Source organism: Channa argus, chromosome 21, assembly GCF_033026475.1.
Source record: "Channa argus isolate prfri chromosome 21, Channa argus male v1.0, whole genome shotgun sequence".
Taxonomy (NCBI): domain Eukaryota; kingdom Metazoa; phylum Chordata; class Actinopteri; order Anabantiformes; family Channidae; genus Channa; species Channa argus.
The window spans coordinates 16,024,442-16,312,799 of NC_090217.1; the positions used below are offsets into that span (position 1 = coordinate 16,024,442).

Genomic DNA, 288,358 nt, shown 5'->3' on the forward strand with positions numbered 1-288,358 from the left:
TGTCAAGTAAATTTCATCACCAGCCCATGCGCATGTGGATGGTGGAAAGTTATCGAAGGGAAAACTATGAACAAAGATGCATAGATGTCTGTGTATGAAGACACCCTATGTGCAATAATAAAAAAAAAAACCTTATGTGTGTTTGTTTCAGTGTGCTATTTTTAAAAGGCTGTCTGTGTGTCAAAGATTTTATAAAAATCCTTGTGCTGCATGGAGCCAAAAAAAGATTGTACCTGCAATTGGTTCACTGAAAGTCTGCACAGGAGCATGAGAGCAACCCACAATGAATGCATTCACAAATTGTTAACTCATTCTTGGTTTATTACATTTGGGGAGAGACAGGATACAGTAGTTGTTTCCCCGTTTCCAGTCATTGTGCTAAGCTAGGCTAATTAGCTGCTGCCTGCCGCTTCATACTGCATTTGATGCACTATACAGACATAAGACTAGTACTGCACTTTCTACCATCAACTCTCTGCACAAGAAACCTAAGTGCACTTTTATGTGTGTATGTATGTTGTATTAGGGTTTAGTTACATTTACTATCATGGGCAGCTGCAGTCTAGAATATACTGTGGGTATTCTTCTCCTGAGGGTAGAGTCTGGGAAAGACCGAACTCCTCTCATCTTTATCTATGTTATCTCTTCTTATAACCTGCCACCTGTCTCCCTGGCCACTTGTCAAGTGTGGTTCAAGGTTAGTTACAGTCAGCGTCAAAACCTCATTGCTGACCTCACTGTGACTCCTTGAAAACAGCATTCGCAAACTGGCTTGATGTAGTTGTTATCTCCTGCTAAAATAGCTCTGTTTGTAAGAAGCCCGCTTTACTGCAGTTGCAGATAGTTGTGTGAGAAAAGTGGAAGACAAGTTGTCACTAAGTGTTGGGAAAACAAAGCTCTTAAAGAAAAATGTGACTCATCCCATCTCATGCTCTTGATTGTTTTCAACCAGAGCGATAAGCACTTTAGGTCAAAGTTCACAGCACAGGAAGTGTTGGAACTCCCTGAAGGCTGTCACAGTGCTGACAACCAAGGACAGGCCACATGGATGCTGGTCCTCAGGTCTTCCTCACATCCCTCTGGCGTGTTTTCTGCAACACCACAGCAGAATATTTTATATTATGCAAGCTGCTTTGCAACCAAACCCAGCACATGTTTCCAGCATATCAAAACTCAAGCAGAGCTACATGCTCTATCATTTAAAGTCCTGGCTACAACACAAACGGATTTTGTTTCTGTTGAAGTTTTACAGACCTAAATAAGCCGAACCACTTCCTTTTGTGCCTCACATTCAGAACAAATGCAAATCAGGCAGATTTTTACAGCCAAGACAGAGAGTACAGAATTGCTGAAGCATCCACTAAGTCTCTTAACATGTGTGTGTGCGTGTGTTGTTTTATGCATTTAAAAATGATCAATACAGCAAATAAAGAATGCATTTTAAAAACACATAAACCTCACTGTTTGTGCATTTCAATTCTGTGGGTATGGTAATTTATTGAGAACTCACTGAGATGATACAACTTCTGGTCGCACTTGCAGTTGCCACTGTGGTGGTTTGGCTCTTTACGCTGGACGTCTCCTGCAATGCTGAACATCCCTGGATCATCCAGAAAAAGGAAAGGTTCAAACTACCACATGCTCAGCAAGTATTAATGATTGAGGAACAGCTGATTATCTAACATGGTGTTTCTCAATATCTTGGTTGGAAACCAAGGGGTTGGATGAGAAACGTCACAAGAAGATTTCCAAGGTAGAAAACAATGTCTTACCCCGCTCCGTCTCCCCATGTTTCTTTTGGTTAAACAATATTGAGGTTACTTAGTTTACTAAAAGAAGCTGGAACAATGGAAGGGTTGATATTGAAAAAGACACATAATATTATTTAAAAAAAAACAATGTTGCTAATTCTTTTTTACTCTGAAAATGCTAAAACTTCATGTTGATTTACAGGAAAGTGTAGGAAGATGACGCTTAAATTCAATTCAATTCAACTTTATTTATATAGTGCCAATTCACAATAAAGTCATCTCAGGGCACTTTACAGAATGAAGTCAAGATTATAAAGATATATATACAAGGCACCATCCCTCATCGAGGGGGCTGCAAAATGCTATTAATGCTTCTCTCTATGGAATAATAGGAATAGTAAATATTATGACACAATCTACGTTAGATATGTGCACTTTAATTAGCCGGCGAATAGAAAGCAGTGCCCGCCACATCCCTGCATCTCCCATTAAAATAACACAGGATGTGTGGCTTCAGTTTAACTTTCAAAAGTGACGGCACAATTGTAATTTCAATGTGTTATATTCTAATTTTTGGTCGGACTCTTAGCCCCTGGGCTGGTTTGGCTACTCGCACGGGACATTCCTGCCGGCCAGCCCCTCCCTGTGCGCCCCATCAGTGCGCAGGCTCGCGCCTCTTCGCTGTCAGGGCAAGGCAGACTGACAGTATGGCGGCGGGGTACAGCTGGAAGGATGCTACTGTCGCCCGTGATGTGTCTATCGTCGGGAGGACGTAAATGGACTACTGACGGCCAAAAGAAAAGAGGATTTAACGAGAAAGGCCCATCGCCGTGAGCTCCGAAGATGGCCAGGCTCGCTGACTACTTTGTAGTGGTCGGTTACGACCTCGAGAAGCGAGGTGGGTGTTTTGAGTTAGCCTACCCCGCTAGTTTTAACGGCATATTAGTAGCAGTCGGTAAACAGGAGGCGGGGAGGGAGGCGGGGACGGTGGCCGGCTGCCACTCACAGGTGACCGACGCAAGGCGCTGTCAGCTTGCAGCTATCCGCCAAATTTAGGCCGGGGATCGTCAGGCCTCGTGGGATTAGTGTGCTTAAATGCTAGCTTGTCAGCTGGTGCCGGGCATTCCCAACGGAGGGCCACGTTGGTTGAACGAATCGGTCACAACGCTGAACATCTAGTCATGTTTTCGCTTTAGCAAAACAAACTTCCTCACTGTGCTGACAGCAAACTTGGGCTAACTTTATTTGCTAAGAGCTAACATTAGCCGGACTAGCTGTTAGGGGGGCTCGCTGTCTGGTCGGCTGTGACCTAAGACGGATTTCTTCACCGGTTTTCGTTTTGGTTTCCAATTGTTTTTCATTTGACAAATGTAACAAGTGGCATCGTCGGCACATTAAATCAACGTTTGAACCAGTATTTCAGGCAGGGGGCAGCTGTACGATGACTTGTCAGTGCTGCGGCTGCAGGGTCCTCACCACTTCGGAAAGCCAGACCACGACAATCCTGTTGATTTCCGCTTGGACTTGGATTTAAAGCGTGATTTCAAAACTGGGAATCGATGCATCTCCTCGGCGGAGTTGCTGATTGTATTCTTTGTGTTTTGTGTGGATTAACCCAGATGGCTTTACCCCTCCCTGAGCCCCCTCGGACCGGAGCTCAGCTCTCTTGTGTTGTTGGACCGTTATCTGAATCCCCCTCCCTTCAGCCTGAGCCTTGGCCTAGATCTTTGCAATATAATGGCCCGCTTAATCATGAAATATTCAACCCGCCTATGCAATGGAACTATGCAGCTTGCAAGGTGGTAGATTCTTTTATTCAGAGTAGGATTTTGCTTATGATTTATTCAGAGGAAGCAAATTGTAACGTGACAAGTTCTCCTTGGCTAAAAGCAGGCAGAGAACTGGCTTTTATTGTGTTAGTGCCAAAGGAACCTCCATCACATTTTCGATTGCATGAATGCACTTATTGCATCTTGTATTCTTTTCACAAAGTGTTGAATGCAGAATGTTAGAACGTGGAGACTGCAAACACTGCAGAAAGACTTCCTGCTCTACCCTGTCTGAATGCAAGGCAGTGCAGAACAGGCCTGTAAAAAGCATCTGGTAACCAGACATAAAAACCCCAGTGGCTTTAATAGATCAAGACTCCAATGCCTTGTAAAGCCAAACAGTTAAGGGTGATGATGATGATGATGATTGTTGGCGCTGTACTGCCACTGCTGCCTCTCTGTTTACAGTAACTTTGGCCCCTGCTTCTAAGTTGTAGCCACTATGAGATAACATTATCCCCATTTTCATCATCATTAGGTGCATTGACAGCCGTGCATTAACTTTCAACATTCTCCTGCATTTAGATCAATGCCCTGCTGGTCAGTTTTTAATGCACTGCCTCTTGCTTGTCTAGTTTTGTCTAATCCCTCACACTTCATTACCAGGATATAGATGGAAAGAGATTTAGTCATTTTTGAGTTGGCATGCTCATAAATCAAAACTTGGTAATCAGTGTCTGCTACAGTTTCAGTGGCAAAGGCACAAATTTGTGTTGCTTTTTTAAATTTGTTTCCTCTCTGGCGCTGCTGGAATGAAACGGCTGTACAGAAAACACTTCGCTAAGAAACAGAAACGAACGGTCCTCAGTCATAAGAATACCAGGACTTCTGGCGCACAGTAGAGCTTCCTCTTGTGTCTAAATATTTCATGCATCCTGTCTACGTGTGTTTGATTGTGAGCTGTTGGTTGTCACTCAGTCAGTGGAATGTTCTTTGCCAGCGTGGGCAGTGACAGCTTTTCAGGGCTGACATAATCGCAGTTCTGCCTCTCAGGGCACCATCACCAACAGAAACCATGTGGGTGTTTGGAGAACTGAGCCTGACCTGCATTTTTTTATGCAGCCAGTAAACAGCCAGTGGCAGTTAGCTCGCCTGCAAGACATTAACTTGCAGGCAGAACCTTGAATCTTGCATTCACATTCTTCGATTGCATCTTAAGTTTCTCATATTGTGCACAAAATAGATGCTAAGTTATGCTATCAATGGATGTGGATTGGTAAGAGTCAGTAGTTGCTGGGGTGTGGTCCTCCTAGCAAGGGTCTCTTGAGAATCTCCACAGCATGTCACTTTGTTTTGACAGTGGTTTCTCCATAGGACAGAGGACCTAGCAGCCAATTTGAGTCCAAGGCCCAAACAGGAAACAGGGAAACGGACCCGAGGGAGACGTAGGTTTAGTGTGAGAATCTAAATTGTCCCCTTGTGTGTGTCCGAAAACCAGGGAAAGGGACTTGTTTGGTTTGTGTGCGGCTGTGCGGGGCGGTCTACTCTAAGATACGAAACACACAGACGCGAACATACATGCTCTATTACAGCTGTGTCTGTGTGCCTTAGGCACTTTGAGGGTGTTGGTCATTGCTGTGGTGACCCAAAACAGAATTCAGAATGTTTGTTTTCAGGCTGGAGTCACAGCTCTGGCATGCGCTTTCCCTGCAGAAGCTCAGCCTCTTGTTGCAGTCAAACTGGGACCTCTCACAACATTAAGGGCCAGTAAGGACACAGCGAGCTGTGCCCAGGGTCGATTAAGCCTGCATGTGGGCATTTGTGTTTACAAAACTCAAATTGTTTCAGTCGCTGTCATGCAACCGTATGATGTTAGAGATATCAATAACAATTTGTAGGACCTCACAGTGGTTGTGATATCGTAAGTAAACAAACTAGGATATCACAGTAAAGCCACCGAGTATCAAGAAGCTCGCACTGATTGTGACAGTTTGCAGCAGTGATTGTTGTGTCAGTTAGTTGCCAACTCTGTAAGCATAATAGTTTCATATTTCACTTGTGGTACCAGTTTTATTGCCAGCTTTTGTCAGTTTGACTGCGATTTGACACTTGTGCAAAAAAAAAAAAAAAACGTGTTTCAACTTCCAACATAATTTTAACAATGTTCAAAGCCCTGTTTCATACAGTTTAGGTTTAATCGAAGTTGTTCTCTTGTGTGTGTGTGGGACAACTTCAGACATTTGAAATATTGTCTGAAATATTCATGTAAAGAATACAGGATTGTTTTGGTATACTTGATTAAACCCAGGTATTACATTGGTTCTACTTATGTCATTTAAGTGCAGCATTCCTCCGTTAATATTTTTGTGTGTATTAGGCCGTTATTTGCATGTTAATGTTGGAAATGAGTAAGTAGTACGGCATTATGGCAAAGTTTTGCATCAGTGTTATGATGGTGCTTCTTAAACTGTCAGGTGGTTAATATTTTCATAAACAGTTTATCATGTGTTGTTTTAATATGACATGAGATGATTTTAACACCACATCCTAAAACGTATACATATTCACCCAAGGGTCAAGGCAGGATACTTTTGAAGAAAAGAGGGAGGAATTAGGGATTGACAAGAAATTATGTTTGATGGTTGCTGCCTGAAACTGAAACTGTCTAGGTCACTGAGATATCTTGAATAGGGGTCTCCCGGTCCAGTTTTTTAATAATAATCTGATGTATTTATTATTAAATATCTACCTACAGAGATTATGATCCGATGCTTACATTTGGCCATTTTACAGTATTATTAAAACTGTGTCTGAGCTATAAAATAATAATAGTAGTATAGCATAATCAAACACGCCTTGACTTTGACCTTAAATTGAAGGAGACCAGTTATTGAAGCAGAATACTTGAACTGTAGACAATCGGTTACATTTGACTGTCACTGTTCATGTATTTTTGTATGTTGTCAATACTTGATGTGTTCTATTTTAGTCTAGTTTTATTTTATGGTTTAAGGTTTTCTGCTTTTATCGTTTTGATTTGAAGCATTTTGCGAGCTCTTCTCTGTAAAATTCTATGTGATGCTATATACATAATTTTTACTTTACTAACCTTGTTTTTTTTTAGGAGCTACATAAGCCAAATGCTAAAGGCCCTGATTACAATATGATACCTAAATTATTTATATAAATTAAAGTATAATCTGCATGACTGTGACTGATGTGTCGGGAACTTCCTGAGTCAAGATCTATTCCTCTGTTGGATTTTCTTCACTTCACTTTCCACACACTTGCGGTTGTCTAGTGGTGTAATGTCTAACAAACTATCTTTGTTTGGTTCTGCACAGACTCTGGCTATAGAGACCAGTTTTACCAGTTTTTCAATAGTATTCATTAGTCTTCATTTGGGTTATTTCAACCAGTCAGTGCATCCTCAGTACTGGCTTAAAAACAAGAAACTACTAGCTTAATGTGACTGTGCACTGCCATTTGCTATTGATGGGATAAATCCTTAGGGGTTAGTGAATCTGTTTTGGCTTTTTGCCAACACCAGTATCTAAATTAAGAGTTACTGTCTGATTTGTACAAAAATGTTGCACAGGTGCGCTGCAAAGCTGACTGTGAAGAGGAGCAGCAGTGCTGCAAAACTCGCACATTGACTTTATTTTTACTTATACAAATTCTTTAAAATACACCTGATTTGGACACATCTTGTCCTAAAGAAACATAAATTTGTTACAATGCATTTCACTCTCAGAAAATATTTGATTGAGTTGGTTTTTGACAGAACAAATTAGAGAGTTTCGTTATCACGACAAAGCTATGACTAATTTATGTCAGGCTGCGCGAAGCTCCAGAGGAAACCGAACCTCTCATATTGAAAGAGCGATGAAGTCAGTGAGTGAGCATGAAGAGAGAATAGTGTGCGTGATGCTGTCAGCAGTGCCTGCTTGTGGGCAAGCCACTTCCTCCATTGCTTTAGGGGACGGCAGCAGGCTTTCATTCCCCTCCAGAAATAGCGCTCACAATCTGCCTTTTGTGAAGGGGACCTAGTGACACTGGGTCATCCTGGTGCAACGATGCCCGTGTAATGTGTCGGCATGAGCTGCTCTCCCGCTCGCCACTCAGACGACTGCTTGGGGGCTTGTGGCAGTCCCTGTGTGATGACTGTGTTACCATGACAATGTTTGATACTTAAGGTTAAGAAGTTATCTTAGCGTTAGCATCAGGCAGGTAAATTCATGTTTAACTCATGTCACAATTTAATAAATATTAATTGTACAGTTACGACAATAAAAATGCTTTTCCATTTTTACTGATGGGGGCTATGCAGGTAGCCAGGGAGAAACCAATATGTTATGTTGGTGATGTTGCACTTGTCCTAGCATATATGTATCTTTTGAAGCAATCTGTCTGCTGAGCTGAATGATTTTTTTTTTTCAAGGGGGAGCCGATGGCCCCAGGGCCCCAAAGCTGCCCTCATTCCTACACCGCAGATACAGAATAGTGTGTGTGTGTGTGTGTGCTGGGGGTAGGGATGTTAGGGATGCCCTCGTCCTTAGCGCTTTATGGTTTCCCTGGAATCTAGAGAATTTCTGTCTCCTCTTAGGACAAAGGCTGAGTCAGTGCTGCTCACAGTGAGCCCGTTGGTGCTCAAGGAAGCAATCGTTCAAATCCCTGAGGGTGATTCCACCACTGCTGTGATGGTTTTGATTTGTTATAATTAGTAGAGTTCGATTGTGTCGGGGCTAGACTGAATATGGATGCAGATGACACATTTTTGTGTTTGGTTCTTTTTGTCCGTTATAGCAGTTTTACCTCCATTATGGCAGTAGGTCCGTCTTCCTTGAAAGACCCAAAAGCAGCCGACATTTTAGCCCAATTGTAATATTAACAATTGTCTTAGCTCTGGCACTCCGTTTCTGTCCAATTCTGTTAAATAAAGGCATCCGAACTTCTGCCTGGGTGCCTGGTGGTAGAAGGTTAGGTGTGATCATTTGTTAAGGTGGCCTTCAGGCCAGATTTGTTTTTGAGGAAAAAAGATCAAAACACCCTCCCAGGCACCAACTGTGCCTACTCTAATCAGTTTGAACAGATTCAAAAACTCATATTAAATCTGCCATGGTTTGATGTCTCTGCTATTGTACTGTATTTGTGGCCTGTCTTTGCTACTGTTTCTTACCCTTCCCCCAAAAATAGTTGTGTGTTGAAAACCAGTGGTTTGAATTAGTTGCATTATCTTGGTTGGCTGTTTATAAGTTTTTGATGGATGCCAGTTTTGTCTAAATGATGAACATACTCCAATAAGCACACTCACAAATGTAATTTATGTACAGTATTGAGGATGATCCAGGTTTTGGTAGTTTACCTGAGTAATCTGATTTAAATTACATTTTACATTTTCCGTAATTTTGCAGACACTTTTATTCAAAGTAATTTAGTGAACATACCCACACCAGGAGCAACTTAGGGGTTTAGAGTCTTGCCCAAGGACAGTTTGGCATGTGGCCAGGAGGAACTGAGGATCCAACCACTATAGCTGCAATTTGTGGATGAGTCACAGCTGTCCCTAAATATAATTATTAAAGTAATCATTAAATATGTGTAAGTGAAGTTAAAATTAAACTGTCGCACTGTATTTTTCATGATGTGATTGATCCAATTAACAATCGACTTAAGGGTGTACAACAGTGTTTCAGAGTGGAGCATTCTCCCTCGCAAACAGTCTTACAAGACTGCAAAATTACAAAATTTGTGCTTTGCGTACTGACAAAATGGAATGCAGCAATTATCTTTAATATTTAATACTACTAATGGCCTTTGGCAACTCTGAGCTCCTGTCAATCCCAGAATGCAACGCACTGCTTACAACCTGACAACAGTATGATCATTAGTTTGATCACTAAGATACTTGTGGCCTCAGATACAGTCACCTATGATCATTAATAAAAGCTTCAATGTCACTGAATCAATAGCAAATATTTAAAGCCTACAGTACATATGTCTGAATGAAAAACCGTTTCAAAAATGAAGCCTTTGCTATTCCCCTATCTATTTGTAGCTTGAGTGTTATGTTTACTAAATCTACCATATGCTATTGACTTAAAAATTATTTGAACGCACATAAAGCCTCTTTGCGAAATCTTGAAAACCCACACTCATTGTCATGCTGTCCAAATACCGTTGTCAGTATGGTGCCAGCAACCACAGATTGAGACCATATTGTGCTTTTAGGGTTTAGTTGAATATGTTTCACTGTTTGACTACTAGCATGTTGATAATGAGAAATCAAAAGAATTTATTACGGGATTCAGGTCGACCAGAAGAATTTGTGGGCTGCAGATTCTTTACTTTCTGCCACCATTGTTTTACTGCTGTTTGGTCTGGTTCCTGTTTGGTAATGAGCGATGCACTGTGTCTTGGCCAAGATGTAATTTCCTGAGTGATCAATTCTGTGGATAAAGAACATTACATCCATTATTGCAGCTAAATTCCGTCTTACTTAAGATTGTAGTAGAGATTATGGTAGGGGAAAGCGGAGTGTTTGGATGAGGTGATTAGTAGGAGCTAGGAGCTCTCATGTTTCCCGTTGCATTAACCTGGGGTAGCACACGGAAGTCCTATTTGCATCTTGTTCTTGAGAAACAGCTTGCATTAATCTAATGTTCTCTGCGTTTGATAGTGTCTGTGGTGGTGAATTACCACATATATTAACACAGCTCTTTCCTGTCATTTATACTGTTTTACTGTCATTTTCTTAGTTTTCCTCACCTCTTGAGTTTAAAAAAAAAAGGAAAAAGTATGTGTCACACAGCAATCGCATACATGTCCAGACCCAGCTTGTTGATTGGTAGGCCATTCGTGTTGCCAGCTTACCTTTCCGTTTCCATTTGAGACCGAGCTACTTCTTTCTTATTTATGTTTTGTCAGCGCATAAAACTCCATGAAAATGTTACTTAGAACTTCTAAAGTTCACAATACTAGTTGGTAAGTAGCTGTAGCTGTGGAGCCTGCGACTAACATGCTTGACAATTGGAACAAGCCAGTACTAGTCATTCACAATAGGTCTAAGAGCTAATTGTGCTCTATTCTCTGTGTCCTAAAATAAAGTTATTGAAGATGGGACTAAGGTCTCAAGTGCTTTCTAACTGACAGTTAGCTCTGTTGCTGATACAGCAGTAAAGTCACAGTTTATTCAAAGGATGGAGCTACATCATAGACTCCAGGATCCACTTTCTGCTGTTCATGCCTCCTTTCTGGGACAGTTCATCCTCCAAGAGAGGAAGCTAAATAGAAAAAAGGATGGCGATACAAGGCTAATAAACTACAATTACTTCCTCTATTTTACACTGTCTTGCTCTCGCTTCTCTTTTAATGTCAGTACTGTAAAAACACAAAAAGAAATGATTTGATTTATGCTAGAGAAGTAAAAAGAAATTCGGCACATGACATCGATCATCCATTTAATGAGTTGGATAAAAAGCAACCTACTTCTTAAATCTGAAAAATCTCTGACTGCTGTGTTTTTCTGAGGCCATTTCCTCTCCTGGAAAGCCTTTTTGTCGGGGAGGTGGTCCGGGTGTTACACACGGGGGGTGGCATTAGTTTACCAGGAAGGATGTGAGTTTACTGAAGAGCTTTTGCACAATGAAAATGCCCTACATTGTCTTTCGGTGAGTAGGGTTCCCAGATGGTGTGTTGTTTTTTTTTTTCTTTTTTTTTTCCCCCCACACCCTTTATTTATAACCAAAATGGTAGCTTCGCTCAGCCAGTTTCAAACAAGAATTGGCCCATTTATTCATGTGGGATCACCATCTGTCCAGTCATCTGACATCAAATTCACACAGCTCCCAAGTGTTGCTTATTGATGTGTCCAACTGATCACAGCTGAGTCCAAGAAGTGGACTGGATCTGTAGTTGCAGGGCTGCTTGTAAACTGAGAGTGACTCATGCTTCTTCATATTACTCAACAAGACGTGTGTGTGTCTATTTGTGTGAAAAAGTGTACAAGGTACTAAATTTGTGTTTCCCTGTGTAAATTAATGTGCGTAAATGCAGACTGGGTGGAAGCCTGAACATAAGGATGTGAGAGTTGTTTATTTTTCACATGTACTTCTAATTAAAGTAATATGTAAGTTTAAATTTGTAGTATGACACAGCAGATTAATCCCACAGTAAGAGGTAGTTTATTTTAGTAAAAGGTGAAACTCTAGTCTCAAAATATTCATGCAAGGGCGAGCTTGGTTCCAGGCAGACATTTGGTGCTTTTTTTTGCAGTTCTCTACAAACAAAATACACTAGTCTAAGAACTCTTTTGTCCCGACTGCAGCAGTCGCTGTGGAAACAGCCTGATGTCGTGTTACTGTGGTTTGGAAGCCTGCAAACGAGAAGCTGCAGCCTGGTGCAGCGCCAAGAGCATGAAACACACAAACACACACACACACACACACACACACTGAGCTACACACTCATTTCAACTCTGACTACCATTAGTCAGTGATCACATGACCACTCATTCTCTTTCCATACTGTGTCAGAGAGCATTACTGCTAGCAGTCATCTGTGAGGTGTCATCACCAGCTCTAGTACACACAGACGCACAACCACTGTATACTATCCCCCTTTAAAAGTATTGGAACAGCAATGCTAGTTTTCCTGTTTTTGTTGTACACTGAAGATAAACGGGTGAAAATCCAATATTAGAAATCAGATGAAAGTTCAGAATTTCAGCTTCCATTTGATGATATTTACACCTCAGAACATTAAACAACATAGAACCTTTTGTATTAGATCAAGTACATTTTATTTCTTCCAAAAACATTGGAACATGTGACTAAAAGGTGTTTCTTGTTACCCAAGCATGTTCTGTAAATTGCGTAAATAATAAATGGTTCTAAATGACTACTCTTGGTATAAGCCTCAGGTTTTACCCGTGAAGACCATAGGGATAATTAAACATGACAACCAGAGAGCTGCCTATGAGAGGAAAATGGCCACTTTGAATTTTAAAAAAGAAGGTCAAACAATCAGAGGCATTGTACACATATTATGCATAGCCAACAAAGCAATGTAGAATGTCCGGAAGAAGAAAGAAATCACTCGTTTACTAAGCAACAGCTGACCGAAGCATTGTCAGGTGTGTAACGAAAAACCCAAAACAAGCGTCAATGACGTTACCAACAATCTCTACAGAGCACGCGTGTAGGTATCATAATCCATCATTTGAAAAAACTTCATGAGCAGTAATACACAGGCCTTACCACAAGATGTAAACACCTCATCCTGGTGGGACATTTTAAAGAGATGATTCACAAAAGTCTTTTAGAACACATTTTTATGGTGTGGAAGAACAAAGAATCGACTAATGATCCAAACCATACAGACTAATTGGTCAGCCACAGCCAAGGGAGTGGGCATTTACATGGTTGCTTGGAATAGGGTCAGTAATCCTACTTGATGATTTACCTCCATCTTTTGAGCTTCAACACCAATGTCTTCAGTGTACAACAAAAAACACTTGAATCAGTCTTGCTGTTCCAATACTTTGAGGGAACCGTATGACAAACCACATGTATTTCCTGGTGTCCATCTGCGTCTCCTATTCCTCAAGTTGTATTTTTTTTTCTCTATTATATTTGTGTATTATTACTGAAATGCAGCCCACTGAAAGAAGGCTGGGAGCCTGTTGGTTGCTACAAAACAAACCAAATAGAGATCCTCCTTAATTTATTAGTCTTAAATTCTTAATGTGGGCATCTCTTCATATCTCTTCCATCTCCTCTGGCCCTTTCTTATACTTACTCTTTATATAGAGCAGTGATAAGGAGGAAGTTTTGTCCACTAGTAATGGAGACGGCAATTAATGCAACAGCTGCTGATTAACACAGAACAGAAAGTTGCATAACTACACACTTTTCAGAGAATACAAACATAACATTGCTCCTCATATTCATTTTGTTATGAATGAGCTGAAAGCAAACACTAATTTATTTACTTTATAAGTAAAATCTAACTATACAGTTAAAAATGTGTTAGAGTCTGACCATCTCGCCCTCTTCACCCGTCTCCATAGCAGTGTGTGTTTTGTGTGGGTGTGGCAAGAAAAAATTGGAAAGACCTACACACTTTTGTTTTGTTGGTTTTCTTCAATGAAATGGTTGTAAATGGAACGCGAAAAATGAAAAATAACATTTACCTTTTTATATTTGAGAACAGAAAATTCTCAAAATAACTTTAGACGACATTGAACAAATCTTGTGAACTGGTGAGTCAAAGTTTGAGGTTATTGGATCTCAGCAAAGAACGAATGTCAGTCATAAAGCTAATGAAAAGATGATAGATTCCTGCTTGACAGGATCCAGGGATGCTTTGGCAATCGGACTGGGCTATCTGCTTGTGTGCAAGGCCTCCTTAAACAGTATGAATTCCACTCCATACTGAAGAGGCATGTCACTCCTATCTGGACAAGACTAATTGGAGAGAACTTCATTTTGCAGAGAGACAATGGCCCTAAGCATGATTCATGTTCGTGTATGAGTTATCTGGAGATGAAAGTAACTCCTGGAATACTCTCAGTGATTGTGTGGCTAGCTCAGTCACCAGTCACGTGCAGTTAATCTTTTATTGTGGCCTTTGTTCCTGCATAATGGGATCTATAGTATGTCCTCACTTGTGTTATACTATTAAGTCAGAGGAGGGGCTTTTACTTATTATGTAGTGTCAGGCAAGGAACAGTGGTTCCTGTTCTTTGTAAAGCTTCTTAATTTAGCCAAGGTCAGTCTTAGGTGATTCAGCCAAGTCATAAGAGGAAAATGAACATTGGAGCAGCTGGGTGACGGGAATTGGTCAGTGTGAATGTGGGGAAGAAGGTTATATTTATTGTATGTGTTCAGCTTGAATTTAAAAAGTAAAATAACAATAACACCCTTCTTTATTATCAACCCATCGTGACTGTAGATCATTTTTGAAATAGCCAGGCTGAACCATTGTGTATGAAACAAAATTACTTTGATCTTGGGTGACAAAACAGGAAGTGTGGATGCTAGTTTGGCGGTAGTGATTGTGCTAGGAGAGGTCAGCAGTGGACAAACAGCCTGCTCACATAGTCTTTTCATTGACCAAGTCCCTCGGGTTACTCAGCACTGTAGGAACTGAATGCGCCGATTGTGACTTGTTGATTGTGTGGCTTACACTGTAAAGATGCAGCTGCTGTTACACTCCTTTCAGTTCATGTGGTGGACAAAATAACAAAAACACGAGGCAGTATATTGCAGAAGCCTTTTTCTGAGGCTTGTGACAACTGCTTTTATTTGCAGTGGAGTTCATTTACCATGGTTGGAAATGGATGATGAGGATGAGAGGAGGAGTGTGACATGAAGTTTGCTGTTTGCATGACATTTTATGCACCAACAGACATGCGTCTCAGTCTACACAGCTCTGTGAGAAAAGCAAGTCCCAACAAGTAAAGGACATGCAGTTTGGCTGTTTGGAGGCAAAAAATGCAAGCGCCACTGATTAAACCTACACTTTGGATTCATTGTCATATCTGGATTTTGAGATTCAAGGATACACACTGAAGAAGGGAATCACCCAAATCCAAAAGAGTGTGTGTGTGTGTGTGTGTGTGTGTGTGTGTGTGTGTGTGTGCGTGTGTGTGTGTGCATATATATATATATATATATAGAGAGAGAGAGAGAAAGAGAGATAAGGATTTTGAACATTGCAAACTCTTGTTTTACGTCAACAGCAGTTATGTTTTGCGGTTGTGCCTGCATTCGCACTACTTTCTAAAGTAGCGTCGCTGTTTGCTTTGAGTTCTAACACACTATATGTCAGCAGCAGCACTGTACGGTTGTAGTTGATTTGTAGATAAAATGCAATTACTTCACTTAATTATGAATTAATTTGATGGTACGAGGGTAAAAAGTAAATTATACCACCCCTTTATATCCTGCTTTGTCATATATTATCAAAGTGCGTAGATCCATCTCCCTCTAAACATTTTACAATTATATGTATTTAATCTCTAAAAAGATCTAACTGATGTACAAATTGAAGTGTTAAAGTCTTGCAAATTTGTATCTACAGTGTACAAAACAATAGTTTTGAAACACTAGCTTCATTTAACAAGTTCCTGGGAAATGTAACATCAGTGTTTCCCACAGAATTTGATTAAACTTGAGGTGGTGGCCAACCTAGGGTGGGGGGGGATTGGTGGTGGGCAGAGCAGGGCACTACAATGAATTTGATTGTTAGGCTTGATATTACTGCCAAATATTTTCAGTGTAAATAGCACAAATATTCATTGTATGTCATTAAAAAGAAAGCCAAGTTAAGTCGACCGCGTTTAAAGAACATAAAGGTTAAATCCTTTGTATTCCCACTGTACTTAGTGCTTCTTAGCACTATGACCCGAGCCTCTGTCTAGCAAACATTGTGGCCAATGCAAATGAGAAGTCCGAGCTAGGAGAGTCTTACTCATCAACTCTGCAGCCTGCACAAGTGGATAAGGCTAAAGAGGTACGACATTGACCATAATCAGTGTAGAGAACACAGGTTTAAACATATGTTGCAGGGGATTGAGCTGTGGTATTTTTTTCCCCCCACATTTTAGCCAGAAAGCAGCAGCAAACACTTATTGCATGTACAGTATTCATGACTGGTTAAAAGCATCTGCTGAAGCACTCAGTTCAGAATTCAGTGATACCAAGGGCTACATAACAGTAATTAGCCATCACTTTTATTTGCTTTTTTTTTTTTTTTAATCTTTAGTTTATACATTTTATGCACTGTTACATAAAGTATTAACCCGAAGGCTGTTGGCTATGGCTTTTGCTTTGTGCTCATCTGCCTCTTTTTTTTGTCCAGGCGGTGGTTGGCCTTTGTTGTCGCTTGTTGTTCTTTGATATTGTCTTGGTGTGTCTCTGCCTTAAGATCACAATTTGTCTACTCTATTTTACATCTTTCAAAAAAAAAAAAGCTTTCATCATATCAGGAAAAAAATCTACTGTTTTGTTAATGTGAAAAGCCAGGAGTAGGTTTGGCATTCTGCTGTTCTTGGTAAGCTAACATCTAATGCGTTATGGATTTATTGTATTAATATGTTGTTCAAATCCAGCGTGCATCACTCCAGTGTGTGTTTGATCCTTTGTCCAGAGCCTGCTGGAGTTTTGCCAGTTGGAGTTATTCAACTGGAGCATTGGGTGTGACATGGAAGAAATCCAAATCAAATTACACATCAGTCTGATTCAGCTGCTGTCATTCTGACACAGGTGTGGTAATGTTGATGTCTGAAACACCTGTAAATTCAATTTTGACTTGCCTGCAGCAAAACAATACGTCATGCAAAAATGGAGAAACGTGTCATGTAGTACTTGAAGACGCACAGGGACATCATGATGTTGCACATAACTGAGGAAACCATTCAGAATAAATGTTATTAAGACCTGAATTTACATATTTGTGTTTTTCATCAATGTCACACCTGCCAGCTGACGCATAACAGAATGTATTTACAGATGTAATCTCATTTTGTGTTGTAACATTATCATAATTTGATACAGTATCATTGTCTGATGACAGATATCAGATATCTGAACAATTTCCAATTATCCTCATTTAACATCTAAAGCCTGACGTGAATTTTTGAACTTTGTGTTTAGCAATTTTTTAGGTAGGGGTGGGTGTATATTTCTGCAACATGAGATGTTGCAGAAATATCTGCAAACAATGACTTATTATTTCTTATAACATTTTCATCAAAGCTTTTTACCTATTGTGGTTTTACTCAGTGGCACATTTCATCACTCATACTGACATGGGTGTGTTTGTTATATTCACAAACACTGTGCAGTGTACTGAATCATCATTAAAAAATATCTAAAGGAATATTGGTGAAAACCTACAGGTTTTATCAGGAATAATTATATTGGGTACTCTCGCAATACAATTCTATCAATATTTGGTTTACTGTTGGCCATTTTCTTAATTAAAAATTGAATATATATCAAAATAAACTAATGTTAAATGAATATAATCTGTATTGAAAAAATAAAACAAAATAAAGAATATGCCAGTTACCACTGTGTGCACTGTCACAAAACCAACCACATAGTCCTCACAATTATTTTCCGTGTTGTTTCTCAACAAAGCATGAATCGTATTTTTGGTGTTTTTTAATTGTTATCTCTTCTCCTTGTTTCCAAACAAGTCACTTTGGCAGCAATCCCCTCACTATTGCCACCTGCTGTCAGAATTGTAATCACGCCAAGAAACTTGGTTGAATTGGGGGAACTGATGATTGATCGAGACTACTCCATGCCCATTGAGAGATCCCATCACATGTTTTGTGACGTTTTCAATATGTTTCCCATTCCTGATATACAGCCCTTGACATAAATTTTCATGGTTTTTATGCCTCCTTGGAGGAGACAGCTGTAGCCAGAGACATTATGTTTTTCGGTTGTCCGAACTGTCTGTTCTATTGTCATAACAACTATATCAGAGGAAATTCTTTAAGAACTGTCTTTAATTCAAGGGAGTAACTAATTCGGTTTTGGTGGTCAGAGGTTAGGCTCCCTGTGACCTCATGCCTGTCCCATTCTTGTAAACGGGATATCTAAGCAAAGTCTTAAAGGGATTTTTTTAAAAATGTATTCCAGCTACAGTAATAAATCCCATAAATTCTACAGTCTATAACTAAATAGTTGACCTTTGCACGTGTATCAACAAAACTCGCATTATGTTACAGCTGTTTCAATTCCATAATTAAGATGGATATTATCATTATGCATATTATTGTAACGGATGAAACTTGGCATGTTAGTACAGACAATATGCGGCGATGACGTCTTGACTGACTTTAATGCATCAATGCCTGAAATTGAAAGTGTCCTTAGAGAACATTGTGATAATTTCTCTGCAATATAAAACGATAGTGGTAATAATACAATAAACAGGTTTAGTGATCAGGCAAATAATGAATGCCAATGTCTGCGCTCAAGCTGGCTGATTAAATAATACTCTGCAGATACGTGCAGCCTACACTGTGAGCATGTCACTTGCATATGCAACTGAAAATTAGAGCTTGCAGATGTTTAAAATTGTCGGCTGCATTTTATTAGCACTTAAAGAGTGAGATTAGCTTTAGATATACCTGAAAATACAGTTGTTTATCCCGCTGCAGTCTCCCTTCTCTCTGTCTGCTCTCTGTGACTATAGGCAGAGCTGAACTGCACCTCATGCACATTGCAGGCAAGAAAAATATAGAGCTTAAGTCCAGTTGAGCTGAGACTTCACTAGCATTAGTTTATGATTTTGCTTTGCTACACTTCACTTGTTACTGCACATTCAACTGAAGCCAGTTGATTTATACTCATGCATTGAATCTATGCCATATTTCTTTCCTAACCTCTGAGTAGCCACTGATGCTGTGCTAAATATTCTTTTTAGAACATACACCCAATAAAAAAAAAAAAAACTCACCACAAAAAACTCACCACAGAGGCTATGAAACTCAACAACTGATGAAGTCACAACTTATCTTTTGTTTAAAAAGTAATTTTACCTTCATTTCTCTATGTAGGCGCTTCATATATTTCAAATAATTATAGAAAGTTCTTTGACCTCCCTGCTCTCTGTAGATTAGTATCAACTTTAACCATTGTAAAACTCTAATCACTTTCTTTTTGAATATTATATTTACCATGTTTGTGTAAGAAAGCTGGAAATGCTTATTGTAGTCAAATTATAATTTTACCTAATAAGAAGTAGTTAAGTTTTAATTATAATACATGTGGTTTACCTTAACTTGTACACAAATAAACATAGTGAAATAATTTTTTAAAATTGAACCAATAAACGATGTATTGTTATGGATTAACTGCCTGGCAATACATAAAGTGGTTAAACTAACCTAGATGGAACAATGTTTTTTTTTACACATTAAGGCACCAATATTTATAATGCAATAATATAATATCTATATCATTCTCAAATGGACCATCGTAAGCAGTATTGTGTGCTTTTGGTCAAATAAGCAGCTAATGTGTTCTGAAAGTATCTGCTAAACGATCTGTTGAAGTTTTTGCCTCCGATCAACCATCATCCAATGTTCATTAGTTGCAGCAAACTTGACCCTCCTGTTGCGTGTGTACAGTGCTGTTTTACCAAGAATCTTCTGAGCTTTGCAGAATATAATGGTCCCCTGCCTGGTGCTCTTTGCTGAAACTGTCAAAACTGCAGTAAGTTGCTTTCACTTTTTGCGGTCTTGTGGGTTAAGCTTTAGAACTGCAAAGAGGGAGTGGTTGCACATTTTAAATTTGGTCTCTGGTGTTGTATGCAGACCCAACCTAATACTTGTACTTTTTGAGCAAGTTTTTCGAAAAACAATAAGCAAACACTTGTACTTTTGTGGACGGAAATTCTAACAATGCACATTCAAACTCTGGTTGGTGACAGTTTTCCTGGATAGCTGTGAACAAGAACACGGGCTCTGACTGATAAGCCTGTCAACTACTCTCATTTTGGTTGCACATTTAGCAGCATGGTTGGGTCATTGTTTTGCTGGAAAACCAGTTTTCTTCTAAGGCATAGTTCTCTTGCAGACTGCACCAGGTTTACCTTCAGGATTTCTCAATATTTTGCTGCATTAATTGTATCCTCTACCTTTCAAACCTTCTAGAGCCTGATACTGAGAAGCCTCTCCACAGCATGTTGCTGCCAGCACCATGGGGGACATGGTTTTTCCCACAATGACTTGATAGAGGATATTCAGTGACTTGAAAATGCTCTGATATCCATCCCCTCGCTTCAGCTTTTTTTCTTTTCATAGACTTTTTTTGGTGTGTTCTTTGGTCTTAATGTATAGTTAGTCTTCTGTCTGGAATCTGACCTTCGAGATCAGGTGTATTTATACTGCATTTACTTAAAACGTGTTTACTGTCTTCTGGTGATCTTTAATTAAGTAATTGTCCATCCCTCCATCCATGTTCTGTAACCACTTATTCTGGGGCTCGAGCCTATGTCAGCTGTCATTGGGCCTTGGGCAGGGAACACCCTGGACAGGGCACCAGCCAATCTTATATCAAAAGACCACTACCCAGTTAAACTCTGGTGGTATGTTTTTGCATGTTAAGTCATGATTTGGCTGGCTGTCATTGTTTGTCTTATTTTTTTTATTTTTTTTCATGAGTGCATTAAATAGACCTGATGTATAACTAACTGTAAATGGATGTTTTCAACCTACTTCCATGTTTGCTGATTGGACTGTCTGACTGTAAGCAATCCTTGCTGATCTCCGAGTGCAACAAAAAGCCCACATAAGAGTGAGAGTGATTGTGTTTGTGTCTGTGGCAGTGTCTTTGCTTTGGAGGCCTGCGTGTCACTCCCAACAGATTCTTTTTTTTTTTTTTTTTTCCTTCCTGCTCATTCATACACTCCTCCCCCAGCTCCAAGCTGTTTTGCTTTAACTGGCTGAACAGTCCCCACCCTACCGAACCATTGGCTCCAAATGTATCTGCACAGGCCCAGATTTTGCTCTGTGTGTGTGTGTGTGTGTGTGTGTGTGTGTGTGTGTGTGTGTGTGTGTGTGTGTGTGTGTGTGTGTGTGTGTGTGTGTGTGTGTGTGTGTGTGTGTGTGTGTGTGTGTGTGTGTGTGTGTGTGTGTGTGTGTGTGTGTGTGTGTGTGTGTGTGTGTGTGTGCCAGCTTGTCATCAACTGATATGTGTTGAGGATCATAAGGCCGTACAAAGTAACATTAGAATGAGTGTCTCTAAAGACTGTGGGTGAACATGTCAAGTCCCAGCATGTATCAGCTCCAGCATCCTGTATCATACATGTTGGGAACTTTTAAGCGCACGTTCGGTGTAAGTAAGAAATCTGGCATTTCGGTTTATCCAACCAAGTAATACAGAACCTCTCTATGATTGTGCCGGAAACAGAACAGTCCATAGCAGGTCAGAGTTCTGTAAGACAATTAACCTGATCCCACAGCACCACTCCCATAAGTGTCCACATGTCCCTAGTTTGCAAGCATGTCCCTGTGTGTTTTGGGAGCTGGCCTACTTTCGGTTTGTGTATTATCTCTGTGCGTTTGTGCTCCTGTCGTATTTGTTTTCTGTTAGGCAGAGCTTATACAAACCATTCAGTCTTCTGTTTAACACAGGGCAATATTATGTTTTCTGCTAGATTTCCATTTTTTATATTGGGAGATTAAATTGTGCAGATGAATGGTGCCATTAAGCAGCCTGCAAGACTTCCGATGGAACTAAGCTGAAGGGCAGGCTTGTGGTGGTTACATAATTCAGCCTTTGTCGTGTCATTGTGCCAGAGTGATGAGCCAGACTCTGGCTTCTGCTTGAAATGGTCTCATTAAACTGTAACAAACAAGCAGTTTAACACATACAGTTCCTGTTTAGCAGGCACACACTGACTTTTTTTCATATTCCAATGTGACAATACATCATGACTGGAACGTGTCGTACTCTTTGACCACGTCAAGAGTTCACACTTTATAAATGAATTTCGATTGACATGAAAAATAATTGAGGACATAGATCATTCTATGACTATATACAAGTCTCCCAAATAAGAAGAACTATGTTTGGGATGGTGGACAAGACTTGATGTTCTTTTGACATGATTATTTGATTTTGGAATTTATTTATATGCCAATATACAAATGAGACAACAGAAAAAAGAAAGTCAGTGCTGATATTTAAAAAACAAAATCTTGAAGGGGTTTATTAGTAGAAACAAACAGCCAACAGTCTAAATAACAAGGACTGACCTCTATATGTGTCTCTGTGTGTCTCTCTGCAGTAGAGGGTGAAGGTCAAGGTCGCATTCTCCAGCGATTTCCTGAGAAAGACTGGGAGGACAGCCCGTTCCCACAAGGCGTAGAGCTGGTAAGTCAACTCATACAGACATGTCCCTGTGAAGTTCAGTGGTGGAACAATACACGTAAAATATGCATGTTCAACATTTTGTGAAGAATGTTTTTCAATATATAATTGCACAGAATTTTGGGGATTTGATATCTACTTACTTAATATGATTAAAAGATTCAGAGAATCTGGAAAAATCTCTGTACTGAAGGGATAAGGCTCAAAACTAATACTAAATGCTAATGTTTTTAGGCCAACGGGATGCACAGCATAAAAAAAATGTAATGTATCTTGTAGTGGAAATAAATGCATGGTCTCACTGTTGTCAGTGAACAAGGTTTGTCACTGCATCCTACGAATCCAAGTTAGAACCTGACCGTGCAAGGAGACCAACAAAATAAACAAAATTCACAAATACCACAACCTTCTCTGAGCCCAAGCGCATTTAACTTGGACTAAAGTAAAGTTGAAAACTGTCTTGTGGTCTGACGAGTCAAAATTTGAAATTATTTTTGGAAAAAATGAATGCTGCTAACAGGCAGAGTCTGACTTGTTACCAGTGTACAGTTTGAAAACCAGCATCTGTGATGGTATGGAGTCGCATTAACGCACATGCAAATTATGCTTATATATTTTACACAGCGCCCCGTTTTTTCTGGAAACGGTTGTACATTCATCACACTCTGACATACATGAGCGATGTTTGGAATGATTACTAAATGTTTGAAGATTGGATGTAATGACTGTGAGGCCTTTGGACACAGGCCTTGGTAAGAAAAACATTTTGATTGGAGGACAGCAGAATAAAATAAACTTTCATAGAGGGTGCATCATAATAGGATTTAGGAGAATGTTTGTGTAACTTAAATGGCAGACTAGTGCCCAGAAAAGCAAAACCCAACCAATCTGTTGTAACAGTAATTTGCACATGTGCTTCAAAATAAAAGTCAGTGAAGATTCCAACTATCAAGGTGTTTTCAAAGGTGCCATTCCGTGTCATTTGAAAGTCATACATTTCAATCATAAGTGTTGACAGCGACCTTCATGATTAACTGTCTTTATCAAATAATTAAGGTGTAATTAATTAGAACTTGTGATTAGAAATTAGACTAAAACATACTGTACTTTACTTTAATGTCTGTTCGTTTAGAGCTTCTGGTGTCTTGTGCACGTTTTGATGCACTGATTTTCCTTTACACCTTAATCCAATGCCCGTTCCTATTTTCTGCTGCTGACACCTTTCCTCCTTCTCCCGCTCTCCCTACACCTCCTTCCCTCTTTCTCTGTAGTTCTGTCAGCCCAGCGGTTGGCAGCTGGTTCCTGAGCGGCAGCCCACCTCCTTCTTTGTAGCAGTTTTGACTGACATCAACTCAGAGCGTCACTACTGTGCCTGCTTCACCTTCTGGGAGGGCCTGGAGAACCCACAGGTGAGACAGACATCAGCCATGTAATGTCTGTAATGTCTCCCAAACTTCATGCACATGATTAATAATAGTAGGTGTCGTATACAAATGTTTAAAAGCTGTTAGGAACATTTTGGGTGTGGGCTGGATAATCCGATTTTTCCAATCATTAAATGCATTATTTAATGCTTTCCACCCGTAAACATATGGCCATGAGCACCTTACACTGTGTACTAGAGGTGGGTCTCCACTTGGGGCCGAATGATACTGATGCTTTGGCACATTTATGTATTGCTAACTGTAACTGCTCTGTGTTGACCTGCAGAAGGCTGAGGCCAGTGAGGTAGATGAGGTTGATGAGGAGCCAGCAGTTGTCCAACCAGTGAAGGTCTTTGCCCCGAAGAGCTTGGTGCTGGTGTCCCGACTGGACTACACAGATGTGTTCAGGGTACGACACACACACACACACACACACACACACACACACACACACACACACACACACACACACACACACACACAGTTTCTGATACTCTACTGTTTCTGCTTCCACTGTGGGCTGAGCTCTGGATTGTTTGAACCAGCAAGCTAGTCAACATAGTTTACTGTCAGATATTATTGAATGACTACAAAAGACAGATGAAACACAACAAGCACTATCTTCATAACACATCAGCTGTATTGCACATCTTTAATGTTGTAAATCAGGTGTAATTACAGTCGTAAGACTTGCTTCACCGTTGACCTCTTGATCACTGCATTTCTCTCTTTTGACTGAACAGAACTGTTTGGGTCTGATCTACACCATCTACGTAGATTGTCTGTCTTCTCCCCTGGAAACAGTAATTGGAAATCTCCTCACCTGTGTCATCCCAACCGCTGGAGGCTCTCAGGTACAACTCCTGATCATTCATCTTTCTCAGAACGACAGCTGTACAAACTACACTACGCTAGAAAGGGAGAAGTTAAAGATCATTATCTGAGGAAGTTTATATATAGCCAAGCTTGTATTAGCTGACCAAGGATAAAGATAAACTGTGACACCATTCATCAGTATCCGTTTTTATGCTGTTCAGTTTTGCTCGGTGGCGTAAAGTCCTTATGTCACCCTGTGCCTAGCTCAACAGTGCAGCATATACAGCCAAGCAGTGTGGAGAATCAGTGCTCATGTTAAATTTTGATTTTTTGTTAGCTCAGTATAATACAATATGTTAGCTTCGGTTAAAGTGGTTTCATGTATCACCATGCACATGTTGCGGCACTTGCAAAGTGCTTTAACAAATCTTGGTTAAGATGAGACTAATCTTTATAAAGCTGGTGGTGCAAGCGCATCTGTCTCTGAATAGCAGTGTCATTTATAGCTTAGTCAGTCACACTCTAAACACACCCAAGTGTAACACGTTGGCGTCATTTGGCGTCTATTTTCATTTCTGTGGGCTGCGTGGAAAACAAAACCGAACACATACCCTTCACTCAGCAGATATAAACCAAGTCATCGCATTTAGCAGACAGTGTTGACCATTGAAGAAAATAGCAACGCTTCTGTTTCCAACTAGATAAAACTGACATGTTGGTCTTTTCGTTTGGATATCATATCTAAGACACAAGCTGTGGTGCTGTCACTTGCACTCAGGCCGCTGCTTTATTTTTTATTTTTTTGGGACATATTTGTGTACTTTTTAGACGACTCATTCCACGAAACCTCCTGGTGTGTTGCAACAGTATGCAAACAAACTCCTTGAAAGTTTTTCTATTGACATTTTGTTATGCATCTTAATGTCAACATCTACCAGCAGGTTCTTCACTGTTTAATACTTAAACTAATTTCAACTTATTTCTCATGACATTTTATAAATGTTTCTTTTTTTGGGTATTTTCTTTATCCTTTTAACATCTTTTCTCATATAGAGGAGAGTTGGAAAGCACGTGTTTTATTCTACCTGCAACAAATCGTCACGTCTTTGTTTTTTAATGAACTACACATGTTTATTTCACCATCTCATGCTCACAGTGCACAAACAGCAGGAAATGTCTATTTTCTTTCTCAATCTACAACGGTTAAACCTTCCCACTGTGGTTTCCACTTGTTGTAACCCATGTGTGTCATCTGTGTACACCCTACTGTACAGTGGTTCCTCTGTGTTACAGACAGATGATTCCCCAGTTTGTAGTTTAGACATGGTTCCTCAGGCCCTGGCCTGTGACTGGCTGCTGGCCTGTCTCCAGGTAACTTTCCCGTTCTGCCGAATTTACCAATCAACAACCAGCTTAATATTGTTGATTCTGTTAATCAAATAGACCAGAGTTGATTTCTTTTCTTTGAGGAATGTTTTCTGTCTTAAAAATCATTTAAAATCATGTGTGATTGATGGCACTTCAGCTGTTTTTGGCCTGCTTTTTGTGTCTTTTGTGATCAGATTCCACAGGGTCATGTTATTCATTTCAAACATTTCAATTTTCCCTTCTTCTCTTTTGTTTGTCATCAACTTGCAGCTGTTAAAAAGTCATTTTCACATTGTTTTGTAGTTTTAATAAAGCGTGCACAAACACACACCCTCTTGTGGCTGTACAGGTTGTAGCTCAGTTGGCGGGCGACCATATGGGATGGCAGATGGTGTCAAACTGGGAAGGACAGTGTCTGAATGAGACTCAATCTCATCAGTATAAGCATACACTTAGACCCAAATGGGGGGGATGGGGGTGGGACTTCCATGTCATCAGTAGCTACAAACACTCATTCAGTAGAGTAAACTATATGTACACAGCCTCTTAAGGGCCTCACTGCTGTCCAGCCCAGCACAAACAGTACTGTACACACACACACACACACACACACACACACACACACACACACACACATTCCTGTTATTGTTTATCACACGGGACTAAATGTCTGTCATTACAACACAACCTTTGCCCAGAGATGTAGAACAAACTGTGACACTGAAGTGATCTCAGTCAGTAGACATACAGTAGTGTTACAAGGTCGACGTGGGATGTTTGTATATAAATGTAAATGTGTGACAACACACTCAACATTGTGCGGTATATTTAGGTAGGTAGTTAGTTAGTTGTTCGATCAGCCATACACATCTTAATGTCTCCATCTTGGAAACAGCCATCACCGGAGGCATGGGGGCTTTGGGTTCTCCATCTGACTGTGCATTTGTCCCATTCCTGTGAACGGGAACGTTTTTACATTTAGCCCCAAATGTCCATGTGGACTTAAGAATAAGCTGATTTAGATTTTGGGGGTTCGATCTCAAGGTGGCTGTGAACTCACATCTGTCCATTCTGACCAACGTGATAATCACAAGAAACATTCTTCAGATTTAGCAAAAACCCCCAACAAGACTTAGATGAAGGACTAAGACCCAGGATGAACTCATTACACTTTGATGGCCAAAGTTAAGGTCACAGTGCCCCCAAGGCCATGGGATTCTGCATTGCAGTAATTCAGATTGATTATGTATTTCTACATAACACTGAAAAGCATTTGACAAAAAAAAAAAAAAAAAAATCATCATTCTGGTAAAACATTGGTAAAACTTGTGTGCAGACTATGTGTATCAGGGTCTGTGTGACTTACAGGTGCCTGAAGTTATTCAGAAGTTCCAGTTTTTGACCGTACGTGGGTAGGTTGCATCTTTGTTTAGTACGTGACTAAGACATGTTAACCAGCAGGACTCCAGTTATTTGTCAAAGTGGAAGTGAACCTCAGGCTGCTGGCTTAATGTGAGAAATGGTGATTTAAAAAAAAAAAAAAAAACCAGAAGGCCTCTGCTTAACACAGAGTGACAGACCACTGTCATTTTAACGCACGTTTTCTGGTTCCGTTGTCCTGAGCAACATCCCCACTATCTGTATCTGTGTATGAGCTACACGTTAGAGGAACAACTGACAAAAAGCTCGTTCTAAACGAAACGTTGCACTTGTTGTTCTGTTGGAGGTCATTACCACGTTCTGTCAGTTGCTCAAACGAGGAAGCACATGTTCTGTGAACTGTGAACTTGAGTTATTCCTTTTAACCTCATGTCATCGTGGCCTGGAAGGTGATTTCAGTGCAGGAACTCTACTGTTTCCAGTGTCAGCTTCAAGTACTTGTCATGGTTTAAAATTGAGCAGCTATTGGAAAATGACTTCACAGGGGTCAGTTGTTCTTAGTTCAAGATCATTTCATGGCTTCTTGGTTTTCTCTTTGAGTCCCTCCCCAGACAAATATCAACACAGTATGTTGGTTATTATATTACTGTTGTTATACGATAAATGAAAAGTCCAGTTTTGGTGCTGTTGTTGCTGTTTTTATTTGGATTTAGGACTGAAGTGACATAACCAGCCATCTGTTGCTATTACTTTAAACTACCAAATTGTTTTAGTTTTGCACGTGTGTCTCATGCCCATATTTTCACACAGCCCTCATCTTGCAGATCATATTTTTGATGTTATTGTTTGTGCAGCTTATTTGTTTGTTTTTTCCATGCTATATATATATACTTTTGTGAAATTTGGGGATTCTGTGCCCCTTGCACCTGTTATTTCTAACCTATGTCTTATCCTGCTGCGTGTGTTTGTCTTTGCTGAGTGCTTGTGTAGCCGGGCCAAGAGGAGAGAGAGGAGAGATTGGTACGCCAGCCTGACTTTATTCTCCCCTCGCCATCTACCATCTCTGAGCTTTTCTAGCTTCCTTTCCTCTACACCTTCCTCTCTGCCAGTCTGCACAAACGTCATGTGGCAGGAAAACCAATTGAAATGCTTTGAGATTAAATAGGTGACCAACATCTGATCATTCTTTTTACATACAGCACCACACTGCTTTTGTTCTGCTTTGGACTTGAGGACTGTCATCGTAGTTTGAACATCTGCAGTTGTCTTGAAGCGAACTGTAAACCAAGTTGATGAGATGGTGTAAATAGTAAATATTCATTTACGTATTTCTTTTCTGTGATATTTATACATAAAGGAACTTTCACTAGAAGGATTGGGATGATATTTGTTGTTAAACACAACTGACCAACGCTCCGCATTGTTCAGTTTTTGTCTCCCAATATGATCCATGCTAAGAAGACATGTCTTATATCATTACTTTGCTAGATTACCGGTGCAACAGGACCGTTGTTGATTCATTTATTAATAACTTTTAGCAACTGCTATGTGTTACAAACCATTTACACAATGTAAATTGTTGTAAATTCTATTTAGGGGCACTTACAATGAAGACTTGCTCAGTAGTTAAACCATACTGCATCACTTTCAATGCCTGTAGCTACATCGGCGCCATGTGGCTATTAATAACCAGCATTGAAACTTCCATCCTGTTTGAACGGAGCATCCATCCGTTCAAACAATGCTTCTGTGCACATCCTCATACTTGAATTTATTACAGCAGTTGATCAGATGTTGGATCACAGTATTGAACTGCTTACAGCTTGTCTATTGTTGCTGTTGCTTTCGCTGCTGTTGAGAGCATGACACGCAGTGGTGCTGTACTTTTGCCTGCTGGCTGGCACAGCACACGCAGCTATACAGACTGGGTAAAGATGATCTTCTTCCAGACTAAGTTCTTTTTCAGAAACAAATTGCAAACGTGGAAATTCATCCTCCATTAGAATTGGTACTCAAAATTCACGCCATTTTGTTTTTGTCTGATCACCAGGACGAGGGACTTGGATCAAAGTATGTGTAGTTAAGTAAAAATGAAAACCCAAAGGTACGCTGTGTTCATTATGTATGTGATCTTTGCCCTAGTAAACAGCCATCATGTGCTGCAGATCTTATCCGATGCAATTAGTTACCGTTCTTGCAGAGATGATATGTTTTACAGTGTCCATCATGTCTATTTCAACATCTAGATAAACTTGATTTCCAGAGCATAAACATATCAATAATTATTATTATATATGATTTAAAAATGATCCCATGCTTCATGGCTCTAAATGGATCCTCGACACATAATCACCATGATCAATTTTCCTTCCCCTTACATTAGTCTGCAGGGGAAAATTGCTAGTGCATGACTCCTGCGTAGTTGCTGAGCTGACATGGTCCCAAAAAGGCTCAGTGCTGGTGTTGATTTGCAGTACATTTGTTGGTGTGGGGTCATGCCAAGCTCTCCATTCACACCCTGATCAGCTGGAATGGCTTGTGTCTCATCTGTCATGTACCTGCTAAGCTTCTCTCTTTCTGTTGCTGACTCACGCTGCTCTCTGGAAGCACACAACTGTGATTAAACCCAAGCTGTCAAACCCTGATTGTGCTGAGAGACACCCTTTGTTGATTCTCAGGAGTCATCACGCTTTTCAGTCCTTCTTTTCATTTTTTTTCTCCCCCTGACCTACAGAGGACTATAACATTAGGTGCTGGCGACCGGCAAGTTATCCAGACTCCCATCAATGACTCACTTCCTGTCAGTGGCAGCAGTGTGGCCCATCTCTTCAGACAGCTTGGTATGAGAGATTATAATAAGGGGTTATTCTATTTGTCCCCAATTTTTCCCCAATCATGTCATAATTAAAAAGAAATCTCAAGCTAAATGTCACTTGTGTGTATTAGCATGTCGTGGACAGCCACTGACGTCCTCTCTGTGCTCTCCTGTCCCTCAGGTATCATCAATGTACTGTATCTGTTCTGTGCTGCTCTAACAGAGCATAAGATCCTGTTCCTGTCCAGCAGTTACCAGAGATTAACAGATGCCTGCCGAGGACTGCTGGCCATCATGTTCCCCCTCAAATACAGGTGCGTCTCAATTAGGGATCTGTAGCAGGCACACTAGGTGTGTGGGGAAAATATCGATACACTTCAGTATCCAAATGTTATGTTTTGTGACACATTTCCATGCAAAATTATTATTATTTTTTAAAATTCTTTTGGCATTCATTTTGTGTTGTGTTTTAAATTCCTGAAACTAATATCGAAAAACAGTAAAAGGTAAAACGGCATGTTTGTGTCTCTTTCAGCTTCACCTATGTTCCTATTCTACCAGGAAAACTACTAGAAGTCCTGAGCACTCCCACTCCCTTCATCATTGGTGTCAATTCGTTCTTCCGCTCCGAGACACAAGAGCTGGTACGTTGTAACTACCACAGTATGATAGACCCTGAAGGCAGGGAGAGTCTAAGGACAGTGGATTTTTCCTGAGTTCTTGTTAAACATCTAATTATAGATACAAACTCTAACTGGTCACTTAATTGGCAATTATTTACTTTCTACAACACAGAACCACAGTAAATCGAAGTTGTTCAGTTATCGAGCTTCAAGTGCAGATAATTTGTTGCTAACTAATGTTAAATCCATGATTTAAGTCAGCGACAGGCTAAACAAAATGTACTATTGTCATAAACATTAAGAGGCATAAGCCAAAGGTGCCGTTGAGCCGCAGCTGTAATTGCTTGTAGATATAGATGTTTTACCTCTAATTTAAAAGGCTTTATCAGCTCTGACCCAGTGCTGGCTCAGAGAGGCAGACGGGGTTGTTAATGTGCACTTTCGATGGTCATCTGGAGGTTGTTGTCCTGCCCCACATTCAAGTGTGTCGTTGGAATCGTGTGTCAGAGCGTGAATGACCATAGAACAGCCTCAAGAGTGATGAAAGGATTGTAAGTGGTATTATAGGCCCCCTCCTCTTCGATCCCAATCACAATCCAGACCATGGTCCGGGAATCTTCACTGCCTCAAATTAAACTAAAGATTCAATACTTGATTTAAGTTGGATACACAACTAAGCCTCTATTTTTTTCATTTATTGACACAAGTGCCATAAACTGTCAGCCCAGCACTTCACTGCTGTGAGAAGGAAAACGAAACAAGGAGGGTTCCAGCCTGAAGCAGCAGAAATTGTTGGCTATAAACAGCCAGCCAGGGAATAAAACTCCAACACCACACTCCATTAACAATAAAGAAACCAACCTGTCAATAAAAATCCAGCATGCACAATGTGGAAGATGGATCTTTCAGAACACCTGCTGCCTGTTTAGATCTGTGGAAAACATATGTGGTGAATTTGATGTTGGACACGTCTTAAAGGTTTACTGCTCTTAAAATCAGACAGTGGGGACTACAGTGATCTTACAGTATATTCTCAGTTAACTCAAGATAGATCAAGATAAATCATGCCAATATATCTAGGTGTCTTGATCAAAAAAACAAAACAAAAACATTTTCTACTATAATTAAAGCCCGATGAGGGTGCAGTGAAGTGATGTCCGACAATGTGCTGCATGATGGACCCATTGTTTCACATGACAGTGTGTTTTGTACAGTAGCAACGCCGTTTTCAGAGTCGAGGATCGTAGATTATCATCTGCATCTAAGAGAGTTGGCTTTTCTCTCTCTCTCTTTGTCTCTTACATGCTGTAATCAGCCTCCGACATGCCTGCATTCTCAGAAGCAGAGATGAAAAGTGTGTTTGCATGCGTTTTTTTTTCTTTCCTCAGTTGGATGTTATCATTGCTGACCTTGACGGCGGCACTGTCACCATCCCAGAGTGTGTCCATATCTCCCTGCTTCCTGAACCGCTCCTCCAGCAGACCCGGACTATGCTCTCCATGGTAAGAACTGCATTATAAACCACACCCGCAATGCACACCAAACACTGAGTACTAGGAAATCTCATCCAGTGGGTTTTTTTTTTCTACCAAGCAATAATTTCCCCAGTGGTGCCTTATTGGCTGAGATGCCCGGAAACTCTTTCTTGTTTTTCTGTGGTTTCAGTTAAGACTTTTGTGCTTTCATTTTAGAGTTACTACTGCCAAGCCCGCTGTAATTACTCTCATATCATTGACATAGAGTAAAAAATTCCATGTATTGTACTATTCCTGCACTGCATTGCTGTGTTCTTATCAGGCACTTCAAATAATGCCAGCTCACATTAAACACTCCATCCTGCAGCTTCAGCCCCTTCCAGTATTCCAGTACCTGCCCATTCTGAGAAGTGCTTGTTATCTGTTTATGTACAATTTATTTTATAATTTCTCCTACTGATAAATGCAAAATCCATAATTGCATTTCCTGCTCCCCTTTGTCTGCGATATTTACAGTGTAAGAGAGATTACAGTACTGTATACAGGGGCAATTATTGTTATTGTCATTTTATTGAATGTGCCAGGCATGTGTTAGAACACAACGGAAAAAACCCTCGCAAGCGCAGGGAGAACATACAGACTCTACACAGAAAGGCTGTAGATTCAAACTGGAGACCTTCTAAATTGAGAGACAATGGGCATATTAAGGAAATTTTAAGCCAAAAAAAAATACTTGTTATGTTGAAATTATTAGAGGGACAGACATTAAAATCATTTAATGTCTACAAGATTTTCTTGTAGAGTTATATTTCAGCAAGGCAACGCACTTTAATTCAAGAAACATTAACTAGAAACAGGAAAAAAAGATATTTTTGATTGAAACCATCCATATTTTCCACATGCTGTGCAGCTTGTCACCTTTTCAAAGCCAAACCACCTCAGTGAGAGTGAGAATGATTCACTCTGGTAGTGTGTGTATTCGTTCTGTTAAGCGCTGGTTCTAATGTTTAGACGCCCCTCATTCATTTTTTACTTCCACACATCAGCTACGACAATACAGCGTAAACACTGGTGGATGTGGAGTATTTATGTGTAGATTCTTGGTGTAAAATCTAATAAAATAAATTCAGTTCAAGCACTATCATTTCACCTGTATACAAAATAGTTTCTTTTTATCTTTATTGCACGGGCTCAGTTGCAGGAAAAAGCATATTGAACGACATGTCGTTTCTTGATAATTCACTTTGTTTGCTGTAGAAATTGCAGTCACGTGCAAAACGTCATGATTGACATTTGGTAAATGATTGATAAACTTGGCATGAACCAGAGGAAAGAACCAGTATTTCCTTCTGCTGGTATCAGTGGAGGATTTATTTATTTTTAATTCATAATGTCACTGAGGCAGAGGGTACGATGTGTTTATTTGGGAGACATTCAGTTCTGTCTCAGTTTAGTTGTGCGTGTGTGTTTGGATGCTGTCTGAATTTTGAAATTGGACAATATTTTCCCATGGATGGTTTTAGTATTTATTATATTTTTGATTTTGTTACTCCAACAAACTACAAGATAACAGTTATTTCTACAGCAGACAAATGATAGAAGAATTTTGAAGTTGATTATGCATTTTTTTATAATTAAATACATCTAAACATATCTATTAAGTGCTTTCTACCATAGTGTGTCTTCGATCCACACTTTGAACCACAACCTAATTTCTGGAATGCACGAGATTACATGGCCAACAGAAATATATCTAAAAAAAGATTAAAATAGCTCTATTGTGAAATCTTAGGAGCTTCCCCCCCCTGTGTTTTTGTGTTTGGGACTATTCTGTCACTGGTTGATCTGTGTGCTTTATGACTTATAACCTAGAGACTCTTGAGTGTTGTGGTCATTGCTCTTTGTTGATGGCATGAAAAGCTGGAAACAAGTCAAACAGAAGTTCACTGGGTTATAGGGCTTTGTCCTGAGTCTCCATCTGATCAAGTTTCAACGTGTTTCCTCCGTCACTAATAGAGGAGCTGGAATGAGTGACTTTATGTGGTGTACTGAGTTTTTCCCCTGAATTATTGATCATGTCCCCGAGACCAAGCTGTCTCGGGACATGTTGCCTGTGTAACCTTTTCCCTAAAGCTACACAATTTGAATCTATGAAAATATGATTACTAAGAGAAACCTTACAATTCAGGAACCTTTCTTTCAGGTGTTCTTACTCAAAATTCCAGTCCTGCAGAAAGACGGGAACAAACAACATAAAAGTAGAGAGATACAGTTTGTAGTGACTGATTTTGGCTTTGTGTTGCTTTAGGTTTTGGATCCAGAGCTGGAAGTTGCTGATCAAGCCTTCCCCCCATCCTCCACGCAACCTTCTGCACCCAAGATCCAGGTAAGCAAAACACCTACAACTTGCTTATACACCTATATGTACTGGACATCTTGTTTTCTGAATTTAGCCAGTACAGCTAATATATACTCTGACACCCAACTATTGTTTTTAACTAAAAATTTTGCGATTAGTGCTCAGACTTCTGACGGACTAAAGATAATGAGATTGCTGGCACGAGAACAGTGGTAAAGGTCAGAGAATTAGATCATAAAGCTGTTGAGGCTTTAAAGATAACAGCCGGTTCTTCAAACTCTCTGCCCAGTTTATTCCCCTTTTTTTTTTAAATATTTGTTTGTGTTTTAACTGCGTTGTAGGATAAGGAGATCCGGGGGATCTTCCTTTGGCTGTTCGCTCGGCTCTTCCAGGGCTATCGCTGGTGTTTACACATCATTCGAATTCACCCAGAACCAGTGATCTGCTTCCATAAGGTACAAGATTATAACCCACTGAAATAAACACCACATCTGCCACTGCAGGCCAGTCACTTAAAGTGTGTTAGTGAGTAGAAGCTGACAGTGTGCGATCAGATCAAATTAGAGCTAACGTGTCTCCACAGGCCGCCTTTCTGGGCCAGAGAGCTCTGACAGAGGATGACTTCCTCATGAAGGTGTTGGACGGCATGGCATTTGCAGGCTTCGTCTCCGAGAGGGGGCCTCCTTACAGAGCCACAGACTTGTTTGATGATGTGAGTCTTGTGCACCGTTTTAAGCAAAAGGAGAGGGCAAGGTTGTTCAGAACTAGTTTCATTTTTATTGTTTTGCTGTTTCAATTTAACAACAATGTCCATGTTCATTGATTGAGCAGTGGTTGAACACCATTGATTTAGAAATGAAAGAAGCCTTCTGAATTCAGAGGTACAGTTAACTTAGGCCTTTGTTTTGGTCCCCAGCTGGTAGCGAATGAGGTTGAGCGGATACGACAAGAAGAGTCCTGTCCACACAAAGTCCTGAACCACATAAAAGAGCTGGCGGAACAGCTCTACAAAAACGTATGCTCACACACAACTTTCTCCCCCTTTTAACTTGTTGGTGTTTCCTTATATTTGTCAAATCCTCCAGTTGGTCTCTCTTTTCCTGTAATGGGGATTCTCTGTGTGTCCTTTCTTCCAGGAGAATCCCTACCCCGCTGTGGCGATGCACAAAGTCCAGCGACCTTCAGAAAACAGTCAAAACTTTGCACACAATCAGACACTTTTCCCCGTTCTGGACGAGGTCAGCGTGCAGCTCTTCATCGACCATGCGGCTGCTAAGCTCAAGACTGCACCGCCTGTGGTCAAGGCTGAGGTCAAGGCCATGGTACCCTCTGGACCCCCGTTGGGTGAGCTGGGGAGGGAATTGATGGGCTGTGTGTCTGTGTTGGTCTGTAAAATATGTAGCAATGACTTTGGATTAGACATAAAATTGCAAACACTTTCTAAGCGTTTGCTGTGAGGCGTGTGAGTGTTTGGTCTGGTTATTGCATTGCACTGGTTGGTTGAATTCGGTGAATGAATGTATGTCTGAACACCTCCCTGTTCCTGTCTCCGCAGGAGACACTGTGGACAGAAATGGCTGCATGGTGGCTAACAGTGCCCGCAGGCTTGAAGTGGTCAGGAACTGCATCACATACATATTTGAGAACAAGATGCTGGAGGCCAAGAAGGTGAAAGGGCCTTTAGTGAATTGTGTTAGAAAACCCTCCACACCTCCTCAAGCAGGAGGCATCACTGTAGAGTTAATGTTTATTAATTGACATGAGGATGTAGTAGTTCTAGCCTCAAGTTCAAGAACTCAACTAAACGGGAATTTATTAAAATATATTAGTGTATATTAGACTTTGTGTACTTAATGGAGCTGTTGATTTGTTTCATCCATCCAGCTAATGCCAGCGGTGCTTCGGGCATTGAAAGGTCGGGCAGCCCGGATTTGTTTGACCCAGGAACTCAATCAGCATGTCCTGCAGAACCGAGCAGTGCTGGATGACCAGCAGTTTGACTACGTTGTCCGCATGATGAACTGTACCTTACAGGCATGTCCTGAAAACACTAGAGCACCTCAGCTGGTAATGCCAAAAAAACCAAAAACACTGCAGTTTGTGCAGGGGGAACAAATCCCCACTATGCACAAAGTAAATATACATGACACAATTTTAGTTTTTTGACATATATTTTGGAGCATTTGTATCATGGATTGCAAGTTGTAACATCAGTGTCACATCTGTTTCTGTTCAGGACTGTTCTCATATGGATGAACATGGCATTGCAGCTGCTCTCCTGCCACTGGTCACAGCCTTCTGCAGAGTAAGTTCATCACCAAAGTCTTTTCACATCTGACAAACTGGCTAATAAGTCTTTAAGGTTCATTGAGTGTGGAGGGGCTTTATGAGCTTTTTCAAGTTGTCCGACTCAAAGTGCATCGTCCTCTTTATGTCCGACAGAAACTGGGGGCAGGCATCACGCAGTTTGCCTACAGCTGTGTACAGGAGCACACGGTGTGGACCAACATGCAGTTCTGGGAGGCCATGTTCTACAGTGATGTCCAGAACCACATCAGGGCTCTATACCTGGAAAGAGACGATGGAGCGCAGCAGAATAACTTGGTGAGGACTTATTATACTAGAGCTAATACAGAGCTCACGACTGTTTTCAGGAGTCACCTCTGATGACAGCTTGTAGACAAATAATCCAAATCTCCTATGTTGTATTTCTCTTACAGCGATCAATTATTAACAAACCTTCTTTGGCTTGTTTGTAGGAGCAGCAGGACGCGTCAGGTGGAACAAGGGAAATCAGCGCCCTAGAGCTGGCGTCAGAGCAGAACAGACTCTGGCCAACGCTCAGCAAGGAGATGCAGGCAGAGCGTGTGCAGAAGGAGGAGAGCACTGTGTTCAGCCAGGCCATCCACTACGCCAACAGGATGAGCTACCTGCTGCTGCCGCTAGACACCAGCAAAAACCGGCTGCTGAGGAGCTCGGGACTCGGAGACGTGGAGAGCGTCAGCAACAGCTACGTCACAAACAGGTACCGCTAGCTGTCGGCCACGAAGAAATCCGACCAATGCAGTTCCTCAGATGCCGCTGCTGGTAAGAAATCGGTGACAAATTTTCAAAGCAGTGCTGTGTTTTTTTTGTCCTGTAGTATCGCAGGCAGCATGGCGGAGAGCTATGACACAGAGAGCGGCTTCGAGGATGCTGAGAGCTCCGACGTCGCTAACTCTGTGGTGCGCTTCATTAACCGCTTTGTAGACAAAGTGTGTAATGAAAGCGGCGTGACCAACGAGCACCTTAAGGCTCTCCACACCATGATACCAGGTACGGAAACGCAGAGTCGTGCCAGGCCGTCTACCAAACATCTCTGAAAAATCTGTCCTCTGTCTGTCACTGACATCTTTACCATTGTTTCCCCCCCCCCCCCTACAGATATTGTTCAGATGCACATCGAGACGTTAGACGCAGTCCACAGGGAGAGTAAAAGATTGCCTCCAATCCAAAAGGTAATCAATTCCTATTTTTACGTCCCAGTGGACAAAGGCCATGCAGAACCTCAACCAGCCCCGCCCACTCCCCTCTCTACCAGTCCCTACAACTCAGGCATACGATGTCACAGCAGGTACGTCTGTCCCCCGGAGACAGAACCTTGTGACTCACAGCACATCAGAGCAGTGCATGCTGGGTGATTGCTCTCCCTTGTTTTGGCTCAGCCTGGCTACTGACCGTGGCCCTGCAGACCTGAGTGCCTTCAGTCTGAAGGGTGCTGTGCAGTGTGTTGGAGGGCGACGAGACTGCCAACCCGAGATTGGCGTGACTCGTGTTATCATTTTAACAAAGTCTCCGTATTATTTTCCTGGTTGTACTCAGATGGTAGGCTGAGGAAAAACCCAAACTTTTATGGGGTCCCACAGTTAAATGCCAAGAAGGGGCAACAGCTCCGTTTGTGGTTTGAAGCTGCAGATGAATTGCAGACGTGTGTGACAGTAGTTGGTGCAACACATTATGAAACAGGGAACTAAGGTTGTAATTCAGTTCCTTAACAAGCTGTTTGGGTGTCAGAGGGGAACAGGAAATGATGTAAAGAGAACCTCAGCGGCTCATATAGACTTCTCTCATGATGCTCCTCGTATTGTGCATAAACACAACAAACATGGGAAAAATATTACTTATATCATCTCTTTGTATGTATTTATGTTGTTTGTAACATCATCTATGCCAAGATCCCACCAATCCAGCTTGGTTGATGTGTTTCGTTACGCAACAATAATTTCAACATCCAGCGACGTCTGTGTTTTTGTGCGCGCAAGTCTCCAAACAGTGCAGGTCGTCCAGCAAGTAACTTGGCATGATTGTGAAAGAATGAGAGTTTGATGAGTGGAGTGATTATTAACCATTTCTGGTTGTTTTGTCATTATGAATGAATATCCTGCCGCAATGCACATTTATTCATTTTCTGCTCATTTTTACTTTTACTTATGGCAGATCATCGTGTTTATACAGTAACTGCAGCACTATTTTCCTTTTATTAGTCTAAATTATGTAACGGTTTCCCCACTGCAATATCATGCAGTTCATAGCAGCCTTTTCTGGCTCCTTATCACAGGCTGCAAAAATGAATTATTATTATTATTATTAAGAGTTATGAGCAGTTTAGAGTTTAATTTTCAAAGGTTTTGGCATATAAGATGTACTATACTATACAATAAAGAAAGAGGGAAAATCTGGGTGAATTATGAAAAAAATATAAATAAAAGTAATGTTCTGGGGGGGAGATATGTAGTTATGATAGTACGAGGTCTTTGTACATCAGACACTGTACATTATGATATCAATATTTTGTCAATATTATTATCTACTATGTCGAGATTTTTGTTAAATCTCGACACAGTAAAGTCAGAAAAAAGTAGTAGTAGTAAATTTACAAAAAACTCTAGTATATATTGTTTTAGATTTGCTTCGTCTTCCCTACATGTAGGAATAATCTGAATCTATGAGTGAAGGCAGAATCACTGTCTCCAACCAAACTTTTACTGAAAGAAAGAAAGAAAGAAAGAAACAAAGAGAGAGAAACAAAGAGGAGATCTTGAAACAAAAAATACATCTCAATACAAATCCTTCAGTTTCACTTTTCTTTTGTCTGTCTCCAGCCCAAGCTGCTGAGGCCGACTCTGTTGCCAGGTGAGGAACTCGTGATGGATGGAATGCGGGTTCACTTGATCCCTGATGGCCGTGAGGAGGCCACGGGGCATATGGGAGGTCCACCTCTACTCCCTGCTGAGGGAGCCATCTTCCTCACCACCTACCGACTCATCTTCAAGGGCACGCCGACAGACCCGCTGGGTGAGACACACTCGCACAAGTTTTGTTGACAGGTGTGGCTCCAACCTTCTAAACATTGCACTCTGTCCGTGTGTTCTTCCTGCAGTGGGAGAGCAGGTGGTCACTCGCTCATTTCCCGTCGCCTCACTCATCAAGGAAAAGAGGATCTCACTCAATATCCCTATGGACCAGTTTGTCGTGGAGGGGCTCCAGCTGCGATCCAGCACCTTCCAGGTACTCTAGCTTCATCAACTCCTGCCATAAATATCAGGTTGCTCCTTTTTCCTGTACTCACTGTTCTTTTTCTGATTTCACTGTGTATTAGGTAATGATGATTGCATTTGACGAGGAGGTTGCCTCAGACTTGGCTGAGGTTTTCAGGAAGCATCTGCACAAGCTGCGTTATCCTCAGCATGTTCAGGGCACCTTTGCCTTTACTGTGGGCCAGTGTGGCAAGAGGGTGGTGGAGCACAAGACGAAGGACAAGAACCAGTCGCTCAAGTAAGAAAACATCTTTAATGTGCATTATTCCTCCAAAGCTACTGACAAGCTCATAAATCACTTCTAACCCGTGATGCATTGCTGGACCCCATCCTGTGGGCAAAGCACACAAAATATGTACAGGAGTGACACAGGTGATTTTCACCTGTGTAATATAAGTGACCTTTACAGCTGACCCAGCTGTTGAGCACATAGTTTCCCTGCTGAGCAATTAATTTAGAATGTTTCGCTCCTTTTTTCACCAGACTAAAGCTCAGATGCACTGAGAGTGTATTTGTATGACCGAGGATTTAGAGGCCCCGATTTTTAGTTTACGGTCAGGTTCAAGACATCAATAAATAGGAAAAACTATGCTAAATTTGCTGCAAATGCAAACCGTCAAATGCTATTTTGGGTATTTAAAAACCCAAACACAGGCGACCACAGCTGCTCATTTGCAAATTCAGTATCACCTTATATGTAAAGGGACTGGTGAGATCTTAGGCCACGTTCGGTTTGAGAAAACCTCAAGATTATCACAGCTAATAATAGCGACTGCTTCTAGCAGAGCTGCACCACCACCACTGCTACACACACCACTGTTTTCTTTGATGTCCTACTCTGCTGCAGCAGAATTGACTGGAGCTCTCACTGCATCAACTTGGAAGAATGAATTGAGAAGACATTGCTGCAATGGTTAAAGTCCCATACGTTTTAGTTTTCTGTCTGTGTTCTTATTTTGTCTGCTCTCGGTTCTGTCCCTTTCCCCTTTCTCTGTTTTGGAGAATGAAAGAAAGAAGCCTTTGAATAATTCATCAGTGGAAAATCTGCCAGCCCTTTTATAAGTGTCTTTGTTTCCGCTGTGTGTGTGTATGCGCTTGAAAAACCCTCATTCAGACATGGCAATTCTGACTTTGGCCCTGTGACACTCCTAAGCCAGCAGCATTGAATTCGATTATGCACTTAACCATTGAGTCAGATAAGCTCATTGTTAGCTGGAGTCAGACTAAATGCGCATTTGTCTGCTGAAAAAAAAACCAACAGGATGTAGATGTCAAGCAACTTTGAAATGAACATGCAGTTCAATCAGCACCGTGATGCATTTAAAAATGTTCAGCTTAGTTTTTTTTCTTTTTCCCACTTTTGTCTTTTCCAGGACTCTTTCCAAGAACCTGGTGAAAAGCGCCAAGAGGACCATCGGCCGGCAGCACATGACTCGGAAGAAGTATGTTCCCCCCACCTGGGAGAACAGGAGCAGCCTCCAGTCAGAGCTGGATGAGGATGAAATCTCAGGTAATCACAGCTGGAGCTGTAGAATCAAAGAGCAGTAAGTAGACTAAATGGGGGCAGTTCACTGAGACTTCATGTTGTCCTCAGTGTCGGAGGAAGTGGAACAGAGCACCCTCACCCTCTCCTCCACGATCCGCTCATCAGACAGACAGACAATGAGCAATGTGGTGGAGCGAGCATGTTGCCGTGACTACCAGCGGCTGGGTCTGGGCACGCTCAGTAACAGTCTGACACGTTCCAAAAACGAGCCCTACAGGATTTCAACTGTTAACCGGATGTATGATGTTTGCAAGAGGTAGGAGACCACTGCTAGACAGATGGATACGGGTTGAGAGGTTGGCAATGTATGCAGAGAGTATTGTAGGGCTGAACTCACTGTTTACGTGTGTGTGTGCGTGCACGTGCGTGCGTAACAGCTACCCCGGCCTGCTGATAGTGCCGCAGAGCATCCCGGACGGAACCATCCGGAGAATCTCCCGCTGCTACAGACAGAACCGCTTCCCTGTGGTCTGCTGGAGAAATTCAAGAACTAAGGCCGTCCTGCTGCGTTCTGCTGGCCTTCATGCCAAGGGGGTTGTGGGCTTCTTCAAGTCCCCGAACGCCCCCACAGCAGGTAAATACAAAATCCGTTTTAGGCACTAGGTGACCTTCTTTATGATAACAGGGAATTCCTTTTATATTTGCTATTTTGGGGGGAACGTCCAGATTAATTTCATATACATCTTGTTCATATGTTTTCTCCGCCTGCAGTTCCCTCGCAGGCAGACTCCACTAGTCTGGAGCAGGAGAAGTACCTGCAGGCCATCATCAGCTCAATGCCTTCCTACAGTGAAAGCAGCGGCAGGAACACACTCAGTGGCTTTACCTCGACACACATGAACACCTCTGGTGGGTGGATTAACACTTTGATGTAATACAAGACTGTCAGAGAAGCATCAGTTTGTCATATTACAATCCCAAACCCATGACACGGGATTCACCCACTGTATAATAAAGAACTATTTGCTTCTTGTGTCCAAAGACTTGTCAGATAAACTGAGACAGCCCAAGATCGGTGCTCTGATGAAACAGGTGATGGGCACCAAAGAGGATGTTCCTGGAACCTTTAGCAGAGGAGGTGGGACATTAATGTGATGCTCTTGTAGGTTCTTTGTTAGCAATGCTTAGTCCTTCACAGGTCTGGACTCAAAACATAATGTGTGAATGGTGTCTTAAGTTTGAAATCTGTTACTTGAACTGGGATAGGACCAGGAGCATGATGAGTCAACCCATTCTTTGAAGCTCATCTCTGTGGGTGTCTGTCTGTGTGTGTGTGTGTGTGTGTGTCTTTCTATGGTAGTGGGGAAAAATCTCACCACCGTTTGTTACCGTCATTGTGAGGACATTCTGTCTCGTTCTCCCAATCCCAAAGAAATTAAGTTTAGGGGTTATACTTAGGTTGAGGGTTGGGGAATACAGTGTCTCACAACTATAGAGAGACAAATGTGCGTTTAAGTGTGTGTGTGTGAGAATGAGTAAAACCTTCATCCGTCATTGTTGGTTAATGGGCCATCTCTGTCATTTGACCTTAGCTCTGGGTCAAAGGGCGAAAGTCATCTCTCTCTCTCATCCCAAAGTGTCTGGCAAGGCCAGGAACCCTACTAGAGGTACAGTAGAGGCCACGCCCCCACTCCCTTCCTTCTGCTCCTGTCTAACCAATCAGATCTGTTTAACCACAGCGTAATTGTGTTTGACATCATCTCAGGTAGTGTGCTGTGTCTGTGGACTAATGGTCTGTCATTTCTGCTTGTGTTGGTCAGTGAGCTGCTATGTGTGCATGCTGCTGCTGCTGCAGCTCAGCTGAAACCTCTTCAATTCTGTCTCTGTTAATAGTCTACAATAATCCGATCATAATGTAGCTGCCATTGAGCTAGATGGAGAAGACTTTACCAGGTAGTCATTTCTGTCTTGTTTACCAGCATGGCTGTGGATGTTCTACACATCAGTGTGTTTTAAAGGGCAATTCCACTTACTTCCCAGGTCATTATAAACTGGAATGACTTTTTAATGGCTTCATAACATTGACAGGATTTCCAAATGAGGTTTGATGATTCTGTTAACATGTCACGATTCCTTTGAAGGGGAAAAAAAAAAGTACTGTGTGTTTTTTTTTTTTTTGCAGGTAAATGGGGCAGTATACGAGGTGGCGGACGTCTAAGTGCCTACAACCCAGACGTGGGGACTCGCCTGGCTGGGAAAGAATCTCCACAGCCCAATGGAGGGCCAAGCGAGGCGTTGTTTCTCCGCCAGCAAAAGGCCTATCTCTACATTATAGGAGACAAGGCCCAGCTTAAGGTGATGTAGGACAGCTGAAGGTGTTTACAGCATCCCGCTAAGTCCGGGTTAAAAGGAGTTAGGAGTTTTACAAGTGCAAAAAAATAAAAGTGAAGTGATTGGTAACTGACCTGAGGCTTTGTTGGGTTTAGGGAGGGAAGCAGGACTCGTTCCAGCAATGGGAGGTTGTTCCCATTGAGGTGTATGATGTGCGGCAGGTTAAGAACAGCTTTAAAAAACTGATGAAGGCGTGTGTACCAAGCTGCCAGAACACTGAACCCAACATGAGCTTCCTGCGCTGTCTCGAGGAGTCTGAGTGGATGGCTCTGGTTAGTGCTCACTAGTTTTCCACCATGATGTGTGTTTGGGCTGGTTAATGTACTGTCCTTTGTCATTTTTGGATCTTGGAGTCATTTGTTTTGTGTGTGTGTGTTTAGTTGCACAGGGTATTGCAGGTGTCTGTCCTGGTAGTGGAACTTCTGGATACGGGCTCATCAGTCATGGCGAGCTTGGAGGACGGCTGGGACGTTACCACACAGGTTTGTGTGACTGAACCAAACATTTCACGGCTGAAAAGCAGTTCTCTGATTCAGGCTTGATGTGACTGGTTGTCTGCGTGCAGGTTGTGTCCCTGGTGCAGTTGCTGTCTGATCCTTACTACAGAACCTTCGACGGCTTCCGTCTGCTGGTGGAGAAAGAGTGGCTGTCGTTTGGCCACAGGTTTAGCCATCGAGGAGCACACACGCTAGCCAGCCAAAGCAGCGGCTTTACCCCAGTCTTCCTGCAGTTTCTCGACTGTGTGCACCAGGTGGGTCTGCAGCACTTACTGACAGAGAGACTTTGCTGTATTCTGTAACTGGGTTCAATATCATAGAAAGATCAGGTTCAGGCCAAACTATAAAAACTAAATGTGCTACCGTGATCTTACTGAGGAAATGCTCACCTGTGTTGATGTGTTCCTTTACCCTCAGATTCACCTCCAGTTCCCCATGGAGTTTGAGTTCAGTCAGTACTACCTGAAGTTCTTGGCCTACCACTACGTGTCCAACCGCTTTCGTACCTTCCTTCTTGACTCAGACTGCGAACGCATTGATCTGGGTAAGAACGGCAGAGTCTGGGATGGAGTTGTTTTTCTCCTTCTTGATAGATGGATAGATGATTTATTCCAACGGTAAAATTCACAAGTAGCGTTGCAGTAGAATTCCCATGCAGAGTTCCAATTGGAGATTGGCGGTTTGTGCTGTTCTGATGAGCCATCTGTTTATTGCAGGAGTTCTTTATGAAGAAAAAGGTGAGAGGAAGAGTCCTCAGGTGTGCAAGTCTGTTTGGGACTACATCGACCGACTCAACAAGAAAACGCCCATCTTCTACAACTATGTGTTCGCTCCTGAAGATGAGGAGGTGCGTCGACTTCTGCACACACTTAACATTGTGTAGTAGTTTTTCAGACTCCTAAATGGACACTGAAACCTTCTGACATGAAATAAGGTTTTAATATGGTGGGACATTAAAACGAGCAGGGTCCTTAATTGTTAAATTTAAAGTGAGTCATACTGTTCCAGGTGCTGCGGCCGTACACCTTCATATCCAACCTCAAAGTGTGGGATTTCTACACAGAGGAGACTTTGTCGGAGGGGCCATCTTACGACTGGGAGCTGAGGGGTCGGCAGGAACACGTGTCGGAGGAGACGCCAGAGAAACCCGACACCAGTGGGTCTAAGTCACAGCGGTGCATTGTGTGGCCGTGTTACGACAACCTAAACAAGGTTGTGCCTGACGCCATCACCAAGCTGCTGCAAGACCTGCAGAGTCTGGAAGCCGAGCTCGGCCAGGCTCCAGAAAAGTGGAAGGACACGTGGGATAAAATCAAGAACACACAGAGGACTGAGACCAAACTGGAGAGCAAGGTGAGAGACGATGCTGAAGAGCCCCCACCTGTAGGTATGGAGCTGCCCAGCTGCATTTTCATCTGCGATGGTGCAGCGCAAATAAACAGAAACAACAACATCTTCAGACAATGTCTAGAACAGATTTTCCACCCACTGTCCAGAGCTGCACATGGGATGAACTCTGCTTGATTTCAGTGAGGGATAGTTTGGGGTCAGAAAGTGACATGACACAGAAGATATGTTGTGAAGATCGTGAACAGTTCATTACTCAGTTATTACCGTGACTTTGTACTAGTGGGCTCGTCTTTAAAGCATCTCCTCCTCCATCTCCTCCTTTCACACATGCAGTACACGTGTGAAAGCAGCTTTAAACTAATGACACCTCAAGTGATTTCAGCACAGCTGAAATATATTTACATTGATAAAACTACAAATATATTAATGTTTACAGTAATAATTTGTGTGTTGGACACCATGAGAAAAGCATTTAGAAGATGTCTGAATGCTAACAGTTACGTCTGCTTCATTGTTAGTAAAAAAATACTTTTTTTAAGAATTTAAATAGTCGTTTTGTTAACTCTCACTCATCATCTCTTCTTTCTCCACAGCCATCATTCTCCAGCTCCCTGCTAATGTCATCCAACCTGAGCCACCAGCGACGTTCTCAGGGCGTCTACCTGCAGGAGAGTGGCGTGGGATCCTCTATTAATTTGGCTCTGGACTGCGAAGCCAGTGCCACCTCCACGCCTGTCGCCGGCCGGCCGAGCACCAGCACCCTCTACAGCCAATTCCAGAGCACAGAGAGCGAAAACAGGTCTGTAGCCACTGCTACCACTGGCACGGAGAGGACAGCTGGTCCATGTCAGGAATTATACCCCATGTTGCTGAAGTGGCACCTCGTAAAGATGCTCTGACCCACTATATCATTGTTACCAGATTGTCACTGATTTGTCGTCTATCAGATTCTAAAATGTGTTTGTTTGTTTGTTTTTTTACCTTTTCTCATCAGGAATTTTGAAGGTATCCTGTACAAGAAAGGGGCATTGTTGAAACCATGGAGGCCTCGATGGTTTGTGCTAGACAAGACCAAACATCAGGTATTTTTTTTTTTAAATCTATTTATTTTTTTGTCCTTTCAGCTTATCCCGTGAGTTCAGGGTCAGGTATGAATAAGCGGAGCTCAATAACAAAATCTGATTACATCCGAACTAAAATCTAGTGAAATCAAAGCTTCAGCTTTCAACATGGACCAAAAATGAATAAAAATTAGAAATCGGTGATGTCTCTGCACGTCTAACAATGTGTGCCTGTCCCCAGCTGAGATACTATGAGAGCCGGCAGGACAGGGAGTGCAAAGGGGTGATCGAGCTGGCTGAGGCGGAGTACGTCATGCCAGGAACGCCTACACTTGGAGCACCGAAAAACATAGAAGAGAAAGCCTTCTTTGATGTGAGTCTCATTGAGCCGCGCTCCGTTACTGTCACCTTTGTGGTTATGTATCTGTACAGGCTCACGTCCCAATTACAAAAGAAGTCCGTCATATTTGTCATCTCATTTCTTTGTTTGTTTGCCACCCCAAGCCATGTCCACACCGCTACTGACTAATTGTACAAAGGTCCAAGGTAAAGTTTAATGTAATTACCAGGGAGTTTTTTGCAATTTTGAATTATTTAGTGAAGATGATTAAAAACAATCCAAAACATCTGTTGTACATGTTACAAATACAGATGAAAATATGTAAAACAAAAAAAATATTAGAGTTTTAATGTGAAGGTCCTTAATATTTAGTTGTGTATAGCTGGAATTAATCTGAATGTCGTGTTTTGTTTTTTTTTTTAAAGCTCAAGACGACCAAACGAGTGTACAACTTTTGTGCCCAGGACAGCCTGAACGCACAGCTGTGGATGGACTGGGTTCAGAACTGCTTGTCAGATGCCTAGAGTGCAAGCTGGACTTTTTTTTTTTTTTTTGGTCTGTTTTTAAGGAGCAATGCAACCAGGAATAACTGAGCAGCATCTGATGAACATCTCTGCCGGCCAGTCCCGGTAAAACAGGGAGAGGAAGGGGCCTTTCACCACTTAACCTCTGCTCTGTTCGCTAGTTTTGACCTAATAATTTTGCGTCGCAACGTTTCAGTGTTTTTGTTTATAAAAAAAAAAACAAAAAAAAAAAAGGAAAAAGACAAAAAGGTCCTTGGAGAACCACTTGCTGTCGTCCCCCACACCGTTGACAGTTTGACCACTGTGTGCGCTGGATGTATGCACAAACCTAACGCATATTAAAGCATGTTGCTTTTCTGTGAGGCGTCCTGGAGCTTGGACCAGCATGAAGATCATTCCACCTGTACACCGCAACCTGTTCTCTCTCATACTAACGCCGCCCGCCCTTTATAACGCTCCGGCGAAGAAACGACGGAAGAGCTGCTGTCACCCCAGCCACGTACAACCGAGTTCAAGTGCTATGGAGAAAGATCAAAAAGACTAGAGTAATGGGTTGACTGACCAAAACAGCCCTGGGGAACAGACATGGTGACAGATTTTTTTTTGTTCCAGTCCTCAGAGGTCTTTGCTCTCTTTGCCTCTCACTGCCTGATGTAGCCCATTTGCAGAATATTTAGACTGTTTACAGGAAGTGGAGTGTGTTGTTGCAGCTGCAAGGGAAGGGAAAGGGGGGGGGGGGGAGAGTCCTCAGCGGTTCATGAAGGATTTTTCTTTTCTAAAATCTCAATTTTGTACAAGGAAGATCAACGCTCATTACCTGCCCTCAGCAGATGAGGACGATATACTGTGAAAGCCATGGATCAGTCATAGAGATCAAACTAGGAGAGCTCGTCGGAGATGCGTCTGTCAGGGGTTGAGCGTGCCTGTGAACTTTTCACTGAGTGTTTACAAAGCAGATACAACTTCCTTCACTAAGCTAAACTCTGCTCTGCGCTTCGGCTGTGTTTTTATTCAACCACTAACTTTCAACGTTTTAAGGGATGCTGAAGGTTAAGAGGATGGCATATTGTTGCAGTGACGTTTTTTTGAAATGTGTAGAAAGATCTGACAGAAGACTTTAAGAGGCTTTAGAGTTTTTAAAGATGAACAGTATCTCACCACAATGCGCCAAGTCTAAGAAACAGGATGTTGATTTAAGTGTTAAACTTTAGCGTAGGTTACCATGACCTCAAAATGGACCCAATTCTGAGAATAAGACCTGCAAAATATTGTGGTTTTCTTTTTATTATGTCACCGAGTCTAGTAAAAAGGACCCCGAACATCTCTTGAGCACTGGTTACATACATTCAAGATTCCATCTCAGTCACATGAACTCGGATATGAATCCTCTCTTGTACCTGTTTCAGATGCATCACGTCCACTTGTGTTCATACCAGTGTATTATCACTTCAGCGCCTGTCACCTTCAGTGCTGAAACCTGTACATAAATGAGTTTACATCTGTTAGAGAGCTGTAGAGAAACATTGTATGTTTAGCTGGAAGGTTTCAAACATTGTTACTTTTTTAAATCATTTGTCAGACTCCCCCCACCCCCACTCACCCCTCTTCTGCACACACACACACACACACAGACCACTCAGATCCACACTCTTATTAACACAAACTCTGCTATGTAAAATATGTTCTACTGCTGTCTCTGTTGAACATAAATTTGAAAATTGTAGATTTTCTTGGTGTCTAATAACTCCTTTGTATATACTATTCCAGATTTGTATGTAACGTTTATGGTAGTAATTTATTTAACTTGCCTCCTTGTTAAGAAAATTCCTCAAGCACCACTTTATGTTAAAATTAGGAATTCAATGTGCCATTTGTTTATTTCTGTATTAATGTGACTAATGTTTTTTTGGTTTTTTTTGACAAAATGTAATGGTAAATCCTCTGTCTTTATTTTTTTTTTGTGTATGTGAACACAGCTGTCCTTACTTCATACAAACCGTTAATGCAAGAGTGGAAATGGTCTGTTAGTGGAAGAAGAAGCCTCTGTATTAGTTTTTAAAGGCTGGTTGAATTTTTATTGTGTTGTTGTTGCGTTATCCCACAATAGTGGGATGATCTGGATGTAGATTACAGTCAAATAAATCTGAACAGAAACATGAATCTGAAATTGGTGCTGGGTCCTGCTGACTGTCCTGCGGTTTTCAATATAGTCTTTAGGGCTAATTAGCCAGTGACAAGATGGGACACTGCAAGCTAATAACTGAATGATATTAGGAAGGTATTTTAATATACATTGTGTGTAACTATTTAATGATATTAATCAAAGATATACAGAAATCTTAATTTATATTTTGTTAATATGATGGGTTCAAAGGATTTAGTGTAGATGAATGATATATAATGAAGCAGAAAATAGTGCCCTGTGGTTAGAGGTGTTAAGTGTAGACTCACCTAACATCAGGACTAACAAACGTATCAGTGTAATTAAATATTAACTTTAAATTGTTAGGTCTGTAAAAAGTCTTCAAATAATACAAATGTCTGTCAGGGTTCCAGTTGACATCTTGTCATTTTTATCCAACCAAACAGTCCAAAACTCTTAGCTGTGACTATCAGACAAAACAAAATGTTTTTATAAAAAAAAAAACATATTAAAAGTGACTGGTTCTTATTTAAGGAACTGGCTTGGCTAAAAAAAATCATTAAATACCTAATGTTACATTGGGAGTTTATATCTGAGGAAGTTTGCTGGAGGAAGTACGGGCCATTACATTCATACATTACACAGTAGGTGACCTTGTAAGAACTTCCCCTGAGAAAAAGATGGACCTAAGTGACAGCAGGAAATTAGTGCAGCAGCCAGAAACCCACCTGTAGGAATATTGTGTGTCCTTGTGTTGCGACTGTAGTCTACATCCAGTGTGACCCAGCTCATATTTTCATTCTAGTTTACTCATCCCACTGTGGTAACTCTACAATAGCTAAATTAACCACAATATGACATAATTCTATTTATTATTTTTTTTTTATTAGGAATGACCTTCTGAGCCGGGTTATGTTGTCAATCATATCAATATAGTTTTTAGAATACAAATAAAAACCATGGATTTAAGTGTTCATCTGTGGTTGTATGAATTTATAAAATGCACACATTTATGTAATCTCAGCTAATATTTAGCATGGAAAAATATACTTTTTTTTTTCTCTTCTCATGCTGGTACATGTTTCTTCCTAAATGATTTATTAATCCATTATCTTTATTTGCTTATTCTGTTCAGAGTCACAAAAGTGCTGGAGCCTTTTCCTGCTGTCAGTGGGTGATCGGAATCACACAATTCACACTCAACATTAGCCTAAAGTGCATTTGTTTGAAGGCTGTAGCTGCCAGGTGGCAGAAAAAAAGTGGCAGCACTAACCATTAACCAGCCCCCTCCCCCCCCCAAAAAAAAACAAATTAGAGGAAAAATTCAGTAGAGTTTAAAATGTACTGTCACTGGGATGTAGCTACGCTGTTTCAGTTTACCTTTAACAACATAGTAAATACACCACATTGTGAATGACTTTTATTACAAAGAAAGCAACTGTGTGGGTTAATTAAGGTTCTATTATTTTGATAGCCATTCCTTTCAATTTGTTTAGTATGCTGTTTTTTAAAAAAAAAAGAAGCTTGACACTACAGTAATTAACATTGTTCATTTGTGTTGTGGGGTGGGTGGGGGGATATGGGCTAAAATACATCCCAAGTCTGGAGAACCACACACACACACACAAGCTCTGTAACGCCAACAGTGTGTTCATACCCACTCTAAGTATTTTCCACCAGCAGTTTATCCTACTCAACATCCTCTTCCCCATGCCGATGCAGTTAAAAGACAACGAAAAAGCTCAATTATCAAGTGTAGCGTGAAGAAAACCACAGAGGCTGCTGACCACCGTGTGCCAATATGTGCTTGCATGCACACTAACACTCATCACTATGTTGTATATGTGGACAGGCTCAATGGTAATGTTTAAGCAGTGTTACAGATGCAGCTGCCAACCATAGATGCTGTCTGTTGGATGCTTAGCTAAGTTTGAGTTGTTTGATCCATTTGTCTACGACACCATTTATACATGGCTTTTGGAAGTAAATACCATTTCCTCCGTTATCGGACTCAAATGCAGAATTAAAAGCACTAACATGTCATTACCTTGTAACATTCATATGGTGAACATATTAGCAAAACACAGAGCAACGTTAGCCAAGGTTCTGGCCATTAAAAGTCTAACTTTTATTTTCTTTTTAGTCTCCAGGTGAGTCTGGACCTGCTCCGTCTATGTTCATCAGCTACTGTAATCACTGGGCCATAAAACCTAAAACAATGAGCTAAATGACACTAAAACGGTCTGTAGAATCGGAAAAGATACCTTTCACATTACAGTAATTTAAACCATTGTGGATGGCAAAACTTGTACTAAAATATTTTTGAAACCAACAGCTGCCTTGAAGGTGGTAAACGAAGCTAAAACTTGTAGAAACATTTTGGAACATAATCCACAGTTAAATAAACCACGCACAGTTCTTGGCTTGAGGCTGTAACATTTAAAAAGCTGTCATTCAACTAACTGGAATGACTACCACTGTCCTCCATTGTTTCAATTATACCACTTGCAGCAGTTGTGACACTAGTTGTTTGACATCAGTTAACTTGGTTGATAAAATACCTGTCTGTCTGCCTACCAGCTCGTGCTGCTCTGTAGTGGACCCTGACCTCCCTGTGGAGCTTTTCACATGACTACGTGGCTGACGTCTCCCTCGCTTCCCAGACAGCTGTGTTGGACCTGCAGTGTATGGACAGATTACACCTTCAGAAGAACTGTGGGTTGCGCAACAGGCAAGCCGCATACTCGCAGAGACACAACCATACGGGCAAAGCAAAATTTTTGGTATTAATGTTGTCAACCAGTCACTTTTAATTTCAATTTTTGTTTTTGTTTTAAACAATGATCGTAGAATCCGACTGCTGTCAAATGATTTCAGAAAGTACACCAAAGAGGCCTGCAGCTCCTCGGAACCCAGATGTGCCCTCATTCCAATCCTGCTGCTCAGAGAGAAATAAAATCAAACTTAAAAAAGAAAACACTTTTATCTTACCAGATGCTACTGTCGCCCTGTAAGTGCATGGTGGTTTTAAAAAAAATAAAATAAAAAAGGAACAGACAACAATAGTAATCTCAAAATTGTTTGTAAAATTACTTTTAAATGTGGATAATATTTGTATATAGGTAGATAATGTTTGGTTGATTTAAGGGGGGTGGCAATATGAACTCAAAAGTCAATACAATCAAAAGGTCTTAGCTCACTAGCTAGGTCAACGGGGAACTGGTTATACATGCACTAAAAAGGAAAACAAGAAAAATAAAAAAATCAGAAAACTCCAGCTGAGATTATATCCAAATTTCTTTGCCCAAAACTACACCAAATGAGATTGATTCATTTTAAAAAGAGAACATGTTGAATTTCATTTTTTAAATAAAATGGCTAATTGACATTATTGCACATGAGCAAAAAGACAGTAATACTATTAGAACTCTGTTCAATGAGCCGCCCCTGCTGCTCCTCAATGGATCCTCCTGAAGCACTTTCAAAACATTCAAAATCTGGTGGTGTATGACAGGATGTTTCATCAACAGCAACCAAAAAACAAAGAAAAAGAATGGAGGTGGGGTGGGGGTTTAAGTGGAACTCTTAATCCAGATGAGAGACCAGACAAGACCAGCAGAGAAAGAGGGTCAAACACCTAAGGTTGTGCTATAATGTACAGTGAATGGCTGCATAAGTGCTCTTTTTTTTTTTTTAAGCTTGAAGAAAATACGTTTTCAAAAACAGGTATTTATTGTTGAGGCATCATTAAAAGTTAGCCTGTGCTATCCATTCAGGGATGATGATGTCAAATCCCTTACAAATGGGCTTCCAACACCTTTGAGCAAGTAGGAAAGAAATCTTTCAGGACATTAAAAAAAAAAAAAAAAACCAAAGAAGAAAAAAAAAAGAAAAGGCGATGATGTTACCCCTCGGATTCTGTCGTTCAAAGATCACTGCTACATTAAAACCGCACGGAATTATGTGCAACATCAGAAAAAAGGCTTTGAAGATGATTCCTCTACACTCCATTCTTTCAGTTGTTTTTTTTTTTCTCTTACATTTCTTTTTTTTGTTTTTGTTTTGTTTTTAACATGTTCCGCCACCTCATTATTGGGAGTTAATTGGCAGTGTCCAGGTCCAAGAACATGGCAGAGTGACTCAGTAAAACACCGTAGTTGCAGTGAGGTTATTTAGGGGAGTCACTCTGCTGGAGGCAGACAGTCCATGGCACCGTCCACTGGTTGATTTCAGCGGCGGCTCGTGCTCATACCGGGCCATTGACTGAAACTTCTTGGGGCGGTGGTATGTCCTCTCTGTTGAAATGACAGAGGAAAACAGTCAGAGGTACACAGGAGAGAATGAGCATCAAGCATCATCATGTGTCATGTCTGTGACATGTAGAGTACGAGCTCTGCTTTTGTGCGTGTTACTATGTTCTGTATTATGTGTCAAAAAGTCAGTGTGTGTGACATACACTCATTGGGAGCTGCTTTCCCTTAGAGTCAATTCATATACAATTGATCAAGTCTCTTTCTCAATGCTTCCTGTGGAGGTACCAGCCACATACAAACTGCCGAATCTGTCTCCCTGAAAGCACAACCAGGAAACAACATGGTGCTGGTGTGTTTACCAGGTTCAGTAAGGGCCCTAACTGGCCATGGCTTCCAGCTTTGCTCATGAAAAAAAATAGACAAGGACTACAAGGACTGTACTGCCAGCTGTCTAACTGAGACCTGGCTGGATCACACTGTGCCTCACCTGGTGGTAACTCCACCCGGCTTCACCTTACACTGTGCCGACAGGTCAGCCCAACTATGCTTGAAAACTAAAGATGGCGGCGTATGTATCCTAAACAACCATCAATGGTGCAACAACACCACAGATCAAGCTCAGATGTAGCTCATCCTGAAATACAGACAAAAGTAAATCCACCAGTGTAAAGTCCAAAACTGTCTTGGCCAAGCGCTGCCATGGACACTCCGAAGGGCTGCTTCGAATGCATGGACTGGGACACATTCAGAGCAGCTGTGGGCAGTCTGCATGAGCTGATGGGCACCATCTTTTAATACTTCAACTTTTGTGTGGAAGTGTGCATCCCCACCAAAACAGTGTCTACCTGTCTAATGTACAGTCACCAGTTTGCATACACCACGAATAGATCTGTGGAGGACACTATCAAGCTGACCCATCAGAAAATCTTACAACATCCAGACTTCCCCAAAACCTATGCCCAGGGTTCTGCCTGCAACACTATTAATCCTGTAAAACGTTACAATAAACTAATGAACATGGACATCGCTCTCCATTATTGGACCTGGAGCTTCTTGTTGGAAAGACAACAGAGAGTCAGGGTGGGGAGCCTCTCATCATGTCCGCTGACCCTTAGCACAGGTGCCCCCCAGTGACATGTTCTTTCTCCCTCGCTCTTTTCACTGTACACAAACAACCTCACATCTCAGTCTCAGTGAAAATAATTTGCTCATTTTGAGTGTTATGCCATCAACAAATCTCAAAACAGTCAGGGAGGGGGCACACACCGTCATCCAGGTGAGCCAAGACAATGTCAATCTAAAACACTTTTCTTTATACAATCCTTTTAGACATTATACATTCAAATGAATGTAAACCCTTCAGAGTTAGTAACCAGAAAACAATCTTTACTTACTTCCTGTCAGTCTGTGTGTTTGCAGGTGAATCCTCAGCAGGTGGCTGCTCTGATGCTTTAGGAGGATCTGACAGAGAGAGTTTCTCCAGGGACACTGGACTCTCCTCGCTTCAGGACACACACAAACAGGGGGGTTAGATTTTACTATTATCAAATCTATTTGAGCATAACCTTTTATTCGCACCTCCAGCATCAAGAGTGGGAAGTAGGGTGTCTTAAGGTATAAATAATGATGTAAGTTGTAATGGAATCATACAATTTAATTTAACATGGAAAACTAACAGGTTTGCACTACAAGTCTAAGGACTTTTGGTGATTTTGTAGGCTTTAAATAGTTTTCAGTCATCCCTACAGTGACCCCAGAAAGTATTGCCAGCACAGCACAACACTTTTTCCACATTTTGTTTTTACTGTCTTATTTAAAAATGTATTACATTGAACATTTTCCTCTAAGTTCCACAAACAATACCCCATAACCACAATATGAAAGATGTTTGTTTAAAAAAAGCTAATTTATTAAAAAAAATAAAAAATAAATAAAAATCACAGGAATCCCACTAAGTCCAAGGAGTTGTCTGTAGACCTCCCAGACAGGATTGTAATCAAGGCACAGATCTGGGGAAGGGTACAAAAAAAATTTCCACAGCATTGAAGGTCCCAAAAGCAGGATGCCAAGCTTGTAGCATCATACTCAAATAGACTCGAGGCTGTAATTGGTGCTAAAGGTGCCTTTGATCCAATTTGAAATAAGGACTGTAACATAACAAAATGTGGAAAAAGTTAAGTGGTGGGCCTACTTTTCTGGATGCACTGTACCCAACCAACATAAGTGAGGACCAACAATAAATGCAGCATGTTGCATCTTGGAATTAACATCGGCTAACAACAGATAATCTTAATCGTTTGACACTTTACCCAGCAAACAGGTACAGCTACATTAGCGTAAAGGGAAATAGTCCTCATAGTGGATGGTGTCATTCTGTTGGACAGATTCTCTTGGGGAGGAAAATAGGGGGTTACTGCCCCTCCTGACACACTATTGTCCTTCTTTTTGCTTCTAATATAGTTTAGTTAATATGCGGCTTCATCTGACCCAGAATAATCACATACTTCAGTGTCTATTGTACTTCTTGTACCATCTGAACCACCGAAAACAAGTACAAATAGGTTTTCAGAATTTTACTATTGATTTGCTACCGAGAACAGCATCAGTTATAGTGACATCCCTATAAGTCCTGCTTTTAGTTTCAGTCCTTCCAGTATCCCGTCCTGATCATCTGTCTTCATACACTCACACTCATCTGACACAGTGCAAGCAACATTGAAGGAATTTGACAATGTGTTTTGCTACTGAGAAATAAATTAGACTAGTTTTACTTGTTAGACTCGTTGCAAGCTGATGTTTCTGCAGAGCAGCAGAAAGCTCCCAGGATATACTTTACTCTCAACAGCAAAACTCAATGAATCCAGTAATTCAAATTCCCATCCAGTCTATAATTACTTCAATGTGGTAATTATGTTTCAAATTTAGATGTTTATGCACACGCACACACACACAAGGTTTTTGTGTATGGAAGCAGAGTGGACTGGTCAACAGTGGAGGATTCTGCCACTCTGCATCTGAGCAGAAAGACACAAACCTTTTGAGGTCAGCTGTCTTGTTGCCAGGGGCGGCGGCTGTTTCCGAGGTGATGGCTGTGGCAGGGGGAGCCCCAGCATTCTTGTCATCCTCCTCACTGTCTGATCCCCCTGAGGAGCTACTGTCCGAGGCCACGAGAGGAGCCTTCTTTCCTTCTCCCTCTGGCCAAGCACCAGAGGAGGGACTAGCATGTGCTGACAAAGACAAAAAGTGTATGAAAAAGTGTGTATAACAGTGTAACGGTTCTTTAAATCTTTTGGAACTAAGACAACTTCATAAACTTTGTTGTCAATCTCCAACGGTGAGATAGTCACTTACCACTCTTCTTATGGTTTTGTTTGGCTTGTTTTTCTGTTTCACTGTTGCCCGAGTCCACAGGAGAGCTACACCTGGGATCAGTCTCTGTACTGTGGAAACCAACAGAGGGGAAAAAAAGAGCAGATTGCTCAGAACTTTATGACACTGTTGTGCGGCTCTAAAAAATTCATACCTATTTTAGATCCATCTTCTGGGACAGTGTTGAGAGAAAATGGTATTGAAATACTATCTCTCAAAACATTAACATAACATTAAATCCTTGTTTTTGTATAAAGGCAGTGGACTGCTAAAATCATGGCATCATGTGCCACACATGAACTATAATGTATTTGACCTATAAAACTCTGTTTTTGTTAAGCAATCTAGGGGACCTGCTCACCCAGAAAAGGGCTGGAACTCAGTGAAGTTGGCCCAGCCTGTTTCCTGTGTCTCTGCTCCACTCCTAGATGAGTTGTCCCACCCTGCCGGGGTTTGGGATGCTGCAGTCCCTCCAGAATCCCTGAAATTTGCTGTCCATCCTGGACCTGGACACAAGACAAACAATGGACACCATATCGAGACAAAAACACAATAGTGAAGAGCTGCTCCAAGGCTTTAATAACAATGGGGTGTGTTCTTTGTGTAACTGCCATCTTTTCTAGTACTTGTATCTGATGCATTCTGCTCAGTGTCTTCATCCTCATCAGATTCTGACCCGTGGTCCCGCTCTCTGCCTCCATTCTCCATGCTGCTCCTGGAGCTACCCTCTGAGGTCTGGGAGACCCCAAACCTATGAGGAGAGGGCCGTAGAGAAAAGTTGGGGGGAAATTAGAAGGTTAGCAAAGTTAAGAATGATCTGCCGTTATGTCATTCCAGGGACTAGAAATACAGTCATGAGATCTACCTTGTTCTTGATTTAGCTTGTGTTGCATAGTTGATCTCCTTATCCTCCCAAATGTCCTCTTCCTCTTCAGCATCATCAAACTGACATATCCTTTCTTTACAACAGGCTTCAAAAGCACCAGCATTGGCCTGTTTAGCAACAAGACACTAGAATGTTTAAACTCGTTATCCAAATAAGAACATATGTAAAAATAAAAATGACATTTCTCTCAAGTAATACAGACATAAGCATCTGCAAATCACTTACACTATTATCGTCAGCATCTAGATTAAAGTTTATTTCTGCAATCCTGTCAAATGTGGCACTGAGGAAAAAGAACAAGTACAATGTTAAAATTAGTCCAATTATTATATATGTGATCAGGATAAGTGAATATATTAAATACATGATAATAATTAATGTTGTATACGTTCTGGAAACTAAGAACAAAACTGCAAACTTCCAAATTTCCCCAGGCTTGTGTCATAATTCCAGAGGATGGAAAAGAAATAAAACCAAGACCAGTAGTAACACTGAGTCTATACAGAAGGTGTAGTGTTAGCTCGTCTGAAACAGCAGCGTCCCATTTGAAACAGTCAGGGACAGTACAGAATGTAGGTCATGCATCTTTTGAAAAGCCACGTGTGTTTAGTTGTTTGATGCCAATTAGCACATCTTGTTTAAATTTTCTTAAAAGTGCCACATGCTGTGAAAGATTTGTGCAACTTACTTGATATTTTCATCATGCTCACTGAACTCTTCATCATTGAACCCGAACTGATCCACAAAATTGGCGGTCATCTGTTGAATCTGATAGTCAGAGAAGGCCTGGGAAGGTCAAAGAGACACTTTTTTTTTATCTTAAGTCTTTATGGATGGAAAAGGTTACTAGAGATAGAGAGTTACACCTCTGTTTTAGGGACAACAGGTGGAAATTAGCCTTAGGCCACAATCCGTCATGTTTATGTTCATGTAATGTTCATTAACATGCACTGTCCCTTTTAAATATATAAATTAAACAAAGTTAACATTTTAATTCTGTCTTACCTGCTGTAAAGACAGGTCATTGGGGAAAGGGCTCTCCATGTCATCATCCTCACTGGATGAGTGCATGTTATGGGTGCTTACCTACAAGACATAGTTTTAAGGTTTGGTCAACTTTTTTTTAGTATTAAGCAATAAACTAGAGCTCCTCAATGGACATAATAAAAATTTCTATTATCGTTCCTTTTGCTTAATAAACTGTAAAATATCAGTAAACATTCTGTAACCTGAAAAGTGGTTCATTATATATTATTAATATGCATAACTTTGTTGAGGTTTAATGGGTGCGTTTAGTAAAAAAATAAAAATGATGATGTGTTTTTTTAGCTAAGAAATATGTTTGTTGACATTTGGGAGTTTGGTGAAGAGCGAATGAGATTTTAAGACCACTTTATACAGTGAAGTGTTTTCAGGTTTACGAAATGACAAATTTGAATAAAAAAAAAAAACATTAATTGTGAAGCTAGTAATGGCTGCTCTTTCGTGATCTGGATAACCACATAGAGCAGCCAGCTTAAAGGAGAGAACAAAAGGAAATTATAAGTTTTAAGGAAGCTCTTAATTCAGAAAAAAATGAGTGCTATTTAAAGATTTCTCACCAGCTCTACTGTGTTCCTTCTGTTAGTTTCTCTCAGGGTTTCATCCACAAAGCTCTCCCAGCGACCTCTGCAGTCTTCTGGCAGCTCTGTTTTTTTTTTTTAACAAATTCATCAGTTAAAACACTAACTTGTCTGGCAACTGGCCTATTTTAATATGTAATTACTAGTGGATGGAAAGCATGGGTGTTTCAACATGGCTTCATTTCTTTATCAATAGTGGTTACCTTTAATGAGGTCGGTGATCTGGGACTGTACTGGACCCTTCTCCAGGTTCTGGACCACCATGTTAGCAATTCTGGTCAGATGACCCATATTGCCTCTCCTAGTTCCACCCTCAGCCCTGTGACACATAAATACACGCTTAAGATTACCTTCAACATTGCAGCTGTCATCATATAGCTATACTGATATAGTGCTGAAAATTCATAGATGCAGCACAAATCCTTTAAGATACTACGTGTATGAGCACATTTCTATACAGGCACTAAAAGAGACTTACTGTATTTTATCATTCTCCTCCCAAGCATCAAGGATTCTTTGTACCAATTGACACTTCTGGAAAAGCTGAGGGTTCAACACAAACACAGACTGAACATGACTGCTGGAAACAATAAAAAACATTTTTTAAATATTGCAATAAAAATTCCCTCAATAACACAATAACAAGCATTTTATTGATCGATAAATGCGCATGTGAGGGGCGGCTGTAGCTCAGTTGATAAAGGCAGTCGTCCACGGACCACAGGGTCAGTGGTTGGATCCCCGGTCCCAGCTATGTGTCAAAGTGTCTCTGGGCAAGACACTGAAGCCCTAACAGTTCATACCCCTTTCCAGCTCTGCAGTGCAGGTCCAAGCCCGGTAGAAAATGGGGAGGCTTGTGTCAGGAAGGGCATCCGTAAAAACTGCCAAATCAACATGCAGACAATGACCCACTGTGGCGACCCTGACCTTAGAGGACAAGCCGTAAGGACAAAAAAAAAAGAAAAAAAAAAGTTGTGCATGTGACACAACTCATCAAATAAAGACTTCAGTAACTGTTACATAGATGCAGTGTCAGGCCAAAACAGGAAACACACAGCTGAGCTGTGTAGTGACACTTTCTGCTGCATAGGGGTTAAAAAATGTGAGTTTCTGAATAGGGGGGAAAAAATGCAACACCAGCCAGTGACTGAGGTTGAGGGCAGAAACTGATATTGGCAGAATGTTTTACACTCCAACATTATATTAGCAAATGCAAAACATCAAGCTAGTAGCTTCTAATGTTTAGCCAGCACCCACCGCTGCATTTATTGGGGAAAATGACTCAAGTGGCTTACAGCAGCTTATTTCAGTCTTCACTAATGATAATTGATTCTGTAACAAACTTGTTGGTCAAGTGAAAGTCTGTCTGTGCCGAAAAATGTTTGTGTGAGAAGATTCTCCACTGTGCAACTCTGCTTTACAACTGCAACGGGACCAATTGTTAGTATAGCTCCTGAAAATTAGCAATGTTCTGGGTAACAGGTGAGGTAATTGAAGTCTTTTCTGCAATTTGCGTTGTTGTTCAGAGAATAAAATAAGTTGAATGTGAGTCTTTGAAGGATTCACTAAATCTTCAACTTTAGAGAACAACCCTAAAAAAATAAAGACATTTTAAAAATAAAATCACACACAAAGCATGTTTTGGACATAATAGGGCATGCTAAGATTTCAGGGCTACTTAAGCCACCTACATGTGCCACGAGGGCATTGTGGATGGAGGCCTGAGGGTCACTGCTATCTTCTGTCTCCATTGCCTCCCCCTGGACCTCAGGGTTAGGCTCTGCGGGCTTCCCATCGTGGTTCTGAAGGCCTGGGCTAGGCCGCTCATCTGTCGAAGGGTGGTTCAGGATAGCCGCCACACACAACTCCACTTGGAAGTGCAAAAAATTATTCCAGGAGTACTTGAAAAATAGATCCTACAGAGAGAGACATGAATAGAAAGTCACTGAAGAATGCCAGGAAGGCCACAGCCAGCTCCAGACTTGTATGCACACAAACACTGTCCCACATGTCGTTCCACTCATTAACCTTGGGCAAGTCTCATGCAACTAAGGTGTAAAGACAGAATCTGGTAAAAAAACGGCCTCTAACACACCTTCTAAAAATATCACTCACATTGTGTGCAATCAAAACAATTAGCTAAAAATGTGTTGGTGTTCACAGTCAAACTAGGATTAGCATACCAGTAGTAGGTCCATTGTGGCAAGATTGCAGAGCTCCTGGCAGATGCTGGGGTCACTGGTCTGCAGTAGGGCAGCCACTAGGCGAGCCACGTGAAGGCGGGCATTTCCCAGTGGCTGCTCTAGAACGCCAACGGTCGTCAATATTGCACTTTTCTGTAAATGGAAAAGTACAGCAATGTGGGTTCGCACAAAATTGTGTTTTGATACAACATACAAAAATCTCTGAGTTTCAATGTTGAACTGTATCACAGAGGAAAACACAATAAAGTGCCACTATAAATATGTGTACTGCCAACAGCTACATTATTTTAAAGGCTAACGCATGCTAGCTAATGGGGCTACAGGCCAACTTGCAAAATAGGGTTTCACCTTGGGGGGATCCAGAAGAAGCAGTTGGAAGTCCTTTAAATGGGGCTCAATGGCAATTAAAATACTGCTGTTGACAGTGTAAGACCTTTCATAACCCTGAGAATACAGATCCATCAGCCCTTCCAACCTGGGAAACACAAACAGACAAAACACTGGGTAACTAGACTTGAAATTATAAAGAGTATAGCAACCAGGTGCCTGTGTCAGGATCAATTCTGACAAAAACATTAGGTAAGCACATCAAAATTAACCACAGATTCCAAAATTTACAAGCTACAAAAATCTCAACAGGAAACCCTTTGACTCACCCAGACCTCCTGGTCTCCAGCAATGTAAGTAGCACTTGAGTTCCATTAACAATGGAGGCCTCACTCCTCACCCCCTCAAATATGTTCTTGAGGAGTGCTGCTACACTCTCCTGCCTAAAAAAAACACATGTTTTTGCTGTGACCTCCATCAGAAAGTAAAACTTTGAAGGTGATGTTCCAGTGAAGTGGTCGCCATTTAAGCAAAGCTCCCAAAAGACCTATTATTTTACTATCTGCTATTGTATGGATGCTAAAGAATGGAATTTATAAAAGACATGTTTTTAGGACAAGTATGACTCTATTATTCCTGTGAAGTAGGCATGATAAAAGAAAGAAATATTCACAAAAATACAAACTCTTGTTGAGCATTTATACATACTACAACAATGGTTAAAAAAAACAAAACAAATTATATTCACATCAATTGTCAGCTTTACAATTTGTTTGTTCACAATAACTACTTTTGTGGACATGTAAAAGCAAGCAACTTCTCACAGACTCAAAAGAGAAAAAAAGCACAACACATAAAACAAATGTACCAATTATGTGACATCATTCACCAGCAGATGAGCCAAAGGTTTGACTAGACAGGCCACCAAACTAAGCCAAACTGGTGCCATTTAAAAATTCTATTTCCAATGTATCATGCCAAGGTTTTCAGTACTACTTATATATACCAAAAGTAAATATCAGATTCTGTGTTGTTAGAAAACTGTACACTGGTGAGATTTATTAAAGTTATTGTTAACTTACGACTCAAGTACAGCCAATAGAGGGTCAGCGTCGACATTTTCCTGCATCTGATTGGCCTGGTCTCGACTAAGGCGAATGATATCACAAAGCGTTTGGGATGCGTTTGATTGTCTCTGAAAGGCAAAACATTAAATTAGCAATGGATCTTTTAAGTATTATGCTTTGCAAGCTACTTCTTGTGAAAGTTTAACACTCACCTCCTCATCTTTACCAGTATGAATGAGCTCTGTGAGTCTCTGTACCAACTTCTCCTCATTCAGCCACTGGAAAGGGAAAAAATAAAACAAAAACTGCAAAATACTGTTTTTTTTCTTCCATATTTACACAGGAGAGGTATCATATTTTGTTATCTTACATGAAGGACCTCCTGTCTTAAGGGGGCAGGCTCCACACAGCTGATGAGCCGAAGAAGCAGGTCCATCATAGCAGAGGCATCAATATGCTTCAGCACCAGACCAATGAACCCTTCCTTTTTCTTCAAAAAGTTAATTAGCTGAAAAAAATACACAGGTCATTTGTTTTCAGATAGCAGTATACTTTATGTCTCTTATGAAGTAAAGTGGATTAACAGTAATGTGTAGGCTTTGTTGTAAGAATCAGTTTCTCAAATCATCATCTTTTTCTGTGTACCTGTTCGGTTTTTCTGGCAATAAGATTGCCGATGGTTTTGCTGAAAAAGCTGGCAAGTAACGGGTTGAGAGGCGGGTCCTGCTCCAGGAAACGGTAGAGCATCTCAAGCAGAGACTCATCTTCGCCCAGCTTATCATTTATAATAGATACATCGGATGTCAGGAGCTCACAAGCAACGTTGGGAAATCTTGTGAGAAAAAGAGAGTGACAATGAGAAGTGAGACAAAAAATAATAATGCTTGTTTTCGTTATCTGTTTGAATAACTACTATAAAAAAATATCAGTCACCACTGTGGAGACTCACTTAAAGCGGCTTCTCTCCTCCAAGTCAGCAGGAGGCTCTGTGGTGATTTGGCTGACCAGCTCCTGCATGCAATGGTCCTGGGAAAGGAAGAGCAGCAGTCGACGGTTTTGGGCCTTGCACTCCTGCAGGACGTCATCCTCCTCCATCAATTCTCTCAGCGTCACGTCCTCCCTGTCCAGAAGCTGGTCGATGTGGGAGGTGGTGTGCAGGTCAAACTTCCAAAACATGGTGGCCGCTGGGACAGGGGACACAGCCCTGTGTTATAGGAAGGCAGAGCAAGGAAAGAGTTAATGAACAATAATAAAAACACACACACTTACTAGGCGGGGGAGGATAAGGGAACACAGCAGTGTGCAGAAACAATAAAACAAAGAAAGGGAAGGGTGAATGGGTAGGTGGGGAAGGAAGTAAGGGAGAAAATTTCATTGAAACAAATATGTACAGTCCTATCAGAAAGTATTCAGACCCCTTCATTTTTTTATTTTTTTTATTTTGTTACGTTGTAGCCTGATGCTACAATCGTTCAAATTCATTGTTTTCTCAGTAATCTACACTCAGTACCACATAAGGCCTAAGTGAAAACAGAAATCTAGAAATGTTTGCAAATATCTGAAAAAGGACTCAACTATATAAATATCTAAAATAGCAAAAAAAAAAAAAAAAAAAAACTAAAATAGAAAAAACTAAATATCACAGTAAGTATTCAGACCCTGTGAAACAACACTTGAATTTAGCTCAGGTCCCTCCCATTGCCCTTGATTGTTGCTGAGATGTTTCTCCTGGACTGGAGTCCACCTGTGGTAAAATGAATTGATTGGACATGGTTTGGAAAAGCACACATCTCCCTATAGAAGGCCTCCTAGCTGACAATGTATACTGTATCAGAGCAAAACCTATGAAGTCATAGGGACTGTATGCAGAGCTCAGAAACAGGATTATTGCGAGGCACAGATCTGGGGAAGGCTACAAAAAAAATTCCACTCCACTGCAGGTTTCCATGTTCACAGTGGCCTCCATAATTCTCAAATGGATCTTCCAATAGCTGAGCCACAGTTGCCCCAACTTCAAGTTATTTTGAAAAAAAAATAAATAAATTTTGAAAAGTAGATATTATAATTATCTTTCCATTTTATGTTCTGTATGTTAAAAAATATATTTAATATTAAATCAAATCCCTGTTTATCTGTTATAAAGGCCCACGTTTTCTATTTTGAGCTAGTAAAATTGACTATTGACTATGGGCAAGTAAAACATCTCAGCTACTTACCCAAATGACAAATTGTCTAAATATCTTAACATCAAGCCATGAACAAAATTGTTATCACAAAGGTCTAAAATGTTTTCCTTGCAATTTAGTGTCAATACTGAGACTGGGAGGCTACACACTTTCTAAACATCAGTCAATCAATTCAATTTGCAAAGCTAAAGGGTCCTAATACTTTTTCTAAATACTAACTGTGGAAGAACCATTTCAGTTTTTGATTTTTAAGAAATACCCTACAAAAATATTTTCACTTTGACATTATGGATTACTGAGTGAATATAGCACCATCAACACAAAGTTTCCATATAAGTGTAATGACACTGCTCTCAGTGCCATATCTGAAAATAAGAGATTAAAAATATTTAAAGACATAAAATATACACACGTGTATGAATTATTATTTAAACAGATTATTATTTTGGTCAAATAAAAATAAAAAAAGGTAAATATTGGGATTGGCTGTAGTTTCACGGCACATGGAAACCTTTGCTTTCCTATTTTGGAAACAACATGATTCTGATTGCTTTGTGAACTTTTTTGGACATGTCAAGTTGGGGAAGTGAACTCAAAGGCTGGTATTTCTTTTTGTGTTTGATACTACCAGTTTTTCAGGTTGACGATGGTAACGCATAAGGCTGAATAGCATAGTCCCTCTCTTATGTAACCTCTTATGGTCACGTCTTCAGTTTAACAATCCACTAAACACAACAAACATTATATATTTTAAAGATATGGCAAAGACAGAAAGTACTCATACATACCAGTGGATGAAATGTAGATATCTTTAATCAGACCTTCCCCACAGGCAGGCAGGCATTTGTGTTTGTGCAGACGACGGAGAGTGTGGCGAGGCCTGGCATTTATCAGCATGGGTCTCCTCTTAAAAGGCAGGCCTCTTTAGGAGATGAGACACTGAGAAGCTCACCATAACCTGCACAAGGTAAAATACAGAGATCAACTGTGAAACAAGATAAATTAGGATGTGAAAAATTATTTTGACGCAATGGTGGAGGCTAATTGTTTTATTTATTGTTATACTTTTATACAAAAAGACCACGTTAATTGCTTAATGCTTTTTTGTGTAATGGCTAAGCCACTATAAAATATTATTAGTACAAAAATAATCACATTGGTCCGTCTCACACACTGCAATGTAACCTAATAAATAACCTAATAACCTAAAAATAACCTAATTACAAAAATATGTTGTGATGGTTCAAATCTGCAAAATAATACAAATGTATTCAACAAGAAAACATGTATAAAATAAGAATAAAACAACTCATAACATGTGCATTTTGATATTTTAACCAATAAAATATATACCGTTTTTTACTTCTAGTTGCAAAATATTTATACTATGTTAAGAATGTTTACTGTAACTTTTGAGAATTCTACAATCTATATAGTTTAGCCAAACACAAATTGTGGGACTGAGGGGGACACACATTTTAAAATGTGTTGGTTCTTATATTACAGCAACCAATAAATATAATTCGAATATGCATGTCTGCATCAATCTGCTTTTAGTCTGACACAATGGTAATATTCACTGGCAAGTAAGAAGATGGTATAATTATAGATTTCCATGTATTTTGTGAACTTCTATTTTACAAAAACACAGGTTTTAGAACTATATGAGACATAACTGTCAATCCATGTTACAAAAAGTCCATAAAGTTTATCTGAAAGGTTACAGCCACTGTGTGAATGCTTATCACTCTGTACTTGGAATTCTGCTGAACAAGATTTAGTCAACACCTTCTTCTCGTGTCTTAATTCAACAAAGTCTTTGAAAAGCAAACTATTTCATGCTTTTGTGACTAAGCAAGTGAGCTTGTTTTTTCTCATGTGGTAACTCTGGGAGCTAATCTGACAACCTAACAACCCCAAACACACTAAACAAATGACTCTGTTTTGTCAAATTGAACAAGCCTCTGTGAGCAACATGCTATCCACTCTTGAGCATGGAAGTAAAACTGAGAGAGGAAATACAAGTGCTTCCTCCTTTCTTTTCCCTTTTTCCCGATGAGGACCGTTCCCTGCACATGCAGCAGCCATGTCCATCTGGCATACATTTACAGAGTACACAAGTGCAATAATAACCAGTCAAATGCTCCCTGTGGACACTGAGCAGGAAAGCAAATGCTTGACTTTACATCCAAAATAGAACCCACTAGAGGCAATCTCAACAAAAACAGTCTACTGGCACATATAGCAGACGATAAAAAGAGGAACAATAGCACACACAAAGGACATACATGTAGATGTTGTTAACCAATAATAGTATGTAATGAGACAAGTTTTAACACACTGGTATGACGCAAAAGGATTTCCACCTACACATATAACATTCAACATTCTCTACATGTTGAGTGCAAATAGAAATGCTGCTGGGTATATGCAAATGCTTAGCATGTTGTACTAGAGCTCTAGTGACATATGCTGCCAAGTGATCAACCAGTTTACAATTGTGCACTTCAGCGAACAAAGATATAATTTTCCTCAACAGGTTGCCACTTACATGCACTTATCATACTGTAGTTGCAAAATTAGATTAACTGACTTTTCTATAATGGCTGATGGTCTCAAAATATTGAAAGACCTATTAACTGAAGTAACAGCATGTCATTTTTTTATGTGGTTTGTAGCAGCCCTTCACAAACGTGAATAGCTTTAAGGTTTGTTTGTTTTTTTCCAAATCACATTTTGATTTTTCATCAAGCAACTTTATCCATCACTTCAGACTTTGATAATGCAAGAGGGACAATTGCTATTATCTCCTTTCCCATTTCAGCTAATGATACATCAGTGTGTTTTAAAATGTCGGATTACTCAATACCATGAATGGATGTGTCTGGGCCACCAATATATTATACTGCTGCAATAATGTATTACTAAAGGAAATCGCTATTTCTACATTAATGTCCCAATAATAACATGCACACTGGTGTGTAGGTGAACAAATGTAAACTTAGCTGCCATAGTCTTGGCATAAAGTACACATCACCTGACTTGCGGTAGCAGATCCAATTTCTGTTTACTTCAACCCCAGTGGGGGCACTGCTACCAAATAATACACGAGATAAAATAGAATTTACAATAACGTCCCCGTGCTGTCTTCGCAGTTAACGTACCATATTCCACGTAGCTGTCGCTTAAACACGAGGCCCCTTTTCTGTAACTAACACTTAACTTGGACATTAACCTCAACGGTGTAGCCGATAGTAGTTGAGGCAGCGAGGCTTCGTTGCCTCTGGCCTCAGCCAACTCCAAATGGCTGCACTGAACACTACTTTACCAGCTCGTTAGTTAACTATTAGATACTAAAAAGGATGTTTATAACACGTGCAGTTTTATAAAGTATGTCTCCAGTAGGCGAAATTGGGCTATTCTCGATGACACCCGATTTCAACTGGTAAACATGTTAACGTAAACTGCTGATAACTAAACTAACGTTAACAGCTAACATTAGCTAACTCTAAACAGATGCCTTTGGCAAACTTAGCCGACTAGCCAATATTAGCTAGATTCATCTTATGCGTTATTTGGTCGTCTTTAGCCACAAACCTATACGGTTAGCAATTTATATAGCTAACGTTCATGTTAGTTCCTCCTTTCGTTTACTAGCACCAAAGCTAATTAACGTTAGCCCCTAACACTTTAACTTACGTGTACTGAGCAGAGTTAGCCAACTTAAATAGCTCTTCAACTTGGATTCAACTTTGTCGATGCTGCAGGGTTAACGGTTGCTAGTTGTTCAAACTCACGACGATTACGTCGGCCAAAACTTACCTTAAAATTAAACTCCACTGCTATTCCTTCCGTTTGTATTAGACTGTTTGTGAAGTTTGTCGTTTAGCAGTCAGCCACCAAGTCACTAGCTATCCGGCTAGCTACTATCTACTAGCTGTGTTAGCAAAATTACGTTAGCTTATGAGCGAATAGTGATTTGTTTTGAAGAAGGGGTCAGTCCGCGACAACACAGGCTACTGTTAGCTAGCTCAACTTAACGTTAGCTTAACGTTAGTCAAATGTGGTTTTTAAGTCTATTAGATAAACAGTCTCCTATCGTTACTGGCTACTTGACATTAACAGCAAAATACCTATTCTTCTAGATATAAAATGTAACGTTACTCGCGCACAAAGTAATTCAAACGCGGGGCTAAGTTTAGCATGCAAAGCAGGAAAAACTCAGTCATATTTTTCGAATCAAAATGGCGACATGGTTACGAGAGCGCGCAGTAGACCTACACAGGGGAAGTACATTGGCTTCAGCGCACGGAGTTCAAAAAAACATTTGAGTACTGAGAAATGCTACAGTGCCGCACTATTATATCTATTTCGATTAACAGTTCAATTCACACAAACTATTTATGGTCATAATGCATTTGTTGGGAGCCATATCTGACATACTAAATAGTAATGGCCACTTACTTGGAAGCACCCAAAGTTACAGCATTACATTTTCAATTTTGTTTAGTTTTCCTCCGTTTATCCAAAGCACATTTCATTTGCTCGATGGTTTGGTTTCCTGTTACTAACAGAATTTCTTTTTGAAACCACAGCTAAGAAAAGTGGATCAAATATGGGAGATTAACATGTTTAAGTAAGAGTTGAAAGTCAAGGTGATTTAATGGCAGCAGGTAAATGCTACTTTCATTACCAATAAATTAACACATTTTTAATAGTGTTAATGTTCCATGACAATGATGACATAATAAATATCATTAATTATCCATGCTATTTTAGTCTTGCAATGAATCCTAGCTTTATGAATGTTAAGATGTTAACTTTATGTGACAACTGCTTTATAGAGGTGTCAGTCAATTTTATCAGAATTCTGAAGGTTGTATGGTTTAATTGTATAGGATTCATATTTCTCATATTCCATCTACCTCCGTTAATATAGACATTCTAGACAAATGAGTAACACTTTAAAGTGTAAGAAAATAAAATTCAACAATAAAGATACAACATATTCCTAAATAATATTTAATCAGTTGAGTCAGCACATATTTAAATTTGTCCAAAAAATATGAATATTATAACATTCCTTTAGAAAGCATAAGCATTTATCGCAGAGCGTTAGACTGGGTTCGCAGATGTCTTCCCATAAAACCTCCAACATGTCAGCACTGAATGATAAATATGATATGTCTAGGAGGCTACCTCATAATTTCACATTAGTCCAGAAACAATTCTGTCTTTATCATATTTTTTATGAGTTTCCTTTTTTCTACACTTATCCTCCCTGTCCTTTCCTTTCCTCCTACCTTCTCCCACAGTCGGTTCTATCCCAGAATGCATTGGGTTCACTCGTTGAATCATGGACCAAAGCGGTAAGTAAAATGCCCAGTAGGGCCGGAGTTTAGCAAAACTATCTTTTATATGACATATTTTCCTTCACATTTGTTATTATAACAGTTCGTCAGAGAATAACAAACCATCCTTGCATTATATAGTTTTGCTACGGCATCCCATTGTCACCCAAAGCGGCTTCAAAGCTAGCTAACATTGTCATGGCTAGCTAAAACGGACTAGCGACGGAGTACTTCAAGCTAATGTCAGTTAAATAAAAAGTTGAGTTTAGGTCTGAAATAAACATATAGGATCACATCCAGTGTCACAGCTAAATAATAACAGTTACGATGTGAGACGAATGTCAAACGGTGGATGTTCTGTATGTCAGCAGGGGCAAGTTGCGGTGGAGTTGGGGCGCGAATGCTACCAGATAGCACGATGCTAACTAAGCTACCTAAGATGTTGTGAGCGCTGACATAAGAGTTAACTAACATTGGTAATAGCTTGTCTTCAGAGTATTGGCTGAAATATATGCGCCTCTTCTTAGCTTGTATTTACAAACCTAGATTGCTAAATTAAGGTTGGAAGAATTTCGAGTTGGTTAAATTACTTAAAGTTCTAAGAAAATGCAAACTGTAAATGAATCACTGCTATTTAGCCACAACTCTGAGGACTTTGGGGATGTTTATCAATGTTCAGCCTTGATGATAGGAAGGTGTCACCGTCACTTGCTTACTTAGTCTAGCATCTTTTCCTACAAGCCTAAAACTTCTATAAAAGTATGACACCTTTCTACAGTGGTCATGCAAATACAGCATATATAACTTTAAAAATATCAGTTGTAACTTCAAGTAACGCTGGCATGTTCTTTGAAATCACATGGTGTCATTTTGAGTGTAATTAAGTTGAAATCTTTCAGACTTTCTTGACTAGCAATGTCAAAAGAATGTAAAGTTTATATGTGTTAGCATTTTCCTCCACAGACAACGATCTTCAAGGAAGTGATGGCTCTGGGAGCTTGGGGGGGCCAGATGTTCGAAGACGAATCCCCATCAAACTCATATCTAAGCAGCCATTAAGGAGCAAACCTCAGCCCCGCATACAAAGACCCAGCAGCAGGCCACCTAAAAGTGAGGCTGGGGAAGACGGTAGGCTCATTCCTAAGTTCAACATACCTCTTAGCTGTGCATTTTAAGGATATCATTTTATAAACAGGATTTATAGTGCGGGGAAAAAATTGTGCATGTTCAAATCCTGCAACCGCATATGGCAGGTTATAAAAGTAGAAAATATAAATGATCTTTAATTTGTTTTTTTTTACCAGTTTGTTTTTTTGTATTCTGTCATTAGTCATCATGATGTTTAGACAAAACCCTGGCAAAATTCCAGAGCTGTTTGTGTTTGACTGCTATGATGTGTAGTGTGTTAAAAGAAAGTGGTAGAAATGTATCTTTTATTAATATGTTCAACACAATGGGCAGACATTTTGTATTTTACCCTTTAACACCAGTGGGCACTACTGTATTACTTTTGGGGACCATAATACACTCACTGGCCACTTCTCAGTTTTTAAGTTGAAACTGTGAGAAAGGTGATGATTCTACTCTCTGTTTATTATTGCATTAGATTGTACAAGTGTACCTAATAAAGTGGCCAATGTATATTACAAACTGCAAATCATATAATCTATAGGATAGAGGATTACTATATAACATTGTGTTCAGTTGTTCTATCTTGTAGTTTAAGTGGCTGCAAATAAAACATTGTTTCCTTGAAAACTGACTAGACAAACACTGCAGAGGCAGTTATGTGATGCCATTGATGATATCATCAGTACACTTGCTTCTGAATTTGCATAACCTTTCACGACACGGGTCATAGAAAAAAGAAAACGCAACAAACACAGAGACAATGTTTTACTCATAAATGTCAATTCTTGTTTTACGTAACCTAAGTTAGTTAGTTAATTCAAAGATGGTTTGATTCTTACTTTTTTTTCTGGAGACCCAACCAATGGACACCAACAGCAAAAATAACTTCTTTTTAAAATCTATAAACATTTCAGGAAGATTTGTTGTAAGTGTTTGTCATTAATACCTGTGTGTTGCACTTCACAGATAACTTTGGGTTCAAGCAAGAGGACAGGTTTGATTGTGGCTCCAAAGCTGGTGATGTGTTTGCAAGTCAGAGGAGATTTCCACAGCCGTTGTTTTGGGACTATAAGGTACAACCCATTAGAAAATCAAGGGGAAAAAAGAACTGAATAAATCTGTCTGTATTACATTACATATTAATGCCTTGCATCTTGCACAGGTTTAAACAATAATTTTCCTATTTTATACAAAGATTCAGTCCTAATGAATGACATGGTTTCTGTGATTTCCTGAGTCTTACCAATAGGTCTGAATTTTAGTCCTTGAAAAATCTTAAAATATACGCTGTGATTGCCTAAACGTTATGTCTTTGGTGCTGAATTTGAGTGTGTAGATGTGACATTATTTCGGGGCTTCTACTTATCTTGTTAGGTAAACTCAATGTAGGCTAAAACTTAAAGCTAGCTTTTAAGCCAGCATTGATCATTACTGTTACTGGTTAATGTCAGCAGGTCGAGTAAGCTATCACAATCCCGTATAGAGTCACAAGGCCCAAGGTAAACCCATCGTTGCCATCAGTGCACTCTCTGAAAGTTATAACTGTCATTTTTGAGTTTTAGTCAGTAACTGTTATCCATGCACATTGTGATGTTTTAAGATAATTGTTAACTGTTTTCCGTGTTGGTTTCGTTTTTCTTTTTGTTTTCATCTACCTAATATAAGGAAGTGCAGGTTCAATGAAACAGTGGATCTACACCTACAATTAAAAACATTCAAACTAGTCTGAGGCAGATATTAAAAAGTCGGAAATTTGACTTGGTGGAACCTGCCAAAACACTAAAGTGTGCAGATGCCCTGGATTAGATGCTGTTATAATGGAAGTTACCTGTGGTTTTTACCTCTTGTTTATTTTTCCACAGTTAAATTTGATTGGAGAAAGAGATGAAGTACCAATTCACTTCTGTGACAAATGTGGTCTCCCTATTCAGCTATATGGACGGATGGTATGTACTTTGTTAATGTGATGTCATCTGCTGAAATTCTCGGACATGTATTGATTTCTAACTCCTTAACGTCCTAGATCCCATGCAAACATGTTTTCTGCTATGACTGTGCTCTGCTTCATGAGAAAAAAGGAGAGAAGATGTGCCCAGGGTGAGATGTATCAAATGTTACATTGTCTGTGTGTTGTGGTGACTGTTGGAATTTTGGGAAACACAAAATCATTTTTGATTACAAATTTGTAAATAGGTTTGTAGCCCTATAAACTTTCATCTCGTTCCTGCTTTGTGTCACTAACATTTAGTTCCTGTGTTCAGGCTCACCCTCTACAACTGCACAGATCCAGTACAGCGCATCGAGCAATGCCACCGTGGTTCCCTCTACATGTGCAGCGTTGTACCTGGATGCAAGCGTACCTACCTTTCCCAGCGTGACCTGCAGGCCCATGTCAACCATCGCCACATGAGGGCAGCAAAGTCTTCCACAGGCCGCCAGGAGCCTGTGCACATGCCCCCTTCATCTGAGGTCCCTGATCGGTTTCGTGTGCCTCCACCTCACTTACCCAAGAACCATGTTCACCTTCCCAACCCAATCCAGCATGCCAATCATGACCCCTACAGTCAGCCACCGCCTACCGCTCATGATGCCCCGCCTCCTACCTCCGCTCTTGGTCCTGAGACGTTTCGTATCGCCACGGTAACGACCCGTAAACACAGCAATCTCATCACTGTGCCTATCCAAGATGACTCCTCTTCTTCCTCCCGTGAGCCCCTCCCTGGTGGGCCAGTTCCTGGTCAGCCCTCCCATCACCACCCTGGAGAGTATCCTGGCCAGCCTCCTGTTGTGTCCCACTCTCACCACATGATGGCGCCGCCTCAGCAGCACTTTGGCCCCCCTCCTCCCCCACCACCTCCTATCAGCCACCCAATGCAGCATCCTCCACAGGGTTCTGGAACACCACACATGGTGTACAACCAGGCCCCACCTCCCCCCATGTCCACAGCTCCCCCACCAATCACTCCCCCACCGGGGCATATCATGGGCCAGATGCCCCCTTATATGAACCACCCACCCCCAGGACCTCCACCACAACACAGTGGCCCCCCTGTTAATGCCCCCCCACCTCATCACTACAACCCCAACTCCATGCAGCAGTTCCCAGAAGACCAGGGTACGCTCAGTCCCCCATTTAATCAGCCAGGTGGACTCAGTCCTGGGATGTGGCCTGCCCCAAGAGGGCCCCCACCTCCACGAATGCAGGGTCCTCCACCCCAGGGCCAGATGCCTGGACCACATCACCCAGATCAGGGTCGATATAGGCCATACTATCAGTAAACGGCCATTTAAAGAAATGGGCAACAGTGTGTGATTCTGTTCCATACCACTTGTTTGTTTAATGTGATAGTAAACCTCAGGGTTACAAGATGTAGGACTTTGATTTCGTTAATATTGCCCCGATGCAAATGTGTATCTGTGGTGCACATTTTAGTTAACTGTACTGAACCTCCCATTGAACATAGACTTGGAACAGGAAAGGTATGTCCCTTTTTTAATAGCTTATTTTTCTGTATATATGTCAGCTGAATTCATGCATATGTCCTGTACATTGAAAGACCTGCTATGTCTCAATAAATTTTTAAGAGCAGATTTCCATCTCATATTTTAAATTTTTTTTATTCTGCTAAGAACAACAGTTAACATTTAAAGTAACCTGTGGAATATATTTACAAAATAAAACACATTTACCATAAAAGATAAAAAACAAAACTATTCAGCCAAATCCTACTTTTAATAAGTGGATTTGAAGAGTTTTTCGAAGACTTTAAGAAAGGTAAGTTAAAAGATCTTGTTTCTAATGTTTTAGAGTACAGTGAATTATGAAAATTGGAATGCAGTGAAACTATAGATGACAAATTTATCGGTTCTTTGAAACTAAGATTTTATTCTTTAGTGCAAGAAGTCAATGGATGTAAATTCATTATGGGCATAACAGTAATTTTCTGCAGCACATATGCGCTCCCTGCTTTTCAATTTTGGCTGGCTACCACTGCTTACAAATATGTGGTCTCAACATCATTAGGCCCTTATTATTATTACTTCTATCTACAGCATGGTTAGTATAACATTGGTGTAATAAGCTGAATGGGGCAGTGCACATCCAATATATAAACAACGTTCTCTACCTGAGTTCTAAATTTTATTTATGTTTAAAGTATTTGGAAACCTAATACTATCAAGAGTGTGTTATGTCGTTTTATATGTGCATTGCAGCCAATTTGGAAGGTTTAACATTTATTGCATTTATTTTGTTTATCCATACTGGGCAGGTTGGCTAAGAGGACACTATGTTCCTCATTTGGTTTCTTTGCTTTGTTGCTGTTGCTATTTCACAGATGGATTTGTTTAGCATTAATAACCTAACGATGTCTTTTTTTACAGTTTGAGAGACTAACATAGACTCAATCACCTAACAAAATGAAAACAGATTAAATTATGGTATTCAAAATCTTTACTTAAACTGCATTTCAAAATAAAATACAATATTGGAAATGCAATGAGTGGTACAGAATAAAACAGTACAGTGTCTCAGGATTTCATTGTTTGCCCTTCAATATTGCAAACGGATGTCTTTGCAGACGGTTGCTCTTCTAGAGTCTGGTATGTTTCAACTGCAAAAAAAGAAAGAAGAAATAAAAGGTAAACAATTCAGTGCCTGGTAAGCTAGTGATTAAAAAATAAACTAGTTCTTAATGAGATAAGGAGCCAGTGTAAAGATGCCAAATTTGATGTTGCATGCTGACGTTAATGCTGAATAGTAATCTATAGCTAGTGGAGCAACATACTGTCTGCTACTAACCAAATGATGAGTTTTTCCAAAGAAAATCTTTGCAACACAATGTCAAACCACTTTCTGCACAAATTACAACAGTATGGCTCAGTAGTAAGAGAGTCTGGGCACTAAGCAGAGCTGTCTCCAATCTGGAAGGGTCACCAATTGAAAATATGTAGTGCATTATGAAGCTAAAAATAAAACAAAGGGTGTTGTGTGTGTGTGTGTGTGTGTGTGTGTGTGTGTGTGTGTGTGTGTGTGTGTGTATATATATATGAAAATAAAAACATACAATCACTTTAATTGAAAAAAATTCTTTGTTTCATCACATAACAGTACAATGAAATGAGTTTTCATTGCGTATAATGGCGTCTTTGAGGAAAACTGAACATGTAATGTCCCTTTTATGTTCTAGTTACTAGTAGTTTTGGTTACTACTGGCAGTTTTTTTGCACACACTGAATCTTAATTTAAAATTATTAATTATTATTAAATGGGTTAATAAATTACACAATTATCAATAGTTGACCACCTTTCAATACATAAAGTGATTAAAATCTGCTCCACCTTTACTGGCAGCTGTTCTACCACAAGCCTTCTTTCTTTTTTAACTAATTACTATAATTGTAATTTAACTTGGGTAAAACATATTGAGGGGCCACTCTACTGGTATTAGTTGGCAATAATTAGACAAGTTTGCAGAGAATAAAATGGTAGAACCCATGAATAATTGTTCCTCACCACCCAGTTTTTATTTTTGCCGTTGTTGTGCTTTTCAAGAATGTGCAGCATGGCATCATGAATGGTCAGGAAGAACATGGAGGTCAGAATCTCATTGTCGAAGAACATACAGCTGTGTAGTTTCTCAAGGATGTACACTGTAAACACATGTCAGTGGTAAACAGACTTCATTTATTTGAATTATAGAGATAGTCCTCTTTTTTTCAGTCATAGCAGGCTAAACTGGGAGTTCATTGTCTGGCTCAGGCTTACTTCAAAATGGAGACAGCATGAGTTCGGGATTGATCTTGTGCTTGTAAAAAAAAATGAGACTCACCATCACACGACACGATGTAAACATCCACATCAACTCGGATTAATTCTTTGAGTGCCTGCGATCAGGAGCAGCAGTAAATAGTGGGTTTTAATAACATAAATGAACAACACCAATACCCAAAATATAGAACAATTGTCAGAAATACGTTTTTAAGTGGTTCCCTCCCTGAATCTGTACATGAATATATTTTGAGAAGGCATAAACATTTCACAATTCACCGGAAGCTTGACGTTTGTCCGCATGTTGATCGTTTTTACACCGGTCGCCCTTTTTGACGCAACCCTCCCCAATTTCTACCGGGCTTGGGACCAGCACTAGTACCAGCACTAGGGACTAGTGCGCTGACCTTTTTTGACCTACTCCTCTAAAATTCCATCAGATGACATCATCGTAAGGATTTTTTTCAGCTAGAATTAGATGGACATTTTAATCCAAGGATGGCAGAGAGAGGTTTAAGATCATTAACGTACATGTATGACCCCACTTCTAAAGACGTGACAATGATGTGTAAAACATAAATAAATGCAGAATGTGATAATTTGCACTTCTCCCAACCATTACTTTATTCACATCACCCTGTTCCAACTTTTTTGAGATTTGTTGCCGCCATGAAATTCAGATTGAGTTCATATTTTCCATGAAATGGTAAATGTCTATTTTGAGTAAAATCTGGGTTGATGAGATTTGCAAATCATTGCATTTTTTCCATTTACACATCTTTCCAGCTTCTTTGGAATTTGGGGTTGTAAATTAATTTATTTGGATTTTGAAGAGTGACGTTTCCTTTGAAGAAGAAACAAAGAACACATTTGCTATCAAATCATTTTTTGCTTTCATATGAGACACATTTTACCATGTGGAAGACATATTTTTGGACTTATCTGTGGCCACTGGAGAGTACTGGAAGTTTATTTACTGTTTTTAGTCCTTTCAGTGCAGAGACATCCAGGAAGGACACAGCAGAAAAGTCCAAGATCAAGCTGTGGAGGTCCACTTTGGGAACACTGATGTTAGAGGGAAGTTCAGTGTCCCAGTCAATTGGGAAAGGAAGGTCCTTGAGATCAAGGGGCAAATCCATCTCCTCCTTGTTCATGTAAGACTCGTCAGTTGTTTTGCAAAATAAGCCCCCCAAAACCTTCTGTTAGACAAATGTAGGAAAGCCGAATTAAAGTGTTTTCAAAAGTAAGGATTTTCTTAAGCATCGTCTTAATTTATTTGCCTTACCTCTGTGATGTGATCATCCTTGTCCTGCAACATTTTCTTGAGTTTTCTGAGGGCCTTGTTCCTCTTCCTCAGAACTCTCAGAGGGTTAAATCCAACCTGGATCAACCACGTGTTGACATCTTGTTAGGAACTGAAGTAATGTAACTGAAGTAATGTAACGGAAACAGAGGGAGATACTCCATACATACAGCTTCGACAAGCTTGTCCTTGAAGAACTCTATATTGGCGAAGAAGATGGGGGAGGGCATTCTTAAGATTTTTACTCCCTTGTGCTCGATTATCTGAGGACAGAAGCATTGTGGTAAAACAAACATATTTCAGTGCACAACAGTGACATTAAATGAAAACCTTTAGAATAAATATCATTCCCTCAGTAACATCCACACATGGTTACAACACTAGATTATGTGACTTGTTGTATTTACATTCAGGTAGTCTTTGCGATTTCTGTAGAGGTCAGTGCCAGGAATGTTAGCCAACAAAGAACAGCAGGGACTAGGGAGAGATGAAGAGGATTTAACAGAAAATATCTGCACATCAGTTTGAAGAGAGTTTAGACCTTTCATCTGTACAGAACAACTTTGACTCAGGGAGGTTGGTTGGCTTCTTTTTCTATAGCATAAATTTTAGGACTTTAGGCCAAAACATGACATTTCCTCTGCTTTAACTTCTGCTTTGGTTAAGAAACGTGTGGGTCAAAGTTGTTGTCTGGCTCCATGATCCACTTACTGATGGTTTTCAGCTCACAGGTTGAAACCTTGAAATCGTCCAGTACAATTTGATTGCAAAACTCAGAATTCATAGCGCTATCAATGATGGCAAGTCATCCTGGACCAGAAGCAGGTCCTAATTATGATACTGGCACCACCATGTTTCATAGATTGGATAAGGTTCCTATGCTGGAATGCAAACATATTTCTCAACTGTCCACATTCAAGAGCTTCCTGGTTTGTCCAAATGGTCTTTATTAAACTTCTGCTCATTTTTTTCCTTCCACCTTGCAACTCTGCCATGTCCTGTATTGGTGTTCAGTATTTTCTTCAGGGAGGTTTCAGCCTCCCACACTTACACCTGATCAGCATCCTAACGATTGAAACACCTGACTCTATTTTTCTCTTAACGTTTGTTGATAATCCTAGAAGCTCACTTATATTTCTTATATCACTTATATTCTTTAGTATATAAGCTGTAGGGCTTTTTTTATAACCTATTTTCAGAAAGTAGCTTAATTTAGCTCTTAAATTCTTCGTTTCTGACAGTTTGTGTATTAACGAGCTGATTGTGGGTGCAGTAATTACAACTGAATCCTGAAGACAACAGTGAGCAGCTCCACTCCCAAGCCCACTGCCAAACCAAGATCCAGTCCCAGCAGTGTGGCACCCAGGCATGTTCCCACCCACACCACCTGCAGAAAATTGCTTGAGGTCAAACACTGAAAGACAAAGAAACTATGGCAACTAAAAAAAGCAAATAAGAAGTTTACTGAAAACCTACGCATTCGGGTTTGTCCCTCCTCCAGAGATAATAGATTTCTCTGAACTGCATCAGCATGCCCTTAAGGTTGACAATCACCAAGGCACCCAGGACGGACTGCCGTCAAACCAAGTATCAAAGGTAAAAGTCAACAAAAGGAAACAAAAACCTTTAGAATATGTATTGCAAAAATGAGTCTCACCCTGGGAAGTGGCTCTAGCAGGAACCCAAGTGCCACAGTTACAATCATTGCCATCATAGCTGAGATAAGTCCTGCAATCTGCAATTTTTAAAATAGTTCATGTGTCCTTTTAAGAAGCTGGTGAAGGACAGAAATGATGATGTAGAGGACAAAGTGAAAATACAGTTTCATATTCCTTTTTGCTGACCTGTGTCTTGCCTCCTGAGCTTTCTTGCACGGCTGTTCTGGAGAGTGCCGTGCTGGCTGCAAATGACCTGAAGCTTGCACCGAATATGTTGCTTACCCCAAATGCAATAAGCTCCTGGAAAAGAAGGACGAAAAGTTAAGAAAAGTCACCTCTGTGGGAATGAAATGTTACCTTTGTTTAGACTTAATGATCCTTTTTGTCCTTATTTTTAACTTTAAATCTTCATGACCAAAATGACGAATCTTGCTCTGTGAGTCACCACTTAACTCCTTTTCTTCTTTCAGAACCAAAAGGATAAATTGTCCTTACGTGTAACTCACCTGGTTGCCATCAATGGTGTAGTCATTTTTGATGGAGTAGACTTTGGCCACAGAGAAGGCAACAGCAAATCCCACAATGGCTACTGGAAAGGCCTCCACAGCACTGTCCTGCAAGACTTCCATATTTGGGGCAATAGGGGCCTCATACCTAAAAGAAAATTCTGTTTAACTGTGGATTTCAATTGTCTGAATTACATGATGAAACACTGGCAGATGTTTGGAGACCACATCAAACTTACCCACTAACCATTTTGCCAACAACATCAACATCAAACCTCCCCTCAAAGTTGAAGCCGTAGGACACTCCACAAGCTATGATGGTCTGTGTGAATAAAAAAAGAGTCCATGTGGCTAATAGCATGAGCTGGATTTATATTTTTTGGTACATTCGTTTTTACTGTTGTGTTGTAACCAATATATTCGTTGAACCATTTTCTTAGCTTGACTGATGTTATCTTAATGTATTGTATTGTGTCACATTTCTGTCACATTTATTTGATTAATTCTTACATTGTATGCTGTCGAAATCAATCAGATCGAATCGTATCATATTTCATTACATTAAATTCTATCAGAGCATATTTCTAAATTTGGGTTTATACACTATAAACCATACTAAGAACATAGTTTGGGGATGCTATACAACAAGAGAGACCTGTAAGCTCATGTCAAGTGTGTTTGCAGCTGCAATTTTACTCATATAGAGTACTGATATGAACATGTGACTACCTAAATGCTCAGAAATCAATTCCTATGCTTTGTAAAATTGTACTAAAATATAATATGAGCTTTATTTAAACCATACGAAACCAGTGTTTCACTCACCACGATAACCTCTATGGGAATGGGCACTGGCAGCTTGGCCCTGTATTTCTCATTGAGCTCCTTCACAATGAACACCACCACCATGATCACTATGGACATCACCAGGTCACAGATGTTAGTGGCGGTGATCTGGACAAAAATTTTCTCCAGAGTCTGTTTAATAGAAGTACACACTTGACTCGTCATTTAGAGCAAACAAACAAACAAACTAACAAACAAACTGAATTGGTTATTTTTTAAATTATACAGTCCATCAGTGGCAATTTCAAAAGAACTTCTGATTGGACTTTGTTTTGTCTGCTAAATGACTAAATGTAAATGTAAAAGTAGAACCTTTTTTTTTCCAATCACTGATGTTTGCACTCAGTCCCTGGTCTCACTTCTTTGCCCATATACTCTGAATGAACAAAACCTTAGTAGTCTACCTCCACTAGTTCCTAATTGATGATTGATGCTAATGTAACTGTAGATATATTCCGGACTTACATATATAATAGATAGAGGACCACTGATGCCTGGAACATTCAATCCCAACACAAACTTGAGCTGGGAGACCAGGATGTGGATGGCAGCTGCTGTGGTGAAACCAGACACCAGAGTATCTGACAGGTACACAACAATAAAGCCGACCTGTAGAATCCCCATGGCAAGCTGCCAAAAAAAAAAATTAAGAGTAAAGAGACTTAGATCGAAAACTCCGCCAAAAACATACAAAATCACAAAGACGGTTTTCGGAAACAAAGTCAAATCTACCTGGAAAATCCCAACGAGGAATGTCACAGAGGAAGCCACCAAGACTCTCTGCTGGTCCTGGGTCAGACCCTCAAAGCCTGTGATATTTGCTGGTGGCCCATCTTCTGGGACCAGGCGGGTCACCACAGCGCCTACCATGAGGCTCAGGACTGGAAAGGAGCCTGCAGGACAGAAGTGTGTGGTGAGGTTGGAAGACGGTATTAACCTTTACAGCCGGTTTGGGGAGATCAGGTTATTAGATTGTTTCACTAGAGTAAAAACCGAACGACATACCTACAGATATGTGTCTTGAAGTACCGAGGAAGAAGTACGTGAGCATCGGGAAAAAAGCTGTGTAGAGTCCGTAGCTGGGAGGTAGGGAGGCCAGCAAAGAGAAAGCAAGTCCTGAATGAGGCCAAAGCAAAGCAATAAACACAGAATAAAGTTTTAATGCATATTTATCATCTAAAATAACCAGGGGAAAATCATCCAGAAATTACTAATTGTATTTCTATTTCTCATATGGACAATATGCACTTATGCACACTCTAACTTTCTCAAGATTTTGGACAACTTTAAATTCTGCTTGGGCACTATCATGAAATTTCACATTCACAAATGACTACAGTACATATCTGTATGTAATAACTTCTTATATAGTTTTTTTATTTATAAGATGCACATCATATATGCACAAGTTCTCCCATGTGCTTCCTTTTGTTGCCATGACTATAATTTTAATGTCCTTGATTGGTATCAATAAATTGGATCTTAGGTCAAATTTCATCAATGATTGAAGTGACTTTTACAAACATCGTACCACAAATCATTGAACCATATTTTTCTGCTCATACGCAGTATTTCTACTATATGTTAGACATTTTACAGTCATTTAAATAACGTGTTCCTCACCTTGCATAATGGCCACAAGTCCAGTGCTGATCCCAGACACGACGTCGCCCAGCAGCCACTCTCTAACTTTGTAGATTCTCATCCAGCCAATGATGGGCAGAAGAGAGAGCGCTGCATTTTTGGCCCGTTTTGAATCACAACTATATTTAATAAATGCAGAAAAGGCTTGTTCTACTAAGGTTTGCAGAGAACATACATAAGCTCAGCACAGCCTTGTACATTTTGGCAAAAGATTTAAACCCAAAAGTGCCGGTCATTATGTCAAATCTTTGAGCAGGCCTTACTTACATCAGATATTCTTTGACGTGGTGCATCGTGGTCTTGCGCACCCTATAAATTTTCTCATGATCCTCAGCAAAGCTGTCCTCAGAATACACATCCCTGGCTACCACAAAGTGCTTCCTAAAAGTTGCCATCCTCACAAGTTAGGTGTTTAGGTAATTCCAGTATAATGTAATAATGTTTTAGAGATAGATCCCTAAGAACCTTTGCACGTTGATTTCTCAGTGCAGATCACTGGGTGTGTGTGTGTACCTAATCTGTGATCTGAGACCAATGTCATCATATTGTCAGTTTTGTCTTCACTCTGTTCAATTATTAACAGAAGCAGATTTATGCTTCATTGTGCAGACGTGTCCGAAACGTCAACAAAATCTCCTATATTTGTTTGTTTGTTTGTTTGATCAAAATACCTGGTCAAATTCAGTATATACATTGTATATTAACAATTTTATTGGAAGTAAAGCTTCAAGGCAGTTCTCCCTTTGTCTACATAGATTCAACAGCCAGCTAGGACGCCAACGCATGGCAGACAGGACAGTCTGATAGGACTATATCTTACTGATCACTGATACTTGTCATTCAGAAGATCTAAAAGCTCTTTAACATTTAGGCCAGTCCTGCTGTTGTAGAACTGTGGACAATCTTCACTCTTTGGCCACTGTTTATTACTATAACTATTTATTAGTTTTTCTTTTTGGATTTACTATTATCCTCAATGTTTTTCATTAACTCTGTCGAAGACAGCTGAGGTCCATTTTGATCTACAACTGTCCTTTTATTTCAAATTATTTATCAAGGGGGATGCAAACGTTTGCACCAATGTAATTTTCATTTACATTGTTTATACACTTCTTGACCACATTTTGTTACTTCTGATGATAAAAGAAGATTTGTAAAAGCTAAATGTGTATTAAATATTGTGTTGATGATCTTGAAGATTGAAAAATCTTAGTTTTACTCTTTTTAACATTTCACGATTATGGGATGCAACCTTTTGCATTCCACTGTAGATAAAAATCAGCTGAATAAACCATTGTTTACTCTTATATGTGCCCCTGTCCTTACTAGTTATATTAAAGTACAAGTACATTCTACTTTTTGTACACTGTGTTTTTAAAATACTGTAACTAGCCTGGCCCTTTGTCACTACACAAAAAAATAATCTGAAAAAGAAAAAAAAAAAAAAAAAAAACTGCCACTGGTGTCTTACTATAATACCAAGTATTATTAAAGTGTTAGTAAAGGGATTTTGGAATTTGTGTATTTTCTATTAGTTAATGTTTAAATTACATGTAAGAATTAAAACATTGAAATAAATAAAGTGTGCAATGATTTGATTAGGATTTTTGACAACATATCAAATGTTGAAACTAAGAAATGTCTTTGTTTTTAAAATAAATATTAGCTCATTTTGAAATTGATGGCAGCAATACATAAAAAAAAAAAAAAAAACTGGTAGAAAATCTACCAGGTGTCTGTCCCCATTTGACATGTGGCCAGAGGTAGTCTGACCATGAATCACCAACCCTGGGGTAGACGGGTAACCACTCTGCCAACTGAGCCACTGCCACCCCCATCTAGGGTACATATTATAATACCATTATAAGAAGAAAGAAAGGGGGCAGGGACAAGGCTGAACATTAGTACTAGTGTGTCCTCAGGGCAAAAGGGGAGAGAGACCATCTGACTTGATATCAGTGCACAGTTCAAAGGCAGCATCTGGGATGTGTTGTTAGAATCCAGGTGCTCATCCAACCTGCCTGCAACCCAAAGCTGTCACCTATTTAAAACTTGCATTACGAAGTGAAAAATATGGCAACGGAGGTGCTGAACTGTTGCGCAGGTGAAATTCTACATCAAGCCTAGAATGGGAAAAGATTTTTACTTTTAAAACCAAATCAACTTTTCCGTTCATTTCCAAAAAAAACTAACTGCATTGTTCACAGCATTATTTCTTTATTTACATTTTCCACAGCATCCCAGCTTTATTGAAGACAGGGCTGTATTTCAACCACTGTACTTTTATTGTCTGTGATTGCTTTTCTCACAAACAGAAGGTGTCACTTTGAGAACAGTATGCTAAAAATGTATTTATTCTCATTGTCATGAAAATATAATACAGCATGTAAAATATATTGCACTCAAAATGTCTACAAATGCACTATGTACAGTATAAAAACAACACCATCAAATTAGTTTTTTTTTACAGTAAATACTGTATATGTAAACATAGATCATCACATGAACAATGTTAAAAACAGCATCCCATAATTTATTACATTGGTTTGTTGTACAGTGTGATCTGTAAAACACTTATTATTTTTTTGGTTGTTTCTCCCAGGAACCACCATCTTCTCAACCAGTCGTTAGAACCTGGTTTCTGGAACTTGACCCTGAGATTGAAGAATGAGTTTAGGACTGTTCCACATTTTAAACTGGAAGAACTGTACTTTTACAAAATGTAATGTCATGACGAAACCCAGTTGCATTTTTTTAAAATGTTTTGTCTGGTGATCAAAAGGCTTCGTCCCAAGACAATGAAGCAGTAAAGAGTCAAATAGGTTAATAGTTTACCAAAAAGCTTATAAAGCATGGTGAGCATGGGAAATTCCAGAAATAAACGAGATAGTAAACCATCCTATTAACAGTGGCCAAGTAGAATTAGATACTCACAAATCTGTCTCTGCTCCTCAAATTGCCTCCAGGGTGGTGAATTGTGACTGTTGTCATGATCTGTAGAGCAACACAAAGTGTGATATATTCTGTATATAAGGTCACAACCAAAAGTGTTCGGACCCCCTCACATTTTGCACATTGTTAAGTTTTTCTTCAGGTGAGTCTTGAAACTTGACTGGAGTCCACATTAGTCAAACTGAACAAACTAGACACAGAGATGTTTTTCCCGTGACACCTGAGACTGGGGGGAAACTTAACCTTTTAGTTTTTTGTCATTTTGAAGTAAATTTACAAACCATTTGCATGTGCAGACATAAAAAAGGGTTGAATACTGTTCAGATCCACAGTATTTATCTAACAAATATATAAAATGTACGCCCCTTTTAAATGTTGTGTTTCATGAGTTACCTTTTACTATATAAAAATGTTATGGCCCATCATCTTTACCTTTTCATAGTCCGATTTTTTTTCTGTGGTCTCTGGATGTTTCTCAAGGATGTGCAGCATGGCATCATGCAGTGTCAGAAAGAACATCGATGGTTGAACTTCGTCATCAAAGAAACAACAGTCATGCAGTTTCTGCAGGATGTAAGCTGCAGATGGGGAGAAGGACAAAATACAGTTCCCCACTTTGAGATTCAGATCTTCTGGATCCCTCAGACCTCAAATGATGAATGTGTGGCAGGTAAGGGTGTAAATAGTGTAGCTTCATACTTACGATCACAAGCCACAATATAAACGTCGACTTCAACCCGGATCAACTCTTTCAGTGACTGGAATAGAAAACTTACAATTATTATGGGCCTTCAATAAAAAAAAAATCATCTACCTTTGATGCTTTACCTTAACAACTTACTGTTTTGAGTCCCTTTAGAGCAGAGATGTCCAAGAAGGAGACAGCAGCAAAGTCTAGAATCAGGCTGTGAAGGTCCACTCTCGGTACAATTATGTTAGCTGGAAGCTCGGCGTTCCAGTCGATCCGCACAGGAAGATCCTTGAAGTCAGTTGGCAGGTCCAACTCCTCCATATTACTCTCATCCTCTGACTCCTTGATAGGTCCACAAGAGGTATTTAGGAAGCCTTTCTGTATTTTTGGAAAATTCATTTTATGAGTTCACACAGACTTACAGTGTGTTGCAGCAGCTACTGGAAGAAAGGCAAAGAAATTAATAGACAGAAAATATGTTTTGCTGTACGCCAGCTAGAAATTTTCTTCATCAAAGGTTCATTTTTCTTAGATTTTCCACAATAGCAACCGAGTAGGTCCTGATGAGACGACATGTGCACTTTTTGCTCCATCTAATTAAAACTACATTTCTTTAGCCAGAGCTCAGCTTCTGTCCACTGCATGTTCGGTTTATCCATTAGAGAAAACCATGGGAAATTAAAGGATTTTAGGCTTGGCTGAAGTGGAACATTCGGTTAATAACTGGTTGCTAAGCAAAAGATAACAAGATTGACAAGAAACAGTGTAACTATATAGTGAACCATGATGTCCTTGTTTTTGGATAAAAAGCCAGTGAAGGGGGCGTTCACACATATTACAGATACTAAATTGCTCAGCAGCCTCACTCCCAATGTTAAAAAAAAGAAAACTCTTTAACCCTTTGGTTTAGTGTCTTCTCCCTAACTTTGATTCTTTTGCTTCCTTTGTTTTGTGTCTGTCATCAAATGACTACATCTAAATAGAAATAACAGGGGCGCAAATACAAATAATTACCAACACTGTTAGTGCGTCCAGCAAAAGCAGACAGGTTAAAGAACAAACTGACCAGCCAGAGACAGAGTATGACAAGCCACCATTGGAACTATATACATACCAGAGCCCAGCTAATGCCACACCCTTTGCATCTGCATGTATATTACACCAGAAGGATAAATGGTTGGTGTGTCCTCATTTACCTACAGCCTCCCTCTGCATTCGTGGGGAAATCAATCATTTGCAATGCAAATGAAATTGTGGCTCTCAGATCTTTCGCAATGTTCTGAAATAATTAATCGTTTACATGTACTTATTGGTAAGGGGGGGGTGCATGATTGTACTTTGGGCAAATACGTTTGTGGATAATGCTTCAGCTGTTATACCTCAAAAGATACAATTGAAGCCATCCAGTTGTAAAGTTTGACGGAGAAGTTGTAAAAATGTTGTAAACCAAACATAACAGTCCTTTATGTTGTCATCACAGTTCAGGATTGATCATGTGATTTTCATTTATTCATTTTATGGGTGTTATCAATGAACAAGTGATGAAGTTATTACTTACCGACGTCCACTGCAGATCACCCTTTTTTAGAAGTTTCCGGATCATTCTCAGGGCTTTATTTCTCTTTCTCAACACCCGCAGCGGGTTAAATCCAACCTGAGAAGAGATTAGTGTGACGTAAAGCCCAAGATAAACTCCTAGAATAAGGTCAAAGATAAGAGTGTGAGACTTACAGCTTCCACTAACTTGCCCCTAAAGAACTCAATATTGGCAAAAAAGATTGGAGAAGGTATCCTGAAGATCTTCACTCCCTCTGGCTCATATATCTAGGAGGAGTCAATACCATTACACACAAAATTATTTCACAAATCCTGGTAAACAATCACAAAGTAAACACGTAATTAGTGAGATTTAGTAATGTTGATAGGCGTTTTTATTACAGTTCGATAGCTAAATGAAATAGCTAAACTTTTATTGTATTTTATTGTTTTATTTTGCTTTTATCTGTGAGGCGAACTTGAGTGTCATGAAAGTCGCCTAAAAATGAAATGTATTATTATTATTATTATTATTATTATTATTATTACTGTAACAGACACATATAAAACACTAAGTAATCTTCTTATTTAACTTGTTGCCAAACAGCACATAGTCATCTTTCAAAAAGGACAAAAGACAAGCAAGCTTACATCAATATAGTCCTTTCTGTCTTTGTAGATATCAGTGCCTCTGATGTTGGCCAGCACACTGCAGCGAGGGCTGAAGGACATAAATGAGATTAGATTCAACTTTATTGTTACTGTGCAGAGTAAAGGTACAAAGCAAATGAAATACAGTTGGCATCTTACAAGTGAAAAGTAACAGCGTCATATCCAGATAAAGTGCAGACAATGGTGTGAAAAATCGATCATTTGCCAAAATAAAAACAAAGTAAAAGCTTTAGTTTCAAGTGTGGAGATACTGTATATACGTTTGTAAAGTAATTCTATTATATTTTGTGAATTATTTTACGTACGTAATCTTATAAGTACAACATAAACACTAGTATTAATGGATTTGCTTGTCAGATTCTTTGAAGTTCTGAAAGTCTGAAGAGTCTATAAGTGTGTGTGTGGCTCTGTAAGCTTGGCCTAAAACCAACATGGTGAGAGAAAAGTACATAGTAAGGGCAAATACATAGTTCTAGTGTTCTGAGTCAGAGAAAGTGAATAATTGGTGGTCAGATACTGACAACTGAGCCCTGATGACAACACTGATCAGCTCTACACCGAGGCCTGCAGCCAATCCAAGATCCAGCCCTAGTAATATGGATGCAAAACAGGTACCCATCCACACCACCTTGACATGAACAAACGTGAGAAACAGAAGTTTTATTTATTTTTTAAATAAAAGAAGCAATGTGACACAGAATGATCATGATAATTCGCCAAATGCAGCATTTAAAATGTTTTTGACTGATCTCACATGAGGACTTACACAGTCTGGTTTGTCTCGCCTCCACAGGTATGGAACATCTTTGAACTGCATTAGCATGCCCTTCAGGTTGACGATGACCACAGCACCCAGCACAGACTGTTAAAACGTGTCAGAAAATGTGAAGTGGACAGTGACTCCAAAGATTCATTTGTACAGTATGTTGGTAGAGTATGAGGGTGTTTTGAGTTTTACCTTTGGAAGCGGCTCTAGGAGAAACCCAATGGCTAAAGTGACAATCATAACTATAATAGCTGACAATAAACCAGCCACCTGAAAGGGACAGAAGAGGTGCATTAGAATACTTGGTATCATGTGCAGAAACTTGTCGACAGTTAAGGTAAAAGTTTAGACCATTAATGATCAGCAAAAGACTCAGCGCTGTTAGATGGAGCAAATGCTGGTCTCATTAAACCAACTTGTAGTAAATGTGTTTTGCCAAATCTTCATTTGTCAAATACAGTTCTGTTTGTCCACTATTTCAAGTAAAATAATTCTATACCATAAATCCCAAACACTAGAGGTCAATGTTGTTTAGAAATAAAACCTACAGTAGTGCTCACTGTGAATATGATAATTGTCTTTTTTATGATACATAGATTTTTTTTATTCAGAAACCAAATGGATGTTTCGATACTTTCTCATAAAATTATGCCTGTTTTCATCGGTTTTGGCTGTAAGTTTAATATCATTATGTGGTAGAAATTATTATATTTTCAGATACTGTAAAATTAGTCAGAATTTTAACTAAGACCAGGGACCTGCCGCCCTAACATAAACTTGAGCTGGGACACCAGGATGTGGATGGCAGTGGCAGGGGTGGGGGGAAACCCAACACCAGAGAGCCCCTCTTTTGCTTTAAGGAGACTTTTTTCTGCAACAGGATCGGTACTGTTAATATTTAAGTATTTTAATACAGTTACTGATGGATTAATGTGTGAGCATTATTTCAATGTTGTAGTTGTTATCCATCCATCCATTATCTTTAACTGCTTATACTGTTTAGGGTCAAAGGTCACTGTAGCCTATTCTCACTGTCATTAGGCAAGAGGCGGTGTCCACCCTGGACAGGTCTCCAGTCCATCTCAGGGCCAAAACAGAGACATAGACAAACAGACAATTTAGAGTCATCAGTTAACCTAACATGCATGTGCTTGGACTGTGGGGAGAAACCAGAGTACCCAGAGGAAACACAAGTAAGCCCAGGAATAACATACAGACGCCACACAGACAGGCACGTCAGCATTTATTCATTCATAAAATTTGTGTCGCTCAAACTGCATCTTGTTTGGGGAAAGTGTAAGGACAGATTTTGACTCAGCAAGTTAAACGTGTTACCTGAGTTTTCCCCCCTGTGCTCTCTTGCACTGCACTCCTGGAGAGAGCTGTACTTGCAGCAAAAGATTTAAAGGATGCTCCAAAGATGTTGCTAACTCCAAACGCAATCAGCTCCTGTGGCCAGGTCAGAGAGAAAACATGCCTTGCTTCAATATAATATTATTTGAGGCTTTAATGTTGTAAACTGTTGCATTCTTACCTACCTGGTTTCCTTCTATGGTGTAATCGTGTTTCACAGCATACACCTTTGCCACAGAGAAGGCCACAGCAAACCCTACTATTGCTATGGGAAATGCTTCCACTGCTGTCTCCTTAAAGATATGCATGTTTGGGGCCACTGGAGGTTCGTACCTGAGATGAGAGAGATATACAGTATTTCTTATAGTAATGTGACCAATAGGCTACCTCTAGCAATAATGCCTCAATGAAAATTGTTTATTGGACTATAGGTTGTCAATTTAATTCCAGTTTTATGGATTTAAAACAACAATTTGGAGTCAGAAAATTTATCTTCACCACCCACTTTGCATATATGAAAGGATGAATAATTGCGTGTGTTGTTAATTACACTTTTCAGTTAAAGGTGAATTAACTGAGACAATTATTTTCTTAATCAATTTGTTACAATCACCTTTATTGTTGATAGTGATTTTAATGAACCTAAGCACAAGTTTAGTCTTAAAATTTCAATGATGCACACAATTCAAATATGTGATGCTTCCACCACAGATATCAAGAACATGGAGCATGTTTGATATAGTTTGGCATAACCAGTCACGGCTGACCCGTAAAGAAGGGAAGTGCTAACCCCTTCTATCTAAGATATATAGATAAAAAAGGGATCTCTTACCCTTTTGGAATATGGCCAACAACGTCAATTCCATATCTCGACTTGAAGTCGAATGCATATGAAACTCCACATGCAATGACGGTCTGGAGAAGAACAAATCACAAATGAATAGCTTTGAAATTGCTATGCCTGAAACACCCCCGGTTTACAGATTGTGTGCAGTTGTCTTAAAGTGAAATGAGTGACAGCTGGTTTATGAGTGCCATCAATGATATCATAAACCACAGTAATTATTTTTATGATTGGCTCTCATGACAGTCATACAGTCATAAAAAGCCACAACCAAAATTAATTTTACCATTTCACCGTCCTGTTTATATGCAACAGTCCTTTAAGGTTACAGACACATTTGTAAGAAGCATGTTGTGCAATGTTTCTCACCATGATAACCTCTATGGGGATGGGCACTGGCAGCTTGGATTTGAATCTGTCATTTAGCTCCTTCACAATGAACACAATCACCATGATCACCAAGGAGATCACTACATCGCACACATTGGTGGAGGTGATCTTATTAAAGATGATCTCCAGGGTCTAAAAAAGATAGAACAGTGAAATCCATCAGAAATCTGTCTACGTTCCCCGAGGAGGATAAATATTTACAATGCTCTGAGGTCTTCTGGACTTACATATATGATAGAAAGTGGTCCACTAAGACCTGGGACCTGCAGCCCTAACACAAACTTGAGCTGGGACACCAGAATGTGGATGGCAGCGGCCGTGGTGAAACCCGACACCAGAGTGTCAGACAGGTACATGACAACAAATCCCACCTGCAGGATTCCCATTGCCAACTGGAAGAAAAGTCCATGACAAGCTCAGCATTCATGGTCTTCAACAGAGCATTAGGTTTTAATGTGATGACCCACATACATAAATTGAAGAGTGTACACTATAACCCCCCAGGTGCCAGAGCTTTAGAAAGGCGGTCGTTTTATTACATCTGCTCCTTGAATTTGTAACACCTTGCTACTAATGCACAAAACATGTGCAGCATTACCTGCTCCACACACCTGCAACATGGCTGATGCACGTTATACGGGAAAAAGAAAAACCCAATGGGGGCACATATTAAGACAAAAGATCGTGCAGCTGACCCTGGTAGATTTTCTGAGGACCCATCCAAGAACAGTTTGACATTTTATTAAATACTTTCCAGAATGTTCAAGCGGACCATGTGCCTTTTGGGGAGCACATATTTGTGCAAACTGTTTTTCTCTAACTTGAACTTCAATAAGTCGAAGTACAGGTCCAGACTCGATCATCTCATGATCGAGGGTCTCAGCTGCTTCCTCCCTCCCTGCTTCCTTCCTCTCACCTATATGAGAGGAAGCGCTGCCAGGTCTCTGGCAGCAAGAAATAGGCAAGAGAAGCCATGTTCAGAATAACCGTTATTGTTCATATTCAGGAGAACCCATTGAAGTTAAAGAACTGTTAGTAATGATGTTTGGGAAGATTAGATTTTTTTAACAAAACTTTTTTCGTGGAATACCTGATGCGGCCTAGCCTCACCTGCGGCCTCACCTGCGGCCGCCAGGTGGTTTGAGTTTGAGACCCCTGATCCAAAGGTTTGCATGTTTATTATCATTGAGAAACATTAACACAAAATGAGTAGTTTTGACATGTAAATGTGTTTTACCTGCATGATCCCAACAAGGAAGGTCAGAGAAGAAGCCACCAACACTCTCTGCTCGTCTTTGCTCAGGCCTTCAAGCCCTGTGATGTTGACAGGTGGACCTTCTAGACCATCATCTGGAATGAGCCTAGTGACCACAGAGCCGATCATCAAAGACAAGACTGGGAACGGACCTGCAGCGAGAGAACGGAATAAATAGCAGATTAGAGATCTAGCCTTTAGGGGGCAAAAATACATATTCAAACCCATACATATGCTTGTCTTACCCACTGAGATGTGTCTGGAGGTGCCCAAAAGAAAGTAGACAACTACAGGAAAGAAGGCCGAGAAGAGTCCATACCAAGGTGGCAGAGAGGCCAGCAGGCAGTAGGCCAGACCTGAAACACAGGTCGAAACAATACATAGCTTACGGGTTCCAATATTTACACTTATAACATTTAATATTTGTGTCCTTTTTAAGTTTTACAATTGTAGATGCTTTTGGTGGTCATCAACAAGCCTCTGGCAGATTTCTAGTTGGATATTTGACCACTCTTCTTCACAGGGTTGAAGGAGCACATCTGAATTTTAAGAACAGTCCACATACAATGATCAGCCACTTTTTTTCAAAATGGGAGGGCTGAGGCTCAGTTGGTAGACTGCCCGTCTACCCACCACAGGGTCAGAGGCTTGTGCCCCGCTCTTCCCGACCACATGTCAAAGTGTCCCACATAAAAGTGATCTTTGATTCTTCTTTTTTTTTATTGTAAATTGTGATATTATGGCAATATTTTTTGCTTTAAGTACTTAAGTACTTAAGTCGTAGATAATCTGTTTAGTACTTTTACTTGTAAAAGGTTTGTAAGTGATACTTGTAGTGGAGAATTTTTTAAGGCCAACACTTTTTCTTGAGTATTGCATTTACGTATTACTACCACCTCTGGACACAGTGTATCCCATTTTACTGTGTATGGGGCCGTGTATCTGCACACTGTTTAGAGGGGCCATGCTGACCTTTGGCCTGCATGACATTATCAAGGCCATTGGTTTTAATATTGCAGCTGATGGATGTATTACTGATAGGTCTGAGATCCGGACTTTGGGAAGGCCATACTAAAAGCTTGTTTTATCCATTTCACAAGCACCTTTGACGTGGGTTTGCGGTCATTGACCTGATGAACACCAACGTGTGTATACAAGTTTCGAGCATCTAGCTGATAGTTAGATGTTATGCTGAAGTAATTAACTCCTTCTTCATTACTTCAACCATTAGCAATTACCAATGAATTCTCGACTGAGTGAAACAGTTTGGGTTTTCTTCCAGGCATTGACAAGTGGCTCCACCTCCCAAGGGAAGGGGCCACTGGGGAACACTTGGTAGTTGGTGGGACAATTGTCCACAAATCTCAGAGTTATTAGTTTAAGTCTTGGCTCCTCCTAGTGACATGTCAAAGTTTTCTTGCACAAGAAACTCAAACTCCTGTAGTAAAGCCATCATCCATGTGCAGCCACCCAACAACAATTTGCCATGTGAATCAAATAACTGGTATTTACTTATAGTTTTTTAAAGGGATCATTTTTGAATCTGCAGTTGTTTAGAAGTTTGTTTATAAGACAATCAGGATCATTAACAGGAACTTATGATGCCTTGGACTTGGACACATTTTGAGCACCACTGAATTGGTAATGGAATGTGGTGGACGTATATTTTTGACCATATTTCGATTACAAAAAAAATAAATAAATAAATAAATTAAGTTTCCAATGACAGTCGTGGCCATGATGCATGTGAACGCATGACTGTACCTTCATAACTGCCAAATAAATTAAGGCTGAGAACAACAAAAGCCATATACTGTAAGGTAATTGATGATGATCAAATATATGAACAAAAACATCTTGTGTTGTTTCTGATCTGCTGCTAATAATACTGTCGTTACTGCGTAGTGTACACACAGATACCAGAGAAAGGGTTATCACGTTTTATCAGGTCACACACAAGTGTTGATAAAAAGGTGCCATTTAGACATGGAAACATGGGAAAAGAAAACAATGGGAGCTACATTTAAATCTGGCATTGCCCTGAATAAAACCTGCTAACGTTACTATGCACATTTTAACTATTAATTGCTAATCAGCAAGTCAAGTCCCATGAACGACCTATGAAAGATACAATCAGAGCAGTGGTGAAGTTCAATAACAGGATTTTTGTTTCACTAGTACTATTACTGCTCTGTTAAGGTATATCATGCAGTGGGAATGAGGCAAGTGATAACTAGAGGTTTCATCTTTATTCCACAAGGGAAGGGAGATGCATTTTTATAAAGCAATGTTAAGTAAAAATGTGTTCATGTTTCTCCCAATTTGGAATCAGTTTCATTAACATTGCGGTGGTCATCACTGTTGACCCTTCTGTTGGTCTGTGGAGGGCTGCAGACAGACCCCTTTGACTATACAGTGTTGCCAGTAGGCAGAGGTGACCATGAACATTCTTCAAAATGTGTGAGCTTCAAATTATACCCAGACAAATCACAGGGACTCACCAGTACAACAACAAAGCTAAGTATCGATACTTGCTATGTCAAATGCACAATCAAGACTGATATTCACCTTGCAGTACTGCGACCAGTCCAGTGCTGACTCCAGACACAATGTCACTGAGCAGCCACTCTTTGATCCGGTAGATTTTCACCCAGCTGATAACTGGCAAAAGGGAGAGAGCTGCACTCTTGGCACGTTGGGAATCACATCTACAATGATTTAAAATGCACATTAACATGGGGGATGTAGATGGAGCACTCGCTATACACATCTGATTGATTAGTGACAGTAATGAACTGTAATTAAGTACAATTACACAAGTAGTCTTAACAAACTTTAGTTGTTTCTACAGTAAGTTAACATGATGCCACTTTAACCCTTAGGAGTCTGCAGTTGTTTTTGAAAACTTGATTTTAGCATAATGTACCTCATCAGAAGATGTTTCCCATTAAATTAATAGGTCAATAAGGGTTGTAGTACTTACTCTAACTTACATGTACTTTTACTTACATAAAGTATTTTTAAAATCACTATATTTGAGATTTATAGTTTGTATTTATTTTGTATATGAATATGAATTACTTGGTCTTCTTAAGGTTTCCATGGTTTTAACAAATAAATCAAATTGCTGTTTGAGAAAATAAAATAATAAATAATGATAAAATATAACTAGAAACTCCTGAGTTGCAGGAAATATGACATTAGTTAGCCTGACTTAAAATAAAATTAAAAAAAAAGAAGTTTTTAAAATACACAGAAAGTGTCACTTGGGTTGATTTGTTGTTTTAAAACCACATTCATTTTTAACACAATCATTTTGCAAATTTTTAAGGTGAGTCATAAGAATTTACACTGTAAAAAGTCACTGCCTATTTTCCTGAGAGAAATTTAAAATTATTGTTATGAATACTACTTGCTACTTACTACTACTACTACTAATATTAATAAGAATAAAATAATAATTATTATAATAATAATAAGAAGAAAAACTTTTTGCAAACTGGAATATATATGTATCACCTACTACTTTACTCCGGGGGTGTACAGCAGGTTTTACTTAATAGACTTACAGTAGTATGTAGATGTGCAATTTTATTTTCAAAGTCAGTGGAGCAAAGATAAAAACCCAACCAAATTTCACTATAACCAGAATAATCTGAAGCTTCCCCAAATGGGACAAGTTTTTGTCAGAGGCTTAACTTTCCCAAATCTTGAATTAAAGTTTCGTAAATCAGTCTTCAAACCATTAGTAAAAAAAAAACACACATGCAACTGAAACCAAAACCCCGGTTCTTACGTAAAATACTGCTTAACGTGATCCAGCATGGTCTTGCGGTGCCTGTAGACCTTCTCATGCTCCTCAGCGAAGGATTCCTCTGAGTACAGCGGCCTGGCCACCATATACTGCTTAGCTCCGGGTCGCATCATCTTGCCTCTGCTGCCTGGAGGAGCGCTGCTTCCTCTCTTGGTGGCTCTGAGGTTATTAATCACATTAGATAAGGAAGAGGTTCCTGTCCTGCCTTTGAGCATCACTTATCAAAGAACACTGACAGCGAACAACAAAGGTCCAGACTCCCAAATACAGGCAGAACACATAAGCCAGGTCAGGAGCTGCACTGTCCTGGGGTGAGGATGAATGTCATGCTCCATTTGAGCTCTAGAAACAGACTAATACCAGAGAGGCTTGTTGTAAATTTTAGCACTTAAATGTCTCAGCTTGCTGACTTTTCCAAGATCAACTTTAATTTTTGTCATTTTTAAGATATGAATCACCCCAGGAAATGTTTACTTCCTTAATCTGGAGCAAAAAAAAGAAAAAAAAACTCACCAGCACCTCTGAAACGCTCACCGTGCAGTGGGAAAGAAAAAGGCACATTTTTCATTTTCCATTATCTCATGTAATGTGAAACAGTGTGTCTAACGTACCTGACGCTGTCCAAATCTGTCCAATATACAAAGTTTTTAGTCCCTCTTGCTCTTCTTTCTCCACCTCCTGGAGATCAACTGGCACTTCAGGCAGGTTTGCCATCAATAAATGCCCCCTCTTCCGCTTATCAAAACTGTAATTATTAACAGCAATTATAATGAAGTCCCTGATTCGTGCAACGGTTGGACTCCTGCCTTATCCTTGACCATTGTTCTTACTGATACCTGCAACCAGCAACTTTCAGTGGAGGCTCTCTCCCCTGAGGAGTATTAGGAAGATATTGTACTGATGAGACAGGATGTGGACAGTACAGACAAGACTGGACAGGGCAGGTCGGTCTTAGGAACTGGAAAGCAAGTAGCCTATCAGGAGGGGGAAACACTAAAGTCCAAGTGGTTTGTTTGTGCAGGGGCCACGATTGTTTGAGGAAAATTTGCTGAATGTATGTTTAGATATATTTCCAAAATGTATTTAGCCAGCATGTGATAACACACATTGGTGCTTTGATAATCAGATTTTGGACATGAAAGTTAAATATATTAAAGATAAAATTAATGAGTCATCTCAAAACTCAGCTGACCTTTTATGTATTTCTTCCACAAGGTGGACGAAAGGAGGGGTAAGGGGGAAAGAACTCTTCCTTCAAATGCAAAGCAACACCAGCCAAACTGATAAGAGCAGAAACTGTAGGAGTGTGTGTGTGTGTGTGTGTGTGTGTGTGTGTGTGTGTGTGTGTGTGTGTGTGTGTGTGTGGCAGGGTTGTTACTTTCTGGTTTCACTGCTTTCAGCTGGAATGCAAACAGGAGAGGAAAGTGTGTGAATGACCTTATCGAAGTGTCTGCTCAGAATTAAGTGAAGTTAATGCCTGCCCCCTTTCATTTGTTGAGGATCGTGCATAGTTCAGCTCCAGTTCATGGGAAAGTGGGCATGTACACCTCTGTGTGACGGCCACATTTTGCATTTCAAATTCCTTATGTTCAAACATTTCCACATAACATTTTAAAACTAACTTTAAGTTTTACAATCAGCCATATGTGTTGATAGAGTAACCCCTTAGTTAAGCTAATGGTGTGTTTTACAAACGACATCGACCAGTGTAATCAGATTTTATAGCTTTGGGTACATTTGTTCAGCCTTTGTTGTGCCAAGCTGAGTGATACTTGATGATTGATATCTGATAAGGCTGCAACAATGATGTCTTGTAAATTTTTGCCAAGGTCAGTCATGTTGCAACTGGTCTGAAACAAAATGGCATTTCAGATTATATTGAAAAGCAAGGGTGGAAATGTCGGTCTATCACGTGTTCATTCAATGTTTTCGATGTTAATATGAAAAACCAAAAACGAACGAACGGATCGGAATTGTAGTTTTGTTTTTGTTTTAATAGCAGTGTGTTCGGTCTTGTTGAGAAATGTATGTTTGAAGGAGCAAATAATCGAAAAAGAAACTTATTTTATTATGTCTTATTTCTCTTTTCCAGTTACTTATTATCTGCTGAATTTTAACAATGAGCATGTGCAAACTAATTTGCAGCCAGGCCCTGGCCCATGCAGGCCACCTCCAGGGAACTGCAAGCAAATGTGTCAAAATCACCTTGGAAACAGACACTGACTGACTGTCTGGACCATCATGATACACTGTTGCCCGTTTTGAACATATAACTTAGAGAAATCAAAATTGAAAGTCTTTTAGAGCTAAGAGTGTTTTTAGGTGCAGATTTCATTGTTGTTTAAGAAAAGACCGTTATCTCTCTATTAACTCTTTTATTTGATACAGTCATGTCAGCGGCATCTAGTGGAAATGAGTCTCGAATGTTGTTGTGTTATCTGAAATGTTGTTTTGTCAAATGTTCTGATTTGTGAAATACCAAACATGTCAAAAGACATTATGGGATGTGCACTGCACAAAGTAGATGACTTGCTGACCTAATTAACATACACAAAACAAAGAGTTATTGCTAATTTATATTTATAAAGATGGCAATTTATAAAGATATATTTTAAAAATTTAATTACACTGCAAACATGATTTGTGTACTTGTGATTAATGTTCTGTCTGTTTTCTGCTACAAAAAAAAAGTGTGTATCTCTGAGAACAAGAACAACTTGTAATTTCAGCACACAGAATGTCCTGGGCTGATTTGCTGCTTTGAACAAGATGTGAAAGAAATGTATCAACAGGAAAAAGTTGGTTGGAGTAACCCAGACTATTACAGTAAATTATTATTATATTTTTTTTGTCCTTTCGTCTTATCCCGTGAGTTCAGAGTCGCCACAGTGGATCATTGTCCGCATGTTGATTTGGCACCGTTTTTACGCCGGATGCTCTTCCTGATGCAACCCTCCCCAATTTCTACTGGGCTTGGACCAGCACTGCACAGCTGGGGAGGGGAATGGGCTGTTAGGGGTTCAGTGTCTTGCCCAGGGACACTTCGACCCGGGGAGTGCAACAAATCTCCGCTGTTTCCAATGTGTCCACCTAGTATAGTAACTGTATGAGTGTGAGGCAGCTGGGAATTGTAGACCAACAGGAAGCTGATAAGAGTGTTGATGTCATTAGGGTTTGGTCTTGAGTAATGCAGACAATATAAAATGGGGCATCAAGTTTGAAAGATGTAAAAGACAATGTATATGCTTTTATTGCGTAAGGGCAAATGTGCGATCCAGATTTGCTAAAGACTGAAATCTAAGTCTTTTTACAATAGTACAATTTAATTTTTTTTTACAGCCTTTTCTTGGGCACCATGACGTTCCAGAGACCGGTATGTTCAATTCCGTTTGGAGTTTAATGAGGCAGAGAAGTCGCGGCAAAACTCTTTTTTTTTCAAAGTTTGGCATTTTCTTGCGTTAACACCTCGTTCTACAGCTGGTTTTTTTTTTTCATGACAGGAAAAAGCACACGTGTAATAACAATGGCTTTGTTTCATTAAAAAAGTCACTGCCAATACACAATACCAGGATCCGGCAACTGAAGCAACCGAAGTCCTGGTTCACAGTTGAGGATTTTCAAATCTTTTGGCATGTTAGACCAAATATTTGTACTTTCTACTTTTTACATTTTTAAAACAAGGTAATTACTTTCGTTTTAATGCCGCAATTACCAGCACTGACAGCGACAGGCTGCCATCCACAAAAGAGTCTGTTGTCAGCGTGCTGGTAAAAGACAGTGTAGTTTCCCAGTGATGACTTGGTGTCTTGGATGCAGCTTGTGATTCCACCATGTGTATGTAAGTATACATGTGCATTCAGCCAAGGGCAGTTCTATGGGGTGGCCAGGGGGGCTTTTTTTAAAGTCTGCCATTCCTCTTTTGCCACCTCAGCTGCTTTATTGTACTCTGATGTCTCTTCTGACAAAAAGGGTGGGAAATACAGCAAATGCAGGAAAATAAATTCTCCTTAAAGTTGTGCTAGAGTAAAATATGTGCGTACACTGGACACTCTTCAATGAGGCAAGACACATAAAAGGTGTTTTATGACACAGACTTTAAACTTCCCCCCCCGGGTGGTATAAATAATGACACCACCAAAGAAGATAATGCTGTGGAGCAACAGGACTATTTGTGTATCATAAGTCTGATTTCAAAGATAACAGATGCAATCGAAGAATACAAGACTGTAGATCTATAACAAAGCTCTCTCTCAGAGACATCCAGTTCATTTCCAAGTGAACAATAAGTTAATAATTAACAGTGTTTTCAACCAAAATAGACAGGTCACATACAGTAATAATCAAGAGTGCAATAATCTTTAAAGTTTCTCTGAATTTTCTCCTTTATCCTTCTCTAAACTTGATATTTGTGCAGACTCACTAAAGTCCCCAAAAGTGTGCAAAGGTGCATTTCCATAAATAACCACAGGCTGTTGGGATACTGTCAAAGTGTATTTTTTTTAAGGAGGGGTGGGTGTGTAGGAGAGGAAGCTGCCTCTGTGGCCCATGTGAGCACACATAGAGTGCTCCTTTACAGTGGTAGCAGCCGGTCATGTTTGAGGACTGGGTAAATATTGTTCTGCCATTAGTTGAACAATGTTGACACCCAGACCTTCAAAACAGCAGCGAATGCCAACACGAGGAACAAAGTCCATAGGTTTACATGGATCCAGAAAAAATGATAATGGTGTATTTCAAACATTTACTATAAAGTTGTGTTTGTGGAGTTCAAATATGCAATATTTTGGTCAAAATGTTAAAATATTTTAACGCAAGAGTGGATGACGGACATGACATGCTCAATCCTTCACATTCCTTGTGAAGTAAAAAAAAATCGAAAGTAATTAATAACAAATAAGTGTCATGATTCATTCAGCAAACGTTTAGAAATGTGATGTCTTATTAGTGAACATGTTGTAAAAATGCATTAAACTAATTTGTGTGTACAATAAAGTATTTTATAAAGAATTTGCTAATAACCAATATTGAACTAATTTGGTTTTATGCGTATTCGAGTTACATACCTGGTGTTTTAGTGTCACTATGCAAACTGTAGCCGACATAAATGGTGAAATGTGCCATAAGTAAAAATAACAAACAATATCAAGAGTCAGCAAACTAACTCGGTAGTGTAGATTTGCATAAATACCACTAGAAAGTGTTAAGAACAGTAAAGCAGATGAATTAATTACTAAACATGTTTATGCACTTAACTCTACTACTGCTTAATAATACTCTGTCTAAAGATACACACCAGATTTTTAGAATTAAAATCCAAGTTGCTGAGTCACTTGTACCTTTCTCGATCTGACAAAAAGAATCAGCTGAAATTGTTTTCTCAAGCCAAGATGGAACAGAATTTCAGTCTTTTTCATCTGTCACATATAATATTGTCAAATGATGTAGGAAAAGAAAAAAAAAAAGATAAGACTCCAAATTCTGTTGATGCTCAGGCAGCATTGCATGAGAAACTGTCATAAAATGAATATAGCCACATGGGCTCAAGGGTATTTTGACCGAAGAGCAAACAGTGACGTAGAGGTGTATGCTGTGATTTTAGACACATATGCTGCTATCAAAGAAACATCTTATTGTAGGAAGGTAAGAGATATTTTAGCAGCAACAAGCCGTAGGCCTCACTTGGCGTTTATTCCGTGGACACAGAGTCTGCGCCTTGACTGCCCGGCCAATTCATTTTGAACATGTTGGAGGTATCAAACTCTAAATTTGCTCATATTTACAAAATATGAATGATATGAATAAATATTTTTATCTGCACATAGGCATTTTGTGGATAGATAGATTGTTTAAAACAGGAGTGGGTCTGTTGTGTGAGCTGCATGGGACATAAACAATTTGTTCTTGGGGTTTGTCAAGTCGGGAATTTTGTTCAGACATTCACGCTTGTCCAAAGGATGAATTCCAATAATTGTTTTTAATGCTACGTTAATGTTAGAATGCTATGCTGCTTCATGGTGACCATTGTAAACAGTAGACCTTGGGAGTAGCATGTTTGCATCAGGGGCTTTACCTCAAATAAAACAAAAATCTGAATCTTCCATTAGCAAATAATACAAGCATACAAAGAATGTGTCTTTGTATGCCATTACAGGCAACCTTCAACTAGCTGGACCAGGATGCATTCTTCTGTAGGTATGGCAATAAGATACTGTACACACACACACACACACACACACAGCCAGTGCCCACTCCCCCTCAGACATCAAACAGCCTACTGTAATCATTGCCATCCGCCTCAATCACCTCCCACTATCATTAATGATCTGTGAAAAAAAAAAAAAAGGATGTGCGTCAGCTTTTCCACAGACAAAAGACCAGGATGTCTCTAGCGCCAGACGGAGTGTCTGGCCTGTGTTTCAAATTCTGTACTGGCCAGAATCAATTTCTAAACAGATCTTGGACAAAATCTTTGGAGCTTTTCAATGTCCCGGGTCCTTTTAAGTGGGCCAAAATTATTCCAGCACCAATGAAATCCACCATCAGGGAACTGGAGGAGTACAGACACAAACACAAACAGCTTGCGGACATATTATACTGAGTCATATTTTATAGACTCATTTATGGGGCTATTATCTGGTATCAGTTGTAATAACCATAAAATTACTTATTACCTTCTCTAGAACATGAAATCAGTACATGTAATCTGCCTCAACATGAAAACATCTGTGATTATGTAATGGCAGCTATAATTAATCTACAGCTATTTTTTTGTTGTTGAACTGTAGTGCTATAATAATTAGTTCATTAAATGTTTTTAAAAAGTCCTAAATGAACTATACTTTTTTATTTTCACATTCCTTTTGGCTTTTGTTTTGCCTTAGGACATGACTGTTCTTTACTGGAATGTATATACAGTCAGTTTAATTAAAATATATTGAAACTGACAAATGTAATAAAATAAAAAGGAATTAAGGAATACAATCAATAAAAATTTGAATATGCTTTTGATTTTGGAGTTAAAAGAATATTTTAAATAATATCACAAATGACAAATGTCTTGACAGATTTGTTAGAAAACATTTTAAATAACTGGATTCACTTAGAGTCACTTAGCCTGTTCAGATTAGGTCTGTTGTATTATTTAAATCTTCAATTTTGTCAAATTATTTTCTAAATAAAATTCAAAACAGTTGATGCCATGAAGTTCTTTGACTTTACATGATTTGTCCTGTGTCTCCCCCTTGTGGGATTTTTCTCTAATCAGCTCCACATATCGACACATTGTACAGCAGGGCGACACAATCAAGTCCAATTTACAATCTACAGTTACAAAATACAGTAACAGTTTGCTAATTTCCCAGTGAAGCTTCTTTGGTGCAATATTCACAAATTTTATGATCAGCATACAGCTATACAGCAATATATAACTATGCATATACTGTGCCTGCTCCCCTTGCAACATTAGCATCACTGTGACTGCTTGATTTGCTAAAATGTCCAAGCCAATCATGAGCTAGTCCCAAAGGTGTCCACTCGTTACTCTTAGGTGGGTTTTAGGAATCTAAGCTTTTAGGAATCTGTGTCACTCAAACAATTCTATTTCAAATGTTCAAAACAAGTGTTTTAAAATGCAATTTAAATGCATATTGTGCATCACGATTTGTTGTTTTCCTGCTTAACAAATCACATATTACTATGTGACACAGAATCTATACAAAATCAGTTGTCATGGGCATTTTGGGGCTAGTGGGATAAATTAATGACGTTTTTTAGAACGTTTTTTTTTTTTTTTTTTGCAGGACAGTTCAAATCTGGTGAAATTTTAAAATAGTAAGTTTAAAAGAACCTTAAAAAATTTTACTAGTACAAAGTTCTCCAAGTGGTTCCACAAAAAAAAAAACAAAAAAAACAAAAAAAAAACAAAACAAACTGTCTGCCCACAGTGGTGGGTTGGGCTGTGGCTTTATCTAACAGAGAAACACTTACTCGTCATTTTTCTGCACCGAGATCACTGGGGTGCAGGACTTTGACTTCTAGAGGGAGACAGCATTAAACTCCACATTCCCTGCCTGGACTTTTAGTGTTTTCATTCAGTCGAGGTTTAAGATTTAAGTTTATGTTATGTTGATAAATATTGTAATAAACGTGTGACTGGTAATCCCTGCCTCTCATTTATCATGTTTGCTTTAACCTGATTTTTTAAAAGGATCTGAACAGTGGAAACTAACGCTTTATCTTTAGTTTAAATAAATTAAAAAAATATATATAAATATATCCTCTTCCTCAGCTGACATTCAAACCATGGTTATGAAGACTTTCTATCCACTTTGGTTTTGGTCCATGTGAGGAAGAACCTGGTCACAGAAAAGACCCCGTGATCCCGACACGTCAGACCCGACGTCAGGTGCTACATTAGTCAGCTTCCTCCGCCCAAATAGCCAGACATGAGCTCTCACTCTGATATGAATTGAGTACATGGTCATGTTCTTTTCACTTGAAATCTGGATTAATGCCATTCAGTGTGAAAAAACGTATAATTGCTGATGTTGTGAACATGCAGTGGCAGTGTGCTAATGGGCAATGGAAAAGAAATTTGACAAATAGGTTATTGAAAGCATTAGTCTTCAAATGGCATCAGTGTACCTACATACAAATTTAACTGAAGTTGAAATTCAAAAAAGTCTAGACATTACACATGAAAGACTAAAGCCAGGCCCAGAATCAAAGCCTTCAAATTCAAATGATTGCCCGCACTTCTTTAATTATACACATAAATAGTCTGGTATTCTAATTTAATTATTATTTGTCAGCCAGTCAAATAAAGAGATGAGAATTTCTCCTTCAGATATTTAAGGGTAATGTAGAGAAGGCTTGACATACACTTCATGGTGGGGATAACTTTTACTGCAAATATCATGGATTGTTCAACAAAAGTATTAAACCATGAAAATCCATAATTTATTCAATCAGATTTTTTGAATCCTTCTTAGTGGGACCAAAACACTAAAAAGAAAGCCAGCATCTCCCGACTAAGTTATTCCCCAAAAACAAACAAATAAATAAACAGGTAAAACAAATAAAGGAGATAACGCTGCTCACAGACGTTAGGACTACAAACTGGAGGGCGCATGCGTCGGGATCAGTGCACATGCTTTCAAAACCGGAAGGTAAAAAGGAATTCTACTGGAGTAACTCATCCTTTCAACATATATTATCTTTGGTGTAACCATAAGCGGTTATTGCGGTCTCCCGTTCCTTCAGGACGTTGTCTCTGTTAAAGTTAAACTCGAGAGGACAGGTTATGAATTCACATTCTCCTTCAGCTGGCAGCATCCTCGCATGAGCTGGAAGAGGACGGATGTAAGTCCCTGTTTCTATTAGCATCTTTGCATTAGCTTCACGTTAAATCTGTACTGTGGCGAGCTTGTAGACACATGTCCTGTCACATTAAGGACAGTGTTAAAGCCAGACACGGCTTAATGCCTGTTGGTGATCCCAGATATTACTATAATTCATTTGTCTTGCGTGTCATTTGGAAATGTTTTAATCGTGTTAGCTAGCTAACTAATGCGGGAGGAAACGGGAAGGAGCTCGTGGCTGGTCATCCACACGTTAGTGCGAGCTCTCACACTTCTCCGTCTTCACTTGACCGGTATCAACCTCGTTCAACTTCCTAAACGTGTGTCATATTTAGACGACGTGGACTGTTATGTTTCACTTTGTTCACTTTCACGTTTTTGTTTTTTTTTATCAAACCTTTTTTAATGCAATTGCTGCGAGAGACGTTTAACCTTCCTCTTTTGGACAGACGTCTCTAACTATTCCTGTCGCGCCGATTACCCGATTCACGTGTGTTCAGTCAATCAGAAGATGGACGATGTCAATTCACTTTATGTTCCTCCACAAATCTAAGACCTGATCCAGGCAGTGAGCACAAGGTCCAGGCATATTTTGAAAACGAGCAGGACCGGGGGACCTTGAGGACCAGGGTTGAACAGATCTCTCATTCACTCAAAACCTCGCAGCTTCAGCTTCTTCTAAACGTCTTTTGTCTCTCTTCTTTTCCAACTTTCTCAAACAAATGATTACTATTAATACACAGGTAAACAGTGGCTCTCTCAGGACTCTCACTGCCTATAGGACGTAATGGTTGTCCGTGGTCGCCACTGACAGTTGAGACAGCGGGATCTAAAAGTCCTGCTTGGGACAATTTTAACAATCGTCCAGAAATTCTCCACCAAATCCTAGATGCTGTTTTTTTTGATTCCCCACGTGATCTTTATTGGATGTCTTCACATAATAGGTTTCCGTTATAGCCTCCACATGCTCATAGTTTTGACAATTTCATTAAATTACTTACAGTTTTTGCGTTGTTGCCCAGTTTTGAGGCAGTTCACTATTACATTACACTATTTCTGTATTTCTCTCTCCCTCCCTTCTTTTCTCAATCTTCTCTTTATCCATCTATGGTTTTAAAGTGTAACATCGACTGCTAAAAATCCCTAACATTTTTTTTCTCTATACCTCCTTTCTTTTCATCCTTTATGCCTCCTGTCTCTTTTCCTCTCTGCTACTACTACTAGTACTAATTGTAAGACAGTCAGTCTGGGGTGTAGTATTCGACTCAAAGTGTCTGTGTGTGATGACTCAGCACTTGTTGCTTCAGTTGAAAACACCTGTCCCCACCTTGAGTTTCCTTTTTAACAATAAAAGTTTTTATTTTTCCAAAATATAGTTCCTCATATTTAGAACCTCGGAAGGAAGTTACAGCTTCATTACTAAAACAGATTGTGATGCTGTTTATCATACTAAGGTATCAATAACATCATTGTAACCTCCCGACCCATCCTATGTTTCTTTATTAGAATTATATGTGATGACTCAGCAACTTTGTTTTCATTCCTTCTTCGGGCTTATAGCTTCAAATACACACGTGCATATACCCACGCCTTTCTCCACGTTGTGAGTTTACTTTCACAATACATTTCATTAAGTTTAAAGCCACCTGATTTAGGGCTGAAAATGTGATGGATTAAAACAGGTAATAAATAAATAAGGAAAATAATAAAATGACAAATTATAAAGTAAAACCAACAGCATATTGTCGGGATGTTGAAAAACATCAGTTTCATGAAATACTAAAATCTTCTTTATTGGTTCTGTTTTTTTTTCTCCTGTAAACTTTTTACTCTTCTTTGTTTTGTTTCAACTTCTTGTAATTTTCTTTCTTTCTTTAATCAACTGTTTCTGCTACAGCTACTTAAAAGAACGAAGTTTCCCTGAATGAACAAAAAAGGTAAAATTGTATTGTAAGTTAATGAATCTGATTCTGTATTGTCTTAAAACAACACGGTCACTGCTATTTGTGATTTTATAATTTATTTTATTTAAGTTGTATATTTAAGTTGTTGATGTCCAACTTTTGCCTGGACATATTGCAATATGTTGCAATGGAGTTCACCCAGCAAACTGCAAAGCAAACACAACTAGCACGACAAATGATAATAAAATGTGATTTGCATATTCTTGGCATGTAATTCTTGGCATGTAATGCATGCGACTTTATAGTTGCAAACCTTTTAAGTACCAGGAAGACCAAAAAAAAAGACCTGTGTCATCCTGTTCTCTCTGCACAGAACAACATTTAGCTCATCAAACTTTTCCCCAGCTGTAGATTACATGTCACCCATGTAGCTGCAAAATTTGCCAGAGAGCAAATATTTACTAAAAATCTGATCAAACATTCCTCTAAAGCTGGAAGGGTTGGAAATCCAAAGTCTCTCTTATCAGTGCAAAAATGCACAAACACACCAGTCTGGTTGTGTAAAGCAAAGCAGTTGTGGTTGAAAGGATGTCTGTCTTGTCTTTTCTGAGCAGAAAAAGGAATGAAGAAATACCAGCAAGAACAACGAGCGAGAAGAGAGTGCACATTAGATAATTGACAGTAGGAAGACATACACTGACTCAGCAATATCAGTCCTGCTCCCTCTGCCATGGAACAAGAAGAAGCAGCGACCCAGGAGGATGCAGCCTCACAGCTGATGTACAGGATAGAGCGTCAGGTCTATGATGAAGCCTTCATCCGTTCACAGCTTCTGCACAATAAAGAAAACCCCCTCACCCTCCGACAGAGGCTGGCACAGCAACTCCGGTAAGTTTGAATGGGCAATTTTTCTAGATTTATCCCAACATAAAAATGAACTATTCCTATCACATAAGTATTTATTTTTATACGCAACTCTCCAAGTAATTGCGGGGTTTGATACATACAATACAAATATGCTTGTCTTTATCTGTGTCTTCTAAAGTGTCAGTTATCCAAGTATTCAAAGATGACGAACAGACACCTTACATCTGAACCTGACTAATGTTCAGACATTTACAATTTTTTATTTATATATATTATGATTGTTTGATCAGTAAAAGTTGATTCTCCACATCTAGATGTGAAATGACAAAGTGGCCGATAGGTTTTAAGAGCGCTTTGTTTGCTTTTCTAGCAGGGTGTGTCAGGTCATTTTAAGGTTAGAGTAGCAGAACATTTTTTTTTTTAAATATGGTCACATTTCCTTCCAAGCAATGTGAAAACAGACGGGAGGAGGATAATAACATTGGCAGTTTGATTGATGGTTCAGAAGGAAAGATGGAAGTTTCTTTGCCTTGTTACAGCTGCTTTCTGCTCACAAAGAGAAGCGAGAAAAATCCCCATCAACCATCATACCAATACAAATCTTTAACATCTATCAAAAGAATAAAGAAATAATGATTAAAAAAAGATATCCAAAGATAAATATACAAGGTTTAGAATAAACAGTGATATGCAGTGTAATTATTTATGATGTGGAGAAGAAAATGGTAATAACTATGATGGAAGCGTGTTGAACATTGATATTTGTAAGTTCAATCTTGTCACATCACTGTTCTGTTCTTCTGTGATTTCTATATTTTATAATTGTATTTGTATGATAATTTATTAAGTTTACTTCCATGGGGAGCATAACTATCTTGTTGCCTTGCTAAGGATAATGTATTGTTTTTTTCAGTGTATAAAAAAAAAAAAGTGCTAACAACATATGTATAGCGGCTATTACAAAACCCAAACAACCTGGAACCTGTTCCATCTTTCTTTCTTTGGTTAAAAAGATGCCATATGAATAGTTTTTTGTTGTTGTCTTCTAAACTAAACTACTAAAAAATGCTTTTTGTTCTTACAGCTGTTCATCACAGAGGACAAAAGCAGCACTTCTGAGCTTCCTGCCCATCCTAACTTGGCTGCCGTCCTATCCCGTCAAGCAATACCTGTTTTCAGATGTGGTCTCAGGACTCAGCACAGCAGTTGTGCAGCTCCCTCAAGGTCCGTCCCAGCAGCCCGAGCTGCCCAGTGTTCTGTCCAGTGAACTTGAGCTATGCTAGTAATCTGAAATGACTTGGGGGGGTTAACTAGTGGTTACGGACCAGCTGCCACTTCCCGTGGTGCTGCTGCTGACTTCATGCCGTCTTTGTTTTTGTATCACTGTAGCTATTAGGTTGTGATGCCAGAACTCTCTGTTGACATAACAGTCGATTTCCATCTCCCGCTCCGTCTCTCCCCAGGTCTAGCTTACGCTCTTCTTGCTGCTGTGCCTCCGGTTTATGGTCTGTACTCATCATTCTACCCAGTTCTGCTCTACACGTTCTTTGGAACGTCCAGACATGTATCAGTAGGTGAGAAACCTAAAGCTTCTTTTAGAGGCTTTGCTTGTGAGACTATACATTTCCTCCTACAAGCTGTGGCCGGTGTAACCATCTGTTTTCACCTTGCTTCCAATGGTTCTCTCTGTTTGTATGAAGGAAGTTTGTAATCTTGGTTGACATATGACATCATCTGGAGGATTTTGTTTCAGGTAGAAAATACTGTAATAAAGGGTAAACAGAGGAAAGTTTAAAACATACACCCCCTCAAAGTAGAGCGATATTGAAAATGAGGAACGCAATTAAAATAAATGTTGCTCTTCAGTCTAGTAAGTTAATAAAGGTAACTAGGGGTCATGGGAGTATAAAATTGCAGTGTTCGCTGAGAGTTAGATAATGATGTGTTCTCTAGCCTTGTTCTCCTGCTTGCTAACTGCCGTAGAAAGTAAGATCGTTAGCTTGGCATGATAACTGTTGCTGTTTAAATTAGAACATAAATAATTTAAAGTTTAAATCATTTCTGTACCAGTAAGTATTATATTACTCTTTCAAAATGGCTTAGTGGATATATGACTTAATCTGGACCTTGTTTCAAAAGAGGACAGAGGACGGACAAGAGGACAAAGCTCAACAGACCTGCCTTGTTTGCTTATTAGTTGGTGTGCTGTAATTTCACAATGGCTGTTCAGGGAAGTGCTATAGTAAAGTCGTTATCATATTTATGTCTAGATGACATCATAAAATTATGAAATCACTTTTGTATTTCCCCGATCATATTTTAAATACTGTATTTCTAGGAAAACGTTTTGGTAGTCCAACCTCATGCTTTTGATTTATTTATAAAAAAAATAAAATCAAATCTACAATTGATAGAATTGTGTTTAAAAGTTATTTTGCTCAATTTTTTATTTTCAGCAGAGTAATGGGGTTTCCAGATGTCCTTTGCTGCCATTTGATCGGCTCAAAATGCCAACTGCGTCTGCCTCCCACCCCACCCCGCCCCCCCCAACGAGGGTAAAAGCATTCCTGTAGGATTCAGTTAGCTGGATTCACAAGTTCCCATACTGATGAAATTGTCTTCAATATGACACGTGGAAATTATTCATGTGATTACAGTGTCCTAAGATGGCACAGGCAGTTAGGATTGTGAAATTTCATTGACCCCACCCTCTGACATTCACCCACCCTGCTGCTTTCTTTCTTTAGAAACTGCTCCAAGCCCTCTCAAATGTCAACTGGATCCTATGAGCCCATCTGAGAAATGGGTATAATAAATTACACTTGCTCAACCTTTTGAAACAAAAGATCTAATCTAAACAGGCAACGGATATACAACCGGAATCTTTGGTTGCTTTTTAAAATGGCTTCTGACAGTGTGAACAAATAGCTGGACTGCTGTTTAATTTCTAAACAACATGGCACCAAGTGTCATTCTCTGCCTGACCCCGCTTTTCCACTAAACATGACAATACTGTACAGAACCAAGCTTGGGCATCAGTACGACTAAAGTAAAATATGCTCGTGCTTTAGACAACGTAATAGACAGAGGATTGTGGTGTTTGTTTGGGTCAGACTGTGTGTCTGGGTGACTGATAAGATGAGATGTTTTTTTTTTTATAATGTTTTTAATGCAAAGCCACTTTTGATTTACTTTCTTTCTTTCTTTCTTTTTTTTTTTAAAGAAGATGTTTTAGTGTGCTCTCTGTAGCTTCATTTGACTTGAGCTGCAAGATTGTGTAATTGAAGTTATCCCACCTCCTGTCACCCATATGGCTACAGCCTGTGAATATACAGCCCTGTAATAATTAGCTCTTCCCAAATTGTGGCCTAAAAGCAGGTTGCTATGGAGATGGCGATCCTTTAACTTGTGGCAGACAAGAAGAGGCGATTAATGGTGCTGGGCAACGTGGCTTTTTTTAATTCAAAGGGACGGGTCACATGACGGTGCAATCCTAAACCACCACACACAGTTTAGGTGCGAGATTTCCCGGTTGAAGCTGACATGATGATACTAAGTTAACATTTTTTGTGTGTGTGTGAACTTCAGGTACCTTTGCAGTCATAAGCCTGATGATTGGGGGTGTTGCTGTAAGGGAAGCTCCAGACTCGCTTTTTTATCTCCCGCCTGCAAATGGATCTAACAATACGGCATGCATAGATGAGGAGGCTCGTGATGCCAGGAGGGTCCAGGTGGCTGTAGTGCTCACGACACTGGTGGGAATCATCCAGGTCAGTCTCAAAACAAGCAGCACACTCCATGTGCGACTGAAATCTACTGTTTTGGTTCGTCTGCCTTCAACCCCCATAGAGTAGCTGTACAACAACAGTAAAGTGATACAGCTTGGTAAAATCTCACGCTCAAAAATCACTGTTTACCCAAAGTAGCAGGAGCTCAGAGTCACTGTTGATGTATCAACAGCTAGAGTCACTCGTTTATATCTACTCACCTCTTTCTTACTGCTTTCTTTCCTTCCTTTCAGATTCTCCTAGGTCTTCTCAGGTTTGGCTTTGTGGCAATCTACCTCGCAGAGCCCCTGGTGCGAGGCTTCACCACAGCAGCATCTATGCATGTAGTCATCTCCCAGCTAAAGTACCTGCTTGGAGTGAAGACTCAACGTTTTAGTGGGCCCCTCTCTGCTATTTATGTAAGTTTAATTGCTTCCTGGAGGGTTTTTTTGCAGCTCACTTGTGTCACAAATGGTCTCACTGTCCTGCTTTTCACGCCCTCAGAGTGTCAAGGCAGTGTTGAGTGACATCACCAGCACCAACGTGACCACTCTCATCGTGGGCCTTGTGTGTCTTGTCTTCCTGTATGGGATCAAGCTTCTTAATGAGCGTTACAAAAAGAAACTGCCCGTTCCCATTCCTGGAGAGATTATCGTGGTCATTGTGTCCACCAGTATCTCGTATGCCATGACGCTGTCAGAAAACTACAAGGTGGATGTGGTGGGGAAGATACCAACAGGGTAAGTTGATTCTAGAAAGCCGTTGGGTTTAGAGAGCTTTTTTTCAGTCCGATTGGGGAAATCTGAATATACTAATGGCAAACTATTATTCAGATATCTTCATTTTATTATTATTACAAGTGTTTTCTTATATGTTGTCAGGCTTCGCCCGCCTGCTGCCCCAGATTTCTCTCTGCTACCCAATTTGGTAACGGACTCCTTCGCTGTGGCAATTGTAGGATTCTCAATGGACATCTCACTCGCCAAGATCTTTGCTCTGAAACATGGCTACAGTGTGGATGGCAACCAGGTGAGATTAGGAATCTGAGATGCTGCTGCCAAGGTACATGTCCAAGCACAATAATCACTGTCATGGATTAATATGTTTGCATGCATCGAGGTTACCACATTGACTTTTTACAGAAGACATAAAAAGAAAAAAACACTTACTTATGTCGTCAAGACCAGAGAAGCCAGATTGCACTTAAAGGAAGACATTTGCAGAATACAAACTTGAGACCAGGGAAGTGTGGTTCAAATAATATTCTTTGAAAAAGCACTTACTGCTTTATGTACACACAAAGTCTGACTGAAACTGACCCTAGTTAAGGGTAAATCCAGTCCATGTAAACATATTCTCAGCTTACCTGCATTACTCTGAGTCCCAGGTGAGTGTAACTATCTCAGCTGCTAGAAATCAGAGATCTAGTGGTTTTATATATATTTTATTTGTTTTGACTCATGCTGCCCAATGAAAGAGAAACCAGAGAATTGAAAGACAATCCCAATCAGGGTGAGGTCAAATAAAACATCAGAGATTTTATTGTAATACTCCATTATGCAGTATCTTAGTATCTGCTTGTTGTCTGTAGTTACTGTTTGGGACACTGGGCTGCCTGCACATGAGACGTCACGGTAACCTTGACGGAGCATGATTTACCGATTCTGCGCTTAATGATATAACTTACTTTCTCTGGGGTTTGTTTAGAGTTAATTATGGTTTGCTCTGAATTCTACATTGTCAGCATCTGCCCCTCCCCCCCCCCCTGTCCTCCATAAAACTGTAGACTCTTCAGATCATTTTGTGGAGTTGTGTTCTTTCCCTAACTGAAGCTGCAGAACAGGATCCCACTTTGATCCTGCTAATATATCTGATGAGTTCTAACTTCTTCTGCTCTCAGGAGCTCATCGCCCTTGGCCTATGTAACTTCATCAGCTCTTTTTTCCAAACCTTCACCATTACTGGCTCTATGTCAAGAAGCCTGGTCCAGGAGAGCACTGGAGGAAAAACACAGGTAACATGCATTTCCACTTCAGGAGCCATTACACTATTGAACTGGTTTTAATTGGTGCTATAAAGCCATAACTACAATAGGAGGAAATGTTGACCGTTGTGTGTGTGTGTGTGTTAAGATCGCCGGGCTGGTGGCGTCTCTCGTGGTACTGCTGGTGGTGGTGGCCATTGGATTTGTCTTTACGCCGCTCCCTCAGGTGGGTAAAAATGGAGCTGATGACGCAGACCCCTGCCTGTCACCCCGGCCCACAATTTGGAGCTGTTAATACTTTTAATGAAGACGCATCTTAGCCTGCTGAACACACAAAGGCTGGACAGCTCCACTGATACAGAATTGAATCAAACACATGAGCTTGTTAATGCTACACTAATGCGATTACAAGCCTGTCAGGCATCTCTAATACCTTTCTGTATTTCTTTTCCTTTTTGTATGTTTGTCAGACTGTGCTGGCTGCCATTGTCATGGTCAACCTGATGGGGATGTTCAGACAGTTCAGAGACATTCCTACTCTGTGGAAGACCAGTAAGATTGAACTGGTCAGTTTATCATCTCTTAGTCAACCTAAAACAAATAAAAAATGCCACTGCACTTCCTCAGCTTGCCTTTCTGAAAACCTAAAGATGCCAAATGAGCAGGGTCTTGTACTTACTCATCATGGAGCTTCGGTCTTTTTTTCCTCTTGTGATCTCCTGTTCCACCTGCTAGTTAATGACAGGGTTCTTTAATCTCTCATAGGAAGAAAAAGAAGTAGTGAAGTAGTTTTTTTTATCTTTCCTTTGTGTTACAATACATCGTGTTTATTTCCTCTCTCAGGCCGTCTGGCTTGTAGCCTTTATAGCGTCAGTGCTGCTGGGCCTGGATTACGGCCTCCTGGTGGCCATTGCATTCGCTATACTGACAGTTGTCTACAGAACACAGAGGTACAGTATCTTGGTTTCACCCTGTTTAACTTTGTTGCCATTATATTTTTATACCCCACATTTGCTGTTTAAACCTAATGTCAAATACAATATCATAACCAATGTAAATACATGTGTGTAAACAGTTGCATGCTTTTGATTGAGTTATGAAAAAGAGTTCTTCTGACTTGTGTCTTACAGCCCTAAAAATGTTGTTTTGGGACATGTACCTGGTACAGGGCTGTACTGTGATGTGGATGAGTATGAAGAGGTGAGTTTGTAAAAAAATACTTCAGTCTAAACCCAAGATAAACTTTTCCCACCACGTCCTTCGGTTTAAAGTCTGAACGTTTGTTCCCAGGCAGCTGAATATGAGGGGATTAAGATTTTCCACTCCAACACTTCAATCTACTTTGCCAACAGTGACTTGTATGTTAATGCCCTCAAGGAGAAGGTAATCCTATCCTGTGTGTGTCTGTGTGTGTGTGTGTGTGTGTGTTGCATCTACAGAGGAAAGAATGATGCTTTTAATTGGTTTAGTCTCGTCTAATATTGGCTAATATTATTAGTAATGAATACTAATATGTATTATTTATCACTGCCATTGCCTAGACAAATGTAATTATGGATGTGAAAATATTTTGGTGGCATATATACTGTAGAGCAAATAGTCCTAAGGATAAACCTGCTAAAGTGTGGTTTATATACATTTAGCATTTAAGAGGAAACACATTTTAAGATACAAATTGTTTGTTTCCCAATAACTCTGATCAGGACATGTTGAGAAACCATTAGCCTATGTATGTCTATTAATTACAAACAATTTTGATCTGGAGTAAAAAAAAAAGTGTATGACATAAAATTAATGATAAAATAAAAAAAAAAATAATGCAGACCTTCAAACACACACATGGACACATCTACCTCACGCAATTGCACATGCAGGTTTAGTGTTCAGGCAACAGCATGAATGCTGATCATGGTTTTAACTCTTTACTCATGGTTGCCCTTATTTCAAAATAAGTATTTTTAAATTATATGTAAAGGGGATGCAAACTAATAACAATGCACATGTTCCTTTATCGTCAGAAGTAGCAAAAATGGTCAAGGAATGCATAAAAAGGTTGTAGTAAAGTAATGAAAATTATATTAGTGCAAAAGTTTGCACTTAATTAAAAATGACCTTATCATTCTTTTTAAAGAAATATACATTTTCTTCGTTGAAAGTGCAATAAATATGTTGCATTTTTGACATATCAAAATAAGAGAATGTAAACTTGTTCAACCAACTTTTAGCTTAATAGCATCATAGAATAGTGGATGTTTCATATTTAAAGGACTGTTTGCATATTTTGGAAATATATTTATTTGATGACTAAATCAGTGCTACTTGCTCTACTGCTTTTCTTGTAACATAAAGAAATGGGACTGGGGTGAAAGATTAATATTTTGCTAATTGACTTGAAGTAGTCACAGTATTTCCAGGCTGTTGACTTGAACAGGGAAAGATGTTGCTATAAGCAGTTGTCATGCATTAGACTGAAAAAGCAAAATTTGCATTGCAGTGAATTTTACTGTTGCTGAACATTTCACAGTTTTGAGACTATTTTTAGTAAAACATGTCAGAGATTTAAATGTTAGAAATGCATGATTTAAAAAAAATTTAAAAAAATGCTTATTGCTATAAGTCCATTAACCTGTTAAAGCAAAGTCAGTCAACATATTTTGTGTGATCAGGCTAAAACTCTTCAGTGTCTTCTTTTGATTAGCCGGTGACTCTTGTTAATTACTTTACAGACAGGAGTAAGCCCTGAAAAACTGCAAGCTGCCAGGAAAGCTCAAGAAAAACGGAAGGTGAAGGAGAAGGCAAACGCTGAGCACAACTCAGAAATAAAGATTTGTGTCAAGGTGAGTTCTCCTTTCCTTTGTTCTCTCCATGATACCATCTGTCAGCTTTGGAGGTGAACAGTGTCTTGTGAAGGCAGTGACCCCTGGAACTCAAAGTTAACAACTGCACCAAATCATAATTTACAAACGTCTTGTTTGGGCAGCTTACATAATGTTACTAACTCACAATGGAAGCTTTGCTATATTCTCTGAGCTTATGTCCAAATAAAAGCTTCTAAATATGTCATCACTTTCTCTAGCTGTAGCCTGCCTTCTTTAGTCACTGGTCTGAATGATACTGTTTGGGTTTTCTCTATATATCTTTACAGTCTTGGCTTAATTATGTAACGTGCATTATAATATATAAAGTTACAGTTACATTGAAATTGATTTGAATTGGGTATAGACACAATAGCCACTAAAATATCAGCTTCTGAATGTGTTTTAAATTGGCATTCAGCTCATTTCTTGATCCCTTTGTACTCCTACTTATATGTTTAATGTATCAGGCTCAGTGTGAACCACTTAAAGGGGGAAAAACACGTCCAACTGTAACCTGTTTCTGTGTCTAAGTGTGCAGAACCGGAATGTTGGCTACATAAGCAGGACCATAGCAACCACTTTAATGGTTATACTACCTAGATCCCGACTAACGATCATTAAATGGCTCACTATTGCAAAATACGGGTGTAAGGTAAGGATTTACTGCAGGACTGTTGGATTAGACTGAGTTAATTTTAGCTCGATCTAAACAAACAACTGAATGTGGATTCACTGATTCAGTAATATTAAATGTAAAATGTAAAGAATTCTGACTTGAATCGCCTTCACTGATCCCTGTCTTCCTTTGTGTGGGGACTGCAGTTTCAGTGTCCACCAGAACTTGTTCTGTTTTTTAAGATGTACAGCACATTAGGTTTAACTCACAGCTTAACGGCCTTAACTTTACAGTGGGGATGTGACGCTGATGTGTGAGTATACTTGAGTAGTATACTGATCAGCTACAGCATTAACACTATTGGACAAGGGGTCAGCCCTGAATTCTGTGCCTTCTTTAGAGGAACATTTATTTTATCCAACTCATAAATACCATTGATGAAGTGCTGACATTTTGTTGACATTATAAAAATGTTTGACTCCGGCTTCCCCGTGTTTTAGTATTATAAAATGTGCATAAATAACCTGTTGTGTATCACTTAGTGTTTCAGCCCAAGATACTAAAAGATCTGCTTATTTGATTGGTTCTTGTACAAAAAGCAGGGAGTAACCGAGGAGGTTTTGCCATATAATAACATAGTGGAGGAGAAGAAGAAGAAGAAGAAAAAGAAGAACAGCCACTTGGAGGACAAGCATTACAAGGCAGACTCGGAGGAGGCCATCTTCATCGAACCTCTCAGCACTGTCCACTCCATCATTCTGGACTGGACGTCTGTCAACTTCATTGACTCTGTGGGAGCCAAAGCCATCAAACAGGTCTTTCTTTTTATTCAGTATTAGGTTTGCTACAACATGGAGGGTTATGAGGAGAATGTGTACAGCAAGTCAAAAAGAAACAGGCGTAAAATTCAAGCTCTTTTCAATTTTTATGCTGCTAATTTGTAGCTGTAAAACTTCTTGTGTCCTTTTCAGTCAGTGTGTATCTCTTTCTGCAGCTTATTAAAGAATATGCAGGTGTGGATGTGCGGGTGGTCATAGCTGGCTTCAGCAGTAAGTAATCAGGATTTTTTATTTATTTATTTTTTCAGGTTAAATGATACTGTAATTTTATTAGTGACTGGAATGTGGTCAATTTTTATTTACATTTTCTCGTAGCTTTTGCCTGTGGGGTTTAATCAGCTTAATATAAAGAGATGCTCCTACACACAGCAGTAAATGCACAGTTTGGTCAGACAATTTATTTATCTCTGCTTTAATTTATAAGGAACCCTATTGGCTGAGCTGGATACCCTACAGTTCTTCACTGGGGTCATGACCACAGACATGGTGTTCCCCACAGTCCATGATGCTGTCCTGCACTGTCAACACTCAAATTCTCGTCCAGCAGCTGCTCCAACCAGTGAAACAACCTGACAGGAGGTGACACATGTATCCAACAAAAAAAAATCATAGCAGGAGCTGTTTGACCTGGACATCAGATTTGTGAGATCCCACAAACTGATTAAAGAAACTTGTCTCTGTGGTCGTTCCGGCATCACACTAACTGTTCAGACTGCTGACAACCTTGTTACATTTGAAGTGCCCAAACCAGCAAGATATATATATATTTTTTTTCTTTCAATCAGAAATCAGGATTGAGTTCCCAGGTGACATTCCTACAGCCTTATTCCTGAATGGCCTTTTAAAAGATGAATTTTTTTTAAGCTGCACTTAATATATTTTTGTAGTTAAAAGTATAAATTAAATTATGCTGTTGCTGTGATATCTGTGAGTCCAGCTTGTGTTAGAAACTTGTAAAACTGACCAGACACTGTTTATCATGCTGGCATCAAATGTTTAGATACTTGAGAAGTCGTCCTGGTAGATGTATGTTTTTTAGCTGTATTTCTGTGTTTCTATTTATAGTTGAGTGAAAACGGTTGCATCCCCTTTTATTAACATGGAAAGAGTAAAGCATTTTGTTTTTTAAATCAACGTTTATGCACATTTAATACAAATGTTCTTACATTAGAAGTAACAAAAGGTCACGGAGTCTATAAAAAAAAAGGTTTTAGTTTAATAAAAAAAAATTATGAATACAAAACTTTGCATTGTCTTTGATAAATCATCTAGGTAATAAACTTTAAAGATGAGAATCCTGATTTTACATATTAAAGAGAAAAGACTGTTAACACTTAATGCTTGAAAAGTGGCACCAGGTGTACAACATTTCAAATTTACAAGTGCAAGATACTTCAAAAAGAATCAAGTCAATGTTGTATTACGGCCTTTCCCATCTCCAGACTCGAAAATCATTGAAAACCTATTGATACATTTTAAGAAAGCTGTACAGTTATGTCATAAAATTGCACCTAAGGGGATGCCAGCACTGCTCAGAGGGGTCCCAGAGGTTGAATAAGGTTAAAAAGGCAATGACAGGACACAACTATCAGAAGGCAGTTCATAAAGGGGACTGCAAACTGCTGCATCCTAAATGTATTTTAAGATAGTGTTTATAAATTCCTTGACCATTTTTTGCAACGTTTGCAAGCTGAATGTGCACTAAATATTTGAATATTATAAAACAAGGGGCTGTAAAGTTTTGTACTCAAGTTTCAACCGGCAAGAACGACCATTGCCGTTCATTTTCTGGTAGCAAGTTTGTTACAGTACATTTGCACTGTTGTATTATTACTCATATGCTGCCAGTTGCAATTATACCTCTTTTAGTTATAGCTAAACGTTATGCCGTCACTGTAAAAACACAGAATGCCTTCAAAGTTCCTGTCTGGTTATTTTACAACCTTAACCACAAAACAAAGCACTCAAATTTTTAATCTTTATTTTCAAGCAAACAAGACACTTTTTTTTTTTTTTACTCCTTAACAGTAAAATGCCAAAAATGGACACATACACACATATATGCTCAGTTGTAGGTCATGTATCTAGGGGTGGCACTGAACTTTGCGTAGGACTTGATGACCTTGTTAACGGCCTCCAGGAAGTCCTTCTCTGTGGCGATCTTCCTGCGAGCTCTGATGGCAAACATGCCTGCCTCTGTGCACACGCTGCGGATCTCAGCACCTGGCAAGAAACATCACATTTTGCTTAGACAGCACAGGAAGTTCCTCTTTCCGAACAGAAAATGTTGTTCATCACGGAATACTACTGGACATTCTTAGCTGTTGGCTGAGCTACATCCTCCCAACACTTTTCAGTCTTAAGTATATTCAAACTAGCAGTTCTAAAGCCATTTTTAACTAAAAACTCATGTCATGAATCAATTATTCACACCAGTGTTTTTTTTTTTTTAGTAAATTAACATTTTTAGGTTTATTTTAGTTTTATCTATTCTTATTAACTATAAAAAGAAAAAGGTTCCATTTTCAAATGTCATCTTTCACATAGTTCAATGTTTGGACTGTGTAAAGGACTGTGTTACTTAAAATGTGCAACTTGGTCTAGTTACACTCTGAATCCGTTCTCTCTGCTCGGTCCCTGCTCAAATACAGCTTTGCTTCGCTCTTTATACTCGAGATAGTGGTAGATGTCAAATTACAATAAATAATACTCCAGAACTTACTAATCAAGCAGATATTGTTGCTGTTCTGAATGGTTCATGAAAGCTGAGCAAGTGAATCTTTAATTGTTGGGGCGTCAATTTTTAAAACCATTGCACACTGTAGCTTTAACTGATCTGTGACTGACTAAAGGAGTTGTAACTAAATAAATTTGTCTTAAATAAGACTTTATTACAATCCTCAGATTCAAGGTTTTTAGAAATGGTCTAAATTACAATTACAGATGCTGAGTTAGTTATTTTATTACACAAAAGCAAAAAGTCAAAACTGTCTTTTCTTTGCAAGAAGAATGTTTGTCTTTTCTAAGCGGACAGAACCTTACACTGTTGTCTTTCATCAACTTTCCAGGGGGCAATAAAAACAGGTTTTTTTTCTTGAACAGTGACAGTATTGTGTTGGAGTGCACCCTTGTGGTCTACATCAGTACTACATTAGTGAACAACTGGTACCTCCGACATAGACTGGCTGGGGTTAATAACAAGAAACTTTTCAAATGCTTTACAATGTCCCTATTAATGATCCCCGGATGGTTGCGTTTATAACAAGGAGCAACGGGGCAATTCAAAAAAAACAATTATTTAGACACCGATGCAAAAAGGGTTTTTCAGTAGATGAAGAGTGGAGGTTTTACCTGTACTGTTGGGACAGAGGCGAGCCAGCAGCTCAAAACGAATGTCTCTCTCCACACTCATAGAGCGGGCATGGATCTTGAATATGTGTGTGCGACCCTGGAATAAAAAAAAATGAAAAGTAGAAGGGGGTCAGAGGTGATGCAATTTCATGATTTACAGGCATGGATTGATTATGCCCCAATAATCCTCACTAGAACAATCCTCAGTTCTTCTTCAGGAGTAAATAATTCACAGAAGCTCTGAAAAAAGCAGAAATATTGGTATCCCTTCAAGGATTGGTGACAAAATGGAGTGTTGTGAAGTTTCAAACAGACTGTCTCCAATCTCTGGATGTGAAAAAAGTGAGCCCAGATTTATCAGGAGATGGTTTGAATGGTGGAAGTGATCTAGAAATCCTTCAAAACAGACACAAGGTGAGCTCTGAGACAGGACATCCTGAATTCAGGTGGGCTCCATGGAAGAAAGAACATACTGAATGGCCTGCTACAAGTGAGAATTTATAACAAGCCTGATAGTGGTGCTAAATGCTACTATGAACTATTAGGTTGAGGGTACTATTATTTTACTATGTAATTTTTTTGCATTATTTAAATAAAAGAAAAGAGGCAACAACCATCTGTCAGAAACAAATAGTAGATGCCAATTCAATTACTTTTTTCAATTTCAGCTTATTTTAGAGACAGCTGCGTTTTATCTTTTTGTAAATGGATGGACACCAACTCTTTTAACAACATTCATGTACAGTTCAGGGATTTTTGTCTTATTATGATTCAGGTCACCTCCAGGTCAGGCAGGCTGAACTCAATTTTTCTGTCCAGACGTCCAGGTCTCATCAGGGCTGGGTCCAGTGTGTCCGGTCTGTTGGTGGCCATCAGAACTTTGATGTTGCCACGGGGGTCAAAGCCATCCAGTTGGTTGATGAGCTCCAGCATGGTCCTCTGGACCTCATTGTCTCCCCCTGCACCGTCATCGAAACGAGCACCTGGAGGTTTTAAAACACATGGTTTAGTGTTTATAGGGAAGACAACCACTTCTCTCAGCTTCTCTATGCATTAGACTTCAGAAAAAAATATTTTGTGATAGGATGAAAGTAAAAATTGTACAGAAAAGCGAATTGTAACACAATAAAATTGGACATGGGGGCAAGCTTTACCTCCAATAGCATCAATTTCATCAAAGAAGATCAGACAGGCCTTCTTAGTCCTGGCCATCTCAAACAGCTCACGCACCATCCTGGCTCCCTCTCCCACATACTTCTGCACAAGCTCAGAGCCGATGACTCGGATAAAGCAGGCATCTGTCCTGTTAGCTACAGCACGAGCACACAGGGTCTTTCCTGTGCCAGGGGGCCCGAACAACAGAACACCTTTTGGAGGCTCAATACCCAGATTGACAAACCTCTCAGGCTGCGAGAAAAAAACAAAACAATGATGTCAGGATTAAGGAGTGTGTAGTGTCCTAATCAAGAATATGAGGAAGAACACTCACGTGAAGCAGGGGGGTCTCAACCACTTCTCTCAGCTTCTCTATCTGCTCCTTACATCCGCCAACATCGCTATATGTCACATCGGGCTTCTCTTCAACCTACAGTAAAACATGTCAATAAATTGTAGTTAAAACTAATAAAAAAAAATCTTTTACAGACTAATACTCATAAAACCTTCACAAGACTTTATTACGAATTAACAAGCTCAAACGTTGCGTATTTTCGCAAGTCCACCACTGCTTTTATACCTGCATCATGGTTACAGTGGGGTCAATCTTGGGAGGCAGGGGAATGTGAATCTGATACTTGTTTCTGTCAACACTGGAAAAACAGAAAGAGCCAGTAAATACAGTAGATTATTTTACCAAAATTCTGATTAAAGATATTTCTGATGATATTCAATCCTTTTAAATAATATGCCTGCCTCACCCAACTCTCATGCCCTCCTCTATGTCAGTTGGTGCCACCTGGTCGCTTAAGTCCACCACAAACTTGGCAAACTGTTTGACATTGATGATGTATTTTGGGTCCTCAGAGTCTGCGTTGATTATCTTGGTGCATCTGTATTCAATTTAAAAAAAAAAAAGATTGTTTAAATCCATAGTCACAGACTCATGTACTACCTCATAATGGAATTATTTGCCACGTTATAAATGTTTAGCTAAGAAAACAGGATTGATTTAGTAACTATCCCTCAGTCTGCTTTACCTTGCCACCTGTAGTGGCTGCTCACTTTGCAGAGTCTGTTTGTCAGCAGCCAAATCCCACAGAGCTGGTGGGGCCAGGCCAGTGTCTGATTCCTTGATGCCTAAAAAAAAAAACAAAAACAGCAGAGACTTAAACAAAAAGGTGGCATCCAGTCATGACATCTGAAGTCAGTGGGTTTCTGGGAATATAGCAATACATTTCCAACCAAATATGCCACTGTTGTCATTTATCACTCACCTGTCAGCTCATTGATCTTTTTGAGTAACTGCTGGATGTCATCTTCCACTTGTTTGATCTGCCTAGAGTAGGTACTTTGGCCCTGGAAATAAGCAGTGAATAATTGAAACATAAGTTTATTATTAGTGCAAATGTGACAAATTCAGCATCACAATTAGTGCATAGCTTTCTACGGCATTACTTACATAAGTTTTCAGCAGAGCAATGTCCCCTTCGTCCAAAGCTGTAATGAACATAAAAACATTAATTACAGTGTCGATGGGCCGCTAGCATTGTTGTTGAACTGAGCGGTGCCGGCAAAGTCATGCACACATACAAATATAAGCTATATAATATTTCACTTTTCACCACAAACATTGTAAAGATTGCGTTTAACCTACAACAATTATATTAGTCAGTGGTTGACAGGTTAACTAACGAGCTAAGCTAAGGTTAGCTAAGTAGCTAATATCTACTTTCCTTTACACCCAAACATTTGGCGATTTTTAAAAAATCCAATTGCAATTTTAGATATACCTCTGATAGTTGAATCGTCCTTCTCCTCCTCCTTTATCTTTCTTTGGTCGTCTCCCAAATAGTCCGGCATATTTAATATAGATACGTGTTTCTGACAAAAACGACCGAGGTGCTTCGCCAACTAAACTATACAATTACACAGCAGCTTTGCGTTTCCTGTGGCTTCCGCCGCACTACGCTATTCACCGGAAATACATGTCGGGATTTAATTGAGGTCGTACCTTCCACAAAATCTTTGCAGAATATATAGGGTACCCTTACAAGTAAACATTTCCAAGATATATATTGGATAGGTGTTGCGATGCTTAAATTACAATAACCAGTTTACGTTGAAAACGCAGTTTATAATAAAACGTCTAGTATGGAAACACATTAGTGTGGAACCATAATTACAACACGGAGCGGTAAGCGGCGTGACACCAGAGCTTCTTCTTGGATTGGCATTCGCAAAGGGAGGCCCATGTGGTTTGTTAATGAGCGGGCTAGAAACTTTAGCACTTTAGAAAGCGTCATTTTGATATTTTTTGTACTTGGATGTTCGTGTAGAATATAGTTTGAAGATGTTGCTGGAAGCGCTGGATGGGGATGAAACGGTTGTCTTTACAGTGGCTGCCGGTAAGAACGTAGAAGGCCAGAGGAAGGTAGCTTGCTAAGCTACCAATGTTTTATATGGAGAGCTGCCACACTCGATAGCAGCCAAAAGCAGACAGCAATGACAACGCTAATGTTATCGCCGTATTCAAATCTTGGAAGTGTAATTTTATCCTCCATATGTATATGTGGTTTTATTCCATCTGTTTTCTTTTACTGTGTTGCATAATGTCACCTACCTACTGCCCACTCATTGTTGCACTTGCTGTTGGGATTTATTAGAGCCCCTGACGATTACTGGGGTGAACACTGTCAGGTTGGCAGCTCCTGTTATTAACACACTGTTAATTGTTTGGCATTTTAGGACCCGTTAAATCGCTGTGAAACACATTTATTACCTGGTTGTTACATAATATCTGAACACCTGTTGGTCTCTCCAAAATGTAGACCTGTGCTTTACCAGATGAATAGTTTTCAATGGCTACCTGTGTCACATTAAAAATAAATAACAATCAACATAAATAAAAAGGAAAATAAGACTTCACTACACATAACTATTCACAGAAAAACTTACTGTTTTATATGGGTTTAACTTACCTTATCAGCCACCTTATTAGGTACCTACCCTAACCTTCAGAAATGCTTTAAGTCGTCATAGCATATATTTAACAAGATGCTGGAAACATTCCTTAGAGATTTTAGTCCACATCGATATGATCATGGAGATTTGTTGGGTGCAGATCCGTTGTGAGAATCTCACCCCACCATAGGTGCACTATATTGGATTGAGATCTGGGGACTGTGGAGGCCATTTGAGTACACTGAACATATTGTGATGTTGAATAAACCATATTTTAGCTCGGTGACATAGCGCATTATCCTGCTGGAAGTAGCCATCAGAAGATGGGTACACTGTAATCATTAAGGGCTGGACTTGGTCAGCAACAATACTCCTGTGCCAATACTCATGTACCACAGGTAGCCATTGAAAACAAGAGATCTGTTGAAACACAGGTATGACTTTCAGGAGGTGCAACAGTTGTTCAGACAATAACAACATCCTGGTAATGAATTTGATTAATTAAGTAGGCTGTGGCATTGAATTGTAAGGGGCCCAATGTGTTCTACGAAAAGTTTCCTGTTCTGACAGGAGTGGCGTCCGTTGTGTTCTTGTGCTGCCGTAGCCCATCTGCTTTAACGTTCAACATACTGTGTGTTCAGAGATGTAGTAACGATGTAGTTATTTGAGTTAATGTTGCCTTTCTGTCAGCTTGAGCCCTTCTGGCCATTTTCTCTGACCTCTGGCATAAACAAGGCATTTTTAGCCCAGATAACGGCTGCTTACTGGATATTGTCTCTGTTTCAGACCATTCTCTGTAAAACCTACAGATCGTTGTACGTGAAAATCTCAGTAGCAGAGCAGTTCCTGGAATGGTCAGACCAGCCCGTCTGGCAATAACAACAATGCTGCATTCAAAGTCACTTAAATCACTTTTCTTCCCCTTTCTGATTCTCCTTTTGAAATGTTGTCCATGTCTGCTGGCGGCTATGTCCAATACATAATTTGTCCACCAAAGGAAACAGACAAGTGCTTATGTTTCTGTTGAAACCTGACTAGGATCAGTCTATGTCTCATATTTTAACCTTTTTCTGCCTATTGCCTGTTCAGCCTCTGTGCAGGTCCAGGTGGAGCCAGTGGGTCGGTGGTTTGAAGCCTACGTAAAGAGGAGGAATAGGAATGTGTCAGCCTCCTTTCAGGAGCTGGAGGAAGAAGAGGAGTCGTCTGAGGAGTCAGAAGATGAGGAGTTTCAGCTGGAGGAGTGCTCGATGCTCCGAACACTTGACCCCAAAGACTGGAAGGTATTAGTCCAAACCATACATTTATAACAAGCACAGAAATGACTGATTTCTTTCTAGAGCTGATATGGCACTGATTTATAAATATAAATTTATAAAGGGTGATTTCACCAATTTTCAACTTACATTCTATGATTGAAGTTAGTGGAGTACATGTATATGAAAGGCTTTGCAGGATGCTCTGACTTCCATGTATAAAATTATTGATTTGTTTCCGGCTGAAAAACTCCATCCAGATGAGGTCTTCCATAAGAGTGCTCGCAAAATATTAGAAGTGAAAATCTCTGCACTGCTGCCAGTGCTGTTCAATGACACCACCTCTATATATTATACATCTTTATAGTCTTGACTTTATTCTGTAAAGCGCCTTGAGATGACTTTGTTATGAAATGGCGCTATATAAATAAAGTTACATTGAATTGAACTTCAATCATTAACTGCTAAATAAAAGACCGACTTAATTTCAATACAACACTTATTTTAAGCTACAGTGTGAATCTTTATTTCATCTTGCTTCCATGTTGACACTTACATCTATGCTTTTTCTATATACTCAAAAACAACAAGCCTCTGTTTTATTGTGCATTTGTCAGAATCAGGATCACTATGCTGTCCTCGGGCTTCCGCACATGAGGTACAAAGCCACACAGAAACAGATCAAAGCTGCCCGTAAGTGTGTTTCCCCCTCCTGTGCGTAAAATTTCCTTTGCTCTTTTTGGTGGCATAAACCTTTGGCCACTTTCTCTCTATTTCCCAACAGACAAAGCAATTGTGTTAAAGCACCACCCTGACAAAAGAAAAGCTGCAGGAGAGCAGATTATAGAAGGAGACAATGACTACTTTACCTGTATAACTAAAGGTATATACCACTGCTACTAATTGTTATCAGCACAATCGTTATAATTATTGGGTGTCATGAACAACACCATTCTCTCTCTATCTCTCTCTCTCACCATTTGTCCCTCAGCTATGGAAATTTTGTCAGACCCTGTGAAGAGAAGAGCTTTCGACAGTGTAGATCCAACCTTTGACAACGCTGTGCCTTCCAAGAGTGAAGGCAAAGAAAACTTTTTTGAAGTTTTTGCGCCCGTTTTTGAGAGAAACGCAAGATGGTCTTCCAAAAAGCATGTGCCCAAACTTGGAACAATGGAGTCGTCTTTTGAAGAAGTGGATAACTTTTACTCGTTTTGGTAATTGATTTTCCTTTTTTAGATGGTGGAGTCTTATTATGTTAATATTACTATAGATTACTGGCTTTCAACGTGTTCCTTCTGTAAGTTGACTTGGGGATTTTAGAGTTTTTATGCCGGATGCATCCCAACCAGTGAGCTACCACTGAGCTACCAGGCCCCCCATTATGTTAATATGACTATATTGTCTGTTATTTCTCCTGTTAAAAGGTACAACTTTGATTCATGGAGAGAATTTTCATACTTGGACGAAGAGGAAAAGGAAAAAGCTGAATGGTGAGCCACTTTTTATTAGAATCCAGGTACTGATGCGAAACTCACACTGCGTGGTAGAATTTTGGTGAATGTTTAACTTCTTTCTTTCTTTTTTCCCTTTGCAGTCGAGATGAGAGGAGGTGGATTGAAAAGCAGAACCGAGCTTCCAGAGCTCAAAGGAAGAAAGAGGAGATGAACAGAATACGAACACTAGTTGGTACAGACCTCAGAAGCAGCACACACTTTCCTAAAACACACCATAATGTAGACGGGCAATACCTGTAATATATACCAGTGGCTGAGCTAGAAACTTTCACATGGGGCATGGGGGATCAAAGGGGGTTGGGGTTTTGCACATATGCTGCAATCCATTTACGTCTGAATGTGGAAATCAGAACAGGGAACTATCTCCCACAGTGTTGCCTGTAGTCCAGTTGAACAGCTGGGTTGCCATAGTAATTCCAGTTCTAGCCAAGATAGGCATTGTTAGCAAAACCAGACTGTGTTTGGCACTTACAAACACGGTAGCTACATCTCATATACATGAGATGGTTGATATGATGTGTTTCACTGATACACAAATAAGGCAGCACTAATATAAATTCTATATTCTTACAGCTTAATAATTCGTTCCCCCTGTAGCTCTGATGTTGGTGCTCACAGTAGGAATCTCAAAAAAATCGGTGCTGAAAATGAAAATTGAATGTTAATACTATTGCTTCCCTGCAGATACTGCGTACAGTTGTGACCCTAGAATAAAGAAATTTAAAGAAGAAGAAAAAGCCAGAAAGGAATCTGAGAAGAAAGCTAAAGCCGAAGCTAAGAAGAGGGAACAAGAAGAGAAGGAGCGAGTAAGTCTTTTTTTTATGGTTGCTTCAAATGTAACACTGGCGGGACGTTTCAGTAGCAGATGCCAAGTTTGTATATAGTTCCAGGATTCAGTTTTTAATACTCTTTAAAGTTTGCTTATGACACGATCACTTTGGCAGAAGTTCAGTGGGTTTGCTGTGTGTGTTCGACAGGCCCGGCAGGCGGAGCTGGAGGCGGCTCGTTTGGCGAAAGAGAAGGAGGAAGAAGAAGCCAAGCAGGTGGCCCAGCAGGCCAAGAAAGAGAAGGAGATCCAGAAGAAGGCCATCAAGAAGGAGAGGCAGAAACTCAGGACAACCTGCAAGGTATATCTTTATGGAGTTATGTGAAGATATGGAGTCAAATCTTGGATCTGCTTTAATTCAAGTTTTCTCTCTTAATGCATGTCCTCACTCTCAGAACTGGAATTACTTTGCTGACAATGAAGCTGACAGCGTGAAAATGATGGAGGAGGTGGAGAAGCTTTGCGATCGGCTGGAGCTGACAAGGTGCAGCCAACTAGAAAAGGATCACTTAGATGCAATTATTGCAGACACATTTCTGTAGATCAGGGCCCCGAATCCCAAATGTCAAAGGTGATCTTAGTTATGGTGATTATCTTATGAAGACCTGAACAGTTTCTGTGCTTCTTTCCAGTCTGCAGTCCTTGAATGAAATCCTGGCCTCAGGCTCAAAAGAAGACTGTAAGGCAGCTGTGGAGACGCAGGTAAAAAAAAAAAGAAAAGCTTTTTTTTTTTCATATAGGAGATGTACATGTTTATCAGAGGTGGACATGTTGTGCTCTATTTCTCAGGTGCAGGAGGTGAACACCCAGCTGCAGAGGGAGAGGGAGGCTGAGGTACAAGCGAGGCAGGCGGCTCGCAGCGCAGAGCAGGCCAGCGGAGGAGGAGGAGGTGGAGGGGGGAAGGGCTGGAACGAGGAGGACCTCCAGCTGCTCATCAAAGCAGTCAACCTGTTCCCTGCTGGAACCAATGCCAGGTAGAAGATCGTGACATGACATCCTGTTGGACTTTGTTCCAACGCCTGATTTCTTATTAGGGATTTTGGAAATCTGTATGCGATTTTTGAGTTTTTCCACAAGTAAGACAACTATGTGAATGTTCCAATTGTATTTTGGCGTGTTATCGTTAGGTCTTCTTATTTTATTCAAAGTACCTTTTGAAAGCACTCTTACCTTAACTGTTGACTTTTTAGATGTGCACCAAATTTGTATCAAATATAAAGAGATTTCTTTTTTGCCGTGGATTCTAAATGTATTTGTTAATAAAAGATACTTTTATATATATATATATATATATATATATATATATATATAAATTTTTTTTTTCCTCCAGATGGGAAGTTATTGCCAACTATATGAACTTGCACTCCACCAGCAGCATGAAGAGGACGGCCAAAGACGTCATAAACAAAGCCAAGAACCTACAAAGACTAGGTGAGCTTAGATAACATGATTTAATACGTTGGCACTTCTTAATGTGAATTACAGAGCTGGCAGAAGTAGTACAAGTACTTTGCCCAAAAATAGTACTCCACTGTGAAATTTTTACTCAAGTCACGGTATTAACTACACGCTGTAAAATGTTTGTCGGCTTCAGAATCGTGCTAAGAAGCTGGTACGTTAAGTTCTGTTAATGCTGTTTCCTCAGATCCAGTACAGAAAGATGAGATCAACAAAAAAGCCTTTGAGAAGTTCAAGAAGGAACACAGTTCAGTGCCGCCCACCATAGACAACGCCGTGCCCTCAGAGAGATTTGATGGTGAGTGCACAGTGAACAGTTCGTGTCCCAAGTCAAAAACAGGTCCGATAGTGTCGTTTGGTGGCAGTAGTTTGCTCTAAGGTGAAATGTGTGGGAAATATTGACAGAAAATGTGGCAGCTGTTGAATGTTCACCAAATGTGTCCCTCCCCTCAGCCTCGGCCACTGATGGCAATGCTGCTCCCTGGACCACAGAGGAACAGAAGCTTCTGGAACAAGCTCTGAAGACCTACCCAGTGAGTACACCTGAGCGCTGGGAGAAGATTGCTGCTGCTGTCCCCGGAAGAAGCAAAAAAGACTGTATGAAGAGGTACAAGGTGAGGTGATGAGCACGTTGTACGAGCGGTTTACTTTCCACCTATTGCAGCTCTATAACAGTAAGAGAAACCTAACACCTCCTTTTGTAAATTCCACTTAATGATGATTTTAAAGGCTGGAATTTTACTGAACCTTTAACACTTTGTCCACAAATGAGGTCCCATTATAGGGACAGTCTCTGTATAAACCAGTGCAACTTCTGCTGCTATTGAGTTTGAATTGTTCTAATGTTGTTCCTTGTTTCTCCGACAGGAACTGGTGGAGATGGTTAAAGCCAAAAAAGCTGCTCAGGAACAGGTGGCAGCCAAAAGTAAAAAGTGACAAGAACCACAAGAGACAATAGTATCTGTGTTATTTTAACATTATTGTGTTGGTCTTTATTTTATAATAAAAATCAAAAAGGGGAAAAAATACTACAAGCAAAACTTGTTAAATATGGTTTCTGTTTATATGCTGTACAGGTAAGATATCAGGTTGTCATCCAGAACATTCCACCGCAGATCTGGTTGTAGTCTGGCAGCTGCTCAATTGGACCTGAGACAAAAAAAAAATCAGAATTTAAGTTCCTTGAAACCAAACCAGTTCATACAAAAAGGGTTCTTATGTTACAGACACCTACATAAAAAATACCAATTTGACTTAAACTAGATCCAGCAGGAGACGTGCAAGTGATAAAACTAAGCCACTCGTAAGATCAATTCCCTTTCATTTTTCCATTCTTATTCTAACTGAACGTAGAGTGTGGATCACGTAGCACAGCAATAAGTCTAGACACGTACTTTGTGAGGACACTGCTGACATAATAAAGCACCCAACCAGAATCCACGACCTAAACCAGCTGGCAACTACATACTGATCTGGTCTGTTTACTACAAAGCCTACAGTTTATAGAAATGTTACTGTGAATCCATGAGGGGAAAAAAAAACCCAGCAACTTACCAATGGCTGCGATTGCAGGAGGCTTGTTAAAGATGTATTTGGTGCACACATCCTTAATGGTCTTGGCATCTATGGCCTGTGAAAGGGCAAAAACAAAATGTGAGACAATGCAACCATTTTGTGTTTCTAATTTTATGAAGAAGATAGAGCTTCACTTTCCTGTAATTTTTAAACTGTTGTAGTCTAAATGAACCATTCTGACGTGGTTTTATCGAATTTTACTCTGTATTGAAATGTCACATTTAGTGAAGTGTCTGTCCCATGCCAACATATTTGACATACAAAAATGAGGATCTCTGAACTGTAAATCAATGGGATGCTGGTTATGGATGGAACAACACTTTTGAGAAAGAGAAAGTTCCCGTACAAGGGTCAGAATGGTTTGGCAAACTGATAAAACGTCCACAGTACATTATCAGCAGGCCTCAGCTGAAGCTCAGATTACTCACTGGGTGTCAGTTTCTTAAAGTTCTACCAAAACGACTGCTTTGTTATTTAGTGACATGGCTCAGTGTATCTACTCACATCAATTCTGGCCTCCAGCTCATGCAGAGGGATCCTGCGACTGTAGCACAGTATCTGTCTGCCAATGTCCTCACAAATAGGGGTAGATCCTGCAGAAAGCCAAAACAAAACCAAGATGTCAGCAAAGAGTCATCTGACACTGCTTCTTGTCTCTGTGTGGGCTGATGTAACATTTTACCATCGAGATGAAGCAGCATGTTGGTTTTGAGAAGATTCTTTGCCCGGGCCACCTCAGTCTCGGTCACACTCGTGCAAAGCGACATCCTGAACAACAGAATTAAGATGCGTCGTCACACCAGACATCATCAGGATTGTAGGTTTCCTTTTAGAAACTATGCAAGCATTTACGGTTATCTGACTGGTTACTCACCATTCCATCTGAGTGAAGTGCATCATGTCGCTGACAGTGCTGGGCTCACACACCATGTAGAGCCCCCAAAGGCCTGTGTCTGTGTAACAGGTGTTAAAGGACTGGAAGCTGTGGCACAGATTTCCCTGACAGGCCATCTGAGCCAGTTTACTAGACAGGTTCTGGGTTTTAAAAAAAAAAAAAAAGTCATAAAAACACTTTCAGAGTGCAGCTTCTAGTAAGACATTTAAAACTGAAAGCTGTCCCAAATAACCAGACTGTGGACTTTTACAAATACTCACCACGCCTCCACCAAAAGATCGGTCCCAGTTTCCAATAAGTGTGTTTGCTACCATAAGCGGGATGGTGTCAGGGTGAGACCACCCAACTGCCTCCACAGCGATGGCAATATGAGCCAGGGGCATCTTGTCATCATGCACACGAATCTGAATCCACACCAGGAGACAAAACACTGCTATGGTGATTACACTGGGGGAAATTCAAGACTCAATCTAAACTCAAAACTTGATCTTGCTTCTTCTTTTAGTCTGCAATAATATAAATTTCACATGACTACACAGCTGTTACCAAAAAAAAAAAAAAAAAAATGCCAAAAACACTTCACCTCATTCCATTTTAAATTAGCTCCAGCTCAGAAAGCAGCAGTGTTTTTGGATCTCATTTATATACATTTTATTATTATTTATTTTGATTTTTATTACTATTTATTAATAGTTGTAGTAGTATAGTTCTATTTTGAATGTTGCCAATTATTATTAACTTATTTTAGGTATTCTTACACTGACTTTTGATCAGCTGCCCCCTGGAGGTGAGCAATAAAGTGCCACGTATCCTGTCCTAGAATCAGGTCTGCTTTTAATGCATTGGTGCCTACAAATTACTATCATTCAGTGTAGGTTTTTAAATATACAGCGATGTCTCCATATTCTCTGAATTTTTTAAAGATATTATGTAAAGTAGATGATGAGATGTCTAAAATCTTTGCAATTTGACATAGAAAATGTTATTCTTAGGTTGCTGAACTTAGTTCCACATAGTCTTTGACAGAGTGGGAAACCTTGGCACATCCCTATTTCAGCTTCCCTGGGATGCTATTTTTTTTATAGCCAAGCTTGATACAGATATGTTGACAATAAACCTAATTAGTTCTGACCGGTTTCAATTGGTGTTTATTTAGCATTACACCATTTTTGTAGTCTTTTCTTTCCCATCTCCAACTTTATTGAGACATGTCAGAGGCATCAAATTCAAAATGAGCAAATATATTTAAAAAAAGCTTAGATAAATTAAACAAAAATAGGTTTTTGATTATTTGCAAATCATTGGATTCTGTTTTATGTGTATTTTACATAGCATCCCAGCTTTTCTGTTAACAAGGTTGACACAATAACAAAGTCTACCTTACCTCACTTCCTGTGAAGTGGCAGAGAGGAACTGATGGGGCTTCACCTTGATACCTGCCAGGAAGTTTTCCAAAGTGATACCTGGCCAAGTTGATGAGGTCATCATGTGAAACTCCTGATCACATACAAATCAAGAAACCCTAATGTCAGAACAACAATCAAATGATATGGCACTTTGGTTTGAATACATGGCTTTTGTTGATTAATTTACATGAAATCAACAGTAAATTAATTTCATAATTAATAGTAAATACAAAATGAAATACCAGGATAATATCAAGGTTTCTATCTACTCCATGTGTAATTCTTATTGTTGTTAAAGTTTCATATGAAATTAACGTGTTCAGAAACATTTCCTGACCTCCAGCAGCAGATAGCACAATTCTAGGGCCTTTGTAGTGAGTGGTGATGTACTCAACCAGGTCTCCTCTATTAATGGTCCTGCAACACAAATACAACTGACTGACAGCATGGAAGAAAGGCGTATATGATGACATGTCTTAACTAATTTTGCGGCACAACAGGAAGACTTCACATGCAACCAACCAAAGCATTCAAAGTTGTGTCTTACTTAATGTTCTCGGTGGGTCCCAGGATGGTCCGGCCCAGAGCTGTGGACTGATATGCTGTTGCATGCAGGTAGTCGAAGACCACTTCCTGCAGATTAGTCTCTACTTCCTGCATCTCTCTGAGGATGACTCCTCGCTCCCTCTCAATCTCAGCCTCACCCAGTGTGCTGTTCTGGATTATGTCAGCCAAGATCTCTACAGCTTGGGAATAGGGAAACAGGGAACCTTTTAACTTGATCAATGAAACTGTTTTCGTTATTATTCACAGTATTGTACAGTGCTGTGCTGTAATTTACCTTTTGGTTTATTAGCATTCAACAGCCTTAGTCTGTGTTTTCCTACATTTCATAAAACCTCTGGATTTTATTTTACCAATATCAAAATCACAAGTTTGCCTCATTACACACCATCATCCATCCTTAGACCCTTGAATGACATAAGGAACCCCAGATCTCATTAATGGCTCAGCTCTGCTGTTCTGTACCTCGTGGCAGGTCCTTAGAGAAAGCTTTAGCGTAATACACAGTTTGCTCGCGCGATGTGTAGGCATTTAAATGAGCTCCCATATTCTCAATCTCCAGCTCCAGATCCAGCTGTGACCTTTTCCTAGTGCCCTGACAAAAAAAAAAAAATACACACAGGTTACCAGTTCTCTGTTTTATGTTATTAAAAAGCACATTATTTAATTTTCTAAGACAATTTAAATTTGGGCCATTATTTACAATAAAAAATTATTTCTGCACTGTTATCAACTTACCTTAAAGGCCATGTGCTCCAGAAAATGTGCTGTGCCGTTATTTCTCTCATTCTCATAGCGACTGCCAGCATCTATCCACAGGCCAACCTAGGACAAGCCAATAAATAATATTGACAGACTGATCTCCAGAGAACCAGATATCATACAAAGTGAGGCTGCCTTCTGTGCAAATGGAGATAAACTCTAAAGTTGTTGTACCTCACTTGTAAGTCGCTTTGGATATAAAAGGATGTGCTAAATGACTAAATGTTAATGTGTTAGGAGTGCCTTAATATAATGACATTTAGATTCTGATTCCACCAGGGAGGCACGCAATCAGTTCCAAATTCCATCTGTAGCATGGCAAAAGCTGGCTGTATGTACAAATACTGTATCATCCCCAACAGAGACCAGCTGTTGACATCTCTGAGTCTGTAAAGTCATATGAAGACACAAAATGCAAAGAAAACCTAAATCAGAAAAAAGACCCAAAGACAAATCTCTAAGGTGCTTAGAAAAAGCTTCTTGCTGTTCTGTTATAAAAGAAAAAGGATGGGGAGACCAAATGTGTTTCTGTTTACTATGTTTTATAAAGCTATAACTGACGAATAAAAGTCAATCATGGCATTATTTTTGAGTGCACGCATAAAGTAAAGATAGATAGCAACTGTGAGCAAGTTGTACCTACTGTATTTACTGTTTTTATTTCATTGTTTGAGGCTGGAAATACTGTAGGTTTGAGGGGGACAAGGTCTCAACATTACACAAAACAAAAATTACCTCATAGTTTCCCCCCTGTGTTTTTGTGACTTACTGTGCAAGTGGTAAGTCCAGAATCTTCCGACGCCACCCGGAGTCCGTTCTCTAAAGTAGTAACTTTGGTTTCAGGAACATTTAGAGCCACCTGTTGAGCAGCCTTGGTAGCCAAGAGTCTGTATGCGCCAGCTGGGAGCTGCAAGTGTAGGACAGACGGTAATTAACTAAGTCATGATGACACATCAAATTTAGGACACCGACATCCCCTACTGTTAATCATTTGTCAGCCATCATCAGGTTCAATTAACTATGTTTTTATTGGTTTTCTTGTAATACCGAGGCAAAGCACCAAACAGTAGCTTACTTTCAGAATTCATCTCGAAGTAACCAAGCTAACACTAACCCAACCTGTTAGCAAACACTGAGCCCCACAGACCACGTCGAGGTTTCCTCAGTTAGGCTGTACCCTGTTAGCTATGAAAGAACTCTAAATTACGTGTTATAATAGAAAAGCAGCTTTAAATACATTCGTCTTACCCTTTGTAAAAAATTAGTCTTCAGTAACTGTTTTTGTAGAAGATATCTGCCAGCGGCCGTGAGACGTTGTATGGACGCTGCCATATTGTTTATCAGTTGCATTGCGTAAGTGACGTTTCAATGACGCACTCAAACGCAGTTTCCGGAAATGACGAATGGAGTTTAATAAAAGAGTAAGACCCTCAATGTGTAGATAAAAAACAAAACAAACATAAAACATAATTAATTGTACAAAAAACGTCCCAAACATTAGTGTGTATTACCATTTCAAATAATTTGGCGTCTTTCTTCTACTCATACAACTTTACATGTTTCCAATACATTGCAATATAACCAATTTGCAATAACACGACACGGCGTGTCATATATAAATGTAAACAAATTCAATTTTTGCTATACTACAATTCATTGCTGAGTGCTAATTTTTTTTCTGAAGAAAGAAACGACTTTAATGTTTACTACTGCCCAAGACTCATGATTATTTTGAAAGAGTCTCGCGGATGGAAAGCGGAAGTTTGGCTTTAGCCTAGCGCGAATTTTCTTCAGTGTTCCTCAAGTTTGTCTTTTATCCACCTCATCACAGCATTTCGAAGTAAGTGGAAAATTCAAGCGGAACTCAAGTATTTATTCATGCAAAGCAGAGAATAGGCTGCCGTGTTAGAAACTTGAAGCAATTTCTCATTTATCTTAGTGTGGTTTTATTGCTAGGTTTAATGCAAAGTTCTGTGATATCGTTAGCCGCTAATGTTAATGGTGTAGACGTAGCTATCATGGCTAATTAACATCAGTGACCTTAGCTTTAACTTCAGCTGATGGTAAAACAGCAGCTAACAGCCATTATCTCTGATGTGGCCTGTAGAGAAGAAATGGCGGATGGCGGAGACCTGATGGAAGGTGATCTGGAAGATGGAGAGATCTCTGGTTCCAGCTCGGATACTGAGATGAGAACCGGAGGTGCAGCTCAAGCAGGACCCCGATTTCCCCCATCTTTTAGCGGTCAGTCCTTCCAGAGTATAGCTGCTGCCCAGCCCCCTGCCGCCGCCTACCGCAGCACCGGTAGGACGGTGGAGTCCAGCGACAGTGACCCGGATTCATCGGACGAGGAGGCGGCTGTGTGGCGCCGGAAGCGTCAAAAGGTATCCAACGCTCCCCAGCCGTCTGCCTGCACCGTTGGGCCAGAGCCGACCCGACCCCCGACTGCCAGTGCGCAGGAAGGCCGCAAGGTGAACAACATTTGGGGCTCCGTGGTCCAGGAACAGTGCCAGGACGCCATAACTGTCGAACTGGGTATTTTTGGCATGGAGGGTGAAGTTAGCATGTCTAGCAGAAATGTAGAGACTTATAACTTTGTCTTGGCCCGTAAAATAATGGAGAAAGAGAGGGAGCTGGAGAGGAAGTCGAAGGATGGAGGAGAAGTGAGCACACTGGATGCCGAGCTGGAGGAGTACATGAGGGGCCAGGGGTCAGAGGAGAGAGCAGGGGGTGATGCAAAGAGGAAGAGGCTCGCTAAGGAAAGACTGGGCCCCAGAGCTGAGATGGACATCAAGGGTCGGTATGAGATCACGGAGAATGATCCTGAGGATAAAGTGGCAGATGAGATAGCATACCGGCTGCAAGAGCCTAAGAAAGACCTGATAGTGCGTGTTGTTAAAGCTATTGGAGCAAAAAAAGCCATAGAACTGCTTGCGGAAACTGCCACACTGGAAGAAAACGGCGGAGTGTACACCATGGATGGCAGCCGGCGGCGAACACCAGGTGGGGTGTATCTTAACCTACTAAAGAACACACCGAGCATAAGCAAGGCCCAGATCAGACAGATATTCTTTGAGGAACACCAGAATGAGTATAAAAGCAAGAAAGCCGCTCAAAAGAGGAGGCGGTACATGGTGGCCAAGAAGATGAAACAGGCCATCGGCACGCTGAACTTGCAGGAGCACGACGATGTCTCCAGGGAGACGTTTGCTAGTGATACAAACGAGGCTTTGGAATCATTGGAGGAGCCTGCTGAGGAGGAAGAGGAGCATCAGGACGAAGATGCTGTAGGCACTGAGGAAACAGCGGTGGTCTACAACTCTACAGACCTGGAGGTCTTCTGAGCGCTGCCTGCAGATTAACTTTAGAAGGCCTGAAAAAATGGATAACTTGGACTAAAAACACACAAAACACTGAAAGCACTGTAATAGTAATGAGAACAGCATTACATCTGAGTGTCTGCTTTTACATTACCAATAAAACGGGAGCATATGTTAACAAAGATTCTCTTTAAATTCTCTTTATTTATGATTTCCCCTCAAATCAAATTCTGAATGATCATAAATGTGCTGAAGTTGTTGAAGCACATTGGATTAAACTGAATCACTGCTGATTTTCAAATGCAACTTCTTTGTTATGATGTTCATAAATCTGTATTTTTTTGTTTTGTTTTTATGTTTAACCGCATCTGAACAATGATTAAAGGCGACTCAGGCAAAACTTTGAAAAAACAGCAGTGCATTTGTGAAAAGCAGATTGGATATTGAGTATTGCAGTGGATATGTTTGCACACTAGATGGCACACACGCTATTTCACACAAGGATAGTAACTTCACTTTAGGACAAGTTAAAGTTTTATATTTAAAAAAAATAAATGAAAACACATTTACATTTATTTAAATTTGACACAACAGAGTAGGTAAATATACAGTATGTTTAAAAAGAATCATCTAAATGAAGTTGCCTTATAGAAGACAGTAGATACAAAATGTGTACACTAACATAATAGTCAAAAAGAGTAAGATTATGATGGAGCAATGGAATAAATAGATGCTCTTCTTGCAAATTGCACTTGGGTATGAGTGAACAGGCATAGAGTACTTTCAAAATACATATAACCATAAAACTTTGTAAGAAATGTTTAGGAATTGTTCAAATCTCTGGGCAGCACGGTGGTGGAGTAGTTATTGCTGCAGCCTTTCTGTGTGGACTGGCATTTTCTCCCCGTGCTTGCCGAGTTTACTCCAGGTACTCGGGTTTCTTCCCACAGGCCAAAGACGTGCCCTCAGGTTAATTGTTGGCTCTAAACTGCCTGTAGGTGTGAATGGTTGTCTGTCTCTGTGTAACTGTAATTGCCCTGAGATTTACTGTACCCCACCTTCACTCAATGACAGCTGGGATAGGCTGCAGCCCCCCCGGGACTCTAAACCGGTTAAGAGGTTACAGATAATGGATGGATGTTAAGTAAAGTGGTCATTTTGCTTATTTTATCTCAACCTCATGCTTTTTTACTATATCAGGGTAGATAAAGTAGCTTGTGGGCCACAAAAACACACAAGAAGGTTAAAAACCTCAATTCATTTAAGGGAAAATACCAGTTTAAACTTTCACATTGCACAGCTATATGATCCTGTGTTGCTGCAGCTATAATATTTAATCTACCACAGGACCTTTAAACTGTCATCCACTTCAACATCCAGTATTTGCCTTACAAATTATTCTTTTAATTGAGCTTAACAGACCTCATTAAACTGACGTGCCACAATAAAACAGCTGCATCTAAATCACAGTAAAAGTATACGGCTGCCCCACACTGCTTCAGGGGGGAATGAAAGCTTTTAATGGTGATGGTGGATTTGTCAGCTAAAGCTCCTTGCAAATGATCGTTATCTCAGCTCATGGCTGTCACATGAAAGGCCCAGCTTGCTGGCAGAAGTACGTTTGATAATCCCAACACTTATGGCTGTTTTCCTATTTGCTGGTGGACATGTCTTCACCGACTAAGCCGTCACTGTGTGCATCATGATTCCATGCAGCAATTACGCGAGCCGATTAAGGTTTGCAGAAGGTTTGGGGTTCAGCTTCCTGCAAATGAGTTTTATTGTCGCTTCGTCTGCTTATTTGCAGCGTGTATTGCATTTGTCACCAGTGAAGAACTTACTGTTCAAGTGATGGCAAACAGACTCGTATTGTTTGCCTAATGGTAAGACAGTCAAAGCAGGATAATCAAAGCAATGTGTGAGTTGCAGGAGGTGACTGATGTGCTGCCTTGTCTTATTCATGTGCAATGGTTACATGCAGTCTTTGGTCTCAGGACCTCCGTATTTGTCACCTGGCAACCAACTTGTTGCCTGGATACAACACGCTGTTTCCTATTTCCATTGGATCACTATGGTTAAAAGTCTTGTATCTTTGAACAGGAGGTAGGTGCATTCAGAAAAATCTGTCCAAAAAACAAAAAAACAAAACACTTTTCTGTGATGCTTTTGACAGACACTATCGTTGATTGAACAAATGCTCACTGACGTCGGGCCACTATCGGTGATCTGTGTCATGGATGAATGGCTCAGTGTTTGGTGCGTCACAAATAGGCCTCATTCACTCATAGATACTTGTTTTTTCTTCTGATGATCCGGGAAGCAGAAGTAAAATGCAATCTACGTTTATCATTCAACTCATCTTGAGTAAGTTGACAGAAAGGCAAGAAACGCTACCACTATTAAAGGATGGGGCCAGGTGACCCAGTTGGAAGGAGAAAAGCGACATCAAGTATGTCAGCTCTCAGAGAATCTATCACATGTTCCCTTTTATTGTCATTGATACACTTTTTGATACAAGGCTGATGAAGAGCTCCAATCATTATCATCAACCTCTTTTTCCTGAACACTGTGAAGTAAGTTTTACATCCGATGTTACCTCAGCGTGTCAATGGGGGTGTTTCCCAGTCTAAAAGGTAAACAAATGGAAATGGGAGAGCAAATTTTAGCAAAAAGCATTTTGCCTGATGCATTTATAGGAATCCAATTTCTGTATAGTTCCAACACTGACACCTTAGTAAAAAGCCTTTCAGGTTATAAAGGGAGGCATGTGAAATCTGATAACTGGTCTCAAGTGATGTCACAATGTTATTTATGAGACGCAAATGAGACAGCACGACCAAACGGCTGACCCAGCACCTTGCTCAAATCACTTGTCACATTTTACAAAAACTTGAGGCTTTTTTTTGACATTTGTATAGTTATGCTTTTGGACAGTATTATTATTATCATTACCACCAGATACATTTGAAGGAGCCTTTGAAAGAGGACACAGCTTTAGTGCTTTAAGTACAACAGTAAGCATGTTGGCACTGAAATTTCCTCATTAGTTGGACAGTTAATTTTATTGTTATTTTAATATTATCCGTGCTATTTGCAAGGTCATGCATTCGGCAATATTATTAGTATTCAGCTTCCTAGGACCGAAGATGCATGGATCCGATTTTTGTAATTTGGTCATAGATATTTCGATCTGGAGTAAATAACACAAAGGAAGCTCTTTTAAAAAACGGTCTTAGTTTCTATTGTTGTGATAAAACAGCCCAAAGGATGTGACAGTCTAGTCAAACAAAGCATGAAATTGATTATAGGCTGACAAGAAATCCTCAGTCACTTCAAATAAAGTTCCATCCTTTCAAGCCAAGCATGACATTGGCCACAGGAAGAGATATAATAATTTAAAACTGATGAATTTCCTGTTGACAGTAAGAGTACTTATTACATGAGCTGTATGAATTGTATGGGGTTATGTCTTTCTATTTTTATACAACTTCACAAACCTGATTGTGGCTCTGATTGAGCCCCTTCACATTACACACAGTCATCCCCAGTCTACTTCCCAGTCATCGTCGACCACCACATGAGAAAAAGAAAGTTTTGCTGTGTCCTTAAGTAGAGTGTTTTACTTGTGGGCTCCAACTGACATTTTGAAGTTGGACCCAAATGGAGCTCCAGGGCTACAAGGTCCCTTTCATACAGTCCTTGATAAATAATTGGCATCTTCTTAAGCTTTCCCCTTTTCCAGTGATGTTCCTCATCGTTTCGATGTGGGTGGCGTTTTTTTTTTAGTCACGGTAAACCAGTCATCTATGCCAAGACTATTTATGACTATTTCCTCACAAAGCGTCATGTGTGTATGACATAACTCCAATCAAAAGCTTGTCCTGGATATTCAGACACACAGTGGGTGAACACTCTAGCTATGATGTGGGACAAAGCTTTCATAGAAACAAATGCGTTCAAAGATGACGAACCAGATGTAAGTGGTTTGTGGTCGGTGTAGCTCAGTGGGTGGGGTGACCTCTTTACACCATCAAGAATATTAAGGCAGTTTTTGTGCTTTGCTGCTAAGTAAACGACTTCCGCAAACAAATCAGACATTAAATACGCTTTTAGATGCTAATTTAAAATGGAAACACTTTACACTTTTAAACACACTTTACACCACCTGAACTGGGTTTGTCTCTCGGTTTCATGAGCCTCCACGTTTGGTGACCATGTGCTGCCACAGCTGATGGTGTCTCTGGCAGGTAGGCGGCCAAAACTTAGCCACCATTGTTGTGGTCGGTCTTTCCGGGAGCCTTGGTGTGGTTGGGGTCACTCTGCTCAGGATGTTGGGGAGGCAGCGCAAGAGCCATGACAGGTCTAAATGATGTCACCTCCACTTACTGTACCTATAACCATAAAAATATTCTTAACATCACTGATTTCTAGTCACACCTGCAGCACATCAACTCAGCTGTGTGTGTGTGTGTGTGTGTGTGTCTCTCAAAATTATCTAAAGAGCTCTCACTGTGATCAAAGCACATACGAGTGCTTCCAGATTGATTGGAGGCATGAGTGCAGGACAGATATGTGAACGAATGAGAAAACCACATAGAGTGACAGATTGCCCCAAGAACAGCATTAACCGCCCCGCTTGGACCTGAATGAGGGACCATTTGCATACAAATAGTGTGTCTATGTGAATCAATGATGGATGAGCACCATTAGAAAGACTCCAGTGTTTCCACTTTTTTTTTTTTCCTGCGTGAAGGACACAGAGGACTTCCATAACTGAAAAGTCAAAAAGGAAACAGCAGATTAATGCACACGTTTCTTTGATGAAGAAATTGCGCTGAGTTGCGCTTTCTTCAGCCACCCCAGTCCCATCCCTGTCCCAGTCCCAGTCTCTCTCTCTCTCAGGGTCCCCACAGCGGATCATCGTCTACATGTTGATTTGGCACAGTCGTTACGCCGACGTTCCTGACACAACCCTCCCCAGTTTTTACCGGGCTTGGAGCGGCACTGCACAGCTTGGGAGGGGAATGTGCTGTTAGGGGTTCGGTGTCTTGCCCACTTCGACATATAGCCAGGACCGGGGATCAAACCACTGATCTTGTTGTCCGTGGACAAATGCCTTGACCAACTGAGCTACAGCCTCCCCCCTTTTGCAACTGTAGCATTATTACGGCAAATTACAGCATTTAGTTGCGGTCAGAGAAAAGAATGCTTTCCGGTTTAATAAAGAAATTTAATAATATTCACTCCACAGGAAATGTATTAATTGCTGTCTGACCTTTATCAGTCTGGACTCTGGATTCAAACGTCGGTCTGTTGTGTGACATATCTGTGGATGGTAGGCCCACTACCCACCCTCACCACTTAGTACGGAATTTGTGATATTTGTACGGAATTTGTTAATTTGTGAAACCTCAAGCTTCTCAGAGATTTGACAGACTCAAACCATGACAAGACAGTGAGCAGTAGGTAAATGATGTGCATTCAGGTTCAAGAATGTTTAAAAAAAAAAAAAGCTTAAATCGTACAAAGCCTCACATGGATTTACTTTGCCTCTGTCATTTGGTCATATATAAATACTGGTGTGACTGTGCACTAGTGATGGAAGGTCCGGCTCTTTTCAAAGATTTGGATCTTTTGGCTCTGCTTCCTTAAAAGAGCCGACGCCTCCTAAATGGCTCCCAATTGCGGTATCATTCTAGTTTAGCAATTATGAACGGTTTGTGTGCTGGGAGTTTTTAAATAAAAAGCCTTATTTTTATGCATTTTGTTTGTCACAAAAAACACACAGTTACTATTATTTAACATTTTAACCAAACCTTAAATGAACAACTGAACACAGAACTACGGCAAACTAATCAAATAAATGAAGGCCAAAGTGTCTGCATGGATTCTTAGCAGACCCGAGCAGGAGCGGCTGAGGATCCGGTTCTCCTCGACGGGAGTCGGATCTTCTCTGTCACTACAATGACACATCACTACTGCTCACCCTTCTGCTCTCTACCATTGCAGCCTGATAACCATAAGTAGTCTTTACATGCTCAGGCCAGTTTACTGCCTGACTTTTCATTTTCCAGAACCAACCTTACAACAATATTCCAAATGCAGATAAGGATATAAAAATGGCCAGTAGGCAGTAAAAGTGTAAAACTGTTAATTTACAAGACGTGTGCCCAACGTTAGCGTTTCTGTTTTAGGGTCATCATTCTGTCAGTTTCCAGACGCTGTGATTAGGTGAATTTCTTGGAAAAAGATCTCAACGTGTTTTTCTAAAGGCCCCATTTCCAGTCTGACATCTCTCTTTACAGCTTCCTCCCCGCTAAACGTTTTGACTTGGACCCAAGTATCAGTGTCCTCGAACTGGAATCTCATTAATCTGCCGGCTTACTTTGCCACCCTGTCATTCCGCTCTGTCCCTCAGATAATGGCTTTCTATTGTGTCGACCAGCATGTAATCGCTCAGACTTATGGACCACTAGGATGGCTTTGTCCCATCCTGGCCCTGCTCTGGGCACTGCACATGTCTCACATGTCTCCTACATCTGTGAGAATGTAGGTCGTCGGTAATGCATGCTGCGAGATGGCATAAAAAGAGCAGAACTCTTGGTTTCCAGCATGGCTAGATGTGACTGTGACCTCCAAAGTTGTAGCTTCAGCTTGAGCTCTTCCCTGTCTCATATTTTTGATTGTTTCTAATGTGCCAAAATTAGCAGACCAATTTAACATTCCAGGAAATACTGTTTGCTATTAAGCCTACAGCTGATTAAAAGCACCCGGTGGTTTTAATGTTGTGGTTGACAGAAGTCAGCATAATTCCAATTTCTTTAGGTATTTAACCTCTATGGTGATTGTTCATGTTCTGGACGGAGAAGACAAGTAGAATAAAGGTTTCCACCGCACTACTGAAAGCTCCGAGTGTCAATCACTGACGCAAACGAGTACCGTAAGCGTCAGCATGTAACACGAAACTTAGATGTGCCAGTCTTGGTTAAGGTGACCATGCACTTTTCATCACAGGGAGATTGTGCCAATAAGGAATGTGAAGTTTTGTCACGCCATGTTAACTGTTAGGGGACTGTTATCTGCATTCCTTTTGTTTTGTTTGGCTAAAAGTTGGTTAAATTGTTTAAATTTGACAGGGATGGGACAAAGATATTTCCTCTACTGACCCACAGTGATGGCAACACTGATCTACTGCACCATTGTGATCCTTATTATTCCAAGTGAAAAAGAGAAACACGTAACATACACTCTACATGTTCAACACATTTAGGGAATCACTTTTCCTATGAATTGCTCCTAATCTATGTGACTCCTCTGTTTAACGTTAATTGTCTCATTGTGCCAGCAGGCTGACAGAGGTGCGAGATTAATAAGGTCCATCTCCATGATGCACACAAATCCTCTCAGCTTCGGTGCGGCCGCAGTTTTGTTGCCATGGAGATAGATGAACCAATGAAACCTTTAACTTAAACACCTTTTTTAAAAAGACTCAAATAAATTTGAGGCTTGGGATCAGAGATGCATTGTTCTTTTCCTTTAACAAACAACTTGTCTGTACTGAAAATAGCTCAAGGTGCCAGCCCATCAGTCAGTGAGGAAGCCAGATTAGCTGCTATATTACTCTCTGGGTCTTTACTGCAGTCACATGCTTAGTTTCTTCCGCTCAAAATGACTTAAAGTTCAATACTTAGTAGGATTAACCACAAAATAAAGAAGAGAAAAAGCTCATAGTTTTAGTTACACCGTTATACTTAATGACAGCTGGGTCGTCTTTGATTGCATTGTGGGATAATGTCTAGTTTATGTAAGTACCACAATTTTATATTTTCTATTTCTATGATTAATCAAACTCAGAAACGTCTGAATCCTACACTTCTGTAATGCAGGAGTGACTGTAGGTGCACACTAATGTCCTCAACTACCCTGTTGCCCATTAAGTTGGAACAAAAATGTCAAAAATGATGTGAAATTATTGTGTCAATGTGATTTATTCTTTATAGATAGACAGATCGTGTCAATCTCTTCCAAACATATCTACAAAAAAAAAAAAAAAAGGAAAATTAAACATCAATTAACATTTGCAAAAAAGAGAAATGTTTCTGAAAACAAAAATATTCCAACAGTGTATTATTGCTTTTCACCACATCTAAGTTCATTCTTCAGCTGTCAATGTCGGACTTTTGTTGTTTTGGAGCGTTTGAATTTAAAGTCAGTTGCCACTTTATGAGACACGCGCATGCAAAACTAAGCCAGAAGTCAGCCAGAATCAGAACAGTTCTGCCATCGTGAGGGGGACAATGTTAATTCTCAGCGCACCACACCAAAGGAACAGGCGAAAATATTGTGGCCTGCAGGTAAGTAATCCACTGTCCAAGATACGAGTGGAGGCTCCACCTGCATCACTGTCATCTTCTCACCAAGCAGCTCTGGCTGGATCGTGTTGAAGGTACTCGAGAAGTCAACTATATTAGACATTAGATAATAATAATATTATATACTCTGTACATGCTGCAGTGGTTGGAAGGGGTTAAAGGGGTCAAATGTAATGGAGATGGAAAGAGATGAGATCTGCCAATTTGAGTACAGTCATCAATACCATGTTAAGGCAACACTCCTCTGACCTGTTATGGCAGCAGCACTGACCTACTGTGGTGACGCTTTTCAGAATCATGACATTAAGTCAAAGCCAGATCCATGGTAGTCCAGACTGCATCACTCACAAGATGGTGTCCACATCTGCGAACAGTCAACACAGCTTGATGTCAACTTCACATTCTCTACTTCTAAACAAACTCTCAGGGAGCCAAAGAAAATGTGTCGCCGGGCCTGATAAAATAATAGGCACACCTGGCCCAGGTGCAGTCAATTGGCACAAATGACCCACGTATTAATGGGGGCCACCACAAAGTGAACCATTTCTACATGAGCATTGTGTGCTTTGATTTAATAATTATTTGCATTCGCATTTATCAATATTCTGTTTGTAAAAGCATTAGTTATTAGGAAATGTTATGATTTCCCCATCTCAGAATTTCAAAATAAAGGTTTATTAGGCAAAAGGTTGTTGAGAAAGTAGAAGTTATTTCAACTTTAGCATGACATGCAATGACATTTGTAAGCCGTGGCAAGAAAATAATGTCAAATAAAGAGATTTATAAATGTTCCTCTTTAGTGCCATTTGAATGCTCCACATATTCACATCAACATATTCAAAATGCATAAATCATTAAAATGCACAGCATGAGGTAAATAGGGAACTTTCGGGAATGCAAATGTGCCCTCTCTGTACATCAAATAAGCATATTAACCATTATCTTTCAAAAGAAAATTTGTTAAAATTTGATGTAATTTGATTCTATACCAACCAGTGCTACATCAAAAACCTAACTCTGCTGTAGGAATGGAGCCAGGATTGCTCAAAGTAGCAAACTGTATTTTCACAATAAATATTCTAATAAATGTGGCAAAGAGGTAGACTGCAACTGAGTTGAGTTAGTTAGCAATAATCCACTCAATAGTCCAACATAATCAACCACGGACCTAATATTAATCAGTGCGGGTGAATAAGAAGCAGTGTAAAGCGCTTTGAGTGCAGAACACTTACATGTGTGTATCTGGGGCAGTCGTCCATGGACCACAGGGTGAGTGGTTCAATCCCCGGTCCCGGTTATATGTCAAAGTGTCCCTGGGCAAGACACTGAACCCCCAACAGCCCAACAGGACAAAAAAAAACTGGGATCAGCTGGGACAGTGGGACACCACTGTCTACTTATTATATACACATTATATATATTATATACAAACAGTGGGATGCAGCCATGGAGGCGTTTATTTACTGGCCTTTACTTTCTATAATAACCCCATGGATTCAGCGCTACGTCCTAGCCAATACAGATGATAACCGAGGCGTGAAGTCAAACATGCTCATTTCAAACACAGGAAGAAGCAGTAACTCTATGATGTTTTTCTGATGGCCCCGCCCCCCGGGAGCCATATACTCCGGTGTGATAGGTAGGTTCATTCAAAGCTCCAGCTGAAAGGAACCTTCCGCACACAACGGGCCGCGAGTTTGAGACCCCTGGTGTAGTGGATTAGAGACTTTTATAAGAAAGGATCCCCGCACAACAAATCAAACATGGTCAAGGTGGGTGTGTCTACACATATTGATGAAATCGTAGTGCTGTGTAATGCGACATCTGGAGATGTCACACCTGCATCATGTCTAAAATGATGCAAAGCTGCTGGCACTGCAGCTCTGCGATTGCACATGCCTCCTCAAACCTGCTTCAGTAAGTCCTCTTTAGTCTTGAGAGTGGAGTGTAAAAATCCAAAGTGACTGGAATTATGTAAAGTAACACACTCCTGTCTTTTTATAGAAAGAGACCGCCTCCCGTCGGCATGGTAACCAACCGCCATAATTGGCCCTCCAGCTCTAGTGGTGTGAATCGAGGCATTCCTCCCTTCACTGTCTTGCATATGTGCTTCTGGGTAATTGAGGTGGTGACAGAGACGTGAATGAATTTGACTTGGACTACTCAACAGGTTAATCCACACACATTTTGCTTCCACCCACTTATTGTTAATAGTGGCCTCTCATTTATCCTGTCGCTCAGCAGCTCTGACACTGCTATTTTTCTGCTGCTTTAGCATTCAGCCTACTTGTCTGATAGCGTTATGAGTAAACTGCCTGGGCAGTCGCTTTCTTATAAAACTGACATGTTTTTCTTTATCCAGCAACACACAACCTCAAAGGGGAGAATTTTTATTCCTCACATTTGGCCCAGATGTGATATTTTTTTTTAACCAGCTTAATCCTTAAAGGATATAGGCACTCACTTTTTTTTTTGTTGACCTGGTCCAAGTTGAAATCCTCATGTGGAAGCATGTGACCTACTGTTATTTTCTGAAAATACTGGAATTGGATCAGTGTTGCCATGACAAGGAGTAAATCTTTCCCAACGCGAGACAGCTGGAGGACTATAAACACAATGAGAAGACAATGATTAGGATTTTGCGGAGACCAGTGGGACGTTTGTGTCAGTTCAACACAAACTGGAATGTGATGGCGATGAGCAACAGAAACAGATGTTGTGTGTTTTGGAATGTGGCTGTGAGGTCGTATTGTTAGGAGACACTGGTATAAGAGGAAATAGTTATGAATATTATGTGAACTCAGTCCTCTTCACACTTATTCTCCTTTCTATTGTGCACTTTGTAATTTTTTAAATTACACATTTTTTTTAAACTTTTTTTTCATGTCTATGGTTTCATGTCTCTACACAAAAAAGCATATCTGTCCTCTAGTTCATAATTAGCTTAAAAACTTATTATATGCTTATATTAAAGCGTAATTAGTATATATTTTTATTTGTTAAATAAAGTATTACTGACAAAACAGTAACACTGCTGTTCTTGTACAGCTCAGCGTCATCAATTTTGATGGTGGAAGATCAAGGATACTACATTAATAATATCTACATACGGAATACAAGTAGTATGTGCCTCACTATTGAAGCTCTTTAAAGCACAACACTGTCACCACTACAATTCCAGCAAGTGAAATGAAACAATCATGGCTTTCATTCGTTCCCTTTACTGAGATGCTCCCGGATTTATTCATCAGTCTTGATTTCAAAGTAATTACTCTGGAAACAAGTAACCAGTACTGTAAAATGACTTGACAACAATCAGACAGCAAAGTCTGGAGCTAGAACAGCACTCAGATCTCATCACTGATGGTGTTCAGCATGTCTGCTGCAAGACAGTTGAGCCTCTTCACCAGGACGTATTGCGCTATGACCGTGTCCAACCTTTTCCTGGATAGACAGGACCATCTCATCTCTGATGGAGCGTGGTGGAAAGAGCAGCAGTAACCCGGTCCTGAACGGCTTTTGTGGCTCCAACACCTATTTCAATGAGCTGCTGGCAGGGCATGTTGAAGCAGGTGTTTGGAGGAGGCAACCAGAAACCCTGCAGGACCTTTTGAACCACCTCCATCACCACTTCCACTGGGCTCCCAGCACCTTGGAACTGGGAGCCTTCTGCTTCTGTTCTCTCAGGTTCCTGGCATGATGATCATTGAATGTCTGTAATATACAATCAATGAAAATTGCTTTTCAAAAACTCCAGAAGCGCAGAGACACATTACAACCTCAGCACATGAACTGATAATAAATGTGCCAAATGTGACTCTCAGACTAAAGAGGTGATGGTCTCTGGTGGGTTGAGCAGGTGTCTGGCTTAAAACTGGTGTTCACTTCCCACACCAGAAACAATCAGTTAGACATGATGATCACAGTGGACACATTGACAGAAGACACATCCACAGGTCATGCAACCACTGAATCAAAGTTACGCTGAAGTCCAAACTCCCAGAGCCTTCAATCCCAAAGTAAACACAAGCTTCATCTTTACGGTTTACTCTTCCATAAGACGCATACTGTGACATGAGGAGAGTTACGGTCCTGTGTAGTGCTGGACTGTGTTTGTCTCAGGAACTCACTTCACTCTCACTGTGTGTTTGCTTTACTCCACCAGTAGCTCAGTCATATCCTCAGCAGTCACCTCAGATGGTAGCTGCTTATTTTGCTAAGTTTGGTTTTCAGGGAATTAACAACATCTGGCCATTGTTTCAGGGTAGTAAAACCTCTCTCACTTACCCTGATGGGTCCGTAGATGCCTCTGCTCATAAAGTCCATAGATATTTTCTGACTGTTTGTCTCAGTACAGAACAGGTTGAAGGGTCAAAGCGACACAGACAATCTTCACAGTGAGACAATGAAATGCAGGTGATCTTCAAGACACAAACAGTAAGTTACTGAGTGTAAGTGTCCCTAAAGATTTGTTTTTTATTTCTGACATTATACAATATTAGTGTTAATCAAAATTATCTCTGATGGCATTTACTCTAAATGAGTTTATGCTACGGAGGTCACTAAAATGAACGTTGAATCGGTGTGTAACTTTGCCAAAACAATGTCGGACTCCGTAATTTTCACTGGTCCCCTGCCAAATCTGACCAGTGACGACATGTCCACCCGCATGTGGTCTTTCAACCGCTGGCTGTCTAGGTGGTGTCCAGCAAACGATGTGGGCTACATAGACAATTGGAAACGTTTTTGGGGAAAACCTAGGCTGATTAGGAGAGATGGCATCCATCCTACTTTAGATGGTGCAGCTTTCTTATCCAGAAATATGGCTGGTTTTATTAGACAACCAAAAGTATGACAATCCAGAGTTGAGCCTAGGATGCAGAGATCCAGTCCTACACGCCTCTTTGCAGTGTCCTTACAACCGTCACCCCCCCACAACTCCCACACACCTATAGAGACTGTGTCTGTTCCCAGACCTAAATTACATAAAGTAAATATGACAACAAGGGGAGTTAATCATAATAACCTAATAAAAGTTAAGACTACTCCTCTTACAGAACAAAACCCCAAAACTATTAAATGTGGATTATTAAATATCAAATCTATATAATATAAATGACTTAATAAGTGATCATCAATTCGATTTATTTTGTCTCACTGAAACTTGGTTGCAGCAGGAAGAATATGTCAGTTTAAATGACTCATATTGATGATCATGTTCCTAGAAGCACAGGCCGAGGTGGAGGAGTTGCAGCAACCTTCCATTGTAGCTTATCAATAAACTCTAGACCTAAACATAGTTATAACTCATTTGAGAGTCTTACTCTTAGTCTTTCACACCCAAACTGGAAAACTCAAAAACCACTATTATTTGTTATCGTGTACCGTCCTCCAGTCCCTTATTCAGAGTTTTTGATTGAATTTTCTGATTTTCTATCTGATTTAGTGCGTAGTACAGATAAAGTCATTATAGTGGGTGACTTTAACATTCATGTAGATGCTGACAGTAACTGCCTGAGCACTGCGTTTAATTCATTATTAGATTCAATTGGTTTTTCCCAAAATGTAAATAAACATTTTGTCAGTAACATTGACCTTTGACCTTTAAATATCAAAATCTAATCAGTTCATCTTTGCATCCAGGTAGATATTTTTGAAATATTAGGCTTATGAGAAAAAAGGCAGACCGATGGACGACGTGAAAACAATGCCTCCAGCCACTGATTAGGAGAAATAGTAAAAATTGATTCAGAATCCAAGTTTTTTAATCCGTGCACCAGTCACTATAAGCTAGCTAAGAGTCTGTATCTTTTAAAGTGTCAAACAGTGGACATCTTTCTTGCATTTACACATTTTCAGACATTCTCAGCCTCACTGAGGAGACATGTTGGTGCAGCGGCAGATGCTGTTTGAATAGAGCTCTGTATAATAGCTGAAGTCATTTGGAGGTGAGCATAGTCAGGGTTGTTGTCACAGTTGACAAGCTCGCTGCAGATCATTTGGGAGACATCAAAGCCAGAAATGAACTGTGTTGACAAGCTGTTCGCTCTCTTCCAGACTAGGCTGATTTAGCAGCAAGAGAAGACAATTACAGCCTCAATTTTTATCAGCACCACTGCCAATCTCATACCTAAAGAAGAAACAGTTTTAATTCTCGTTACTGAGTTCTGAGATCAAAGAGATGTTCTTCTCGTCTTTCTAACTACAGTATAACATTCCTGAAAAAATATAATTTAAACTTATTATTAAATAGCAGATAACATCACCACAGGTCTTTGTGTGCTTCTGACCATCTTGTTGCTAGGAAACGTAATAGATTTTTGACCCTGTGGATCACTTCGTTGCTGTGAGAACTGGTTATCAGTGTGGTCAGAAAATCTGCTATTGTTAGGCCACTGTACAGGAGAAACCATGTGTGTGCACAGCTTTACATTTGGGTTTTTTTTATTTTATCTTTAATTCAAATGTTTGTTAGGCCATTGTGAAAGACTTACTGCTTTACTGTTAGGTAATAATGTTTTTACTGAGGCTGGGCTGCCACTGAAATTCTAAAGAGCTTTATTAATATCATGATTAATAATAATACGGTTGAAATTATGATTACAGAGCCACACACAATCAAAAAGTAGTGGCATTGTTTGTAATGGGCTGATTCAATGCACAAAGTGGTCATGAAATGGGATCTGATCTTCACCAAAGTCAAAAATATCAATAAACGCAATGTTTCTAAGCAGAGAAAATACAATCAGTTATGATCTTTTATGTTTTTTTTTTTTTGAACACACCCATTCAAAATTCAGAGTGATGGTGGAAAAATTATTGACGGCACTAGGCTTCTGAAGCAGTTCTGCAAGGAAGAAATGTCCAAAATTCCTCCTGAATGTTGTGCAGGTTTAATTCGCAGCTACAGGAAGGTTTTGTTTGAGGTTATTGCTCCTAAAGGTGGTTCAACCAGTTATTACGTTTTCCAACCATCACTTTTTTTAATGTTTAATAGGGCTTTAAATTAAAAACACGAAAAAACATGACTGTTTTTGGAAGATCAGATCCCATTTCATCACCAATTTATGCAGGAAGCCATGAAATTGCCTTTTTCTTGTGAGTGTGTAGTGTACTGGATATCCAGGAATACTCATGAGTCTTCGGGTACCAGAGGAAGGCATACAAACATCCCTCTCGAGGCTCGGGGTGATCGTGGTTCAGGAAGTAGAGCCGTCATCTATCTGTAACGTTAACTGTTTGGGAATGAAACAGAAAGATATTCAAAAATAAACAAGTTTACACAAAGTTGTGAGCAAAGATCTCACTATGCAGATCTGTGCACACTCTGAGTACAATTTGTTATTTCAGTTGTTCTGTTTACATTTGGGTTTTTTGTTTTTATCTTTTAGTGAAATGTTTTTGTATCTTATTTCCTGTATATCTATCAGAACTTACAAACATCAGCACATGTTAGGAGGACTGTTCCCCCCTCCTCACTCCTCTCTCCCTCCTCACAAAACTCAGTTGTAAACTCACCTTTTTCCATTTCCTATTTGGCTCGACTACGTGACTAATGGATGATGAATTGAAGTAGCGAGATACATGTGTGCTCTTCCAGTATGTTGCAATGTTTTGATGTCTTTACATTGTGGCATTTTTATATATATTGTATATAACCCATGTTTAATGCAGCACAAACCCAACAGCTGAATCTACACCTCTGGGAAATCAGCTAATCACCTACACAAAGGAGAAATTATTGCAGCTCTCTTGTACTAGACTGCATTAGTTTGAGCCATAGGTGCTCTGGATAAAGTCAAAGGATGAGCAAATGGTGCTGATACTAAAAAGAAATGAGAGAAGAGGTAGTTATAATGACTTATTAAGTAATTATTTTGAGAAAGTATCTCATTAGTTTGACTTAGTAACTCATAATATTGAGATAGTAACTCATTATTTTGAGATACAGGATCATGATTTTTTTTCCCCCAGTGATGGAAACAGGCTTCTATACTTCTGAGCAGCATCCCTGTAAGAAATATTTGTAAAACACCCTCAGTGTTAGTATGGTAATCATCTTGGAATCATTTTTCTCACGTTTTGTCCAAAATCAAGTGTTCATTTTAATTTCCAAACTAATGATATGTAATTCAATGAAGAGCATACTTTGCTCTAACCTACAACTGGATTTGACTACCCCTCTTTCTCCCAGTCTGAGACTTGGGAGACTTGAAGCTTTGGGAACTCAATTTGTTGCTCTGAATTCTAAAGTAGTGTCTTTTATTTCATTAACATTTAGTCATTTGGCAAACTCCCATCAGAAAAAGTATTTATGTTTCATCTTCTTGCGAAAGAGCAGAAAGGACTTTTTTTTTTTTTTAATTTAAATAGATTTACGTGCATAGGAAGGTGTGAAAGAGTTCTGTTTTCAGCAGTTTTTTAATTATTGGGAGTGACGTTGCTGAGTGAGCAGAGTTTGGTAGCTCGCTCAGTGCTTGAGCAGAGTTTGCATCAGTTGGCTGCAGAGTTGGGCTTGTTTTACTGTACGGTGCTTTCATCCATTCAAATTTAAAGCTATATATGTTTAAGTTGGCTTTAAATTTGGGCACCAGAATCACGTCACACCATATCCCACAATTTCTATATTGCAACTCGATGGTGTGGTGTCTTTGTGACTCTGCTTTTCTTTTAAATTGTTGCCCTCTCTAAGCCTAAACTGATTGGGATGACATCACTATGACATCACCAGTGCTTTTTTAAAGAATCTGCTTGAAGAAAAGCACCTTTTATTATGCGCATTCATCCACGGATCACAGGATCAGTAATTCGATCCCCGGTCCCGGCTATATGTTGAAGTGTCTCTGGCCAGGACACTGAACCCCTAACAGCCCATTCCCATCCCCAGCTGTGCAGTGCCGGTCCAAGCCCGGTAGAAACTCGGGAGGGTTGCGTCAGGAACGGCATCCGGCGTAAAAACTGCCAAATCAGCATGTGGACAATGATCCAGTCTGGCGACCCTGTACTCATGGGATAATGAATAAACGGAGGGCCCCTTAATCAACTTATTTCTTGGTCAATAAATTCCCAGAAATAATAAATCAAATATAGACCAAGAAGACATATTGACTGATGTACATTTTAAAACCTTTAGACATTTAAAACATTATTATAATTGCTAAAGAAAAGCATAAAATTCTTACATTATGTCTATAAAAATCAGACAATGTATGACATTTTTGCATAGAATAGTGAGGTTAATTAGTCATCGAAATAAAGCCATTTTAATTTGATGTTTTTGTTTTGTTTTGTAATTTTTAACCATTTTGATGTTTAGGTTTAAGTTAACTGATTCTAAACTTGCCTCTTCTAGTTTGGGTTTGGGTAGAATATGTGCATATGCCATTAAACTTTCCTATATCAAAATATCTACTTCTAACTGAAAAATGCATCCAGATGACATAACTTGGAGGAACCTTTAGATGATGTCATCGTGTTGCTTACACTATGGCGTTTTCTCCCAGATGACATCATCTAAACTCCTAATGATGAAAAACTCCTACGGCCAATGTCATCTGGAGGAGCTTTCCGGCCAGAAGCAGATACATATTTTAAAAAGGGGAAGTCAGAAGGAAGTTTAAAAACATTAAGTATACATTTACAGCCTAAACTGAATTGACTGGAGCAAATAGAAAATTGGTGAAGTTGCCCTTTGAAAACTGAAGGAAAAAATCTGAATCATCTATCATACAGCAAACTCAAAATAGGGTCTTTGGAGCCTTTCTGTGCTGCCCTGTGAGAAAATATGAGCTGGTGATTGGACGTTTCTTTTTACCATGAAACGTCTTCACTAAGAGGTCCTATATTTATAATATCACCAAGATGAATGAAGGACAGTTGAATATGTCAGACTGATACATTCATTGTGTAAAGAATTAGTAACAACAGCCCATCTGTTGGTGTTGCTCTCCTAGACATAACAGCTATAATGTGAGAACAGAGAGTGGCGCAATAGTGGAGGCAGTAACAGAGCGGCTGCTAAATGCTGTGAACCGAACTGTTGTAGGGATAATAATGATCCATCGTATGTGGTCATCACACGGAAACTCCAGGTAATGAAGTTGGGAGCTTTAAAGGGCACCTTCAGATGGCTTCAACAGCCGGAGACACGCTGTAATGGAACTATATTAAGTAATAAAACACAAGCGTGTGCGTGAAGTGTGTGTATGTGGACACTTTTTGTTGATTGTAATGTGAGTAATAGCCACAGCATAAAATAGTCAGAGCAGTTGGATGCAGCAAGACAGGGTGTAGAAGAGTTGCATAGATCATGAATAGATAAAGATTCAGGGCTTATTCTTGATGATTCTTTATTTTAAAATCAATTCATATGGGAAAAAAAAAAGTTCTAAATTAATTTTAAATGAGTGGTTTTGGGTCAAAGAATTAAAGGGATCAGTGTTTGTTGAGAGAATCTCTGCTTGATCGGAGTAATAGGCAGCCGCTATGGACTAAACTGGGTACATTCAAAAGTGATAACCAATATGGAAGTTGTGCCATGTTGTCCTATGGGATGGAAATGGTGCAATAGTACCAGAACAGAATCTCACAGAGAAAAGGGCCAGATGTTTGTGATGATGCAGTATTTAAAATAAAGTTAGTCAGTGATCGGTTGGTTTCATCAGCCTTCATTACAACTGTGGCAGTCAAGTGCAGTCAGCTGCAGCTTAATCCTATTAATACTGTGACAAAATAAAGATGCTGTCTGTTGTCTGCCTTTTTTTTTTTTCCACACATGGTGTTAAAAAGGCAAATCGCTCTGCGCCAATAGGAAACACTGTGCACTGGCCTTCTCTGCTTTAGGTAAACCTGGCAATTTTATGAAAAATAGGCAACTACACTGTTGCTCTGTGGAAATACAGTGACACAAAGGTCATGAGCATATTTAAGATTTAGTGAATAATTTTAAGAAATACTACACCTGTGCTAATTTAACCAATATATGGAATGAGTAGTTTTTCTATTGGAAATTACAATGTTCTTCACATTTGACTTTTTTCTGAAGTTGAACAACCTCAGTCGGGGGACATTAGTGTTTTATATTATTCTAAATACATGTGTGTCATTGTCATAAATAGCATCAAAGGACACTCAGGACCCCATTAGTGGATAATACTGAGTTTGCATAACAAACACACAATAACAAAGCAACATAATATTAGATAATAAAATTACTTTGCTACTGGAAGTTACACACCACCTACAGCTCCGTCATACACAGACATGGCGATTGCTGATCTGTTTGTCCTTACGGATGGGACACAATAAAAAGGACCTTACTGTATTTCAAAAAGCCACTTTTTTTCTCAGCTGTCCAACAGACTTCGAGTGTCTTTTTAAAAGTCAAGTTTCATTGTTTTTATTTCAACAACTGGACAGTAACAGTTATTAAATACATAGAAAAATTAAATGAAACCAACATGCTGACATTGCTTATAAGCTACTAAAAAATCAATATCACCAAGAACCAGAACTACAGGTTAAATCATTAAACTATATGTAATCTGATACTGAACAATGAAGCTGCATGAGCAAAACAATGATTTGACTATGAATTATAATTAAATGCTTAATGCTATTAAGTTTGGGAGCAAAGCCTCTTCAATAGAAATGTGTGCTGTCATACTTTAAGACTGGATTCCACCTTGTTTTATTCATTTATGGAAAAGAAACTGGGCAGGATAGAATTAGTCCTAAGTTGGACGTAATGCCATGAACATAAAGGTCAAATGTCTATGGTTTTAGTTTAGGGTGTAAATGTACATTAATAATTTTAAACTTCTGACATAATCTCAAATGTAGATTCCTTTAAGTGATGTCATCCGGAGGCATTTTCCAGCTAGAAGTAGAGAGATATTTAAAAATAGGGAAGTCAGAGGGACATTTCATAGGATTCCTTTGAGGGATTGGGATTCATGTCCTACCCGAACTAGATAAAAAATACAAAAGCAGGTTTAATATCAGTGATTCTTACATAATATCAGGTTTGGTGGAGTTCTGAAAGAAGTGTGTCAGACACAGCTCTGACACACAGATGGCTTGAACTAAGCAAGCAGAAAAGGTCATGGAGGCATTTGGTGTAAAACACAGGTGAGTGGGCAGAAATGACACTTTGACTGCTAACCTGTCATTGTTTCCTATAAATTCTTTCAGTGTGGACCACTGTGAGAGCTGGTAACCCCACCGGCCGCGGTGGGAGAGATCATCATCAGATCGGCAGACCATTTGCCAGATCAGTTTGGTTGGGCTCATTGGGCACATGGCCCACCTACTCTTCTGGCACTACCGGAAATAACATTTACATTTTGATAGGTCTCCACATGTGATAAATACGGATTTCTTTCAAGGTCAAAGCTGCAACACCCGAAGAAGGAGTGGGACAGAGGAGCTGAAAGGGAAAGTGCACTGATTGTGGCACAGCGCCCATTAAGTTTATTGTATTTCCGTACTGAGGACTGACAGGTAACCTGGTAGTTCCAAGATGGCAGCAAGTCTTTGTCTATGTGTTTTCTGTGATTCTAAAAGAATGGCATTTTGTGTCCTGTCACCTAGGGTTTTGGAGTAAATGCCCATTATTGTTTATTTAAAACTAGGCTCTGTTGCAGCCTAATTGTTGGACCCTTTTTTATCGAAGACAGTCCAACTTACAGCAACAGCTGCCATTTTATTTTAAACAATGCACTAATTGTATTCGCACCAAATTTTATTGTACTCATGAGTACAATAATATAAGTATTCTAATCATCGTACTGTCAATGATACAACACGTGAAGTGTGGTTAACTTTGCTTGCCAACATTGAAGAAACAGGTCTGTGGATTCTAGTCACTTTGGTTCACTGCTGGAATCCAGATGTGCCTGTTGCTTTGTGAGCGTGACTCTTATGTTAAAAGAAAGTGTATTTTTCCTTGTACACATTGATTGTTTTATATTGCATCTTGATGTTTTTATGGGCGATAAAAGATAAAATTCAGACTGAATTTCTTTTTCCAGAATTGGATATTTCTCCGGTCTCTTCTTTTAATCTGTCGATCTATTTTGATGTGCCTGAAAATAACAATGGAGACAAAAGTGAATCTTTGCTTCCTGTAGCTTGCATCGCTATATTCTTTATTATCATGCAGCTTCAATGAGGTAATTGAAATGAAGACTCCAGTACAGCGATCATTTCTGGGGCTGTTGGCGGTCGGGACTCCTCCGTCGACCCTGCTACGTAATTGAGCATCTACGGAGCAAGTTGCTGATGTGGCGCAAAAGATTTGAGTCCTTGGTCAAATCAGCATAGTTTTCTTCTCAACCAGCAGCTCAACCCAGTCCAGGTGAGTTACAGGTCATCGTCTCCACTAAGCGTTTCACCTTAGTGGTTACCTCTATCTCACCCTGCATTCAGTGGGCTCTTTTCTCTCACTCTAGACCAACTCTAAGCCTGTACTGAGCGGAATCTCCACTCCAGCCATTTATTTACACCTAAATGGCCACTTAAAAAAAATCATCTAGGGGGAGAAGTAATTTCCAGTGCAATTATAACTTTTAAACAGCAATCATCATGTTCAGAAAAGTGAATAATACAGTTTTGTGTTCATTTATGCTCATATAATAAAGTCCATGCAGTTTATAATCTTTTCACCACACTGACCACGGGGATGGAATGGAGCTCCCGGTCTTGTTGTAAACAAACCACCGGTTTATGGATGTCTATGGATGTATCGGACTCGACGGAGGTTTGTTTACAACAAGACCGAGAGCTCCATTCCATCGTCGTCCATGCCCCGTCGCCATGGAAACTGAAAAGGCGAAACTGGAATCCTGCTGAATCTGTCTGACTGAGACCTGGCTTAACCCTGAGGCTTTACCCTCCTGGATATACCTACCTTAAAAAAAAAGCCCGCAACACTGGTCGTGGTGGGGGTCTAGTCGTAATCCACCATGCAGATTTGAAACTGTCACCCCTCCCTAAATTGTCTAATTTGAATGTCTGGTGTCTGGACACACCCTCTTATCATTTTGCTGCTGAGTTCTTAGAACTGCTGGACTCCCTTAACCTAAAGCAGAATGTTGAGGTTCCAACTCATAGACTTATAGACTGACTCTGTCCCCATCTCTAATCTCCAAAGTATAAAACCTGGGTGTCTCTGACCATAAAATCATTTTGATGGATCTCCCTTCAATACACAGCAACTCCAAAACACAACACTGTATTCAGTTCAGTCAGTGAATTAGTGGACCTCCAGAATACCCTTGAGGCCCACGCCCCTTTCGGAGTCTGTGGTTTACTAGTAAACTCCGTCAGATAAAAACAGCCAGGCTCATACAACAGTCCTAGCAATTCAAAACAACTTTTTTCCATGATGAATCCTCTGCTCAAACCCCAAACTCCCACTTGTAGCAATCTCACAGAGGAGCAGTGCAATAGTTTCCCTGCACACTTCATTACCATGGTAGATACCATCCATTACTCATTGTCTGTCTCCAGCTCCCCACCCCTAGACTTGCCCACATCAGAGCCAAAAGGCTGTTTTTCACAGTTTTTTTTGCCACCACAGTGAGAGATGCCGAGAGTCTCATCCTCTGTATGAGACCCTCAATGTGCACCGTGGACCCTTTCCCCTCTCCCCTGGTGAAAGCTAATCACTCAGACGTAATTAATTAATCACTCGCTCCAGAGCGGCCAAGTCCCAACAGCATTAAAACTGCAACAATCAGACAGCATCTAAAAAACCCTCCCTGGATCCTAAAGTTATGGCAAACAATCTCCAACCCTCCATTTCTTAGCTCAGCTTAAAGATCACCTCAAAAAATACTCTGTTCGGGTTCCATCTCACAAATAGAGCTGAGTATTTGCAACTGGGGGATCCCAAATCACAGCCCCATTTGGGGGGTCCCACAAGGGTCAGTTCTTGGGCCGACCCTTTTCAACATCTATATGCTCCCACCGGGCCACGACATTGGCAAGCCTGGGGTGTCTCACCACTGCTTCTTTCTTTGCACTTTTTTATTTTACAATTAAATCTTGTCTTCCTTTTAAAGCTAAAAAGAAGTTAGTTGCTGCAACCTTTCTGTCTGTATCAGACTATAGTGATGTTTTCTTAATTGCATTGGACACTGTTTACCACGGTGCTTTTAGATTTATTACTAATTCAAAAGCTCTCACACGTCATGGTCTGTTGTCTGAATTAACTGGGTGGTCCTCCCTGTCTGTGTGCAGATTGAAGCACTGGCATGTTTTGATCTGTAAGGCAATTTTTTGGTCTGCTCGCTCAGTAACTTTCAGACTCTGGTCTCATTGCGTTTTTTTGTTGTTGTCTGTCCTGAGAGTTAGAGCCGAACATGGAAAATGGCTTTCAGTTTTGCTGCACCTTCTTCGTGGAATAAGTTACCAACAAAGCTAAAATTTAACATGCTGGTTTCCTGAGATATGTTTAAGAGATTGATAACCGTCTTGGAAGAAGAGTCATCTGACTGTAGTTGTTTTACCCGATCAACCCCTTTATGGTTTTATGATTTGAGCCTATTTATTGATTGCTGGTATGCTTGATTTAAGGTTTTTTGTAATTAATGGTTGAATGTTTGTTTGATTGTATGTCAGAACTAGGTTATTGAGTTGCTGCCAGGACACTCTTGAAAAATGTATTTTTAATATCAATAAGGCAGTTCCTGGTAAAATGATGGTTAAATATAATGTTATTCTGCACATTGGAGATTTTTTTAAAAGGAGCAATGATTAAGTGTAATCATCCACTGTGTTTACCTCAATACATTTGGTGCAAAGGACAAAACAATGCTACAACACAACCACACATACATTTATACAAAATCCTATGGACTTATCCCTTAGAAATCAGCCTGTGAATTTTTGTGGTTCACTAATTCTGTGTGTTCTGACCTTATTCCCATTGGTCTCGATTATTTTTCAGCAGCTCATTTTTTACTTTCACAATTACTTACAATGCACATGCTGCTGTAGATGTGATGCAACAAAAGAAGTAGAGATAAATGAGAAAATACAAGCGAAAAAAAAAAAAAAAAAAAAAACTTAACCAAATTGAGAAAGGCGCTGCAGAAAGCTAAAACACACAAAGACACAAATCTGAATGTCACTTAGTGTCCCTCGGAACCGTTGAGCTGTCATAGCAATGTTTCTAGGAAACACTAGGAAGTGATGGATATTTAGATTTGTAAATGTATTTTTAGTTGCTCCCACAATTTGGTTGTGTTGTGGCTTTTTGCAGCCTCTTTCTTAATGCTCCGCCTGTGTTGTCAAATTGATTCAATCACTTTTTTAAAATTTGTTTGGTTTAGCTTGACTCTTACCAGAAAATAAAACTGCTTTAAGCTGTTTGCAAATCTGTGCTTTGTTGACTCTGGTCTAAATCAGTGGACCATGGTTTTAAAATTAGTCCATTTTCAGTTGGTTTGGAATAATTCAAGCAAAATGTATCAGTACTGGTGACACAAAAATAGTGCGCGCATGCAGAACCTATGCTTTGAACAAACCACACCAAGACCGAAAACCAAACACATGTGACCTTGAGCATCCTAAGATACACAATCAAAATTAAATACACAAGCCAGGCACAGGGGCTTCAATAAAGAGACCCACAGTCAGTGTGGGTTAACTGCCATAAAGGCTATTTAATAAAAACAAAACAATATTAAAATACTAAAATTAAAAGGAAGAGAATAAGACAAAAATCATACTACGGCCGGGGAGACGAGCCACCCACCGGCAGGGGGCTGGGAGTATCCTAAATGTGAAACAACACCACAACAAACCGAAACCATATTAAATAAAAAGACAACAAGCCATGCAAACACAGGGCATGCGATATAATAGTGAGTGAACTCCCAATATACCAGCCATACCCATAGGCGGAGGACCCACCCCACCGTAGTACTAGAAACAAAAGAAAAGTCAAAACTCAACCAAATCCAAAAACAACAAATTGAAACCACAACATACAACAATACTAAAATAAAAGGGCAGTCAGTGCTCTGCCTGCAAACAAACAAAGCACTGTTACAAAATGTGTAAGGAAATAAACATACATTTTATATTTTTATATAAACATATAAACACCAAACCTTACACCAGGTGATAAGACTGCTCCACTCGTTAACCTCTAAAAGTTATGGCAGACCCACTTAAATGATAAAACAGTACCTCAGGGCATTTAAGTACCTGCTTCCACTAGCTACATCAAAATACAAAACACACAAATATAAATGTAACTTACTAAAACCATGAGCAGAAACATCTCAACAGTCACAGCAGAATGAGCAGCAGCCAACTTCCCACACCTGCTTCACATTTCTCTCTTAATCAGTTTGCCGTTTCTCTCATTGGCTGCTGTTCCTCTATTGCCACCACCCCTACCCGAGTCCTAGTGTCTACCTGCCACACGCAGTTTGATGCACGTTATACAGAATGCGGTGGGTCTGAGTTACTCTAATGTGTTTTAAGTTTCTTGTTTCTGAGTTCTTTGCCTCACTCAGGCCATAAATCTTTCCACCCTTGTGTCTGTGAGGAGAACTGTAGTAGGACATGTTGATATCAGACGGCGTAAAATGAGAGAGACACTCCCACTTCCATGTCAATACATTGACCTTGATCCAGGTGCTGGAAGTGATAGATGGTCTTTTCCACTTTACACAATTAGAGACTCACACACACAATTATATATACATATTATAACTATATCATCCCCTTCAGCATGTATGTTCAGCTGGGGTAAAAAAAACTCATTGGGTTGATGTTTTTTTTTCCTCCTTTAAAGCTAAATTCTTGTGCAATCAACAAAACATCAACCAACATTCATGACAGGTTTAGACCTGACAGTTCTTTCCTAGACATCTTTGTCATCAATAAAAACTATATGGTTTTAAGACTCTCTTCAGAACTGTGTACATAAATACAAATTTCGTCTGCATATATGTGATCATTTCATGTATCACCCCTCTATTGTATTTTCTATAAGAATTTGTTTTTGTTTTTTTTTACAGTTTTTTTGTTTTTTTCTACTAAATCATTTCATTGTGTTTTAAAGATAAGATAAAGATTTTTTTCTCTCATGATGTGAGACCCATTTATTTATCAGGGATAGAAAGCAAATCCTGTGTTTTGGATGGTGAACCCCTAAAGTGTAATTTTGATTTTATTTATTCATTTTTTTGCCATATACACTTTAATGTTCAACCGTGGCATTGAATATTTATTTTCACAGTTCTTTCTCCTTTTTTTCACAGTGACACATAAAAGTGTGACTTTTCAAACAGCTACAGCATAAAATACTAAAGGCTTTTTTGCCAGATACAATGCTACACAAAGAGACCTGGGGACAAGTCGATGAGCATAAGTGAAAGTGATGTGTGGTGAAATTCTCTGTCCTGATGGATCCAAGAGAAACAGATGTAACCTCTGCAGAGATCTAGTCCACATCATTAGGAATTCAATGTCATAACACAACGATTGTGTCCTATTTAAAATTTGTACAACTATATGAGCCCAAAACATGAGAAATTGATACGACAAAAAAAAAAGTCTATAAAGAGATTTATTTATGTAACTTTAAAAAAAAAGAACATGATGAATGCACACATATTGAAATTTATGCTCATATGCTTTTTAACCACTCAGCTCTGAAGCTAACATTCACACACAACAGGCTGATTCTATTTACGCATATTTCAAATGGAAAAATAGCAGCATGTAACAAACATCCAGTCACCAACCAAAGCACATCCTGCTGCAAGACCGATGCAGTGGGCAGAGTAGTGCTCGCACCCACACAATGGCGAGTGGTATGAAATAAAAAAATAAGCACTACAATAGTTAAGCCGCACCATAGAAAACGACTATAACTAAGTTAAGAAGTAAAAAAGCAACAGTTGGAGAAGCTCAGGGTTCTCAACCAAGGCCATGATGGAAGGACAAGCAGAAGAGGTAGCAGCATGTTCATCACTCAGTCTCTTTGCTTTTGAAAAATGTTACATTAATAATGACATGAGTAACCATGGATGCGCATGTGGGCAGCAATTTTAATTTTGCCATTTCCTCAGCACAAATGCACCTGATGTCACTGAGAAACAAATCCACGCCGAATGTCAAAGGGCGCTGCAGGCAGCCGTCCGTGGGAGTAGGTGATGGTGATCAACATCTTTCTGCTTGTTCAAAATACAAGTCTTGAGAAAAAAAAACAAAAAAACACACATACTTATTGTATTGTAAATATTAAATCAATCTTTAAAAGTTACCAAGGCCACGGCCCCTCTACCCCCCTGCTGCTTCTACAGTGTGTAAAAGCAGGGATGGAGCTAAACTTTTTGCAGGAAAAGTTTCTGTGGTTTTTGTGGCTCGAAATGGCTAATTTCAGGACAGCTTTTCTAAAAAGTATTGTGATGCAGGCTGCAATGTTTGTATGATGTATTAAATTGCAGAGTTCATGGGGGACTAGTTGAAATAATTGTTGCAATTGCAACATCGCAAATTTCTGCAGGCAATGATGAATGTTATGAATGTCAACATCATCAGCAAGTGCTCCAGAGGAGGGTTAACTACTAATGTACAGACTCTCTCTCTCTCTCTCTCTTATATCTCTCTCTCACACACACATACACATTTACAGGTGAAAACAAGCTGCACAGTCTCTCAGGTTTTCCAAGTTGGTTTGTGTTTATGTTTAATTCTGCTGCAGCATCTAAGGCGCAGCTGTTTAATCATTTATCATTCCCTCTTGTACTTGATCGGAGACCTGCAATTATGTCTGTCAGGAGTAAATTTTAATACCAAACCGACTTTAATTTAAATTTCTCTTACATAATCCTTTTTAAATCTGCTGCTGCTTTGTCCTGAGAGTGTACCCTGTTGCCATGGTGATCTATGAGGGCATGGATGCTGTTTGAAGGGCAAATGGGGGGGAAAGGCCCCACTATTGGTCTGAATTAGGAACAGAGCAGACTGTAACCTTCTCGAACATGATGCCACAGCTCTCCTTCTGTTCTCCCTCTCGTCATCTCTGTCTCTGGGGGCGACTGGAGCACAGGAAGGTAGAGCGGTCGTCCACCAATCTCGCAGTTGTTGGTTCAATCCCCACCTCTGGTCACATGTTGAAGTGTCCTTGAGCAAGACACTGAACCCCAACTTAGTTGCTCCCGGTGAGTGTTGCCCAGCTGCATAGCAGCTCCCCCATCGGTGTATGAGTGTGTGTGTGTGTGAGTGTGAATGGGTGAATAAGAAGCAGTGTAAAGCGCTTTGAGTGCCAATAAGTGCAGAACATTTACCATCTCTCCATCTTTCTGATTACACACACACACAGGGTCATTCTACACTACTCTTGTGTGGGCCTGAAACAAAGATCCCCATCTAAGCTATGGCAAAATAATTAAAAGGCATCTGAAGTAAGAGCAGGTTTTTACCAAAGATAAAATATCTTTGTCTTCTTCTTTCAGCTGCTCCCTTTAGGGGCACCACAGCAGCTCCTCTGCATCTTCCTCTGTCACACCAACCTTTTGCATGTCCTTATACACAGCATCCATGAATCTATTGTTTCAGACTGTTGCTGTACTACACAGCTTGGGGACATCAGACCCTTTAAGAATTGTGGGAACTGCAGAGTCAGGTGATAATTATCTGTAGTCCCATTATACATACACACACACAGTAGTCATCACTGTGTACACAGACCTCTGAGGTCTGTAGGCTGATTTTGCTCTTTTCTGGTTCAAGACATAAACCAGTTCCGTATCCAGGGATACTTTCCTTTCCTCCCATCTTCTGAACCTTTCAGTCAGAGGCTTTCCATATCACTACAAGCACGACAAATATACTGGGGTGTGTTTGTCTGTGTGTGTGTTTGAACAAACCATTGTATTGTTGTGCAGTTACTTAAAATGTAATCACTCAAACACAGTCAAGGTTCAACAAAGTCTCCAATGACCATCTGTCATACAGTACGTATGAATTCGACTCAAAGTCTTTAAACATTTATGTTATGCAGCAGGAGGACGTACAGTTGTGTTAGTTGATACCAGACAAAACCAAAACCATCTGCCAGGTTACATTTTTCGTTTACTGTCTAGATGTGTGGGCTTTGCTCAATAAGCACCGACTGCTAAGCTGGTGAGTATCATTATTCTCCTTCTCAACAAATGACAGAAACAAAATTAAATTGTATTAGTTTCCAAAACCCCAAAAGTAAAGTGACTTATACTTTGTGTCAGTGCACTACACATGTCCCAATAATAATCATCACGAGGAAGATTGTAATACATTGTAATACCTTTGTATATTTGACATATTAAAATATTCAACTCAATTCAATGTAACTTTATTTATATAGCGCCAATTCACAACAAAGTCATCTCATGGCACTTTACAGAATAATGTCAAGACTATAAAGATGTATAGATAGAACCCAATAATTTCCCCTGGAGAAACAGTGGAGAGGAAAAACTCCCTTTAACGGAAGAAACCTCCCGCAGATATGACTGATTTGAGCACTTAACCATTATAGAATATTATAAGTGTTAATACAATTGGCTGTTACACGTTCAACGCAGGTACAAGTGAGGCAAAAATGTCCATCCACACAAAGTGTGCACTGTGTACTGTAAATGCAAACGTGCCAGATGGCTTCCTCCTGAAGCATAGCATCCCCATATGTTAATCCCCAGTAATGACCGTCATCGGCTTTAGCAGATGGGAGAAAGGTTACACCACAAAATTTCCCTGTAAAGGAATTCAGATGTGAGACACTCTAGTGAGACATATTTGGATGGTGATGACCTGCATTGTATTATTTTTTAATGACATTATTTTTTAATGTCTGTAATAGATTGACACCAAATGTAGACATACATGGAAATTACTGCCGTACCAGATGGAGTTATGAAATATTTTGCTTTTTTTGCACGATATACTGTATCACAAGAAATGACACTGTCCTTTGTCTGATTGATCCACTCTGGTTAAATGTTTGAAGGTCTCATTTGTTATTTCTAGCGGCATACACGGACGATCATTTGTCCTGCGTCTTGTTTGATCTCTAGCCGTCTTCTACCGAATCTGGCAGCAGCCATTTGACTTCAAAATGTCCTGGACACTGGGAGCAAATGTTGAAACAGCTGACTGGGAGGACTGTTTCTCAGAAGCTCAGAGGACAGTATGTTTGCATGGCTGACGTTCTGCTGAAAGCTCCAAGGATAAATCTTTGTGCTGCCAGAAAAAAAAAATCTCAGTACCTTCAACTAAAGGTTAACAACTCAAATTCAATATGTCACAGTCTCCATGGATACAAGGTAAATACTTTTTTTTAAATTTATTATTAGACAGAGAAGCTTCACTATGACTACAGAACATTTTTTCAATTCATTGTCCATTAGAATAGAAAATAACTCAGAGACCTGGCATTGGATTTGTAGTGATCAGACTGTTTTAACTTTATTTTCATTTTGCAAGTTAAAAAGTGTTTTAACCTGGAAAACATAATGATTGTGCTTATTCCAGGGCATCATTCTCAAATTAAGGAAAGTTGTCTTGACTGGACTTTAAAATTCACCACTTTAGCAGCAACATAGTCACTGTGATAATAGGGGCCAGTGACATTAGAGATCTTTGCATCTCAAAAGTCCAAATATTGTATTGGAAAGTCAATACTAACAAAAACTAACAGCTGACACACTAATTTCACTATTGCTGAATCAGAAATCCCACTCAAAATTGTTTATTGCATAACCAACAATGATTTTCTTGTTTTTAGCAGGACAATCTGGCTTTACAGTTATAAAGTTGTACATCTGTCCCTGTAACGTAAAATAGCAGGAACAGTTACGGGCAGTAGCATTAGCAGTAAAAGCTACAGCAATGTTGGGTTGACAGCTCCACTGTGTGACAATACCGTCACCTGACAAGTCGTCTTAGGAAACGTTCCCAGAGGAGAAGCTACGGAGTTGTTTTAAATGAGTGGGTTTGTTTTGTGCACACAATCATTCCTAGTTAATGGTTTCACACTGTGACGTTACAGGTGGTTTTAATTAGAGGTGGGAGCACTTTATAGGTCACACGTGCGAGTCACAAGTCAGGTCACACAAACATCTGTGTTTATAAGTTGAGTTGCATTCTCAACATTAGTGACACTGCTGCAGCTTGCTCACACCTTATAAATTATACTCGTGTTTCACACAACGCCTTATCCCGCTGTCAGTCTGCAGAAGACGGAACATGAATGTATTAAGGACAAAGTGGAGGAAAGGATGTCTAATTTGTCATAATCAACAGCTGCAGTCATTTTAGGCTTATGTCATGCTGATGAGCAGAATGACCAATCTGATGAAGTCCTGAGCTCATTAGACTTGACTGATCTAATGAGGCTGAGCCTGATACCTTGGCTGGATAATGTGACCAATTTGTACCATGAACCGTTTGAAGACACATTCACGAACCTTTCTTTGCGGGTGTTGTACTAATGGATAAATTATCCAGCAATTTTAGATTCACCAATTAACATAACATGCATGTCTTTGGACTGTGGGATGAACCTGGAGTCCCCGGAGTAACTTGACCCTTACTCCACTACTACAGAGCAAAACCCGGTACTTTTTTTACACCATTACGTTTCTGATCAAAGTTTTGTTACACGCTACAATGACGTTATTTTACACATTTCATAATTTACCTTTTTTTTATTAAAACAAGTCACAAGTGACACGAGAATCATTTTTTTTTAAACCAGGTACAGGTGGGCTGTTAGTCCCTCCATCCATAGCCTTAATTAAAAGATAACGGATAACAGATTTCTGTGGCTCTTTGCTCTGTGCATCCAGCTCTCTTGGCTGTAACCTCGCAAATTATAACATGAGTAGTTTCGGAATGAAACTGAAAAAAAAAAAAAAAAAAACCTAAGATCATAGCTAAAACAGTTTCAACCCATCATTTACAGTCATGGCCAAAAATAAAAAAAATCAGCATCCTTGTTTTTTTTGGTGTTGTTCCACTGCAAACAAAAACAATAAGCACAATAAATAAACAGATAAATAAACAAAACAAAACATAAAGCAGCATTGGTCCACAGAATGAGACAGGGAGAAAAAAATTGACTTTTATTACTTTTGAAATCCAAATCACGTACTTACTTACTTTTACTTAAGTAGAAATGTCAGTGGATACTTCTACTTTTACTAAGGTAAATTTGTGTTTGTGTATTTGTACCTTTACTTAAGTAAAGCGCACACATGCTTTGAACTATTTTTTACGGTATAAACACACACACACACACTTTCATACTCTCATTACTCTGTTGCTGAAACATTAAAATGTATTTGATTACCACAAGCACAGTGTTTTTCCCCTATCAATGCATCACACTTCACACGCATAATATATTGAAAATACTCATAATACATGCAGGGCAGAGCTCAAACAGCCTTCACAAAGAAGCCTGTACTCCAGCTAAATGCAGGAGTCTACTTGTTTCAAAACCTGTTTCCCAGGATACCGATTCACCATTAACTGGAGCATCCAGATACAGGTGAATACAATCTTTTAAACACATTCACTGCACTCAGGTGATCTCCATGTGAGTTACTTTAAAGGATGTGACTCGTCATGCAGTTATTGTGTTTTAATTTTTTTATTTTTTTTAGATTTTGTAGAGATTTGGTGTATTACATATTACAAAGGGGATTTTGAAAGGGGGGAATTGTAAAACCCTATATCATTTTGTATTCCACGGGCCTTGACTACATTAAAATCCATCTTGCTTCTTTCTGGTGCTCCTCTAGAGATGAAGGAATTTCTAAGTTTAAAGCTTTATTAGAGCTAAAGTGTGTTCTTCTCATGTTAACCATAATGTTTTGGGTTCTGTCCCTGACACTGAGCACTTCAGTGTTTTTTTTCCTCTCTTTTTTTTTTTTTTTTAAATTAAAGTTAGAATGGTTAATATACTGGATATTCTATTACCATGACTCGAGGTTAATTTTTTTATAATTTAAGGGCTACATTATACTTTGATACACTTCCAAGTACTTTTTTTACTTTTGAATAACGCTATTTATATATATATATATATATATATATATATATATATATTTTTTTTTTTTTTTTAATACAGAAGTGTCTGTAAACTTGAGTCTTTTTAACACATGTGGTTTTCAAGTAATAAAGTACTACGGTAGCACAGACAAGAGCGGCAATAAGACTATTCCACTGAGTGAACCACGACATCTTTCCACTCCTTAGTATATAATGCGATACACGGAGACAGTGAATAGCCCTTTGTACAGTGGCCCTGAAAGCTCAAAGCACTTCAATTTTAGAAAACACATCCAAATAGACTAAACACAACCAAATTAAAAAAAACAACTTCACAGATTTCCCAACAAAGGCACAACATTAAGAAACACCGTGCAAAAGCCAAAACACGACTGTATTGAGAAAAAGCACTGCAAAAAGCCACAACACGACGGAGGCAGGTGGGCAATGGCACAGGTACGTTTCTCCTCCGTCTCATTCATCTCTGTGTGGTTCTTATTTAAATCAACTTGTATGGTGCTTGGCCAGTTTGGTTACCTGACCAGATATGTTTAGAGCCTTGCACCATGTAGTAAACACACACTAGTTGCAATTTATTTTCGCTCATTAGACCTTTTTCAAGGACTGTGTAAATGTAAAAGAAACCACTCTGACTCTTCTGTTACTGTAGCTCCGGTGTTCTGGTCAGGGTGGACTTCCACAGGGTTGTATTAGTTTTAAGTGGACCCAAAGTGAGGTCGTCAGGCAGTGCACAGGTAGAGACGGTAAGTGGCTGGAGGATCTTGGAGTCCTGTTGCAGGTGGAGGGGTGGAACAGTGAGTTCCCCCGGGGGGGAAGAGAGCTGAGGAGACGAGGAGCCGGAGAGACGGTTGGAGCAAAGCAGGGCGGACGGAGGTTCTAAAACGGGAGGCCAAAGTGGTGAAAAACAAGATAAGTTCAATTAGATTCAGGTTAGAGCTCTCTGCTACTGTGAGGTTACTGAGAGGATCTTGTGGAGAGCAGGAGACCGGTATATAAGCAGTTGTCATCAAGGTGGGTGATTGGTCACAGGTGTGACCTCGCAGCAGCATACACGAAATCACACACACACACACACACACTCAGACAGGAGGGGAAAAGGGGATAAGGAGGAAGATGGGGAGGTGGGTGAGAGGGTGCTGTGACAATTTGTGCCTTAATCATTTTCGTTAGTTTATGTACATTAATTAATGAATATAAAAGCGCTCACAAAGAAAAAATGTGGGAAGACACTGAACACATTCATACACAAACACAGACACAAAGAGGTAAATACAGCACAAGCGAGAAAGACTGGTAGCTACTCTGCACTTCAAAGGGTTTAATCTCCCCTCTCTTGAACTGGCAATATCCAAGTGTCTATGCTTAGATGTTCATATAAAAATTAAAGTACATGATTTATCCAGCAATTTTAAAATAAAAAAAAAAACGACTATGATCTTTACATTACTGGTAGATACAGTAGTGGTTTTAAAGACAGTCATGATGAGCTACTGTATAAAATAACTGTTTATGTGACTAACTGCAAAGATCAGGTGATACAGGTACAGGATACACACATTTCCACTAAAAGTTTTGTGCACACATTAAGTATATAATTTTTTTTTCTTTGTGGATTGATTTGCTTTTCATTTCAGGCCCAGGACCGACGTCAGACAAGCTCAGGGAGGCAGACTTTACTCCTAAATACTTCTCAGAGGGCCACACATGTCAAGTAATCACTGCACAACAAACAAGCTGCCAGTGAGACGAAACGGGAACATGTTAAGGTTTCTTCTTCTTGATTAATTAGGTTTTCCATTTTATTATTATTTTGCAGTTATTTTCGTTGCATTTTTTTTTTGTTTTTTTTGATCCATGATCCATTTGATTTTACTTATTTTAAAAAAATCATGACTGCTGACAGCATCTAAGATATTCTTCGAGGCAGCCTGACATTTTATCTGAGGGTAAAATAAGAACATGTAGACGTTAACAACACTTCTTGTATGTAGTGATACCTGTTTTCTTCCAAAGTCTCTACTTCCTCAGAATAAGAACTTCTATCAATGATGACAGTTGCATACAGTGCATAGACATCACTGGGATACAGAGCTAAGCATAAAGTAGGAAATAATTAAAGCATATTTATATACACAGATCTTCATCACTAGAATCTGTATATGAATCAACATCTGATTGTAAGAGAATAGTCCTCTCAATACATTTTGTGTCAGTAAGCGCCATCTGATGACTCAGAGCACTTTCTGTAGCTCGCATGATTAGACCTCTGATACATGGGATGATACAAGGATTGCTAGCTCAACAAGCATAGACGTTTGCAGAGACAGTATAACAGGTTTCCATTTACCAAAAACCTGGTCAATCCAATCAGTCCAACCAGTATTTACACCGGAGTTTAGGACAAGATCTTCCCTGAAGGACTTGAGACCCTCTAAGGCTCTGGTGATACTTCCATCATCCATCCATTAGTAGCCTCATTTAGGAGAAAATGACAAAAACAAGATATGAAAACGCCCTAAAATGTGACTGCTGCTGGAATATGAGGGGGAATCTCATCTGCGTGGAAAGATAGATTTAGACAATTCCATATAAGTTCTGGCTGGTAAAATATCATTTATGTATAAATTACACTGTGTGTAAAAGTCATCAAAGGGGGCTAACACCTGGTATTTTTGGAATGTGCGAGCGATGCATTAATTATACCATGTCTTATTTAATTATACCATGTCTACTATTTTCTCGGTATTTTAACCACTATGGTATTTTATGAGTTGCAGAAAACTACAGAGATGCCAGAGAAAGAGCCGTGCAAGGCGCTATGACATTTAATTTGGAAAGCGACGATTAGCAAGTCCTTGCCACGAGAAGAAGATAATGCCAGCTTGATTTATTGACTCTGGTAAATGGCAACAGACAAACAAAATCCTTAGCTATATGTAAAGGAGAAATCATTGCAGCGATAAATCCCTCATTGTATATATGTATATACCTACTAGTGTTGAGGTTGATTTGAACGACACCTGGACGGGACGAGGATGGACAGGATCCGGAATGAGGACATCAAGCAAAATAGTTTTGTATGAATAATGTTAATGCTAGAAGTGGGCAGGGTAGGTTTGTATTTTTTAACATTTTCAAGATATCTTTAATTATTTATTTATGTATGTGTGTATTTTTTTTGATGGTTTTAAATTAACATTTAGATTAATGTCACACATAATGTCATAGATGTTTTAAATACACTGAATATGAAGAGTAAATATTCAAATACCTCAATAGCTTGGGTTTCTATTGGAAACAACATTCTTGATTAAGAATATTATTTGAATGCCACTTGTAACTATGATGAATTATGCCTCTTCTTTCTTTAATATATATTATATATATTACAGTGTCGTTAAGCCTGACAAGACGCCTCAGGGTAATATTAATGAAACTGGATACGACTGAGCAGCGTCTTGATTTTATCAGTTCTTCGTGTCCCTAACATCTCGTGATCCTGAGAGTTTGGTGTGCTGGATAACTGGAAGAAGCTTCTTTAAAGCTAAGGCCTACAAAACTAAAACGGTACGGAAGTAATAAGGACTCCGAGGTTTTCAGACAAACATAAGTTACTTTTGTTTTTAAGTGCAACAGCCAAAATACCTTCCTGTGCCACAGTCGCTTGCAATGGAGGTCAGTCTGTTTAAAAAGCATAACTTTAAGTGCTGTTATACGAGTTGCAATATTTCATTTTCAAGTCGTCTGCTATTTTCGTTAGGTTAGGTTAAAATCAGTTGTGGTGCTTTCATATACAAAGAAACAGTTCTAAGACCTACTGATTTATGGAGTCATTAAGGGTAAATGTACAAGTTACAACACCAATTTGTTTGGGTTGAAAATGAAAGTTTATGAAGACTGATATTATTTCATGCAACAAAGGTAGAACACAGCGGGATGAAAACAATTATGTTTGCTCCCATTTGTGTGTGTGCTTCAAGCTGTGTGGGTGATATGGCCCCATTATAACACAGTTTCCAAAGTACAGGGGCTCAAAAGCATTGGAACAGTTACAAATCTAATCTAATTAAATCATATGTTTTATGCCAAACCCTTGTCCCTGCACGACTTTCTGTCATGAACCCACAGATACAAGCAAACACCGTGTGTCCTTCCTGTCCGTATTCTCCTTTCCAGCCACTTTCAGCTCTTGCTTGTAGTCAAGATGTCTGACCTGGATCTGGTTTACAGCAAGTTGAATGCAGGTCAGAGCAATGTCCTGTCTTCCCCCTGGTGCAGGGTAATGCTTGGCCTCATGTGGCTACAGTGTGCAGCCAGGTTCTAGATGGTTTCTAGATAATGGTTTCCCTGACCTGAATCCACTTTAGCACCTATGGGACATTCAGTGCATTGCATCTCATGCCATCAAGTACCAACACACTGCCCTGATCTAGGTCTGAGAGGAGGTCGCGACCAGGACACCCTCCACTGACTCCTCAGCATTTGTAGACATCGTTAGTGTGTACAGACACACAAAATACAAAAATAACGTTTAACTTTGACTTTCAACATGATTTGGAATACAGCCCTCAAAGGGGAGAGGATTTTGGTATCCACTGACCATTATTGTCATTTTCTTCTGAACTGTTTGCTGTCCAAGCTTTGTCCATCTTTGTCTCATCTACATCATCTACAAGATCTGTTCTCCTCAGTTTACCGGCATGTTTGCCAGTTCTCCTGTCCATACTGTCAACACCTACTTTTTTGTAATTTAACAATCCGTTGAGTGTCACAAACCAGCTGCTTCTTGTTGATAGATTATGGCTTTATTTAATAGTCATTGTCTTCCTGCTTATAGTCTTCACTCCTCATATAGACTTCTGTACTTTACCTTGAAGAAAAGCAACTCTCACAGAACACAGCTGCCCATGAAACATTCAGTAACACTTGCATTTCAGCACTATGTTAAAAGGGCTACATTTGTAACATTAAATATGCTTAATTGATTTGAATTGTGGCTTGGTCAATAAAACCTTCGTTCTTTCTCCTAATATTCAGATGGTAATATTAAAAACGACACCATTAATAATGACCTGTTTAGGGCAAATCAAAAAACTGTTGGTTAAATCATCAAAGTTACATTTTAGAGAAACCAGTGTTGAGACAAAGGGCAGTACACCTTGTCAGGTAAATATTACTTTGGGCTGTTCTGGGCATTTGAACAAGGGACTGATGAATTTGGGTTTCAACTGAGAAAAATGAATTCTTACAAGCATTACAAATAATAATTAACATAGGCATGTTTAATAATTTCCAGTGTCCTTTTGCCTGTTGTAAGATGCAGGCCGCAGAACGCATCCAACAGTGGCCCTATTTTCCCAGACTACCGAGGTTGGACAACTGTCATAGCAACGTCTCCAGGGGGAGACAGTGTGATAGACATTTAGATTTGTATTTTTAGTGCTTTGAGCTTTCAGGGCCACTGTACATTTGGAAGAAAAACAGAAAATCTAACTATTGAGAATACAATAATAACCTGGTTGATGAACAAAGTTCACATTTCTGTCGTTTTCTTCTGTCTCTTTGGCGTATTTGATCAAATCTGGGGCAGCTTTCCGTTTATTCCAGGCAGAATGGAGCCTTGATGTCTGGGCAGACAGAGGGATTACTGAAATTTCTAATCTAGTGTTTAAGGTTGGCCCATGTCTTTTGCTGATACTCCGAACAATAACAGTATTCAATGTTAAAACGTAAAAGACTTAAGGTAAATGCAACCTAAAGTGCATTCCTGTCGGCTAGTTTGAAACAGCAAGTGAACCACAAAATCTCCATGTTTTAAAAATGACACAATAGATAAAATCAAACCCCTCGACTTTTTGTTTTTTTGTCCCCACTCTCCTCCAAACTCTTGCTCCGGGTTGACTGCTGCATTGCATTCCTCAGGACCTTCTGTAGATCGTAGCGATCTTTGTCCTCGATGGCTTTCGTCCACAGCTTTGTGAAGTCACTGTAAGGGCCTAGCTGGTGAAGGATGGCGAGTCCATGGGGCCTGTATAAAGATATGTTTGGCATTCAGTATTTCACACAATCCAGAGGCTGTACAACCTTACAACTTCTGAACTTGGTGGCGTGAAATGCAATGAGAAATCACCTGACATCAGGGGCTTTATCCAGAGAGATCTTCCGAACAGCGTGGATAAAGCGCTCTGTAAAGTTCTTCCCTGCGGACAGGATGGCTTTCGCGCCCAGTCTGTCAACCAGCAAGTGGAGCTGTTGAGCAGTGGTCGCTCTCACGGCAGCGCTCAAGTGCCTGAGGAAGTGCAAAGAAAAACTAAATTTTATACTCTTAGTCTTTAATGCTGCTGCTGCTGCTTCACCTATCCATAAACTCGGACCCTAGGCTGCCCTCTTACCCCAGTCCTTTGTTCACCAGAACGTTTAGGACTTGGACTGGGCTGCAGTTCTGCACCAGTGCCTCCAGAGCCGTGTGGATTTTTTTCCGAATTGAGAAATTTATAGGTGGCTGTGTGATCCTCAACAGGAGAGCACTGCCTGCCTTCTCTACATGAGTGTCCATGGCCCTTCGCAGGTAGACAGCAAGATAAACAATCGTGTCCGTGGCTGCACAGGCGACTGAGGGGAGCAGATTTTTGACCTGGCAAATAAGAACGAGTCACAACTCATACAGCTGACACAGAGGATGCACACTTCTAGACACATGTAGTGAAATATGAACAGCACAAACAGAAAACAGCAAAGAAAATGTCTTCGGTACCTCTGCTATTACAGCCAAACACACAACATAAACTTTTTCCTTCAGCTTGTCTGGATGGTGCTGTGTCAGAGCTCGAACAGTAAGGAGTCCTTCCAGCTTCTTCTCCCTTTGTTGGGATGACAGATTAACACTTCTAGCAGCACAAGAACCTTTGAGATTATAGGTATCTCTACTGAGTCTTACCAGTCTCTTGAGTTTAGCAGCTTAAGACACAGAGAGAGACTCGCTACAGGGTTAGCCAGAGGCTGTAGCATCTCTGGGGTCTTAGCAGGGTGCTGGGATCTCCAGCAATGAATCTCTGTTTTGCTGTGTGGGGAAGGTTGTGGAGAATGAACTGGAATGACCTGTGTCATGACAGTCATGTGTGGCTTTCTAGTAGCTGCTGGGGCCTGAGGTAAATGGACAATAGAGTCTTCATAAAGGTGCTGGAGCCTTGCTCCCTCAACTTGAGGCCTCACAGTCTGGATTCTGTTCCTTCCTCCGGCAACTTCTTTATCTGTTCAGAATGACATCGAAATATTCATCAGACAAAGTACTTTAAATTATGCTCAAATTAACTTAATGACTCTTAAACGTTTACTTAAATGACCTCAGGTGTGGAGGAAGCACAGCTCACCGCAGCTGTTGGGTAGTTTAGTTTAGAATCTATCCTGGCCACAACTCTAAATGTTATAGTTCTATTATTAGTCATTATTTTGTCTTCACAAGTTCTAACCTTCGCTATTGGGGTGCATCATCAACACTGGGAGCCGGGATCTTTTCTGACGTTGTGGAGCCAATGGAAGATGGGGTGTGGTGTTTTCAATCAACGGGCTGGTCCTTGGCTCACTAGGACTGTGTGTGTTCTGTGAGCTGAAGGAATCTTCAGAGGTGACGGAAGCTGATGTTGACCTCCAGCTTTTGTTAGCCTCTTGTGTCATCGCATCCTGGATTTTTCCACTCTGCTGAAGTCGCTGCGTCTTTGTGGTCCAGCTGTTGCTGACCCCCTCCTCATCATTAGAAAGCAAAGACAGAACAGTTCCAAGCTTGTATCTAGGCACTGAGGATTCAGGCTTGTGTCTGGGATCTGTTTGGAGCTGAGATGAAGGGAGGAAGTCCTGTTGGGCCAAGCGTTTTAGTCTTGCTAGAACAGCATCTCTACGTGCATTATCTGACTTCCAAAGCTTCTCTGTTTGATGGATCATAGCATCCCACTTATTCCTCTGTATGTCCAGGATCCTGGAATGACTGCTGTAAACACTAAGGCTGACTTGTATCTGGTGGCTCTCAGTTGTCTGTGATAAAAAAAAAAGTATATATATATGTATATATATACATATATATATATATACATATATATACGTACATATGTACGTATATATATGTGTATATGTACGTATGTAGGTATATATATATACATACACCAATAAATGCTCAGGATACATCGTCTGTATATTCACAGTAGTAAATGTTGTGGTAAAACCTGTAAAGCAAGTTTGTGTAAAAGCAGGATTTGCCATAGCTTTTATAGATTATGTTGCATTTTCGGCCAAACACAATCCAGTACTATATAGAAGAAGGGCAAAGGTTTCCTACTAAACATTTTTTCAGACCGAAAATAATCTCTGTGTTTCAAGGAGACAAAAATTGCATCCAAAATGGGTTCAACTTTAAAAATTCATGTTTCACGGATGGAAATGTATATTGTTTTATTGTTCTGAAAAACTGTACACATGGTGCAATAACAACATACATACTATACTTATATACTTAAGTAAAAGTAAATACAAATACACAAACATAAATGTACTCTTGTCAAAGTCTACGTACCCACTGACATTTCTAATTAAGTAAGAGTAAGTAAGTACATGATTTATAATTTACTTAAAGTATTAAAAGTACAAGTACTCAACTATTTAATTTTTTGGATAGTTATGGGGTCATTAAATAATTATTGTTAATACACATAAATTATGAGTTGAAGCTGTCTTAGCAATGACCTGATGATTTTCTCAGGTTTATTTCTAAACTACTCATGTTGTAACATCACATTGTTACAGTAACAGTCTAACAGCTCTGTGCGTGTGTTGTTTGTGATTTTAAGAATAAAATACTGACACAACCACTGAGAGAAGAAGAGAGCTGGAAATAAGCTCAGACAAAAAAAGCGACAGAAATCTGTTAACAAGGACAAAATATGATATGATATCTTCTTGCAATATCTTGTTCTTTGCACCTGATTTAATCCAGGTAAACACAGCGGATGGTCGTGACTCCACTGAGCACTAGCGCATGTAGCTGCTCTTAGATTTTAGTTCTTAGAAGTATTGGAGTAAAACTCAAAGTAATCTTAAATAAACCTACTGAAGTGAAGTACGGTAACAAAGTACTTGTACTTCATTGCTTTGCACCACTGTCAGATACTCAGTGTGGGTGAAACTATCAGAAAGTTTAGAGAGTAAAAAAAGTTGGATTTACATTATCTTTGTCATCTTCTTCATCGGAGCTCCATCTTCTGCAGAAACCAGAGTTGGTATTTGAAGACATTATCACTGAATACTGAATTTACATTGAGCATTTGCTAGTTTCTGCTTGTAATCATTTTGGTTCAGTCTGATGTCACAATTACTCCAAAAATAACTTTGATCTTTGGTGGATTTTGTATTTCTATAAAGAACATTTGCTAAGCAACTGAGTTTGAATTGAAAACGACAGTTTTTGTACAGAAAGCTGCTGTGTGGAGCTGATAAACCAGTAGTTTATTTTAAAAGTTGTCTGAATTCAAAGTTTGGAATAATTCTGATCCAATCAGCTGCAGACGTCACACTCTGCTGAACTCGTTTCTACATATTTCATATCAACCTTTATCTCTCTATTTAGTTGCATTATACTGTGTATGTCAGAACCTGATTAACTCCTGAAAAAAACAATAGTTAGTACTTTTTCAGCTGTTTCAAGATATTTAGATATTTATGCTAATGCTAATCAGCATTTTAAGTCTCTGCAAAATATTTTTAAAATGGAAAAGCTGCTGCAGGGACAGAACTGCTGTTGGTGGTATCTTGCACAGCTGTGTGCGGAGCATCATGCAGCTCATCAAATCTTTCTACCTTTTGAGTCTGGTATTTTTTTTTTTGAAAGCTGGGAGTATTAAAAAAGAAAAAAAACCCCATGACATTTACTTTAAGTTTTTTTTTTTTTCCCTACACACCCTTTAGAGCAGAGTCATCACCGCTTACAGAGAGGTTGGTTTTTTGTTTGGTTTTTGAGATGCCACCATTTTAGCACTGTGATTCACTTCTGTGCCTGTTGCCAAGCAACTCCTGACACTGGGGATGCAAAGTAAATGCAGGAGGGGGCCGTGGTTTTTCCACATTGTTTTACATCGTGTACCTTAAGGTTTCAATGTCAAACAGACACTAATACATGATGAGCCTTTTTTTTTTTTTTGTAGTAGACATCAAATCAGCATGTAAGGTGACTGGAGGTGGAGCTGTTTGAACATGATGTTTTTTAAAGATGCGTGAAAAGTTTTACCACATTGGTGAGACATCATTTTACCTCGTAAATGAATGTTCCTGTTAGTTAAGTTGAGTTCAGTCTTTGGCTGGATGGACTAAACCCTACAAAGTTGGGTTCATATAAGCTTATTCTGAATTTGGAGTTGAGCAACTTGTTCCAAAAAAATGTTGAGATGAAGGCAACAAAAGGAAAAGATGTTCACACCGACATCCATTGTCTTGGTAAAGGTCTAATGAAGTAATGCCGTAAGCTGAAAGTTTTACAGATTACATTAAAGATACCGATGGGCAGTAACCTAATGTTAGACTCATACAGAGATGTGGTTATTTTCTGGTTCTTAACAAGATAATGCAGAGTAATCAAGAGTGTCCACAATAAGACCCTAATCAACAACGTTTATGGCATGAAACAGAACAAAAGTTGAATAAAATTTCAAACAAGAACGTGTTAAAATATATTCATATAAATTTTTACTCCATAAAATACTCATGCTTGCCAGAAGAAAGACCAATGAATTAAATGGTCGTGACCTTCAAGCAAAGAAACAACCATATATAAAAATTATCCAGAGGTCATTTAACATGGACTGAGGTCAGATGGAATATTGTTTTTTTATTCTTTTTGCATCCTTCACTAAGGACCATCTGACTTGTTGTCAGTGTAAAGAGTCTGCGAGCAATTTCTCTTCACTGTTTGTTTTGCACGTGTAAATCTATTGGCTAACACCCCAAAAGACTCTGTTTCTGGATATGAGGGTTATCAAATGAAGAGGAGTGAAATTATGATCATGTTAAATAGAAAAAATATGGTTTAGTAAATGTCAAAGTGGTTTTGAAATCAACATAGAATTATGCCAAATATCCATGTCCACTCCGTTATATTAAAGTTTAAAATAGTCCAACATGATCCTGATGTACAATCCACATCTGAACTCTCTCAGATTTTACATCCTGCTTCCTCAAAGGTCACTTTCATTGTTTGTTTTCCCACGATTCACTTGCTCATTCTCACTTTGCAGCATAAAGAGTGTTTTTTTTTTCCGAGCAGTGGAGTCACTTTTGTCGCCCAGCTTCACTCTGTGAAACATTGCCTGTCTGCAAGCTGCATGCAAAGCTGCATGTATTTACCCTCAGTGTCAGCTTGATGGATGCAGTTGCGGGCCTGCGGCCGCATCGTCTGCTTGAGAATTCTGCCGGAAAAGATAGACATTCTTCCCGTGTTACACGCCTGTGGTGGACTGATGTATTTGCAATGGTTTAGTCAACGACACACAGCGTTTTTTTTAATGGTCTGGTTCACCTTTCTTGAGAGGTTTGTACTATTATATTAGCTTAAATTACAGAATAATGCAGAGGCTACATACAACTTTATGGGGAAAGTGAAATATTTTCAGCAGGAAGAAAGATATTGTTTCTCTTTCTAATCCTTTTTTAGTGCAAGAGCCTTGCATAACAGTGGCAGCTGAGCATGCAGATAAGATCGGACCTGCTACTAAATGATTTCGTTAAGAGGCAAGGATCATTCTTTCAGAGATGCTTACAGTCATTTAGTTCTATACTCCAGCTGCCGTGGTCTCCCTGAACTGCCGCGTCTCTCTTTAATGTGGTCTCGGGAAAACAAATTATGTTTAGCTTATAGCGGCTTAGTGTGAAATCAGAAATCTCCCATAGCATCACATCTAGCATTAAGAAGGAGTCTTTTTTTGATGGGGTCTCTGGCTGCTTCTGTCTTGGCTGTTGTTTGCAGTCACGTTTAGAATTAAAATCCCTGTCTGATATGCAGCTTATGTTAGTGTTGGACATTTCAAATCAACCCACTCTGCTGTGCCCACCCCCTTAATCTCCCTGCTTCACTGTGCTCTTTTACGCTTTGCACAGTCCTTCAGGTATTAGTTCATCAAATTATATCACAAAAGAATGAATTTATTATTAACCAATAAAATAAACTGGAATTCGCTAATTGGTCAGAAGAGTGAGTCTAACAAACTTTGGGAAGTGAATATTTATTAGTTGTCACTCTGCAGCCTGGATTGGCTTGTTCTTCTGTGCCGTAGAGCTCCATTGTTGGCAGATCCTCCCAGAAGATCCCACATTGTTTAAATGGCAGAGAGAAGACTCTGGGAGGTTTTCCCATCAGAAAACCACCCCAGTGGCATCTTACACCCTTTTCCAGTCCTATACATGTTTCTGATTCTATTTTTTCTTTAAACCCTTCCCCACCTGCAAATATATTCTGACAACAAATAGATAGGGTTACTATGGAGAATCTCACAATATTATAAATGTCTCAGGAAAATATCAGCAATTGATGATAATGACGAGGATTATTAGAAATTACAAGAAAAGATGAGGCTTTTATTTCCATGACATATGATGTGATATATGAGTACATGACCAAAAAAATGGAATCTCAATTTTTTTTCAGTGTTTTGGATAATTTATGATGTTAATAGATGATATCCTGCATTTGTTTTGGAGATATCCAAAGTTTTTCTGGGGCTGGTGATCAGACTTGCTCTGCCCTATTCTGCACTGCACGTGTGCATGTGGTGCCTGCTGTGAAGTCCGACATGATGGGCATGAGAAGGGGACATTTTCTGTTTGGCTGCATGTCTTTTTCAGGATTGGAAATTAGGAAAATGTATGATAGTATGATAACTATACATTTTCTCAGCATCCACTGCAGTGTCAACACCTGGGTGCATTAAAGATGTTCTGCTGCTTTTTCCATATTATGTCTCTGATGTGTCACATCCCTGAAACTTCACCTGCCATGTTTTAAATTAATTCTTCGTCTTACAGAGGCGACGACCTCTGCACTCCAGCCAACCTCAGGATAAACTGAAAAAAAAAAAGCATGTTTCATTTCACACATTAAAAACGGACATTTTCGATGACAGGATACCCCACCCCGTAAACAACCCCCCCCCCCATCCCTGACATCGGTGGGATGTGATGCTTGCCCAAGATATTTCTGAGTCACATTCCTACCACTATAATCCCACTGACACCCAGACGGATGCTTTCAGCTACGAGCATGATGCCAGAGATCCTCAGCACTCAGACATTGGTAATCAAATGATGCTAATGAAACAAAAGAAGCCTGCAGTGCCTCAGGCGCGGTGCCGGCCTGCTCAGGCTGATAATGCAACCCATCACTTCATGGCACTTTGCACTGTCTGAGGAGGCCTTGACAAGGATTTTGGATATTACATTACAGCCTTTGTTTTCTCTGACTCGATTTTTAATCAAGAACAAAGCCTAACACTTTGTCTTCCTGCACTGGTTTGATTACTTTATTTATTTATTTATTACCTACAAAATTAGCTGAAGCTAAAACTAAAAAGGTAAATCTGATGATGCCATGAATCATCTGTTACAGCGATCTCATTATGCCGGCTGCCACTGTGGTTTAGCTGATTATCTTGCAGAAAGGACAAGTCCTGTGACAGCCATACTAAAAAGGAACACAGTAAACCCGAGTGCATTTTGTTCTATGCGTCCAGTTCTATATTCTGTATCCACAGAACATTGTTATCTGTGACACTGGCTTGGTCTTTCTTTTATGGAACAATGGGGTTTTGCTTATGTGATGGTCAGAAAGGTTATTGAGAAAAGTGAAAGGAGTCGACCTTAACAAACAAATCTTTTTCATCTTCTGCGATGTGTAACGGTTTACAACGATCAGCCGTCTGAACCTGCGAAAATATTCCTGATTAAATCATCGGGAGTTTTTCAGTTATTTTCATATAGGGAAAGATCAAAGGGATCGTTAATACCGTTCATGTTCAAATGAATCACTGCAATCCAGGTTGTTTACCAATCTTAGCCGGTCAAAAAAGCTCAATTTCAGTCCTATATGACCTGAGAATCCTTCTTCCACTTTTATTTGCCAATCTGCCATAAAGTTTCAAATGCGGAAGAACCCAGGCAACACATTGCCCATTTAAAGTGTCTTCCATCCCAGCTGCTGAGTAAAAAAACTCCCAAGAAAATTCTTTGATACATCAAGTTAAAAACTAGTGAAGTTACACTTTAATGTTGGGGGAATTATTTAAAATATTTAACACTGACAATAATATTTCCAAGGAAACTACGCATCTAAACTTGCAATATAGTCGTTCAGTAGGCATTATGTTTTTCTCTAAAGTATAATATATGCAGGAACAGACTATTTCTGAGGGGCAGTGAGGGATGTGGTTTTAGAAGGAAAATAAATTCAGTGTTAAATTCCACACGCACACACACACACACACACACACACACACACACACACGAACACACATTTCATAGATTATTTTCTTAATGTCAGTGACACAATGAGTTAATCATTAGCCACCTTGTTAAGTCCAACTTACAGGCTCAGTATTGATCTCAAATGAAAACCAGTCAAACTCAATCAAACACTGACAAATCAATTGGATGACACCTTCTTAGAATTCCAATGTCAAATTACTTGTCCCCATTCAAACGCTTCATAAATTGCTTAGTCAGCCATGCAAAGACACACTTACTGTACAAATGACACATTTCATTTCAATTCCTTTCAGTGGATTTTATCCCTTGTTTCATCATGTGAAATAGCTCTGTGTTGCCCTCCAATGAACGGATCAGGCAAGGTAATTACTTTCATTAGCCCCTTTTCACCCACTCTGATAGTCAGGATTCATTAAGCTTATCAGTCTATTAATCCACATGTAATTAAGCACTGTGACCTCCAGGGTCCTGCTTAACAAAAGGGAAAATCACCTGTCCAATTATCAGCCAGTGACATTCATTGAGCCTGTCCCTAACAGTCAGACGGGGTCACCGCCCACACTCAAATTAGCCACAAGTTTGAGAGAAGTTTCTTTTACGTAACCAAAGATAATTGAAATCTCTCTTTATTTATTTATTTATTTTTGCTTTAATTAAGAAAGAAAAATCCACAAACCTACTATTTAGACTATACAGACGATGATATAAAAGCTACGAAACATTTTTAATTACTCAGAAACGAAACTAAAATTCACAGCCTATGCACTTTTTAACAAACACTTTGCGTTCTCTCTCTGAAATTTCAGTGCAGAAATAACAAGCTTGAACGATTTTTTTCTGGATTTCCACCTTTACTAATGGCTCTTAAACAAATGATGGGGACAGGCTTTTGCCCAGGACATTGGTTATCGCAGGTGGTCAATAGCACCATTAAACCAACATCAACTTGATTCAGACTCTGTGAAAAGCGTCTTCCAGCTGATGATTATCAAACTAACTTCAGTCTGTGGTGTTGATTTTTATTTCTCATTTCTGATTGCGACTGACTTGTTCTTTCCATCAGTCATCAGCCTCCATCTTGAAATAACTGAGCAGCTCTCACCTGCCCTGACTGGGTTACTGATTTATCCTCCCAAGAGCAACTGTATTTCTAAATTCAGCTCTCTTTTCACTTCCTTAGGGCATTTTCACATCTACCTTGTTTGGTCCCATTTAATTAAACTCCAGTTCATATTACTCCTCTGTGCTGATTGTCTAAATACAGCAAAACCAGTGCACTAAGTCCCTTTGTTTGTGAGCACAAGATCTGATTTTGGTCCCTAACCCTAACCCACAGGAAGTATATCATGTTGTGTACTTACATGAATGTTGTTATGAGTGAAAATCAAAAAAACAGCAAAACCACTACATTAAAAAGACAGGGAGCTAAAAATTTGTCGTTAAGCTAAAATCGGCTGTTTTGGATCGGATTGAGGTTGGATCAGATTCTTACCACAAAAAAAAAAACAAAACACTCCAGAGTTTCGTTTGAGGCTGCTTTCCAAGGGGCAAACAGAGCCCACCCTACAGCGTTCCATCCTCACAGTTTGGTGTATTACAACACAGTGTATCACAGCTTCCTGCGTACAGGACCAGTCAGTCAAGAAGTCTTGAGGAATCAGCTAAGTTCCCCTTATTTTGAACAACTTGGCTTCACAGCAGAGGACCAGCATGGCAGTGCAGCATCAGTAGCCACGCAAACTGTCTTACACTCACTTGTGGAACCAAACCGAAATGTAGGCGAAGGTAATGGATGGCGGGTTAAATGTTGCTGCTGAGAGAAATGAACAGTGAGCAAAAGGGGTTGATAAATGGACCAATTGATTACTGTTTGGCGACCACACGCCTAAAGGGACTTGTTCACGTTTAAGAGCCCATATCGACACAGTAGAGTGGACAGAGGCAAATTAAGCTGATAGATTTGCATTACAGCAATTACAGCGCATATAATGTAACTCGTGTACTATATAGCTGTCAGCAGCCATTAGGAAAACTACATTTCAGCTACAGCTCCAATTAAAAAGAGAACTAAGAAGGACTCGCGTTTTTTTCCCACACATAAATAATTTTACTGTAGTTTCTCCATTGCTGAAGAAACACACCCGGAGAGCACAGGTCTGTCAGATCACTTTATTTATTCACACTCAGAAGAGGATGGAAAGAGAAAAATGGTGCTGTTGGTATATGATGCTGCTTATCCCTGCTGGTAACCTGCTAAGTGTGTTTCTTTAACCAACCAGGCAACAACAAGTGAAGTGCAGATAAAATTTGCCCATGATGAAATTCACACTGTATTAACAGTGGAGACATTGTTTCTATGTGGAAAGTCTTGTAGTGAAACATAATAGACCAAAACAGTGATTTCTTATTTGAGCTTTTTCATCAAACACTTCAAGCGTGTGATGCTGTGACAGCAGCTTTTTAAATTCGTGTGTATGCTGTTAGATACAGACCCTATAAAAATATTCAATTCCGTTTTAAAATGGTCATATTTTATTATTAGTATTTTTACAACACGGAACCATGGTTCATTTAATTGAGCTTTTTTTAGTTTTCAGGCTTCCAACAAGGTCCCAGATTGTTTATTTTCATATTTCAAAAAGTGAAAAATATCTTTAATGTAAAATGTTTAAAAAAACTGAACATCCATTTCATTTAATAGAACATATTCCTCTTTCTATTACTTTCTTCTTTTTACTCTTTTGTAGTTTAGTTTTTTTGGATGTTACTCATTGGTTGTGTTGCTGAGAGAAGCCAAACTGAATTACATTGTATCTATATAATAACAATAAAAACCATTCTCCTTGTTCTTTTTTTCTTCTACCTGATGAAAAGAGTTTGATAACTGACACCTTACAGCCACTTTTGGTTTTAAATCAATTAAAGATTAGATAATCTGGCTGATCAGATTAATAACAATTTGATTTAGGTCTTTGTGTCTGTCTTTCTGTGGGTGTTCTCGATTTTTTTACTTCTCAGCAACATCATCTGCTTTCTGACTTGTTTGCTGGCTGAACACTAATTAGATGTAGTTGTTGTTGTTGTTGAAGTTGTAGCTGAAGTTTGTGTTGCTTAGCAACAACAGTGATGTAAAGCTCCTCGCAGCCTCAGAGCTCCTGCTCCATCTTTCTAATGATGCTCCTGGTTCCGATCAGAGGTAAAAGAGAATATACTTCTAACTTATGCCTATGACTTTATGTTTTATTTCCAGGAAGGAATAAGACTAATTCTCTGTTCTTTAATGCAGAAAAACAGTTGCTGTTTGCAGAATACACCAGATAAGAACGCACTCTTGTCCATTGATGTTCTTTGCTCCCCAACAGCAACAACAGATGGCTAAAAGACTGCTAAATTGCCCATTGATTGCTTACTGGCTCCTCTGTTTACCATAAATGTGATGTTTGCAGCACTACCTGACAGCTGTGGTCACTCCTCAGGCTCTCACTGGCTTTTAGTCTTTCTCCTTCCTGTTTGCCTGTTTGCTCACTCACCGGCTGACGGAGAGTAAATGCCATTTAGAGAGATATGTTAAAAGGGCTGCCTCCCTCTGTCTCTCTTCGACTTGATGTCTTAGTATAAATGTTCCTCCTCTCTGTGACTGGGTACATTTAGGAGACTAAAAGAGACTAAAAAATATTTAGTTTACAATGACGAGAGGGAAATGCTTTTATCTGACTGGATGGAATCAGAAGATATTTGACAGGGATTCGCTATTTTGTTTATTTGTCGATCAGCTGCCTGGTAAATTCACTATAGTTATTAAAACTCTGCTATACTATATATTATACCTATCCAGTTATAATGACCTGAAAACTTTAGGGATCAAAGCATGTACAGTTAGAGCAAGATGCCTGAAAGAGGAAAAGCAGCCAGTCAGCGGCTGGTCAGTTCAGACAAGATGAGCACAGGATGGTTAAAGACAAACAGAAAGATTGTTTTTTTTTTTATTATTGGTCCTCCAAGGATTTTAACTTTTATATTTAATATGCAACAACACCTGCTCCGATGTCATGCAAAGTAGGTTTGAAGAAGCATTTGCAAATCACACATCCAGTTATTTTTGATGCATCATAGCAGGAGCAGCTCTCCTGCCAATGGCTGAAACAAAGTGTCGCTTCCTTATTTACTGGTTAGGCAAACCTCAAAGCCGGTTAGCCTTAAAAACGTCAAAGGCAATTCTGTGACGTCACTGATGTTGTGCATCATCATCTTAGAGTATTATTACTCCAGCATTTACACACAGTGATCAGACGGATACACCCACTCAGCACAATATGAAGCCGAAGAGACAAAGAAATTACAAAACTACCCAAAATGGATGGAAAACACATTTTAAGAGAAGAAAAACAGTGGGAATGAAAACAACCACAGAGACTACTACAAACTACAAATGGATAATTGAAAAAATGTAATTTCAAAAACTTATGGCCCTTACGTGTAGCTGTTTTGTGTTGTCTTCAGCCCTATGACCGGGTAAAGGCAGTAATTTGGTGTAGATGTGTATGTTAGCATCAACTAGGGACACAGTAAAAAGTAAAACAGTATTATAACTTTTAATAACTTTGCTGGAGTAGAAGGGAAAAACAGACCATCTGTGAATCCTTTATCCAGATCAGAGTGTAAATGATTGGCAACAGAGTTTAACGGTGATGTTCATCGACATCTGTTTGTTCTTCCCTTTGTGTTTTCATGCTCCCAACAGTGGGAGTTCACTGCTTTCTCAAAACCTCAAAATGCCATTTCATCAAAATTAAATGAATAAACAGGGAAATCTCATAACTGGGGTTATCATGGAGATGAATGCGATGGGGTGGCACCATTTGGTGCTGTCAAAAGTTTGAGATCTACAGTATGATCTCCTCTTCTCCATCAGTCTCTGTTGTCTGGACCCATTGCTTGTCACTTTGTTCGTGTAATATCAGTGTCTGTAGTTTCTCTGTGTACGAATCACCATTTGTAGTTTAAATAGAAGCATGTGTACATCTGTAGTGTGAAGTATGGATTTTTCAGAAATTAAATGGAATATTGTTTTATGGAATTACAATAAACAAGAAGCTATACATTTTCTAGTTTCGAGCAAAGTTAACGACACAGTTAACAAGAGATTTGCTTGTCAGTGCTATTTTGGGGACATTTTCATACCTGAAGTCCAAACCACACTTTACATTTGGATTTAATTTCACATTGCAATTTGCCACTAAAGGACTTTGTGTTACATACCTACATCCTGTTGTTATTGTGCACTTTAATTTACTTCTCTTAGTTTCTTTTTTGCTTTTTAGATCATTCTCTCAGAAAACCTTTTGCTATTCTTTTGCATTTTCTTTTCATGCAACCCAACATCAGGTCCCCTCCCCACGTAATACTGTGGCTCATTTTAAATTCTGTTCCATTTTCAAGAACTGCGGTTCAGCTCGATTCCGACCACAACCACATCTTAATTTAGTTTTTTTGGTCCAGATTCCGGTGTAAGGCTTCTGCTTGTGATCTGGACCAGACTGAAAAGTCCAAACATCTGGACTAAGTGAGACCTTGGCAGATGTAGAATCATCTTCCTATGACATATTCATCACTGTTCATTTCCTATGCATTGTAATGTCCTTGTTCCATTTCACACACACACACACACACACACACACACACACACACACACACACACACACAGACAAAGAGCTAGAGAGAGAAAAAGAAGAGTTCGAATGTATCGTTTTCCGTCACTATACAGCTAAAATCTGTGTGCCAGGCTTAAGGCTCTTAAGTCCGTGTAAACACAGATTACAGGAGAAAGTTGATTTCTCCAAGTATCCGGTTACTTAAATGCACGTAAACGCAATCATTGGTGGTTTAACCATTTAAATCCCCCACACATATACACAATAAGGAACAAAGTGTGTGACCAGTTTGACATGAACTTTTTTGCTCACCAGTCACTGGGGCTTATAGTTTTTTTCTTATAGTTACTATCCACGCTACATTTTCCCTTTGAGACTGAGACAACAACAAAAAAGCGTTGTGCGTGCAAGCGGGGAGGTCTGGACGGTCCCTGAGCTGCCGTCACTGACTCTCAGTGGACATGTAATTAATGGAAAACCTTTAAAATCCATTGCATCCGAAATAAACGAGAAGGTAATTAACTTCCTGAGGCCGTGATGCATTTTGTGCTGTGTGTTCTTTTGTGCTCCCTGTTATTTTCATCTTTACTTCTTAATCATTTCCTAATGTCTAATCTTAATTAATAACCTTCTGCTGGTTGTTGTGAACTATTTACGAATTCTCTCTTAGTCTGTCAATTTGGCTTGAATAGTGCTACTTTGTGTTACACTACAGTAGCACGGACATGTCATAAGATGTATGTGTGTGATTGACAGGTGTCTCGGGCATCATTTACAGCGTTAGTGGATTGTTTGTCTGTGAATACTCGGCACAAATAGAAAAAGATGATGAGCACGTAACCCAAGTTTAGGTTCAACAAGCTTTTTTTGTAGACATGACAGATGCCACACTGATGTTTCTTTACACTTTAAATGTAAAATACAAAAATTGGACTGTAATGCAGTTCTGAAGCTATTGGCTCAGCAGCATGTTTTAGGCATCTTATGTCTGGGAGAGAAAGGCCAATGAGGGTTAGGAGAAAGATGTTTGATAAAGAATTAAAGGTGTGGGAGCCGTATTTCACAGAATTCATTTTTACCGCTCTTAATTATCTGCTGGAGCTTTGCCAGAAGCAGAGTCTCGAAGTGTTATGCTGGGTTAAAGAAAAACACTAATTATGGCACAGGAACCCCCCTCACCCCCACCACCAACAGTGTATAATTTAGACAGCTGGGATTTTAAAAGCAACCAAACATCAAAAGAGTAACTGGGAGCCCGATCATGTGCCCACGTAATCGCGTGTGACTTGTTTGTCTCACTTATCTGATTTCTTTTTTTTTTTTATCTTATAGATCTACGCGGTTGAACTGCAAACAGAGCTGTTAGGGGACAGTTCATTAACAGTTCATTTTACTGAATATCTGATTTTCATGGAAGTGCACAACAGGTCTTGTATGTCATCGTGCACACATGTTTTCCCCCCCTCCCCAGATATTGATGTTGGTATAACACACGGCTTACATTATAGAATCAGTACAAACCAAATGAGATTCAAGCACATAAGGTGAACAAGCCGTGAGTCACTCAAAGAATTGCAGCTCCTAATGTTAAATCTGCCTACGGGCTGGGGTCTTAAAGCAGGCTGGCACGTGAATTAATTGGAATTAACTAAGGTTTTCCATTTAAATAAAATAGTCCATTTTTTTTTTCAACAAAACATGTATGAATAATACAGCTAAGATGAAAATAACGGGAATGTGTTAAGTCGATTTTAGTAGCGGTTTTTTAAATTTTGTGCTGGTGCTTCCAGAAATGTCAGTAACCAGTGTGACTTGTGGAAACAGTTAGCATGAAGCTCTGGTTTGGGTTTTTAATGGGGCAATAACATTTGAAGCTTATGAAAAAAGCCTCTCAAATTCAAGGAAACTGGATCAAAATAAAGAAAATGCTAAAAAGTTGAAGTCAAACAAATGAGTCCTTTTACTATTCTGTTTTCACATGACTCATTTTTGAGACTGATGTAGTTGTGGACTGTAGACTATTAAATATTAAAGGGAATATGTTAGATAACATTACATATGTATTAGAAGCACAATGCCAACAGCTCATATATCCACATTCCAAATTCAAATACCCAATATTGAAATAAGTCAGTAGGAAAGTAAAGAGAGTTTATCGGTTTGCTGCCTGTTGTGTGACAATTGGGAGGAAATGTTCCTCGACTACTCCTAGATTACAAATCCTCCACAGCAAATGTGGTTTACTGATCCGAGTGCCGTTTGCAACGCCTGATGCAATGGTGTGCACAACCTTACTTTTAGCTCGACCGGCTCATCCAGTTGCTGCTGGGTGTTCACCACCTATGATCTCTCTGTGTGTAATGACATGAAGGCAAGCTGAGGCTGGATAAGAGGCTTCGAACTGATCAATGGAAATGTCTGACTTAAAATATTTAATACAACTCACCAGGGCTTCATGGCTGAGCAGACATGCTTCCCCAACCCCCACCCCCCCCTTCCCCGCCCCTTCGCTATTTAAAAGTGATTTTAGCAGTAGCAGCTGGAAGTGAGAGGGGCACAGGAAGCTCTTGTTTGAACTGGGTAATTCTCAGACACCATTTTTATTAAAGACTGATCTCAGTGCTGTCATTCTGTCACTGATGATTCATTCCTCCTTTATGTTTCTAGTCACAGTGAAACCTGGATCAGCTCCTGGCAGGCTCCACTTCTGCATGGTCATGTAAGAAATATGATAAATCATAACAATAAATGTACCTTGTTGCAGACAAAGATGGTGGACTACCAACCTCAACAATTAGATAAGTTGTTTGTTTTGGCAGTAGATGGACCTTGAGATGAAGATATTGTGGGTTAGACAAGAGGGTTGTGTATTTAGAGATGTAGGGGCAAATTATTAGTCAAGGCAATAAGTCCCATAAAAAGTCTAAAAGCAGAGTTGTGAACTTCCAGTTACTGTACAAATACAAGTCGAGCATCTTGTTGGCAATCTGTGATCTTTGTTTGCAGCTAGGCGCTACTTCCAAAATTCCTTCTGAGACATTACAAAGCCACATTTTACACATTTTTTTCATTTGGACCTTATGATCATTAGCAGCCCATCCATCACTGGGCCTCCACACAAGGGCCAGCTTTGCTTTTTCTTAATCTTATTCTTTGGATTTCCCAAAGAATTCTGGGAAATCCATAGCGCTTTCCCATCCCCAGCTGTGCAGTGCCGGTCCAAGCCCGGGAGAAATTAGGGGGGGGGCTTGCGTCAGGAAGGGCATCTGGATTAAAAACTGCCAAATCAACATGTGGACAATGATCCGCTGTGGCGACCCTGAACTCACAGGATGAGCCAAAAGGCCTCAAATGACTATAAAAGGCTGATACTGTATGAGTTATAGTTGCATAGTGATGTGATACAAAAATATAGTTGCGACAATATAGTTTTTTTTTTCAATTGCTTTTGTAGGTTTATCAAATTAGTTCAGAAAAGTCTATGCTTCTTATTTTATTGTGGAAGGGTTCAGGCAACCCCACATCTGTATATAGTATAAAGTTCACAATTCACACAAGTGTGAACAAGATACTCAAAAGAATTTCCAGAAAAAGTGCATTGATTTGCACTTTTTCCAAATTATTCCAAATTAACTATACAACCTAGTGGGAAGGTTGTGGGTTCACAGAGCCAGCTCTCAGCAAAGGCCATATAGGTGATCTGATAAGGAGCCACCTGCTGGAGGGGGGAATAAAACAAAAAATACCATCAAATAAATAATAGTAATAATTGATCTTCCTCTAGACCTCCTGCCTGGCAGCTCCAACCTCAGCATCCTTCTACCGATATACTCACAGTTTCTCCTCTGAACATGTCCAAACCACCTCAATGTGGCCTCTCTGACTTTATCTCCAACACATCTAACATGAGCTGTCTCTCTGATGTCCTCATTCCTGATCCTGTCCATCCTCGTCCCTCCCAAAGAGAACCTCAACATCTTAAGCTCTGCTACCTCCAGCTCTGCCTCCTGTCTTTTCTTCGGTGCCACTCTCTCTCAGCCGCACAACATTCTTGGCCTCAACAGTGGGAGACAGATTTGTTGTAGAAGTCATAATTCTCATTTTTAATTTGGCATGTGTTTTACGTCAGATGCCCTTCCTGACACAATCCTCTGCATTGTCCAGACTTGGGACTGGCGCCAGAAGACACTGGATGTTTGCACTATACATTGTATATGACACTTATTAATTTTTGTAAATACTTTTAAAAATACTCTTTGTACTTTATAACGTGCCTGTGATTTGCTGAACGAGGGAATTTCCCTGCTGTGGGATCAGTAAAGTTTGATATTATATTACAGTTGTCATTCTAAAATTGTCCTTTTGTAAAGGCCGTCAAAGCCTTCAGGTGCTGCTTTCGTGAGGGTTCTAGGCAGGTATCATTTAATAATACTATCGATGTCTTTGCAGCGAAGGAAGACCAGACGCGTACAATCTGAAATGAAAGCTATCTATAGACCATAGCACCATTTCCATTTATGTTGTTGCACTGTAACTTCTGATTTCTGTTTTTATATATTATATTTCACTGTTTTGTATCGTTTGAACTAAGCACCTTTTTAGTATTCATATTAAGGAGAATAAAAATATTTTTAACCGTCATCAATGAGCACATAGACATATTGCACAGGGAAGGAGCCGTGGGCATCCATGGGGTCGGCACCAATTAAGCTACCAGGCCACCAGATTGCTGGAAGCGCTCAGGACAAAACCTGAACTGGAAATCTAGTTTTATTTATATAAAAAAAAAAAAACACAGAGAGTTAAACAAACAGGAAGCAGGAAGTAGCACGTAAACAGTCAAAAAAAAACCCAGCTAGTATCGATTATTACATTATTTATGTACACGGTATTATTTAGTTGTAGAAAAGCAAAAGTTCGACTGGCTTCCTGTTTACATTGTGCTTATTTTACAGAATTATGTCCATTCACCACTGTGTCGATGTGTTGCAGAGACCACATCTGATATTTTCACGTCATAAATTGTGTCAAAACACAGTGAGCTGCCATAAATGGAACTGTGATGTAAATGAAATAAAATGACTTCAGTCAATCCAGGAATTCTTCATATTCAAATTACAACATTTCAGAGCAACAAATACAACAGCTTAAATGAATCCCTGGGAATTTGAATTTGTATCATTCCTGTGCAGGGTTTAAACAAATGTGGGTTAATAACAGGAAAAGGGGATCCAGGAAGCAATCAGCTCAGTTGGATGCAGAGAAACCAAAAAAAAAAAAAAAAAAAAAAACACAGGTTAGCAGGTCAGTAAACTAGATAACTAGATTAAACCTGTAGCATTAGAGCTCAAGATGGAACCTGGCAACTTAAGTGTTTATACTGTCAGGTAATGAGGCACAAATGAGAGCCAGGTGTGTGTTGAAAGGTGGAGTCGGGGGACAAGGAAAAGAGGGAGAGTCTGGGGACATCTAGTGGAATAATGCAGGGACTGGCAGGGGGTGGGGGGGGGGGGGGGGGGGGCAGAGGAATAAGACATCAATTGTGGCCTTAAATTGAAGTTTCCCATCAATGTAAGAATCTTTGTCCAGAAAATAGACTTCAGGCCTAAAAGATAATCTGTGTGGGTGAAACATGTTCAGCCGACTGCTGTATTCGAGATGGACGACTGAAAAAGGTTCCTTAAAAAAAATGTTACCGTGCTTGTGACTCAGTGCAATGATTGCGTCTACATGCACAATTCTGTCTCCTAAAAATCAGGTTCCTATGCGACTTGAATGCGAGTGGGATTACGGTTTTGTGAAACCCGTAATGAATGAGTGGGCGAGGAAGTGGTTGGCGGGTGTATAAAATGCAGGACTGTCACACTAGAGACCTTGGGTGTGGTTATAGGTTTAGATAAGCAGTGCACTTTGGTTAAGGTTAGGGAAGGTTCGTAGTTTTGCTCAAAAGTAAATGAACACATTGTTTGAAGTTGGAAATACATTTACTAAAAAAGTGTAATTGTGTAGAAAAGTCATTTTTTTTAGCAGAAATATAAATACTCCACTACAACTAGAAGTACAACTTTAAATTATTCCTAAAGTAGAACAGTATTAAACAGATACTATTAACATAAATCTCCGGGTCCAGTGCAGATTTGTTCAACAAATATTCAAATGTTCAAAAATTCTTACAAAACATTTTATGAAATTACAGAGACTCTGTAGAGTATGAACAATATTTACAATGGTATTAGTTTTCAGAAGGAAGAAACCTGTTTTAAATAGTTTTTTGGACAACAATCAAGGTCTACGACGCGAATGAACAAACAAATAGGATTTAAAAATCTTTAATCTTTGTATTTCTGTATTCTATACATCATACAGATATTTCAAATCTTGGACAAACACTCAGTACATCTACATTGTGGCACCTCCTTCCATTTTTACTCCTGCTGCTAAATAAAGCGCTAAAACCTCCAAACGATGCAGGAGTACACCTCAGTATCCCACATGCAGTACTTACAGGAGTGAAGTGCTGGATGGGAATCCTGAAGGGCTGGTTTCCTGTGTCTATGATGTGTGGACTCATCATCACTTTCTGCTTCAGTGTGTGTGTCTTTACACTTAATCCGTATTTCATCCCTGATATTTGTGTTTGTGTATTATTCATTAGGCTATTTTTTGTTGTTGTTGTTGTCTCACTGAGCTGATGTTGGTGTTTGCAGCTCTTGTGTCCCCAGCACTTAGCATACCCCACTACATGTTGCCCTCGCGATTGTCAATAAGGGGCTCGATGTCAGCGCATGAGTAATTTAGAGTATTTCTGTGGCTCTTTTGAGTACACACCTGGAACAAAGCCTGTAAATGGAGCCCCCACTCTACTGCCTGACTCACTTTGCCCTCCTCAGCTATGCCAATCTCATTACACAGCACTTATCAGGTTTAAATGCCACACTGGGAGCTTTAGGGCCTTGCATCTTAATTTTACTCATATAATGTGTGTGTGTGTGTGTGTATGTATATATATATAAAAATCTGATAACTTATGAGGTGTGTTAATATAATAAAGGTACTGAAGAGTTACTGTGTTAGTGTAAGGATGAACTTCAGTCATGCCAATTTTTATATAACAATGCAATCTCTCTGATTGTCACCATCATGTCAGTTTCTGTTTCAGCATTAATATGTCCTGAAGCTATCATGTATTTTAGGTTACATTTACTTCAATTAGAGTATGCAAACAACAAAAATAGTTCTTCAAAAGCAGCTGAGGATAGTAAAGCTGGTGGTCATTAAGTCGCCCAAATATAAAAGTTCAAACATCTTTCTACTCTCAAGACAAAAACTGTTTAACTTTACAAAGAGAGCAAACTTCGCTCTCTGGAGGTGTCTCACCACCATTTGACTCAGTGTTGCTCTTCTTTCCCCTCTTTTTGTATCATCATCCCACACATAGGTCAAATAGTTTTTAGTATCCATACTGCGTTTTAGTTATGCTGCAGTAAGTTTCTCGTTTTATAGGTGTGCAAAACACTAATGTAGCTATTTGAAACCTATTTTCTGTTCCCCACTGCACTTGTTTAGCCCCACTAGCATAAAGGAATCAGTCGAGTTGATGTTGCATAAGATAGTGATACAATGCTGACTCTGCAGCAAATCGGTGGCATTCGTTAAACAATTGCGTTTTTTGTGTTTCACCGAGTGAGATCTAAGAAGTTTAAAGCGAGCTCTGATGTAATATTCATGTCACGAATGTGGTATTTTGGATTTTAAGCAGTTTGCCACACATGCCTGCCCCCTCCCCAGGCAGGGAGGAGAAGGGTAGGAAAGGGGAGGGAAGGGGAGAGGAAGGAGAAGGCATGGGGTGGAGGGGTGGGGAGGGGTGTGTGGGGGGGGGTGTTGTCCTAAAAACACACTAATCTCTAGCTGTTTACATCGTTTCGCCATGTCTCTGGCTGTTTCCATGGTGACGGGAGTAAAGATAGTTGGGCTGTCTCAGAGACACAGTGCTTCTGAGTGGTGCCGACTGCTGGACGCGAGTTCAAGAACGAACAAGAAACAGGACGTGGTAGATGAGGGATCTGCCTCATCATAATCTCAGCTCAAACCAGCGGGGAAACATGAACGCCGGCTGCCAGACAAAGTGCAGCTATGTTTTTAGGCATCGGCTTCTTTGTTTGCCTCTTTACTCCCACTGAGAAATGACATTTGCGGCCGCACTACAATTGCACAGGGGCTAAAACAAAACCTGTGTTATTAACATTTTCCACTTACTGACTAAGATGCTGCACGTTTTACTGAATAACGTTTGGTAAAGGTCACATAAAAATGTCACGTATTTTTCCTTTTTACTCGCGTGTATAAGTTTAGTTTGCGGTTAGTGCTGTTTGTAATGACCTCTTTATTCAGGGATTTTAGATAAATGTAGATGTTGTATTTGCAGCAACAAAGGCGGATGAATGAGTTGTAGATCAGATGAATATTCTGAATTGTTTCCTGTTATCCCTGTTACCATGCTGAGCTTCCTATAATTTCCTTAATTATAAAATATGGACATCACCAATAAACCCTGGCCACCCTCGGGAAAATGCTTAAACAATGTTTTTGTGGAGCAGCATGGTGGTGGAGTGGTTAGCGCTGCCGCCCCCGGCCAGCTGTGGCTCTTCTGTGTGGACTTTGCCCCCGTGCTTGCTTGGGTTTCCTCCCACAGTTCATCGGCGTCTTTAAATTGCTCGTATGTGTGACTTATACTTGTCTGTCTGCGCATGTCTCTCTGTGTCTAATGGACGGATGGATGCTTTGGTGAAACTGGAAATGATTTACTACTATTGGATATCATGTTTGTGGGTCATCACTTTTATGGGGAACCATAAAAGTATTCATGTCTTTTTCCAAGGAAGAAAAGTCACTGTCCAGAAGGAAATAGGTTAAATAAAACAAAGAAACAATCGATTAAAAGATAAATAGTTTATGTGAATCTTTCACATAGTATTTACCTTTACGCTATACACAATGTTTTGACTGTGATATACAGTGCGTCATCTTTTGTTTTGTTTAGTTTTTTCTTTTTAAACAATTTGACATGTTTTTAATTTTTTTTCAGCATGCACTTTAAAATGCCAACAAAAAAGGGTTCCACAAATACAGACTTCAAACTAGAATTTTCTTCACACTAAAACATACAAAACGTGAACTCAGATCCGAAGCCCGACAGTTCGAGGACACGATGGAGAAGGACAGCATCAGACTACCATGACTTTTACACGTAAGAGCAATGTACTGAACAGTGAGACACAAAAATACATGTTCTGGATTCAAAAAAATAAACCAATTTTTTTTTTTTTTCTTCTTCAAGTTACATCATCCTAAAAATACACAAAGAACGTTACCCCCTTTGTCGATTCAAAGAGTAAAGCAGCGTGGATACTAGACGAGAGAGATTGTGGGTGCAGGGTGACACTTTGAACAGCTAGCCAACAACTGTGCAGGTCGCAACCAACTCGACACATAGACTGGTGCCACCTGCCAGTGCTATCACTCAGCTTTAAAAGCTGCTTTTTTTTTTTTTCCACGTTGTCTTGTCTCCATCTTGTTGTTTTAATGGCCTGCTAAAAATCACAGTGTGGATCGGCACTTTTCATTTTTCAGGTGCTTATTGCAAATCCGATCTGATTGTGTTGGGCACAGGGGGATTGCTACTGTGCAGATGTAGCCATTGTAGAAGTCCCACTTCATAAAGTAGTAAGTTTCTGCTACACGTTTGCTCCCTCCACCCCCTACCCCACCCCCAAGCCCCAAAGACAAGGGGGAACATTTGGAAGAATCAAGTTATGCAGTCTTTCTAGCCACCAGGAGTCTTGAGGAATAAGTCTGGTAAGAAAATTTGGTATATGACAAGACAAACATCTGCAGCACTAACACAGGGTAGTTGCATGTTAAAATGCACGGCAGGAAGGGGGACTTCTAGAATGGGCGACTGCATCACAGTGGGGGTGGGGGGGGGGCTGTCTCATTCGTGGTTTGTGCTAAGAGCTAACTGGAAGAATGGCAGCATCAAGTCCATTCATTGCTCGCTGCTGACCTGGCCTTTCAAAACTGTAGATCTTACCCTGGAATTTTAGGATACGCACACATTAAACACACAGCAGAGCAAATAACCTACTGAAAATTACCGAGGGAAAAACAAAAGCAGAGATGACAATAATGTCACATTTATTCAACGTTGCACATTTGTCTCTCTATACTGTATATACTGTATGTAGAATTTCATATATGAATACACTCCATTTTTAGAACACAAAGTGCTTCAACTGATACATGTTAATACACTTATTGCGAGGAGGGATACCACAGCAAGAAAGGTAAGTGACGTTAAGTGTAATGGCACAACTTAGCAACCAACCACCTTGTTACCTGACTCGCCATCAAAAGACAGATGTGTGGAGGGAGCTGCTTGGCCCAGATGTGCTGTGTTGCTGTCATATTTACAGGAGCAGTATCTATACAGTAAGTAGTCTCTTTTAAGGACGTGCCCAGTTTGCTTTGCCGTCCTTTTTCTCTCCGAAGAGGAAAACAAAGAAGGGAAATCAGAAAAAAAACTTAAAATTCTTATCAAAGTTCTCATAGGATTAAGCTGCTTTCCTGCTTGCTGAGCCGTGGGCTGGCTGGCTCTGAGTTAGTGCTTTTTAGGTGCATCCTTGTCCATATTGTCCTGCGGGAGTGACCTTATGGCTCCGAATGGGGTCCTCCCACTGCACTGGGTCCTCGTGCTGATGACAGTCTTATCCCACCGTCATTCAAATAGGAAATGAATTGTCTAAATAAAATATAAACACATCTCTAAATGCATCTTTCTCTGTTGAGCATCATTTCAGAAGACCTTGCCATGCACACACAGGCTGTTTGAAATATTTGCACCTAATGAAAACATAGTACAAATGTGTGGTGCTCCAGAAGGAAAAAAGCTCTACTGTATATTGCAGTAGTTTAAGTGTGTGTGTGGGGCGGGGGCTGGGGTGGTGTGTGTGTGTGTTGGGGGGGTTTCAATAATGTGATCCACGGACAAAGACAAATATCTGTGAGAGCTCTTCTTTCTACTTGTTTGACTTTTTGCCGAGCTACGTGTAAGATGCATGTAGCTGTGAGCCAGTTGCTATGCAACCTCCTGCCATTGGTATAGACATACTGTAGGGATGGGTGAGGCACATTACTGCATGGTTATGTCTGCTGTCCCACGCCTGGTAACAGTTGTTAGGAACAGTTTGTCTGCAATAAAACTAAAGTGTGTGTCATTTCTTTTCACGCTAATTAAACTTAGGTGTTAATATGAATGACAGACAAATTAAAATGCTACTAGCAACACCATTGATGGATCAGACAGTTTGTTTGTCACTGCGACCACATACAGCTGTCTGCTTTTAGGATTATTGAATATCCCCAAATGTAAGTAGACACATACACACACACAAAAACACAAATCAGAATTCATGACTAACAGGGTGAGAGGGTTCTGCACTGCAATCTGACCCCCGCACCTGCTCAGTGAGTTACCTTTCCGCCATGGCGGCGCCTTCCCCCAAAGCCGTTAAGATAGAACGCTGCTCTCTGCTTGTGTGAAACCAGTAAAGACAACCTCTTTGCAGTTATCTGTGAGTAAACAAGCAGAGACACGACAGCTTTGGTGGCACTCCGTCAAAGGAAGAACAACAACAACGAAAAAAAAAACCATAAAGAAGAGGGGGAGAAAGTTAATCGAAAATAGCAGCAGACAAGCAAAAACCCATATGCTTAGGGGAGTGAACACCCAGCTGGCATTGCGTGTTTTAAGTGTCATTGGTGGATTGGTGCTAAAGCAAATGGCAAAATGAGACACAAGTTGAATGCCCCCCCCCCCCAAAAAAAAAAACTCCAAATAATACCATTAAATTCAAAAGAATACTCAATGTATAGCTTTCTCCCAGTGTCTGCCTTGCCCCTTCTGCTTGCCACATTGCTTGCAGACGATGGTGACAGGATGATCCATGCAACAACATGAGCAGGCCTAGCAGCAGGCGAAGACTGACAGACTGTGAAGTGTGCTTGTGTGAGTCGAAGACAAGTCCTTCAGTTCCACACCAATCGCATCCCGTCTCCATCCCAAAAAGAAAGTAGCAAAACAAAGACAAAGTCACAGTCGTATGAGGTTGCAATGAGTTGACATCTCCCCTCCTTTTTTTTTTGTTTTGGAAGCACATGTTTGTCAAGGTATCTAAATATAGCAACATCTAATATCCCTGATTAGTAATATTTCCTTTATTATATGGCTGCTGCTTCTGAAGCCACCAGTCAGAGTCATTTTATTGCGTCAAAGTACAACAACACCGAGCTAAAAGGAACCGAAAAGGAACTAGTTACTAAAGGATGTCAGCTAAGCAAATGGAAAATGAGGAGTTGCTCAGGTTGCCCAAGCCACTAACATCAGTCTTAGCTAGAAAGTTCACTACCAACGATATGTAGAGTTCAGATATAATACCAAAGAGCGGTGGTTGTTTGTTTTGTAGTTAGGGTGTATGGTGGCTTAGGCCAAAGTGGCCCAGGGATGGACGTCTCACAGGATGGAAGGGATAGGGGATCGAGAGCGCCGCAGTGGGCAAGGTGATCCGTAGGGTGAGGTCACAGGAGAAAACCTGAAGGCGTTACCAGCCATGCTGGTCAAGCCCGCTATGTTGTTTAAGCTCCGGGATTTCTCATAGCCTTCAGATGAGGGTGCGACAGAGAGGTGGTGGTTGTGGTTGTGCAGGAACAGGACATTAACACACACAGGCAGGCGGGCAGGCAGGCAGGCAGGCACGCGGGCAGGCAGGCAGGCAACGATCCGAGTCCGAGCCAGCCGAGTGAATCGAGACAAGACAGGAGACAGGAGTGAGACAGAGGTACAGTCACGTACTATATGGTGAGTGCATGCACAACACATTTCCTGAGAGTGACACTAAGGCAAATTGGACTCTTACATAGGCAAATGTTTTAGCCACAGCTGATCTGGAGGGAGAAATAATCACAATGTTGTGGGCAGAGTCAAAGAACCACAGTTATTCTGGCATTGCATTTACACTGGGAACTGGAACATGAGATGAACCGGTGTCAATGATCACGTCCACTTAAAAAGAGCTTAAAATACACATTACATTAAAAATAATGCATTCAATTCACACCATTGGCCAAACAGGTTGAAAAAGATTCATCATGGGTAGTACTGTAGTTGAGCCCATTTGCTGTACCTATAACGTTAAGTCTAACTAGAGAAACGAGTGAAACCAAATACAAAAATACTTATTTGATTGTATTAGTATTAATATTAATAGTATACGAATAGTACTATTAATATTATTAATATATCCCCTCCAAGAATCACCAACTTACCATGGTGGAGGGGTTTGTGTGTTGCTGTGATCCTGGGAGCTGTGTTGTTGGGGCTATAGCCCCTCGTAGGGTCTCCCAAGGCAAATGGGTCCCAGAGGAGGGGCCACACAAAGTGCGGTTCATATAAATACTGATGATATGGTTCGGGAATTTGGTAGCTCGTCTGGAATAGGGAGATAGGGGCATCCCTTCTAGAGCCAGACCCGGGAGGAGAGCTTGTCGCCAAGTGTCTGGTGGCCGGAACCTTGCCCGTGGGGCCTGGTTGAGCCCAACACGAGGGAACGACATGGAGCAGCTTGTGGGCTCACCACCTGCAGGGATAGGAATCAAGGTCGGGTGCGATGTAAGCTAGGCGGCAGGCAAGGCGGGGAGTCTAGGCATACTGATCCAAGGCTCCGTAAGCTGGTTCTTGAAATATGGAATGTCACCTCTCGGATGGGGAAGGAGGCGCAGCTGGTGCAAGAGGTTGAGTGATACCAACTAGATATAGCTGGGCTTACCTCTACACATAGCACTGACTCTGGAACCAAACTCCTGCAGAGGGGTTGGACTCTTTCCTACTATGAAGTTTCCCAGAGTGAGAGGTGCCGGGCTGGTGTGGAGATACACACAAGACCCTGGCGGAGTGCTGCTGTTTTGGAGTTTTCCCCGAAGAATGAGAGTGTTGCCTCTATGCGGCTAAAAATTGCCCGGCTGTTGTTTGCGCTAATGCATCAATCAGCAGTTGGGTGAGGTCCTTGAGAGGGTACCACCTGGGAACTTCACAGTTCCGTTGGGGGACTTCAAAGCTTACGTGGGTAATAAAGGAGAAATCGGGAGGGGAGTGATTTGGAGGAATAGCCTGCCTGATCTGAACCCGAATGGTGCTTTGTTATTGGATTTCTGTGCTAGTCATGGTTTGGCTATAACGAACACCATGTTCAAGAATAGGGTTGTTCACAAGCGTACCTGGTACGAGAACACCTTAGAGCTCAGGTAAATTATTGACTTTGTAGTCGTATCACCACGTGGTAGCGAGTTGGATCTGGTGGCAGTGAAGGATGGTGGATGCACCTGGTAAGCCCACACATGTAGTGAGGGTGTGCTGTGAAGGCCTGATTGAGTCTATCGGATCTTTAACTCCCGTCTCCGGATAAATTTCTCCTGCATTCTGGAGGAGGCTGGGAACATGGAATCTGAGTGGTGGCTCAAGTGGCTGCTCTGAGTTGTGTGCCTGTCATGGAGGCAACCTGAGGACATGCTGGCAGACAGCGGTGGTAAAGGAGGCCATCGGGCTGAAGAAAAGGAGCCTTTCAAGCATGGTTGGCCAAAGGGTCTCCAGAATCAGCAGACAGGTACTGGCAGGCCAGAAAGGCTGTGGCTTGGGTGGTTGCAAACGCAAAAACCTGAGTGTGGGAGGAGTTCAGAGAGGCTATGGAGAAGGACTTGGTTGGCCTGGAAAACCATCAGACGCCTCAGAAAGGAAGAGCAGTGGTTGGCTCAGGCTGTATTTAGCAGGTGAGGACAACTGGTGACCCGGGCAGAGGATATTGTTGGGCAGTGGAAGGAACACTTTGAGGAGCTCCTGAACCCATCCAACATACCCTCTGAGGAGGAGGTAAAGGCTGAAGTCTTGAAGGAAGCTTTGTCCATATCAATGGAGATCTTTAGCCTCTACCTCCTCCTCAGCTTTTCAGCGGCAAGTAACCAGGAGTGAATTAGACTTGCCCTGAAATTCTGAATGCTCTGTTCATTGTTGGGTTATTCTGGTTAAGACTAATCAGTCTCCCTGGAAAACCCTACACCAGGGTGCTAGAAAGGAGGCTCCAACCAATTGTCGAGCCTCAGATTCAGGAGTAGTAATGCGGATTTCACCCTGGCCTTGGAACAGTGGCCCAACTCTTTACCCTTGTAAGACTACTGGAGGGGGTCATGCGAGTATGCCCATCCAGTCTACATTTGTTTTTTTGGACTTGGAGAAGGCTTATGACAGTGCCTCTCGTGGGGTTTTGTGGAAGGTACTGCGGGAATGTGGGGGGCCAGGGCCGTTGTTACGAGCCAATCTGTCCTTGTACAACCGGAGAGCAAGTTGTATTCCTTTCCTTGGTAATAAGTCACGTTTCCAGTTGGTGTAGGTTTCCATTAGGTTTGTCACTGATCCTGTTTGTGATTGTCATAGACAAAATTTCTAGGAGCAGCTGGGGGGAGGAAATTGTCCGATTTGGGGACTTCAGAATGTCTTCTCTGCTTTTCCCAGATGTTGTGGTTCTGTTGGCTTCATCAGATCGTGACCTTCAGCATGCACTGGGACAATTTTCAGCCGAGTGTGACGAGACTGGGATGCACGTCAGCACCTCAAAGGCAAGGTTCTCTACCAGAAAATGGTGGATTTCCCCCTTGGGTTAGGAATGAGTCACTTGCCTAAATGAAGGAGTTTAAGAATCTTGGGGTCTTGTTCACGAGTGAGGGTAAAATGGATGGTGAAACAAAGGTTCTCAATTTACCATTCAGTCTATGTTCCAATCCTCACCTGTGTTCCTGAGCTTTGGGTTATGACCGAAAGAATACGATTTTGTTGAAAGGAGTCAGTTGAGGTGGTTTAGGCATTTAATAAGAATGCCTCCTGGGTCTTCCAGGCACGCCTAACTGGTGGGAGACCCCATGGTAGACCCAGAACACGTTGGAGGGATTATATATCCCATCTCAGGGTAAGGAGGAGGTGATGGATGGATGGTAGTAATATTAGATTTCATGTTGATGAACTCACCAGTCAAATTGAATTTGCGGCTAGTGTTTGTTAAAGAAAAATGACATCATAGATGCCAGAAATTAATATATTTGAACTAAGAATTACAGCTGGAGGCCAACTTGTATAGTTTCTTATACCTGGCTTGTAAAGTTGACCTGACTTGACAATGAAATCTATGGAGCTTCAACATAACCAAACAATCCTATAGCATGACCCAGTTGTGTTGGTTGTTCCAATATAGTAAATATTATACTCATACTAATTAAAATAATTAAATGGCTTAATTGTTCTATTACCATTGGAACAGTGGTTCTTTGGCTTTAACCTACACAGCAACTCTGCATCAGAGAAAGTGCTCAGTGTTTTCAATAAATATTTATTAAATATATTTATGGAATAACAACTTAGCAGTCATTCGTCTCATGACATTGTCATTTGTATTTTCTATACCAAAAATACAATAAGTCTTTAAACGTTGCTAATGTCTAAAAATGGAAAAAATGCGAGAGTGGGTTTATAATCTGCTCATTCACATTCAGGTACATTATTTAAGTATATAAACATTATTTTTTTATGCATATAAATCCCTATGGAAGCCTGCATGTACTGATGATAATTAATTATTAATGTCTTAATTATCTGTACAGATTCCCATTTTACAACAAGTGAAGTGATTCAAAATGCAGCATGTGATGCATACTAGCAAATTTCCATCACTTGGTGCAAAATAAACAAGCAAGCCAAAGCAGCCAGATCATTAATGGTAGCATGCCAATCAGCTGGCGTAAACACTGATGAGGAATGGCTAATGGAAATGTGGCCTCATCACCATGCTGCATACGGCACCCATTTGTTACACAGAGAGGCTGGGTGTAAATTAAACCTGGGGGGGGGCGCTGTTTCAGAACCAGCCTAGCAGGCAGAACAAAGGGTCCATGCCAACCAGTAGCTGTGACTAGAAAGGACCAGATGTTTTATGCATTAGCGTCAGTGGCAACTGACAGCGGCAGAGGTGAGGACACAGGTGCTGGCAAATTGCCCTGCTGCGAGAGAGACCACCGTGATGTGCTCCCTAGAAAATCTGCACACCACGTACGGGGTTAAAATTTTCAACTCGCTTTCTATGGCTTTAGTTTAGGTTGTTTTTTAACTTCCCTCTGACTTCCTTATATTAAAATATCTCTCTGCTTCTAAGAAAAAAGTTCCTCCGGATGACATTACCAGGAGTAGTTTCTCATCATTAGGAGTTCAGATGATGTCATCTGGAGGAGTTCTGGAAACCATGAGCAGCCAGATGACATAATCTGAATTGAAGGTTCCTCTGAGTGAGGTCATCTGGAGGAGTTTTTCAGTCCCACTTTAATGAGACACTAGCACAGATTTGCCTGTTACCGAGTGAATACAGTAGCACTAATAAAGGCATTTAGAGACACTCAACTCCTAGAGAAGCCAATTTTAAAAGGCATAACATTAAAATAAAGATTAAGACAACGTAAAAGATAAAGCACCTACTAAGAATTAGCTGCAGTTTAACCTCATTTCCACTGTTTGCTCTGGCTATTTATACATTTTAGTTGATGACCTTTTCTGACTTTAAAATCACACGAGATCTCTTGTAATTCAGCAGATGTGACCTTCATGATGACCTTTAGATTGGGTCAAAGTGTTTGGAAGGTCAATCCCTTTCTGAGTCTGACCTTTCCACCAGTGCCTTGCTGTACAGGACAGGATGGAAGACAGTAATGAATTTGACGGCCAAATTTGAAGACAAATTTTGTCAATGTTTTTTTTCTCTTTTGATTTAGTTGCGAACTTTGTCCAAATCAGAGACACGAACCGAGGCCTGCTGGTAGTGTAAGCAGAGCCACAGTCAACTCATTGTGCTGGACCTGGGCAAGTTGACCACTTCATTTATGTAGAAATTCCCAGTAACAACATTATTAAAAGGCCATGGAATTGACTGTTTGCTACAGTAAACCTTCCCCTAATCAGCACCACAGCTCAGGTGAGAAAGTTTAGTATGTAAAGACTTTAAAGGATTGTGTTGTTTTAATAACTTGAATAACTTTTTATTACCATAAACCATTTGATACTATTAAGCAAACCTACCTTTGTTAACCACGTCATACAGCTAGAGAACTCTATAATCTCGTTTGGAAGAAAGCTTGCATCCTGTTTATGAGTCCACGGAATTAAAATCTACAACTTTAATAACTGTAAATCCCCGTGTAGGTGTATCGACACCTTAGAGCCAGATGAGACACCGGGCAATTTATCTGGGAGCTTCAGATGGACAACAAAAGTGTGGCACAGGGGGTCAGAAATTTATTCAAGTGTTTTCAGGCAACATGAAAACATGAATAAATTGGGCAGAAAGCAACAGTTGTGCGTCAGCTGTTGCTCCTCAGAATTGCTAAAAACAAAGTTGTGCTATTTGCCACAGCGGTAGGTTACGTTACCTCTGCTGACTAGGCCTGAACAAACTGCCTTCCCCTCTCCGAGGATGTTGGTGTCCCGGTCACTAAGGATATGGATCAGCTGGTGAAGATTTTGACTAACAGCTTTGTTTAGGATCTTTTATTAAAAATAAAACATATCTGAAACATGAAGCACTAACTTTTATTCAGTTTATTCCACACATACTTTGAAAAGCTACTGATAAAGAAGTGATGGATCAAAAACAAAACACGTGAGTGATTCTTCAAGGCAAAATACTTCATGGATTTTAAACTGAATATAGTAACATTACTCCAATTGAGTACAAGTCAATAATGGATTGTAAAGCAGTGGAATTTTCACATGCCGTTACCTGTTTTCCGTATTCCTCCATCTGCAGGGCAGGTGTAGTCACTAGCAGCGAGTAGAAAGCATGTCCCCCCACTGCGGCGGTCTTGCTCCCTGGTGCTGGACCTTCGCATGGGGACCCTCTCCTCTGGAGACATGGTCAGGTCACTGCCCCCGCTACAGTCTGCTGAGAGAACTGCGAAAAAAAAAGAGTGAGAGTAATACTTTAAAAATAATACAGTAAAACATTCACATCCAGGTTTTTTTCATTTCATAAAAGTGATACTAGTTTGACTTTGGGGGTTTTAGGCATTTAATCCTGACCTTATGAGACATTCATACATATTACAGACATATTACATTCTGTAATAAATTTAGAAAAACAACCAAAGTAATAACGTACCTCATATAGTAAGTGTTCTGCACTTATATAGCGCTTTTCTACCTATTAGTACTCAAAGCTTCTTATTCACACACACAGTTTTTGGACATTGATTGCATCTGCTATACTTAAGAGCATAAAGTGTGTTGATATTTGTTCTTTGTTTTTTCTATAATTTCCTGAAAAAGAAAACCAACAATTATTTTGTCCCACTAACAAGAACCGTCTATAAAGCTTAGTACAACTTTTGACTTTGTCTTTCATGACATGAATTAAATCAGTGTGTTTTATACTGTATGTTAATGGATGGCAAAAACTAACACTGCAGTATTTTCCTACCCTGGAAAAAATACCAAAAGTTTCACATTTATTTGACTAAAATTGTGAATTGACAAACCCAAATATTATAGGGCTTTTAATTTAAAAAACAAATTCAACAAATTGAATTCTTACAAGGAAAATCTATTTCATATCTCCTAATCTCAATGCCTTTTTCATGACTGTCCTTATAAATGGAGAAACCACCAATGTAGCCAGCAAGGCAAAAGACTTCAGTCTTCTGTCTGGTGAGGTTCCGTATGGATTCTTTTCAGTGTTACTACACGACAAATACCCTATAATGAAAATCACTATTCAAGTGTGGTTGATTATAGTTTTATTTCCTACAGTATATTGCTTTAGTGTGACTTACCTGAACGGTTCCGTTCTAGTACTCTGCTCCCTTTGACATGGCACAGGTCACCTTGAGTGCTGTTGCAGGTGGTGTTGAGATCAGCTTTGCAGTAGGTGGGGGACCCTCCCTGCACTGTCTGAGGGATGTGTTTCTTCCTCTTCTTGGGCAACTTCTGCTTGGCCATGGCCAGGGAGTAGTACATTCCAAAGTTATTGACGATAACTGGCACAGGCATGGCTATCGTCAGCACACCAGCTAAAGCACATAAAGCACCCACAACCATGCCTGACCAGGTCTCTGGATACATGTCCCCGTAGCCCAGTGTAGTCATTGTTACCACAGCCCACCAGAAACCAATAGGGATGTTCTTGAACTTGGTGTGGAGGCTGGCAGTGGGGTCATTGGACTTGGCACCGATTCGTTCGGCGTAGTAAATCATAGTGGCAAAAATTAACACTCCCAATGCCAGGAAGATGATAAGCAGCAGAAATTCATTCGTGCTGGCCCTTAAAGTGTGGCCCAACACCCGTAGCCCCACAAAATGACGTGTCAGCTTGAAGATACGTAGGATACGAACAAAGCGCACTACCCTGAGGAAACCCAACACATCCTTGGCAGCCTTTGAAGAAAGGCCACTCAGGCCTACCTCCAAGTAGAAAGGCAGGATAGCCACAAAGTCAATAATGTTGAGAACACTCTTAAAAAACTCCAACTTGACCGGGCAGAAGGTCACACGCACCAGGAACTCAATCGTGAACCAGAATACACAAACCCCCTCCACGTAGGTGAGTGCAGGGTCAGTTTCGATCTCGTACTGAGGGCCTGAGTCTGGCACACTGTTGTTCCGCATCAGCTCAGTTTTGTTGATGATGGTGTTGAAAGCTTCATGAGTTTCCAAGCAGAAGGTGGTGATGGAGACCAGGATGAAGAACAAAGATGCAAAGGCAATAAACTACAAGAGAGGAAAACAGAAAAATAAGAACAAAGGTGACTGTTAGCCAATCACTGCCATCGCAGATTATTTCAAACATGACAGACACGTTCTTTACACTGGCATATTATTATAGAACAATCTTAATTAACTTGCATCAGCAGGGACAAGTAAATATACTTTTATATTCTCATGGTGGAAATGTAACATGGGAATGTAGATTTAGTCAGATTAAATATACTGTTCCTTGTATGTTGGGCAGTTGGCAATAAACCAAGCAGAAAAGTAATTACACAACTAAGCAGATACAGTACGAGGCTTCAAAATCAGTAGAGAAAATAGAGAAAAAACTGTTTATTTTGTGCTTTCACAATTTTAGCCTTAGTGTAAATTTCTTTTAAATTGCGTTAAGCATATTTGGGTCCTGCAAAATCCCCAGGTAGTTGTTTTAATGTGGTTATTGTGCTGTTACCCGGTTTGTAAATGGGTTAAAAGCAGCAGGGATAGCAACACAATATGAATGTCTACATCCTTGTGAATCAGTGGTTCACATCTGTTATGGATTGTAACCCCTTAAACAGTGATTACAGTGTGTGTGATGCTTCTAGAAAGGTTGTGACCAAGGCAACAAGACCGTTTGTTTTTCTTTATTCCCTCCCCCCCCCCCCCCCCCCCCCCCCCCTTTTTTTTTTTATTTAGACCCTTTATTTCAGTCCCATCCCCAGATTGTAGCTTTAGCCAATGAAAGCAGTACACAGCTGTAGGACAGGGATGGGTACAAACATACATGTAATGTATGTAATGTGCTTTAAGCAACTATGTATGCAGTTGGAAAAAATAAATTGTCAATATGTAGAATTTTACCTTTTTTCACTCTTAATGATTTTTTTTTTTTTTTTGGGATGGTCTCAATCACATGTCACGTTCTCTAACAAGGTGGTTTAGTTGTCATTGGCTAAATTGTTATCATGTGACTCAAATATGAAGGGAGGTGTTATATTCTTTGTTGCTATTTAAGGCTGTCATTGGAATATGAAGCAAATTATAATTTCCATAGTCAGGAATCAGCTTCCATCCTCTACTTATCAGTTATTCATCGTATAGCAATTAGCTTATTCAATTTTACATGTAACCACAGAGTTGTGATAGTTATACAGAGTTACAGTAGGATGCAATTATAAATCGGGCACAGCCTGTTTTTAAGATGGTGCCTGAGATGCTTGGTAAGAAACTTGTGACATGCCTTTAAATTCTAATATATGTTTCTAATATATTTATGATTTATGATGATATTGCAACTTCGATCCACTGAGTAGTGACCAAGGACAAAGTCAGCCAATTGCAGAAACACCCAAATAGTCCCCTTGGGTGCCATTTACAATACAGTTCAATCATATCTGCTGCCAACATTGAAAACATAAACAGAACTGAGTTTTTAATGGATTGTTAAAATGCAATCAGCATCAAGGGAAAGGAAGTGATGCGCTGCAATGTATGGATTTTATTTAACTATCACTAATATGCATTTTGATTACAAAGCTATTTTCCTAAAAGTGAAATAATTATTCATCCTAAATTGTTGAAATCGAATTCAAATAATATTGAGTGCAAACTGAGAACATGTTGACACACTTCATCTGAATTTGTATGGCAACAGTATTAACTGATGAACTGATGAGTCACGTACAGATTTTGTTTTGCCTTTTTTTTTTTTTTTTTTCCCCTCAACAGATCTCGTTTTTGCAAAGTGCTTCTGGAACCACCTGTCAGACGCAGAGCTCGCGTCCAGATATTGTGCTGCCCTGGAAGAAGCTCAGGCCTGAATTTGCAAACATTCGCGGCTTACTCTGCGAGCTAGACGGAGCCGATTTCCACACATGCAGGCTGCTTTGCTCCTTATCCACCTTCCTCCCACAATCCATCCACTGGTGCACTCTGCCTACTGAGCTCTAAAGAAGTCATTTCACACCCTGCCTTGTTTTTGGATTGCATGACTCACACACTTTGAAAATATCGTTGCCACTATGTGGGTCACCCTGCTCCTGAACTGTGTGCGTGCATTCACTCTGCTACTGTTAGCAAAGCACTTACATCATATTATGTATTATTATAAATGTGTCCTTTTCATCCCGAAAAGTCAAGTATTCATCCTACACAGTCACTGACAATATTTGAATCAGGTTTTAAAATTACATCTTCAGTTTGATAAGTTAAACACTGCATTAGCTTGCATCTTTAAGCCTCTTTAACTTTCTATGGCAATAAAAGCAATAAAATAATTCATATTATAAAGTGTATGAGTGTATGTTCAATCTTTCTCTCCATGAAATACATAATAAATACATAATAAATACAACAATGTCCTGAAAAAGAAAGAAACCATTGGTGTACTGAGCACTGCCTGTAGAGGGAGCTGGGTAGAGAAAAAAAAACACAAAACAAACAAACCCCCCCCCCCAAAAAAGAAAAAGAAAAAACAGTCAAGCTTTTGTCTAGGACCAACTGTGTCTCCTAAAAGAAGCTGCCTAGGTGGTTGTTGGAGAGGATGGTGGGTGTACAAAGCATAGAATTGTCAAGCTAAAGATCTGAGTTTGGTTCCAGAGTCCTGTGTTTGGTTCGATTCAGTCAAGAAAACCACAGATGTTAGGGTTGGAGAATGATCGTGCACGTGTTTAAAAGCAATAAAATATGTATTGTGCAAAATGACTTCGATTTTCCTGCTTCACATCAGCCCTCGATCTTCCTCTGACTCTAACCTGGCTAATCGCCAGCATAAAGTGCTGTAATAATACTGTAGTCACACAAACTGGACATTGTACTTCAGGGTTGCATATTACGAAGCTGGATATTTTGCTGCAAGATCGGATATTATCGCGGAAAAAATAGGTTGTCTGGTAACATTCAATCAATACTCACCTTTTACATTACATGTCAACATATTCTCATTATGTTCATGTGGTTAAAATCATACTCCTGGTTTTTGTGTTTCAAGCTTGCGAGTGCACTGAGTTTGGCCTGTTGAGGCTTCTGTTAATATAAAAAGGCAACTGTTTACACTTTGTGCTTTGTTGGGATCAGCTACCCACTCCTCCCAAGATGCGAGGAGTGACTCATTTTAAATGGGGTCTTAGACTCTGGCGCTGCAGTAAGAGAAGCATCAGAGTACAGAGCAACATATACTGTAATTCTTTATCTGTGGAAAATGAGTTATAGCTGAAAACCTTCAATTCTAAGGCCGTGTTTATGCCCACATTCACATGGAAGCTAACAGGAGCCAAATGCTGATATTCTATATACTCTTATTAACCTCAACTATAAAAGATTTACTCTTTTGCTGTCAGTGTTTAGAATATACACAACAATTTCACGGAACGTCAAGGAACAAAGTACTGATTTTTTCTTAAAACACACATTACATTTTCTCCATCTCACCCCTCTCTGTGTCTTTATCTCTGTCTTCCCTCTTATCATTACAACGAACAGCAGGGCTACCTGAGCAGTTTCCTTCTCGGATGCTGTGCCAACTAACGACGACGGCTGCCTCGTGCTCGGCTTTAAGTTTGTTGTGTTCGCGTCTGCAAAGACAGGATACACCCCTTCATCAGTGCCAGACCAGCCTCTAACAGCTGAATCGTGTCACATTAAACCAGCCAGCCAGGCCCCAAACACACACGCATACACACTTTCTACACACACACAACCAGGGCCTCACAAGGTTATTTGTGACAGACATTAAATATGCAAAGGTGCTATGCTACCATGTGATTGCAACAGGCACCTGCTTTTCGACATCTTAATTCCCAGCACACACGCTCGCACACACTCTGCATGATAAATAAGTCCTGTACTTGTATAAATCCCTCTTTGAAGGCAGCACAGGGCGGATGTAGCACAGACAGTCCATCAATGAACAATGCAGATCTAATTTAGCCGTAGGACGTGCCCCAGTCTTCTGCCATCTTTTTCATCATATTTAGGGCTACAACAGCTGATAACAGCCAAGGCAGCTCAAACCAGTGACCTTCAAATCAGACCCTAAGTCAGTCCGTTTCCTCTTGGAATGAACTCAGAGTATAACATTTTTAATTCTCCTACTTAAAAAACTGGAGAAACAGCACATGAATAACACCAGACGTATTTGAATCAGAGATTTGTCGTCAAATTTTATTCAATATGCAGCACAACTGACTAAAGGATTCACAGTGATCACACACAGCATAAAACATCCAATTGGTTTAGCTGCATTATTTTATTGTGCACACATTAAGTTCAGATTTCTTTCAGTCACTTGACGTCCACAGGAACTCCCCCTAAAGAGGAATCCATCACCCATGCCAGCTCCGGACAAATCAGGCAGGATGCATTTCAAAACAACAGAGACATGTAAAGTAGATGTAGACAATAATCCGGCAAGATTGCATAACTTGAGATGACAGAAAAACTTTCAAATCTCATCTCCATTGCACAAACAGAGTGAGTGATCAGGCAGCAGCCCTTTCACTGGCCCAGACACTGATGGGATTTGATTGCTGTCACAGTCCTCATAATCGCATCATTTCTAACAAGATGTCTCAACCGCTCCCTGGAACTCTGCCTGTCTAAAGGCAGCGGGAGGAGACATGAGGAAAATGCCAGATCAAACAACTTTGATCGTATCTGCCACTTGGCCTGAAGACACCAGAGCCAGAAAACTAGTGACATTAGTGCCACTGTATGCTGCTCAGGTTGCAAACCGTAACTGATACAGTGACATGGACATTAGCATTAGAAAACCAATGGAAAGGAGAAACTCATAGTGAAGAAACAGGCCTGTTGACATTTAGCGATAAACCAAATGTCACTTATAGCCAATGTAGTCAGTAATAATACAGTTAGTTCATGTGTGCTTTGTTTTTCATGAACTACAGGAGATTATACTATTTGTTTCGGTAAAAAAAAAAAAAAAAAGAAAAGAACAAATAAGCAAATGCTGACTTTTGAGGATATTTTGCCATCTGAAACTCAAAATCTAAACCTACTATTTGCAAATCCAACTCTTTAAAAACCCTATTAATATTCGACATTTACCTTCTAGCTGTGAGAACACGTACCACTCCATAACTGTGCTGCCCTGTAAGGAAATATACAGAAAGGAAGCTTAGCACATCGTGGCTTTAAACATCTGATTATGATTCACATACATAACTCCTGCCACGTGACAGCTTTGTGCAGCAGACGCTGCCAAAACAATGATGTTTCAGTGTTTCGCCAACAGGTCACAACCTTCTGCAAACTAACACAAACACATGGATGCACGAGATAAAATCATATGCATTTACATCTTAAACCTTCTCCTATAGTGGAGTCTTCAACTCATTTACACTTTGTCCACTTTAGTACAATTACATACATTCAGTAGGATTTTAATAGAAACGACTGATGTCGTGTATTTAAACCACTTAAGAGATGTTCAGTATTCTACGGTAAGAGAACTGGAAAGCCATTTATTTGTGACAGGTGTTTAACTGAGCTAATCTTGGATGCAACCCCAGGAATATTTGAAACATTCGGTGGTAAATCCTGGTAGCTTCAGAGAGCTAAAAACAGAAGGACCGTCCTGATCACACGTTGGATCACACCAACACATTGGATGGGTACAACTTGGCACCCTCCCACTGAAAATCCCCCCTCTACACACACACATAACCAGACACCTCACCGCTATGTTCAGGCTCTGTTTCAGAAACCGCCCTGCTGGCTCGGCCAATGAGAGCCCTCGTTGCCCCCACCTCCTCAGGCCTGCCACCATCTGTTTGACACAATGAGTGGACGCTCCTGGCCTTGGAGCACCATCCACTGCCATGCTGCTTAGGCCCTCTGTAAACCGCCATGACATCATCAAGCAAAGGGGACCCTGAAGGTGCTAACACAGTCCAAGAGGAGGATCTTGAACACACACACACACACACACACAGGCATAATTAAACCCGTGGGGTTTGAGGATTTGAGTGTGTATGTGGTTGCTTGATTGACTAGTTGTAATTTCAGTCTGGATTTAGGTTTTTCCGCTGCAAACACACAAGAAGCACACACACGTGTCTACATGAATGCGGTAAAGACAGCAAGTATTGATGGTAATCCTCCATTGAGCCAGATTAACCAATATAGAGCCACTTATGATTCCACTTTCTATTAAGGGGTAATAACTTGTAATAGTTTTTTTTTTTTTTAATTCCTTTTGCGGTCTAGATAAATAAAAAGGCTAATTTTTTGTTTTTTGTTTATCTTCACAAGAGGCTACAGGCACATCCCTGTTTTCCTAAAAGAAAAAACTCAAACTTTAAAACCCAAACACATCTACGAAGGATTTGGTAATTTCTTCCACATTATTAAGATTTGAGCCAATAAACTGTTTGAACAGCGGATTTAATTTCTGATCTTATTTCTAATAATGATGGTTTATAGTGATAGAGTCCACAGAGAGTTATCACCTGACTCTACAATGAGTTTAAGCACCTTTCAGCTCTTTCTACTGGTTAACCCACATCAACTGTGTTTCCAGATTCCAGTATTAAACTATTTTCAGCATTTCAAAACAAAACAAAAACGAAAAATATAGGCAGCTGTGGCTTGAGCAGGGGCAGGGTTGGCACTTCGATCTGGGGCTGCTGCGGTTCACATGTTGAAGTGTCCTTTGGCAACACACTGAATCCTGAGGTGCTTCTGTGTGTGCGTGTCTGTGTGTGTGTGTGTGTGTGTGTGTGTGTGTGTGTGTGTTGCTCACGTTGGATGAAATGAATAAATGTAAAATCATAAAGAGATAAATTATTTATGTTGCTAGAGGTCACAGTTTATCCATCTTTTACATTACAACAACATGACTGGGAATAAATGTATGCACAATGATAAGAAAGCAAACAGTCAGAGCTGCCACCCCCCCCCCCCCCCCTCCCCCCTCCCCCCTCCCTTCTTCTCTGTCTCATAGACACAGAGCTCAGCTCCAGCTGGAAGCAGAGACCCCCGGGCAGAGATATCCCTCCATCTGTTGCTGTGTGTCTCTCACTCAGCAGTGTTGTGTCTCTTCAAAGCGACCGCCCCTCACCTCCACGTCACCACCCACCCACACTGGTGACAAACACACCAGGAGCAACATTGATCACCAACTTAATGACAGGAGCATCTCTCCGTCTCTGTGGATTCATCCTTCCCTCCCTCCCTCCCTTTCCTCTCTTCGTGCTGCCTAGTAACCAATGAACCAGGGCTTGCAAACAAAAGGCAAATAGACTCAATAATGTTCAGCTCACTGAGCATGAAAAACAACTGGATTAACACCTGTCTCTGTCTGAAAAAAAAACTCTAAACATCCCCAGCATGTGGATCTGCACATCATTTTTTTAATGTCCATATACAGACATGTACCTACAGTAGTATCTGTTGGCCTTATTTTCAAACCGGACAATTATTAGTCCCCAAAATACTGTACATCCACGTACAGTGTCCTTATACCCTGACAGTAAGGGTGTAGATGCTGGAGTGAACGTTAAAAGTTTATAGCCAGAAGGCCAGAGTTTGTTCTTACTGTCTTTTCCTTGTCTTTAGTAGCCTAACGTAACCATTTGAGCATAAATAAAGTCGTGGCCTGCTGCTGATTTGGCCCACTGAACATGGTCGGCAGTTGGAGCTGCATCACGGAGACATGGACGCAATGAAGGTACTTTAAATGTGCTAAAGCTGCCTGATTGAAAATTGCACTCGTTCTCTGCGTCAGATGTAAACACATGAGGATGTGAGTCACAAATGAATCAGTCGCCAATTTTTAGCAATCAGACAGCATTTTCTACAGTGGCATCTGTACACTACAAAGCCAAGAAATCACAGGTGGTGATGCTACTTTTACACCATTTCTGCTGTTTCTCTAAGTCAAACTTCCATTGAAAATGTCGAGAAAGACACCAAGTGGTACAACAAGGAAGTCAATAATGCTACTTTTTGTTTATCATGTCGCCAATATCTTATTCCCTTCTTTGACCTTTAAAGTGTGAACGAAGGAGAATGTGGCTGACGAGCCCTTATGTTTATTTATGCTGTTTTCCTGCTGCTACACTCATTGTGATTCCCTTTGGATAGAATACTCTGCTAAATATGTATGCAAACACACTGAACGGAGGAGACGGAAATTTGAAGCCTCTGAAAGGCTGACATACTGTCTGTCTTCAGAAATCCGACCGGAATTCAAAGCAAATTTCTGTGGGGCCTAGTAGAGCTCGACTACAAAGTGCGGGTTTGAAATGACACACTTCCCAACGCACCCTGTGGGGTTAAAGCAACTTTTGATGACTGCCTTCTTAAGAGTCAAGCCCATTAGATACATACACATCCAGTATATCTGCTTAGGCATGCTGCGTGATAACCGAGCCAGCTTGTAGGAGGAGAATGGTGCATGCTGGGAAGCAGACACGATGTCTGTATTTGCAAGTTCTGTCACATCAAGCCCTCGATTCTAAAATTAAACAGTGGTTAAATCAACATTATGCAGCGTAGTTATCCGAGCGGCTCATTTAAAGACCATCGTAGCGCATATATAATTAAACCACCAAGTAATTGATTTCCATCTCTGCCTTATTCTATAGAGACTGGGTGATGTTTATTTTATTAAATAAAACAGGTTAAAAATAAAGCGAGTGCCTGGGAGGACAGTGACGAGTCCCATAGAATGTCAGAGACGGTGACGAATAGGAGGATACTAATGAATTGTCCTACGTTACCATGAGGACCCCCAAACAAAAGCATGAGTTTGTCGTACACACGGGCTGCACTTTTGATCAGCCGCCACCATGGTAACACCACCCTGTTTTCTTTTTTTGGCTTACTTTGACAGCTCAAGTTGGAGAATTGCAAGGGTGAAGAAGAGACAGGGAGATGGTGAGGAGGCAGCAGAGGGGGGGAATTTACTGGTTGTGAGAGGAAGAACATGACAATCCAATATTTTTGTTGCTGTTGTTGTTGTTTTTTCTATAGAGACAGATGACACAACAGGGAGTAGGGTTTCCAGTCACTCCATCATCCAAAAGAATGGGTTTCAATAAATTGTTTCCGTAGCACATTTAGAATCAACAACTGGTAAACGAGTGGGCGTCACAAAAAAGAAAAAACAGATCCCCAGCTCTTAACCAAAGAAAACAAGTCTTTCCACATGATGGGGGGGGGGGGGGGGGATTTGCTGTTCCCCTCGTTCTCTCTGCTCGTCTCCCACCCGCTCACACGTCTCTTACTCATCGTCATTATACAGCTCGTTGTGACATGAGTGCCAGCTCGCTCGGGGAACCCTTCTAAAGCTGTAGCTTTTGGCAACCACCCAGATACCGGAGCTAAAAATAGCCTATCAAAAAAAATTTCTAGGCGCTTTAATTTGAATAATTCATTGTCACTTTAAGTCGGTGAAGTCAGCATTAGAGGGGAGGGGAGGGCGCCGAGGTAGAGACGGATAAATCCCTGCCAGCTGTCGTCGACTTCATTTACACAGAGACGCTGAGGGAAAGCGGAGAGGCAGATTTCAAGATGACGTGCTTCGTTTTTGCACGCTCCACTGGCAGATAGCAGCAGATAGTAGGTAACGTTTAGTTTGGGGTTGCACAAATGCATCTGGAGGACTAATGAATCAGTGTGTGTAAGAAGAATGAATAGAAGGAATTGCAGTAATTAGACTGCCTCCACAGGCAGGTCTGAGCAATCTGTGACACATGTTCTCGCTGCATTAATCGACTGCCGTTGTGGGGCTGCAGCTATTAGTGCTACAAATAAACCCACAACCACTCAAAATGTCTGAGACCATCCGTGGTGTGAGTAATGATTTGGGCATCGTGCACACTCCCATCTCACAATGCAGAACAGGGACCTTAAAATATGTGTTTACTGCCTCCAACATGCTTCTGTGCGATGTCAGCGCGCTTTCGAAGTTGCTCCTAAAAAAAAAACAAAAACGGAGCGTTAAAAATAATACGAAGAATTAAATTAAATAGATTAAAGTTGAGCAGCGGGGAGACGGCATGTGAGAGCTTATTGTAACATCACTCAAAATAAAACAAAAGCTGTATTCAACCTCTGCAGGCAGATAAAAATACTCTCGCTTGAAGATCCCAAGGAATGTGGGATTCTAAAAATAACCAGCTCGCCTCACTCTCACTGCTTCTCTCTTTGATCTTTTCATCAGCAGTCCAACATTTTGCCTATAGATCAGGCGCATCATTAACTCATGAAAGCTTATGTTTATCTGAGATACAGTTGAGAAGCAGAAATAATAGTGTTGTGTTCACTGACACTCTGAGGACTGAGTGGAGAGGTGAGGGGGGGGTCCTGATGTGGTGGTTTGCAGTCATTGTTGTATGGAGCTTTAAAAGTGACAAAATGTAGTAAAGCAACATTTTATATATATGCTAGAATTTTTTTATTTTTACAATTTTTTTAGGAAACTTATGAAACAATCATCTATAAAGTGCACAACTGGCTGGGAATTCACAAGTAGACAGTTCAGTATCGTTCATATATTTGATTAACATTACAACAAATGACTTTGCATTGTTGTATAAAGTTATGCTTGGAGCCATTTGCAAAAATGTGACCCTTTATGTTATTTGTATTGATTTCTACCCAAAGAGCAAATGTATCTGTAGCTGTACTGATTTTTACCGTAAGGGCACAGATATGCTTTACCAGCATCATCTACGTCACCGTTTCTTGTGTAGTTTCTGTGTGTGTCTGGAGGATTTTAAAGGGTCAGCAACAAAGACACTCGGGCCTAATCATCCCTGTCCGAAAACAACATTTGTTCCTTTTGAACTTTGACTTTTCCACAACATGGTGGAAAAAGGTTTTTTTTAGCCCAATTTTCTAAACTTTCCCCTATTAATGTTTTGATTTGAAGCTGCTCCAAAGGCTGTTGCTTACTGCCCCATCGGCAACACGTAGGATTGTGACTCATATTCTTTTTCCATTTTTATCTCCTTTCTGTGCGTTTATGACATAAAGCCTGAGAACAAGTGTAGAATGTTTGCTCCACTTGTGAAACACCAGCTTTAGCTACCGGTGTTTTGAGTGTTCTCATCAGTTCTTCCACACACACATGCAAACCCTGGGTCACCGACTTATTTAACTAGACAACGACATGCCCACCTCATTCATTTTACCATAAAAGAAACGTTTGGTCAAAAAGCATGTTAAATGATTTAAACCATTTAAAGCCCCATTTTTATTATATCTTAATCGTTTAGTACTGCATTTAAACCGAGTTTTGCATGTCTGAAAACTTTATATCTTATTTAAATGAAACAGGTCAATCTGCTCTGAAAGATGAGCACATTATATTTTGGACTGAAGCAATATTTAAAACTTTGACCCCATCCGGGAGGCAGCTTATCGTGTCTTTAATGAATGTCACTGAGGGGCTATAAAAACCATCGCTTTTGTCCAAGCCACCCAAGTCTCTGACAAAACTCTCCTTATGCAAATCAACGCTAAGCTTAATAGCCCAAAAGATGCCATAATATACTGTCCATATTCCCCCCCATGATAAACAAAAAGTCTTTTGATTGTTTGTCAAATGTGGCTCTGAAATCCTCAGAGACTAAATGGGACGTTAATTACGTTTCAAGGCTGGGACACATCTGAAAGTCCAACATCATAATCTGAAAGGGAGGAGGATGGAAAAGAAGTAGCTTTATTTGACTTTACAGCCTTGATATTCCAGTGGCCCACGACATGTTTGATGCAATGTAGCAAAGAGTGCTTGAGGCCCCGGGCTGTCACTTAATGTAGGAAGCCTTGGTTTGACAACAGGATCAGGAGCTGTTGTCTTGGTTGAGATGCAGAAAAGCAGACACGTAAGATAGTTCTGCTGAGAGCGTGTGAAGCCGATTGGTAAAGTTTCTTTTCATTTTGTCTCATGTGAGTTATTCTAGGTTGATTCAACACCGACTGCTCCTGTCAGGGAAAATACTGACAAGTTGAATTTCCAGGTGGCTGAGACACACACAGAGAATCAGACATCCAAAGGGGATTGTTTTTGGCATAAAATCCCGCCTCTCAGTACTTTCGCTAGCTGACAAAACAAACTTAAAATAGCACTGACCGATCGCAGCAAACATGTCCAACAAGAAAAATGGAAAAATCAAGCGGTTATTTGTTTGACAAAACTGTTTTCGTCATTGAAAAACAGTGTAGTGCTATGTCAATGTTTAGTATCTAGTATGATTATAGGTCTTACCTGGAAAAAGACCTCACTGTGAGAAGAATTTCAAATTTTTATTTATCAGATCAAAGCACAGGCTTCGTTTTTGCCTCAGTCCATTTTAATCTTGTTTATATATATATATATATATATATATATATATATACTTGTTTCTTTGTTGGTCCAGTGACAAACTATGTTCCTGAGCCCATTCAGTGATTTCCACTACAGAATCGCAATCACAATCCTGAGGTCCTGAAGATCACAACCATTCAATATCTGTTTGCGGCCTTGTCCCTTGGATAAAGAGATCTCTCCAGGTTCTTCTGCATGTTGTTGATGATACAACGAACCGTATCAAGAAACCACCAATTTCTTTTTATTTTTATTTTACTAACCTCACTTCAACTCTTCTTCTCAAAGAATCAGCCTTTCTGAGATGTTCCAACATTTTTTCTTAGCATTACACAACTCTTCCACCCTTGTTGTCTGTGTCCCAACTTTTTTGAAATGTCTTGCTCGCCTCAAATATGAGGTTTCTCAGCTCCATGGGATTTGTACAATATACAGGTTTCAGAAGATTTGCAAATCATTGCATTATGTCTCTAATCAGATTTTATAAATGTTTCTTGTTTTGTATCCTATTGTACAAGAAAATCACACCTAGCATCACATCACCTGCAAAATGAAAAGAAAGCCTGTTTTTTTGATCACATTTGAGACTTTGTGCTAATGTACCTCAATATTGTGAGACCGTGTCTATGTCAGGTGCTTTTAGGAAAGAACATTGCATGGTAGTGTTTTCAGCCTGGTGAAACCCAGATTGGAGTGCTACTTCCTCCTGTCATCCATTTCTCGATAAGTGGAGAGAAACATATGATTTGTGTGTGTGTGTGTGTGTCGGTGTGTCTACTTGCCTCTGTGCTGGAGTGTAAAAACTGATGTCAGTATCTGGGCGTTTTTTTTTTTTTTTTTTCCCCCTGTTGTGATTAAAAGCCCAGTTGGCAGGCATTTGCTCAACACCCCCCCCAAGCTTTCCTGAATACATGAATAAATTATTGTCATTTAAAAGAAACAAACATGCAATTATATGGAGAGCAGGAATAAAAGCGAGAAACAAGCCCATTCAAAGCCGCTATACATACCCCTATTGTGTGTTACCAAATCGTCCACACACAAAACAAACGCACACATTACCTCTAGCGGACATCCACAGGCCGTCCCTTCAGTCACGTTGTGACGTCAAACAGTCCCAAATACGATTTTCGGACAAACGAGCCTGTTATCTGCCACTTCGCTAGTGTTTTCGTTTTAATCCGCTTCCTGTTCTAGATTTCGTCCAGGGTCCAAATCAGAGCAGTCCCGGTAAAACGTTTACTCCCCACAGGTAATTTCTAACTATTGAAATTCAAACTATGTATGAGCTGTGGATATGAATTATCACAGTTTGTCGGTGAGGGGAGAAGGTATTGTTCACCTCCGGGCTCTGATAAATAAACCATGGAGTGTGACATGTTCAACGGTGGTTCAAGGTCAAAGCTGATTCCTCTAGAATAGCAGTTTAGTATGATGCAGGTTTCAGACTGTGCTCGTGAATTTTAGCAAAATGAAGCCGATTTAAATTGGCCTTCACACCTCTATGAAGCCAATATAAGGATTTGATTAGCAGTGTGAAGTAATGTGGCTGTGAAAAAGACCCCTTCATACCTATGTCATACAAATAATTTTAACTGCAATAGTTTTATGCCTTCATGCTGAGTAAGGCTGCAGCCAGAAGCATCAGGTTTATTGCCCATTGGTACGTCCATCGCATTTTCATTTGAAATTCCTTCAGATTTAGTACAATTGTCCATTCACCCTAAAGGAGGAACATATTAGATTTTAGTGGTCGGATATCGAGGTGTCTGTGACCTGATTTCATTAGCCTGGATAGAAGTTCATATTGTCTGGTAAAAATATCTACATGAACTCATGGGTGAACTGAGTAAAACATGAGTCTGGACAGACCTGCACGTCTGTAGGTATAAAACCACAAGGTTATTATAGAAATAATAAAGTGCCATGGCGATGACGCTTGTTGTAGGCTAAGTTTAGCAAGCTAATTTCACAGATGACGACCACTTATGATTTTTTTTTTTAAGCTTAAATACAATTGCCAAAAGTAAAAATCGATTGCTACTTTACCAATAACATATCCACCACTAAACATCTGTCCATTAATACCACAAGGAAACATGCAATCTCCACACAGAATGGCTGCAGCCAGCTGGCGATGGGGACCTTCTGGCTGTGAGGTGGCAACTCTAACCGCTCCATCACGATGCTCCCCACCACTAACTTCCAAATTGTAATGTGATTTAGCACGTTATCGCCTTCTACAAAATCTTCTCTATTTATTGAGAAATGACTATTGCAAAGCGGAAAAATCGGACAGTTTTCAGAGGTTGCTGACAACCTACATTTCATTGAACCACTTGAAAAACTGCCTTTTTTTTTTAAAGACATGCAAAAGCTTAAAACACTTGCAAGTGGGAAATCTGCTGATTCATTTCAGGCTGTGGAAAAGAATTTGAAAATCTCTTGAGCTTGCATTAACCCCAGACCCTTTTTTAAGCCATCTAACCCAAAACTCATTAAAAAAATAAAAAATAAATAAAATAAAACCTGATTTCAGGACAAGTGAATAGGGTGATCTCTATGACAGAATATATACACCTGAAAACCTGGATTTATAACGAATCCCACATAAACCCCACGATTGAGCAGCTGTTACTATCCATAAATGTCAAACGTCAAATGCTACTGCATTACTGATTGTATTGTTTACCTGTTCAGGACAGTAATGTTCCTGCGCCGGTTTCTGTAAAAATTCATGATGTGAACCGTTGCTCATCTGCATCCGGAAAAATCCCACACATCTAATTTATGTACGTGCTATCATTTTCGCTGCAAAGGATTCGAGTCACTTGCCATCAATCACAGACAACAACAAAAAAAAAAGCCACATTGAATCGTGGATGTCTCTTTTTGTGAGACAAACTTATTACAGTCTCCACTCCATTCACCACCATTATTCACCATCATCAGGGCCGTGGCTCTCACTGAGAGATGAGGTAGGGAAAGCCACAGTTGCTATGGCAATGTGACACGTGTAAGTGGTGGCTGAGGAGTGCTGTGACAAAAAGACAAGGCCAGAAGCGACAATGCCACGCACCTATCGGCCCTGAATTGAATGCAGATGTGGTTTGAAAACACAGTGTTCTTGAACCGACATTCAACCAGACATTGTGAACCTGGGACTTTTTACTCTGATTATGTCTGGCAGCGTTCAGGGTGTGGGATAATAACTAAATGCAGCGAGCATGTGGACATTTAAGACACTGAATGCAGGTTGATTTGACAGCTTGTGCCAAAATAAAAGTCCAAGAAAATAAAAGTCAGCATGTGACATTCACTGACACGCTGACAGTGGATTTATACACTAATGTGGTATCATAAAAACATCAGGCTCATTTGAATTGACATATGTGTTATTACTGCGAATTAATATTTCATAATATGACTACAATTGGCTTGTGTTCAGCATTAGAAAGAAAAAGGTACATGTTGTCAGTTCCTGTAAGCAGTAGTGCAAGTTCACACTATACAGCAGCTACGTCAAGACAGTCACTTAACAGAGGTTGAAATCGACAAGTTCTGTTTTTTCCATTTGGAATCTTTTTTGTTTTTTGTAGCATCTCCTAATATCAATAGAGTGCTATAGGAATGAGTCCTAAAACCTGGAAATCAGTTAGCTGCCTTTGACTTACCTAATGAACCACATGGCAGTTTGTCACCATCTGATCACATTCATACTTTTTCTGAGTCGTGCCTTAGAATTTTAGCACACAGACATAATATACATATTTTAAGATTCAGTGTGACTTACACTTTCTCAGGTTATCATTATCCCAGCTGTCCATCATCTATACATCTGCTTAGAAATCATCATCAAGTTGTCTTGAATATCACTGTTTGAGTTTGTAGTCGGTTTTTTTGTAGCATACTATAAAAATTCACCAATTCGTTTTTATTTCATTTATATTTTGAAAGAAAAATGTAAAAGGAAATCCTTATTAAAATATTTTTAAAAGTCAAAACACTGTCATCCCCTTCACCTTTGTCCCGCAGAATAACACAGCACAGAACGATCAACAATCCTAAAGATACTTTCATGTAAATGTTCTCACCCGGAGAAGTGAGGAGGACCATAGTGTAAAGCCTTCGTTCTGTGCAAACATGAACTTTAAAGTCCACCTGAGACTCATGGAACTTAAAACATTCACATCGAATGTGTAATAACCCACGGTGGCCACTGGTTTTGCATTTTGATTTAGTATATAACACGACTGACTTGAGCATTGTGTACAACGCAGTTGATCACAGATCACAGATTTACGTTTGGCATCACAACACCCAGCATCAAACTCACCAAACACAGTGAGTTTGCCTCTAGTTCTAATAGCTGTTTTCCCTCCTCATAGTCTCTCTGGAGAAACAACCTTAGTGTTTGAGAATCATTATTAATATCATTAATACATCACATCCCTTTTGCCCCTTTCACAGATAAGCACAGATAAACATAAGCATTTGTTCTTTGGTTTCCAGTTGCTGTTTGACTCTAATCAAACATCATCATGCGTGTGTATAAAAGGACATGTCAAACTTAAAGAAAATGCCATCCTTTACTATTAATCTGAGCACGACTGACAGCATTCTGTTATCGCCTTACTTCTCCATGTATCGGTGGAAAAGCCGCTCAATTGCCAGGCCGGGTTGTATGCAACCCTCTCTTCTCCCTCAGGGAACTTGAAATTGCAGCTCTCACTTTGCCATTATGCTGAGCAACATGCTGGATGCCCACAAGCAAACTGTGAGCAGCATGCGTAGAGTAGACCAATGATATAGCCCCTAAATGGATTTATTGTTGACCCACTAAAGGTCAGGGAAAATGTAATACAGGCTGGCTATGGGCTTGAGTTTTTATATTAATGCCTGGGTGAAAATAGTCTGAACAAGCTTCAACATTTTTGTGCTTGTGGTATCCGAGTGATATAATGAAATATGATGGGATTAGAAAAACCATTTATAACCCAGAATAACATACTTACAAGTAAAAAAAGAAAAAGAAAAAAAGATTCCCATTCTTTCATTATACCCAATAACCAAATAGCCTACACAACCACAGAACAAGCAAATGCTGTGTCAATGCAATGCAAAGGGTTTGTTACAAGAGATGCTGTTCAGCTCAGCGACTGAAGGGAGCAGATGTCACACTGGAGCAGAGGAACTGACTACAAGGTGGTGCGGACCGCAAGAAAGTACGAAAAAAGGGTTCAGTGTGTAGCTGTGGAGTTCAGCCGTACACTTTCATCAACGTGTTTTTGAGATTACTGTACTTAAACTTGCGTGTACAATTGATCCGTCATCGGCTAAGTTGAGTAGCAAATACAATAAATGTTCAATGTTTGTCATACAACGATCTCCGGAAGGAAGTATGTGCTTATCGTCGAATTCGATCAGGATCACCTCTACATTAAATATTATATTTCGACGCAACTAATTTGCAACTGTTAATATGGTTTTTATAGGAATAATAATTGGAACCAGATAATGTTTTCTATGCACATAATAATTATATGGTAATGACAAATGGTAAATTAAAAGGTTACATTTTTTGCCTATTTAGCATTTTTACAATGTCGCTTCGCATTCACACACACACAGTTAGTTAATATAGTCTGTGGAGGACCAAACTGCCCTACAGTTCATTTTTCTTATTAGAAATAGCTCAATCAGAAGACTCAAATGACCACAAAGGAAATTTCATGAACAATGAAAATATCAAAAAGAGGAGCAAGGAAAAACTGACATGAAACCAGTAAAAATATACACACACCGACCAAAAAAGACTCAATTAACAAAAACAGTCAAAACAGTCACACAAAATAGACATAAATTGAATGAAAACAAAAAAAATCATTATCAAAAAAAATGTCAAAATGACCCAAAAGAACAGGTGTAAGGAGCCAGTTCTTTCAATCTTTCAATTTTTTTTTACTTTCCTTAACCAAGTGCTTTAGTTGCCTCAACCGGTCCAATAAAATTGGGGCTGAGGTGTGCCGGTCCTTAACTTGTTTAAATGATGTCATTTATATACATTTGACATAATATAACAGTTTATTTGCATGGGAAGGTTAGTTTTCAGAGGCACAGTTGAAAATATGGTGGTGAGTTGGTCACAGCAACACAACTGTTTAAAGATTAATGTTTTGGAGTTTCCACTACTGCTGACATGCTGACACAGCAGTTGCAGTAATGTGACCATTAGTATCATACGATTCTGGACTGTCAACCACAATGAATAACATTTTCTCCAAACTGGAATTTGACGTCTCGGCCAAATGGAGGTGACCCGGGCTGATTCTCCAGGTCTTCTGCGTTTGACAACCTTAACAATGTCTGATGTGGCCATACTTACACTCACCGCTAACTGCTCCAGGGACGTGCACATGGTAACACACAGATATGGAAGAAAATGCCCAGAAACCTGAATGTTAATGCAAATTGAGGTCAAGGCTTTTAAATCAGGCCTGTGCTGGTCTGGGGCTTTGGGGTGCGTTACTGATGAGTGGCCCCCGGCTAAATGTAAAACACCCCCTTTTCAATCTGTGACACTTCATTTCCTGTGTCACGGGCAAATATAGCCTTCAGTCTGACTCCAGCCATGGGGGCTATGTGCTGCAGGAGATGAAATATTTATCTTTTGTTGCATTTTTAGTCCTTGTACTGACACATACTGTAATTATCTTAAGGTATGACAGAAATTGCCCAATTGGTATTTGCCTACCTACCATCTTGTCAATTCTAATGCAACGCCTTAGGTAATAAAGGCAGAAATATTCCATAGTAAAGATGGAAATGAATGTCACAGAATAATTTGAATGCATCAAGATCATTTGTTAACAAAATGTTGAAAACACTCACCACTGAGTGTCACAAATCACACAATCTTATTCTGGTAAGCTGACCTCGAGTTAACACTGCTGCTAATCTGCAATACTGTTGGATGCCTGATACAACAACCCGGAGGTGTTTGTCATTTGAAAAATGATAAAAACTGTCTATCTGTTGCCACCACAGTAACTATTTGTGGATTGTCTGCTGAATTATTCATATTAGGCATGTATTCTGGTACTGATTGATCACTCAGGTAATGCTGCCATGTAGAAGCTCTCCTTGAATTGTAAAGGTGTAAAGGTGAATTTTTGTATTTAAGAGAAAGAAAAAAAAAAATAAAATCATAAAATCATTATTGTTTTGCTAGGATTGTATTGTATGACTTGAGCAAAGACTTGATAATCACAATTGTGTCAATGGATGCTCATGGATTTGCTCAGGTTCATGGAAATTGTAGTCCCATCTACAGTAGCTACCATTTGTATGTTACAGTTCTATACTTGCATGAAAGGAAGAGAAAGACCTGGGACTTTGGGACTGTAAAACAAAGCAGTGTAAGTCCGCAAGAAGTTAGAGTACAGGTCGTCTTGAAATGGTGTTAATACAATGAGACCAGGTGGAAAGGTAGCAAAGCTCAAAGCTTAGGAGCAGGGTTCAAGTTCTTCTACCATGGGTGAGATAGGAAGAGAAATAGAACAGGAGTTATCCTGAAAGAGGAGTTTGTGAGGAATGTTCTAGAGGTGAAAAGAGTATCAGACAGGTTGATGAGTGTGAAGCTGGAAACTGAAGGCGTGATGTTCAATGTTGTGAGTGGTTATGCCCCACAGGGAGGATGTGAGTTAGAAGAGAAGGAGAAATTCTGGAGTGAGTTAGATGAAGTGATGCAGAGCATCACCAGAGGTGAGAGAGTGGTGATTGGTCCAGATTCCAATGGGCATGTAGGTGAAGGGAACAGAGGTGATGAGAATGTGATGGGCAGGTTTGGTCTTCAGGACAGGAACGCAGAAGGACAGATGGTGGTAGATTTTGCAAAGAGGATGGAAATGGCTGCAGTGAAGACTTTCTTCATAGGTAACATATAAGAGCGGAGGTAGAAGCACTGACGTGGACGACATCTTGTGAAGACGTTCTAATCTGAAAGAGATCAGTGACTGTAAAGAATTGGTAGGGCAGAGTGTAGCCAGACAACACAGGATGGTGGTGTTTAAAATGACTGGTGGTGAGGAAAATGAAGACGACAAAGGCAGAGCAGAGGACGAAATTGTGGAAGTTGAAAAAGGAAGAATGTTGTAGTAATGTAGTTTTCAGGGAGGATTTGAGACAGACTCTGGGAGGTCAGGAGGTGCTCCCAGATGATGGTGCAGGACATGTATGAGAGCTGTAAGACCGTGGTGAGGTGCTGTAGGTGTGACAGAGGAGTTCAAGATGGAGGTGGGTCTGCATCAAGGATCAGCTCTGAGCCCCTTCTTGTTTGCTCTGGTGATGGACAGACTGACAGATGAGGTTAGACAGGAATCTCCATGGACTATGATGTTTGCAGATGACATTGTGATTTGTAGTGAGAGCAGGGAGCAGGTGGAGGAAAATCTAGAGAGGTGGAGGTCTGCGCTGGAAGGAATGAAGCTTAGTTACAGTAAGACAGAATACATGTGTGTGAATGAGAGGGACCCAGGTGGAACAGTGAGGTTACAGGGAGCAGAGGTGAAGAAGGTGCAGGACTTTAAGTACTTAGGGTCAAAGGTTCAGAGCAACGGTGAGTGTGGAAAAGAGGTGAAGAGGCGAGAGCTGGCAGGTTGGAACGGGTGGAGAAAAGTGTCAGGTGTTTTGTGTGATAAAAGAGAATCAGCGAGAATGAAAGGAAAGATGTTCAAGACGGTGGTGAGACCAGAGATGTTGTTCGGCTTAGAGACAGTGGCACTGAAGAAAAGACAGGAGGCAGAGCTGGAGGTAGCAGAGCCTAAGATGTTGACGTTCTCTTTGGGAGGGACGAGGATGGACAGGATCAGGGATGAGTACATCAGAGGGACAAAAGGGAGCAAAACTGGACAGCTAAAATGGAAAGCTAGTCCACCAAGGCTGCCCCCTAGTGGACAACATTTTCTGTCCTTCAAACATACACACATCTGCACAGAACTTTTGAACAGTGACGTCACTGATGCAGCTTTTGTCTTTGTGTATGCAAGTATACAAAGCAGAAGCAGCTTTAGTCGTGAAACTGATCCCTGCTTCTAGGAGTTGGCTACCATGTTTCTTAACATCAGCCGGCCAGATATCCATATTCCGTCTGCTGTTATTTATCTTAAAAAATGTGAATCTTGGGGATCATTATAGCACCATGTCTGTATACAACATCCACTGGGCTGATTACAATAATAAGCATAATTAGGTTTTTTAAAGCACCATCCTCAGGCCAAAACGACCACTCGTGAGACTCGAACAAGTAATCTTAATTTGCAACAAGTCTATATCATCAAAATGTATTTATAGTATGTCCGGGTGTCATGGCTGTGTGCCAGAAAGCTCTGTGGAATAAAATATACCATTAGTGCAATAGCTGCAAGTCAGAAAACTGATTTGGTAAAACAGTAGAGACAAAGAGACAGTAAGTGCAGGAAGGAGTAACTACTGATGCTACAAGCAAGAGCCATAAAGAATGGAAGAGTGGAGAAAAGATAACCGAAATTATGAATGAGGTAAGAGAGGGAAGGAGGGAGAGATCGCGACAGAGAGTGATGATAATGAATGTGGCTCTTTGCTGTGGCTGACACGCTACCATCCTCACTATCCATCGTCCAACCTTTCCCCGCTAAATAATACAGATAAGATGGAAAAGCTCTCAGCGTCCACATCCATTTAGCCAAATTGCACTGTATTGTAGGAAAAATGTGCTTAATGATTCATGAAGCAGCTCCCATTACTATCACACTAACTTCCAGAGACACTGTCAGCAACACACGGGGAACAGACAAGACCAGAGGCTGAACTGTAGCATCGCTGAAGCTCCGATGTAGACGAAGCAATGAGATCTGTCCAGGGGACAGGGGGACTAACACACTATGGATGCGCCAGGTCATTGACTTGAATCCAATATTTGACTTTTAATCTGTTTCAGTATGAGAAACTGTGATTGGTGTGAGTAGAGTTCACAGAGGTTCATCTGAACTGTGCTTGTGTTATTGGAGAGATGTGCAGTTTTCTAGCTGGGTTGAAGACGGTTGATCCCCTGTTTTGTCATGTCAAACTTTATTTTTTAGTTGACATACATACGATCTGACTAACCACCCTGTGCAGGGCTTAACCTGAACTTTCAAATGCTTTCACTGCAAGATAATGATTTCACTTCAGCTGGTTTTAATTTCAGCTCGTCAACATCTCATCTCCTTTTAGTATTAACACTGAATAATAGTTTTCAGTGCTCGGTCACTGACTATTTCAGTGCTTGGTTGCAGTGAACATACTTACATTTTCTTAAAAATTCAAATTAGCTGGGCGATATGAGAAAAAGTCTTATGATGTTTTTTTTCTTATCGTTCAATATGGATAATTATTGCAAAATAATTTGTTACTGTTGTTCTGGCATCTTCATTTATCTCCTTCTCATACAGGTGGTGTTTGAGTCTGAGGTGGTGGAACAAATTGGTTGAGCTGTTGGTTCAGTTTCAGTTTGACTCACTTACAGCTTGAAGGTTGCAGGTTCGTCTCCCTGAGATAGACTAGAGACCTGTCCAGTACGTACCCTGCACTCTTGCCCTATGGCAGCTGGGATAGGCTCCAGCCCTCACCTTAATATTTTTTCGTGTCTACAAAGTCTTTCCTCTGGCGTCACAATAGGGCGTCTCAATACCGATGCCAAAGTACACCTGCGGCATCAGACCCTCACAGCTGAATATTTGTGATTAGTCTCACTGTTTCAGCATCATCAGTGGAGCCGTTGCACACACTTAAACACAGCGACTCTCAGCAGGTCTCCTGTCCTCTAACGCCAATGACCTGAAGATTTCACATAAATGATGTGTTGTTTAAATCCTGAAATGTGTGGAGCAGCACCAACAACAAACAGCTGCACGGATGTGGGACTTCATATTTGAAGCCCGATAACACCACAGCTTTTACCAGCAGCACGTTAAGTTAGTTAAAGTTAAACCTGATCTTTGACCTCACGGAGGGCAAGGAACAAAACGGTTTTCTCAAGGGTCCCAATCCCATAGGAATACTCTTTACTTACTGTGTGAACCATGGTGCTGTATTTGGGGAGGCGGCAGTCGTCTCCTGACCTGCTGTGACAGCAACACTGACCTACCATGGTGATGCTTTTTTAAAAATCATTACAGAAAGTCAAAACACAGACTTGGAGGGACCTTCTGTTGTATTACAGTACGTTAGCTTTCATAAGTCTTACGAAGATATAATCAACTTTTAAATCCATACAGTTACTGCTCGTTAGCATTATTATTTAAATGAAAACAATCCCCTAAAAAAATCTTAAAAAGGTCATTAACTTTTTGGAGGTGATGTTATGCCGAGCAGCCGTGATTGATGTCAGCTTTGAGACTACAGTAATTATGATAATGGCATTTATTATTTCCAATATTAATCGTACATAATAAGGTTTGGAATTAGGATAATCTGGATAAATACTGAGCATATCTGCAGCAATTTCCCAACAGTGCGGCTTTCTATCAAATTAATGTGTTCATTCAACCTCGACATGCTGCCAGGCAACCTGCACCACGGAGACTGACATCTGGGAGCAACCAGCATTTGGTGTTATAGCTCTGTACCACACGCACAGTCTCGCATGCACTTGTAGACAGACGCACATGCACACACACAGTCTATCTCACATGCACACACACAGACATTAAGACACACATACTGTACTGTATAGAGGCAGTGCACAACTTTTGCTGAAACACAGAACGACCGCCCCCAGTGAAGAGATATCATCGCTTGGCATTATGAGTGAAGCTATCTGGTGTTTCCAATCGAGTCAGGGCCAATTAGCCTGTGGGGAGCAATCGCATAAAAAGCTGCTGAGAACAACATAGACGTAGAAAACCAAAGAAGCCCTGCAGCAGTGGAATAGGATGAAATGCAACACATCACCAGAAAGTAAAAATATAACTCTCTGCCACACACTGATATGCTCTAACTTTTTACATACTTTTTACATATGCTCATCTAAACAACCACAAACACGAATCCTCCATCAGATGTTCGCTTCATGCAAGTAAGAATCAGGGCTGCAGCCCCACTGGAAATGAAGGAAATTAGCTCATTTTGAATGAGTGTGATGTCTTATCGCTAAACCTGTAGTCCCCTCTGACGAAAGCCATCAAAACACACTGACTGCTCACATGGTTTGGAGGCTGAGGCAACAGAAAAGCAGTACACTTTGAAGATTAGATTGGAATCATCATTAGCAGAAAGCAGAGTCCAGGATGTGGAAAATGCTCCACATACAGAACTGTAGCGTAACACAAACCACACTGAGGTGAGGGTGATCTAAGCATAGAGACAATGGATATAAACATCATTTGTTTTCCCTAAAGGTGACTGAGATAAGCAGCGCAACAACGGGCTGATGTGTGGAGTGAGAGGGCAGCCCTGTAGATTGATGTTGTGTTAACATAAAATGAATTGCCAGAGGGAGGGAAGCTGTACTGTGTTCTAAGATGCGATGAGAGATCAAGCAGAGATGGAGGTTGCAGTTGTGTGTGTCAGTGCTTTTAAAAGTGTGTGCGTGTTTATTTGTGTGGGTACTTGTATTGTTTGTGAATGAGCAACTAGGAGGATGAGTGGCGTGCTGTCGTGTAGCTGTTTCACGGTAGTATCAGACTTCTGCAAGCTGTGAAATCGAAGAGAAGATGGAGTGAAAAAAACAGGAAGTTAAAAAGTGAAATTGAAATAAAATCTTTGAGTCTCTCTCCCTTCTAATCTGTCTCCCCGTCTCTCGCACCAGTGGGTCTGAATATCAGTATCACCCTTTGCAATGAGAGCACACACTTCCTGCGCTCACGCGCCCCTTCTTCTAAATGACACCGGGCTACACCAAGGAGAGCGTCGACATCCATCCCTCCCTCGACTCTTCAACAGGTCTGTGATTTGCAAGTTCTCCACTGCCTCAAGGTCATTGCCGTCGGTGGCAGCGATGGGGGGCGGGGGTGGGTGGGTGTTAAAGTCACTGAAGACTCAAAAATATAGGAATAAGGAATATAGGAATAAGAATTGGTGTTCAAGGAGGACATACGAGTGTCCTTGAACGGTCTAACCCTTCTTCCACTGAACTTGAAGGTGTTGAAGATGAATTTGCACATTTGATTTTCATTTTTGTCTTAATAAACGTCATGAATAAAACCGATCTAGCAGCTGAAGATCATTGAGTTGCCCTCACTCTTACCTGTGTTGTGGCATCTCCATCCTCAGAGCCAGCTGCACATCAGTTACCAGCCAGAGTGTCTATCGAAACTGAACGATACCACAAATACCACTAGATATAAACTAATTGGCAGCGTTAAGAAGAGAACAGCATCGCTTTTATGGATTTATTGATTTAAAATTCCCTGCCCACAAATAGCGAAACCAGAAAGCCCATAGTAACACTAGAACCCTCGATCCATCATTCATAAAAGACCATTAAACAGTGGACGAAACATTTAAAGCAAGCGTCTCGCGGTCAGTGTGGAGTGAGACGGTCAATAGCATACAGCATGTCCTCTGTGAGACGAGCAAATTTATATATTTTGCTGCCAATGATATCAGTTCTAGAGATAAAAACAGGGACAGTCTAAAAAATAAACACTGGCGGCGCCTAAATACATATCAGGGAGCCACATTTTGTAACAATCAAATCAAATCAAGTGATACTCAAGATATTTAGGCGGCACACAAACCAATGTCTGGTGGTGCCATTGTTGAGGCCAGATTTTCGTGTGGCTAAAAACCATTTATTTGGAAACAGGACCTTTATCCCCCAGCGATTGAACATAAACTACTACTGTATCACAGATTAAGGGATTGTTTAGCGGAGACAGTCGCTGCAGCATTGAGCAGTTTCACACATATGTAGCACATGTAAAATAGCCAACAGCATAGTAATAATACTTTGATAGCAATAACAACTAAGTAAAACGAGTCATCACACATGACAACAATTCACGTGCTCAAACATCATCTAAACACATCCGACTGTCTTGACAAGTATTACAGTAGTATACAAGTATTTCTAATCAAAGCTTTTTAAGATATGCTGAACTTGAAGTACGTGTTTGTTTTCCATGTGAAAAACTTGGACTCATGTAATTAGATATTTCAGATTATTGGACAGTTGTGGAAAACATTTGCTTACTGTATACAATTTATAATAAGTAACAGCAGTAACTATAAATAGAACTGGAGCAGCATGGTAGTAGTACTTCAGTAGTACTTCATAGTACAGTATGTGTAGCTGCAGGATTTAGAGGGCCTTCTGAGGACTTCAGTTCACTTCATAACATGATGAATGAGCAGCGACCAGTGGTGCTGTTTATGTGTAGGTGACCAATGAGGCTGTCTGTTGGTGTGGGGTGGACGCTGCACTTCACTGCACCTGCAGTTGAAAACACCTCACACTAATATTCCACCTCCACCTCCACCTCCAGTTCTCCTCGGTTTTCTTACAAAGCCTCGGGGAGAATGAAAAGAGCTTCCCCATTTCTTGTCCTTAGTGGCGGGTAAACAAAAGAGAAAAAGGATTTTCAATTGACACGAGGGCTGTTTTAAAACCAGAGGCAGTATCGCGCTGCCCCTCTACATCTGACCCAGAAGACGACAGCATCTGCTGGGCTAGAAAATTGGTCTGTGATTACACAGTCATCCATAGCAAGCAGGAGCCAAGTACATTTCTACCTACAACCAGTAGCAGCTGGTCAATAGGAGGCAGTGGGACAATTATCCAGAGGATGAGAAAGGAGACGTGAAAACAAATATTTTACAAAAAGATGCATGCAAACATTAAAATTATTATTATTATTAAAATTTATATTAACAACTAGATTTGGTTAATTTTGAATGATTCTGTCTAGTTCTTGTGTGCAGGGTGCTGGTAACATGAGTCTGTATGTGATGCTGAGAAGGTATGACAATCAGGTGATCTGAGGCAATGCTCTAATTGGCAGCTTCAGGTTTTTTGATGGGGCACAGATACGATTGACCTTGAACTTTTAATGCTTCTGACCTTACGGTGATTGGACAGTTGTCTCTTTTTAAAAAAGTCATTAATCAAATATTACCCTCATTTTTTAAAACATTAAATACAAATGTCTGAAAAGAGATCAAAGGTGAAATAGGAAGTGTGTTTAACTGTAGTTTCTTTTAATCAGAAATAACAGCATTTGTTTTTCCTTGTAGCATTTTTAGCTTCATTGTTCGGGATGCACTTTTTCTAAATGTTGAAAACTCTTATCCAAGAAAACTCATTAAACTGCTGTTACATTAACACAGTCGACTGAATTGATCAGTATTATTATTATTTTTTTTTTTTATCAGCCGCTAAAGATCCTAATAACTCATCATGACCACAGCTGGAGCTGAGAGATGCTTGTTGTCATATGGTGGGCCGGGCTCAGCAACATCACAGCCAGAGGATTTTGTTTGGATTCTTTGTTTAGTTGTAACAGGGCACTAAAACAATTGTAAGATATTAAATTGACTTAACGTGCAATAATGCGAGTCTTTCAATATCTATTGGCCATTTGATTTATTTTCATTTAATTCAATTCTTAAAATTGAAAAACAACAACAACAACAAAAAACCTTTAACACTGTTTTACATGTTGTTGGGGGTTTTAAATAGATTAATGTGTTGGTATGATGACTTCCTCTGTTTTTGTGTTGTTGATGAATAACCCTCACTGAGATCGGATTCATTGATTTTTTTTTTTTTGCACTAACATGTAATAAACAAACAGAATTTACTATGTGTGTTCACTACTAGTAGCTTCAGTAACGCTACAATATTCTGCATAGACGTGACACATCATTATATCACATCATAAGTTTTGAACAAGACTTCTGTAGGTACAATAACCCTAAATATTGTGCATCTGAGGCAACATTTTTTTTCCTTGTACACCACAGGTCTGTGAAAATAGACACAACAGACAGTTGGTGCATTTAGGTAAAGTGAGTGAGAATCAATAAGGTGTGTGAGGTGAGCAAAACCAGATGTCCGTTCGGGGACATTGTGTGCTTAGCAGAGCTCCACCATTGATTGATCTCTGCAGTTTGTGCATTTACTGATGGTTGTGTGTTGTGTGTTTATGATTCTAAATGATTTTTTAAAGTAAGAACATGCAACATTTGGAAACCAGGTTGCAGTAACGGGGCAGTGAAATCAACTACTATGCTCAGCCCTCGACCTTCAGGTATTATTGTAATGAAATTACAATAAAAACAATTAACAAAGAAGAAGAATTACCATACTGTAGCTTTAGGTTCCTCTCTTCCATTGTAGCAAAGTTAGAGCAACTGCATCGTAAAAGAATAGATTGTATTCTGGGAAATTTCCTTGTTTTCTTGTTGAAAAGGTGGATGATCATTTAAAACTAAACTTGTAGCTCGATGCAGGAAAGGGACTGGAAAAGTAAAAAAACAAAACACTAGCAGGTCTTTTACAGTTATGCCTGTAAGCACTTAGGTGTTGGACTATCAATGAACATTTCTTATAGATTTTCACGCTATTCATTCTTGATGCAAACAGTCACAAAACATATTAACCTAATATTTAACTATTTCTGTCTGGAAACTCCAGAATGGCCAGCTTCATTACCAGCTTTGACATCTTTAAAAGGAAAGTCAAACCTGGACAAAACAACCAAAGCTACAGTATCTGCCTCGATAGATACTTGAGGTAAGATTTTTGTAATTTAACGTATTTAAATGTAACCCATTTCCTGTATTTAACAGAACTGTGAAACATTTCAGTTGAATTTGGAAAAGGGCTGATTTGGGAAGGAGCACAGAGCTGGTGGAAGACCTGATAAATGTGGGACCAAAAAGAGAACATACTTTGCTGGAGGCTCCTTCCACACCGTGGGGACTGAAGTCGCTTTATACAGTATTGTGAAATGCTCACAGGCACCAATAGACAGCTGAGGAAAGACATGTTCTTATGGTGGAGGATATTTATGTCTTTACTTTTGGCAGACAATGCCTTAGGGCCATGTGTGACAGGAAAAAGATGAAGGAGACCCTGGAAGAGATGGTGAGCCCGGCTCCCCAATCTGGCCTGCAAAATAGTGGGCCCCCTCTGGTCGCAGTAGATTGGCTTGAGATGACTCGGCACTCCAAACAAAGCTATTCCCATCTTTCAAGCTCGCTCACTTCCTCCTGGTGACGAATGACCAGCATCTGACCTCCCGCGGCAGTCATTTTCCACCTTAAACCGAATTCGTTAATGTTCCAAATATAGCCACAATTAAACCACAGCACACCTCCAGGGGTGTGGAGGAGGGAAAAACAGAGAAGCCATGTGAGCAGAATGACTTTGCAGCACAACAAACACCTGAGAGGAGGAAAAAAAAGCAAAAAAGATTTCTGGCTATACATCCAACACTCATGCTGTGTGTAGCAGGAAAACACATATCTTTTGTGTTTTGCGTGGCCGGATAGGGAAGCAGAGCCATGCTGTCTCATTAAAAAGTGTGCCCAAGCTTTCTCTTCAAAGGAAGACGACAAAACAGGCTCTGCCTGCATGATCAATGCCAGGCAGACTTGGAGCATAAGGGCCACGCGTCTCGTCTTCCCCTGGTTAGTTGGGGGGGAAATGTACCGTGTCAGTTGGGATTATGTGGAAAGATAAAGCACGTGGGGAAAGAATGAGGGAAGGGAGGAAAGACAAGAGATGTCTGCCAAAAAAAACAAGAGTTCAGCAGAAGTTTATAAGGTAAGATGCGTTTCCAAATTCTATGCTACAAGCGAAGCTAATTATACGCTTGTAGAAGCTTGCAGAAGAACTGCCCTTAGGCGACTGAGCACAGTATCATTACCCATAATGATCATCATTAGCGGTGATTCAGGTCATCAAGTGTCCAGCATTCTGGGATTCAAAGATCACTTTCTTATTGAACAAATACCCCCCAGGACAAAGTTAAGAAGTCAAGCTGACACAGAGCAGAAAGACATTGTGGAAGTGCGGGTGGGATCTAAATCCTGGAAACTAGTCTATGAGATGGCAAAACTGCGTCCTGATCACCTCCTAAACGAGTGATGTTCCAAACATAGTCTGTGTATAAGAATATCCTGCTTATGGGAAAAAGGTTGCACATGTAGGTCAACCGAGCCAAGCGGGAACACCACTCGCCCAGCATTGACATGGTCCCCAGTGTCTCTCTTTTCTGCCCCGCTGTTCTCCCTGTCCCTGACGGATCCTCCCCTGTTTCCTCCACAGGCGAATTTGCCTGCTCCGTTGCTCTCACCGCTACCTGAGCTGGGAATGTATATGGCAGCTGGAGGCCTGGAGAGTTAGAAATGAGTTTCGGGGAAACAGAGCTGAGACGATGTGCGGCATCAACAGGGTATTACAGAGCAATTCTGCACACGGTCGAGAGCCAAACTAATGGAGCTGAAGGAAATGAGGCATTTCCAGAACATAAAAAGGTGGTGTGTATCCGCTGAACCTAAACTTTCCATCTCCTTCAATCACCCTGATTAGTTCTGACAAATCGCTTTGCTACTACTAACACAACTACTAATGTCTCGCTTGCTTCCCATAATGCATTTAGATCGTCCTTTAACCTCCTCTGCAAATGTACATTCCAGTTAGGGGGCTGTCTGGTGGTTTTGCAGTTTTTCCATTATTAGCTATAAATCCGATTCTATTTCCACTACTGCAGACAAGTTTTGAAAGGCTCCTTAAGATTTTAGCTTCTCTCCCCTCCAGGCAGATAGTTTCACTTTATACCATAAGGAGCCAAAGCTTCTTGAAAGATGGCGATTTTCACTGTGCAATGGTGCAACACCGAGTCATTGCTAAATGCAATTATTAAGAATTGAATGGCCTGTTGAGCTTTAGATTTTTAGTTAAGAAAGTTAAGAAATTGTCTTGGGCCCGTGTTTTTTTTTTTTTTTTTTTTTTTTTGTGGCTGATCAAGTTAGGGCGCAGCTTCCACAGAAACCATGGAAATTTCATTTTGTGCTGGCTTCAGGCCTCCAGTTTCTGCCAATACAAACTGCCTCATGTAGGTTCTTCTACCATTAAACACCATTAAACAACTTTCACTTAATTGGCAATTGATTCAGGCTCATGTCTTTAGTGTAAATCTTCTTTGTTTAATATTGTGGAAGTAAAAGGACTGTTTGGTCTTGTCAGCCATTCGAAATCAGTCTAGTCTATAATTAATTAGATTAACAAAAACGTCTACGGAATAATCTTTTGAACTCATGAACAAACCCGACAAAAAAGTTGGCACACTGTACAAATTGTGAATCAAAAAGGAAAGCAATAACTTACAAATCTCATAAACTTATATTCTATTCAGAATACAACAACATAGATGACATATGAAATGTTTAAACTGAGAAAATGTGAATAAAATCTAAGTGTATGAGATTTGTAAGTTATTGCTTTCGTTTTTGATTCACAATTTGTACAGTGTGCCAACTTTTTGGGAATCGAGGTTTGTATACAAGTACAGTGCCACCATATGTCTTGTTCTGCTGTTTGTCTGTTTTTAACCCGGGTCCCTAATTTCACTGATGATGCATCTTTTTTTTAAGTCTATTGTTTGACTTAGAGGAAAGAATTGTCTTTATTACTAACACAAGCTAAAAAAAAACTGTCGTCGTGATATTAAACATCAAATGACCTTCAATCAAACAGAAATGCCAGAGGGTGAGTTCAGACAGTGCTGACAGATGAAGGAGAAGTGTTATTTTGTAGTAGCACTTTATACTTGGCAAAAGTACACGGCTCAGATTTGGTTCACATCTGAGCCCTGTGGCTTATACTTCTTGATCTCAGTGACAGGAACTTCTTGTACTTCAAACCTTCTTAAAATTTCAAACATATCCTTCCTATTCTTCCTTAAAATAGAAAATCGAACTGCATTGACCTCCGAAACAACTTTCAGGCTTTGAAGACAGGAGTTTGGTTTCAAAGTAAAATATCTACTCAATACTGTGGCTGAACAAATGAGAAACTAAGAATGAGGATACTGTGTTTATTAATGGAATATGCATAATCCCGCTGGCCAGACAATGAACACATTTTACAGCCAACTCAGGTTAAATATCAGGTAAAATCTATATGTTCTCAATCGGAGTTGTTATATATCTCTACCTTCCAAATGTCTTCAAAATGTGTTTAAATTAAAGCAGGGAATGTAAAACTAAAAAAAAAAAAAAGACACTGGTTCAAATTTCCAGTAGAGATCTGAAACCTAATCTTTGCTTGCCGTCCAACATGCCAGACAGGCTGATTGCAGTGGGCCTTATGCATTGACTCACTGGTATCAATTCCTGCTTCCACCCATATCTCAAATAAAACAAAACAGGTTGCCAATAACACTATGAATGGAATGGGTGTGTCACTTGTTCCCAAATGTCTTTCAGACATCTCATGACTGAAGCGTGACTGCGACGTGATGGCTGCTTAGTTATTATTATAGGAACTTCAAGCTCAGAGGAAACAAAAAGAGCACTGTGGCTCTGGATCAGGTCACTGGATTTGCATCCTTGTCCATAATCACCTCCATTTGGATGGGTTAAAAGAAGGGCCTATAAAAAATGACCTTTTCCGAGGGTCTAATCGCTCCCCTCGAGGCCAGGAGCCTTCCATTCCCAATGTGACAGTTTTAGTCTGGCCTGAGACCATCAGCTGTGTTCAGGGACACTAAAAAATACGTAACTACAGACTAGCAAAGTGAAGGGGATGAGGGGTAAGAGAATGTCCTCACATGTTCAAAGTCAGCCTCCGGAGGATCGGGACCCACACAGGGAGAACAAAACATCGATAAGCATCAGTGTCCTGCTGCAGCTCTGTAATCAAAGTTGACATCAATTCCAAATGTAACATTGAGAACAAAATCTATTTTTGATACTTTGATTTTTATTTATATGTTATTTCTCAGTTTTCACTTTATCTACGAGTCAAAGTCATGCACTTCGTCTCCAGATGACATCACTTGGAGGAACCTTTAGTTCTGATTATATCATCTCATTGCTCAAAATATGGAGTTTGTCAACCTGCATTTCCAGAGCTCCCCCAGATGCTATTATCTGAACTCCTAACGATGTAAAACTCCTCCAGATTATGTCATCTGGAGGCATTTATCAGGCAGAAGAAGAGAAATATTTTAAAACAGGGAAGTCAGAGTGAAGTTGAAAATTATTATTGTATATTCACACCCAAAACTAAAGCCGTGGGAGGCAAGTTGAAAATAGGTGAAGTTGCCCTTTAATGTCTGTTGGGGAAAAGGGTAAATTATGAAGTAAATATTACAAAGTAAATGAAACACTCGGGTCAAAATAGAAAACCTAGTGCCTCGAGTGCTGCGTTCAGGGCTAACTGGGTCTTTGAGTCCTCTTTCTCTACTTGAATGAGATGTTTCAGTTTATCCCGCAGTTTTCTCCTTGTTCTCTTGCACTACAATTCTACTTTACCATAGGCTTTTAGACCTACTCCTGAAATAGATTTTTTTATAAATAGATTCAACACAAACTCACACACACACCAGTGATCAAAAACACACACAGTCTGTCAAACTGTCTGAAGGACATTATGCCTGAAAGGAAGAAAACATCCTCTTTGGGTTTTGAAACACAGTCCCTATGACCTGTAACAGTGACAGTGGCTGGCAGCTTCAACAGAGACGTGGATCTAAAAAACACACTTCCATCAAACAAAAATAAGCACTATGCAAATTAGGTGGAATATTAGGACACATGAATGAACACATTAACATAAATTTGAAAGTCTCACCTGAATCCTTGAGTTGAGTAAAAGGAAAGAATGCAATTTCGCATGGACATCTATGCATTCGGCTTTGTTTTGCAAAATTTAGTGAAAAAGACAAGTAGCGAGGGCAGAACGCGAGGAGTATGACAACAAAGGCGAGAATCAAACTGTGCTACAATGCGGCCATGTGCACCCGAGCCACCAGGCCGCCAAACAGCCTGCCGACATGTGGCCTGAAAATCATTCAGTGGCTGCTTTCTGCATGTGATCTTTTTTTTTTTTTTCCCCAAGATGACATTTTGATACCAACGATGGACAAAATATAATTTGGTTGACAATCAATGAGCAGCTCAAAGTCTGACATTCCATTAACAATGCAGGTTTAAGCTATGTTATTCATTATATGTCTTTAGCTTCACCCAACAAACAAATAGTGAAATACAACAGCGCTGCAATAAATCCTCCCTTCATGATGGCGATAATGCTGATCAAGTGGTTTTGAGTCATTAAAATAGTGTAGTATAGTTCGACAGCAGCATCACAGCCTCTAAACCACTTTAAAACAAAAAACTGAATAATACTGAGCTACACTCATCATAGCATAAGACCTGGTCCTTGGGAGAGAAAATCAAATCAGTGTCTCCATGAAACTGTACTTTGTGAAGCACACTGTACCTCTTAATCATAGCAAATGATAAATCGTTGCAGCACTGATGCACTGAGGGAGCTGAGGAAACTAAACCCTGTTGCAGCTCTGAGGACTCGAAGCAGTTGCTGGGTAAACAGTCTCTCTGCCAGCTGAGTGGGTGGGCTGTTCAGGGTGCCCCCGGGGGCACTTCCTTGCCCCCACCTTTTTTCCTGAGTAACTTCACATGTCATCACCCGTAAACAAACTCCTTCAAGTACACATTCGCACATAGTACACATAGTTCGGTGATAGTTTGCTGCGGGAAACATTTGGGGCTAAGTGGCTTAGATAAGCAAGTAAGCTGCAAGCAAAAAAGTGCCGACTTGGCAACACTCAACTTTCTGACTTTAAATTTGTTTTTTTTTTTTAAAACACTGTCAGAAAGAAATAAAATTTAAAAAAAAAACCTCCTTGACAATGCAAGTCACAGCGCTCTCCTGGAACACTACTGTTACTCTTTGTTAGCAGTGGCCACGAACCAGGAATAACTACAGAAACGCCTCCAAGATGCCAGGGTTTATGGGTTCAAGGAGGGAGAGGCCTACATGTGACAGCCTGCAGTTTGTCACGGCTGAAAAGCTGCTACTGTAACAGTGAATTGTAGACAAGCAGCAGATGTCAAGAAGTCCATAATTCATGATTGCAACAAAAGTTGTGTCTAATATGAGCACATACATTTCAGGTCATGTATATGTAAATATGATAACTGAGTCACATGTCACAACGTGGTTCCATGTCATCAAATGCAACGTTTCTCTGCGTACAACCATCATCACTACGAGACTGCACTTTTTGAAATAGAAACTATCACGTGGATTTAAAACTTGGGTTCTCAGTCCAGGCCTACAATCAGTTGCTTTTATTCCTATTATTTGATTTAAATTTAATTAAATTTGATTTAAAAAAGAATAGCAACCAGTAATTCGATGCAGCTCATTGGTAAGTGGAGCTATGGTGAGCTATTTTTAGATCAGGCCCGCGGGCTCCTCATGTGGTCCTCGCGGGCGACCATGTTGGTGACCCCTGCTCTACTGCAACATGTTTAATGATGGTCACCGTTTGTGACATGTTTTTATGTAATTTATCTTCCAAGTTAAAGATTATATGGAAATGTGGACGGTGTTATTGAATAAACCTGGGAATATTTTGAGGGAGTGGTCGATTGGTAAATTATAAAACATTCTTTTCTTATTATTTTCCATTTTGGAAACAATAAGACATAAGTTCAAATGCACATCTCAAAACACACTGAAAACAAAATGAATACACTAAAGACTGAATAAATAATAGAGCAGCAGAAAAATAGAATACATTAAACAACATATAAATATTTTATAAGATCCGACTCCGACATTATCTAATCAGCTTGGTCGATGCACATTTGGAACGTGTGCACGTTGTGAACCTAGGTTCACGTCGACATTTACGTGTACCGATGGCGAAGCATAAATCGGCTTTTACCCCAATCGTTAACGTGACGTAGCCCTGAAATTGTTCTCCCTGACCCCTAAAGCAGTTTTTGGCGTTTTTATATAAAGTTGTTTCCGTATCGTCAAAAGGTGACGTTCCTGGAGCATCAATACCGACCTCCAGTGTTCCCAGGCCGTCAGATAGTGGTGTTCCTGGAGTGTCATCGACACTGTCTGATGACAACATGCTGGAATGGACACACCTGATCCAGGTCATCAGCAGTGGGTAGTGCTTTTGACTTTTGTCGGCAGGGAGTGAGAACCTCTGATGTTAAGTCAGTCAAACAACTAATGGACTTGAAGCGTGAACGACAGAGGACTTAAATGCGTAAATTTCAAGCTTTTAAATAACTGGCATCTATTTATGTGCTGAAGTATTGTTTCCTGCAGAACTGTGTTCTCGTCAAGGCTTGAAGCACCTCCAAGACCGCTTTTTTTTTTACTATAATGGGACACTAATACTGAGTCATACTTACAGCTGGTGAGGCAGGGATGATGATTCACCCTGTATATTCACAGAGGGAAACTCTGGCCCAGATTTTAACTTTAAACCAACAATTATTAGTACACAACAATAGCAATTGCGTATCACTCCACGAATGCCCTATTTAAGCTAGAGGTCATTGCATTTCACTGTGTCGCCTGTCACCCCCGCAAGTGTTCTGTGTCTTTATGGTCTGTCTTTCTCGGCTCTACACAATAATTCATAAAAGTGGGACAGGGAGTGCAGACTTTTTGACAGTCGCTTTTCTGGAGACATTTATAGGGCTGCACTTACGAGACAAAGTGATGGAGCTAGTTGTATGAAAAATAAAGACAGCTTCAAGGCGACGGTTCACATCTCTGAGCACTTGACCAATCATTGTCAGAGAGTTTGTTTCAAACATACCTAAAAAAAAAACAACAAAAAAAACATAGTTGACTGCAATTGTCGTCCTGTGAAATGTGGGACTGTGGGTCATTTGTACAGGCAGGCAAAAAAACCACCAACATGAACCTATTACTGCGACATGTAACTCAGTCTTACAGGCCTAGTGTATGTCTTTGCAATTTGGGAGGGGGCAGAGGTATCAGCTGAGCAAAACTTAAATCCTAACCGACAAAAAGGATCAGAGTTGACCAGGTGAAGTGCTCTTTCATTTTTAAGTTTAAAGTTCGCTCCTTCATTAAAGTTACACATTTTAAGTTTTAATTTATTTTAATGTTTAGACCATTTTTATTAGTTGAGACTAATCTCAACCAATAAGTAGTCAACTACTAAGACTAATCTTATATTAGGCTGCTTTTTTTAAAACCGTGAGGTTGTCAGAACATATGATGAGAGAATTCTCTGGCCATGAAAACATACGTGATTGAGGCAGCATTGGTCGATAATTAAATGCAGCGAGTACAGTAAGCTTTGCAAAACTGTCTGACCCACAACGGGGGATAAAAAACCTTTGTGGTCTTTGCAAAATCCTGATCCCCGATTGCTAACAATGCAAAACCAACAATTCGGGTAAAGATTCATGGGCTTAAAGCTGCTGCTTTTAGACTCGAGCAGAGCTGTAGAATGGGCTGCAGATGTTCCTCAGCCTCAACTGATGCGAAATCAACGTCATTGGAAACACGCGGTCTACAAACTAGACATTTCTAAAAAGACCACTCTTTTTCAAGAAGTCGTTCAGTCAGAGCCAGTCAAAATACAAACTGTGCGTTGTTTACAATGGTCAGTTCCCCACTGCTCCTTTCCACTAACAGTCTCTGGTATCTTTATTTGAACGTGGTTAATCGTTTAGAGACAGAGCCACAATCAATGCTGCTTTGCATAAGAGCAGCTGTCGTATGTTGTCAATGTAAATACAGTTCATGTGTGCTTCAAATGTGTGTGCAGCGTATTTTCATGCCGTGTCATCATGTGACGGCGGGCATGGAGAGCCAGAGCTGCACAGATGGTGTAAAGGCGGGGGGCTACTTCGGTGCCGCGGCCCTCCTGCCGTCTGCACTCACAGACAGGGAGCAAAAGATCAAAAGGGAGAACAGCGTCGCTTCACGTGACGGAGACAACGATGACTTACAAAACACATTCACAGTTTCAGGGAGCAGCCGTCATTGAGATTCCATCCCGATCTTTTTGTTGTCACTTAAATCTTCAGGAAAAGAGGCAACGCCTACGACAGACATATTACAGGAGTCACCGTATAGAACCTCAGTCATATAAAAAAACATTGTGTATCTAATGACATGGAAACGTAATGTGTTGCCACCTCTACGATGGTGCAAACTCCTGAACTTTAATGTCGACATGGTCGAGACCAGTCCAACTATCCCTGCACGGACTACTGCTGATCAAATCGAAGCTGGGAGATAACAATTCCTTTTGTCTTTCCCCACTTCACCCTCATCTGAGATGGTGCCTCCCAGCTTCTGATTGAGTGAACACACCTGAGGCAGATAATCAGCAGTGGGTAGCTGGAAAACAAGCACAACAGTTTAATACTGATAAGCACGTTGTTTGCTTTATTTGTATCCATAAAATATACTGTTTTACTCCAGTGAAAACTACGCTTAATGTAATTTCTTGCAAAATGTGAGCAAACCGCAAGGAACAGAGAATGGAGAGGGAGGAGACAGGTCTCAAAGCTTTCTGTGTGCAAGTGGTGATGAGTGATACAAGATCAAGATGGAGATTCTTCTCCTCTCACATTAAGATTTCTTAGCATTTGGAAAGCCACTTATACAATGTCTGTGTGTGTGTGTGTGTGTGTGTGCGTGCGTGCGTGCGAACACTCTCTTGCTTGTGTAATAGAGGCCCTCTCCACAACTCCACTGGCCTCCTCCAGCACGCTGCTTAAGTGACTTCTAATGGGAAGAGAGTCATGGTTCGAGGCGGAGAGTGAATAGCATAATTGCCTGTGTCTGAGAAGGGCGGGAACATGAGGGTGCTATAGAGGAGAGGGTTGCATTTACATGCTGGATTGTGGGAGTGGGCAGACACACCACGGCAGTTAAAAGTGACACCGTAGCTGGTGCAAAACCTCCACATCTTATGTTTTTACTCCCATGAATGTTTGCTGCCTCAATAGTGTAATGGTTTCGCAAGGCAACTGCAATTTGCTGTACGCGGCTTCAAGCTTATACTTTTCTCTGTAATGAGTTTGCGAATAAAGGTTCGAGACAAACAACTAAGCATGACGTTTTTTCCAAAAACCTACAGAACTCATATTTCTAGTATGTATGAATCCTTCAAGACACCTCTTTCCATCTGGCTAATTGAATAAAAAATACTTCGCACTTATTGAATGGAAAACAAAGTCAAAGGGTTCGACTAAAGTATTGTCCAGTCAGCAGTTTAAGTAAGTGCAAGTGTACACAATTAAATAAAAAATACCTGAAGAAAAAATACAATTACAAGTACAAATCGGCATTCTGTAAAAAGGTACTTAAAAGTATTACATACAAAAAAAAGTACCAGTCCAATGTATTTTCAAGAGCACTGAATTTTAAAGCTGTTGATAAAAGGAATGTACAAGTCTGAATGTACAAGAGTTTGTCAAATTCATCTAGAGATAAAAATTCTGAAAAGTTTTAGTAACTATTTAAACATAACTCAGCACAGCTGGTAAAATGTTAATATTTACGAGTATAAGTAGTGACAGGTGATTAATCTGAACTTTGTATCAGATTTTTTTGCAAAAAGAAACTAAATAAGTAAAGCTGTAAAATAAATGTAGTAGAGTGAAAGTACAATATTTCCCACTAAATGTACTGAAATAAAAGTAGCCTAAAATGGAAATACACCAGTAAAGTACAAGTACTGCACATTTTCTTTCTGATAGACAGTACATGAGTGACTTTTTTTTTTTTACTTGAGTAACTAAGAACAAAGTTACTCAAGTAAAAAAGTGAAGAGTATTCGGTTTTTACTTTATGAATGTTCAGCAGGACGCCTGATCTCTGAGACCAGATCACGCCATCATATTTCAGGGTGGAGTAGGATCAGGATCAGGCTGTGTATTTCTGACTGAGCACATGAACACAGTTGACTTTGTGTGGTGTGTTTTTCCTAGAATGCGTCGCGTGTCCCTCGTGTCCGACTCTGAGGAAGACGTACACGTCAAAACATCACATCCCCACTGACACATTAAACGAAGCAGACAACTGGCTGCTCCAAATGTCCAATGTTGACATTTAGGTAAAACTCAACTCACAATGTGACTTTGATCACATCAGTCCACCCCCCCCCCCACCACCCCCATCCACTCTCCTCATTTTCAAAGCCAGATGGTGCAGGTATTTCAAGATGGTGCTTTCAAAAGCTAATTCTGTTCTGAGAATTCACTTTGTTCATGTTCCCAATAAATTGCGGCACCTCTGCCTGATGGATCGGACCAAAAACCAGAGAGACTATCATCTGAGAGAAAACAGATGTCTGCAAGAAACCAACTCTCAGCCCATAACTGTGATTTTAATAATGTCAATATAAAAAAATCCAGTTTTTTCTTGCACTACTGTATGTTAAAATAAGACTAATGCATTTTATTAATGTGCGTTTACTCACTCTAAGGCTCTAAAAGTCTGAGACACACATGAAAAATCCAATAATTTATTAATTTATTAATTTTATTAGTGCATAAATATACTTTTCAGAAACTCAATCGAGATAAATAGGGATATATTTACATATCGAGCTCTATCAATCTCGATATACATGTAAGCACGGAAACAAAATGCTTAAAACAGGTCACTTTATTTTTAGTGAAAATACTTTTTACTACTTTTTGAGATGCACCTGCGCCTCAGCAGGGGGGAACAATGCTCAGATGTCTCCCCCACATCGTCTTCCCCTCCCTTCTCACAGCATTTCAGCCTAATAAAAATGGACTTTGAGTGCGTTTTCTGGATACATCCGTTTTTAAGGAAAGTCCAAAGTTGGGAAACTGGTAATTACACCGATACCTGAACATGGCACAAGTTGCAATGCATTGTGGGGAGTACAACACCACGAGCTATTCTAGAGTCTAACTGGCAGGACAGGAGCGCAAAAATGTTGAAATGCTCCCTCAATATGTGTCAGCATTATCTTTGTTAGTGGTGCCGTAGCAAAATGCCATTTGCTTAAACTGTTTCAGTTGTGCTTTTACCACAAAGGAGGCTTTTTCCACAGCTGTGCAGAGTCGGCTTCCAGTCAACCTGCACTGAAGTGAATAGTGAAGATAGGAAGTAGTTTAAATAAGGCAATTAGATGAAACATGCCGACTTAAAACACTCCTCCTGACAGTAAGCAGCCGTGGTAATTTAAGTTATTTCACATGCCAGGAGGCATCAGTGGCTGGCAACTAGGGTCATGCATCTGCTCAGATGAAGACTTACACACACACAAACACACACACACGCACACGAGAGCTTTACCCCCTCAGAGAGACATGAGAGAGACACAGTTGTCCTTGGATAATAGCGGGCACACTGCCAAGAGGCTGCATGTCTAGTGCTCAAGCAGCGCTGGAGTCAAGCTCTTAAAATGGCTCCTCAGCCTGCGGGAACAGATGCAGATGGTTCCCCTCGATGTCGAGCCGATCGGATTCCCACAGAACTGAGGTGAACTGTCACAGAACGGTATTGAACAGACTGGGTGTGAACTTCAATCTGATGTGTGATGACTAAATGTGAATGCAAACACATCATCAAAGTCTAAACTTTAACCCTTAGATATTTACATCGTTACAATAGGTAGAAAAGAAGCTACAGAAGCTTTCGACGAAGCTTTTGGGAAAATACAAATTGCACAATTGCACAATTCACATTTGTTAGTTCTCTCCCCAAAGACCGTGATTAGGCTGAGACACTATCAGGATTCATAGCAACCAACCACTTTTGTTTACTGTTGAGTGAATGCATCAAAAATATGTTGCATCCAAAATGTAAAAAATAAAAATCAAAAATTTCAAAGAAATACTTTTTTTTTTTTTTTTAAACTAGTTTCTTGAGAATCAGAAATGTTTTATAAATCCCTGAGGGGAAATTGCTTTCGCCTCAGATGCTACCAGCAAGAATAGGAAAGAATAAGAATATCAGTAATAAGAACTTGACATATAAACATAACATTAGAATAAAATCCAAAGTTATTAACTTATATTTACAGATAAATAACTAGCAGGGTTTTGAATCAGTATGTGATCTCAGAGGGAGGAGTTCTAAAGTTTAATGGCCAGAATTCTGTCCAGATTAAAGGACATCTTGTGATTTCTTGTGGTGCTCAGTGGTGCACGTCTTATGGTTGCGATTAGTTTGTCCAATTTAGACTTCTGTTTATTCATTTCAAGTTAAAGTTAGTAAAATAAGTCTATTATGTGCAGTTTACAAAAAAAAAACTTTATTTAGTGAAATTTGAACAATTCGAGAACTTCGTTACCCTTCATGAATCTTCTGAACTATCAGCTCTTTATTGCTCCCCCAGGATCTAATTTCCCAGCATGACTAGGAATTTGTTTTGATTTTAATCTCAATATTTATTAAAATATTATAATTTTTATTGCATTCCTCTCACGTAAAACATAAAGGGAATTTCCTTCTTGAGGAAATGCATGCTATGCAAATCCAACAATTTGTAGAGTTGACTAAAAGATCCACTGGTGATGTAGTGCACTGAATTCTTGATTTGAAGTTTGTCTGAATGTTTTAAATTAATTACAGATTTTAAAATATTGATCATTTGGATGGGACTGAGTAATAAGCATTAAGCACTAAGGTAAAAGTGGAATTTGTATGACTTTATACCCCCCAATTCACAATTTGTAAAAAATAACAAACAAAGATTCTAATTTATCAGCACAGGTAACTTTTGAAGCAAGAGACAAAGTAGATTTGTTACAATTATTACTTTGATTCCTGTGAACGTAAAACCTTGACACTTCTGTTGAGTATACGTTGCCAGTTTTACAGTATCTCCAGTGAAAATCAGGGCTTTTATGATTCTTTTTGAAAATGTCACTTTAATTTAGGCAGGTTCTACTGCAGGTTTAATCCACCACAAGGTAAACAGGAAAAAAACCATCCTCCTCCCAAATTGTAAAACTAACAAACACACACATCCACCTGGTCTGTGGTCGGGAATGCAATTCAGTCGAACAGTCAGTGAAATGACCCATAGCAGCATGGATTTCTCTGTGGCCCCTGTTTAGATCTCACTGGGTTAAATGAAGGCATTTGTACTGTAAATCACTTTTAGAGTATTATCACCAAACAGATGAGAATAATTTCAGTTTTTTATAAAAGAGGCCCCGGGTAATGTTCTCATCCCGGCTCGATTACTGCAAACACTGAAGATTTGTGAGTCAATGACAAAATTGCTGGTGTGGGAGCGAATCAGCATTGTGCTTTGACACACATGCCAAAAAAAAAAACTCACTTCTCTACTTCTCATCACTTTGTGCTGCAAAATATTTACACTAAGACTAATGTGAACTCCGAGAAGCAGTTTGCATAAATTGATGTAGCTCAGTCTACGTGTTTCTCCCACTCATGCTTTGAAATGAATGATTTTCCTTAACTCCTATTGACATCAGTAAAGGCTGATATTAAGGATAATATTCATGATACAGACTATTGAGTCATATCTGCACATAACCTTACTGAACACTTCAGTGGACTTTATTATGTAAAGTGCCTTGAAGATTCAACCATGTCAACTGGAATTCTTTGTTCTTGGTTAGAAAATGTTCACTACTCATCCAAGCAGCTTCTTCAGTCTGAATAAAGTGGCCGGGGAACCCAGTTATATCCTCCAGAGGAGGCTGTGTTCCACCTTGGCCTGATTAGGCTTGTTAACTCGGAAAGTGTAAACATGGTGGAGTCATGAAGATGTAACGATTATGACCCTAACTCCCTAAACCCCTTAGGTGGGTCATTAGGTGTGGCCCTCTTAGTGGATGTGCGATGTCTTAATTTTCCTGGGGATGGATAAAAGGGCAGCATGAAAAATGGGAGACAGGTTGTGCATGAGAAGGATTCTCCATGTGAACATAAATGGGCTTCATGTCATGTCTCCTCTGTCCAAAATGTGTACAGCATCATCCTCAAATTAGGGTCCTTTGTCCTTCAGGGGTAGGTACACTGCTGACTCTGGTCCTGGGTGTTGCTTCTTCCGTTCTGGGCCAAATTCTTGGGCAGGCTGTTTGGTTTCTCCAGTGTGGAGCTCTGAACACTCTTCACTGAACTGGACCGCGTACACTACATTGCTCTGCTTGTGTTTAGATGTCTGGTCTTTCAGGTGGATGAGTCTTTGGAAGCATGAGCTGTACTTTGCACCTCAAACTGCACTTTGCACAATGGACACTCCATCCTTTCTTTTCCATTATTTTATTCCTTTAACGACTTTCTTTATGTAATATATTATCTTTAAACTAATTACATATGCTGCTATAAAAATATTGCTTCAAAGAGAATTTTGTTGCACAGAAATGGACAAGGCAATCAAGAATTCTCTTCTCGTATAAAACCCACATACAATACAACTTCCACATTAATCACGCGATTCACACTGGGCTCAATGAAATGGCTTTTAAACAGTTAATGCTATTTTGCTCGGCATCACAGACTCTGCAGTGATTCTTAGACTATGGCCTCAAGTCCAAAATCAGTTGGAAATGAGTTGTAAGATGTGGAGGAAGTGGTTGCTAGTGTTTTCCCCCAAAACAGGGAAGTGTGAGGATCATCTGGAGAATTGTACAAGTTGGAATCTGGAAAAATGTGGAATTTCCTTTTGGCCTAGCCACTGAGCAAAAGGTGTCTAGTTTTTAATAATGCTTCCAGGGTCAGGGTATTTTCTTAATTCTAACATGGGTGTAGTGAACAATTAATCTCAAATCATGCACCAATCGAATGAAATACTTACTTACGCTCTTTTTTTTTTTGGGTCAAAACTCACCTTCACACAGAATTCCGAGCTCAATACAAGACAAATAAGGCGAAATGTAAATTGTGAATTCTTCCTCTGATAATAGATTTGTATTCAACTTTAAATCTGGCCTTCTTCTACCTGATTATGTCTTTGTCCATCCTGCAAAAAAAAAAAAAAAAACACAGCCCAAGCAAACAAGTCTGAGTTCTCCAAATGTTCATGCATTTGTTTTCATCACGGATAGAGCAGCACGTTTTTGAAATAATTCTTTCAAAAACGTGCTGCTCTATCCGTACATGCGATCTAGGCATCAGCATCGAGATAAGACCGTCAACAAAAGCTTTCACATGAATTACTGACCCACTCTAGTACTACCCTACTTATACAGAGTGGCTGTTCAAATGAACCAGCATAATCTGTTTCTAATGGGGAATAAAATCAATACTATTACCACTTAAAAAGAAAAGAAACATCCTGTGGTTTTGTTTTGTTTTTTGGCTGGTTTTATTCATTTATTTATTTGGCCTTTGAGCTCCACTAAGTCTTAAAAGTCTGAGTTGTGTTAGTGAAGATGCTGGAAAAGTTGACATCCTGCTAGATCTTCTGTTACATTAAGGAATTACATTAACATTTTGCTAAACGTAATTCAAAAATATTATATTCACTAGATAGTGATGCTGACTTTGGGCAGCAAGTGTTGGGGCAGCCAAAAAAAAAAAATTTGTACTGACAAAATTACATTGAAAAGTGTAATGTCCACAGCCATTTGTTTGAATACAAATCTTTCAACGGTACAGTTCAAACTTAGCCTGTGGGAAATGGCAGAATCAGGGCCAAACCACTGCACCTTCAATCTCTCCTGAGATAGTTCATTATTGCCGATCCTACGACCCAGAATTGATTATGTAGGGAAATGGGGATTGATGGAAACACAAAAAAGCGCTGTTGCTGACATTCTATCAAGGGCAGGTCAGTAATGAATCATATTCTGCCAGAGATAACAAACCCTGTGGGAATGTCAAGATTTTCTCTTGTATTCCCAGTAAAGACACCTGAGGCCAAGTGTTCAAGACTAATTTACATTGCATTTCTAATTTGAAACCTGTAGTAGAGGAGCTGTGTAAGAAATGATTTAGTGATATGCATTAACGGATTTAAAGAGTTCACAATTAAAAACTTTATCTAACACGTCAGTTTCTCTACTAAATTGTTTTTGCCAATTGCAGTTTGGCAGAAATAGCAAGGGGACGTCTTCAGCAGCCAAGAAGTTACTGTCACAACTAATCTAAAGTCAGACAAAAAAATGACCTAATGACTTAAAACAGAGAAAGGTCAGAAATAAATGACAAATGGAAGCCCAAAAAATAATTAAATTAAACAAGCAAAATGCCTTTAACGACTTAAAAAGAAAGGAGGCCCCTTTCATCATAGTTCTTCCTTGAGGTAGGTTGATATCACACATAAACACAGTACAAATTGGGCAATAATGGTGTTTTACATGAAAGAAAAGCGTCAGAATAGGAGCTTGAGAGGTATGGTACATTTCTGAATCTTCCACAACCTGGTCAGGCCATCTGACACCCAAATTAACTTTACCAGTATGATTAGTTAAGGTCATACAGATCATTTAAGAAGGCAATAGCATAGGGTATATACAGTAGTTTGGGCTTAAAAAACCTGAGGTAACGCTGAGGAGTCAGTGTTCTGGCTGTTTTTTTACCTCACAATCAGAGTTCTCACCACTCAAGCCAGCGTTTCTACCACCCAAAGACTGAGGCATTTTCTCTCCTTCCTGCAGGCAACATTTCATCCGTCAGGTTCCTGAATGATGGATGTGGAGGATCCATTTAACGTTTAGAAATCCTGTCATTGACAAATGGGTTTGTTCTAATGTCCAAAAAAGTTACATAAAGTTCAGTGGATCAAACTATTGGCCCCTAATCTTGCTGTGCCAGGAGCCTGATTTACACTACAGGTTGAACTTGGTGGCTCAATGGGTAGAGCATGGGGTTGGCATGCCTGGCGGTGCCACACCTGGCCACCAAAGGCCACCTTGGTGCAGGTCCCAAGTTCGGATAAAATGGGGGGGTTGCCGCAGCAAAAGCATCCGGTGTAAAAAAAAAAATAAAAATGGCCATATCAACGTGCGGAACACATTCCGCTGTGGCCACCGCCGAAGGGACAAACCGAAAGCCGTTCATCTTTTGAAAAATCTCCCCAGACGGGGCCCCTTAACCTCTTCCTTCAGAGACAGCCCTGTCATTGTCGCAGAAAACCCCTTTTGGTTCTTACTGAAGACCAAATGCACTCAAACACAAAGGAGGATGATCATGCCTAAGTCCAGTGAAGAGGAAGGGGCTTGTAGAGGTTTGAGGGCTCCTTTGGGTCCCCAGGAGCTGGAATCCAGTAGAGAAATACTAATTGGATTGGAGCAATCAGGTTGCTGGCAGTAGAGAAAGAATCAGACAATAACTCCTGTACTGTACTAAAGGGCTGAAGTCAACTTAGTTTCAGTTCAGTCAGTCCAGAAAGGCAATTTAACAAAAACAAGAAATTCAAAATTTTCTATTCAGACATGCAAATCCATAGTCTTTTAATTTGCATTTAAAACAAAATATTCCTTTGGATTAATATGCAAGTCAATGTTGGACAATTTTGTAGGTAAAATAACTGAGGTGACGGTATAAGGATTAAATATTCTGACTACAAATTTTCACCTTGCAGCTCAACTCAAAGGCAGAGTTGTAATGTGGCTCATAAACCACAGCTTGGTTTCCCAAAGCTCTTGAGATAGAGAGGCATGTCACGGCTGTTTTAAATATAAATTTGGTGTATCCTTTATTTAATATGTTCAGCATACAGCGTGCTCAGTCTACAAGCCCCCAAAGCCACATTCAGCATTTTTCTTTAATGTAGAAAAATTCATGTTCTAGATTGAGATGTGTTAGAGCACATACCACCTTAAAACTGGCAAGTGCTAGCAAACAGTAGCTTCAATAGAGTCTACTCCTCTTACAGAACAAAACCCCCAAACTATCTAATGTGGATTAATAAATATCAGATCTCTCTCTTCCAAATCTCTGTTAGTAAATGACTTAATAAACGATCATCAATTTGATTTATTTTGTTTCACTGAAACTCGGTTGCAGCAGGAAGAATATGTCAGTCTAAATGAGTCATATTAATGATCATGTTCCTAGAATTGACAATTCTGCAGCCTCACTACGTTCAATAGTGGATAGTGTTGCCCCTCTGAATAAGAAGGCAGTAAACCAGCAGAGGTGATCTCCATGGTATAGTTCACAAACACGCAACTTAAAACAGGCAACACGAAAGTTAGAAAGGAAGTGGCGTTAAAGAAATTTAGAAGAATCTCACTTAGCCTGGAAAAATAGTTTGAAAGTGTACAAAAGTGATGCCAGAACAACATATTATTCATCATTAATAGAAGGAAACAAGAACAACCCCTGGTTTCTGTTCAGCACTGTAGCCAGGCTGACTAAGAGCCATAGTTCTGTTGAGCCTAGTTTTCCCTTAATTCTGAGCAGCAATGACTTCATGACTTTCTTTATGAATAAAACTGTAGCTATTAGAGAAAGAATTCGCCAGATCCTTCCCCCAACAATTACAGAGAGATCTTCATGTACAACATTGCTAGAATCATCGCCATCACCAATCCCTGCTTTTTACCCATAGATCTCTCTGAGCTGACTTCAATTATTACCTCATCTAAACCAACAACCTGTCTGCTAGACCCTATTCCAACTAAGCTGCTCAAGGAAGCTTTACCCTTAATAGATACATTCATATTAGATATCATCAATCTATCTTTAGAAACAGGCTATGTACCACAGGCCTATAAGGTAGCTGTAATTAAACCATTACTTAAAAAACCCTGTCTTGACCCAGGTGTGTTAGCCAATTACAGACCAATATCTAATCTCCCCTTTATTTCTAAAACCCTTGAAAGGATTTAGAGTTCAGCGTAGTACAGAAACAGCACTGGTGAAAGTCACCAACAATCTTCTCTTGGCCTCAGACAATAGACTAGTCTCTCTTCTCAAAAAAAAAAAAAAAAAAAAATTCAGTTAATCAAGGTTCAAGCCTATAAGACATAAAAGCCTGGATGTCCCACAAGTTTTTACTTCTAAACTCAGACAAAACTGAAGTCATAGTATTTGGGCCAAAAATCTCAGAGACATGATGTCCAACCATATTGTCACTCTAGATGGCATAAGTCTGGCCTCCAGTACTACTGGTCCAGTTATTTTTGACCAGGATTTGTCCTTTACCTCACATATAAAACAAATCTCTAGAACAACCTTCTTCCACCTTGGGAACATTACCAAAATTAGGAGCATCCTGTCACAAAGTGATGCCGAAAAACTGGTCCAGCCATTGGTTACCTCTAGGTTGGACTACTGTAATTCCCTACTTTCAGGATTCCCCACTATCTGGATGTGGCAGGCGTACATTCTAAAAGCCCCTGTATGCGTAAGCATAGATCATTTAGGTGGTCGTCTAGACCACCACCAGTATAAATCATAATCAGGGTAACAGGACTAATTGGCATAGATTCTTATGAAACGCTCAGACACCTCAGGGGCCCCAGAGGATGTCTTGCCTGGGGCACCATGATGTCTAGACACAGCCCTGCCTACATTAGCACTCTAGAGGAGTCGACTGCTTTGAATTGCATCTACTGTATTGCATCTACTACTTTTCCCGTTCAGTCGATCCATCTCTGTGTTGAATTAGCTCAACATGTCCCCTACTTGAGCGCTGCATTAAACAGTGGATCCTCTTAATATTCCATACGCATTTTCAGTTGGGAAAGCCAGAGGCTGATCTGATATAGTGACCTGGCATAGTTACTAAGAAAACCACGAGTTCCAGCTCATTAGAGCAATTCACTCTGTAAGGACGAAAGAGATCGACACGTTTTACGGCTTCAGTCCTAACGGAAACTGTCAAACGTGGTCAGCCCACAAGCACAACCCTTATTACACGATGACAGCTCTTTCTGTGCACGTCGCGCACCTGTCGTTTTCAGTGTGCGGCCTGACCCTCGTCTGTGCCAAGGAAAAGGCGGTTGGAGCTTTTTTCAATAAAAGCTGTGAGAATAGCGGCACTTGTCTGCTGTCACCCAGGAGCCTACCATAGTATACATGAGAAGGGCTGGCAGATAAATAAGATGGTATAAACACCTCTCTAGAATGTGGCGTGACCTTTGCCTGTGACGTCTGGAAGGCTCTGTGGCTGTGTTCCCACCAAACGGGAGTTAATCTTTGCAGAGGAAAAGAGTTTCCTCGACGGTGTTTGGCTGTGCGGGTTATTAGACTACATTACCCTTCAGATGCAGACCGGAGGAGGCAGATGGGCAAAATGTTTTGAACTAACTGGGAGTGAATATAATATTTTATAAACAAAGAAAATACAATTGTTAAGCTTGAACGTGAAGCCTGTTTCACCAGCAGGCTTTAGCTCCATGTTGAAATGCAATCCCTGGCATTTTGAATACCAATACCCAAATCATATTTTTTAGCACCTAATGATGAAATATATATATATATAGATGTTTCTGCAAATCCCCTTTTCATTTCAAACTAATATATATTTATTGCCACACTGCTTTGGAATTTACAGCTTGAACTTTAGCTCAGTAATAAGCTCAGTAAGAAACACTTACACTTCACCCCAGTTGACTAACATCACCAACTTGTGATTTGATTCAGTGATCTACAAATGCTACAAAAGCTTTACTTCCTATAGTAAACCAATGTAGCGAGTGAGACTATAACGAAGTGAAGCAGTAAAGAGACGATAGACTATATGATTCCCCATATTCAGCATGATGACATGTGTTGAAGTGTTCTTGGGTGAGACACTCTACCCCAATTTGCTTCTTGCATGGCAGCCACTGCCAATTGGTGTGAATGGGTGAATGGGAATCAACATTGTAAAGCTTTTTGGATAAAAGCGCTATATAAACGGGCATTTACCAGATTAAATGTCCCCGACAACCTGTAGTCCTGCTTAGAAAATTGTTAGATATCGCCTTTTGTAAGATGTGTAAAAAAGCTCCACTCCCCACAGGGAATTAATGGATTATTTTTATGTTGAAAACAATACAAAAATCTAACCTTGAATTCACCGCAGACTTTATTTCGAGCATTTAAGGCATTTAAAACCATACAGACTTCAGGACAAAAGAACCAGAAGCAAAATTCAGACACTGAAGACACTGAACCCCAACTTAGTTTCTCCCAGCGAGTGTTAAACCACTGGTGTGTGTGTGTGTGTGTGTGTGTAAATGGGTGAAAGAGAAGCAGTGTAAAGTGCTTCGAGACCCAATAGGTAGAACAGTGCTATATAAGTGCAGGACATTTACCTGGTTTGCTTTAGGACTCATTCCCATTGCCCTCTATAGAGCCAGACAATAAGAACGCCACAAGAGAGATGGGTGGGTTTGTCCTGAGGAGGAAATATGTCAAATTAATTATAATAATTATATTAATGTTGCATCACGTGAGCCGAAAATGACCTATTTGTATTGTTTTTAACACGAGGGGATAATGTCCTTATAGCGTTTACGTGTTGTTGTGCTGCCCCCCCAAGTAGCCAACACTGATGTAGGTTAACAAACAAGTTCTCAAGCTGAAAATGTTAATAGTTTTAAACACAAATTATGTAATATAGACTCTGACAAATTGAGACTGTGACCACACATTTCATACCAACCTTGAGTACATAAAAGTTGAAAATAGTAAGAAAATATTTAGCTCAAAGCCTATTTTTAACCTCAGCGACATCCCTGACCTTTAAACAGCAGTTGAAAAATCTAAACCTAAAGGGCAACTTGTAAATGTGCATTAATGCTTTTAAACGTCCCCCTGACTTCGCTATTATGAAATATCTCTCTGCTTCTAGCTGGAAAAAGTGGTCTGCACTTAGAGCATAGAGCATTTTTCTACCTATTTTTACTGAATGCAATTTACATTGCTTCTCATTCACTCATTCACACTCATTCAAACTAATGGGGAAGTTTGGTTTCATTGACTTGCTCAAGGACACTTCGATACGTGGCAGGAGGAGCTGGGGATCAAACCAGCAACTGTGTCGGTGGACGACCGCTCTAACTCCTGCACCACGGTCGTAATCTGAACTGACGGCTCCTCTAAGTGATGTCATCTGGAGACGTTTTTTAGTAGAAGTTTAACGGCATTGATGTACATGCAAGTGGACCTTGGATTAAAATGTTTTTTTTTTTTTGTTTATAAAAAAAATATAATAATAATCTGCACTTACTGGAAAATGTCCAAATAAAAGACAATGTAAAATAAAATCATAAACACCACATCATTTAATTTTTTTTTAATGACTTGCAGCTGCAAAAATATTGATTCTTCAATTGTGGAACCTGTTGAGAAATGTGGACCCAAAAAAACCCCCATTTTGAACCCAACTCAAGCTGCTCTCACTGAATTCCCACAGCATTCAGCAACTCAGCCACAGTCAGCCAGTCAAGAAACACAAATCAGTGTGTGTCAGATTAGTTAATTACCTTTTAATGTGTGAGCCCCAAGGTTGTGCAATTGGTGCCAGAGAGACGAACTTCCAGTAAATCCATTGTCCTTGGGAAGCACTTAATCTTTTAGAGTGAATGGATAAACATTAATTATTCAGTATTCAGCCCGAGCAAACGGCACATCTGTTATGGCTCAGAGAGCTCACATCAGGGCCCCTGGCGGCAGGTGACTGGCAGTGCACGGAAGACAATAGGAGCACACTTAACATTCATGCCATCATATCCATAAATGATACATAACTTTCCAAAAAATTAAAAATAAAACTTAGCTAAGTGCACTCTACGGTGTGTATGTGGTCCAGTACCTTTGAGGGTGTTCTCCTGCTGAGACGCACATTGAAGAACACCACCTGTTCCAGGTTCAGCAGTGCTCCTCAGACTCCATTCATGGTCACCGCGCTTTGTTTGCAAGTTGAGCGGCAGAAGCTCACCCGATTTGGCCACATTCCATATTTTCAAAAAGGAAATGACCAAAATTGAAATAAAATAAAAAATTCACACATGTGCGGTTACTTTTCCGCTCTTGACGTGCGCCTGTGAGCCCAGGCTGGATGCAGAAAACCTTTGATGGGACAAAGAGGAGCGCTGGCGTCATGGAAAGTCACACATGCACGTTTTTTGTCTCATGCGGCAAAATGCTTCATTCATAATCAAATGCAGATCATGCCAACTGGCGGCCAAAGTTCCCAAAGCCCTTTCTCAAATGCAGAATCAATGCATCACCCCATTACTCAGAACTCAAACATTTCTTTGCACCTAGCTTGACATTTAAACTGAAAACGACTCCAAGTGATAAAACTAAGATCCGCGTTCTTTTTCAAATTGCCCTTTGAACATGACTGCGCCTATTGCGAGGACTTGAAAAGGCCAAACAAATGGGAGGAGATCCGTCAGAGACATCAAGTTCAGGGGCCTCAGAGTAACACTGATCATGCATGAACAATCTGGCACTTTAATCTAGTGTGGAATAATTTAATAGTCCCTTTGCGAGAGAAAGGGAGAGAGAGCGCGAGCAAGCATGTTCTTCACTTTGGTGGCGAGTAAGTGAGTATGCATGTGTGTGTGCATGTGTGGAGGGGCAGAACAGAAAGGGGGCCTGATGGGATGCCGTGCATAGCGAGCAACTGCGAGTCAAGGGGCCTAATCGTGTATATTGAACGAGTCTTCATGGCTTCTATTCCTCTTTTGCGTAAAGACAAAAATATCTTCCTACGCCATCATTTTTGCTGGTGGTGGCCATTCACTGCATTTTCATATGAATATGTGTTTTGTCGCTAATTAACTTTATGAATTACAAAACTAGAAAAGGGGACAAAGTGACAGTTTTATTTACTGCCGCTTGTGAATTTCTGGTATCTAGGAGGTTGTCGCTCTTTGTTTGCTCCGGAAGTCGTACCTGTCCTGTCCATGATAAAGGGCAGAGATACTTGATCATAATGTAACAAAACATATTTACCAGACAGATAAACCTCTGTCTTAGCAATTTGTAGCTGATTCGACGCTGCAGTCCGTCTGATACGGCGCAGTTTATTTCTGAAGTACACTAATAACAGAACTCCAAACTTTTATTTTATCTGTTTTTAGATTCAAACCTCTGGATGGCAAAAGCTCACATACTGCACGTTTATTATGGGCTGTTAACTGATATTGTTCCAGAAAGATCCCAAACAAAGCTCCACACCTCAGTGGTCCCACGACGATGAGACCAGCTCCCAAATTCTGCCCGCTCAGCAGCCAGACTCCTTATATTAAAAGAAATCTTCCGTAACTTCCTTCACAATAACAAATAAATAAAAAATACTGTTCTATTTTGTACTTTCTACAGAAACATTTCTTCTCAAGGCGCTTTTCTTGCTGACTTAGATTTTTTTATCTGGTCACTTTGGATAAAAGTGTTCTTCAACATGTCAACGTCATCTTACTTCAGCAGAAATTCTCAGATTATAGCACTGATACTGATATAGTGTAAATAAAATTGGCCAACTCGCAGTTGCACTTTTTCCCATTCTGGAACATATTTAGATACAACTAGTAAGAGTAATTTTTTTGTGGTCATTTCACAAATCAAATTTGTTTTCCAATTAGTTTGAGCTAATAATCCATTTCACATCATTATAAAATGTATGCTGTATTTAGAGATCTCAGAAATGAAGTTGGTGGATATAATTATGTTATTTTTTCAGATAAAAAAAAACAACCAAACTGAAAATTAGATTCAACTTTTCCTGTATCCATTACCGTTCCTTTAAAGAGGAACTGCATAACACTGAGATCACTGTCTCCAGTAATAGCCAAGTGACTCAAAGTAGCAGTGACAAAGTACGGATGAGACATAATTCCCTTCATTTCTTAAAGTACGACTACAGGCAGGAAAGAATCACCATGTGTCCTGGGGCCAAATCCGTAAAACAGTGTTGACTGATAATCCAAAATATTTGTATTGTGTTTTATGAATCTCAGTTATCGTGGAACTGAAATGGACATTTACACAACATTTAGCTGAACACTAGACACAATGAGCTATTGGTCATAACAGATGAAATGAACTGACAGCAGCAACATTCCCAGCATGTTTGATTCCTTAGGAATTTAACCTTTATTTTGAAAGCCAACTAATATTGGGTTAATACGTTAGCTACTGTATGTCGACATGACCATAAACCCAAATCTGACATAGGTTGCTGCTACATTTTTAACTCAGTACACTCGAGACGTCAACCAAAGACACTGATGAGTGCAGCATAAACGATGGATCTCACATTTAACAAAGCAGGTAAAAGTACAACCCCTCCACACTACACCTGTACACAGAGCTATTATAGTCAACACAGCAGCACAGGAAGATGATTGGCGGGCCAGATTAACATGACTGGCAGCAGCTACAAACATGCCCAGTGGCGTGCCGTCACTGCCCACGCTCAGCCTGCCATTTGCCCTGCTCTCCCAACTGGCATCGGGTCTGCTGCTGTTTGCACGTCAGACTCTATTTACTCAGCAACGCCTTGCCGTCTGTTTGCAGCAGATCAAGTGCACTTCCGGGCTTCCCACAAGACTCCGACCCTGTGCAGCGTGGTTCAGCAGGGCCCTCTCAAGGAAATGGACAGGCCCTTGTACACCTGTAGCTCTGGTTAGACAGGGATGAGAAGTAAGGAAGCTAAAGCACATCCCCGGGTGTCACCTCCGACAGTAATTAGAAGGCCGTTTAAAGGACATGCACACATGGACCTGTTGTGTCAGAGATGCTCCGACGAGCTTTATAGCATCACTGCCTCAGAAATAACAAGCTAGCATACAACGGGTTACCGAGCAATAAGGGTTCATGGTTGAGAAGGTTTCTGAAATCAGTTTCACGGACCGGACGGATCTCAATGAAAACAGGCTGTGGTGATGAGCGATGCGGTTGCCATGACAACAGGCAGGCTGAGCGTACAGCCTGGATTTGGTATCTTTAGGCGTGCAGCAGGCAGCACCCAGACAGTTTGGGTTTTTAACCTCTTAAGTGGCAGAAAGCAAGCTGCAGTCTCAGATGAGATCATGGGAGAATGGGGGTGGGGGGGGGGGGGGGGGCCACAAAGTCAGGCATCAGTTAAAACCTTTGCCTCAGAGCACAGACATGGGAAATGAACAAAACAAAAAAATGGTGGTGGGTGTTATTTTTCCCCCGTCGTCTTTTTTTTTTTGTTACCATCCCGACTCAGCAATGGCCAAACTACAGAGACATGAGAGGGACAAACAAACAGATTAACACATAGGAGAACACATACACCTACACACACAGAGGAACAGTCAGTCTTTTCAGAAACAGAATCCTAAACATACGGGAAAAAAAATAAATAAATCAAGCAGAAGTTCACACAGACAAGTGAGCACAGTTGAATGGCAGCCGCTGTTAGAAAACAGAGTTTTAAAAGAGGCAGCACTGGGAGGGAGGAGAGAGAACAGGACGGCTACAACAATAGAAACAGCGTGGGGAGTCCAGAGAAACACACTCGGTGCTGCTGACTGCTGGCACACGAACACTCGTGGATGAGTCGGATGGATCAGACTTTGGGGTTTTCAGATTACCTGGAGAAACACTGTGAGGATAGTCCTACACAAACAGCTGAGCTGTCTGATGTCAGTGAGTATTCTGCTGGTAAACAGAGAGCCGTGTTGCTCTGCTGTTACATTAAGACAACTCTCCTCACAAACCCTGCTTCTAAACTCATTCTCCTTCCTGCTAACACTGTAGAGCAAGGTAGGAGTAATAAGTACATAATTTGTGTCGCATACTACTGCATCCACCACTAAGTAGCAATAGAAACTTGTGATCTCTATAGATAAAACCCTGAACATTGATGTGGAGGTCGACAGAGTCCAGTTCCCTTAACTGTTTCATACTTTGAACGTTAAAGAACTTTGGGTTTGGGTTTTTAGGTGATGGTCTTATGTACGTAGAAGGACGTCGCTTTTGTAATAACAATGTGATTTAGTTGGTTCTATGTGTTTAAAAGATCATTTTCTAAATTAACTATTGTCCAGACATCATGCAAATGCTAAAACCAACGCTGACTTGTCACTACTCACAATTGGTTACCGGTCACTCTGCAGCCCGGGTTTGTTTGTTCATCTGCGCCATTGACTTCCATTGTTGTCTAAAAACTCATATTCAGCTTTACTTTTGTCGTCATCAGTTATCTTAAATAGCTCTAAAGCACAGACATGTTCCACCTCCTCCTACCTGTAAAGGTATCAGGACATACCTAAAAATGTCAACAAAAAAAGTAGTGGAACTGCTGAAGCTTTATGAGTCTCAGCTGATATTTGAAATGGTTTTTTGTATGAAAACAGGGGCCTGTCGGTTTTCACCTCAGTCTCATACAGTCTCTTCGCATTCTGGGTCAAATTTAGTTACAAGAGAATGTGGCAGCAACCGCTGACAGTGAAGGGGGGGGGGGGGCGTCAAGTCCTTTGTTTAAATATTCAATTTTACTGAGCTGATATTCAATAAATGATAAAGTAGAATAAATGTTTTTTTTTTACTAAGATGTTCGTAGTGTGCTGCCCCCAGTGAGGGGCAAGATAACCCAAGACGGGCTTAAAGGGACTTCAGGGCAGTAGGGGAAAACCTTAATACTCTACAGTTCAGCAGATTTTCAATGGTTTAGGTTTGATAAGTAAGAAACCAAAGTTTCTTCAAAGATTTCTAGGTTCTAGGAGTCTGAGCCTTTCCACAAACTGTGATCGATAAGCAGCATATTAACTGTTCAGAGGATTGATATGATCCATCCATCTTCATACTGACCACTACATCACTACGCTTAATGGTGCGTGTGCCGTTAAAGAGCACTTCGGTTAAAACTGTTAGCTGTGTGTGTCAGGGTCAAAGGTCAGGTGAGTAAGACATTTCCTCAGTCACCTTTCATTTCCATTAACAATTTCACATGACTGTTTCCTAAGGACTTGACAGTACACTCCCTCCTATGAGTTGGACAATGAACGTTAACCGAAAGGCACCCGGCCTTTATTCAATGAGGGAACATCAAGGACACTAAGGAGGAGACTGAGTGTCAGCACCATCAGGAAATGTGGTTCCCATGCAGACAACAGATCTGACAGCGCTTCTATGAACAGATGCTTCTGTGTGGTATTGGTGGCAGAGAAATGTGGCGTGACTTCATTTGTGTGCGCGCATACTGGGAGCGTCTTGGTGCACGGAGACGGACGTATGCGTGTAGTAAACAACAAGCACTCGGCTCCATCAGCTCCCGTCTGCCAAGTGAAGCGTCACTGAAACTAACTCAATATTTACTTCTGTTACACTCCCTGTCAGTTTGTCACTCAAACTTTTGTCGCCAAAAATAAGCTCCAAGAAATTACCAAGCGGTGAAGTAGCACAAGGAAAAAAACATGGTTTCACGTTCATTCGTTTTTGCTTTGCTGTCTTCACTTTCAACGGTGGCGGCTAACGCCAATAATACTCTTTAAAAGAAAATGTCTCCTGCACGATTAGCACAAAAGACCTGACAAGATTCATATTTATTACTTTAATTCGATAGCGCTTCATTTCCTCAAAGCTCAAGCTCATAAAGTCCATGCAGTCCTGTTCTCACAGCCACCTGCAGACAATGAAGAGGAGGAATGATGTAATCACAGTAAAATGAAACCAGTGCTGTAACTGTTTCTCTCTTTTTAGCTGCTGAGGATTTGAAGACAGATTTAACAGTTGAGAAACGGACAATAAGTTTCATTGTACTTCATGAGGAAATTACGAGCACTAAAACAAGTTACTGAGAGGAGAATTTCAATAACGACGAACTTAACTTACACTACATTTAGAAGTAAAGCTTGACAAACGCAGATTATAACTTTTTTTATAAAGTAAACATAGATTAAAGGCACAAATAAATTAAAAACACATTTTCTTCAGGGACTATTTGATTGTTTAATGGGAGGCAATGAGTCAGTTAGTGAAAAAGTTTTTATGTTGATTATAATAAATCAACTGTTAAAATACAACAAACTTTAACTTTCGTCTAATGATCCAAATAAAAGAAAATGTGTAAGGGAACGCTTGTTAACACATTTGAGCTTTTTAAACATTTTTTTATACATTGAAATGTCCTTTAAAGCCTCCTCGTCTCTAAAAAAGTTACTTTTTCGTACTTGTGCTTCACATTCATTTTTCCTGTCTGAAACCACGTTTCACCACTTGTGCCTGAAAAATAGGTGGTTTACCTCAATGGGACCCAAATAAGAACAGAATTAAAAGGTTAAAAAAGGTTAGAAACTTGATATTTTCAGAGCATCGGGGTGAAAGGTGATACAACAAACCAGAAGGCTGCACTTGTGTCCATTAAACACATGGAGGACAGAGGAAACATACTTGCATTACTATAGAAACAGTCACCGTGCAAAGTTCCCTGCAGCAGTAGTAATTCTCTGCTAAACTGAAAACACAGGTAAATTCACACATTCTCTATAGCAACAACCTCTTTTTGCACTTGTCCTTTTGTTGATTCCTCTCTGACCACACCCCAATCAGTGACGACATAGAGCATCAACTGTCTTTTTTAACCTTCATTCGTCTTTATACTGAGAAGCAAACAAAGAAGCATTAGTTAATGGTCGAGGTTTAGCTGAAATGATGGGGACTGGGGACACGAGGAAGTCATTCCTGTAGCTGTTTTGCATTCGTCTCCATTTAGGGATGACATCACTCCTGTTACATGTCAGACTGCCAGGGAGGGAACGATTTACTGGCTATTAACCGAAATTCAGCAGCCCAAAGAAAGCTTAGAGCAGGTTCAAGGGTGGTGGGGGTCTAAAATGAAAGGGTCAGACACACCGATGCACCTGCCAATCAACTCAGACTCAACTCTTTTTTTTTTTTTTTTTTTTTTTGTTCACCAACATAAAAGCTCCTGATTCACACAAAGCCTGAATGTAGAAATGCTAATTATTAAAAAACGAAGGACAGATACACCACGTGTGGCCTTTTGAGAGTACATGTCGCCTATTTCATGCACTTTAGTAGCTGCGCTCATTTTTGCAAAAAGACAAAAGTATTTTTGGGTTTGTCAGACATTGAACCGTTTTGGGATGCAGGTCAAAGAAAGAACTTAATTAGTACCTAAGAGCTGGGGGCTGCTTTTATGACATTGTTAGACTGCAATAGAAAAGGATGCATGGCAACAACAAACTGAATCAAAGTGCAACAAATATAGACTCCAGCCTGTTTTTTTGGCACAGGACTACACGCCTGAAATATACACTGCTGCTATGAATATCCATTCTCAGCGTTAACACCTTTGTTTGCTTGTGACAAGTGGCATATTTTTAAATGAGAGTGCGCAATTATTCCAACCGAAAAAGGCACAGAATTATGTCAGTTTTCCCCAATAACTTTTTTTTTTTTTTTTTTGGATGAAAAGGACGTCTTGAGATTTAGTGTTTAAGTAACTTGTTCCAATGGATGTGTTATAGTGTGAGCTGCTGTGTGTCTGTGAGGACAGGGGATGCGTAAAGTTGCACTGTGTGTGAGACAGCCCCAGACGCAGCGGTGCGCCCTTACCCTCGCAGCCCTGGAGGAGTAGGGATCCTCGAATAGATTCCAGATCACCGGCTGCCACTTTCTCCACAGGCTGACGGTACCGTCGGCAGCCACGTCCTCAATGCCCAGTCTCTTCCCTATCTCGTCGTCCTCGTCCCCGTTGTCCACGTTGAGCTCGAACACGTCCAGGGCTTCCTCCGCGTCCCGGTGCTGCCGGTATGTCATCCAGCAACAGGGCTCCACGTCCGTCTCATCGATGCCCCAGAAGGAGAGCTCCTCCTCGAAAAGCGGTCCGCACACATCCGCCGGGCAGTGGAGCTTCCCAGTCCGGTAGTAGTTGAGCACGTAAGCGAAGACGCCCGGGTGGCGGTCGAAGAAGTACTCGTTGGTCCGCGAGTTGTACTCGATGAAGCCGGGGACTTGTTGCAGCTGATCCAGCACGGAGTCGATATCCGAGTCGGAAGCGAGCAGGGCCAGACGCGTCCCCGGTAAAGTCTTCAGGGTGGTTTTGTAGGTTTCGTGCCTGGTGCCCCCGACGTTGAGGATTATCCTCTCGTTGTCGTCAAACTTGCCCATCGCTCTGTATCAGACATGACTTGAAAGAAAGCGGGGGAAGTTGGCGAGTGCAGTCCGGAGGTAACGGCGAGCCCGATGCACACACACACACACACACACACACACAGACACACACACACACACACACGCACGCACGCACAATCCTATTCAAAAAATCTCCAGGATTTTGGTCGTGATTCGCAGCATCCCCCGAATTCTCTCATCCAACGCTTTCGTGGCGTCGCATAGAGCCCGAGGCGATGAGCATCGTTTGGTTTCGGATGCTTCAAGCAGAGATATCGATTCGTATCCCACAAAACCGTCCAGACACTCACTGTTCCGGGAGTGTTGAATGATCTCAACCGGTGGCTCCAAATAGACTGCGCTGCTGATGCTGCCGCCGCCGCCGTTGCGCGTCTCCAGCGTCCCTGCCCTTCTCCAAGACGCACAGCCGCTCGTCAGCGTCGGACTCATTACTCCAAATATGTAATATGTAAACAATTACTATTTAAGGCTTTTTACTCTACTCTAGGAAGAGACACACACTGAAGTTATCCCCCAGTATCCTGCACCTACAATGTTACTTTGCTTAAAAAGATCAAAGGCTTAACACAGATTGATTTGAACCTAATAAACTCAGTTGACTTACATATGTGATAACACCTTCAACAGATCACTCAAACCCAATTTAGTGGGTTTTGGCTACTACAGGTACATAATGCAGGTACTGTATGTATTTTTATTATGAGCCCCCCCCCCCCCCCCCCCCGCCCCCCTCTTACAGCATCACTGAGCATTTAAACAGCACTGTCTTGTATTATGAGTCTTAACATTTGTCTTTTTTTTTTTTTTTTGTCCAAACATCTCTTTACACACCTGCATGAGGGTGACTTAATGATAGTCAGCTGCTTAGTGAATCATCTCTGGTGACGAAACACGAAGTAGCTGGTGCCTGCCAGTAGTAACAATACACTGAATATTTCTGATTTGTGGGATCTTATAAGAACACTACTTTTTAAAAGTAGACAAATTTAGCTCATGTTACATTTCTGGATTGTTGTCTTTCTCCTCGGTTCGAAGTGGCTGAGATTCAAATCCCTTCCTGTTTAGCCCACTTTTGTCCTTTTAAGTACTTCTTAATAATACACATAGCGCCTGACTCCCACAAACCAAGTGTAGTTCTACCGTGGCCAAGGAGTCAGTTTGCAGTAATTTCTGTAAATGCACAAATATCTAGGCACTTGGACCAATGTAAGCACAAAATGCTTCGGAATATGTGTATTTGTATTACTAATCTGATTCTGAAGAGCAACTAGTAACTATATTGAGACAAATCAAGCAAGAGAAGCAAAGAAGAGACCAGTGTAGTGAGTGAGAGACCCTAAAGGCAGATTCCACAGATATTACAGTGACATACAGCATGTGGGATGATCGCTGTCTTGACACAAGGTTTTCCAGAGTTAGTAGCACAGGTGGATTGTTAGATGATGGGCCCCGGAGCACAGACAGATTAAAAGGCCACCTCAGTCCTGGGACCCCCCCCCTCCCCAGATGAACAAGATACAAAAACAAACAAAAATGAGTTTCCTCACTGGCTCTTTGGGTTCATTCGTCTAATATTTGTAACTGCATATCCTTATAGGTCTGTGGTTACTCTCAGGGTCAGACAAGCACAAGGACAAACACACATGCTCATTTTTCACATGTTTCTGGTCATTTTACAGTTGCAAGAAAAAAACATTATAATAATGGCACTGTTTGAAATGTCCTTGTTTTCTGCATAATGTGGTCATGAAATGTGACCTGATCTTTACCAAAGCCACAAATAACAAATACAAGATTTCTCAAAAACAGTTACGATCTTTCAAGCAAGTACTTTCTACAGCTGTGGATTAGAGCTGCACAGCATTTAGGTGGGATTTTGGACAGAACTGCTTCAGCATAGCCATATTCTTAGGACATCTCTGTCATTCTACACCGTTTATGTTGGGTTGAGGTCTGATCGCTGACCACTCCAAAAGCTGAATTCTGTCTTTCTGAAGCCATTTCGTAGCAGATTTACTTCAGTGTTTATGGTCATAGTCCTGCTGCATCCTCTAAGCCACATTGACATCGTCTTGTACTATACCTCAAACTTGGGAATTCATTTTCCTGTCAGGTCTAGATCACTGTCAGGATGTTCTGTTGATGTTAGTCATGGGTAGCGCTGTGTTCTTCAAACAATTCTACCTTTGTTTCATGTGTCCACAAGACATTTTCCCGCTAATGTTGTGGCGTTTCAAGGTGGTCTTTGGCAAACATCAGCCATCCTGCAATGTTGCCTTTGGCGATCATTGGCTTGTTGATTCGTGAACAGAGATGTTATCCGACTCCAGTGAATCCTTCAAGTCTTTAGCTTTGTTCTTCTAGGGTTCTTCACCTTATTAAACATTCTGCTTTGTGTTGAAGCGTTTGACATTACTCTGTAGCCCTTTCCAGGTACATGCAAATCAACAACTCTTGACTGTAAGGTCTTCTGCGATCCCTTTTTCGAGAGGCATTGCTCATATCGTAGCTGATGCAGCTTGCGAATAGTACAATGACACCGAGTGGTTTTAGAAGTCAGGGTAGTTCTAAACCAGGTTCCTGTTTGACTGGACTACAGGTTTAACGTCATCTGACAAAGAAGAGCAGTGATGCCGTTACTTCTTCCACCATCGCTCTGTGAGTTCAATAGACGTGTTCAATAAAGACAGAAAAGATCAGGACTTTAAGCTTAGGAATATTGTTTTTGTTGAGATTTCTGACCATCTATGTAAAATATCGTCACATATCTCCTAGTGGCGATTTGTCTCTTTGTGTCTTAACTTTTTATTTTGCGCTGGCCACCAGAAGGTTCCACTCTCCGCAGGTTACAAGGAGAAAACATCTTTAGAGCATCTAAACACAGCTGAGTGAACAAGACAACATGAGGGGGGGGTTGACTATAATTACAGACATGATTATTCCCTGATGTAACCTCTGAGTATCCCAATTACTCAGTGTCTTGATCAAATCTGCAAAGGGAGGATTTTACATTGCTCTTTTATAACTGATAACCTATTGACTTATCTAAAATGGGCGTATCTTTAAAACTTTTCTTCGACCCGTAACAGCCTTTTTCTTAATATCTGCAAACCTGTGCCAAGATAATGAAGCAGAGACTGTGGAGACACTGCCCTCCCTCCTGATCTACAGCTACCCCTCCCCTCTCAGATCAGCCTCTTGACAGTTTAAACCAACCAATCAACATGAACAAGCCATTAACATCTGGAAGGTGAGCGTCTGCTAAACTTCTTGGGGAATTTTACAGGGCAGAGTGTTCGAACGCACCGATGTGTTCATCACCTAGAATAGCTGAGTTCCTCACACTGCTACAACATGACAAATGAATGTCAGGCCAAAAAGTGATGTGTGTCTGCTGACTCCTTCATACTGATCATGAAATCTGTGGAGCCTTTTATGTGTCTATCCCCAGTGGCCCCATTTTGATGTTTTCACGTTCATCCTGGCAGTTCGTCCATTTGCCCCTGTTCTTTGTGGGGAAAGAAAAGTGCTTCCACTGCTAAATCCTTGTTGCTATAGAGGGAAAAAAAAGAAAAGATCTGAAGCATTACGGCCACAGGGACCTGCTGCAGCATCACTGGAGATCACATTTTCCGCGTAGGTTTACAGTGAGCTCGACCTTACTAGAGGTCTTACGGTTCACCAGCAGAGGTCAGTTCAGGTCAGTGAGTACAAAAATTCTCCTAAAAACATCCATTACGTTAAGAATTTTCTACAGCTGACTGCTTCCCCACTTTAATTTAAAATGCAAGCAGCTGCTGGACTCGGAAAACTGAGGTGCCGAGTCCCTTTAACATTTTACTAATGAGTCCATTCATCACCAAAGATAAAGTACTGAGGCACTACAGTGGGTCAAGATGCACCTCGCCTATAAACAGCTCTCCTTGCACTGACCGATACAGGAAGCAAACGGAACCCAGAGTCTCTTTTGTGCCTTATCATTCGCTGTAATATCTTCGCTAAAAATAGAGCAGCCAGATTGCTGATCTGTATCAGGAACTGGAGAACAAAAAAAGCCAAGGTCCTCAACCAGACCATTTCCCCCCAGAGGGAGGGAGAGACTAAAGGCTAGACAGGCAGCCTTGGCTCATTTCCATCCAGGTTCACAATAACAATCCGAATCAGATACGTTTGCAAAAGAATTAGTTTCTGATATACCAATTAAAAAAAAAAAATGTCTCGGTTAAAGAACGATTTCATATGAATTTCAACAAGCTGGAGGTGATATAAAAATGTTAATAGACAAAAAGACATTTTGGGTCCCCGATAAAATGAAATATTGGAATAAATCCTTTTCACTGAACTGCAGAGAAGTGACCTTGGAAGAATGAGGCAGGTAACGTTCTCCATCTGAACTTTCTGTAGCCTCCTTTTCAGGTTTAGATCTGATGAAGCACAACACGTCCAACCTAAAACAAAACCTCCTTTGAAATAATGACAAATAAGAGACACCGAGACCCTATTTTGACATAAAAAGACGGCAATGGTGCACCATGGGAAGGCCGAACAACGAACAACGACCAAGCTGACTTAAAAAGTGCCTTTTAGTGTTTGAGCATTGTGTTTTCATGAAGTTTTGACTGTTATTTTTACAATACATTTCCTCGTGGGCCAAGCTAGAAAAATAAAAAAGCTCAGTCCTACATTTCACATGATGCACCTCAGTCCTTCCTTACTGCCATGTTGTAACTTTCAACAATTACAAAAGGAACAGTCCTGATATTTATTAGCGATTAACGACATTTTTAAAAACATTTACAACTTAAATGTAGATGTTTGCTGCTAGCTGTCATGTTGCCTTTTGCTGGTGTATTATGTTTGTTGGTGCACGTTACTGCAGCGTGAACCTGTTACTGTTAACCTGAATATTTATCGCATCAACGGAAAAACCTATAAAGTGCTGTTGAACGCACTCTAAACATTTCAGTTTTTACACTCCAGAAACACTTTAACCCCCCTTTGAGGATGTTTTGGTGTGATTAGAAGTCCAGTGTATAGCCCCCTTGAGTGACTGGGGGGGGCGACAAACGCTGTAGATTCACAACCATGGAGTACAATTACAAAATTATCCTGGTAACCGCAGGCTCTTGGATGAAATTAGGCCGAACTCCCAGTGGAAGAAAAGTGAGCTGATTAAATGTGGCATTCCTAATTGAGAGAGCCAAGCTAATTTGCGATGAATCCAAGAATCTCCCCCCCCACATACACACAAACACACACTCACACACACACCCCATGCTGCATGACAGGAAGTCATTAAACTCGCCATGCCTTAATTACAAATTATGATTCCAAGGGGTGAATTATTTTAAGAGGATACTCTGGAGAATTTATGAAAATAGTAACTTGGATGATGGTTTGAGCTTAACAGCTCAATCTTACAAATTTTCCTTGGTTTGATTAAAGTTATCCACATAAATCAGTGAAATCTGATTACTTGTTCTTATATTTCATAGAAATAGGCCTTAATAACCTAATGATTTGCTGTAACTTTGATGCAGGGTTGCCATCTGCAGGTTACCTGCAGGAAGCTCACGTACCTTCTGCAACTTAATTCAGCCTTAGGAAACACGTGCTGAAGAAAATAACTGACTTTCCACGAGGACATGTTAAAATTCCTGTCATACTTTGTGATTTAAACAATAGTTGCCTGTATGATTTAAGCAAGACTAAAAGTTAAGTGTGTGCTTCCACCTGTGCTTTTCCCACTGTGACATGTCAGTGTTCTGTAGTGAAGTTGTGCACTAAAAGCTGCTTCTCTCCTGAGAGCATTTTAGCACCTTTCAACAAGTTTTGTTTTTTGAACTTAGAACTTTACGGTGACCGAGATACCAGACAGGGCAAAGGGTAAAAAGTGTGGAGCAACAGGGGCGTTGACTGTGGGAGATGGAGCTAGTTGATTGGCTGATTTCAGACAGGTGTGTGAAGAGTCAGCGACAAAGACCCACACATACACACAAATATATATATTTATTTTTTAAACTTTTGGTCTTTTTGTATTAGGACTAAAAATGTTACGGTGCAGCAGTAGAACATATTGATTTTATTGTAGTTTTCAGACAGCAACACTTTTTTAGTGCAATGATCCCACGATGCTGGAACGAGCCACCAAACTCTGCAGGCTCAGCAAACTCAATCCCAATATTCAAAAAAACTGCTGAAAACACAACTCTAACGCATCTTCCTATGCACTTAAATCTATATATTGAAATAATAAAAAAAACTACTGAAAACTTCCTTTCTGCTCTTTCTCGCACTTGCATCCCGTGAACTGTGAACACTTTTCTGATGAGACTTTGCTTTGGTGTTTTCTCCTTGACTTAGATTTTTGCTGCATTGTAACTCACTTGTAAGTCGCTTTGGATAAAAGCGTCTAACAAATGACTAAATGTAAATGTACCATAGAAGTTCACTTACTGTTAAAAGTGGAAATAGTGAGGTATCATATTACAATTTGCATGCTGACGTTATTAACTATGGAAACTCCTTTGTGATAATTGCAACATTCAGTCACACTAAAAAACTAAAAACACCTGTGCAGGTGTCGAATACATAAAGGATGTTCAGCGTTGTTTCTCCTCATAAGTGAACATGATGGCATCAGAGGCTTCGTAACATAATGAACTAATCATTTAGCAGAAAAAAATGGTTTAGTTTAGTGGTTTTATTTCCTAATTGGGCAAGCAGGTGTTTATCCTCGAGTCCATACATGAACATATAACATTCAATTCAGAAATGTAACTAAAAAAAACCTTTAAAATAACATTAACTTAAAAAACATAAAATAAATTAAGTCAAAACATTTGTGATACAAATACGACAATAAATAGTGCATGGGGTGAAAACAGTATAAATTAAATAGTTCATCCGTTGTTGGCTGCACAAGATTTGCTTTTACATTAGTACACAAATTCTGTCTTGCAGGGGAAACTGATTTTGGCAAAATATCTCCTCTTTGGAGCTTTTAGCACATTTCACCACATAATTTGGATATTTCGATTACTGCAATGTTAGATGGAATCACAGTATTATTCTCAGTCCTGAAGGGCTAAACAAACAGAGACTAATTATTGTTAGCATGGTCATAATTCATACAGGACTTGAAGGTTGTTCCCTGTAGATAGAAATTTCCAGAAGCAACCTCAACGTGTTTCCCAACATGTTAACATTTGTTTTCCTCACAGTGACCTGCCACAGGGATCAAATCACAAATTTCTAAAGACTGATTGAAAAACAAGGCATAAGAGGTTCCTTTCTGTGGTATTAATATTTCAATAACACGTCCAAACGAAAGCAACATTGAGTCATGTTAATGCCTGGATATGATTGTTTTCCTTTTGACTAATGAGTAAACATATATTAGTCACATTGTAACGGCAAAAACATTACAGAAAACATGCATAAATATGATCTAATGTATTAACATGCCACACGCCCAAGTTTACGCATCTAAAATGTACATTATAATAGTGTACAGTCTACGTAGCATCCAGTACCCGTAAGGTCAGTCTCTTCGTGGTAAAAACAAATGCAGTATTTGTAGAAAAAGTAAAAATAAATTTGTTGTTTGTGTTTTTTTTGGTAAGACGTGAGACTCGCTGGATTGTTGTTAGTCCAACAGCAACCTGACGGTGGCAGCAAATGATGCTTCACGGTTAAGATGCAGCAAACGCACTTTTTGTAAAGAAGCAGGGTCTTTCCAAACATACAAGCTTGTGTTCTGTGTCATGGTGGAAACATGATGACCACAAATTTCAACATGCAGTCATGTTGGTACATGCGCATGTGACTGACAAGTTGTCCAAGAGTGAGAAACACTAAAGGCAAATTAGCAGTAACGTGGATTAAAAATGCTTTGAAATCACGTGCAAAACTCAATTGGTCACATACCAGTAAACAAATGACTATACATTTATTTTATGTAAAAATTAAAGCATGTTTAAAAAAAAAAAAAAAGGTGATGATGATTATTGTTTTAAAGTCAGTAACAACAAAAATAGAAGTAGGCTGATTTTTCATGTCACCACATTAACTAAAACACGGTTCCCATGCTGTGTTGCAATTTTCCCCACACGGTGCAAAAAGGAGAACAAGGTGCAAGAAAGGCATTGAAAGAGAAAGTGTATTATAATAATAGTATTTTCATCATCACTTCTTTTCTTCTCTCTTTTTTGTTTTAAAACAGTAACTCAGTAAGCTGGCCATTCTATTACTAAACTGCTCTGGAGGCTTTGTGCCATATTTTAAAAATTACTCTCTGATAAATACCTCATCTCAATCCTAAATAGATGTGCAAGTATAACAAGCATTGTTGGCTTTTTTTTTTTTTTTTTTCCACAAATACGGGAATGACAGAGGTGTAAAGCGACACGATAAAAAAAAAAATTTTAAATAATCACCTAAGTAGTGTGAAAATGTAGGGGAAACCCTGCCGTCCTTTATTTTCAGTTTTGTTTAGTAGCTCTTCATCTGGTAAAGTTATTAAAGTGAACTGAATTGATGCAGGCGGTGTGATCGTTACTGCAATCAACCGTTTTGTAGACTCATCTGTTGTATATGAGGAAATACAGTCTTAGTGGCAGCACCAGGAAAACGGTGCGACGTGTTTTATTGTAAAAGTAGTTTTCTTTGTGAGGTCATCGTTTCTTATCAACTTATTACGTCTAATGAATAAATGCATTTTGGAACAAAAGCCGTGTGTCAGATATATGATATTCATAGTGAAATGTCTCATGTCTGTTCAGTGCAGAAGTCCAGGAGCAAGTTCATTCATGCCGGTTGCGTCTCCTGAGGCCTGACGCAGGCTGCTCTGCTCCAACCTCTTCAATGTTTGAATCTTCTCGTGAAGGAATGAGCTCGGGCTCTATTCCTTCTTGCTCCTCTTTAGCTATATCCTCACTTTCTTCTTCTCCTCCCGAGTTCCCGTCATCAATCGCTTCTCCGTCAGATTCCACTGGCGTCAACTCCTTCATCTGATTGCCCTCTTTCGCAGCTTCTTTAGATTCTGTATGCTCATCATAAACTTTTTTGGAGGCCATTTGAGCACCAGACGTGTGTTTGTCTCCCCCGGAAGCTTCTGCTGGTGAGGTGTGGTTGGCCCCAAGGGACTCGATGAGCTTGTCCAGATTATGCTCAGATGTTGCCTCTGAAAGAGACAAAACAAGTGATGTTAACCAATCTTTTTCCCAGCAGCTGTTAAATTTAGTATCGTGTACATTTAGGCCGGAAAAACATTCCGTCAGTATCATCACACAACAGTGTGAAATTGTATGCAAAAACTTTCCTTCCTGAATCTGCCAATCTAATTTGAATACGCAACCTGGGGTTAGCAAACCACAGGTGCGATGCAAATCATCAGTCCGATGAGGTTTCTCCTTTACACCTTTATCAGATTCTGCTGTGGGGCTGTTTTTGTTTGTTTTTTTATGTTTATTTATTTGTGTTTGTTTGTTTGTTAGGGCTGAAGTAAAAGAAAAAAACTTGTACATTTTGGGAAAAGACTTTTTCTTCATGATGCTCCATACATTCATGTGTGCTATTGACCCCCACACAGATCCTGGCTTTTGCACCATTCACTTCAGTTTTAATTCATCGTTATCTCAAGACACTTTACATAATAAAGTCCAGACTGTTATGGCCTTGAGGTCCTGGACTCTCTCCTACCTCCATAGCATCTGTGTATGTGTGTGTGTGTGTGTTTTATTGTACATGTAAATTAGACCTGTCCAACACTCATCAAGAATTGAAGGCCAAGACTTTTCGCACCTGCCAAATTCTGTCCTGATCGGTCCGGCATCCAGTCCCAAGAACCAGTCAACTTCCGGTCCCCCTGCCCCAATTCTTCTGTGATTGGACCCGGTACCCTGCCCTTCCACTAATTAAGCTAGCACACAAGATCCAAACCCTCCATAAAAGTGTAGCACTCCTTAGAGTTGGGGCATTTGGGATTTCACGTGAACAGCTTATCTCTGACACTCTGTCGTGACCGTTGGAAGCCTGTGTTTGAGTATATGATACTTTGTAAGCCTTTTATTGCACTTTAGATGGACTCTAAACTTTCTGGATATAGGATTTCTTTTTCTTGTTTGTATAGTGCACTATATTTATTGATTTTTGCCCTTTCGGCTTATCCTGCAAGTTCAAGGTCGGAATTCCAAACAGTATTAGGCTCCAGTGTGACCCCACTCAAAGGCAGTTGATCAACCCACCATTAACGTTCATCCGTGGACAGTCCATTCCTCTCTTCTTCATCAAGTAGCGGATGGTCTGCAGTTGAGACATGATCTCGTTTTTCTGCTCCTGTGCCACTGACTTTACACTGCAGAGACGACAAAAGTGAGAAATACACAGATCCGACCTGAGCTGCACTCCAGCTTCTGGCCATAACATCATAAGAATTCTCTGCTTGTACAGTGGACCAGATAAAAACTAACTAGAATCCTTGATGCTTAACATAGCTTAGTGTGTTGGTGTCATTCAAGGTTGTTGTGCCATCGTGAATTGTGCACGTTTTGCTGTATTCTGATTGGGGCAAGGTCTGCTACTTTTACTGCAGGATGCTGCCTGCTTACAAGGTTGGACAGAGAGTCCAGGTTGGCGTAACTAGTGTTAAAGCCTCAGTCGCTAGTACTAAGCAGCTAGCACAAGAGTTTCAGTGGCAAGGAACACAAAGATTACATTTTAATGACAACATTTACAACCTGAGATTCACGGGGAAGACGTAGCCCACCTGTTAGAAGGGACAAAAGAGGCA

The 288,358-nt window shown here is 40.1% G+C and overlaps 12 protein-coding genes across 32 annotated transcripts in view; 5 read left to right on the forward strand and 7 right to left on the reverse strand.

The window, feature by feature from the left end:
- Nucleotides 1–2,415: 2,415 nt before the first annotated feature.
- On the forward strand, nt 2,416–49,398 carry sbf1 (SET binding factor 1). 11 transcript variants are annotated; one of them, XM_067490245.1, is made up of 43 exons: nt 2,418–2,649; nt 22,337–22,422; nt 23,691–23,828; nt 24,130–24,252; nt 24,587–24,697; nt 25,953–26,030; nt 28,398–28,427; nt 30,142–30,247; nt 30,404–30,536; nt 30,758–30,866; nt 32,234–32,347; nt 34,629–34,706; nt 35,021–35,134; nt 35,263–35,391; nt 35,596–35,694; nt 35,816–36,023; nt 36,235–36,347; nt 36,564–36,746; nt 36,916–36,984; nt 37,122–37,283; nt 37,439–37,704; nt 37,822–37,994; nt 38,103–38,176; nt 39,821–40,013; nt 40,099–40,226; nt 40,318–40,493; nt 41,629–41,765; nt 41,850–42,057; nt 42,179–42,375; nt 42,513–42,650; nt 42,784–42,879; nt 43,334–43,408; nt 43,924–44,096; nt 44,228–44,404; nt 44,513–44,614; nt 44,698–44,883; nt 45,047–45,173; nt 45,346–45,476; nt 45,638–45,982; nt 46,573–46,778; nt 46,974–47,061; nt 47,282–47,413; nt 47,806–49,398. In XM_067490245.1, the coding sequence occupies exons 1-43, from the start codon at nt 2,595–2,597 to the stop codon at nt 47,902–47,904; spliced, it is 5,865 nt and encodes a 1,954-aa protein (XP_067346346.1). In that variant the 5' UTR covers nt 2,418–2,594; the 3' UTR covers nt 47,905–49,398. The 11 variants fall into 11 exon arrangements, with proteins under 11 accessions (XP_067346356.1, XP_067346346.1, XP_067346347.1 ...); XM_067490246.1 differs by having other exon boundaries at nt 22,340–22,422; XM_067490248.1 differs by having other exon boundaries at nt 2,419–2,649; nt 36,564–36,713.
- A 3,776-nt stretch (nt 49,399–53,174) lies between these two features.
- Nucleotides 53,175–70,218, reverse strand: ppp6r2a (protein phosphatase 6, regulatory subunit 2a). 3 transcript variants are annotated; one of them, XM_067490257.1, is made up of 24 exons: nt 69,784–70,218; nt 66,750–66,919; nt 64,725–64,979; nt 64,421–64,607; nt 64,146–64,283; nt 63,988–64,053; nt 63,791–63,903; nt 63,038–63,151; nt 62,730–62,856; nt 62,361–62,513; nt 61,869–62,093; nt 60,656–60,720; nt 60,381–60,496; nt 60,157–60,242; nt 59,561–59,641; nt 59,244–59,341; nt 58,781–58,838; nt 58,535–58,662; nt 58,296–58,420; nt 58,031–58,175; nt 57,652–57,740; nt 57,335–57,527; nt 55,695–55,802; nt 53,175–54,342 (listed from the first exon to the last, which is right to left on the reverse strand). In XM_067490257.1, the coding sequence occupies exons 3-24, from the start codon at nt 64,949–64,951 to the stop codon at nt 54,294–54,296; spliced, it is 2,691 nt and encodes an 896-aa protein (XP_067346358.1). In that variant the 5' UTR covers nt 64,952–64,979; nt 66,750–66,919; nt 69,784–70,218; the 3' UTR covers nt 53,175–54,293. The 3 variants fall into 3 exon arrangements, with proteins under 3 accessions (XP_067346358.1, XP_067346359.1, XP_067346360.1); XM_067490258.1 differs by lacking the exon at nt 69,784–70,218 and adding an exon at nt 69,661–69,682; XM_067490259.1 differs by lacking the exon at nt 63,038–63,151.
- A 399-nt stretch (nt 70,219–70,617) lies between these two features.
- cbll1 (Cbl proto-oncogene-like 1, E3 ubiquitin protein ligase) lies at nt 70,618–76,034 on the forward strand. Its single transcript, XM_067490262.1, has 7 exons — nt 70,618–70,634; nt 71,277–71,330; nt 72,276–72,440; nt 73,410–73,516; nt 74,306–74,389; nt 74,467–74,540; nt 74,705–76,034. The coding sequence occupies exons 2-7, from the start codon at nt 71,318–71,320 to the stop codon at nt 75,720–75,722; spliced, it is 1,461 nt and encodes a 486-aa protein (XP_067346363.1). The 5' UTR covers nt 70,618–70,634; nt 71,277–71,317; the 3' UTR covers nt 75,723–76,034.
- An 817-nt stretch (nt 76,035–76,851) lies between these two features.
- LOC137106651 (chloride anion exchanger-like) lies at nt 76,852–84,692 on the reverse strand. The gene is made up of 19 exons (XM_067490261.1): nt 84,438–84,692; nt 84,150–84,289; nt 83,532–83,642; nt 83,259–83,419; nt 82,992–83,156; nt 82,506–82,658; nt 81,920–82,002; nt 81,681–81,828; nt 81,361–81,474; nt 81,174–81,251; nt 80,993–81,088; nt 80,797–80,903; nt 79,924–79,993; nt 79,687–79,779; nt 79,499–79,594; nt 79,191–79,412; nt 78,275–78,329; nt 77,959–78,095; nt 76,852–77,056 (listed from the first exon to the last, which is right to left on the reverse strand). Exons 1-19 carry the CDS (start codon nt 84,563–84,565, stop codon nt 77,036–77,038), a joined length of 2,178 nt encoding a protein of 725 aa, XP_067346362.1. The 5' UTR covers nt 84,566–84,692; the 3' UTR covers nt 76,852–77,035.
- A 1,675-nt stretch (nt 84,693–86,367) lies between these two features.
- On the reverse strand, nt 86,368–99,286 carry LOC137106952 (chloride anion exchanger-like). 2 transcript variants are annotated; one of them, XM_067491046.1, is made up of 21 exons: nt 98,957–99,286; nt 98,426–98,602; nt 97,198–97,337; nt 94,875–94,985; nt 94,612–94,781; nt 93,602–93,766; nt 93,354–93,506; nt 92,973–93,055; nt 92,326–92,473; nt 92,123–92,236; nt 90,980–91,057; nt 90,788–90,883; nt 90,543–90,649; nt 90,001–90,070; nt 89,545–89,637; nt 89,372–89,467; nt 87,964–88,191; nt 87,826–87,880; nt 87,555–87,700; nt 87,105–87,164; nt 86,368–86,824 (listed from the first exon to the last, which is right to left on the reverse strand). In XM_067491046.1, exons 2-21 carry the CDS (start codon nt 98,554–98,556, stop codon nt 86,798–86,800), a joined length of 2,271 nt encoding a protein of 756 aa, XP_067347147.1. In that variant the 5' UTR covers nt 98,557–98,602; nt 98,957–99,286; the 3' UTR covers nt 86,368–86,797. The 2 variants fall into 2 exon arrangements, with proteins under 2 accessions (XP_067347147.1, XP_067347146.1); XM_067491045.1 differs by having other exon boundaries at nt 99,055–99,281.
- Nucleotides 99,287–107,641: 8,355 nt separating this feature from the next.
- Nucleotides 107,642–123,540, forward strand: slc26a5 (solute carrier family 26 member 5). Of its 2 annotated transcripts, none has more exons than XM_067489681.1 (19): nt 107,642–107,803; nt 109,700–109,739; nt 110,321–110,594; nt 111,658–111,797; nt 112,037–112,147; nt 114,162–114,343; nt 114,595–114,759; nt 114,845–115,080; nt 115,222–115,369; nt 116,241–116,354; nt 116,473–116,550; nt 116,795–116,890; nt 117,168–117,274; nt 117,455–117,524; nt 117,615–117,707; nt 119,051–119,161; nt 120,398–120,613; nt 120,793–120,847; nt 121,062–123,540. In XM_067489681.1, the coding sequence occupies exons 3-19, from the start codon at nt 110,437–110,439 to the stop codon at nt 121,208–121,210; spliced, it is 2,229 nt and encodes a 742-aa protein (XP_067345782.1). In that variant the 5' UTR covers nt 107,642–107,803; nt 109,700–109,739; nt 110,321–110,436; the 3' UTR covers nt 121,211–123,540. The 2 variants fall into 2 exon arrangements, with proteins under 2 accessions (XP_067345782.1, XP_067345783.1); XM_067489682.1 differs by having other exon boundaries at nt 120,770–120,847; nt 121,062–121,203.
- psmc2 (proteasome 26S subunit, ATPase 2) lies at nt 122,602–127,106 on the reverse strand. Its single transcript, XM_067489687.1, has 11 exons — nt 126,937–127,106; nt 126,606–126,643; nt 126,421–126,502; nt 126,184–126,283; nt 125,905–126,036; nt 125,724–125,796; nt 125,478–125,573; nt 125,143–125,395; nt 124,769–124,971; nt 123,989–124,085; nt 122,602–122,860 (listed from the first exon to the last, which is right to left on the reverse strand). The coding sequence occupies exons 1-11, from the start codon at nt 127,004–127,006 to the stop codon at nt 122,703–122,705; spliced, it is 1,302 nt and encodes a 433-aa protein (XP_067345788.1). The 5' UTR covers nt 127,007–127,106; the 3' UTR covers nt 122,602–122,702.
- Nucleotides 127,107–127,357: 251 nt separating this feature from the next.
- Nucleotides 127,358–134,162, forward strand: dnajc2 (DnaJ (Hsp40) homolog, subfamily C, member 2). The gene is made up of 16 exons (XM_067489683.1): nt 127,358–127,551; nt 129,197–129,387; nt 129,978–130,053; nt 130,145–130,243; nt 130,352–130,574; nt 130,785–130,850; nt 130,955–131,046; nt 131,559–131,680; nt 131,852–132,001; nt 132,096–132,184; nt 132,333–132,402; nt 132,490–132,674; nt 133,031–133,131; nt 133,346–133,456; nt 133,612–133,772; nt 134,026–134,162. Exons 1-16 carry the CDS (start codon nt 127,497–127,499, stop codon nt 134,092–134,094), a joined length of 1,860 nt encoding a protein of 619 aa, XP_067345784.1. The 5' UTR covers nt 127,358–127,496; the 3' UTR covers nt 134,095–134,162.
- On the reverse strand, nt 134,119–139,762 carry pmpcb (peptidase, mitochondrial processing subunit beta). 2 transcript variants are annotated; one of them, XM_067489686.1, is made up of 13 exons: nt 139,609–139,762; nt 139,130–139,267; nt 138,337–138,423; nt 138,064–138,193; nt 137,582–137,780; nt 137,372–137,451; nt 137,013–137,125; nt 135,889–136,032; nt 135,608–135,768; nt 135,416–135,501; nt 135,238–135,326; nt 134,713–134,788; nt 134,119–134,307 (listed from the first exon to the last, which is right to left on the reverse strand). In XM_067489686.1, exons 1-13 carry the CDS (start codon nt 139,708–139,710, stop codon nt 134,243–134,245), a joined length of 1,470 nt encoding a protein of 489 aa, XP_067345787.1. In that variant the 5' UTR covers nt 139,711–139,762; the 3' UTR covers nt 134,119–134,242. The 2 variants fall into 2 exon arrangements, with proteins under 2 accessions (XP_067345787.1, XP_067345786.1); XM_067489685.1 differs by having other exon boundaries at nt 137,372–137,472.
- A 338-nt stretch (nt 139,763–140,100) lies between these two features.
- phax (phosphorylated adaptor for RNA export) lies at nt 140,101–141,862 on the forward strand. The gene is made up of 2 exons (XM_067489688.1): nt 140,101–140,200; nt 140,468–141,862. The coding sequence occupies exon 2, from the start codon at nt 140,475–140,477 to the stop codon at nt 141,702–141,704; it is 1,230 nt and encodes a 409-aa protein (XP_067345789.1). The 5' UTR covers nt 140,101–140,200; nt 140,468–140,474; the 3' UTR covers nt 141,705–141,862.
- A 58,950-nt stretch (nt 141,863–200,812) lies between these two features.
- Nucleotides 200,813–278,133, reverse strand: kcnc2 (potassium voltage-gated channel, Shaw-related subfamily, member 2). 5 transcript variants are annotated; one of them, XR_010912020.1, is made up of 6 exons: nt 276,988–278,132; nt 215,263–216,196; nt 214,215–214,385; nt 208,269–208,296; nt 206,830–206,925; nt 200,813–206,095 (listed from the first exon to the last, which is right to left on the reverse strand). XR_010912020.1 is itself a non-coding variant. In XM_067490777.1 (5 exons), exons 1-5 carry the CDS (start codon nt 277,540–277,542, stop codon nt 206,922–206,924), a joined length of 1,692 nt encoding a protein of 563 aa, XP_067346878.1. In that variant the 5' UTR covers nt 277,543–278,132; the 3' UTR covers nt 200,813–206,921. The 5 variants fall into 5 exon arrangements, 4 of the variants coding, with proteins under 4 accessions (XP_067346878.1, XP_067346875.1, XP_067346876.1 ...); XM_067490777.1 differs by having other exon boundaries at nt 200,813–206,925; XM_067490775.1 differs by lacking the exon at nt 208,269–208,296 and having other exon boundaries at nt 200,814–206,095; nt 276,988–278,131.
- A 6,037-nt stretch (nt 278,134–284,170) lies between these two features.
- Nucleotides 284,171–288,358, reverse strand: part of ccdc107 (coiled-coil domain containing 107) — an 8,757-nt gene continuing 4,569 nt past the window's right edge. Inside the window, exons 5-6 of one of the 2 annotated variants that reach the window (XM_067489440.1) lie at nt 287,814–287,923; nt 284,171–286,750 (exon numbers count right to left, since the gene is read on the reverse strand). In XM_067489440.1, the coding sequence (XP_067345541.1) occupies nt 286,371–286,750; nt 287,814–287,923 (490 nt within the window). In that variant the 3' untranslated portion in view covers nt 284,171–286,370. The remainder of the gene's footprint in view (nt 286,751–287,813; nt 287,924–288,358) is intronic. The other variant, XM_067489439.1, reaches the window with a different exon arrangement.

Coding starts and splice junctions, on each gene's coding strand:
- pmpcb (XM_067489685.1), bottom strand. CDS start 139,710: ATGCAACTGATAAACAATATGGCAGCGTCCATACAACGTCTCACGGCC. Junction 137,126..137,371: donor TGTGCTATCTGCTGCTGGAG/GTCAGGAAATGT, acceptor GTATGTGATCAG/GAGTTTCACATGATGACCTC. Junction 136,033..137,012: donor GCCACTTCACAGGAAGTGAG/GTAAGGTAGACT, acceptor GTGTGGATTCAG/ATTCGTGTGCATGATGACAA.
- kcnc2 (XM_067490774.1), bottom strand. CDS start 277,542: ATGGGCAAGTTTGACGACAACGAGAGGATAATCCTCAACGTCGGGGGC. Junction 216,197..276,987: donor ACTCCTCCAGGGCTGCGAGG/GTAAGGGCGCAC, acceptor CCTCTCTTGTAG/TTTATTGCCTTTGCATCTTT. Junction 214,386..215,262: donor ACTAGAACGGAACCGTTCAG/GTAAGTCACACT, acceptor TTTTTTTCGCAG/TTCTCTCAGCAGACTGTAGC.
- ppp6r2a (XM_067490257.1), bottom strand. CDS start 64,951: ATGTTTTGGAAGTTTGACCTGCACACCACCTCCCACATCGACCAGCTT. Junction 63,904..63,987: donor ATACTGGTAAAGATGAGGAG/GTGAGTGTTAAA, acceptor TTTGCCTTTCAG/AGACAATCAAACGCATCCCA. Junction 60,497..60,655: donor GAGGAGAATGATAAAATACA/GTAAGTCTCTTT, acceptor TATGTGTCACAG/GGCTGAGGGTGGAACTAGGA.
- LOC137106952 (XM_067491046.1), bottom strand. CDS start 98,556: ATGATGCGACCCGGAGCTAAGCAGTATATGGTGGCCAGGCCGCTGTAC. Junction 92,474..92,972: donor GTTGGCCATATTCCAAAAGG/GTAAGAGATCCC, acceptor CTCTCATCTCAG/GTACGAACCTCCAGTGGCCC. Junction 91,058..92,122: donor GCACAGGGGGGAAAACTCAG/GTAACACGTTTA, acceptor TGTCCCTTTCAG/GTGGCTGGTTTATTGTCAGC.
- phax (XM_067489688.1), top strand. CDS start 140,475: ATGGCGGATGGCGGAGACCTGATGGAAGGTGATCTGGAAGATGGAGAG.
- LOC137106651 (XM_067490261.1), bottom strand. CDS start 84,565: ATGGCAACTTTTAGGAAGCACTTTGTGGTAGCCAGGGATGTGTATTCT. Junction 83,420..83,531: donor TTCAAGACACATATCTGTAG/GTATGTCGTTCG, acceptor TCTGTCCTGCAG/GCTCCTTTCCAGTCCTGAGC. Junction 82,003..82,505: donor TTCCCATAGAGGTTATCGTG/GTGAGTGAAACA, acceptor TTATTCACACAG/ACCATCATAGCTTGTGGAGT.
- sbf1 (XM_067490245.1), top strand. CDS start 2,595: ATGGCCAGGCTCGCTGACTACTTTGTAGTGGTCGGTTACGACCTCGAG. Junction 36,747..36,915: donor ACACTAGAGCACCTCAGCTG/GTAATGCCAAAA, acceptor GTTTCTGTTCAG/GACTGTTCTCATATGGATGA. Junction 37,705..37,821: donor AACAGCTACGTCACAAACAG/GTACCGCTAGCT, acceptor TTTGTCCTGTAG/TATCGCAGGCAGCATGGCGG.
- psmc2 (XM_067489687.1), bottom strand. CDS start 127,006: ATGCCGGACTATTTGGGAGACGACCAAAGAAAGATAAAGGAGGAGGAG. Junction 125,797..125,904: donor GAGGAGGGCATGAGAGTTGG/GTGAGGCAGGCA, acceptor CTGTTTTTCCAG/TGTTGACAGAAACAAGTATC. Junction 124,086..124,768: donor TCAGCCTGCCTGACCTGGAG/GTGACCTGAATC, acceptor TTTTTATTCCAG/GGTCGCACACACATATTCAA.
- dnajc2 (XM_067489683.1), top strand. CDS start 127,497: ATGTTGCTGGAAGCGCTGGATGGGGATGAAACGGTTGTCTTTACAGTG. Junction 131,047..131,558: donor CAGAATACGAACACTAGTTG/GTACAGACCTCA, acceptor GCTTCCCTGCAG/ATACTGCGTACAGTTGTGAC. Junction 132,002..132,095: donor AACTCAGGACAACCTGCAAG/GTATATCTTTAT, acceptor CCTCACTCTCAG/AACTGGAATTACTTTGCTGA.
- slc26a5 (XM_067489681.1), top strand. CDS start 110,437: ATGGAACAAGAAGAAGCAGCGACCCAGGAGGATGCAGCCTCACAGCTG. Junction 114,344..114,594: donor CACTGGTGGGAATCATCCAG/GTCAGTCTCAAA, acceptor CCTTCCTTTCAG/ATTCTCCTAGGTCTTCTCAG. Junction 116,551..116,794: donor TCTTTACGCCGCTCCCTCAG/GTGGGTAAAAAT, acceptor TATGTTTGTCAG/ACTGTGCTGGCTGCCATTGT.
- cbll1 (XM_067490262.1), top strand. Junction 72,441..73,409: donor AAGTGAGGCTGGGGAAGACG/GTAGGCTCATTC, acceptor TGCACTTCACAG/ATAACTTTGGGTTCAAGCAA. Junction 73,517..74,305: donor CGTTGTTTTGGGACTATAAG/GTACAACCCATT, acceptor ATTTTTCCACAG/TTAAATTTGATTGGAGAAAG.